The sequence below is a fragment of the Monodelphis domestica genome, chromosome 1, assembly GCF_027887165.1.
Source record: "Monodelphis domestica isolate mMonDom1 chromosome 1, mMonDom1.pri, whole genome shotgun sequence".
NCBI classification, from domain to species: domain Eukaryota; kingdom Metazoa; phylum Chordata; class Mammalia; order Didelphimorphia; family Didelphidae; genus Monodelphis; species Monodelphis domestica.
Window position 1 is genome coordinate 191,580,435 of NC_077227.1, and position 255,558 is coordinate 191,835,992.

Sequence of the window (255,558 nt, forward strand, 5' to 3'; positions counted from 1 at the left end):
GAAACTAAGAATCCATTCTTGATCTTTTTTTTCCTTTTTCTCTGTATAACCCTCTCTTGCCAATTTAATCTATTCCCACAATTTCAAATATAATACTAATGCAAATGATTCTTGAATCTATATTTTAGAGGAACATAAAATCATTGATTTAGAGTTGAAAGGGATTTCAGAGGTCATCTAATCTAGCCCACTCATTTTCAGAGGACAACTATGTTCTAATATTCTCCCTGCCTTTTTTAGATCTGAATCTGCAACCTCCTTTAAGACATACCTATACAGTAGTAGTCTCTCGGTAATCGAGGATGACGATTGTCTTTGTGTGTTTTCATCTATGGTGTATAGATGAGTGTGCACAAAGACACTTGTGCGTGAAGGAGATTTAAGTGGAAAAGTCGATGCACAGAGACAGTCCCACTCTCTCGGCGTTGGAAGCCTGGGTCCAGTGGCATGAAAAATCATTACACCTGGAGACTTCCTCAGCTGCATTGGATGGCCGTGTTGTCCTTTGTGCTCCAACAAGCCCTAAGCACTCCATAGTGCTTTGCTGTGTCGCCATCTCAGCCGTTGAACCTTCTTAGTGGTTTTTTCCATCTGTTCCACTGAAGCAGTCTTCACATGCTAGGTGAGCAAAGCCACTTCAGACACTTCCCAACTGTGTGACTCTGGGCAAGTCACTTAATTCCTATTGCCTAGACCTTACTACTCTTCACTCTATAGTACCTTTAGTCCCACCAGCACCTCAAAATTAATATATCTAAAACCAAGATTAATCTTTCTCCCTCAAACCTTTTCTTACTTTTGAGTTTGAATATTTCTGTCAGTGGCAGCACCAAACACTCATCCTTAGAGCTTTTAAAATTTGGCTTTATTTTCACATTTTCCTCTCCACCTCTCAGATTTATGTACAAGTCAACGTGTTGTGTAAACTTGTCCTCCATGATATTTCTTATATCCATTCCATTCTCTCTACTTTCACTATCACCACCCTAGAATGGGCTTTTTATACCATCTACCTGGTCTATTGTAAGGACCTCCTCTCCACCTCCACTTTTTCCTAATCCATCCTTCTTTCTGCTGTGAAAGTAGGATTTCTTGTGCATAGATGTCAAGTAGAGTCTCTGCTACAGAAAAAAAAAATCAGCAACTACTAGATTTCCTGCCAAGTAAAATTAAAATTACTTTGCACGGCATTCATACAATCTGATTCCACAATCTGATGCTACCCTATCTTTCCAGTGTGGTTTCATGTTACTCTTATCCTTTTTAGATCAACATATCAGGAGTATTCTCTAAATGACAAACAGTTCCTCCACTTTCCTGACTCCTTATCTAGAATTGGTCTTCATCCACTGAATTCTTATATGTCCTATAGAAATCAAACTCAAAAGTTACTCTGAAGCCTTCCCTAATTTCCATACCAGTTATTGCCATATCCCTTAGACCAGGGTCCCCAAACTAAGGCCTGCAGGCCACATGCAGTCCCCTGCAGCCATTTATCCGACCCCCACTGCACTTCTGGAAGGGGCACTTCTTTCATTGGTGGCTAGTGAGAGTAGCACCTGGAGTACTGTATATGGCAGCGCCACAAAGGGCAGTGTTGCCCATGTACAATACCACTTCCGGTGACATAATCCTTTGCATGGCGCCTTGTTCTGAGAGTAACTGAATGAGAACGAGGGGTCACACAAAGGATTATGTGGCTACACAATGGAAGACATCAACATGGTGAGTGGCGATCTGGGGGAGGGGATTCCGCACTGTGTATACTGTTGCCCGGTATAGTGGGGGTGGTGATGGGCCTGTGCAAGGTGTGGCAGGCCCATCACAGCCAGCCCTGCAGCCTCCACTATCCCAGACAGCAGTATACAGATTTGTTCATAGTTTTTTTTTTTTTCTAGTCTGGCCCTTCAATGGTCTAAGAGACAGTGAACTGTCCCCCTGTATAAAATGTTTGGGGACCCCTGCCTTAGACTAATATACTTATCATGTTACGTTATGAATTATACTTATCTCTGTGCCTTATCTCCCTACTGAAATGCAAACCACCCTAAGTATACTTCAGATTACAAATTTTTATCTCTCTCAACTGGAAGGCACTCCTAAATTCATTCTTACTTCCTTAAAGACAAGGAACAGTTTCTAGTTTAAAAAGGTAGACCAGCTTCCAAGAGAAGAAGCATAGAGATTTAAAGACAACATGGAAGAGAATCAAGTATTTCTTTCTAACATCTAAACCTGAGGAAAATGCAAGAATAAATCATCATGCGTTAATGTGGAATTATAAGCAGAGAGATTGTGTAGGTGCTGTTATTATTCCTATTCTACAGTTGAAGAAACTGAGGCAGACAGGTTAAGTGACTTGCCCAACATCACAAAAATGTTATCTAGATTTAAACTCAGGTCTTTCTGACATCCAACATTCTATCCATTGTACCACCTAGGTGCCTAAGTAGATGATTCCTCTTGCCCTGGATAAATCCTTGCAAGATTTGGTGCCAGAATACCACTACTAGATTTGTATCCCAAAAAGATTTTTTTTAATGGGAAAGGATCTGTTTGAACAAAAATATTTATAGCTGTACTTTCTATGGTGGCAAAAAATTGAAAAATGAAGGGATATCCCTCGAGTGGGGAATAGCAGAACAAATTGTGGTATATGATGGTGATGTAGTACTATTGTGCTATAAGGAATGATAAATCAAAGGATTTCTCTAAGAACTGGAATGACATACATGAACTGATGCAGAGTGAAATAAGCAGAACTAGGAGAACATTATACAAAATATCTGAAACATTGTGAGACAATCAAATGATTGACTTTGCTATTAAAAGCAATGTAATGATTATGAGATAAGAGAAAAGAGATTCTGCATTTATTTAGGAGAGAAACCAGTCTCATGCAGAGATCAGCTGGGCAGCAGTGGAGGAGGGGTGAAGAGGATACTGAGAGTTCCAGAGGGAGAGAGAACTCTGGAACCCAACTAACAGGTCACTTCCAGCCTAGGAGATGGAGGAGAAAGATGGATCTCCTGAAAGCTGAGAAGAACCCCATTCATTTGAGACTTGCTTTCCCTTATGAGACCTGAAATACCTCCACTAAGACTCTCAGCTACAGCTGTCTAAATCCTCAAGAGGGATTGTGGATTTGGACTTTTGAACAGAAGCATCCAGATCCTTTCCTGAGATATTCTTCTTTCTCTCTCTCTCTCCCTTACTTGTCCCTGGACTTTTACTTTCAAGGTCTAGTTGGTTTGAGAGTAGGGGCAAGAAAGCAGTTGGCAAAAAGAAGAGGTCAGGGCTGAGAAGCCTTTGACCTCCAAACTCTGAAAGGCCAACCTTCAAGAGGGGAAAATCTTTAGGTGTCCTTTTACTCACTTTCCTGTCTCATATCCCTGCCATTCCCTTCCTACTTTAACCTCAATAAATCATTTGAAATTTAGGACTTTGGGTTTGGGCCTGTCTCTAAATAATATAACCAAGGGGATCAAGAATTGAAATTAGTGAGGCAGGATTTCAAGCTGAAATTCTGTTCTCTCTCCTGTGACCTCTCAAAGGTTTGGGAGGGTCACCCTTCCCACCAAGATGGGGTTTGACTTCCAGACCCCAATGATTCAAGACTGTCTGACCAAGGAAACTGACATCTTTCCTTGGCAGTTGACCACTTCTAAACCCCTGAAAAGGCTGACAGTTAATGTCCCTTTGGGAAGCAAGAGCATAAGAGATTATCTTGTCTCTCAAAGACAGATTTGATCTCAGGAGCCCTGGGCTCCTCTGAGGGAAGTGTCTTGCCATCTCACTAAGGCAATCTCACTCTAGTCTTCTATCCTCCATCTCCCAGATAATGTTTATGTTTACCCTTTTTTCAAGGGGACAGGACCTGGCTCATCTTCCCCTATAAGTAACGGAGGAGAAAAATAATCCCTTCATTCCCTCTCACCCTTTCTCCCCCCTTCTCCCCATCTTCTCCTCCTTTACATGATCCAGGACAATTCTGAGGGTCTTATGAGAAATAATGCTATCCACATCTAGAGAAAGAAATGAAGGAGTAAAAGTCCTAAGGAAAGCATATGAATTATCACTTGTTTATATGGATGTATGATTTGGGGAAGTTGGTTTTAAAAGATTATTCTATTACAAAAGTGAATGATTTAAAAAAAAAAAAGATTTGGTGCCAGAAGAAATGTGATGGAGGCACATTAGAATTAGAAATGTACAGTAATTTCAAATAAAAACATCTCTAAGATACCACTTCATACCTATCAGATTGGCTAACATGACAAGAAAAGGAAAATGACAAATGCTAAAGAGGATGTACAAAAATTGGAATAATAATAAACTTTTATGAAATTGTGAACTAGTCCAACCATTTGGGAAAACAATTTGGAGCAATGTCCAAAGAGCTATAAAACTATGTTTAACCTTTGACCCAGCAAAACCACTATTAGATCTTTATCTCAGAGTTCAAAGGAAAGGCCAAAGGATCTATTTGTACAAAAATATCTATAGCAACTCTTTTTGTGGTAGAAAAGAATTGGAAATTGAAAAAATAGATGCCCATCACTCCATTGAGGAAAGGATGAACAAGTTGTGGCATATGATTATAATGGAATACTCTTGTGCTATAAGAAATGACAAGGAGGGGAGATTTCCAGGTAAACATGGTGGCAGTCTAGAGGCATGACTTCCTCTCCTAACCACCTACCAATACAGACTACCTCAAAAGGCCAAAAAAACCAAATTCATATGAACGAAGGGACTCTACAGTAGGGTGCAGCATCAAAAGTACATGGGATTTGAGCATCTCCACACTATAAGTGGGTGAAAAAGCTTCCACCAAAATGTGAGCTGATCGACCTCCCCTACCTCACCTACAGAGCCAGAGTCAGAGCCAGCATACACTAGAATCAGCGAGTGAGTGAGGGGCACCACTAGAGCAAGTGAGGGGCACCTCTAGGTCCTTTGCAGCTGACTAAGACCATGAAAGACCTACCCCTGAGAGCAGCAATACTTGAAACCCCAGTAGGCTAAAGAGCACAGGCTGTGGGCACTCTTGGGGAGAGAGCACAGAGAAGGGCAGCAAACAGTAGAAGCTGCAGAGACTCAAGAGGTGGCCTCAGGCAAAATCCTTGATCCTTAGCTCCATACACAGAGAGCCTGTTGTCCTCACTCAGATTTCTGAATGGAAAGGGAAGGAAAAACCACCATAGTGATGGCAAACAGTGCCCAGGAACAACTCCCCAACACCAAGATAAACAAGAAGGGGTTGACCTTTTTTAATTTTTACAGAGGAAATAGCAGACAAAGAAATACAAATAAATGCACCAAAACCTTCAAAAAATGGAAACTATTGGACCTCAACTGAGAGAAAGAAGGCAGGAGTTGCAATTATGATATCTCACAAAGCAAAAGTAAAAATAGATCTGATGAAAAGGGATAGGGAAGGTAACTACATTCTGATAAAAGGCAGAACAAACAATGAGGAAATATCAGTAATCCACATGTATGCACCAAATGGTATAGCATCAGAATTTCTAAAGGAGAAACTAGTGGAGTTGAAGGAGGAAATAGATAGTAAAACTATACTAGTGGAAGACCTGAGTCTAGATAAATCAAATAAATAAAGAAAGAAGAAAGAAGAGATGTGAATGAAATCTTATAAAAACTAGAGTTAAAAGATATATGGAGAAAAATAAATAGAGACAAAAAGGAATACACCTTCTTTTCAGCAGCACATGGTACATTTACAGATTGACCATGTACTAGGGCATAAAAAACATGGCAAACAAATGCAGAAAAGCAGAAATAATAAATGCAACCTTTTCAGACCATAATGCAATAAAAATAATAATCAGTAAGGGTACATGGAGAACCAATTCAAAAATTAATTGGAAATCGATTAATATGATTCTCCAAAATTGGTAAGTTAAAGAACAAATCATAGAAACAATTAATAATTTCATTGAAGAAAATGACAATGATGAGACATCCTTTCAAAATCTATGGGATGCAGCCAAAGCAATAATCGGGGGGAAATTTATATCCTTGAGTTCACATATTAACAAATTAGGGAAGACAGAGGTCTATGAGTTAGACATGCAAATCAAAAAACTTGAAAGCAAATAAATTAAAATATCCCAGATAAAAACTAAATTAGATATCCTAAAAATTAAGGGAGAGATTAATAAAATCAAAAATGAAAGAACTATTAAATTAATAAATAAGACTAGAAGCTGGTATTTTGAAAAAACAAACAAAATAGACAAAGTACTGGTCAATTTAATAAAACAAAGGAAAGAAGAAAACCAAATTAACAATTTTGTAGATGAAAATGCTCACTGCTAATGAAAGGTAAATTAAGGCAATCATTAAAAACTACTTTGCCCAATCATATGGCAACAAATATGTCAATATAGATGATATGAAGAGTTACAAAAATGTAAATTGCCTAGATTAACAGAAGAAAAAAAATTAAATAATTCCATATCAGAAAAAGAAATTGAACAAGTCAACAAAGAACTCCCTAAGAAAAAATCCCCAGGGCCTGATGGATTCACAAGTGAATTCTATCAAGCATTCAAAGAACAACTAATCCCAATATTATACAAACTATTTAACATAATAAGTAAAGAGAGAGTTCTAACCAAATTCCTTTTATGACACAAATATGGTACTGATTCCAAAGCCATGTAAGTCAAAAACAGAGAAATAAAATTATAGACCAATCTCCTTAATGAATATAGATGCAAAAATCTTAAATAGAATACTAGCAAAAAGATTCCAGCAAGTGATCACGAGGATTATTCATTATGATCAAGTAGGATTTATACCAGGAATGCAAGGATGGTTCAATATTAGAAAAACCATCCACATAATTAACCTTATCAACAAGCAAATCAACAAAAATCACATGATTATCTCAACAGATGCAGAAAAAGCCTTTGAGAAAATACAACACTCATTCCTATTGAAAACACTAGAAAGTATAGGAATACAAGGGCCTTTCCTAAAAATAATAAACAGTATATATCTAAAACCATCATCAAACATCATCTGCAATGGGGATAAACTAGATGAATTAAGATCCAATAAGATCCCAATAAGAAAGAAGGATGCCCATTATCACCTCTATTATTTAACATTGTACTAGAAACACTAGCAGTAGCAATTAGAGAAGAAAAATCAAAAAACTTGAAAATTAGAGAAGAAAAAGAAATTGAAGGAATCAAAATAGGCAATGAAGAGACCAAATTATCACTCTTTGCAGATGATATGATGGTCTACTTAAAGAATCCTAGAGAATCAACCAAAAAAGCTAGTAGAAATAATCAACAACTTTAGCAAAGTTGCAGGATACTAAATAAACACACATAAGTCATCAGCATATATATATATTTTTGCTGCTATATATATATACAACACATCTCAGCAGCAAAAATTAGAAAGAGAAATACCATTTAAAATCACCCTAGACAATATAAAGTACTTAGGAATCTATCTGCCGAGACAAACACAGGAACTATATGAACACAACTACAAAACACTTTTCCCCCAATTAAAACTAGATCTAAACAATTGGAAAAACATTGACTGCTCGTGAGTAGGACGAGCTAACATAATAAAAATGACCATCCTACCCAAACTTATTTATCTATTTAGTGCCATACCCATCAAACTACCAAAAAACTTTTTTACTGAATTAGAAAAAACCACAACAAAGTTCAGTTAGAAGAACAAAAGATCAAGGATATCCAGGGAAATGAAAAAAAAATGCAAAGAAAGGGGGCTTTGCAGTACCAGATCTCAAACTATACTATAAGGCAGTGGTCTTCAAAACAATATGGTACTGGCTAAGGAACAGAAAGGAGGATCAGTAGGATAGACTTGGGGTAAGTGACCTCAGCAAGACAGTCTATGACAAGCCCAAAGATCCCAGCTTGGGGGGGGGGGGGGGGGGGGGGAATTCACTATTTGATAAAAACTGCTGGGAAAATTGGAAGACAGTGTGGGAGAAATTAGGTTTGGATCAACACCTCACACCCTACACCAAGATAAACTCAGAATGGGTGAAAGACTTGAACATAAAGAAGGAAACTATAAGTAAATTATGTGAACACAGAATAGTATACATGTCAGACCTTTGGGAAAGGAAAGATTTTAAAACCAAGAAAAAGTTTTTCCTTAACCCACTGTTTTCCCCCCTAAGTCATGGGGCTAAGTTACTCAACCTTGAGTTGCAAAAAAGTTGCATTTACAACCTCTATAAATTTGTGCATCTAGTTAATTTATGTAAGATTTTTGTACATTGCCTTAATGTTCTCACACGACAGTAGAATACCAAAATTTGTAAGTCATCCTAAGAGTTGAGAATTGTAATGCCCAACACGTCATTGTGTAAGGAAAAATAGAAGTGCTGCAAGTAAACTGAAAAGAAAAAATTTTTTTTAACTTAGAAAAAGTCACAAAATGTAAAATAAATAATTTTTATGACATCAAATTAAAAAATTTTTGTACAAACAAAACCAATGTAACCAAAATTAGAAGGGAAGCAACAAATTGGGAAACAATCTTCATAACAAAAACCTCTGACAAAGGTCTAATTACTCAAATTTACAAAGAGCTAAATCAATTGTACAAAAAATCAAGCCATTCTCCAATTGATAACTGGGCAAGAAATCAAAACTATTAATAAGCACATGAAAAAGTGTTCTAAATCTCTTATAATCAGAGAGATGCAAATCAAAACAACTATGAGGTATCACCTCACACCTAGCAGATTGACTAACATGACAGCAAAGGAAAGTAATGAATGCTGGAGGGGATGTGGCAAAGTCGGGGACATTAACTCATTGCTGGTGGAGTTGTGAATTGATCCAACCATTCTGGAGGACAATTTGGAACTATGCCCAAAGGGTGCTAAAAGACTATCTGCCCTTTGACCCAGCCATACCACTGCTGGGTTTGTACCCCAAAGAGATAATAAGGAAAAATACATGTACAAAAATATTCACAGCTGCACTCTTTGTGGTGGCAAAAAAAAATGGAAAATGGCGGGGATGCCCTTCAATTGGGGAATGACTGAGCAAATTGTGGTATATGTTAGTGATGGAATACTATTGTGCTCAAAGGAATAATAAAGTGGAGGAATTCCATGGGAACTGGAACAACCTACAGGAAGTGATGCAGAGTGAAAGGAGCAGAACCAAGAGAACACTGTATACAGAGACTGATACACTGTGGTACAATCAAATGTAATGGACTTCTCCATTAGTGGCAATGCAGTGATCCTGAACAACCGGGAGGGATCTATTAGAAAGAACACTATCCCCATTCAAAGGAAAAACTGTGGGAGTAAAAACACAGAAGAAAAACAACTGCTTGATTACATGGGTCAAGGGGGATATGATTGGGCATATAGACACTAAAAGAACATCCTAGTGCAAACATCAATGGCATGGAAATGAGTTCTGATCAAGGACACATGTAATACCCAGTGGAATTGCGCGTCAGCAATGGGAAGGGCAGGGGAGGAGAGGGAGGAATAGAATGTGATTTTTGTAACCAAGGAATAATGTTTGAAATTGACAAAATAAAATAAAATCACCCTAGACAATATAAAATATATATAAAATATAAAATACTTAGGAATCTAATGACAAAAACTGCTGGGAAAATTAAAAAACCGTATGGGAGAGATTAGATTTAGATCAACATCTCACACCCTATACCAAGATAAATTCAGAATGGGTGAATGACTTGAAAATAAAGAAAGAAACTATTGGTAATTTAGGTGAACATAGAATAGCATATCTGTCAGATCTATGGGAAAGGAAATGTTTTAAGACCAAGGAAGAGGTAGAGAATATCACAAAATGTAAAATAAATAATTTTGATTACATTGAATTAAAAAGGTTTTGTACAAACAAAACCAATGCAATCAAAATTAGAAGGGAAGCAACAAATTGGGGAAAATATTTATAACCTACAGTAGTAGTAGTAGTCTCTCAGTAACCGAGGATGACGGTTGTCTTTGTGCATTTTCATCTATGGTGTATAGATGAGTGTGCACAAAGACACTTGTGCGTGAAGGAGATTTAGGTGGAAAAGTCGATGCACAGAGACAGTCCCACTCTCTCGGTGTTGGAAGCCTGGGTCCAGTGGCACGAAAAATCGTTACACCTAGAGACTTCCTCAGCTGCATTGGGTGGCCGTGTTGTCCTTTGTGCTCCAACCTGCCCTAAGCACTCCACAGTGCTTTGCTGCGTCACCATCTCAGCCATTGAACCTTCTTATTGGTTTCTTCTGACTGTTAGGTCGAAGCAGTCTTCACATGCTGGGTGAGCAAAGCCCTGGTTCACCATATAACCTACAACAAAGGTCTAATTACTCAAATTTATAAGCAACTGAATCAATTGTACAAAAAAGCAAGCTATTCCCCAATTGATAAATGGGCAAGGGACATGAATAGGCAATTTTCAGATAAAGAAATCAAAACTATTAATTTGCACATGAACTGGAGGAATTCTATGTGAACTATAACGACCTCCAGGAATTAATGCAGAGCAAAAGGAACAGAACCAGGAGAACCTTATATTCAGAGACGGATACATCGTGGCACAATTTAATATAATGGACTTTTCTACTAGCAGCAATGCAATGATCTAGGACAATTCTGAGGGACTTATGAGAAAGAACTCTGGGGGCAGCTGGACAGCTCAATGGATTGAGAGTCAGGCCTAGAGGCAGTAGGTCCTAGGTTCAAACCTGGCCTCAGACACTTACCAGCTATGGGACCCTGGGCAAGTGACTTAATCCCCATTGCCTAGCCCTTACCACTCTTCTGCCTTGGAACCAATACATAGTATTGATTCCAAAATGGAAAGTAAGGGTTAAAAAAAAAGATAGAAAGAAAGAAAATGCTATCCACATCCAGAGAAAGAACTGTGGGAATAGAAACACGGAAGAAGCTTGATCACATGGGTCAATGGGGATATGATTGAGGATGTAGACTCTAAATGATCACTCTAGTGCAAATACTAATAATATGGAAATAGGTCGTGATTAATGACACATGTATCAGGGGAATTGTTCATTGGCAATGGGGGGGGGGGGAGAGAAAGAACATGGATCCTGTAACCATCAAAAAATATTCTTAATTAAATAAAAAATTTTTAAGACTAAAAAAAAAAGAATGATTTAAGAAAAACCTGGAAAGACCCATATGAATTGATGCAAAGTAAAGGAAGCATTTATACAATAATCGCAATATCATATAATGAACATTATGAATGACTTAGATATTCTTAGCAATACAGTAATCTAAAGCAATCCTCAAGGCTCATGACAAAAATCCATCAACCTCCAAAGAAAGGTCTGATAGAATCTGAATGTTCACCAAGACATACTATATTTCACTTTATTTGTTCACTTTTCTTTCGTTTATTCAAGTTCTCTTTCACAAAATTAATCATATGGAAAGATCTTTTAAACTATTGTATATGCAAAATCTATGTTAAATCACTTGCTATCTCAGGGATGGTGATAGAAGGGAGGAGAGAAGTGAAGAATTTGGCTTAAACATTTTTAAAAATGAAAGTTCAAAATTATTTTTTTATGTAACTAAGGGAAAAAATGTTTAAAGCAAAAATTATAATAATGAGACAACATACTAAATGAGATACACCAATACCAGTAATTAGAGGAAAATTTATATCCCCAAATGCTTATATCAATCAAATAGAGAAAGAACAGATCAATTAATTGGGTATACAATTTCAAAAATCGGAAAAACAACCAATTAAATACTAAATTTGAAATACTAAAAACTAAAGAGATTAACAAAGAAATGTAAGAATACCACTGCATTAATAAATAAATAAATAAAGCTCAGTTGGTTTTAATTTTAAAAATCAATAAAATAGATAATCTATTGACTAATATTATTTTTAAAAAGATAGAAAACCAAGTCACTAGTACCAAAAGTGAAAAGTCACTTTACTACTAAGGAAGATGAAATCAAAGTAATTATTAGAAGTTATTTTGCCCAATTATGTCCCAAAAATCTAATAATTTAAGTGAAATGGATAAATACAAAAATATAGATTGCCTAAACTAAGAGAGGAGGAAATATAATACTTAAATAAACCTATTTTTTAAAAGAAATTGAACAGTGTATATAAAGAACTTTCCTATGAAAAAAAGCTTCCAGACCACATGGACTTAAAAGTGAATTTTATCAAACATTTAAAGATCACTTAATTTTAATAGTAAATAAATTATTTAGAATAATTGGTAAAGCAGAAATCCTGCCAAGCTCCTTTTATGAAATAAATATGATGCTGATACCTAAACCAGGAGGAGCAAAAACAAAGAAAGAAAATCATAGGATAATTTCATTAATGAATATATATGCAAAAATTCTAAATAAAATATTATCCAGAAGACTACAATATATCACAAAGATTATACATTTTGACCAAATAGGATTTATATCAGGTATGCAGGGATGATTTAATATTAAGGGGGAAATTAACGTAATTGATTACAATAACCAAAAAAGTAACAAAATTCATATGATTGTATCAACAGATGAAGAACAAGCTTTTGACAAAATACACTCATTCCTATTAAAAACAATTGAAAGAATAGGTATAAATGGATTTTTCCTTAGATAACTAAGTAGAACAATATATAGTAACAGAAATATTACTCAATGATCAGCTATAAAGGACTGAGCCATTATCAGCAAAGCAAATCTCCAGGATAACTTCAAGGGACTCCGGATGAAAATGCTATCCCCAGCCAAAGAAGAAAGTGCTGGAGTCTGAATGCAAATCAAAACATGCTATCTTACACTATATTTCCTTCATGAGATTTCTATAATATGTGTAATATGTATCTTTTATAATGAGCAATATGGAAATATGTATTACATGAAAGTATAGGTATAACCTATTTCAGACTATTCATTGCCTTGGGGAGAAGGAAGGGAGGGAGAAAATCTGAATTCTTAAATGTCAAAAATCAATTGTCAAAAATTGCTTCTACATATAACTGAAGAAAAAAATTCTGAGGGGAAAAAACAAAACAAAACAAAGAGATTAATAAGAAGTGTATATATATATATATATATATACATATATATATATGCATATATATATTAAACCATCAGCAAATATTATCTGTTATGGAGATAAGTTAGAAGTCATCCCTATAAGATCAGGAGTAAAACAAGGATTCCCATTACCACCATTATTTAATACTATACTAGAAATGCTAGCAATAGCAATGAGCAAAGAAAAAATTAAAGGTATCAGAATAGGCAAAGAGGTAATAAAACTCACTCTTTTCAAAGATAATATGATTATATAAAGAGAAAATCCTAGCAATTCAATTAAAACATGAATTGAAGCTATCAATAATTTTAGCAGGATTTAAAATAAACCCACATAAATCATCAGAATTACTATATATCATTAACAATGCCCTGCAAGAAGAAATAGTAAAAGAAAACTAATTTAAATTAACCATAGATCGAATAAAATACCTAAGAGTTTATTTTTCAAACAAATCTAGAAACTATATGAACATAATTATAAAACATATTTTAATACAAATAAAGTCAGATTTAAGTAATTGGAGAAAATATTAACTATTCATGGGTAGACCGAGCCAATATAATTAAAATGACAGTCCTACCTAAACTAATCTATTTATTCAATGTCATCCCAATCGAATTATCAAAAAGTTATTTTATTGAATTAGAAAAAATAATAACAAAATTCATTTGGAAAAACAAAAGGTCAAGAATATCAAAAGAAATAAGGAAAAATATTAAAGAAGGAAATCTAGCAGCAGCAGATTTCAAGCTATATTATAAAGCAGTAATTATCAAAACTATCTGTGTATTGGTTGATATATAGAAAAATATAGCAGTGGAACAAAATGGGCAAATACAACCAAGACATAAAAGATTATAGTAACCTGATGTTTGACAAAGTTAAAGATCCAAATTTTTGGAATAAGAATTTTCTATTTGGTAAAAATTATTAAGAAAATGGAAAGTAGTTTGGCAAAAACTAGATGTAGACCAATATCTTACACCATTTTCCAATATAAGATAAAAGTGGATACATGGTCTACTTATAAAGGAAGACATTATAAGAAAATTAGAAGAACAAACAAAATATTGCCTATCGAATTTATGGACAGGAGAAGAATTTATGAAAAAGAGATAGAAAGCATTGGGAAATGCAAAATGTATGATGTTGAATACATTAAATTGGCAAGTTTTTGCACAAATAAAACTAATGTAGCCAAGATTAGAAGGAAAACAAGTTGGTGAGGGGAGGCAATTTCATAGATAGTTTCTCAGATAAAGGTCTCATTTAAGTAATTGGAGAAAATATTAACTATTCATGGGTAGATAGAGCCAATATAATTAAAATGACAATCCTACCTAAACTAATCTATTTATTCAATGCCATCCCAATCAAATTATCAAAAAGTTATTTTATTGAATTAGAAAAAATAATAACAAAATTCATTTGGAAAAACAAAAGGTCAAGAATGTCAAAAGAAATAAGGAAAAATATTAAAGAAGGAAATCTAGCAGCAGCAGATTTCAAGCTATATTATAAAGCAGTAATTATCAAAACTATCTGAGTTTTGATAACACAGATATTTAAAAGTTATAGAGAAATTTGTCCAACATATAAGAATGTGAGTCATTCCCCAATTGATAAATGATCAAAATACATGCAGAGATAGTTTCTGGATGAAGAAATCAAAGCTATATATAACTGGGAAAATGCTCTAAATCATTATTGATTAGAGAAATGAAATCAAAACAATTCTGAGAAATTGTACATCTATGTGATTGGCTAAAATGATAAAAGGGCAAAATGACAAATGTTGGAGGGGAGGTAAAAAAATAGATACACTAGTACATTGTTGGTAGAACTGTAAACTGATCCAATCATTTTGGAGAGCAATCTCGAATTATACTCAACAAGTTATAAAACTTTGTATACCTTTTGACCCAGTGCCACTGTATGTTTATCTCCTAAGGTGATCAAGGATAAAGGAAAAGAAACTATATGTTCTAAAATATTTATAGCAGCCCTTTATGTGATGGCAAAGAACTAGAAACCAAGGAATGTCCACCAATTAGAGAATGACTGTACAATTGTAGTATGATTGTAATGGAATACTATTGTGTCATAAGAAATGACAAACACACAAAAAAATGAAAGATTTGTATGAAGTGATGCAAAATGAAGTGAGCAGAACCAAGAGAACGTTGTACACAGTAACAGCAATAATTATAATGATCAACTCCAAAACATTCATAATGAAAAAGAATCTCCACCACCAAAGAAGGCACAGGTGGAGTCTGAATGCAGATTGAATCATACCATTCTTCACTTTATTTCTTCCATGAATTTTTCTCTAGGTTAAGCAATGTGTCCTATTTCACAACAAGATGAGCAGAGAATATGTATTGTGACAATATATGTACAATCTATATCATCTTACCAGTCTCCTTGAGGGGTTGGGGTAGGGGGAGAATGAGATAGATTTTTGGACAGAGCTCATGTGAGAATTTTTTCTCTTAAATAAACATATTTATTATAATTCATTACATATTTATAACAAGTCATATTATTATTGTTACATATAAAAATAAAAGGTCTCAAAAATAGTCATAAAAATGTACATCTAATTGAAAAATCTTTAATGAAATTATTTTTTAAAGAAATGTACTGCACAGAAAAGACACACTGCAATATTCTTCCCATGTTAGTGAGCTCAGCCTCTGAGACAGATAATGACTACTGAAAATTAATGAAAGCTTTGCTACAGGGAAGGAGATTTAGGGCCAACTAGGTGGCTCGGGGTAGAGATCCAGGCTTAGTAGAGGAGAGGTCCTAGATTCAAATATGACTTCAGATACTTCCTACCTATGTGACCCTGGACAAATTGTTCTGACAAGAGTTCTACTGATTTAATGTACTGAATCACACAGAATCTCAAAATTGGAAGAGACTTCAGAAGTTTAGTGAATAGAGGGCTAGACCTGGAGTCAGGAAGACCTGAGTTCAAATTCAGTTTCAGATGTTTCCAGTGTGACCCTGGGCTAGTCATTTAATCTGTTTACCTTCATTTTCTCATCTATAAAATAGGGATAATATCAGCGTCTACTTCCCAGGGCTGTTGTGAATGTCAAATAAGATAATAATTATACAGTGTTTAGCATAGTGTCCTGGACATATATTCATGTATAAATGATATTTTTTCAAGTATTTAATCAATATTTGTATCAAAAAAGTTTTTTTAAAGTTTGATTTTTAATGTATTTAAGCAAGCATTTTGGTACTAGACTCTGACGATGAAAGTCAAAAGACAAAATCAAAACTAGTTCCTATCATCAGGAGCTTGCATTCTCCTAGGGAATGCATCATTAACATGTCACCACTTGTAAGAGGACTTGTTAACTAATTAATCCTATACCATCCAACCATAGGAATCAGAGACAGAAGTTCTCAGATCACCTGAGTGAGGGCAATGAGCCCTTAGAAAAGTAGTTGTTGTTCAGTCATTTTTCAGTCTTGTCCAATTCTTCAGGACTCTATTTGGGATTTTATTGGCAAAGATACTGGAGTGGTTTGCCATTTCCTTCTCCAGCTCATTTTACAGATAATGAAACTGAGGCAAATAGAGTTAAGTGATTGGCCCAGTATCACCTAGTTAAAAAATGTCTGAGCCTAGATTTGAACTCAGAAAGACAAGTCTTTCTGACTTGAGGCAAGGCAAATCTACTCCACCACCTATCTGCCCCTAGAGAAGTAAAATGTGATATATGTCTGAGGAATCTTCTTTATTAGAAAAGAACTTCTGGCACATGGGCTTCCCTGTTACAAGGATGCACTAGTAACACATGACACACTTCAAAATTTAATCCCTGTTACAAACATTTTAACCAGCACATTCTTAAGTCTAGACAATCAACAACAAAACAATAAATCGGGTCATGATTTTTTATTTAATGCTATGTCTTCCTCAACTCTCAACAGCTGTGAGAGGCACATAAAAAGCAAGATTTATTGAACTGAATTGGATAGGGAGGTAAATGCATAAATATAATCTATATAGATATAATATAAATACATATTTCTATTATACATACATGTTATATAATATGTAATATAAATGATTTTGTTTTTATGGCGAGAGAGAGCATTGAACAGAACTGAAATATAGATGTTTGCAATATGCCTACCTGCCTCTAAGTTAAGATGACCTGGGTCCAAGACTCATCTCTGACACCTACTATTGTGCTGTTGTGTGGCCCTGGGCAAATCACATAACTAAGCCCAGACCCAGGCTAAAACTAAACAGTGATCAATCTACATTGCTGGAAGAGGCTTCCTTATTCCAAACATCTGGATCACACCTCACACCTCTCATCTGACCAAAATAAATAAATAGATCATTCAATTTTCCCCCTCCACTTTATTACCAATACTTGTAGGCAAACTTGTATGGGAATATTAAACCTAGAACAAAGTCAAGGGCTCCAGGGAGTAGGAATCAACAATATTGGGTGGTTAGTTGTAGTCCTTACTCAGAAAGGACTGAAATGACATCACTGTGTCAGAAGCAATGTACAGCGTGACCAGCTGTGGCTGATCAGACCAGTGCCAGCTCAGAAGGCTCTACCTTCTGAAGATCTGGTACAACAGCCCTCAACCAGAGGTACTGGTCTTCCCGAATACCCCATAGATGCCAGAGATCAGAAATATAATAAAGAGTACTAGGCAAATCCTTTGGTATTCCCTTCTGATTTAAGAATGTTTCATATCCTGCCCACCTACTCTCCAGAAGAATCTCTTTTTAAAGGTTCTATAATTACATCCTAGAGAGTTCCCAAGCAGATGTTAATGACTTTGATGCTCCTATTTAACACCTGCCAAACTCCCTTTTAATTAAGAGGGAGTGCATATGGTTTGTGCTGGAGCAAAAAAGAATAAGATAACAAGGAGGGCACTGAGAGGAGGATGACAGAAGCCTGAAAAGAGGATGAGGAGGCATCAGATATTCAAAACTACAGCTTTAAGTACTGTTGTAAAACCAGAGAAACCTATCCAGAGCTAAGACTTGTGGTAATATGTTTTGAGTAGCTGCTAGCTGGTTCTAGTTATTTAAAAAAAAAAAAGCGAACCAGAGAGAAACTAGGCTGGCTCCAGACAAAATTGTGAATTAAATTAATTCTAATTAAATCTCTAATTCTAAATTAAATCTCTTTTCACCTTTCTCCTCCCCAACTCTACTTCTTTGCTCTTCAGTGTTAACTTTGTGCCCTTTTGCTTTTGACATTTTGACATCCCTATGGCGCCTTTAAGGTCTAACCTCTCCAGACACTGATTTAGAGTTGCCAGGGCTATTAAACTGATCTTTCCACTATCAAACCTTCCTCTTTTGCATGTAAAAAGTTAATATGGGTCTCTCCCTCATCAAAATATTTTCTTTTTATTTATCAGTCATTTTACTGGTTTCCTTGGTAGAATATAAGTTCCTTGAGGGCATGGACTGTTTTTTCCTTTTTGTCTTTGTATCCCCAAGCCCTAGCCTTGGGTCTTACATCTAACAAGGGTGGAGGTTCTAGAACTCTGATGACCTTGGTGTAAAAACTGCTGGTCAAGAATGTCTCTTTACCAATTCAGATTAGCCACTCATTTACAATTCAGTCTTATAAAGATAAACAAGATCCTGAGAATTTAAATGACTTCTACCAGGAAATTGAGGCAGTATCAAAGGCAAGACTAAAACCATTTCTTCCTTACTCCACCCTCTCTATCCACTGTCAGAAGTCTCTTACCTTGAGTATAGTAGGCACTTAATTAAATGCTTATTGAATGGAATTAATGACTCAAGACAAGGGTATGTCACTAATGGGCTTCATACATGGCCTAAAGGAGGAAAGGAGGTCAATACTGGAACCTCCTAGATCACACCTCAGAGGTACTCTCTCCAGACAGTCATGGAAAAGGAGTTAAAACCAAGTTGTGGGATACAATGAACTCAATTATGAGATCCAGTTGCAGATCTGGAGAGATATGAAGACAATGTATTCAGAACACAAATGCCTTGCCTACAATAAATACCTGTAACCTAGAGGTAATATGGAATGGGCCACACTGTAGCAAATAGCCCGAATAGATGTTCCCAGTGAGCACAAGGTGTCTGATAGAAAATGCGCCTTTGGTGTGGCAAAATTGGGGCACTAATGCATTGCTGGTGGAGTTGTGAATTGATTCCATCTTTCTGGAAGGCAATTGGGAACTATGCCCAAAGGGTTTTAAAGGAATACATACCCTTTGATCCAGAAATATCACTACTAGTTTTGTACCCAAAAGAGATAATAATGAAAAATGTTTGTATAAAAATATTCATAGCTGCACTCTTTGTGGTGGCAAAAAATTGGAAAATGAGGGGGTATTCCTCCACTGAAGAATAGCTGAACAAATTGTGGTATATGATGGTGATGGAATACTACTGTGCTGTAGGGGATACTGGAGGATTTCTGTATGAACTGGAAAAACCTCCAGGAACTGATACAGAATGAAATGAGCAGAACCAAGAGAACATTATATACAGAAGTGAAATATTGTGGAAAAATGCAATGTAAAGGACTTTGCTAATATAAAACAACCCCCAGGGACTTATGGGAAAGAATGCTAACCATATTGAGAGAAAGAATTGTGGGAGTAGAAATACAGAAGAAAAACAAATGACTTATCATTTGTGCATATGGATATATGATTTGGGGCTTTGGTTTTGAAAGATTGCTCTATTGCAAAAATGAATAATATGGAAAGAGGTTTAAGTGATAACATCTGTATAGCCCAGTGGAAGAATTTATTGGATCTGGGAACAGGGAGAGAAGAGGGAAGAGAAAGAAAATGAAATATGTAAACATGGGAAATATTTTCAAAATTAAATAAGTAAATAATAATTTATTATTATTAAAATAAAAATAATAATTAACAATAAAATAAATAGTCTAATTAATTAATTTAAAAAACTCTCTTGACTATACCATCCCTTTCTAAGGTCCTCATTCAGTGATGCCCCTTCCTTGCCCAATAACCTATTCTAGACCTGCCCTTTAGCAATGCATTTAATCTGCAATGACTAAATTTGGAGAAAAGCTAAAACAGGATACAGGGGAGGAAAGAAATTAAGGTTAGAAATGAATCAGGAGATTGGCCATCTCAGACCATCTGGAGTCAGGAGGAAAAGAGAATGTATGGGAACATTTAAGCATGAAGAAGTGAAAGGAGCACTTAAATTAGAAATCAAGAGGCACAGGTTCTAGTTCCAACATCATTAATACTCAATGATAGTTCTTTGCTATATATATTTAAAAGAGTGAAGACCCTAAACAGCCCACCTTTTTTTTTTGGTCTGAGTCATTTGAGTCACAAATGATGATAATGAGGAAGTCATAGGATTTGGATCTGGAAGGAACCTTACAGATCATCTAATCTAAGGCCTTCATTTTACAGATGAGGAAATAGAAAAATGAAATTAATTGTCCAAGGCCAAAAGGTAGTAAGTGGAATGGCCTTGATTGGAACAACCTGGAGTTTTCTAACTCCAAAATCTATCACTGATAAAGAAGTTTGCAAAAACTAGCCAGGGTTCTTTGTGGTTGGTTGATTGGAAAGTAGGGGAAATAAATGATGAGCTTGGTTTTGAATATGTTAAACTTGAGCAAGACCTACTTGATATTTTTGACAGGCTTAGAAATATGGTCTGGCATATGGATACAAACTGAATCAGACTATTCACTATCTTGAAGGAAAAGGAGGGAGAAAATCTGAATTATAAAATGTCAGAAACAATTGTCAAAAATTTTTTCTACATGTAACAGAAAAAAATAAAAAGATTAAAAGAAATATGGTCTAGAGGTGAAAGATCAGAGCCAGACATATAGGCAATAAAAGTGATCAAGGGGATTAGCATATGAACTTTTTTTTTAATCAGGGGACCTAGAGGTCTGATGCTGGTGTCAACTAGAAAAAACACAGAACTATTAAATAGTCAAAATCACTCTTTAATCAAGGGAAAAGGGGTTAGCGCTACTAATACGACAACAGAGCTGCTTTCCAAGACTGCACAGAGTCAAGACGCCCTGGTCACTAGCCCCTGGGAGTGCCACCGACTCAGGATGGACTCAGAGAAACAAAAGAATTTGGAAAACCTATATACCACTCTAGATGACCTGGGGGGTTTAGGATTAGAGGGACAGTTGATTGACTTTACAATGGTAAGAAAGGAAAATGAAGAATTCCAGACAGGAATAACAGAGGGAGGGGCAGGGGCCCTACAATGGACACAAAAGGGAAAGACTCAGCCCAGGGCTGGGTCACCTTGGTCATGGACCTTAGCCTAGGGGGAAAAACCATTGAGACAAAAGGGATGTTCAATATTGGATGGGATTAGCTGTTCCCACCCAAACTACCGGGAAGTTCACTGTCTGGTGAAGAGGGACCTTCCCTCAGGGGGAAACTCTCCTGTGACAAGGTCAAAACCTGGGGTTTCTACACTCAAACTAAATAAACTGGGGATCTCTATATTTCCATGTTGACACTGGTGAGGACAGCATTGAAGCAACTGTTTAGATTCCAGAGTTGAGTGTGGAATTTAGTGTAGTCAAGAAGGGAATAATGATCTAAGACAAGTGGGAAAGGTTGATTGATTAAAATTCAGGTAATGATGGAAAGAAGACAGGTTTAGTAGGAGGTAGAGAGTGGGAGAGATGAATTGCAAGGAGGTGGAATTTTGAGTAACACTTTAAGGTGATGAAGTCCAGGGCATTGTTGAACTAGTTCCAAGCTAAAGTAGAAAAGAGATAAAGGGTGAGCAGTCATTCACTTAAGTCCCTCCCTAATGGTGACTCACCATAGTAAATTAACAAATGAAATCATTTGAAGCAAGCAAAGGGCAAAAGTGTCAAACCCTCATTACCCCATTCTTCCTGAATCTTTATAGATTTTTTGAGACTTGGCCACATAAGTGGACTTTTAATGACAGAGTCAAAAATTATAAATAGGTTAGCTACTCAGCTTCTCTCTCCCCCTTCTCACCTACATTAACAAACCTCTATCAGTTTTTTTAAATAAAATGGCTACATTGCTTGATCTAAGGACCATTTTTTGTAAAGAATTAATTGTGAAGAATGTATTAAAATGAAAATAATCTCCATGTATAGAAACTCTACTGTAAACAGGAAACGTTAGAGCCTTTAAGAGTAACATTCAAATTCAAATAATGAATTTTTAGTTACATATTGTCTGTTTTAGGGGTCTCTAATCTCTTTATAAATAGTTACTTTTCATTTCTCTAAAACCTTAAGATGAGGGGGATAGAGATGCCCTTGGCTCCAGATACAGACACTATTTTCTGCCACTATTGTGCCCTGGATGATGCCCAATTATCAACAAAAAGTCTAAAAGTCTTTCACCAAATCCTTCTCCACTTCAATTCAATTAACAATAAGTGCCTACTATGTGCAATGTGCAATAGGAATAAAAAAATTTTTTAAAGCAAAAGTTCCTGCCCTCAAAGAGTCTACAATCTAATAGGGAGAAAACATGAAAACAGACAAGGGACAAGGCCTCTAACCTGAGGCCTAGTTGATCTCCCTCCCCTAAAGGATTACTTCTCAGAAGCTTTACTGGGAGGTTTTCTACTTCTAAGCTTCAGGAAACTCTAATTCCCAATTACAAAAATATCTTGCTGTTAAATTTCACAGGAAATGACCAAATCCAATGACCAATCCAAATATGTTGTTTAGTGTCAGCTCTTCATGATCCCATTTAGGGTTTTCCTTAGCAAAAATACCACAGTGGCTTGCCATTTCCTTTGCTAGCACATTTTACAGATGAGGAAACTGAGGAAAATAGGGTTAAGTGACTTACCCAGTAACACAACTAATAAAGGTCTAAGGCCACATTTGAACTCAAGAAGATGAGTCTTTCTGACTCCAGGCCCCATACTTCATCCACTATACCACTTAGTTGTTTAAATCCAAATATACTTCCTGTGTATTACAACTTTAGTTTATCCAATGACTTTCACCCACTTTAAATTTAATCAAGGAGTATTTACACCTAATAAATACTTCACTAGTTGAATAGAAATACTCCTACCTGATTCAGGTAATAACTCTTTAAGTGGAGTGTAATGATATTGTTCTGTGGCCTCTCACCCTCACCGCATTGTTGCTAGATAAATATGAACTATAAGTTTCTCTTGTGGCTAAGGCTGACCCCATCCAACCCTTCTCCATCTGCACTATGACAAGAACTGGGGGGGGGGGGGGGGGGACCTGCAATAAGAATGGGGATAGATCTTACAGGAAAGTGTTTTGCAGTTTTGTAATGGAATTGTGATAACTAAAAGAACCATTTTTTCTAGAAAAAGTTTCAAAAAACAAAAACAATATCTAGTCTAGAATGGCATAATCCTTTGAGTCAAAATAGGTTGACTTTCTCTACTGAGGAGGGAAGAAGTGAGCTGCTGCAGAATCTCCAAGGGGCTGCAGGAGGTGACTAAAGCCACCAGGGAGCAGCAGTGGCTCAAGAAGTTGAGAGGTGGTGGAAGTGGACCTACAGTTTCATACAAAAATGTACCTGTGCCTCCCCCGCGGTGCGGGAGGAAAAAAGGGTTTAGCTGCGAAGAAAAGCAAAAACAATGTTTTTTTCTAGGCCTGTGTAAAATGTGAGTACCTGATTCCGAGGTTAAAAAGATTTCTTAGAATAGGTAAACATTGATCTTGATTATAAGGAAGGTCTGACCTTTCTCTCAGAAATGTTGGGTCTTATCAGCCTTTCTTTCAAACTCAAGTTCAAAACGTAGAACAAAGAGCAAATGGACTACAGAGCCTTCTGGGAAATCTCCGGAATACCGAGATTCCCCAAATTAGAGTTGGGGGAGGGGACAAGAAATCTTGTCAAGAAGGATGGGAGTTCTTAAGAGACCTCCAGAGGGCGGCAAACCGGAGCTTAAGAAGTTAACCTCCCTCGAGTGGGGAGGGGATGGGTAGAAGCAGCAGCGGTTGTTCTCCAGGCCGGGGGGAAAAATGGGTGGGGGTGGCCCATTACCCTTCCACATCGGAATCTGTGACTCCTAGTCCCAGACTTCCCCTAGTTCATCGCTATTTCTTGTCATCTCCAAGTGCCCCCGATTTACATCTTCTCCAAACTTCGTAGCTCTAGATTGGGAGGGTGGGGCCTTCCAAGCTTCTCTAAGCACAGGACGCTCCCCACCGTCCATCCAACCCCCATCCCCACCCCCTCAACCTAGAAGCCTACCACCCCCTTTCAACCCACACCTTCGTAAAGACTAAGGTCAGCTGCCCGGATAGTGAAGCTCTGGAAGGAAGGGACAGAGGTTGGAGGCGAGGTGGGGGCGAGAGAAGAGAAGTGAAGAAGCTGTGGGTGAGGAGAAAAGCTGCATGGGGGTGGGGGGGGAAGAGGAGAGCAAACGGCTTGGGGTCCAAGAGATGGGGAGGGCAAGACGGGGGCCTGAACACTCCCAAGAGCATCCGGCTTCTGCGGAACAATGGCCCAGGGAATTGGGGCGGGAGATGGGCTGTTGTGGGGAGGGTGATTAGGGAGGATGCTAGCGGAGGGTGTGGGGGAGCTCTGACTCCCCAAAGCGGAAAGCCCCGCCTCTTTCCCAGAGCCCTGACAACGCTGGGCTCGTTCCGCGCTCTTTCTCCCCCTCCCTTCCTCTCTCCACCCAGCATTAGGCTGGGCCTGGGGCCAGAGTCGCTGCCGCCGCCGCCGCCACCACCGCCTCCGCAGCAGCAGCAGCAGCAGCAGAAGAAGCAGCAGCAGCAGCAACCGCCGCCACAGCCAGACACTCTGCAGAGCTGGGGCCCGGGCCGGGGCCAAGGCCCCCAGCCTCCCACAGCCTCCCGAAATCATGAGCCAGGGCAGCCCGGGGGACTGGGTTCCCCTTGACCCTACCCCCGGGCCCCCACCACCACCTAATCCCTTCGTGCACGAGCTGCACCTCTCCCGCCTTCAGAGGGTCAAGGTGAGGTGTGGACTGGGGAAGCATTGGGGAGCCTGGATGAGAAAAGCAGGAAGAACTAATGGGGATGGAGACATGTGGGATGTTCGGCCCCGGGGATAGATAGAAATGGGAAACTGGGAAAGATGAGCTTTGGAGAAAGGGAATATGGAAGAATGGGGGAGGGGGCTTGGAGATGGAACAGTTTAGGAAGATAAAAGGATAACAAAGTAGAAAGACATAATGGTGGCCTGGATGGATTAGGAGGGTATTGATGAAGAACCAAGAATAGTGACAAAATGACTAGGAGAGATGGAGGACACCGGGAGGGATGAAGATAGCATCTTATCCACCGAGACTGAGGACACTGAGATTGAAGTTAAGAGGTTAAAGGGAACTTGGGTGGGGTGTTGAATGTTCCACCTGGGAAATTGATTTAGGGGAGAAGACTAGAGGGTTGCTCTTGCCTGTGTCCCTATGTCCTTCCCACCTCCCCCCAACCCCCTGCACTGCAGTACCTTGGAAGAGGGGGAGGTGGATGGGAAGAAGGATGGCTGCAGGAAAAGGAGGGCAACCCCAGACAGGTCAGAAGGTTGAGAACTAGGAATGGAGCAAATGGGCTTGTCTCTTGATTTCTGCCCCCAGGACCAGGCTCTAGAGGCAGGGATTTGTTTACCTGCTTCCTCCCCAGGGTTACTGCCGGAGTTACCCAGGCTCCTGGCAACTCTAACTCTACCTCCCTAATCTGGGCCCCAATCCCCTCCCACCCCCCACCCCAGAGTATTACTGTTAAGCAATCTGGGAGGCAGGGTTGTGGACAGGAAAAGGTGAACATTACGACAACCCATCTCCCCAGATTGAGCCTCCATCTCAGGTAGAAGAGAAGATGCACATGGAGTTCTGTGGATAATTGAGCTATATATGAGTTGGGGGAGGGGGGGGAGGCCTGAAAGACAGAAAAGGTGAGGCTCTGATCCCCTTAGTCCTTTATATTCCTATTCTCATCAGAATCTTCACTGCCTTTATTCTGTGCATAGTCTCTCTTCCATCCCTCTGTTTCTCCCCACCCCACATTCTCCCACAGTCTGATTCACTAATCCAGATAATATCGCATTTGCATAACACTTTAAATATTTAAGTGTTTTTTTACATCTTTGGTCATAGAACTATAAAGTATTAGAAAGAATTGGGGTTTTCTCTCCCTTCTCCTAGTTTAACCTCCCTTCTCAGCTTTCCCAGGTTTCTCTTTCCTCCCCAGTATAGTCTATCTCTACCCTCCTGTCCCCCAGTGCCACCATTTACTCTGTCAAGAGAAAGAGTGAACCTCTTTGGCCCTACTTCCAACCCTAAGAAAATGAGTAGGCTGTGTAGGGGAGACTTCCAGGTTCTGATAGCCCTGCCCCCTTCCCACTGTCCCCAGTTCTGCCTGCTGGGGGCACTGCTGGCCCCCATCCGAGTGTTGCTGGCCTTCCTCGTCCTCTTTCTCCTCTGGCCCTTTGCCTGGCTCCAAGTGGCTGGTCTCTCCGAGGAGCAGCTGCAGGAGCCAATCACAGGATGGAGGAAGTAAGTGGGAAAGCAGGGGACAAACAGCCATGGTTATTCCATCCCACAGTTTTTTATTCTTCCTTGCTACCCATCCCTCTCCCCTTCAAAGGGAAGAAAACACAGTGGGTAGAGGCTGTCATGGCCAAACACTGGAATCTGCTGGTGGGTTTAAAGCCCTGTGGGTGGGATGTTTTTCTGATCCATCCCTGCTACCTGGGACACCATCTCTAAAAAGGAATGCTGTAGGTAATACCAGGTCACATGACGAGACTGTCAATTCTGTTCCCAGAGGTTTTAACATCAGGGTGAGATCTAGAATCTCGACTGTTTTCAGCCCCTTTGCCAGGATGTCTGAGAGGGGATGTGGGATGGGGAGAGAGAGAAACCCTGTAGAGAATGATACTTGCCCGAGTGTCAGGGGCATAGGGGTGGGTGAGGGTGCATAGATTTGCCCTACTGATACCCAGACTTGCCTTGTGCAGGACAGTGTGTCACAGTGGGGTGCTAGGCCTGAGTCGGCTACTCTTTTTCCTTCTGGGCTTCCTCCGAATCCGGGTTCGAGGTCATCGGGCCTCATGCCTAGAGGCACCTGTGCTGGTTGCTGCTCCCCATTCGACTTTCTTTGACCCCATTGTTCTGTTGCCCTGTGACCTACCCAAGGTTGTATCCCGAGCTGAGAACCTCTCTGTACCAGTCATTGGAGGTAAGAGGGCAAGCTAGGGTTGAAGAAGAATAGTGGAAGGGGGGGAAAAAAAGAAAAAAGGTGGACAACTGGATAGAAAGAACTAGAGCTTGGGGATACTGTTTACATACTGGGGAGAACTTGCCTGGATTGCCTCTTGAAAGAGAAAGGACCACTGGGGTCCGTGTTGACAGTGACATGCAGATTTGCAGCATCTCTATCAAAATAATAGTTGAAAGGTATCTTAAAAATCACCATTCAACCCTGTTTTGTAAATGAGGAAACTGAGACCCTAGGAGACTAAGACTTGCCTCCTGTTACTTTGGTTGTAAATAGCAGACTGAGGATTTGGTGTCATAAGAGAATGAACGGCAGAGAGAACATAAGGTAGAATCCTCAGGTCAGTAACCCAAGATAGTAATAGAGAGGTAGTATTATATGTTCTTGGAGTCAGGAAGACCTGGGGATGGGGAACACAAATCAAGTGAGGGAGAATCCTCAGATCGATTGCCTGAAAAGAGGGGATTAGAGAGACAGTGATGCATAATGGATAAGGTACCCGATTTGGAGTCAGGAAGACCTAGGTTCAAATCTCATCTCAGACACTAATTATGTGACACGTGGCAAGTCACTTAACTTCTGCTCTTTCTCAGTTTTCTCATCTGTAAAATGAGGGGGTTAGGCACATCCTAGACTAATTTGGTTGCCCTCAAACCAAGGATATAGCTAGAATATACCTCAAGAATAGAGAACAATGGATAAGAGTACCACCAAGCCTAAGCTTGGTGCTAGAAAACCTGGATCCCAGTTCTGATTCTGCTCCTGTTTACTAGCCTTCTATCCCCCTGGGCAAGTTACCCTATTTCATTTTCCCTATCTAAATGAGGGGGTTGAGCCAGATGATCTGTTTCCATCTCTAAAATTCCCTGATTCTATAACACAGTTCTACTGTTTTTCCTTCTGCATCCCCCTCCTCCCTCCAAGCACTGCTCCGTTTCAACCAAGCCATCCTTGTATCCCGGCATGACCCTGCTTCTCGAAGAAAGGTGGTGGAGGAGGTCCGAAGGCGGGCAACCTCAAGAGGCAAGTGGCCTCAGGTGGGTCCATGCTCTATGATCCCTTCTCTGAGCCTTTTCTCTTCTAAAGACCCACTTCCTGATATACCACTTTCCAGTTTCCCTACTCCAACATCAGCAGTATCTTCAATATGCTTGGTGCTGCTCAGCCTTCACCCTATCCCTTCTTACATGAACTTTAGGGCGTGGGAGTGTGGGTCTCTGCATGAAAGAGGAGATGAGAGGTCCTGGGTTTAAATCTGGCCTCTGACACTTCCTAGTTGTGTGACCCTGAGCAAATCACTTAATCCCAATAGTTTAGCCCTTACCACTCTTCTGCCTTAGAATCAATTCTTACTATTGATTCTAAAACAGAAGGTAAGGGGTTTTTTTATATTGTTTTGCTTTTTTAAAAACCTCTCGTGGCATGTTATGGGGTGGCCACAAGAAGTAGAGGGAAAGAAGGGGAAGAATCTCCCAGCACGTCACAAGAAACTACCTACCCAACTCTTTTGTGCCTTTGAGATTCCTTGTCAGAATACACAACCATCTCTTCCTTCCTGCCACCCCCATTTCAATTCTGTTCCCCTATTGTACTCTTTAGGTGCTGTTTTTTCCTGAGGGCACCTGTTCCAACAAGAAGGCCTTGCTTAAGTTCAAACCAGGTGAACCAGGAGTGGAGGTGGGGTGGGAGTAGAAGTAGGACTATAGGAAAAGTAAGCATCAGAGTTAAAGTACAACTTGTGGGGGGGGGAAGGGGAACTTTTAGCTTTACAAATTGAAGGAGAGAAAGTCAAGAGGTCCAGAGAGCCCAGGATAACCTTTAGATAATACTAAAAAGTCAAGATCTTTGGTTGTTAGAAGTGACCCAGAGCAGAAGTCTCTGTTGGGGGTTACCTTGACCCTCCATCCCCACTTCCCCCCTATACACTAACCTTTGTTTTGGGGGTTGGGCATGGGGTTTAGGAGCTTTCATCGCAGGAGTGCCTGTGCAGCCTGTCCTCATTCGATACCCCAACAGCCTGGTGAGTTCAAATCCAAGAAAGTGTGAAGATGAAAAGAGCTTGAATCTGCCCTAATGTGGGATAGGGGCCAATCATCAGCCACATCGTGAGAGAAAGTGTACATAAACTGGGTAGAAGGGGGCAGAGCTGGCAGAATCTTTGCCTGGAGAAGGGGGCAGTTTCTGGAAAGAATGAGCAAGCCTTTCCTCTCATGCCTAATCTCTGCTTCTCCCTTAGGATACTACAAGCTGGGCATGGAGAGGCCCTGGAGTGTGAGTCCTGGTGGTACCCTTGAGCATGTGATTGGGGGGGAAGGAGGTGGGAATTGAGGGTGGGATGTGGAAAAGGAAGAGGGCTGAGGACTCATCACAGGATTCTCAGCCTCCTACCACCAGGCTGGCCAAGCCCTCCAGAGGTCATCCAGTCCAACTCATCCTGCTAACCTTTAGATAAAATAATACCTCTCCTATGGGTATTTTCAAGGCTGGGGTGAACTTGGAAAAGGCAATACCTTAATCACCTTACCACCTTTTCTAGGGCCTCCTAACTATCATGAAAGTGCTTCATGCTTCCCTTTGGTTGCTTATTTGTGCTTAGTCTTTTCTCAGTGATTACTCCTAGTAACCTCATCTTAACAATGAATACCCCTGGGCCTCCTCCCTCTACTCTCTTCCTTATACCTCATCTTCTTACTCTAGGGCCCTTTTCCTCTGACACAACTACCTAGGGGCTTACCATTTCTTTAGCCCTTATGTGGTGATTAGTCCTAACTAATATTAACAGGATAAGATGACTGTGCATTTCTTCTCCATCCCTCCTTACCCATCCCCTTCACTGCTTCCCAAACTCTCCATCCAGCTGTGTTTAACCAAAAGTTCACTTTTGGGCCTCATTTAAAAGGCATACACTCTTCTCAAAGAGAGCCAAATGGCCTGTGACTTCCCCCTTGATCCCCACAAGGTTCCTGCATGAAAAGCTAAGATAGAATCCCTGGCCTAGTGGGCATCAAAACTCTTTTGGGGGGCAGTTGGGTAGCTCAGTGGATTGAGCCGGCCTAGAGACAGGCGGTCCTAGATTCAAATATTTGACCTCAGACATTTCCCAGGTGTGTGACCCTGGGCAAGTCCCTTAACCCCCATTGCCTAGCCCTTACCACTCTTCTGCCTTGGAACCAATGCACAGTATTTATTCCAAGATGGAAGGTATGGGTTTAAAAAAAAAAAACTCTTCTTCCTCAGGCTCAAAGTTCTTTGGCTTACAGCCTCCCAGCCTTGTAGCCTTGTGGATGTAGAGGTAAGAAAAGGACTATCTTGGGGAAAGAGAATGGGAGATGCATAGATACCCCCCAGAAAGACATTTCTTATTCTTACTAGGGCATATGTTTTCCTTTCAGTTTCTCCCAGTATATCAACCTAGCCCTGAAGAGAGCAGCAACCCTTCTCTCTATGCTAACAATGTCCAGAGGGTCATGGCACAGTGAGTGTCCTTTCTGCATACATCCAACTTCACCATAGTTTCTAGGGCCAAGGGTAGTGGAAAAGCAACAAATAAGGAATCGCTGAGTGGAAGTGGGGGGAAAGGGAAGACTAAAGTTCTATAACAAGGAGAAGGGCCAGTGAATAGGCTCTTAGAAAACAAGCTTTTGAGTTCTATGGGAAGGGAAATTCTGGGATCATGATTTGCCTTCTCCAGCAGGTAGACTTGGTGCTGTCCCAGATGTAGGATCCCTAAAGACACCTTTTCTCCATATTCCTCTTCACCTTTAGGGCCTTGGGAATTCCCGCCACAGAGTGTGAATTTGTGGGGAACCTGCCTGTGACTGTGGTTGGCCAATTAAAGGTGGCACTGGAACCCCAGTTGTGGGAACTGGGGAAAGTGCTTCGAAAGGCTGGGTGAGTGACTTGGAATACAGGGCAAAAACTGCAGAGAAATGGGGAGATGAGGCCTGGCCTGGATAATGAGGGGATCAAAGGAAAATATAGAAAAGATAAAGAAACCAAAAAAAAACAAAGAATAGGGATTGAATGAAGGGTAGAATCCCAAGGAAAGGGGGAAAAAATAAGGGAAACCAAAGAAATCAACAGAGAAAAGGAAGAAAGGAGAGAAATTAAACAACCAAAGTATGAAATGCAGGAGACCTCAAGGGACTATTAAATCTATGATCTAGGAATACACCCAGGCAGTCCCACAGTGGGAGAACTCGAGGGATAGGCACAAGTTCTGAGAAGCATAGTGAGAGGGGAACTGATCCAACTTCCCAGCCTGAAATATTTCCATTGTAGTTTGTCCCCTGGTTGTGTGGATGCCGGAGCAGAGCCAGGCCGTAGTCGCATGATCAGCAAAGAAGAGTTTGCCAAACAGCTGCAGCTCTCTGACCCTCACACTGTGGCTGGCGCCTTTGACTACTTCCAGCAGGTTAGGAGAGAGTTGGGAGGGAGTGTCTTGTTCCCAGGGATCCTATACTACAAGCCCCGAAGTGAATACCTTCAGGATTTGGGGAACACTTTCAGTGGACAAATTAGAAACCGCCTCTCAAAAACTGTGAAAGCCATATTGAAAAGGGTGCCCAAAGGCATCATTTTGTTTACATCTATCATAGGAATTCATCGGACATTATTTTGCAGTATAATTATTTGTACATGTGCCATATCTAGTCCTAGACTATAAGCTCCATGATGGCAGTGACTCTATAAACTTCATATCTCCCCTAGTACCTAGTACAATGCTTTGAAATAGTAGATGCTTATTAAATATTTGTTGAATGCCGTATTAGCCATTTCTGGGGCCATATTAGGCAACCTAATAGCTATGTTAGATGTCCTTTATATTCCTGCCCATCCATGGTAGACAGCAAATATTTGTTGATTAAACTAAGCAAGATAAACAGGGAGAAAATAAGCCTGATGTGAGCAGTATCTGGATACTGCTAAAGCTAGGGAAGTCTTTCTGGTCTCATGGAGCTACATTCTTCGGTATGAAGGGGATGAGATGAAGTAAATAAGCTGAGAGCTTGTGGCTTTGCAGTTCTGGTAATATAGCTTGCTTTTGTTCCATGAATCTTAAATATACATTTTGCTTCCTTTGTCTATAGATGCCCACTCACACTTCTCAGATAAATTCCAGAGTGCTCGGGGAAGAAGGGGTAGGAGAATAGTAGCCCAGACCCGGTCCCACTCATAAATTTCTAATTTATGTCAAACAGGAACATCTAGCAGCAAGTTATGCTATCACACAATGAAGCCAAGATTTCACCACATTTCCCAAAGAATTTTCAATTATTTTGGCAGTCCTCTTTTTTTTTTTAAAGAACCTTGGAAGTTTCCCGTGTTTTCCAAATATTCCCAGGCTTTTTTGGGAAATTCCTGATATTCCAAATATTTCTAGTGGCTTTGACCTTTGGAAGAATTATGGTATTTCTGGAAGATGTCTGATGTTTATTGAGTGCCAGAGTTCTTTCTTATCCAAAACAGATAGTATGGTTCTTAAAAGTCCCCAGAGCAGCAGAGACTAACCAGATCTAGTAGTTCTCAAAGTTAGGGGAACAAAATCATTAGCAATCCTCCAGAGGAACAGGAATGAAGAGCTAGTTATTCTGGCCCCACATACATGACAAGCATACTCTCCATTTTTGTAATAAGTGATGCCAGTGACCCCTCTTTCTTTTTGTCTGACCAGTTTTCCCACATTAGCTAAAAATCAGAAGAGTGCAAAACCAGTTCATCCATCTTGAGGGCAATGAATAAATGATGTTGACACATGTATTGAGAATGTCAATAATATGGAGCTTTCCTGCTTTCCTTAGGAATTCTCTAAAGGAGGGTCCCTGTAGAAGGTTCTTAGGCCCTCTCTTCAAATTGGAGTAAGAAATTATTTTATCAGAAGACAATTTGAAGATGCCCATGATATTTTAGGGAAGTTTCACCCTTCAGTACCCCAAATAGAAATAATTCTGTCAGAAAGTCAATCCTTAGGCAGCTGATATAGAGCTAAGAGATGGTATCTGGTTAAGAGGAAAGGATGAACAAAGACCTTCACCCTTACATTATTGACCACAAAGCCATGATAATTCTTCCACTCTCAATAGGATTCCAGTGGTTCAGTGGATTTCCGAGATGTGGCTCTTGCACTGGCAGCCCTCGATGGGGGCAGGAACCTTGAAGAATTGACTCGTCTAGCCTTTGAGGTACTGGGAAGGGTAGAGACAAGTTGCTGGAAATACAAAACATGCTGTACCCACAAAAATACCTAAATATTCTATCCAAATGGTTTTGGGTAGTTTCTAGAACCTGGTTTCTTGGCCCACTACCACTTTATAACAAATGTAACATGTGGAGACCTAGGAAAGAACCAAAAGAGGGTAGGGCCTGGAGTGCTGGTTATAAAGTGCTATGAGGTTCTGTTGTGATCAGCCTGGAATAGTCTTGGGAAAGGGGTATGCTGAGAGGGAAGAGTGTGTTGGGAGTGAGTCAGCTGCCTGGTGACTTGGGAAGACCCCAAGAAAGAGATGATTCCCAGACTGATAGCTCTCCATCTTTTCTTGTTTTGTTTTGTTTTTTCCCCTCAAAGCTCTTTGCTGAAGAGGAACCAGAGGGAACGGGCCGTTTGTTGTACAAAGATGGCTTTGGCACAATCTTGCACCTGCTGCTGGGCTCACCCCGACCTTCTACTGCCACTCTGCATGCCAAGCTCTGCCAGTCCACATCTACCCAAGGCCTCTCCCTCTGTGAGTCACCTCCTTCAGAGCCTATCCTCAAAGGCACTGTGGGAAGGAGAAGGGATTGGAGAAAAGATATCATATGGATAAACACCAGGATTGTGGGGAAGAATGGATGCTGAGAATCAAAACATCCAAGTTCTAAAAGGGGAATTTGGGTTGGGGCAAGAAAGTTGGAGAAAGTGGTGGAGAATGGGGGAGGGAGTAATCTATATTTGAAGAGGAGAGCATAAACTATGAGGAGAGAGCTGGGATTGGAGTTATATGAATTCTGGAAAGGAAAAGGTCAGGATGGGAGACATCTTCCTTAGAAACCTAGAATCTGTTCTCCCTTCTTTTTCATCCCTTCTTCTCTCTTTACCCTATCTTTCTTTCCTTCTTTCCTACCCTGTTTCACTAGGCCAATTTCAGAACTTCTCCCTGCACGATCCACTCTATGGAAGACTCTTCAGCACCTACCTACGTCCCCCATATACCCTTCGGGTCAACCTCCAAGCCCCAGAGGCCGCATCTCATGGTATCCCCACCCCAACGTCCAATGGGACTGTGGACACTTCCAAGCCGAAGAACGACTGAGAATTTCAGCCCACTCCACAACCCTTTATTCCTAGCTCGATTCCAGCCCCTCAGACTCAGGGCAGCACCGGGGGACTAGCCCATGCCTCCATCTCTGTTCATGTGACTCCTGGTTTTGTTTTGTTTTGGTTTGGTTTTTTTAAGTTGGTTTTGGGTTTTTTGTAAGAAACTATTTTATATATAAATATAAATCTATATCTATATCTATTAAAAAAAAAACATGAAGCTCAACCATATCCATGTCTGTCTCCAATTATCTGGAGACTTGGCAGTTGAGTTGCTCATCTGAGTATTCCAAATGTCCAGGGATGGCTCATCCAAGATATAACCAAAATGATTCTTTCTTCCAGATGGACAAGATACTCGTTTCTAAGACTCCATGCTCTCCTTGCACTTTTATATATACATCATCACTGATGTTACACATACACACAAAAATGTTTCTGCCCAATTCCCCTAATCCTTTCAAAAGGAGATGGAGAATGACTGCTCACCATCCCCTGTGTGTTAGGAGAGGCAGAGGATGAGAGATGGAAGGAATGGAATGGTACTGTCAGCTTTAACATATTAGCTTGCCCTGGAACCAAGAGTTGTTCCTAAATAGGTCCTCCAAATCCGGCAAGATGCTGTATGCCGATGGTACTATGGAAACCCTCTGCCCAACTTCTTTCTAGGGCCAGGGATGGTGGGGAAGGGACATAAAATGGAGGTTCCTAATTCAATTTAGGACGGCCTAGAGGAAATCAGTTAAAATGTCAATAGGACAGGTAGAGGTTAAATACCAAAAAGGACTTACCATTGATGAGGGTTGTGAGACATGGAGACAGATCATGCAGTAAGGCCAGTTGACTCCTCTTAGAGCTATCTCAGCAGAGGGCTGTCATCTGTCAGGGGTTGGGAAAGGGGATGGATGAAATATCTGAAGGACCCTATCAAACCCAGGAGATGGACACGGAAGCCAACCTGTTGTCTCCTGATGATGGCTGCAGGGAGAGAGCACGAGGCTGGAGGATGGGATCCCATGTCCTCTGAACCATAGAACCTGGGATCCACCCACGATGTCTCCTCCCTTCCTCTATTCAGCCTCAGTTCCTCTGGCAGCAAAAACAGTAAGAACAAAGGAAAGATTCACTGCAGACCATTTCCAACAGGGATGTCTTTAATTCACTTTCTCGTAAAACTCCCTCCAAGGGTCCTCTCACATCTTACTTCTCACTGAGGTGGTCATCTCCATCCAGGTCAGTTGATGACCTCCCCCCAAACCTCACCATATTTACAGAGCAATCAGAAAGGAATGGCTGAGAGAAGATTAAAGAGCTCTGCCCGGGTGCCATAGGGCCCAGATCAACCCAGAGAATCCCAGCCCTGAAGAATTACTCTTTGAGGTAGGGTGATTTGGCTGCCCCTCTATAAGCTCCGCCTCCGCTTCTTTCTCCTCCCGGGGACATAACCCTCACGCCGTCTCTTTCGGGACTGTGAGGTCCTTGCTTCCCCCAAATTCAAGGACAGTTCCCCAGAGATGCCCACTTCACCCCCTGGGCGGGGTCTTTTGTCTACAGGAGAGGGTCCCCCACCCAGAGAACGTTTCACAGGCTTGAGTATGGGTGATGGAAGGCCTAACCCTTCTGGAGACAGTGGTCGAGACACTTGACTAGGCCCCCTAGTCACTACGGAGTCAGGGAGAGGACTGAGGGGCAGCCCCCGTGGGGACAGACTAAGTTTAGACGCCAAGAGGAAAGCAAAGTTAGAAAGTTCATCATCTTCATCTTCCTCCTGTTCTTTACCAACCCTATCTACTGCTCCAAGTGTTTCCTTTCCTGGAGAGGAAGTTTCTCCAAGAGCCACTTGGTGACTAGTTTCTACTGTGGGGGGGGTGTCCCCACGACACTGGTTAAGAGAGGCTGGTTGATGGGACTCTTGTGTGTTAGAGTCACCTTTGGTTCCTTGTAAGGAACTTGTGCTTTTGAACTTTGATAGGCCAAAATCATCTCTGCTTTCTCTTTGGCATTCATAACATTTACCTTTTGGTGAGCTACAGTTAACGCCAATAACTAACTGGAGGTCATGGTCATCTCTGATATCCAGTAAGTTGACATTCTCAGTGGATCCTAGCAGAGGGGAACCTGAGTTTTCTTTGCTGCCTGTTATGCTAGCATCATGCCTCATCCCTGGAAGGGAGGAACCTTCTACAGACCCTAAGAGTTGGTCATGGTCTTGACATCTAGGGGAGAGAGTGTTTTTGGCATCCTCGAGGTCAGAGGCACAAGTTTTGCCCTCTATTATTGAGGAGTTACCTCCAGGATATAAATCACTAGGGTTCCCTCCATTTCCAGAGGTGTGTCCTCCAATCCCTAAGACAGGGCTGCTGGCCCTCAGAGGTCCTGAAAGGTTGCAGTTGTTACCATTTTCTAGGGGACTTGTGTCATCCTTGTCCCCAGAGGAAGTCATACTTTTTTCTGTCTCTCCGAGAGGAATACTTTCTCCAAGCCCCAAGAAAGAAATGTGGTTTTGGGTACCTGGAGCATGGCAGCCACTCTGGGACTCTGTTATGCATTCCACATACTGAGATTTTTCTTTGATTCCCTCAATCTGTCCTGAAACCACTTCCAAATTTGTGGAGTCCCCCTTGCTACTCACCCAAGGGGCTGAGCTGAATGGGGTCCTCTCCCTATCCCCAGATGTTCTGGTTGAGGGACTCTGGCCAAAGCCTTTGATCATGGGAGCTCCTCTATCATCTCTCCAAGAAGTCCCCATCACAGTCTCTTCCTGGGGAGCAGAAGATGGCTCCTTCCCTTGAGGAAGCATCCCAAGACCTGCTACCTGGCATCCCTTCCTGAGACCTGTGACTTGTCCCATTCCCTGACCTTGTGGAGTAGTCGTGAAGTCAGCTGGTTCTAGGGGTCCAGCCTCCAAATGGGTGGCTGCCTCCAAATGAGGTCCTTTCTGCCAGCTGTGAGGAGAGGATTCTAGGATCCCCTCAGTCACTAAATGGTCCCCTTGGTCTCCAGGCCCCCCTGAGTGGCCTTCCTGATATAAAGATACCAGGGTAGTACCCTTCCCAGACCCTCTGCCCTCCACCCCCAAAAGTCCCCTCGTTACCCGTGGAGTGGAAATCTCTAGCCGAAGGTCCCAGCTACTAGGGGATGGCAAAGTGTTACTATCCCTTCCTAGGCTCCTTGGGCCCTCTGCTGTTCTGTCCTGCCCACCATGCCCTTCTCCCCTTGCCCGTTTTCCTGGAGAAGCTGTCTTCCCCAGGCGGACAATGCCCCCTGCCATACGAGCCCCAGGTGAGGGTCGAAGCCGCCCACCCCCATCTTCCTCCTCATCAGATGGAGAGGGGCTAGAGTCTGATTGGGCCCCACTGCAACTTGGGGGCTCCTCTTCCTCCTCCTCTTCCAAGGCTAAGAGCCGCTTCTGCACCAGCTAAGATTAAAAAAAAAAAGGAGACAATAATTCCAAGCTCTGCTTTTGGTGAAAAGGGGAGGGGGGAATTGGGTAACAGCTTAAAAATTAGAAGCTAAAAGCCCTCCTCACCTGCACCTGCATCTCAAATCTAGAACTGTTCCTCTCTAGACACAACTTTATTCTAGGCAGAACAGGGTTTAGACAAGTTCAAGGGGCTTCCCTCTTGGCTCCCTCCCTGCTTCCCATTCCCTACCATCCTTTACCTGAGTGGGAGTGAGTCCCTCTTCCTGTTCTAGTTCCTCACTTAGGGCCAAGGGATCCCTCTGTTGTTCTGGTGACAGCACCTCTGCCAAAAACCTAGGGTGAATCACAGCCTCCACCTGAGAGAGAGAAAATAATTAGCATTTATATAGCACTTTAGGGTTTGCAAAGCACTGTAAAATGTTATCTTATTTGATCTTCACTACAATTCTGTGAAGTGCTATCATGATCCTCATTTTATAGATGCAATGGAAGCAGAAGTCCAGTGACTTGCCCAGGGTCACCCAGTGTCTGAAATGGGATCTGAACCCAATCGTCCTGTCTCCAAGTCAAATTACTCACAGCACCATTTACCTGCTTCCAGGTAGCTTGAAGAGAAGGAAAATAGGTTTAAGGCACAGGTCATGGAACAAGGGGAAACCTGGTAAACAAGAGGATCTCTAGAGAGCACAGCCTTAGCTCTTCCTGCTCACTCCCAGGTTCTCAATTAAAGCTAGGCAAGGCAATAGGACTCAGCTCCTTGCACTATCTTCTCTTAGGCAAGAAACAAAACAAAAAGAAGGAAATCCCCACCCCAGATTCGGGGATTCCAGAAGTCTCCCATCAGGGTCCGAGGCAAGAACCTCCCCCTTCTAGGCATGTCCTTACCTTGGAGACAAAGACATCCTGAGCACATAGCTCCTCGATGTAACTCAGCAGACCAGGATCAGGATAGGCCTCCTCCTCTTCTTCCTCCTCCTCCTCCTCTTCTTCTTGTTTCCCCTCTGGATCCCCTGTGGCAGGATGGGGCACTCCCACCAGCCCGGCCATGATGTCAGCATATTGCTTCACTGCTTCTGGTGGGATCTCTTTGGGTGCTTCAGGGGCAGAGGGGCGAGGAGGCCGGCGTTGGCGACGGCGTGGGGGGCGGCTCTTAGAGGCCGCCTTCTTTGGGATATAAACTGGAGGGGCACGGTGGAAGAGAGGGAGAGACAACACCAGTCACACGTCCTACTATTGTGGAACCCATAAAAATGTCCCACCCCATAAGTAACTGGAAAGGGAACTTCCAGCTACCCAGACCCTCAAAATGGGGAAACTGTCCACACAAGTTCCATTGTGATTAGGAGCCTAGGGAGGGGTCAGGGGAAGGGCAAAGACTGAATGGCAGTGTGGCCAAAATACAATGCATTCGTGACTTGTCCCCTCCATTAGGTATCATTTCTTCTCCAATCAATGCTACTGAATTGGCTGCACTGAAGTATCTCTAGACTGGGTAGGCCTGACCTGACTTAGCAGAGGCTGGGGGACACTGGACACAAGAACCCTAAAGAGGAGAGTCAGGAGCAGGAGGTCCTAAGAAAACAACCGCAGAATCAAGGGAACTTTAGAGCCACCTATGTATTTTTTAAAAAGAAGTCACAAAAGACTATCTGGCTAAAACCTGAAATGAAATCATGAATCTCGGCTCTAAATTTATATTCAAATACTAATCTAGCTTTTCTTTATAGTGAAATAAACTACTTTCAGTACCAGCGTGCTAAAAAAAAGATTTTACTTTTGTAATCATAGTTCAGAAAATACCAGCAGTGTTTACATATCCCTGAGATGGGAAGGCTGATAGCATCCTTAGTAAAGGGCTAAAAATGCTCTTTTTTAAACCCTTACCTTCTCTTTTAGTTACAACTCTAAGACAAAAGGGCAAGGGCTAGGCAAATGGGGTCATATAGCTAAAAAAAAATCTAAGGCCAAATGTGAAAACCAGCTTCTTGCAACTGCAGGCCTGGTATTCTATCCACTGAGCCACCTAGCTTTACAGGCAAAAAGCAGGAAAAAACATAGTTATTTTTAAATTTGATATGATGTTTGTGTTGTACTAAATACTTAACAGAAACCAAGAAGTGCTCTCTCGATCTCTCTCCATATATATGAAAATATATATACACATATGCTTGTTTGGTTTTTTCCCTTCAATCTCAGAATCAATACTGTATATTGGTATCAAGGCAGAAAAGTGATAAGAGCAAGGCAATGGAGGTTAAGTGACTTGCCCAGGGACACACAGTGAAGAAGTGTTTGAGGCCACATTTGAACCCAGGACCTCCAGTCTCTGGGCCTGGCTCTCAATCTACTGAGCCACCTAGATGCCCCCAAGCACTCCAAATATTTTCTTTCTCTGAACTTTTGGTGAATTTTCCTAAAATGTTTTGGTTATGGGTTTTTTTTGTTTGTTTTTGGAAAACAGCTAAGATTATTTTTTTTTAAATAGTGGAAGAAATCTGTTAGGTTTTTTGTTGTTGTTGTTGTTTTAATTTGATCTAAACCTCTTCTTCCAGACAGGTAAGGTATTATCATCTTTCCTTGACAGAGCAGGCAACTGATGTCCAAAGAGAATTAATGGAATTGCCCAAAGTCATATAGCTAGTTAGCAAGAGGATCAAAAACCCAGTACTGTCTCTTAATGTAATGTTTATTCCATTACACCAAAATACATCTTCTGAGGGAAAAGCTGCAGAGACAAGGCAGGGGTCTGTATTTGGAGCTTTTTTTTTTTTTTAATAGGCAGAGAAAAAAAGCATGCAAATAATGCAGGATAGTAGGCAAATGAGTACTATATTCAGGTTCAGAACTCAAGTGTTCCAGGTAACAGGAACTGTGGTGATTGATAAATAATCTTGCAAGACTCAGATGATCTATGGCTGCTTCCTATTCTTTTCCCTTCAGGGGAAATCTGGCTCAGGGGTCTACCCCTAAAGCTCCTACTAAAGCCTGGGTGTCCATACCTTGTTGTTGGCAAATCTCAGGGACTGGGGGTCCTGGGGGTTCAAGCTTGGGAGGGGTTGGAGGAGGCAAGCACTGAGACCCACTCATCAGTTGCACCTTCTGAATCTGCATTTCCTCCTCAGCCTCAAACTCCATGAACCTGTACCGGATAGGGAAGGGAAGGAACTGAAGGTAAGGTACACTGACTCACTTTCCAGCTCCCAGACTACAACCATATGGAAACTGAATTGAAGCACTCTAAGCTTAGGGCTTCAGGTCCTATCTAATATGAGTCGCCTAAGAAAGTGATCAGGACACAGGATCATAGATTTAGAGCTGGAAGGAACCTTAGAAACCATCTAATCCAATCCCCAAATTTTACCCATAAGAAAACTGAAGCTCACATATATTAAATGACTTGATCCAGGTCACACATATGGTGAGCCACAGAGCCAAGATTTGTACCGTGTGCTGACCAAATCCGGCGCTCCTTGTCATCACATGTACCCCCTTATCTACGCAACACTCTGGAGAGACAACCGCCAAATCAGTTGTGGAGAAGAAAGAAAAAACTGAGGCTCTTTCCTGTGCTCAGACCACTTCCTTGGTCTTACTTTTTGCATCTTGCAGCCCCTGATGATCATAATGCCTATCTTCTTTTTCCCAATGAGCTGCAAAGTGCATGTACTAATTTTTAAAATAATAATATACATGCTACTTTTAAATATAATAAATACCTCCTATTTCTATAGCACCTTAAGGTTGGCAAAGCACTTTACATACCGTGTCTCATTTGATCCTTGCAACAACCTTGGGAGGTAGGTGCTATAAGTATTACATGTGGTATGGCCTTGAGTTGGGAAATACACTAAAGAGTGCTGGATTCTTAGCTGGTTAAGAAGATGGTAGACAGGAAGGCTTCAGGTGGGCTGGTTTGTTTGTTTCTGTATTCTCAAAGTAGTGGGTATAGAGATTCTCCAAAGGATTCTGGAGTTGGTTCCAATTCATCAGTAGGAAGCAGGCCCAAAAAATAGGAAGGGAGTGGCCTGACCTTAAAAAAGAGGGACGGAAATGGAATCTGAACCCAGGAATATTTCATATAATGAACAAGAATGGTTATAATTAGGATATAGTTGGCAAAGTATTGCCAGGTGGAAGCCTAGAAACTCTTCATAATCAGGATTATATCCTCTTTTTTTGTAAATCCCTGCGCTGAGCAGAGAACACAATTGACATTTAATTCAAAGAGTGCTGATTAAATACCCCCGTGGGTACGGTATTGTGTTAAGCCTTAGAAATACAAAAGCCAAAAGTAACACCATATCTGACTTCAAGGAGTTTGTACAGCATCTAGCAAGGGAAGAGGATTTTGGGCAAGGGGAAAGAAAGAAGAGTAGTAGTTATATAACATGTACATAGGTCATTAAATCAGAAGGTAGAGTGTGATGGAGAGAAAGGTGAGGGCCAGAAAAACTGCTAGGAAACTGAGAAGGAAAAGAATAATGAGTGATTAAGAAAGGCTTCCCAGAGGAGTTTGCACCAGTTCTGAATCTTGAAGGAAGAGAAGGATTCCAATACACAGAGATGAAGGAGGGAGGGAGAACATTCTGTGCATAGACATCTATTCATGCAAATGCATAATAGAGACAGCATGTCCACTGAGACAGAGCATGTGAAAGAAGAAATTTTAATAAGGTAGGAAAGATACTATATTGTGGAAGGCATCGAAAGCAAGTTAGCATATTTTGTCCTACAATTATTGAAGAACTTCTAAAGGTTTTTGAATAGGGGATGATCAGACCTGTGTGTTATTTTAGCAATGGTATGAAGGAGGAATTAGAAAGAGGAAAAGAGGTTTTAAAAGACTATCCAATAGTAGTCCAGGCAAAAAGTAACAAGGAAACGAGGATGCCACTATGAAGCATATGCTCCAAGGAGATCAGCGACAGAAACAAAGGGGTATGTATATGTATGTGTGTGCATGCACACACATAAACTCAAACATATATATAACAAAATATTCATAATAATATTCTTTGTAGTAGCCAAAACATGAAACAAAATGAATGATCATGGACTAGTGAGTGATTTGAATATATGAATGCAATGGAATATTATTATATCATAATAAATTATGAATTTATCAGGTATGAAATATTGAAAGATCTTCCAAACAAATTCTTGAACAAAGTAATGAAGACTGAAGAAAAGAGAACCAAGAGAACATAATGATTCTAATAATGTAAATGATAACATTAAAAAGCAGTCAAACTATGACAAATTGTAATCGTCTCCGTACTGGAAAACTGTCAAGGAAATATACCACCCTCCTCCAGGTAAAGATTCAGGGAGTACAGATGTGGAATACAATATCTATACTGTCAGATGCAGTTGCCTTGCATTGATTTTCTTTGTTTATATTATTGTTGTTCTTACAAAGAAGGATTTGATTTCATAGAGGAGAAAGAAAATGAATGCAATATAATATGCAAAAGCTAACAATAAAATTCTCTTTTGAAGTAATGATACAACTGAACTAGGTTGAACCAGAATGGAGCTGAAAGAAGAAAACAGATACAAGAGATTTTGTCAAAGCAAAATTGACCAAACTTTGTACTGGACTGGATGTGGGGAATGTGGGAAAGGAGAGAACTGAAGATAACCTTGAGATTTTAAGTCCAAATGAGTGGGAGGATGGTTGTACTATCAACTGAAAAAGGAAATTTGAAAGGAGACATAGCCTTAGTGCAGGAAAGCAATGAGTTTGGTTTTAGAAATGTGTAGTTTGGGGTGATGGAGGAACCTAGTTAAAGATATTGAGCAGACAACTGGATATTTGAAACTATAATATTCAGCTGAGGAGGTAAGAGGGTTTGGAAAATTAGGACTGTACGTGTATAATTTAGAAGTTATCTTATAGAGGTGAGAGGTGACCCTATGAGACCATATAATAAAATTAGATCATATTTGTAAAACACCTTGCACACTTAAAGCACTCTATAAATGTTGGCTATCATTATCATCATCAAAGACCACCTAGAAGAAAGTTTTAAGGGACACCTCTACTCAGAAAATAGGAGGAGGATTATGGAAGCAGTCAAGCTGATGGAGAACCAGGAAAGAACAATGATACAAAAATCAGTGAGATATTTTTAAAAAGCATGGTGAGACCTACATAAAATGATGAAAAACAGAATGAGAAGAATCAAGAGAACACTACATACAGATACAGAACAAATGTTTCAAGAATAACCTGTGAATATCTACCTCCAGATAGAAGTGATAAATTGAAATAGGAAAGACAAGGGTTTGGTTTTGTTTGTTTGTTTTTGATAAGTGATGCCATTTCTGGTGTGGGAAGGAGACATGGAGGGAGATACTGGGAATTTTGATGAAGCCAACAAACATAAACTTTTTAAAATAAAAATTTAAAAACAATTTAAAATACTATTGTTCTATATTAAACAAAAATTTTCTTACCAGGGGAAAATGCAATAAATAAATAAATATGTGCATCACATATGAGACACAAAAAAAGAAATCAATGCAGTTGAATATGTATCTAAGAGGGTAAAAGTGGTCAATAGTGTTGAATAAGGCAGAAAGGTCAAGTTGTTCAATCTGAAGACTGAAAAAGATCATGGAACTTTGTCATTAAGAGACCATTAGCAACATTTTATAGTGGTGGGGTTGAAAAACCATTCTACATGGAACTGAGCATAGAATGGACAGTGAAGAAACAGAAAGAAGCAGAAAATTACTTTCTTGGAGTTTAGCAATGAAGGGGGGGAAAGCTATTGTACTACATGTAGCTGGAGGTTCAAGGGAAGGTTTTTAAGGTAGGAAAGACCTGAGCATCTTTTTTTTTTATTTTTTTTAAATATATTTTATTTGATCATTTCCAAGCATTATTCGTTAAAGACATAGATCATTTTCTTTTCCTCCCCCCCCACCCCCCATAGCCGACGCGTAAGTCCACTGGGCATTAGATGTTTTCTTGATTTGAACCCATTGCTTTGTTGATAGTATTTGCACTAGAGTGTTCATTTAAAGTCTATCCTCTGTCATGTCCCCTCAACCTCTGTATTCAGGCAGTTGCTTTTTCTCGGTGTTTCCACTCCCATAGTTTATCCTTTGCTTATGAATGGTGTTTTTTTCTCCTGGATCCCTGCAAGTTGTTCAGGGACATTACACCGCCACTAATGGAGAAGTCCATTATGTTCGATTATACCACAATGTATTAGTCTCTGTGTACAATGTTCTCCTGGTTCTGCTCCTCTCGCTCTGCATCACTTCCTGGAGGTTGTTCCAGTCTCCATGGAACTTCTCCACTTTATTATTCCTTTTAGCACAATAGTATTCCATCACCAACATATACCACAGTTTGTTCAGCCATTCCCCAATTGAGGGGCATCCCCTCGTTTTCCAGTTTTGGGCCACCACAAAGAGCGCAGCTATGAATATTTTTGTACAAGTCTTTGTGTCCATTATCTCTTTGGGGTACAGACCCAGCAGTGCTATGGCTGGGTCAAAGGGTAGATATTCTTTTGTCGCCCTTTGGGCATAGTTCCAAATTGCCCTCCAGAATGGTTGGATCAATTCACAACTCCACCAGCAATGAATTAATGTCCCTACATTGCCACATCCCCTCCAGCATTCATTACTTTCCTTTGCTGTTATGTTAGCCAATCTGCTAGGTGTGAGGTGATACCTCAGAGTTGTTTTGATTTGCATCTCTCTGATTATAAGAGATGTAGAACACTTCTTCATGTGCTTGTTGATAGTTTTGATTTCTTTATCTGAGAACTGCCTATCCATTTCCCTTGCCCATTTATCAATTGGAGAATGGCTTGATTTTTTGTACAATTGATTTAGCTCATTATAAATATGAGTAATTAAACCTTTGTCAGAGGTTTCTATGAAGATTTTTTCCCAATTTGTTGTTTCCCTTCTGATTTTAGTTATATTGGTTTTGTTTGTACAAAAGCTTTTTAGTTTGATGTAGTCAAAATTATTTATTTTACATTTTGTGATTCTTTCTATATCTTGCTTGGTTTTAAAGCCTTTCCCCTCCCAAAGGTCTGACATGTATACTATTCTGTGTTTACCCAATTTACTTATGGTTTCCTTCTTTATGTTTAAGTCACTCACCCATTTTGAATTTATCTTGGTGTAGGGTGTGAGGTGTTGATCTATTCCTAGTCTCTCCCACACTGTCTTCCAATTTTCCCAGCAGTTTTTATCGAATAGTGGATTTTTGTCCCAAAAGCTGGGATCTTTGGGTTTATCGTATACTGTCTTGCTGAGGTCGCTTTCCCCCAGTCTATTCCACTGATCTTCCTTTCTGTTTCTTAGCCAGTACCAAATTGTTTTGATGACTGCTGCTTTGTAATATAGTTTTAGGTCAGGGACTGCAAGGCCCCCATCATATGTGTTTTTTTTCATTATTTCCCTGGATATCCTTGATCTTTTGTTCTTCCAAATGAACTTTGTTATGGTTTTTTCTAAATCAGTGAAGAAGTATTTTGGTAGTTCAATGGGTATGGCACTAAATAGATAAATAAGTTTGGGTAGGATGGTCATTTTTATTATATTGGCTCGTCCTATCCATGAGCAGTTAATGTTTTTCCATTTGTTCAGGTCTAGTTTTAGTTGTGTGGCGAGTGTTTTGTAGTTGTGTTCATATAGTTCCTGTGTTTGTCTTGGGAGATAGATTCCTAGGTATTTTATTTTGTCTAAGGTGATTTTGAATGGGATTTCTCTTTCTAGTTCTTGCTGCTGAGCTGTGTTGGAGATATATAGAAAAGCTGATGATTTATGTGGGTTTATTTTGTATCCTGCAACTTTGCTAAAGTTGTTGATTATTTCAATTAGCTTTTTGGTTGAATCTCTAGGATTCTTTAAGTAGACCATCATGTCATCCGCAAAGAGTGATAACTTGGTCTCCTCCTTGCCTATTTTGATGCCTTCAATTCCTTTATCTTCTCTAATTGCTATTGCTAGTGTTTCTAGTACAATGTCAAATAGTAGAGGTGATAATGGGCATCCTTGTTTCACTCCTGATCTTATTGGGAATGCATCTAGTTTATCCCCATTGCAGATGATATTAGCTGTTGGTTTTAGATATATACTGTTTATTATTTTTAGGAATGACCCTTCTATTCCTATGCTTTCTAGTGTTTTTAATAGGAATGGGTGTTGTATTTTATCAAAGGCTTTTTCTGCATCTATTGAGATAATCATGTGGTTCTTGCTAGTTTGCTTGTTGATGTGGTCAATTATGTGGATGGTTTTCCTAATGTTGAACCAGCCCTGCATCCCTGGTATAAATCCTACTTGATCATGGTGAATGATCCTTCTGATCACTTGCTGGAGTCTTTTTGCTAGTATCCTATTTAAGATTTTTGCATCTATATTCATTAGGGAGATTGGCCTATAGTTTTCTTTCTCTGTTTTTGACCTGCCTGGTTTTGGAATCAGTACCCTGTTTGTGTTGTAAAAGGAGTTTGGTAGAACTCCCTCTTTTCTTATTATGTCAAATAGTTTGTATAGTATTGGGATTAACTGTTCTCTGAATGTCTGATAGAATTCACAGGTGAATCCATCAGGCCCTGGGGATTTTTTCTTAGGAAGTTCTTTGATGGCTTGATGGATTTCAATTTCTGATATGGGATTATTTAAGAATTCTATTTCCTCTTCTGTTAGTCTAGGCAGTTTGTATTTTTGTATATATTCATCCATTTCTCCTAAATTGGTGTATTTATTGCCATATAATTGGGCAAAGTAATTTCTAATGATTGCCTTAATTTCCTCCTCATTGGAGGTGCTGTCCCCCTTTTCATCTTTAATGCTGTGAATTTGCTTTTCTTCCTTCCTTTTTTTAATTAGATTGACCAGTACTTTGTCTATTTTGTTTGTTTTTTCAAAGTACCAGCTTCTTGTCTTATTTATTAAATCAATAGTTCTATCACTTTCGATTTTATTAATTTCTCCCTTAATTTTTAGGATTTCTAATTTGGTTTTCTGCTGGGGGTTTTTAATTTGATCGCTTTCGAGTTTTTTCAATTGCATTTCCAATTGATTGATCTCTGCTCTCCCTTGTTTGTTAATCTAAGCTTTCAGGGATATGAATTTGCCTCTGATTACTGCTTTGGCTGCATCCCAAAAGGTTTGAAAGGATGTTTCGCCATTGTCATTTTCCTTGATGAAATTATTAATTGTTTCTATGATTTCTTCTTTAACTAAATGGTTTTGGAGTATCATATTGTTTAATTTCCAATTGGTTTTAGATTTGGTTTTCCATGTACCATTACTAATAATTATTTTTATTGCCTTGTGATCTGAGAAGGCTGCATTCATTATTTCTGCTTTTTTGCATTTGTGTGCTATGTTTCTGTGACCTAATGTATGGTCAATTTTTGTGAATGTGCCATGTGGTGCTGAGAAGAAGGTGTATTCCTTTTTATCCCTATTTATTTTTCTCCATATGTCTATTAATTCTAATTTTTCTAAGATTTCATTCACTTCTTTTACCTCTTTCTTATTTATTTTTTGATTTGATTTATCTAAGTTTGATAATGGTTGGTTTAAGTCTCCCACTAGTATGGTTTTATTGTCTATTTCTTCCTTCAATTCTCCTAGTTTCTCCATTAGAAATTTGGGTGCTATATTATTTGGTGCATACATGTTGATTAATGATATTTCCTCATTGTCTAGAGTCCCTTTTAACAAAATATAATTACCTTCCCTATCCCTTTTGATCAGGTCTATTTTTGCATTGGCTTTATCAGATATCATGATTACCACTCCTGCCTTCTTTCTATCAGTTGAGGCCCAGAAGGTCTTACTCCATCCTTTAATTCTGACCTTGTGGGTGTCAACCCGCCTCATGTGTGTTTCTTGAAGACAACATATGGTAGGGTTTTGGATTCTAATCCATTCTGCTATTCGTCTACGTTTTATGGGTGAGTTCATCCCATTCACGTTCAAAGTTATGATTGTCATTTGTGGACTCCCTGGCATTTTGATTGCCTTCCCTAATTCTAACCTTTTCTTCTTCGGCTCTACCTTTTAGTCCAGTGATTTACTTTGAATCAGTCCCCTTGTCCCCTCCCTTGATGTTTCCCTTTTTAGTCCCTCCCTTTTTCTTCCCTCCCCCTCCCCCCTCTCTTTCCCTCCCTTTTTGTTCTCCCTCTCCCCCTCCCCCCTCTCTTTCCCTCCCTTTTTGTTCTCCCTCTCCCCCTCCCCCCCTCGGTTTTCCCTTCTCCTTACCCTTGTTGGGTAAGATAGAATTCAAGATCCCAATGGATCTGGATGTTTTTCCCTCTCAGAGTTGATTTCCCTGAGATTGAGGTTTAAGTAAAAAAAAAAAAACCCTCTCTTCCTCTCCTTCTTATAGGAGTTTTCTTCCCCTCCCCTTCCCATGTGAATCTTTGTGTGAGAACCATTATTCTATTTGGTCTTTCTTTACCCCCTATTTATACATTACATTTTCCCCACATATTAGTATACATAGATTGATATAAATGTAGTCCTTATAGAAGAGAGTTTGAGTAAAAGAAGAAGATAACATTTTCCCCTTTCCTTAATATTTACCTTTTCAGGTATTCCTTGCTCTTTGATTTTCGGTATCAAACTTTCCACAGAGCTCTGGTCTTTTCTTTGCAAAAAGTTGGAAGTCTTCTATTTTGTTGAATGCCCATACTTTCCCTTGGAAGTATATAGTCAGTTTTGCTGGGTAGCTGATTCTTGGTTGGAGACCCAGCTCTCTTGCCTTTCTGAAGATCATGTTCCATGCCTTACGATCATTCAGAGTAGAACTTGCAAGGTCTTGTGTGACCCTGATTGGCATTCCTTTATATCTAAATTGTCTTTTTCTGGCTTCCTGTAGGATTTTTTCTTTTGTTTGATAGCTTTGGAATTTGGCAATTACATTCCTGGGAGTTGTCTTTTGGGGGTTTAGTGTAGAAGGTGTTCTGTGAGCTCTGTCAGTGGCTGTATTGCCCCCTTGTTCTAGAATCTCTGGGCAATTTTCTTTGATTATATCTTGTATCACCATGTCCAGTTTGGTGTTTATTTCTGGCTTTTCTGGGAGTCCAATTATTCTTAAATTTTCTCTTCTCCCTCTATTTTCCAGATCTATCACCTTGTCGGTGAGATATTTTATGTTCTCTTCTAATTTCTTGGTGTTTTGGCTTTGCTTTATTAGTTCTTGCTTTAAAGCCTGGTTTTCTTTTACAGTTTGGTCAAACTGGTTTTGTAGATGTGTGAATTTCTTTTGCATTATTTCCCACTTTTCCTCCCAGAGGGCTTCCATCTTTTTGGTCATTTCTGATTCAAATTCTTCATGGGTTTGTGGAGAGTTTCTATTTCCTTTGGAAGATTTTGGAGAATTTTCTTGTATATCTTCTTCTATCTGCTCTGTATTTTGTATTTTGGTTCCATAGAATGTGTCCAAAGTCGCCCCTTTCTTCTTATTTTCTTGGTATTTTGGGGCTTCTGTGCTTCTGTGGAGTTTGCTGCCATCTCTGAATGTGGAGGATTAGCTTTTCTTATCTCTGTCTGGTGATCAGAGGCTTTAGTCCGGGGCAGATTGTCCCTTCTATGAGCTTTCCCTGGGTTAAACTGAATATGCCTCACTGGAACTGGAATGGAAGGGTCGGACCACGAGGCCACACTCTCCCCCCGGCTCGCTTTCCGGAAGTTGCCTTCAGAATCGCTGGCCGTGAGGCTGTTTCCTCGGCCTGCGGGGGGATGGGCTGCAGCTAACCCAAGCTCTGAGGGCAAGGACTTTCACTGAGACTTGGATAGCAGGATCCAGCCTGTGAGGCTGTCTTGCCCGCCCTGAGGGTTGCTGTTGTTTCGACCAGCTCTCTGCAGCAGAAGCCCCAGGCAGTAACTTTCACCCGGACTCGGGTAGAAGGCCCTGAGGGTTGTGGTTCGGAGGACTCTGCTCTCTGAGCCCAGCCGGGCTGCGGCTTCCGGAGCCTTGAACTCTGCGCTCCTACCCCTGAGGTCCGAGTGATCTCGGGTTCTGGCTTTTGAGGGGAGCCGTACCTTTTGAACCGGGTCCAGGTCCAGGAGGAGGGTTCCCAGGGTCTGTGCTGTTGATCGTTTTGAATTTCGGCGCCTTAGGAGCTTTTGGTTTGAGATCGGTCAGGAAGGGTTTTCCGGAGATCTGAGCTTTAGCTTTCTCTAAGCCGCCATCTTAACCGGAAGTCCGAAAAGAGACCTGAGCATCTTTACAGAAAGTGGGGATCAAGCCCACTATTAACTTATAGAACTGAGTTGAGCCTGTAGCCAATAGCCACATAAAACAAAAAAGGACACCTGGAATCCCTTTCCGAACTGGCTTGCCCCCATATTAGGACCATGCTGAATGGCAGAGATTGGAATTTATCCAGGAGAAGTGGTTGATATCCAGTTTGGGTACAAAGGAGTCCCTGAAGGTTTTTGAGTAGGGGGGGGGGGGGGGGTGATGTGGTCAGACATATTATTTTAGCTGTGTATTGAAAGAGGAATTGGAGAGAGAAAGGAACTCATTTAGGACATTTTCCAAAATTAATAAAGGAAAAAAGGATCCCACTACTGGGCATTTAGGAGATCAAAGATAGAAAGGCGTTCCTGCAGCTACAGGAATCCTAGAGCAAGAATTTCTAGTATTGGAATGGTATCTTTGGAAGAAAAGAAAGGTGGAGAGAAAGGGGTAGCCAAGCTCAGGCTAAAGGGGGTTTGGGGGTCAGTAGGAAACTGTGAACTGGAGGAAAGAAAGAAATATAAGCTGAACCCAAGTATCCAGATTTCCACTAAACAATGCCTGCCAATTTCTTAACATATTTCCCACTTCCCAACTTTTATAGATTAAATGATCTTCCTCTGCTGCAATTTCCAATGCCTAGATTCTTGAGAATGGAGAATTTAGCTGGAAAAGAACTATCTATCTGGGGTGTATTCCATTGGTTTTCTGTATCTGTACTCTGGAGTCTATAAATACTTAACAGACTTCCGGGCTCAAATCTAGCCAACATCAAATCACCTCTGAATCCTCTCAGGCCATGGTCCCCAAAGAAAGGGAGCTCCTAAGAAAAGAAGGGATAAAGAGGTTCAGGGGGGATGTACTGTAAATCAACTGATCCTGGGAATAGTTCATGATGGGTGAAAGAATGGATGAAACAGGAATTTGTAGCAAGAAAAGGGATTAGACTGGGAACATGCTGTAAGACAAATGGGGGTGAGATACCTGGGACTCGGGAGAACCTTGTGTCGTCCCACACCTGTTCTGCCTTACCACAGACCCTTCAGACACCAACCTGCCATGAGACCCCCACCCACCCCACCCACAGTCATCCCGTCGAATGATCCCTACCACAGATCCTTCCTCAGTCAAGAGAACAAGGGTCAGACTCACTTTTCTGCCATCTCGTAGAAGATCATTCGGTCAAAGTTGCTACTGCGCTCCCACTCTTGCACGGCCCGTGGCAATCCGTCCTCCAGAGTCATAGCTGGTTTTAGCCGGGCCAAGGAACGAAGCACTGGGCTAAAAACACCCCTAGTCCTGTCACATCTCCCACCTATCCAGGCAACTACCCACCTCACACCCACTCCTCCCATCCTGCTTGTCCATTGCTATCCCCAGAGGATCTCACTCGTCTACCTGGCCCTCTCACAGCCCACATCCAATCAGACATGGTAACTCCCTCTCCTCAATCCTTCTTTCTATCAGAAATTGGGCAAATCTTTTAGAATGGAAATTCAATGAGATTAAGAATTGTTTCAGTCTTTGTGTTAGTATCATCCCCAAAACATTGCAGGTAAAATTTATTTGAATTTTTGTATTACTTAAATGTTTTATTATAACATTTTTATATTAATTAAATTTAAATATTTATTTTAAAAACATATTTTAAACCCTTCCCTTTTCTCTTAGAATCAATACTGTGTATTGTTCCAAGCCAGAAGAGTAGTAAGGACTCAGCCATGGGAGGTCAGTGACTTGCCCAGGGTCACACTGGTAGGAAGTGTCTGATGCCATATTTGAACCCCGAATCTCCCATCTCTAGGCCTAGCTCTCAATACACTGAGTCACTTAGCTGCTCATCATTCAATTCTGGTTCTCATCCACTGAACCACCTAGCTGCATCCCATTAAATACTTTTTGATTGACTAATCACTCTCATAGAATCTGTGATAGCTGTTAGATTTGAGGGGCTGTCACATAAGAGACAAAGAGACGGTAAGACAAAAAAGAGACAGACACAGTCAGAGAAAGAGACAGACAGAGGCCACTAAAATTCTACTCCAGTATTTCACGAGTTCTCTATAGCTGTCCAGAACTCTTGACGCGTTCTGTCAAGCTAGAAGCACTTACAGATCCTGTTCACCGAGGTTCAGCGTCACTAAATTTGGACAGGCTCATCAGCAGACTTCCCACCAGAGGAGGACGTTTGGGGGAGCCGTAAGGAAACATGAAACTGACCGCAAAGGCATAGCAGGTTTGCGATCTATGTTAGTGAAAGAAGCAACCACGTGTTGATGGCTGCCATGCCTTCGGATGTAATTGGCATCTTTTTGTCTCTCCTTGCAAAAGCTATTCAGGGGTAGCTAAACCCGGATACCTGAAACTTGAACAGGCAATCAAACTACAGTACTTAAGTCATTTTTCTTTTCTTTTTTTTTTTTAAATTTTTAAAACCCTTACCTTACATCTTGGAATCAATACTACATATTGGTTCCAAGGTAGAAGAGTGATAAGGGCTAGGCAATGGGGGTTAAGTGACTTGCCCAGGGTCACACAGATGGGAAGTGTCTGAGGCCAGATTTGAATCCAAGACCTCCTGTCTCTAGGCCTGACTCTCAATCCACTGAGCTACCCAGCTACCCGGCTGCCCCAAGAGATTTTTCAATGGTAGGAAATAGTGATTGTCAATCATCAAGACCATAGGCAGAGCTTATCATTGTTGTTTTCCTACTTGCCTTCTTGTGTCTTTCTCCTAGTTCTAGGGACTTCCCTTTTCTTCATTGCACCCTGTCCTCAAGGATTCAATATCTTCATACTGTCCTCTAGCAGCCCAAGGCACCCTAGAAGAGTGCCTCTAAATAGTATCCCATGCTCCAAAATTGCCTCTTCCATATCAACACCTTCCCTAGTCAAAACTCCTATTTCCTCAATATGATGATCTGAAGCTATGTGTTGGGAATGACGATGAGGATGACTGAGGAAACTGAGGCAGGTAGTGGTTGAGTGACTCGCCAAAGGTCACATAGCTAATAAGCACTCTGAGGCAAGATTTTCAGCCTGATTCTAGGCCTAGCTCCGCTATCCATTGCTGCACTTTAATCAGATAATTAAGATAACTCACAATAAGGCACGACACATAGATAGGATTATTCCTGACAGGGATATATGAACATTAATGCAGGAGCCTATTAATCCAAATAAAGGAATGTATATCAGGCAGGCATATTTTTCTAGAGGGAATAGGGAATCTTCTAGCTGCCTCTTGTCCCTTTTTTGTCAGCAAAATAAAGAATAGAACTCGGCCTCCAAAGTTAGTTGGTACTCCTATATCTATGCCCTTGTACAGGGCATTCCTCGTGCCTAGAACACACACCCTCCTTAATTCTATTTCTCAGAATCCCTTCCTAAATGAAATCTTTCCTAATTCCTTCTAGCTTCTAGTATCCCTGAAAATTACTTTCTTTTTATTTTGGATATTTTGCAGCTAGATAGAGAAGTGGCTAGTTTCTGGGTCTAGAATCATCAGAAAGATCTAAATTCAAATCCTACCTCATGGAAGAGCACTTACTAGCTGTGTGACCTTGGGCAAGTCATTTAAACTCTATTTGTCTCCATTTTTTTTTATGTTAAAATTGGGATAATAGCACCTACCTCACAAGGTTGTTGTGAGGATCAATTAAGTTATTATCTGTAAAAATGCTTAGTATATGGTCTGAAGAAAAGTAGGCACTTAAAAATGCTTATTGTCTACGCCCACCATCTCCATTTATATATATATATATATATATATGTATATATATATGCTGGTTCACCCATATAAGCTTGATGAGGGGTAGAGATGTTTTTGTGCATTCTTCGTGCCTGGTACATTCACAGACTGCTGCAATTAATAAATGTTTGTTGACTAACTCATTTAAACAGCGTGGTGATGCAGTAGAGAGAGAACTAGTATCAGAAGTTAAGTCAAGGAAGACCAGTTCAAGTCCTGCCTCAGACACTTGCTTCACCGTACAACCTTGAGCAAGTCACCGAGCCTCTGCCTGCTACACAGTTTCCTCATCTGTAAAAGGAGGGTAGTAACAGCACCAACTTTACTTGCTCATTGTTACATGGGTCCCAGAGCTAAGGTGCATGGAAGAGTTTCCTTTGTAAATGGGCTAAGTTTTCTGACTGGCTAAAAATTTATGGAACCTATCTGCAAGGCTACATATAAAGCTTTGTTTCCCTAAAGTCAGAATTTTCCCCAACGTAGAAGAGAACAGAGAAAGTGTCCCAGGCACTGAGCTTTGAAGGGACTGAGGTGGGGGTCAGCAGAGTCTTCATTTTTGGCAACTGAGAAATAACTAAAGGAGGTAGCCAGGAAAGAGCATGAGACTCAGCATCTGGGATCTGGATCCTGCCCCACCCTCCCACTCTTCAGCTACCCCAAGGCCTTTGCCCTTTCAATATATCCCCTAGAATGTATGCCCCTGCCTTGTGATCGTTTTTCATCTTTCAGGGAGGCCCATGATGTTCATTTAAACTTGATTCCACCAGGAGAAACCTAAGGTAAAGGCACACAGTGTTATTTGTTTCCAGACGTGCACCATCCTAGGAATTATCCCTGTCTGGCTGGCCCATTGGAACTGTTCTGCCTCTGTGCTTGAATGTGAAGCCGCTACATTTTTTTCTGGCAAGTTGCACTGTGGTCCCTGACCTACAATCAGCTATTTCCAAACAACTTTCGTCTATAGGCCCATCCGTCCCCTCCTGACTGTTCCCTCCAGGAATAGACTGGAGGCATCTACAGACATGGCTCCCAAAGCAAGCACTCACTCACATGAGGAAGCAGGAAAGGGCTTCTGCATCAGGGCTCCGGGGTAGGTGTCTCCGGGCCAGTGCCTTGTAACGTTGCCAGCGACGGAAGTTCTCATAAACACCCTTGGAGGTGCAGGAAAGGTCACCCAGGGAGGGTTTGGGACGAGGTGGTGGTGGGCCTCCCTCCCCAGGAGTTCCATCTAGCCCCCTCCAAGCCTTTTCTGGGGGTACAATAGGAGCTAATTGGGCAGTGGGTGGTGGGGCTAAGGGAGGATGGGTAGGGGGCCCCTCTCCTTCACTAGCCTGGGCCACCCCAACAGCCTTAGCCAGGAGAATGGTCTTGACATTGGTGGCTGCTAGAAATCTAGGCGTGGGGCCTTCAGGGCCCCCACGGGGAGGGCCTGGGGCAATCCAGTTGAGGGCAGTCTGAGTAAGGATAAAGGTCTGAGTACGGGGCGCCTCAGCTGGTCCCCCTTCTGTCTTGACTTTGACGATGACCTTACCAGCTCCACCCCCACTAGGGCCTGCTCCCCCATCCCCTGTCACCAGCAGTGTACTAGGGAAAGCAGACAGAACCAGAGGGCTACCAGGAGGGAACGGTGAAGAAATGGGAGCTTGAGGTGGTGGCTCCCAGGGAGGCTTGTCTGACGGTCCTGGAGGGGGTGGGGGTAATGGAAGTGAGGTACAGGGTGGGACAGGGCCGGGCTTCGGGGTCATTTCAGGTCCAGACAATGGAGGAGCTGTTGAGAAAAAGGAGGGAATGGAGCAGGAAATGAGGCAACTAAAGGCCTCAACATCTGAGTACCCTTTGGACACTATTGCAGAGCTGGTCACCTAACCCATAAGGTAAACATCTTTGACAGTCAAAAAAAAAGAAGAAAAAGAAAAGAAAAAAATAATGTCACTGATAACCTCTGTAAAAGGATATTATTGGCATTCTACCTCCACTGGGTGGTGTTTCAAGAAACAAAACAGGGTTGAGGATCTAGAATCTAAATGATTACTCTATTGCAAATAGTAATCATATGGAAATAGATCTTAATGATACATGTAAAACCCAGTGGGATTGCTCATTGGCTAAGGGGGTTGGGGGGAGGGAGGAGGGGAAGGAAAGAACATGAATCATGTGACCATGGAAAAATATTCTAAATAAATAAATAAATAAGTAAATGAAAGTGGTTTTGTTTAAAGTAAAAAAAAAAAACAGGGTTGACATACAGAAGGTAATAACTCAAAGTATGACCCCCTCCTCCTAGGAGGTTGAGCACCAGGATGGGAGTATCTAGAATCTGTCCCTTCCCACTGCTCCTTTGGGGTCCCTAAGTTAAAGATAGACTCAGAGAGGTTCCTGGCCCCATTTCTTCATTCCTCCCCTTTTTCATTTCCTTGCTCCTTTTAAGTCCCCCGTTCTTCTCACCTAAAAGTACAATTTAAAAAATCCTATAACCATAACCAGTTATCCCTAACACTCCCATTTCCATTTATGGGAGGAGGATCAGAGATACTTCTCTACTTTCTGCCACTCCAGACTCTGTTATCTCTCTTTACTTAATCCTCTCTCTAGATTATTTCTTCCTTGAGGAGGAAAAATCCATAGAAATTCCTGGAGGCTCTCCATCCCAGAAAATTAGAGGAAGTAATAAGGGGGCAGAAGGAGGAGTGAACAAAAATGAAGGTTTTCCAAAACTTCAGGCAGCTGGTTGCTAGTCATAGTGAAATTTGGCAGTTGCTGCAAAGTCTGATTCTGATTCTATCTGTGGTTTACCTGGATCATCCCTTTAGAAATGGAAGCTTCTCAAGGAAAAGACTTTTAATTAACAAATAGTTATTGAGTACCCACTGTGCACAAAGTTTTGGGAATATAAGAAAATATAACATCGAATAGGAAGCAGTCTCTGCTCTCAAGGAACTTACAATCTGGTTGAAGAAACAAAGTAAGACATAGGAAAAATTATAAAAGAAGCCTTCTAAGGAGATACCTCCATTCATAATAACAAGAATTTAACAATCCACCAAGGCCTAATCTTACCTCACCCCACAAAGGACATAAAATTCACGGTTCTTCTCCCTGACCATAAAATGGTCATGGAGTCATGGAAGATGGTGGAGAAGCTCATCACCCTGATGACAAGCAAGAAAAGATCAGGACATGCTAGCCATAATGAATAAGGGAAGGAACAAGATGAGATGAGTTAGAGGGCCTAAGATCCTAGGACAGTTGAAACAACTCAGTAAATCAATACAGTCCAACCTTGAATGAATGATCATGTATTAAGCATCTCCCCAATATTACCCAGTCTTTAGTGCCTGCTAAACCAAAGGAACAAACTCCAAATGGTCCCTGGGCAGAAAAAAGGTTACTAGGTCTCAAGGAAACAGCTATTCCATCCTACAGCAGTTGTTGTATAACTGTTAACCTATGGAGGTGATATTGTTTTGAGGTCTCCTGCAGCGTCCTAGTTTCCTGGTTAGCTGAGGACCTGCCTCCGCAAAAGAATACCACTGGCCAAATTTTGGTCAAAAGTCCTTTCTGCCCAATTCCCTCTATCCTCCCTGATCTATTATATTCCTGCTGAAATATCAATTTCTAAATCAAAGATTTGAGAAACAAAGGTCTAATTGACAGAAAGAAGCATATAAATGCCAGACCTTATTTCATTTCACCCTTTTAGCCTTCTTGAAGGGGATTAATGCCTAAGGGTTGGAAGTTTCTTGCCTATTTAAATAAATCTGTTAATGATCCTCTTCTCTCAGAGCTACCTGGCTCAGTTCCTCCAAGGCTTCCCAGATCAGCTTGAAGACATTGTCTTTGTGAACCCCAAGGCTCCAAAATGGTTCCCCAACCTCCCCAGGTCTGTTGCCTGAGAATAGGATGGATCCATTGATCTCTCTTTCTCTTAGCTCCTACAGTTCAGGCCAAAGAGGTGATCCCCAGGATTATAGCCCCAAATTTCTGTCCCCAGGGTTTGAGGGGGTAGGGGGCATGGATTATTGTGACAGGCCCCCAGCCCCCGCTCACCTCCATCTGGGACTGGACCCTCTGGCTTGGGCACTAATCGGGGCTGCCTAGCAGCCTCCAGGATGGGGCAGGGGTCAGGTCCAGAGCCCAGAGGGTGACCAGGATACAGTAGCTGCCCAAGAATTGAGGGTAGCAGAAGGGAAAAGATTGAATCAAAACAGAACTGGAACCTAGAAACCAGGGTATTCTGCCATGGGGGAGGGGAGAGAAGAGTGAGGGCAAGGCCATCCTGCTAAAGAACATTCTATGTAGGGAGGGAGGAAGGATATGAAAAACTGGGCTGGGAAGGCACAGACAAGAGAGTGCTTGTCTTGGAGTCCCGAAGATCTGAGTTCAGATCCTATCTCAGACAATTACCAGATGAATGACCTTTGCTGGGAAAGTCACATCTGAATAATGAGGGGGTAGACATTAAGATCCTTTCCAGCTATCAACATCTGTTTCCACATCTGTAAAATGAGAGGTTGGGGCTAGAAGAATGCTTCCAGCTCTCAGTCTATGATCCACTGATCCTAAGTGGTGAAATGAAGTTCTCTCCAGATTCCACACCCAGAAATTAAACTCACTTTCTTGGACTATTATTTTGCATTATGCTTCTCAGATTTCCAAGTTCACCACTTCCCTATCCCTTCCATTCATTCATTTTTTTCCCCTTCTTTTCTGCTAACCCACTCTTCTAGCATTCTTGGGCTTCTAGTCTTTAAGCTCATTCATCCATTCTTCAGACTGCACAGATGCAATCAAGGGGCCTTGGGCTCACCTCTCTACTTATCACCTGGGTGACCTTAAGTAAATTAATTAACTTCTCTGATCTTCAATACCCTCCTCTGTAAAAATAAGGGGTTTGACCCAGCACCTCTAAGGTCTCTACTTCCCGGCGTTCAAACCCCGGGTCAAGCACAGCTAGGTGACCTTGGCGCCTGCATTTATTTGCCCCCTGTAAGACTCTGGGTATTTCAATTCTTATGGGAAGTACTTACTGGAGTGTGCATGCAGGGGAGGGACGTTCCAGATCTGAGTTCAAAAATATCAACCTCTCTGTCCCTGAAGGAAGGGAACAGACCTGAATCCTTGGATGATGACCTCCTCTGGCATTAGAAGCCCACTCCCCTTCCTCACCTAGACTCTTCTGTACCCTATTCCAATTTCCAGGGTAGAGATACACTCCCAATTTCAATCCCTGTGCTAGGACTCCCCCTTCAGGAGGGCAGGAGGAGAAACATCAGGGACTACAACTCCCAGCATGCTGCGGGGAGCTGGGGGTGGGTAGACTCAACTTCCCGGAAGTGTTCCTGGATATACACGTGAGGCGTGGGGGCAGGCCCAGGTTTCTTGGTTGTAGTCGGAGGGTCCGAGGCTGCGGCGGAGTTGGAGGTGTAGTTGAAAGGCGATCCTTCGTGTGGTGGCGTTTCTGGTTTCCGAAGTGAATCGGCCGCGATGTTTCTGCAGTATTACCTAAACGAGCAAGGGGATCGGGTCTACACCCTAAAGGTACAGAGAGGAAGCTAAGCCCCTAGCCACTGGGGCTGGCTAGGGAAGAAAGACGCGAGAATTGTAGGAACTTGGGAGAGTAGGAGGTCGGGTGAGGGAGGTGGGAGAAATTAACCGTATGGGCCTTTAAAAAGTCTATTCAAAAATCAGTACGTTTGTACGCTAGCATCAATGTGACGCTTTAACGTTTGTAAACGCTTTTACAAATGTCTCCTTTGATCCTCACAACAGCGCGGGGAGGTAGGTGCTTTTGTTATCCTCATTTTAGCGAAGAAAGTACTGAGGATAAGAGAAGATAAACGACTTGCTCAATTCACTTTTTTTTTTCCCTGACAGCCCTTTTTCTCTTTATACAGATAACCTCATGTAAAAGAAAATTTATTTAAAAAAAAAAGACAAATCAGGTGAACATTTATTAAACGCCTACTTAATGCCAGATACTTTACTTGGCGCTAGGGATAAAATATAAAAAAAGAAACAGCTCTTATCCTTAGGGAATTAACATTCTAATGGTGAAACCACAGGTAAATATGTATAATCTCTACAAAAGGTACTTGGTAACTTTTAGTAGTGGGGAAGATGCTGGCTGCGATAGGAGTCTGGGAAGACCTCGTGCTGGGAAGTGCTATTTGAGCTTTGCTGTACTTTTTTTTTTAACCCTTATCTTCTGCCTTGGAATCACTATTGATTCCAAGGCAGAAGAGTGGTATGGGCTAGGCAGTGGGGGATAAGTGACTTGCCCAGGGTCACACAACTAAGAAGTGTCTGAAGTCAAATTTGAACCCAGAACCACTCATCTCTAGGCCTGGCTCTCAATTCACTAAGCCACCCAGCTGCCCTCTTTATTGTACTTTGAAGGAAATTGAGCTAAGGATTTCTAGAGTTGGGGAAGAAACAAATGCATTTTATATTTCTATATAAGCACATAGATGAATCCCACTCACATGGTATCCTAAACTTTCATCTCTCCTCAGGCAGGCTTCCCATCTCATTCTCTTTTCCATTCTCACCTTTGAGTATTTCACCTTATAGTTAGTAAACAATATTAAGAACCTACTCAGCACCATGCATTGGGATGCCAACAGGAAGAAAGGACTTTCCCTTATTATCCCCATGAAGCTCCTAATCTAACAATCTAATCATACTTTACACTGTTTTTGCCAGTGAGCACTTAACAGATGCTTGCTGGTTGATGCTGGGACTTTGTAGGACCTGAGTAAAGTGGGTTTGAGGAGAGGAGCCAAAGGATAAATGAGAATACATTATCAGAAGAGGGCCTGTACTAGAGTGGTGGCCCCATCAAAAGAGAGAACTCATGTTCAGTTCTTTTTTTCCTCTAACAGAAAACAGATCCTGCAGGACAACAGACCTGCTCAGCTCACCCAGCCAGATTTTCTCCAGATGACAAGTACTCAAGACACCGAATCACTATCAAGAAGAGATTCAAGGTTCTCATGACCCAACAAGCACGATTGGTCCTCTGACTTACCAGTTACGAACTGATCAAGCAGTGGCAACCACCAAGGACCCTGGCCCAAAAATCTACCTAGGAGACCTCATTCAAAAAGAATCCAAATTTTTGACTCAACCCATTCTCACAACTTTGAAATTACTTTCTTTGTACATTTGGTTCTTGGAATCTAGTATCAGTTTGCTTGTATTCCTGACTCTGCTTGGTGGCATTCAATCTAAGATGTAAAATTTTAAAGTTATACATCTTTTCAATCAATGCTATAGGCTATTAAAGCTGAAATGATTTAAAGATTTTTTATTGGGGGCAGAAGTTTCGTTTGATTTAATCAGAAGTGATCAGTGAACAGATTAGTGGGCCTGGAATCATCAGTAAGACCTAAATTCAAATTCAGTCTTAGATACTTACAAGCATTGTTACCCTGTGCAAGTTACTTAACCAGTTTTGCCTTGGTTTCCTCAGCTATAAAATGGGAATTACAATACCTTGAAGGATTGTTGTGAGGATCAAATAATATATTTATACAAAGGTGTTTAGCACATTACCTGGTACATAAGTAGGTGCTATATAAATGTTTATTCCCTTTCCTGAACAGAAAGTAATTGAATATCTCTTTTTTAAATTAATTTAGAATACTAGAATGTTTATTTGAATTCAAAGTTCCTCATTTTCTTCTATAAAAATTAATTGAATTGAACTAAGTAATCAAGTTTCTTTTAGCTCTATCTTCTTAGATCCTGTTGATAACAATTTCTTGCCTCTCTGTAGTGACATTATGAAAAACAGAACAGCAGGGCCCATGAGTGATGTCTTCTGAATGGGTTGGGTGATAAAAGCAAAAAACATTATTTTAAACAGAAAGTTATCTTTGTTCTAGGGAAATTGCTTCGTAAACCTTAAGGTACTTGAGTGTGTGTGTGCTATCATTCTCTGGAGTCTCAGCATTTCTCCCAAATTCTGAACAGATTGGTATTGACCAAAGAACCCTCATAAATGTTTGATACCCCTAATGGAAGTATTCATAGGCCTTTGCTTTTCTACAGAAGGGAGAGTCTTCCGCTATCCCTATAGTTTTCTTATGTGTTTGCTGGGTAGTGATTTGTTAGGACTGTTTCTATTGCCTTCTGCTGAAGTTAGTCAGTTTAAAAGAATAGCCATGCATTTTGACAAATGTTTTCATTGTTTGAGAATTGAGCAAGTAGAAAGATTAAAAATAAAAAATTAGGTTTTAGCATTCTGACCAATCTTTATATAGATAAACCTTAAGGTTATGTAGTAGAACCCAAAGCAGGAGAGAACAAAATTGACTTGATTTTTTTATTTCTTGACCTTATTTCCCTCCCACCTCTTGCATGTAGAACCTGTCTTCCTCAGTATAAATATTGTCTTTTTAGAAGTGTTGACTGAAAACTTAAGCAAAAAGGAGCATGAGGACACTTTAGAAACAAGAGTTATACTTTTAATAATCTAATTCTTATTGTTTTTTTCCTGTCTGCTTTTCTGATAGAGGATGATGTCTATAGTATTTCTTTAATTAAACCAGGAGAACTTCCTCTCACTATTTGTAGTCCTCAGGACTATCCACTGCCTTAGCCAAGGCCTTAGATGATTCTTCAAAAAAAACAGTGTTAGCCTAGGCTTGCAGAAAGAATCTACACCAGTAGCATTTATGACTTAATACAATTATGGACAAAAGGGCAGCTTTTTTGCTTTTCTTAGGGAAGTATATTTGAGTTGACTTTCCACAAAATATGAAAATATAACTTTTTGACTCTACTACATTCATCCAAATTCTTGAATTTAGATTCATTTTGGTCAAGATAATAGTTTTGTCTTCCTGCCACCCTTTGGTAGTCTCTTCCTCAAAAAGTACCCAGCCTTGAAAATGCATGTAAGTGAAAATAATAACTAATATCTATTGAAACAATAGGCAACTAAGTGGCTCAATAGATAGATCACTTGGACCTGGAGTTATCTACTAGAGAAGGAAATAGCAAACCATTGGCATCTTTGCCAAGAAAATCCCACAGGCAGTTTGGGCATGGTCCATAGGGTCATGAAAAGTTAGACACAACTGAATGTGACAAACTACAACTATTGTCACTTCAGGAAGGACGATCGTATTCAAATAAAGCTCTTAATCAGGAAAAAGCAGTCTAGACATTTTACTTCTGACAGTTGGCTTTATAACAACCCTAGGTAAAGGGACAATATTAACCTTTTGGGAAAGCAAGGGCTTCTAAGCAAATTTTGTGACGGGAAGTCTTAAATAGGTCAGAATTATGTGCAGCTTGGAAGTAGGCCAGATGATAGTGCTGTGGCACAGAGGGGAGGATTCAAAGCTATATGAAGGATGACTAGCTTCAACATTAAATGGGAATTCCATTCTTTAATTTCTTTTTCTTCTTCCTAACTGGCTGTTTAAATATCAAAGAGCTGGAATCTGAGGTTTTGTGGGCCATTTGGAAATAAGAGCATAGCTTCCCTGGCTTAAACTTTATGTACATTAATGTATTCCCAGGACTGTTTGCTTAATGCAATTCTGCCAAAACCAAGTGTGAGGAGGAAGGACTCAAGGCTAGTTTAAAAGTGCAAGAGAACATTTAACATTCTAATAAACCAAATAATACCCAAATGAATCTATTGTTGTCACTAGACATATATTGAATACCATATGAAGTCATATACCTTAAGTAAAATATTTTAGTGGCATTATATAAAGAAGCCAGAGATAGGAATTATGAGATGATCTCTAATGTCCCTTCAGATCTTAAAATTACTTATTCTATTACTGAAAATATTGTCCCTTGCAGATCAAAGCATACAGTTTTTCACTTTGGTTTATTTGGGTTTTTATTTGGGGGCTTTTGGAGACAATTTGGATCATATAACTTCAGAAAACATGTGGAAAATTCTTATTATCTGCAATTGCTAAAATAAAAATTTTACCAAAAAAAAAAACATTCCTTACTCCCAACAAAATTTACAGTCTAATTTGGACAGTAAGGTTATATTAATGTAAACCATGTATGTCCACAACTTACCTTGAGAGTCCTATGCTTAAGTGTTAAATCCAACAATATTTTCCCAAGAGACAGTAAACAGATTAATGTAAAAAAAATTTGGAGTTTTCAACTGTTTTTGAACCCTGTATTTCTTTTTTTTTTTAATTTGGCCAATTTCAAACATTATTCCTTGGTTACAAAAATCATATTCTTTCCCTCCCTCCACCCTTCCCATAGCTGAGGCACAATTCCACTGGGTACTACATGTGTCCTTGAATAGAATCCATTTCCATGTTGTTGGTGTTTGCATTAGGATGTTCATTTAGAGTCTACATCCCCAGCCATATCCCCTCAACCCATATAATCAAGCAGTTGTTTTACTTCTGTGTTTCTACTCCCACAGTTTTTCCTCTGAATGTGGATAGTGTTCTTTCTCATAGATCCCTCCAGGATTGAACCCTGTATTTCTGAGGCAATTTTCACGGCACTTTAGCCCCACAAATGCTACACTAGATACTTATAACAAAAAGATCAAAAGTCATTAGGAAGATATAGAAAATAATGCTTTCAGTAATTTTCCAGTGATGTATTGGAAGTTCTAGATTTGTAGCTAAAAGACTTTAGTTTTTCAATCCATGTTCTATTTATTAGTTCTGATCATGGGCAAGTCATTCAACCTCTCAATCTCAGCATCCTCATCAGTAAAATGATAGTATTCATAAATCTTGAAGAACTTAAAAATCTAGAGCACTTTTATATCTGAGAAAACTGGTGCCAGTGGGAAGTCATAGCTAGCTAGCATAGAAACCCTAGTTGACAAAAAAGTCAGTGATCATTATACCTCTAGGAGTAAATTAAGTACTAATGTCTGTTCTAATTTTCAAATCCTATAAGCTATGCATGTTTGGGGTAACTTTTAATTTTGTAATGGAAAAAAACAAAACATTGAATTTATTTGACCAACTGTGTGACAAGTCACTTTATTCCTCCTGAACTGTTTCCTAATCTGTAGGCCTGACATCTGAAAGGGTTCCCTCTCTTCAGCTCTAAAACCCACAATCTGGCCCCCTTGAAACCAATCATAGAAAGCATAAATCAGCATTGATATTTCCAGAGCATCCAGTGATAGTCACATTTGTTTCTAGGGAAGAAGAATAAATCCAACTTTACAGTTCAGAAAAACTGAGGCCCAGAGGTTTATGTGAGTTGCCCAAAGACACAAACGTGGTGCCATTAGCAGGATTTGAAGCCAGGTCCTTTTACCCCCCAAACTAGGACTTTTTCCACTACAGAATTAAAATTGGAAGGAATCTTAAAAGCCACCTAGTCCAGCCTCTTTATTTTACAGTTAAGGAAATTGAGCCCCTGAGAGGTACTTTGGATTGCCCAGGATTTTTTTCCACTCCACTCTTAAGACTCAACTCGTCTGTCCTCCCGAGTCGATGGCGATGTCATTTCTGCCACTCTCCCCGCCCCTTAGTTCTCCAAAGGTTCTTCTTTCCCCTACTCCCCCCCCCCCCCCCCCCCCCGCCAAGTCAACAATTTCTCCCCAGGGTTCCACCACCCTCCCCAAATCTGCCCACCACTGGGGGATAACAAGCAGGATCCCGCAGTATGCCCACTTCCAGGCGTAGACGGTTAAACCTCTGAGGTACTGGAAAGTTATCGTCTCAAGTGACTGGTGGCGGGGCGGAAGTGCACCAGCCAGAGGTCGGCCGAGGCTTGAAAGACAGGATCGCGCGAGACCTTTCCGCTTTCCCGACCGTTCCCCGCTACCCTGAGGCGCGATTTCTCCTAGCCCGTTAGCCTCGAACTGGATATGCTCGCAGTGGGGAAGTGAGGGAGGGGAGAAAGGCAATGGCTGGTTAAAACCAACTAAGGAATGGAGAATGATAGCGAAAAGTAAATGCTGCCTAAAAGAATTAATCAAAGGATGGCAGCAGAAAGGGCGGAGCCCCGGAAAAGGTCTGCGCACGCCCCTCTCCCTACTTAGTTCCCTCCGCCTCTTCCCTCGCGTCAGACGCATCAGGCTCCGCCTTTCCCTGGCCCTAATTAGCCAAGGCTGGAACAGTTATTTGTCTAGTAAACAACCGCTGCGCGCGCATCCCACATCAGCTGGGCTCCTGTGATCTCAGCACCTGATAGAAAGATCCTCCTCTTGTTCCTCTTTCTCCTCCCCTCCTCCTTCTCGCCCTGTCCTCCATCCTCGCCTCTCTTGGAACCAGGGGACAACCTGCGTTGTCATCTCCTCTGCCCGAGACCCGAAGGGACACGCAGCGACCGTGTCTGCCGGAGGAAGACCGGCAGGGGGGCAGAGCTGTGCCACGGCCCTGGTAGGGGGAGGAAGTCTTCCGGGAGAGGAAGGGGGGCCCTGTATCACCAGTAGGAGAACCCAGTGTGTGAACAGTCGGAGGGTTCTACTGATGACTGGGGAAGATCTACCTGCCACCACTTTGAACTGCAGCCTGGGCTAGGTCTGTCCCCTAGTTTTCCTCTACCAGACCCCAGTGTGACCTCGCTGCCTGGAGAAGAACGAGCAGGCTGCTCCCGAACGCCCCCTTGCAATTGGGCATCTCTGGAATCCTCTGCTCCTTTCTCTCCCTCTTCCTTCTCTTTTCCTCCTCCTCCTCCTCCTCCTCCTCCTCTGCCTCTCCCAACCATCTCCTTCACCTCCTCCATCAGAGTGGTGTAGGATATTTTTCCCGTTATGCATGCGCACCTTTTTCACCAGACCCAAGTGGATTATCTGCCTCAAAAACATCGGGTGTCGGTACACACGCCTCCTCCCTGCCAGACCTGTGGGGTATTCACCTGATATACAACAGGTGTCTGGGTGCACACTTTTTGGTAACCAGATCTATGCTATGTTCACCTGATAACGGTGGTCCTACGTTTCTTCTGCAACTAGAACCCTGGGATACTCACCTGATAACGACTACCTCAGCCAGAACCTAACCTTGGTCCGAGAAAGGGGGGAATAAAGGTAGTGTCACCTAACCAAAGACTATGGCTGTGAGCCTTCAACACAGGGTCAAGGAAGCTCTCTAGACATCTATTAATTCTGAAGGAACGAAGTTCCACACAATTGGCTTCATTTTCCCCCCTAGTGATTTGTGGTTTGGCTCTCGGACAGTTATTCTTGTCTTGGTTTATTTGTATTTGATTCAAGGATTGAGTTTATTATTACTAACTTCAAGATTAAATGTAATCTGCATAGGAGGAAGGATTTTTTTTGTTTTGTTTTGCTATTTTCTTCTTTAAAAAATGCATCCTCCAGAAACTACCACCAAGATGGCTTCAGTTCGGTTTATGGTGACACCAACAAAGATCGATGACATTCCAGGTTTGTCAGACACCAGCCCGGACCTCAGCTCTCGTTCCAGTTCCCGTGTACGGTTTAGCTCCCGGGAAAGTGTGCCTGAAACCAGCCGTAGTGAACCAATGAGTGAAATGTCAGGAGCCACCACTTCATTGGCAACTATTGCTGTAGATCCAGCCAGTGACCGGACCTCCAATCCCAGAGATGTTACAGAAGGTAAGTGACAGAGAAGAATGCATTTGTAGCTACCCTATTCAACCAAGATGCTTACCAGCTTCGAAGAAATTTTTCATTTAGTAGTATTTAAGTGACACTATACTCTTTTAATAACAGAATCATAGGAAGTCTTCACTGTGAAAGATATGGAGCTTTGAGGCCACTGGCCTTGTGGGCCTAAGTACCTAACCAGATAAAATGCTTCTCTTCATGGGGCAAATTATTCTGAGGAGTAACTAAAATGATACCTCTGCTTTTTTGGTTAAGAGAAGGTAGACATTAACTAGTTTTTCTTTTTTATCCTAAATAATTCTTGTTTGTGAAATCCAGGAAGCTATAGATGTGCTCTCTTGGCTTTAGAAATGGTTAAGAAAGCAATGATCATATTTTGAATTTATAAGGTGCTTTTTTATCAGAGGTTAGCAATGCTAAAAAAAAAAGTTATGGACTAGAAAAGTTTGAGAGCCATCCCACTGTGCTGTGCTACCTTGGGTTTTTATTGTTTGTTGAATATTAATTAGATTGGAGCTTTCTGGTGAAGTTTCTATAAGTTTCTTTAAAACAGCAGTTCTTCTTTTAAAAATTTACTGTAATTTGAATCATAGGCCCAACCACCCAACTCAATTGGACACACTTCTAAAAGTGGAGCTGTTTTATCATTCTTCTGTGTCCAGATAATGTTGTTCTGAACAAAAAGATGGTTGAATGATTTTAGTTCTTAATTCTGTTGTTGTCACCCTACATGACTTTGTGCAATGTACTTTGAATTTCATCCTTTCTGGAAAATGAAAATGTTGGTTTATTTTCATCTCGGAATTAGATTATCCTTGATTAATTTAGCTTCTTTGGGGATGTTAGGGGTTGACAATTTTGAACTACAAAACAAGATTTAGACACTGTAATAAAGTATTTGAAATCAACTACCAACAGAGTCCAAATTATTAGCTTCTTTAAATGTATTTTGAATTGTTCTTTGTCTTATCCGTTATACTATATTCAGATTTGTAAGTCTGAATAAGGGACCTTGTGGGCTTACAAATTAATGGTTCTGAAAGTTCCAAGGAATCTTGCTGAAACAGAAGTAAAATGCTTTTATGCACTTGTAGCTGAATGTTGAATTACATTCCATACTTTTCTCAGTTGCATTATAAAGTTAACTGTCATCTTAACTGGATATTTTTTCGGTAATTTATGATCCTTACAGAACTAGATTTTGAGGGGCATACTGTTGTTATCACAACTTTGAATATTCTTTAACAGATAAAATAATCTTTAATATGATACAATGTAATTGACTTCATATTTATGAAAGCAGAATTAGAAAAATTAAGTGACCTCCAAATCACACCATGGTGTGAGTATGGAATTTATAGCTTAATTTACTTTGGCTCTATTCCATTGTAGTGCCAGTCATCCCTACTCAGACATAAAAGAAATGGCCCCCACTCTATGTTTGAAAGATTAGATTTTATTTTCTCCTTTTTCCTGAACACTAGTCTTTTCTTTTCTCCAACATTTCTTTTCTTCGTTTTGGGGAATCTTTATTTTGAAAGTTATATTTGAAAGATAAGAATTTTCCAACTTGCTTGAATGTCCCTATGTGTATTCTTCAAAGTAGTAGTGGAGTAAACAAATTAAAAAATCAAAAACTATCTTTGAGTTTGTAGCAAAACAAAACCTAGCATAAAAGTCACCTAACATTTATTAATTGTCTGATGTATGCAGAGCACTGTTTTTGGTACTCAGGGGAAATACAAAACTTTGATAAGCCATGTTATTTTCCTCATGGAGCTTAAAACATGGTAGGGGAAATAGACATCTACATCAATAATACAAAATGATACATGGTGTGGAGTAGAGAGCCATCCTTGGAGTCAGGAACAACTGATTTCAAGTCCCACTATTAGCTTTGTAAATTGGGACAAGTCATTTTATTCAATCAGTGTCCCAAGCAACTCTCTAAAATTATAGTTGAATTATGTTTGCAGTCTGCATCAGTAGAGGGAGTATTCCCTGCACCTATAAAAATCATGTTGGAACCAAACTACAACATAATGATAAATGCATAAGAAAAGTACAAATAAAGGACTCTGATGTCCTTTAGGAAGGAATGGTCATTAGTATCTGACAAATTTCGATGTATTATTTGAGTTGAGGTTTAATCAAAGAGAAAAGGAGCAGAAGATATCCTAGATGCAGGGAATGGAGTGAACAAAGTCAGAGAGGCATAAAAATACAAGGGATGGGGGGGGGGGGGGGGGAGGGGAGAGCAGGTGAGTGGCTCAGTGGATTGAGAGTCAGACCTAGAGATGGGAGGTCCTAAGTTCAAATTTGGCCTCAGACACTTCCCAGCTGTGTGACCCTGGGCAAGTCACTTGACCCTCATTGCCTAGCCCTTAAGGCTCTTCTGCCTTGGAGCCAATACACAGTATTGACTCCAAGATGGAAGGTAAGGGTTTAAAAAAAAATACAAGGGATGACAAAAAGCCTAGTTTGTCTAGAGCTGATATATAGGGAGCAATATAATGGCTTCATTTCTGATACCTACTAGCTATATGTGAACTCAAACAAGACACTTAGCACACCTAACTACGTTCCTCAGCTATAAAATAGGGAATAATTACACTTTTGTTGACTACCTTGGGAGTTAGTTTTGAAGATAAAAAATAAATGGAAACTTTTTAAAAATTGTTTTTCAGTTAAAATTTTTTCTCTCCCTCAGAACTACCATTTTGACAAAAAAGTAGAAAAAGAAAAAAAAACTTTTGTAATAGATATACATAAACAAACAAAATAAATTCCCCCATGGCCCATGTTCAAAAAAGTATCTCATTTCTGAATCCTGAGTCTATCACTTCTCTGTTAGAAGGTGGATAGCATGTTTCATAAGTGGTTCTCTGGAATCATGTTTGGCTGTTTCATTTGTCAGAATTCTAAGTCAAAGTTGTTTGTTTTTACATTGTGGACTTGTTAAACTTTAAAACACTATATAAATGTAAGCTGTTGTTTTCATTATTAACTTCAGTGACCTAACTTCTTCCATGTCTCCTAAAATCTATTTAAAATTTATACTGGTGTGTTTGTTTTTTTTTAATTTTGTGGAGTTTTTCTACCTTTTTTACTTCCTTGATTCTTTTGTTGCTCTGTCATTAGTAGAATTCTTTCCCTTTCTCATAAATTTCATACTTTACCAAAAAATTCTCCTATGATAGCATTTTTCCTACCTATGGTTCCAGTTACTTGGAAGAGCAACTTATTTGTATTTGTCTTATACATTTATTTTTGAGTCACAAGTAAAAATTTTGATATTCATTCCTGTATCTTAATTTTTTGTCTTGCTGTTGCCCTTCTGAGTAGATGTTTCAGTATCTTTATGCTTTAACTATAGATTCGTGTATTCTATTATGCTCCTATTTTAATTCAGTTGTATAAGCATTTATTATGTGTAAGGTACTAGGAACAAAAAGGAAATAATCTCTGCCATCAAGGAGCCTATATTCTGTTTGGAATACATTTGTACAAATAAGAAAACACAAGGTCATTAGAAGTGAAGAGACAACTAACAACTGGGAGAATCAAGGAAGATTTTAGGAGTTGAAACTTTGAAGCAGGACAAGTATTGAGGCAGAGATGAGTGCTTTCCAGGCATGGGGCTGGCTATTGTAAATACCCAGAGATGGCAAACCTTACCCCAGATAGGGGAGGGAGGAAGTGGTCCCACTGAGCTGCTAGGCAGAGGGATGGATCATGTGAGAAATGACCTCAGGCAGGGTAGAGAGAGGGAAAGGAGCAGCCCCCCTCACCCCAGCACTTGTGCCATAGGTTCATCAGCACAGAGATAGAGTAACAAGATCAAGGAATGGCAGTTAGTTCATTTTAGCTGATGACATTTGCAGAAGGGGCCTAATGTAAAGCAGAGTTGGTAAAATAAACTAAAGCGAGATTATGATGAAACACTTTAAATGTCAGGTTGAGGAGTATACAGATAAACATTTGGGAGTCAACTGAAGTATTTAGAGCAAGAGAATGATAGGTCAGATCTTAGGAAGACTTTTTTGGAGGTGGGGAGGGAATCAGCTTTGTTGCATATGAATTGTAGAAGACAGAAAATGAGAACAAGGAAACTAATTAGAATCATATTGAAGTAGTCCAGTCAAAACATGATGAGAAGGGACATCTAAGTGGCTCAGTGAATTAAGAGTCAGGCCTGGAGACTGGAGATCCTGGTTTCAAATCTGGCCTTAAATACTTACTAGTTGTGTGACCCTGGGTAAGTCACTTAACCCTCATTACCTCTCCCCTACCAATACATAGAATTGATTTTAAGATAGAAGAACCCCCCCCAAAAAAAAGAAAAAAAGAAAGAAGGAAAGGAGGAAAGAAAAAAAAGAAAGACACAGATGAGAGGTGGTGCCTATGTGACAAAGGGAAGTAATGCAAGAAAAGTTGACTATAGAATCAACAAGACTTGTTAGGTGATTGGATATGAGGGAGAAGAAAGATTTGGGCTGATCTAGGATTATGAACCTAGGTGACTGGGATGATGGTTCCCAACAGAAAAAGGAATATCTGGAAGAAAGGTTGATTTAGGGCAGAGAATAATTTTGTTCCACACCTGCTAAATTTAAAATAAGGGATGGCCAGGAGGAGATATCCAGCATTCAGTTGATTATTCATGAGTGGAATGCAGTAGAGATATTGACTGAATTTTAGAAATTTTTGCAATTACCTGCATAGAAATGATCTTTGAACCTAAGGTAGCTCTAATGATTTCGCTAATGAAGAAAATCATAAAGACAGAGGAGTAGAGTCTCACACTCCTGGGAAACAGGGGAGAAAAGGAGATCAGCAAAAAAGCCTAATTCGTAGTAGCCTTACAGGTAGAAGGATAAGGAGAGAGTTCTGTCACAGAAGCCAAGAGAGGAAAGAGTTTACAAGGTAAGAGTTCAAAGAATCCAAAACTGCAGAGAGGTAATGTAGGGTTAGGACAGAGAGCAATATCAGCAGTGATGAGATCAGAAACCAGTTTTCAATAGAGAAGTGAGAGGCAGTAAGTGTAAAAAGGAAAGGTATGGAGTGATAGCTTGAGGGGAGTATCAGAATTCATTGAGGTTTTTTTTTCACATTTGTGCAGTGGAAATAGAGATTGAAGATGTTCAGGATAGGGGATAATCAATGAGCCAAGCTCAAGGAGGAGTTGGAAGGCAATTGTGGTTCAGGACTCAAGTATAGCAGTAGTCCTATAGAAAGAAGGGCCACCTCTTCTTCAGATAGGAGCAAAGGACAGATGGAGATTTAAGGGACTTTGAGGAATTGACTGGAGAAGAAAACCCACCTTAGATTCACCTATTTTCTCAGTAAAGCAGGATGAAAGAATCTTTCACTTCTCAGCCCCCTGTATTATGGTTTCTGACCTTACCCACTCAGCTGAAGCTACTCTCACCAAAATTAATAATGATCTCTTACTTGCCATAACTATTGACTTTGCCCTCCAGTTCTCTTAATCTGTCTAGGTGTTATTTCTCAATTTGCGTTTCTTAATTATCATCTCATCCCCTAATTTTGGAGGTTCATAGGGCTGTGTAATAGGCTCTGTTTTCTCTCTCCCACACACACCCCTCCTCTCTCTCCCATTCTCTACTTCCCTCTCTCCTTCTCTCCTCTCTCTCTCTGGTGATCTTATCAGTTATGATAATTTTGTAGATCTATATATCTATTTCTGGTCTCTTATTTGAGCTCTAGTCACATATTATCAGTTGCCTATTGGAAATTTTCAACTAGACCTAAAGGCAATTCATACTCAACATTGTCAAAAGAGAGAAGTAATAGAAATATAGGCATTTATGTCTAACTTCCCTATTTCTGTGGAAGCTGTCACTATTCTTTTAGTCACAAGGACTCTCCCTTATCCTTTGTGTCCAAAAAGTGCCAAATCTTGACATTTCCATCCCCTTAATATCTCTCATATCTATTCCCTTCTAACTACTCGTACATGCTAATTCCTATAATTCTGGCCTTCATTTTTTTTCACTTGAACTATTGTGATAGTCGCCTAATTGATCTCCCTGTATCTCCTCTCCTCAATCCATATTCTACATAATTGCTAAAGGAATAGCACTAAAGCACAGATCTGACTGTTACTCCTCTGCTTAAAAAACTCCAATGGCTACTTATTGTTTCTTGAATCAATTTAATAATTTTAATGACATTTCTATAGTGTTAACTATGTGTCAGACTCTTTATTAAGGGCTTTTTAGAAATATAATCTCATTTGATATAGCATCCCTGGGAGATAGATACTATTATTAGCCCCCATTTTACAGACAAGGAAACTGAGGCATGCAGATTAAATGATTTGCCTAGGATTACATTGCTAGTAAATGTCTAAAGCCAAATTTGATCTCAGGTCGTCCTGATTCCAAGCCTGGTGCTTAATCCCTTATGGGCATTTAACTGCCTAATACAACATTTAATATCTTCACCTCGTGGCTCCAGCCTACCTTTCCAGACTTGGGCCCTCCTCCCCACATTTTCTATAATCCAACCAAACTATACTACTTGCCATTCCTTACACAATTTCCATGTCCTGTTTCTATGCCTTTCTTAAATTAGATTTTTTTTTTCAATGCCTTCTTTCCAGCCCACTTTCTGCTTTACCCCATTGAAAAAGAAAAAAACATAATCCCTGTTACAAACATCTGGAGTCAAGCCAAACAAATTCCCTCATTGATCAGAAAGTTTCAATATTCACTTTGAGTACATTACCTCTCTATCACAAGATTGTGAATCCTCTGGAATCATGGTTGGTTATTGCATTGTTCAGATCAGAGTTCCCAAGTCTTTCAGTTTCTTGCCTTTTCAGTATTCTAATAGGATAAATTGTCCTTTTGTTTCTACTCACTTCAGTCTGTATCAGTTCTATATGTCTTCCTATGTTTCCCTTAAAACCACTGCTATCATAATTTATTTCAGCACAATAATATCCTAAGACATTCATAAACTGTAATTTATTCAGTCATTCCCCCATTGAAAGACACTCTGTGTTTTTACTTCTTTGCTACCATAAAAAAGAGTTACTATAAATATTTGTGTATATCCTTAGTTTTCTTTTTTTGGTTAGGACTAATCTTTTTTGCTGCCCTCTCTTCCTCTAGTTGCCCGCTCTCACTTTTTCCTCTTTCTTTCCTGTTTTCATGTTGAGTGAAATACATTTCAGTACCCAACTGTGTGCATATATTTTTTCCTCCTTTTGTCCATGTCAGATTAAAGAAAGATTACTCATCCATTCCCCCTACCCTTTCCTCTTTGTTTGTATTGACTTCTACTTTTATACCTGATTAATGAGATAACTCTCCATAACTTCCTCTTCCTTTCTCCTCCCAGTGTATTCGTTTTCCTCTCCTTTTTCATTCTTAAAAGAAGAATGGACATAAGAAGTAATGGAAACAGAAATCAAAACATAACGGAATTATTCCCACCTTCTCTAATTAGACTCTTTCTAGTACCTCATGATGATATGGTATTGAGGGGACAAATAACCTATTATTAGAGTAATAAACAGTTTGCCCTTGTTTTGTCTTTTATGATTATTTGCCCTTGATTACCTTTTTTTTTAAAAACCCTTATCTTCTGTCTTCTAATCAATACTAAATAACAGTTTCAAGACAGAAGAGCAGTAAAACTGGGCCAGTGATGGCAAACCTTTTAGAGATGGAGTGCTGTGCCTCTCCCCACCATCACATGCTGGGAACCTCCCCAACCCATCCTTATCTCACACAGTGAAGGAGAAAAGTGCTTCCATTGGGCTACTGGCAAGATGGGTGGGTAGAGTGAGGAATGTCCTCATAGAGTGTAGAGAGGGGAGGAGAGTGGCCCAAGCTCTCTGCTCTCCTCCAGCTCTGCTGCCTCTGAGCTGCCCACCTTACACACTGTGTGCTCCCATTGGGGTTCTGGGCAGAGGAGCAGGGGATGTGAAAAAATGTCATCAGGAATGGTGGAGAGGGGGAGGGGAATAGCTCCACCTGAGTCCCTCTGCCTTTCTAGTAATAAACTGGGGGGAGGGGGGAGGGAGTGGGAAGTAGTGAAGAGGGTAGCTGAGTGCCCCCAGAGAGCACTCTGTATTTCATCTTTGGCACCCATGCCACAGGTTCACCATCACTGGGCTAGGCAATTGCTGTTAAGTGTCTTTTACAGGGGTCACGCAGCTAGGAAGTGTCTGAGGCCAGATTAGACCATAGCACCTCCCATCTCCAGACCTGGTTCCATCCACTGAACCATCTAGCTACTCCTTTGATTACTGTTTTATGTTTCTCTTGCCTACTGTGTCTGTTCATTAAAGTTTCTATGCAGCTTTTCTGTTTATATCAGGAATATATATGAGTCCTCTATTTCATTAAAGATTCATTTTCCCACCTATAGAATTTTACTCCATTTTTTTTGGTAAATAGTTCTTGATTGTAAGTGAATTCCTTTGCCTTCTGGAATATTGTATTTCCAACTTGTAACTCCTTTATTGTGATGACTGCTAAATCTTGCATTATCCTGATTGTGGCTCCTTGGTACTTAAATTCTTTCTTTCTAGCTGCTTGCAATATTTCTTTTCTCAGACTTCTGGAAGCACTGAATTTTGGCTGGGGGTTTTCATTTTAGGGTTTGCTTCCTGAGGTGACCAATTGATTCTATTTCTACTTTTCCCTCTGGTTTTAAAAGATTTGGGGAGTTTTCTTTTGTATTTTATTAATATATAATATCTAGATTATTAAGGGGGCATGGCTTTCAAAGAGCCAATTGAATTGATTTTTTTTCCATGAAATACTTTGTTTTTTCTCTTTTACTCTCATTTTTGTTTTAATATTTCATATCATTTACGGTATAATTGTCATCTATTTGGTCCATTCTAATTTTCAGAAAGTCTCAGCTAAGTTTTATACTGTGACAAGCTGTTAATTCCCTTTCCTATTCTTTCTTCAATAGTTCCCACTTCTTTCCATTTTTTTGTCTCTAGCATTCTCATTTACAAAAACATTTAAAATTCCTTTTTAAAACTCTTAATTTCTTCTAGGATTTTAATTTATGTTGTGTCCAAACTGTATTTTTCTTTTGAGGCTTTACCTTTTGATGTTTTAGAGTCATTCTCTTTTAATGGGTTTCTGTCTTGAGCGACCCTATCAACATAATCGATTTTTATGGTGAAATTCTTTTTCTGTTTGCACATTCTTCCAGCCTATTTCTTGACTTTGGATTTTATATAAGGTCCTAGGTCTGCATACTTTTAGAAATATCTGAGCTGGCCTTTTGTTCTCTAGGTTCTTACTGCTGCTTTCTTGAGGTACTGAGGATTATGTTACTCCAGGATCTCTAGGAAAGCTCAAGCCAGAAAAATGCAAGTTTTCAGGGTTCCAATAGTGACCTCTAGAACAATGTTTTATCACTGCTCTCCTGTCTGAGGTCTAACCTGAGTTTAGGTCTGAGCAACAAACCCATGAGCTGGTACTGATTGGGTTTGAAGTTGTAGTAAATTGCTATTAGACTCAGCTACAATCATCTAGTTAGAAAGCTCTGCATATTCAGAGTTAAAGAAGTCTAGTATTTTAGAGATGGATCATTCTACCATAGATTTCAGGTGGGCTAGAAGCTAGAACTGAGACCACTTTCAAAGCCCTGGGTCAGAACCACACAGCTGCTGCTTCATTTTGTATTAGCTCCCTGCTCAGTAAAAAGCCTAGGACCTGCAAGCATTCCTTACCCTAGAATGCTTTCCCCCCTTGTATAGACTCCTTTCCTCAGTCCACTCTGTATCTATGACCCACAACTGAGCTATAGTTTCCTCATCTATTAAATGGAGATAATGCTAATGTGTTGTGATTGTTCAGTCTTTTCAAGTCATATTATAACTGTATTTGGGATACTGAAGTGATTTGCTATTTTCTTCTCCAGCTCATTTTACAGATGGAGAAAGTGAGGCAAACAGGGTTAAGTGACTTGCCTAAGGTCACACAGCTAGTAGGTCTCTGAGGCCAGATTTGGATTTAGAAAGCTAACTCTTCCTGACTCCAGGCCCAGAATCTATTCACTGTGCCACCCAGCTGCCTGATATTGCCAATATCTACCTCAATTATTGTTGTGTAAGGATCAAATGAGATAATTCATTAGAGTTTTGTGAACCTTGAAGTGCTATGTAATGTCAGCTTTCATTCTTATTGTATGTAAACTATTTTATCTTCTCATCTTTTTTGTTCAAGCACATATTACTATCCTACATTTAACATTCTTCAGATTACTGTACAAGTGATTAGAAAAAAGGAACTATTTTAAGTGAATAACAGTATTAAGATATAAATTCTTTAGATTCACTGAAAGCATCTTCAGAATTTCAGAAGCCAGACAGGATGCCAGGGACATCTACATTGTCTTATTCTATTATGATTTTAATTTCTTCCAATATGTCTTTATATTTTCAAATTTTTTTATTCCATCTAGTTTGTTGAGTGTGTATATTCTTTATGAAAACATCCATTGAAAACATTGTTTTCAAATTTTTATGAATCAATGTTTTGTCTTGATGGTTTAAGGCAAGAATTATATCTTTATGAATGCTCTAATTCAAGTACAGTTTATTTTCTTGAGTTTTCATAGATATTTTAGAATGTATATTTGTAGCAAAAGGATTTGTCTTTTTTTTTTTTTTATTAAAAACCCTTACCCTTCTGTCTTAGAATCATTTCTAAGTATCCATTCCAAGGCAGAAGAGAAGTATAGGCAAGAGAGATTCAGTGACTTGTCCAGGGTCACACAGCTAGTAAGTGTTTGAGGCCAAATTTGAATTCAGGTCCTCACATCTTCAGGCCTTGTTCCCTATCTACTGAACCCCCATTGTCTCTTATTTTATTGACATTATTAATTAGTCTGGCTTTATGACTTTGTTAATACGGGAAACTCTACAATAAAGATCAGCAATGATTTTGTAATTTATAATATCCTTCTTTATGGAGGTTAAATGACTTGCCCAGAGTCATAAAGATAATATGTGGAAAAAATATGATTTGAATCCAAGTTTTTCAAACTCTGGAGCCAGTTCACTGTTCAACACCAAAGCCATCTCTTATTAATTTATATTAAAATTGATGCCTACCCTGGTTAGGTGATTTGTTAAAAGTCCTACCTAGTTACTTCCAGAACAAGAACTAGATATCCTATTACTTGAACTCTCTTATGTGCTATATTGTTATAAAAAAATTGTTATGCTTTGCAGCAGAAACTGCTAACTTAGGAACGGTAATTATTTGAGTATTTTTTAAAAATGTATTTGGTACCTCCTCTGTGTGATTATAATCTTTATAGTTAATTTTAGGTGCAAATTGGCTTTGTACCAGGTTTTTTCAATAGGTTTTGTTTTTGTTTTTTAAAATGCAGTACTTTTAATCTTCTTTCTAGTAACTTCTGAAACTTTTAGCCCTTTATAAAGCTAAAATATCATGTACCACTTCAGCTAAGTTACTTAATGATGGCTCTTAACCTCTTCTTTCTCTTTTAGAGACATATCCTTTCAGTTTTATTACTTATGTTTAACTGAGCTATTCACTATTCCTTTCCACCTTGGTTTGTAATCTTTCTTGGTTCGTAATCTTTCTTTGCAGCAACAATAGTTAAGAATAAGTTTAGTGGATCTCACTAAACTTATCTTTGATGGTGCCTATACAGGAATGAAGCTAGGGAAAGAGAAATGGCCTCATTAAAAGAATGCTGAAAGACTTATCATCCCAATTTAAGACTCCCTGAGGGAGGTGTTTCCATTGCCAATAATAAAACAATTTGTAACATATGCAACAGTTTGGACCTTGTGGTTCAGATAAGATAATTTATTCTCTAACAAATCTTACTCATTCAAATGCTTTTATATTCATTCACCTAGAACTCCTTCCCCCATTCTGTTCATCTCATACCACACACATACTTTTCTGCTAGTCTCCTCCTTCTCTCCTGACACATGAAAAAGTGGGCTTTCTTGCCAAGAAAAACCCCTCCATGTGCCTAAGGAATCCTATAACATCTCATCTTCTCCAGCAGATCTATCATTCCTACTCTCTCACTTATTTTCAAACTCTCCTTATCTACTGGTTGCTTCTCTTCTGTTTACAAACATGTCCATGTCTCTTATGTCCTCAAAAAACCATCACTTGATAGGTTCCATTCCTTTCTAGCTATGATCATATGTCTATCCCTTATATGGCTATACTCTTTGAGAAGGCTGTCTAAGAATAGAGCACCTCCACTTCTTTTCTTCTCTCTTCTTAACTCTCTACAATATGGTTTCTAGCTTCATCATTCAGTTCTAATTGCTCTCTCCAAAATTATCAATAATCTCTTGGTCAAATCTAATTGTATTTTCTCAGTACACACCCTTGAATTTTCTGTAGTCTTTGACATTGTTTATTACCCTCCTCTACTTGATACCTTTTTTTTTAACTCTTACCTTACATCTTACAATCAATACTATGTATTGGTTCCAAGGCAGAAGAGTAGTAAGGACTAGGCAATTGGAGTTAAACAACTTGCTCAGTCACACAGCTAGGAAGTTTCTGAGGTCACATTTGAACTCAGGACCCCCTGTCTCCAGGCCTGGTTTTTTCCATTGAGCCATTTAATTGTCTCCTCCTTCATACTCTTTTATCTCTAGATTTTCATAACACTGCTTACTTCTGGTTCTCTTCCTACTTCTCAGATCAGTCTTTTTCAGTCTCTTTTGCAGGATCTTCAGGTCATACCCATTAATGGCTCTCTCCTGGGCTCTTTTCTCTTTTCCCTCTATACTCTTTTCACTTGATAATCTTATCAGTTATTTTGCCATTAATCTTTCTCATTATTTCAGTTACCATTTCTATGCATATGATTCTCAGATCTACTTATCCAAATCCTAACTTCTCTGCTTACCTTCAGGCTTGCATCCCTAGCTCTCTACTGGATATCTTGAGCTAGATGTCCTGTAGACATCCCATATTTAGTACATTCAAGGTGAACTGTTCATCTTTCTCCCCAAATCCTCTTCTCTTCCTAATTTCCTTATTACTATTGAGGGTACCATCATTCTTCCTTTGGTGTCACTTAGGTTTCATTAACTCTCCACTCACACTCCACATCCCATCTCCAATCAGTTGTAAAGTCTTATCATTTCCACCTTCATAACATCTCCTCTTTATGCCCCCTTTTCTCTTCTGCCACTGCCACTACCTCAATTACAGGCCCTTATCACCTCACTCTTAGACAATTGCAACAGACCGTTCATTGATCTCATCTCAAGTCTCTCTCTACTTCAGTTTGTCCTCTTCTTTGCTGTCAAATTAATAATTGTAAAATGAATACCTGGCCATGTCACCTCCTATTCAATTTGACTCTCAGAATAAAGTATAAACTCCTGTTTGATTTTCAAAACCCCTTTTTCTGACTTTTCAGTCTTACCAAACTTTACTCCCTCCATATACTCTGTGATCCAGTGACATCAACCTCCTTGCTGGTCCTCCTGCATGACATCCCATCTCACAACTGCAGGCATTTTTTTAATCTTTATTTTATTTTGATAACAAATTTCCACATAAAATTTCCAAAGTTATGAGATTCATATCATTTCTCTCTCTCCTCCCAGAGATGACAAGCAATTCAATCTGGATTATACATATATTATCATGCAACATTTATTTCCATATTATTCATTTTTATAAGTGAATAATCTTATAAAACCAAAACCCCAAATCATATGCCCAAATAAATAAGTGATAAATCATATGTTTTCATCTGCATTTATACTCCAACAGTTCTTTCTCTAGAGATGGATAGCATCCTTTTCCTAAGTCCCTCAGAATCATCCTGGTTCACTCTATTGCTTTTAGTAACAGTCTATCACATTTGGTTATTACATAATATTTCAGTCCCTGTATATAATGTTTTCCCAACTGTAAGCATTTTTACTGGCTAATCCACCACGTCTGGAATTCTGTTCCTCTCCATTTCCTTCTTTTGTCTTCTCAGGATTCCTTCAAGGCTCAGATAAGTCTCTTCTTCAAGAAACTTTTCCCAGTCCCCCTTAATCTTAGTGCTTTCTATGAGAGACTCTAATCAGTTTATCCGATATATATTCTCATTGCACACAGTTGTTTGTATGTTGTCTTCTAAATTAGACTGTCAGCTCCTTGAAAGCATGAAGGGAAGAAAGGAACAAACACTGTGAGCTCAGCTGAGCAACCCATCAAGCAGAGAAGGAGTTTTGTTAGGAATCTACAGAGAGAGAAAGATCCTCCAGACCATGCATTGAATTATCCTTTGCCACATGTCACCTCACTACCATTATACTCTAAATTCCATGTTTCCCATGGATGTTGTATGTTTATAGGAGTCCTAAGCTTTTGAGGGGAATGTTTTATACCAACTCTTCTTACTATACCATTGGTTCCCTTTTCCCCATCAAGTAAAGGCATAATTCATTAGCTGACATTCAGAGGTTTCCACATTATGGTGCTACCTTAACCTTTTCATTAACTTGTTGTTGTTCAGTTGTTTCAGGCATGTCCAACTCTTCAGACCCTGTTTGGGGTTTTCTTGGCAAAGATATGGGAGTGGTATGCCATTTGCTTCTTTAGCTCATTTTACAGATAAGAAAACTGAGGCAAATAGTTATGTGACTTGCACAGGGACATATAGCCCACAAATGTCTCAGGATAGATTTGAACTCAGAGAAATTTAGTTTTCCTGACTCCATGCCCAACACTCTATCCAATGTGCCCACCTACCTGCCTCCATTTTATATTACTCTCAATTTCATTTTATTTGCTCTTTGTCTCCTAAACACATCTACACTTTCCTGTTTCTGTGCCTTCATCCATCCTTGCTATACTCAGTATGTTCTCTTTTCTCATCTTTGCCAGCTTTCCATTCCTTAAAATATAACTCAAATGCCACTAAAAACTTCAATGAGAAGCCACATTTATACTTGCTTTTCCCAGTATCCCATATCTCATAATACTCCTCTAGTTTACTTATTATATCTTTTTTAGTATTTTAGTATCTATGAATTTATTATAACTCTCTATTCAACAACAGCCTCCCTGTTTCTTCTAAACTTTTTATCTCTTACACCTTCCTCATTGGGAAGTTAGTTAAACAGAATAAGCCTAAAAGGGCAAAATGAATCCTCTCCCCTAAACATTACATAGTTAATTTCAAAGGTCACTGGGAAATGATAGCTATTTCAAAAATAAATTTTGAATTTTTTATTGGAAAAGAATAGGACAATTAGTTCTTGAATGACATTTACTCTATTCAACTTTCTGAATCAGTTTCCTTTTCTTTAAAATAAAAGAGGAGTGGATTAGATAGTATAAACGATTCTTTCCTACTCTCAATCTATGGGCCTATTTTATTGGAGGGAGGGGATTTTTTTTTTTACATTTATCCTAATTAATGCTTGCTTTGGATTGGGGAATAGATCATTAAGTAAAAACATACAGTAAAAAAAACCCCAAAATATATCTAAAATATACAACTTTCAACCCACAGTAATGATGTACCTTAATTACATCTATACCTACAAGTCTTAACATTAAATTAAAAAAAACACACACAATTAAGACTCCTAGGAACATTTTATAATGTAATTCCCAATTTTTCTTTGTAGATAGATCAAGCATCTCCAAATTCCTATGCACAGTAAGTACTTTACTTAAAATGAACACACTTAGAGTACTTGGACGACCTCAAAAAAAGCTGGAATCATCAGCGACATAGGCAGCAAACCATAGTGCCAAATGGAAAAACTTATTTGCAAATAATTTTTAAAAAACTAAGTTAGCTTTCTATAATTAAATGAATGACATACTAATTTGCAAAAATAAATAAAATATGCTATATTAACACTCCAGTATAAAGAATATATCCCAGAACATTTATAAACAGTGAATGATTCTTATTAAAAAGTTACTATGATTATACATATTATGAAGCACTCTGGATGGTACCTATTTGGTCATATACTTGGTTTAGTGAATTTCTTATGTCTCTTCCTACAATGTATTATTTTGCTTTATTCTTTAATTTTGTTTGCAAATGATATGCAAATTTAAAATAACTTTACTGTATAGAAAGTAATTAGGAATTTTAAAAACCAAGAACTAATTAAATCCATACTAAAATGACACCATCTGATTAAAATAATGTTTTATATTAGTAATAAAAAAAGAAAAATATATTTCATGAATGTTAAAAGAAAGTCTTCTGAGTGTTTTAGTTCAGATGTTTCATAATCATGCTCCTGGTTTTATGGGGAATATGGAGGAGTTGTGGTGAAGATTTCATAAGAGAAGAAGTTAATATGGCCTGTATTGATTTAAGTGGTAAACCTAATGGACTAAACTATAGACTATATGTCTATAGACTCAATCTGCTTGTTATTGATATCGATTAAAAAAAAATCCAAACTTCCACACTTTTTTTTCTCCCAATTTGCCATCCTCTACTGGCTCAGTTTCTAGCATTTCAGTGTCCTACTAAAGAACTTATCCAAGTAACTGGCTATTCATTTTTTTTACTTCACTAACAAAACTGATCTATGAGAAAACTTTCTTCTCCACCACTTACAAGCTAGTTATCACAAGAAAATTAATACAAAGTTTCTGAATCAAATTTGCTATTTTTCCTGAATTATTGACTGATATCATACTTTTCAGTTCTGTTAGGGGCAGAATACTATTCAAGACACTTAATTTATCAACAACATCCAGTAGATTTATATTGTGAACTAAATTGAATTAGTCCTTGCAATAAAAGAATCAAAGTCATTTCCTTGATTCTTCTTTCTTTTTTCAACCAATTGTTATGATACTTCTTCAAGACCTATTCGAGCTTTAATCAAGCCATTCCTTTCACATTCTGACTTGCTTTTCTTAACAGATTTTTCTTTGCTTTGTTCTTTCCAACTATATCTATATTATATTATAATATACTATATTATACTATTATTATTATACAATAATAAACTATATTATATCTATAATAAATATGGGATAATAGTAATGATTAACTTTCCACTCTTTCCAAATGAAGTTATCTAGATATGATAATAACCTCATTTTGTAATTATAAGTGTGACTACATTCCAGATCATAATCTTCATTTTCATGATGATCTGGATAATGCCAAAAGGCAAGATCTTTCAGATACTTTTCATTATATTTTCAAGGATCTGTTTGTACTTCCTCTTTATCAGTGATATCATAAAGAACCCTTAGATCATACTAACTTCTTTAATATCAAAATTATTGTATATCAACTAGTCATGGTCTGAAAACTAACAATCATGATGTCTCTCCCAATTATAATTGTGAGTAGAAGTTTCATCCATGAGCAGAAATGTCATCAACCTTCAATGTCAAAAGCATAATTTGAAATGGATTCATCCATTAGAAAGAATAAATACTCAAAAAAGGAGGGAATGGAGCTACTTCTGCTATCAATTCATTCATGAGACTAAATATCAAAATTTGCTCCAGGAAGTCTAGTGCCACAAAGAAGATTTTCCCAGTCAGTCTTTTCTAGTTAGCAAAGATGCATTCTACCACCCATATGTCAATGACTTTAGTACAATTATTAGGTGAAAATAAAAGTAGTAGATATCTGTACCATTTAGTAACCAATCCTTCAGAAAGATAATCCTAAAGGGAATAATGGAGATCCATGATCCAAGCAAGACAAAAGTCACCTATTTTCTGCATCAAACCTTCAGTTTTAAGGAAAAGATTTAGCTGGTTTGAGATCTCTGTATGTGGTACATTTGCAGAATGAATATATTTGAGTCCACATAGAAGCTGATACATGAAAAGCCTGGCATGCTTCTCCAGTAAAGGGCCCTGCCCTAGCAGATTAGCCAAGTCACTCCTGAACAATGTAAATACTGTTTATTTCTTTCCAAGAACCTACATCATCTATAAATTGGCTTCCTCTGGGTCCAATAATTTAAAATTTTAAAATAACTTTCATAATGTTATCATAATCAAGTCATAATAATTTTGATTTCACGTAAAAAATATTGAACACACTGTGGATCAGTGTAAGATAATTTTAGTGTTTTGACTTAAATCTAAATTAATTTGATCGCCAGAGATGATTCCCAAATAATAAAATGCCCAAGTCAGCTGGGAATTATGGAGATTTTAATTAATATAGAGAGAAGGAATTAAAGAAAAGAGAGAGAGAAAGAGAATTAATTTAAACTGCTCTAGCTCAGGCTGAGCCAGACAGTGGCTAAAGGCCTTAGCCAAAGTGGCCTTTCTGAGCTTAAGTGAAAGGGAGTCAGTCTTATCACTCATCAGAAGACCATCTCCAAGGAAGCTCCAGTCCTCCACTAAACTCAATCTCCTGAACTGAGTTCAGAACCCAATTCCATTCTGAACTGAATTCCCTGAACTGACTTTTTACCCCTCCTTTTAAAGAAATTTTCTCTTATGTCACCTCCCCTAAATTTTCACGCCTACCAATTACAGTAGACGCTTTTTTCCAGGACTGTCCATTCTTAGTTCTTACCACTCTTTAGTTCTCACCTTCTCTGGTTAAATTATATCTTCTGAGTACTTCACACCTCTTTGTTAAGCTCACCCTTTGTAAGTTTCTTTAACCTTTACAGATACTTAACACCTTTTTGTATTAGATCTAAAAATAGACTTAGCTTAAGGTTCTAGCTTCACTATAAGGTATGCCTTAAGTACCTTCATTGTTCAATTAGGAGTTTACAACTTTATCTTCCCCTAAAGTATGTCTAAGTATGGGTGGAGTAATGTAAAGTTCCCAAGACCTTCCTGATTCTTGTTAGACCAAGTATTTCCATTGTTACAATAAGGAAATAGCTAAATCAAATCTTCTAATGTACAGTCTGAGTAGTTTTTAAGATTCACATTAGTAAGAACAGTTTTCTTGACAGTCACTCTTTTATCACAATTATTACTGATAACAGAAAACACTAAGCCAATGCCATCACAACCCAGTGGTTTTAAGTCCATATAACTGAGAGGCTAGGTCAAATCATGAATGTTCATTAGGTTTTCAAACTTTTCTACCATTTAAAACACTTTAATATTATTTTTCCTTTCAAACTGACAAAATTTTGTAAACATGGAAGGAAACTGGCATTTTTCTTTTTAAGAAATATGTTCTTAATTTTGACAGTGTTGCATAATGGTAACTTATTACCATAAACTACTTGCTGTGTTTAGTAACTTCCTTAGTAACTTCCTGTTTTTGATGCAGCTAATATTTTGGAATAGCAGACTCAAATGTCATGCTTCAGTACACAAGCTGATTGTTTGCAGTATCTGAAAAGAATTTTAGCCTCAGTGTTAGTATCCCATTACTCTTCAGTGTCAGTAGGAGACAAGTTCAGGGATTATATTGCACAGTAAAATCTGAGCAACAGTGACCTCTTGGTTCAGCTCAACTATCAGTGTTTACCTTTTAATGCCATTTCATTGCCTTACAGCACTGTGTTAGTTCCCATGAACAATTATATACACAACAGGATTCCCTCTCCAATGCAAGTGGAAAATCCCTTATGCCTTTGTATGTGTGTGTGTGTGTATACATATGTATATGTGTGTATACATATTTGTATGAATGTACACATACACACATATATATGTAATACATACACACACATGCACACACACATATACACAGAGAATGAGTCCGAGTTTCTGTTAAATATAATTACCTATTAGCTAGTTATGATTTGAGTTAGTCTGTTCCTTAGAGAATCATTCTGTAACTAAACCTATACTTAAGGCCTTTCCAGCTTGCCAGAGTTTATATTCCTTTGGCATAGCCTTTGAGAACCTCAGGATAATCCTCATGACACCATGAAATGCTTACCAGAATGGCACTAGAATGAAGTAGAAAGTAATAATTTCACTCAGCAGTCAAATTGTTCATCCTAAAGTATAGGACTGACCATTACACACCCTTGTTCAAACCACTCTCCAGTGGCTACCTCTGGATTAAAAAAGAAAGTTCTCTAGATTTTTTTTTTAATTTAAAAAAATTTTATTTTTAAATTTCATTTAATTAATTAATTATAAATATTTTTCCATGGTTACATGATTCATGTTCTTTCCCTTCCTTCGGCTCCCCCTCCCAGAGCCATCGAGCAATTCCACTGGGTTTTACATGTATCATTGTTCAAAACCCATTTTTATATTATTACTATTTGCAATAGAGTGATTATTTAAATTCAGTATCCCTAATCATATCCCCATTGAACCATGTAATTCTCTAGTTTTTAAAGCCCTTTACAACCTGGCCCCCTCCTACCCTACCAATCTTTTTGTACCTTCCTTCCTTCCATGTACCCTGTGATTCAGGGACACTGGTTTCCTTGCTGCTCCGCATACAGGATATTCCAGCTCCTGACTCCTGACATGATCACTGGCTATCTAAGTCTAGAATTCTCTCCCTTTTCATTTTTTCTACTTGGATTCCCTGGCTTTTTTCAAGTCTCAGCTAAAGTTCTACCTTCTGTAAGAAACCTTTCCTAGCACAAAAATATTCATAGCTACACTCTTTCTGGTGGCAAAAAATTGTAAAATGAGAGGGTGTCCCTTGATTGGGGAATGGCTGAACAAATTGTGATATATGATGATGATGGAATACTATTGTGCTATAAGAAATTATTAACTGCTTGATTTCTATAAGAACTGGAAAGACCTCCATGAACTGATGCAGAGTGAAATAAGCAGAACCAGGTGAACATTATATACAGTAACTGAAACATTGTGGGATTATCAAATGTGATTGACTTTGCTACTAAAAGAAATACAATGGAGGGACTTATGAGAAAGAAAACTATCTACATTCAGAGGAAGAACTGTGGGAATAAAAACATAGAAGAAAAACAAGTGCTTGATCACATGGGTTGATGGGGATATGACTCGGGATGTAGATTCTAAACCATCACCCTAGTGCAACTATCAACAATATGGAAATAGATCTTGATCAGTGTCACAAGTAAAACCCAGTGGAATGTCAGCTTGGGGTGTGTGTGTGTGTGTGTGTGTGTGTGTGTGTGTGTGTGTGTGTGACATGAATCATGTAACCATGGAAAAATATTCTTAATAAAATAAAACATTTCAATTCAAAAAGCCAAAAAATAAAATAAAAGCAATGCAATGCAATGATCCAAGGTAATTCTGAGGGACTTATGAGAAAGAATACTATCCACATCTAGAGAAAGAACTGTTGGAGTAGAAATCCAGAAGAAAACATCACTTGTTTATGGATATATGGTGGATATATGATTTGGGGTTTTGGTTTTAAAAGATTACTCTATTACAAAAATGAATAATGTGGAAATAGGGTTTGAGTGATAATATCTGTATAATTCAGTGAACTTGCTTGTCAGCTAGGGGAGGGAGGAGGAAAGCGAGGAGAGAGACAAAAAGTATGTAACCATAGAAAAAATTTTAAGAAGAAAAGAAAAAAGAAACCTTTCTTAGTTCTCCTTAGTCTTGGTACCTTCCCTCTGAAATGATATCCAGTTTATCCCATATATAGTTTGATTGAATATAGTTGTTTGCATGTTTTCTTTTCTATAAGATTGTGAGCTTCTTAAGAGCAAGAACTGTTTTCCCCCCTTCATTCCCCCCCTTTTTTTTTTATTTCCAGCACCTAGCAAAAGGCTTGACACATAGTAGGCATGTAATAAATGCTTGTTAACTTATTTTGGAGCCTTCTCCCTGCCAAACATTTCTATTCCACAATGATTTCTTCCTTCCTTTATTAGAGGATTTGAAGCATATGTTCTCAGTTTGTGTTCTTCAAAGAAAAAGTTGGGAAGCACTGGTTTTTACCATTATTAGGATGGAAGGTAGGAAGAATTGCAAAAATACTTCTTGTGAAGTGTATATGTAAGGAAAATTCTCACCAGAAGTAAATATTTTGGCTTTTTATATTATAAGGTTGTTGACATTCATTATGGTTTTGGGTGGTAATTTTAGTTAGTCTTACTTCTCTGGATTGAGGCCAACAGCATCTTTTCAAGACTGGCTGTCTCCAAATCTGTTCCTTCTTCTCTTCATTCTATCAATTTAGCCTATCATTCGCTGGTAGTTTACCATATTAGAAACACTGGTGAAATCTTTAACTCTTCTCCATGTTTCACATTCTAATCAACTGCCAAAACTATCTGCACAGTTTCTTTGCAGTTAACACTTCCATTCTTTTCCTACAACCATTCTAGTAGAAATTCCCCTTTTCTACCTGCCAGTGATATTCTATCAGATCATTCCAACTCTAATCCCTCACTACCCTTGTTTTCCTGTTTCTTAACATTATTGTACAGCTAACAACACTGAAACACTTTTCATGGTGAAAAGGGAAAAAAAACCCACACTACTACTAGACTTACCTCATGTTACTCCTGTGCTTAAAGCTCATTACCAGCTCTTTATTGCTTTCCAAGTCAAGTTCTGACTAATTAGTCTGGCATTCAAGGCCTTTGGAAGTCTGGTTTCATCCTATATCTTTAGCCTTGTTTCTGGTAGATAAATTAATCTGGTGATGGAGAGATTGTGAGCAGACATTTACATTAAAACTAAAAAACTATAAAACTTCTTTAGAAATATTCTAAATTATGATGTTAGCATAAGGTAAAGTGACAATTTCCATAATTAAAGTGAACTTAGTTTAATTATAATTATGGAATGGAAAGAAAAGGACAAAACACAGTTGTACCTTTTTTTAAAAATCCTTATCTTCCATCTTAGAATCAATACTGTGTATTGGTTCCAAAGCAGAAGAACAATAAGAGATAGAAAATAGAGGTCAAATGACTTGACTTAGGTTACACAGAAAGTGTCTGAGGCCAAATTTGAACCCAAGACCTCCTGTCCCTAGGCCTGACACTGAGCCATCTAGCTGCCCACCCCTATACTGTCATATCTTGAAGTGCCTTAAAAGTACCTTTTGTATAAGGCTCAAGGAGACAAGGAATAGTTTCTCAGGCTACCTTTTTCCCCAAGAAAGATCGTGAGCTACTTGAAGATACTTTGTATCTTCAATGTCTGGCACATAGTAGATAGTAATACTTGTTAGTTGAGGACACTGCTTTATAAACTTTAAAGTTTATAAGCTTTACAATGTCATAATAAATGGGAACTTTTATCTACTATGATAGTTCCTAAAGTATTAAAATATGAACAACTTGTTATACCCTATAGTAGTGATGGCAAACCTCTGGCATGGGTGCCAAAGATGGCACGCAGAGATCTCTCTGTGGGTCATTGAACTGCTCTACCCCCAATTTTTGGTTACTAGAAAGGCAAAGGGATTGGGCAGAACTGCTCCCCTCCCGCTCTCCACTGTGCCTGATGACATGTCCCTCTTGCCCTACAGTTAATAGGAGCACACAGTGGGTAAGGTGGGAGGCTCGGGCCACTGGACATTCCTCACTTCCCCTATTGCTCTGCTCAGCAACCGAATGGGGGAGCCCTTTCTCCCTCCCCTGTGTGGGAAAAGGGCAGGAGTCACCCAACACTGGATAAGGAGAAAGGGCAGGGCATGCCATCTCTGGGGGGTGGGGCCCAGCATTCTGTCTCTAAAAGATTCGCCATCACTGTTCTATGGAAAACTAGCCTATGTGTCTGGTATTATAATATTTCTTAGTTAAAAGTTCCCTTTCAAAAATCCATAGAATTTTGTAAAAAATAGACTCGAATACAGGAATACAATCCCCACAAGCCTTTGCTCCACTTCCCCAAAATGCTTTGTAATCTCACGGGAATTCTGAGGTGGGCCGAGATCGAGGAAGGATTTAAGCTGGTTGCCAGAGGTTATCTGGTCCCCTTTTCTGCCTTCCATAGTGTGGTACTTTTCTGTAGTCCTGGCTATTGACTGGGTAAATGGTAAATTGCTTAGATCATTTTGATTGGGCCCTGATTGAAGGACCTTGTTATAGATTTATTTTTCTTTTACTTGGAATTTTTACACATAAGACTTTGATAGTCTATATTTTCATCCAGAAATTTTTTCTTTTCTTTTTGATTTTTCTGATATCTTTTTAATTTCTCTTGACAATTGATTCATATACCTCATACCTCAGCCATACATCCCTAAGTGATTCTGTATTTGTCAATCACCCTCTTAAGGGGGGGGGGATATATATCATTATTTAAATGGCAAAGTTTAAATTCCTTTTGAGAAGAATTTTAGGTAAAGAAGATGCTACCTCTCTGAATCCAGAACAGAACTGTTGGAGAAGCCACCATGAAGAAGCCTCCAGACCATAAGTTGCACAAAATTGAACTTTGGGTATAGTTGATTTAACATTTATTTGTATGTATACTTTCATGCCAAAAGGGGACTGCCCCCTAACTGGCTTTCTGTCAATGCATCCAGTAATTATTGGTTTTGTTCTTTTTTTTTCTTATCCTCAAATTATTGTAATCTTTAAATTGATTATGTTTTTATGATCCTTTGGGGAAAGACTTCTTTTCTTCCCAGAGGATCAAATGGGAGAATGTAAAAAATAGACTCGAATACAGGACTACAATCCCCACAAGCCTTTGCTCCACTTCCCCAAAATGCTTTGTAATCTCATGGGAATTCTGAGGTGGGCCGAGATCGAGGAAGGATTTAAGCTGGTGGCAGAGGTTTTTGGGGCCTCTTTTTGGATTTCCGTTTTGGAGCAGACGCGGCTCTTCCGTGATGTGAGGTTATCTTGCCTAGGCCTCTGGCCTAGGCACTTATTTTTTCTTATTCTGTATTTTCTTTAATCTTTAACCTTTAATAAACCTCTAAAAAAAATAATACTCCTTGCAGAGAGAAACTAATTTCTACCTGCCTCAGTCTCCCTTAAATTTTAACTGTTACAATTTCCTGTAGCTAGTATTCTAAGTGATGTGGTTGCCATAGCCAAACAAGATTTTCAATCATTTAAATAATTTCAGTTATTTCCAAGATTGCTTAATTATAAAATGTTTGTGGGTTTAGATAGAGTTAATCCTGTGTTTTATGATGATGCAGGTTTATAATGTGAGAACAGGGTGGGGTTGATCAGGGGAGTTTCCAGACCAATTTGGTGAGTTTACCAGGAGGTGAGCTTTAGAACTTTTGATTGTCTATACAGTACCTCTCCCTATATAGGTTGTGAATATGTAAGTTGGCAAAAGAGAACATCTAATTGTTTCAGTGACTGGGGTTACCCTAATATAAATCTGTTGATTTGGAACCACCCTTAGTACCCCCTAGATCTGTCTCCAGAATGAATTAGTTGATTCAGCCTATTGGGAGAACATGGGACCACCCTTTTCTCCTTGCTTTTAAATGGAGTCTTCATTAAGAACTGGGCTCTTTTTTTTTTTGCCCTTTCCTTTACACCTTTCTTCTGGCAAGATTGATGGAAAAGAGAGCAAAATAGGTAGTGGGAGGGAGAATTCCTCTGTACTTTCCTTCCCCCTTCTCCACAGTTGTTAATAGCTATTCTAAGGCAGAACCAGATTTGGGTTACTTGTGTGCTGTATGTACATAAGCCTGAGAGTTCCTGTCTACCTTTTTATCTTCTCCCTTTCCTAACACAGATCAACAGAGAAACTGTATAAAGATAGATTTTTGAAATGCTTGGGGAAACATTCTTACTGAAAGAGAGGTAGATTTTTCTCCTTAAGGTCCCTTTTTTCTTTAGGCCTTATGATTTCTTTCACAGAAGGAACAGAAATGAATGTTGGCTTTAATTTTTGATCTGAGGTATTGTTGTAGGCTTATAAAATACAACTAAGCTCTAATATTTGCCTCTTTTGTGAATCTATCTACTTCTTACACCCAGGTGATTTCTACTGAACAAATAAAAAACATTCTTTCCTGCTTTTGAAAAGGGAAATCCCTTTTCTAACTAATATACACAGTAATCAACTCAAATTCATATTAATGACCATTAGGTTTTATGTGTTCATTTTAAATAACAGCAACTGTAAAAAACAAAACAATTAGAGAAATCAAAACTCTTTCCCCGTGATGGCTGTAGCTTGTCCCATTTCTTCTGAGTAAGGGAAAAACAGGAAGTTAAGGAGTTCTAAAATGGTGGCAAGGGGCAGCTAGGTGGCACAGTAGATAGATTTCTGGGCCTCAGATCAGGAAGATTCATCTTTCTGAGTCCAAATCCTGCCTCTGACACTTATTAACTGTGTGACCTTGAGCAGGTTACTTAACCCTGTTTGCCTCAATTTCCTCATCTGTAAAATGAGCTGGAGATGGAAATGACACACCATTCTCATATCTTTGCCAAGGAAACCCTTAATGGAGTTATGAATAGTCTGAAACAATTGAAACAAAAGTTTTGGTGTCAGAAAAATTGTCTTCCTGGAACAGAAGTTATTAACTAGAGTCCAGGAATTTATTTTTTAAATTATTTTTATAACTATGTTTGAATTAGCTTATTTCACAGAACTAGGCAATTGGGGTTAATCCACTTACCTAGGGTCACACAGCTAGGAAGTGTCTGAGGCTAGATTTGCACCCAAGACTTCCCATCTTCAGACTGGGTTCTCCATCCAGTGAGCCTCAGTGCTGCCCCTAATTCTGTGTTTTAAGCATTTAGTCAATAAACATTTAAGAACTCTTGCCCTGGAGGGGAGGGAGAAAAAAGAGAAAAACCTCAGAACCCATGTTTTGTCAGCCTGGAACTGTCAGCTCAGTTTAGTCAGCTACATAGCTGATCACCTTTGGCTTCTCAACTTATCCTTGCTGAGGTTCCTCCCAAGGTATGCTGGGCCTATTTTCCTCCCAGCTGTTAGTATCCTCTGTCTAATTAGTGTGTTCTAAAGATGAATTTCTAGTAACAATTAATACCCACATAAACAAACATTGTTTGGGGTCCTTAATCATTTTTAAAAGTAGAAAGGCTTCTCGATGCCAAAAGGTTTTAGAAACATACCAACATACCATGCTCCATACCAACCACTTGTTGCTCCTGGCACCATTTTTATCCTTCCCACAAGCCTATTCAACCTCAAAGTTTTAGGCAAAACCTTGAAACTTGAGGAATAATGGGTAAACCACCTACCTAGCAGACTTGTTCCCATCTTCCACAAAATTTCCAAGGTCAGTGCCTCAATGGGGTTGGTCAAAAGTTGAATGCTACAAACCATGAATTATCTTATTGTTTTTCTTTCTAAAAATTATTGGACTTAGTCATAGCCTTCTAGGTATCTAGTCTGAAGGCTAAGACACTGGAAATATTGTATTCAAAATTCACTCTTAAACCTTTGCCTATAAATTTATATGCCAGGTGTGATAAATTGATCAAAACATTTGGCTTAATCTCAGTATAGCAATTATAGAGGGTAAAAATAGGAAGATTGCCAAGAGTACATTTGGTTCTAGATTCTAAAGTTTCGTCTGAAGGTAAAACAGTTAGTAACATACTTATAAGTTGATAAACTTTTTTCTAGACAAGTATATTCAATTTAAATTTTAAAAAATCCTTTAAATTTTTCTGACTGTTAGCTAGCATACTCTTGCAGTTAAAGCGTTAACTAAAAGTTACTCCTTTTTCAGATCAATATGGAGCAAAAGACATGACTTTTTGAAGCTAGAGGTATTCTTATGTGTTTTTTAGATAAAATATATTCCCAAATGCAAAGAATGCCTACTAATTACATCATCAAAATGGACGTGAACTCTGAGCTTGATTTATTGAGCATACCAGTCAAGGTACAAAGAGCTAGTACTAGATAATAGAGAAGCCTATTATAAACTCATGTGAACTTGGAAATTCCATATGGTTTCATTAATACATAGGTAACAGACACTAGTTATTTAATCTGGTTCTAAAGAATGTTCCTTTTAATAAGGGAAATTTCCTTCTATCTAAAAACATGGGAAAATTAAAAAACTTGTTTGACAGTACAAAAATGGTCTTATTGGTTCTTTGAGGAAATATTTTTCATTCTGGATATACTGATCAAAAGGGTAAGTTTCTGGAGGGCAGAGCCTATATCTTACATTATTGTAAAACCTAACCCATCCTCTATCCTCAAATTCCAGCTCATTAATCTTGGTTCAATTCAATATTTTTTAGTGATTAATGATTTTGGTGTAATGGAGCATGCTGGACTAAAAAGTCAGGAGACTTGGGTTCAGATTCTGTCTCTGACATTTACAAGTTTGTGATCTCTGTCTAGTTACTTTAACTCTGAAATTTAGTTACCTGATCCACAAAATGAGGGTGATGATACTTCAGCTGAAGTATCATCACCCTCATTTTGTTTTGAGGAAAGTACTTTGTAAACCTTGAAATGATTTAATGTGAGCCCTTATCATGATGAAAGATTCTGAAGATTCTGGCAAACTCTCCCTAAAATTTCTGTGTCTCAGAATCAATATTAGGTATGAGTTCCAAGGTAGAAAGGGCTAAGAAGTGGCTAAGATCAAATTTGAACCCACTTGTCTGTAGACATACAGCTCAATCCAATGAGTCCCCTGGCTGCCCCCTTCTGAGGAATATTAACAGACCTTGTACAATATATTCTTTTCTGAAAAGTATACTCGTGTATGAAGTAAACTACCTTTTATTTTTCCCATCCTGGAAGTATTTGTGAGCAAAAATTGGTACTATGACCCAAAGAGATGGAAACAGTCCTAAATCAGCAGTTGAGTAGACATAGTTTCTCCAGAACCTGGCTCTGTTACTTGTTTTCAGGTAGCCTCCAAGTAGTCTTTGCAGTTCTTCAGCTTAATAACAATAAGAGGTGGAGTGCTTAATCCTTTTAAGTAAAAGATAAACAAGGTGGAAGGCGTGTCTTCCCATCTCCCCTCCGCCCCTCTTAGGTTGTAGGTCACATGAATAGAGAACACTTCCCCATTCCCAGTCCCAATCTCTAGCAGGGATTGTGCGAATTCTTAAAACCGGGCAAGCACAGACAAGTGGCACCGGAAGAAGGGCAACAGGACCCTCAAAGCATCCGAAAAATCCGAGGCAGAAAAATGCCCCAGTTTACAGTAACTAAGGTAGAGGACACAGAAGAGGGAGCAGCAGTTCGTGTCATTCCAGAAGAGCCCAATTTGGCTGAGGCAAAAGCCCAGATTCAGGATCCCTGTGAACCAGGTGAGCGAGTAAAGAGGGAGTGGGGGGAGCACACCCTTTTCCGGGCTGGAGACCAAATAAAGGAAAGTTCTCTGGCTGCTTATTGCTTGGGCCAAGGTGTAGCTAAAATGATGTGGGAACTCCTTTCCACTTTCCGATCCAGTGTTGTAGTGGCAGAGGCTGTTCTTTATATTACTTATCTTTTGACTTCTCCAAAATTTCCCCCATTTTTGTTCTTCACGAGATGTATCCCACTTGCTTTCAGAATTTGGAACCAGTCAATTGTATTAGCACCAGCATGTATGGTTTTCATAAAATTTTGAAAAGAGCAGCTGGTATGTCGATGTTGTGTTTAGTGTTGATATTTTGCCCTAGACATTTTAGTTATCCAGTAAGAACTTTAACCAAGCTGTGTGAGGACATTAAAACTTAACAGCTTATTAAAATATCACAGAGCATGGCTTAGTAGTTAACTACTTTGGACTTTGAAGCCATCTCTGACTTTGAAAATTACTTATATTTTCCTGGTTCAGTTTACCAAGTGATGAGCATTGGAGGGAATAGTTAATGAATTAGTTAAAAAGTTATTTGATGAAAGGACAGAAACATAACATGTTCATTACTGTTTGTATTTTACATAACAAAAGAACTTAGTAAATATTAGATGAGGGTGATTACCTCTGTGTTTCCTTTTTACTACAAATCACAACTCAGCTATCATAAAAACAATGACTTCCTGACAGATTTAAACCTTTGCTAGAATGTAAATACTTTGGTATTGAATATTCCCATTTAGAAGCATCTTAAAAGTGTTTCTTAAATTATCACTATAGTGACTTCTCTAAGGTAGTGAGACATGATTTAAATGGCTTTTCAAGGTCTCTTCCCATTCTGGGATTATGTGACTATGATGTCTCATTTTTAGCAAATGCCTCAAACAAGAATAGAATAGATAAGCAGATAGGTTGTGACCTACAGAGCAGGAGGGAATACACATATCAATTAAATAATAAATCCGCTGGTATATTGGCTCAGCTACCATAGAGTATAACTGCTCATCTGGTTTTTACAGAGTTTTGAAGACTTTTATAATAAGAGTTGTCCTTCAGTCATGCTGGACTCTTTGCGACCTGGTGGACCATAGCTCACTGTTCTGCTGTTAAATCTTTTAGTTTCTTTAATAAGGTCCACAGGGTTTTCTTGGCAAAGATCCTAGAGTGATTTGCCATTTCCTTCTCCATTGGATTACCGTTTGTCAGAACGCTCTATCACCTGTCCATCTTGGATAACCCTGCACAGCATAGCTCATAGTAGAGCTTCTTAAGCTCCAACACAGCATCTAGGAGGGGCTCTCATAAAGAATATGGCTTAAATCATTTCTGTTAAAGGAAAGACTAATAAATGATAATTAATATATTAGTAATTAAATGATAAATCAGATCAGTCATTATTGGAAATAGGATGGAAGACACTGGAATTATTGGTCCAAGTGATTATTCTCATTCTATTCAATATAGAATCTGCTGAATTAACCAACAGAATGATATGAAACTTCAAGGCAGCTTTCACCTACTTTGAAACTAAATTTGGCACTCTTATATTTCAGCTAAAAGTTGTCTTTTCATGCTCATGTCTAAGCCTAAACCTGATTAATGTATTCTACTTTTAGATATTAACCATTTGATGCAAATGCCCATTTTTTTGCTGTTGTCTTCATTAATTATGTAAAATGGAAACAAATTCAAATGGTACCTTGTTTCACATTATTCATCTCATTTTCTCTCTTATTCATACTCTTTCTCTTGGCCCCAGTTTTATCAGAAGGCAGCTTCTAGCTCTAGAATGTTTGGAGGAAACTAAGACTAGAAAGGAAATGGTTAGTGACTTAACAGATTATTACCCTGGTGTGTCTCTTTATCTTGTCTCTTTATCTCTCCCAGGTAAAATCCTATTGCTAGGAAATCTGCTAAGGGCTGCATTGCACCTATCTAATCTATGTGATTACCAAAGAGATAATCAGTTGAGAAGCTGAGGAAAGACAGAAAAAGAGCATCTCAGCTCCTCAGAAGAACTCCTTACATGCATATAATACTTTAAAGTTTTACAAAATTTTCTGATAATGACTGAAATAGGTAGCAAAAGTATTATTTTACTTATGAAGAAACTGAGGTTTAGGTTAAGTGACTTCCCTAACGTCATAGTTGGTAAGAAATGGTAAAGATAGGACTTTAAAATAGGTCCTGTTGCCTAGTTCTTGTAATCTTGGCTGGTTTGGTCTTATTGTTATTTGAGAACATATCATTTAAGAGGGACTACAGATATAGCTAGTCATGACTAAGGACATATATAATCATTAATGTCTTCTTGAGCTCCTATTGTACAAGGCCCTATAGTATATGTGGATGCAAAGAAGTAAGTATAAGATGTGTGAATTTTGCCCTTTTGAAGCTTAAAATCCAGTTCGGAGAACAGGACAGATACATGAAAATATAACATGCTTTCTTGTATTTCATGTATTATAATTTGATAATTGATCATGAAATAAAATGTTTAACCAATATATGACTGGATAATGAATTATTTCTAGTGACATGGTGTTACAGGTTTATATAATGCTTTTCTTAACATTAACCTTATAATGTACATAGTACTAGTATTATTTCCATTTTACATATGAGAGTGCTTAAATTCAGCTATGTAAAATAATTCTTCACTAAAGATTCCAGGCTGATAAATGATAGGAACAGAACACTAGCTTTGAAATAGGCTTATAAAGGCATTCTTTTCTTGGAGTCTGGATATATTTCAGAGAGACTGTAAACTGGGAAAAGATTTTATTTTCACAAAATCCTAACTGGAATTTAGCCTTTGCATCCCTTCAGTTATGAATCTAGCAACAAACATTATTGTGAAGAGTCCATAAGTTTCATTAGAGTGCTACAGGTCCTATAGCTTCTTGTATCATAGATCTAGAGTCAGTTTAGTCTAGCCCACTTATTTTACAATTGAAGCCTAAGAAATCAGAATTTGAACCCAATTCCTCTGATACTAGAAACAATAGACTTTTTTTATGTTATATTCCTTCAAGGGGGAAAGAGGAATAAGAATTTATTTACCTCCTGACTCGACATGGCACTGCTGCTAGATCTGAGAACCTATGCCATGGCTTTCACAGGTGACATCTGGAATTAGCTATGATGTTGGTGTTAGGCTTCAGAGATAGGATCCTGAGGCTTTCTCACAACCCAGGTGAGCTCCCTCTTTCAAATGAATTTCCCACAATTACCAGAATTCCTTGCTAAGGTTTTGATAAGAAATTTTGTATGAATAATTTAAAACCCTAAATGTTCTTTCTTTACCTTAGTTAACAATAACAGACTTATCAGTACCATTGACAGTGTCTTTTAAGAGTGCTAGAGGTGTTGAAATCCTTTGGCTAAAAGTTCTGACTCCTTTTAAGGTCATCAAGAAATTTATGGTGCTCTATTTTTAATTTAACTTCAATGGTATCAGAAACTCCAAAACTGAGATATAACTGAAAAAGCCTCTAGGCCAAATCCTAACCTGAACAAAGAATGTCCCCCTCTAACATATCTAACAAGTTATCTATCATATCTCTGCTTTTGTTATAGTGGAGGGAGCACTAGATTTGCAAAGGGCCTATATTTACTATTTTCCTGACTATTGGCAAGTCACTTAATTTTTCTGAGCCTCAGTTTCCACATGTATAAAATGAAGAAATTAGATAAGGCACCTTTTATGATCTCTAAAATCCGTTCCAGTTCTAAATCAAATGATCCTAATTGTGGAAGGTTTTGTATCTGGTAATACCCAAAATATATACTTTTTTCCCTTTTGTCTTATTTTGCATATCTTAGTTGCTTTTAGTTTAAGAACATAAAAATATATTTCTGTGGTATGCTAAATTTTAAAGTATAATTCAAGTAATAATTAAGTAATTATTAAGCTTACTTTTAAAGTATTTTAAGTCCAAAAGGAACCTTAGAGTTTATCTGGTAAAACTCTCTCATTTACAAATGACAACACCAAGGCCTAGGTAGGTTAAGTGATTTTCTTAAATATTTAACATGTTTTTATAAATGGAACTACAAGCTGACTTCAAAAAGCCTTTTATTGGGAGCAGTGAGTGAGGTGGCTTAATGTTTTGAGAGCCAGGCCTAAAGATGGGAGGTTGAGTTCAAATGTGGCCTCAGATACTTCCTAATAACTATGTGACGCTGGGCAAGTCACTTAACCCCCGTTGCCTAGCTCTTACCACTCTTCTATCTTGGATCCAATACACAGTATTGATTCTATTACAGAAAGTAAGGGATTTTTGTTTTGTTTTTTTTAATTCAATTTAATTAGTCAATTTAGAATATTTTTTCCTGGTTACAAGAATCATGTTCTTTCCCTCACCTCCCCCCATTTCCTTCCATAGCCGATGAGCAATTCCACTAGTTTTTACATATGTCCTTGATCAAAACTTGTTTCCATATTATTGACATTTGTACTAGGGTGATCATTTAGAGTCTACATCCCCAATCATATCCCCATCAACCCATGTGGTCAAGCAGTTGTTTTTCTTCTGTGTTTCTATTCCCACAATTTTTCCTCTGAATGTGGATAGTGTTCTTTAACATAAATCCTTCCGAATTGTTCTGGACCATTGCATTGCTACTAATACAGAAGTCCATTACATTCGATTATACCACAGTGTATCAGTCTTTGTGTACAATGTTCTCTTGGTTCTGCTCCTCTCACTCTGCATCAGTTCCTGGAGGTCATTCCAGTTCACATGGAATTCATCCAGTTCATCATTCCTTTCAGCACAATAGTATTCCAGCACCATCAGATATCACAATTTATTCAGCCATTCCTTAATTGAAGGGAATCCCCTCATTTTCTAATTTTTTCCCACCACAAAGAGTGCAGGTATGAATATTTTTGTACATGTCTTTTTTTTTTTAAACCCTTACCTTCCACCTTGGAATCAATACTGTGTATTGGTTCCAAGGCAGAAGAGTGGTAAGGGCTAGGCAATGGGGGTCAAGTGACTTGCCCAGGGTCACACAGCTGGGAAGTGTCTGAGGCCAGATTTGAACCTAGGACCTCCCATCTCTAGGCCTGACTCTCAATCCACTGAGCCACCCAGCTGCCCCCTACATGTCTTTTTCCTTATTATCTCTTTGGGGTATAAACCCAGCATCAGTGCTATGGCTGGATCAAAGGGCAGACAGTCTTTTAGTGCCCTTTGGGCATAATTCCAAATTGCCCTCCAGAATTGTTGGATCAATTCACAACTCCACCAGCAATGCATTAGTGTCCCAATTTTGCCACATCCCCTCCAGCATTCAAGAAAGTAAGGGTTTTTTAAGAAGTGTTTTATTGATGATTTATTTTATTCTTTCATCATATTCTTTTCTGAAAATATTTCTCCTTCCTATGGAATACAAAGACTTCAACAAAATAAAAACATCAGCTGTATCTTCTACTGTGAAATATTCCATACTCTTAATTAACCTTTGCCTCTACATGAAGGAAAGAAGGTGAATTTTCTTATCTTGACCAGGGTCACACAGCTAGGAACTATCTGAGGCCAAATTTGAACCCAGGTCCTCCTGACTTCAGGCTTGGCAACTCTATCCATTGTGCCAACTCAGCTCCCCCTTTCTTTTCTTTCTCTCTTATTTGCCCTCCCTCCCTCCCTCCCTCCCTCCCTCCCTCCCTCCCTCCCTTCCTTCTTTCCTTCCTTCCTTCCTTCCTTCCTTCCTTCCTTCCTTCCTTCCTTCCTTCCTTCCTTCCTTCCTTCCTTCCTTCCTTCCTTCCTTCCTTCCTTCCTTCCTTCCTTCCTTCCTTCCTTCCTTCCTTCCTTCCTTCCTTCCTTCCTTCCTTCCTCTCCCTTCCTTCCTTTTCTCTCTCTCTCCTTTTTCCCTCACTTCTTAGGTAGCCTGGTATACCCTTCCTCCTAGTTTCAAGGACAGAAGCTGAGAATTCCTGAATTCAGGAAATCCACTGATCCCAGCTTTTCTTGCAGCAGGGATTACCAGTCTGTGCCACAGGAGATATATTTTTTTAAACTCTTCTCCAAGACTAACATGTTAGATTTCTTTGTTTTATGGAGCCAGAAGAGAAGAGAGGGTTTAAAATGAATGAAAAGGAGTCAATAACTTGAACAGAAAAATCAGTCAACAAACATTTTTTAAATAGGCACTACTCTCCAGCTATTGTGCAATTCTCTGGGAATACCAAAACAGACATGAAACAGAAGATGAATCAACATTTACAATAAACCAGACCTTCAGGGCTTACTATATCATTGCTTGGGCAAATCAGTCTCATTCTGAGATAATACTGAAAGATGGTTCATTCTTAATCCTTTTCATGAATTTCTTAAAATTGAAGTTTAAGTGATCTTAATTTGATATTAGAATAATAGTAATAATACCATTATATAGTGCTTTAAAGTTCACAAACCATTTTACATATGCTATCTCATTTAATCCTTACAACAAAAGGTAAGTGCTATTATTATCAGTCCTATTTTACAGAAGAATAAGTGAATTGAGAGGTTTAGTACCTTGTCTAGGGGTAACATAGCTAAATAAGTGTCTGAGGAAGGATTTGAACTCTGGTCTTCCTGACTCCAGGAAGCCCTGCATAGGCTTAATTTTTTCATATACTGTTGAAGTTTTTAACAAGAAGACTATGTTGTTTAAAAGCTTTGCCAACGTGTTGCAGAAAGGATTTACTTTCAGAACCTCAAATTGTATTTCTGGACCAATTAATCTCCAAAATATTTTGAATTCTGAAATCACTGAAAAACTCCTTAATACCATTTAATCTTAAGTGTGCTGTCTGTTTTATAATCCAATGTATGGGGGCAGCTGGGTAGCTCAGTGGATTGAGAGCCAGGCCTAGAGATGGGAGGTCCTAGGTTCAAATCTGGCCTCACACTTCCCAGCTGTGTGACCCTAGCTAAGTCACTTAATTCCTATTGCCTAGCCCTTACCACTCTTCTGCCCTTACCACTCTTCTGCCTTGGAACCAATACATAGCATTGATTCTAAGGAGGAAGGTAAGGGTTTAAAAAAATAAAATAATCCATCTGACCAGTGCTATCATCACATTTCTGAATGTAAATCTTTGAAAATGTGAAAACATTGTAACCAATTGACCAAAAAAATTCTCATATTTTAATAAGACTTTTTTCCATATTCTATTTTTGTAAGCAGAAATTCACTTAGTTTTTCAAATTTTGTTTGAATTATAGGGGAAGGAATATTTGACAGCATCATGTATGATTCATATGCAGTGATTGCTATATATAATTTGATATTAAAATCTTCCAGGGATGTTTTTAAAGATACTTTCAGAGGAAATTAATGATATTTTTAAAAATCCACATTTTTCAGTTGAAAGGGATAATATCCTTGGAAAAAAATCAAGGTATAGGTGGGGGTTGTTAACATTTTTTCTAGGTCATTGGAGTTAGTTTTGTTTTGTTTATTTCCCTGAGCATTCATATTTCTCCTTGACTCAGGGGTTCATTTGTTCAACTTGCAATTTTGCCTTTGCCACAGACAGACAATGCTACTTATCCTCTGTCATTAACTTCTTAGCTTCTACCCCAAGTCTGCTATTTGCAACTTTCTCTCATTTTAAGCCTCACTAATCTGTCATTTTCTCCAAGAAGTTTTAGAATACTTGGTAAAAGAACTAAAGCTATATACTTTACATATTATTTTCATTTTTGCAACTGTTTTTCCTTGCTTTCCCTGTAATTTCAGCAGAGGTATCCTACTAAGAAACTAATTAAACTTATTCATCTGCTCTTTTTCTGCCTTAAAAGCAAATGCTTCCAAATTTACCTTCTTTTCTTTAGCCTATCTCATGTTACTGTTGTCTTTCATTTTCCCTTTTAGTGGCAGAATGTAGAAGCTGTCCCTTCTAGCTACCATTTCACCTTTTGCTTGCCTGGCCAGACTAATGGTATTCCTTACCACTGGTTTCATCAGAGGCAGACAAAAAAACACACACATCCTTTTTTGCAAGATCACCAGCAGTCTCTTAGATAGATTTGGTGTGTGAATTCCCCCCCTCCCCCCCTTTTGAACTTCATTGAACCCAGGTGACTAACTACTATTATTGTGAATTTTTTTTTCTTCCCCAGCTGCTTGGACATGTTATTCTGCTTCTATCTTTTTCCCTTACATCTCTTATTTCTAATCAATCAGTCATCCTTACTTGTGGTTCTTCTTGTCACTTGTGGCCATCACCTCACACACTTTTAAAATTAATTAAATAATTAATTTAGGATAGTTTTCCTAATTTTAGGATATTTTATGGTTACATAATTCATGTCCTTTCCCTCCCCTTTACCCACCCTCCCAGAGCTGACAAGCAATTCCACTGTTTTATACATGTATCATTGTTCAAAACCAATTTCCATATTATTCATATTTGCAATAGAATGATCTTTTAATGCCAAAACCCCAATCATATCCCCATCGAACCACATGATTGATTATATGTTTTTCTTCTACCTTTCCCCTCCCACAGTTCTTTCTCTGAATGTGGATAGTGTTCTTTTTCACAAGTTCCTCTGGATTGTCCTGGATCATTGCATTGCTGCTAGTAGAAAAGTCTATTACATTCTATTGTGCCATAAAGTATCAGTCTCTGTGTACAATGTTGTCTTGGTTCTGATCCTTTCACTCTGCATCAATTCCTGGAGATTGTTCTAGTTCACATGGAATTCTTCCAGTTCATCATTCCTTTCAGTGCAGTAGTATTCCATCACCATCAGATACCACAATTTGTTCAGCCATTCCCCAGTTGATGGATGTGCCATTTCCCCCCTTCCCCCCATTTTCCAAATTTTTTTCACTACAAAGAGTGTGGCTATAAATATTTTTGTTCAGGTATTTTTTCCTATTGTCTCTTGGGGATACAAACAGAGTAGTGGTGTAGCTGGATCAAAGGGCAGGCAGTCATTTAAAACCCTTTGGGCATAATTCCAAATTGCCCTCCAGAATGGTTGGACCAATTCACAACTCCACCAGCAGTGTATTAGTGTCCCAATTTTGCCATATGCCTTCCAATATTTATCGCTTTCCTTTGCTTCCATATTGGCCAGTCTGCTCACACTCTTTTCTTTTCATCATTCATCTTAATGATTCACTCTTTTAAAAAATATTTTTCTCTTAACTCTTGGATCTTCATATCACCTATGTTCCAGTCACTTACACTTGGATCTATTGGTCAGTAAGCATTTATTGTCAGGGACTGTACTAATTGCTAGGGATACAAAGAAGCAAAAGTAGTCCCTACTCTCAAGGAGCTTATGTTCTAATGGAGAAGGCAAAGATCTATAAATCATTGCTTATGAGATATGTAGATGATTGTTCTTAGCCTTGGAGGGAAAGGCATTAATATCTGGGTGACTGGAAAAGACCTCCTTCAGGAGGTGGCACTTTAGCTGAGTCTTTAAAGATGCTAGGGATTCCAGGAAGCAGTGCATTCCAGGAATGGGGAACAGCCAATGCAGAGGCATAGAAATGGGAGATGTAAAGTCATGTTTGAGAAATAACAAGTAAAGTATTAAATATGATTGGATTGTAGAGTACATAAAGAGAGTAATGTGTTAAGACTAGAAAATTAGGAAGGGGCCAAATTGTAAAGATCTTGAAATGCCAAAGACGTTTGTTTGAACTTAGAGGTAGTAGAAAGCCATTACAATTATTAAATAGAAAAGTGATATATGCAGATATATAATTTAGGAAAATCACTGACAACTGTGGCATATAAGGTAGTGCAGATAATATTCTCATTTTATAGGATATATATATAAACTCAAAAAGGCTAGGAGACTTGTCAATGGTAACATAACCTGATTAATGAAATGACCCAGCACTATGTTGAACACTGAACTCATTGTCTTCCCCTGAAGCGGCATTCTTGTAACTCTCCATTCCTTACCTTTCTTATCTTAGTAAATTACCACTCCTAGTAACATCATCTTTTTATATTCTCCATCTTGATTTCTTTTTTTTTTCCTTTTAAACATTATTTTATTTGGTTATTTTCAAACATTATTCATTGGGGAAAAAAAAAGATCATTTTCTTTTCCTCCCCCCTCCCACCACCCCTCCCATAGATGACACACGATTCCATTGGGTATCACATGTGTCTTTGATTCGAACCCATTTCCATGTTGTTGGTATTTGCATTAGGGTGTTCCATTTAGAGTCTCTCCTCAATCATATCCCCTCAACCCCTGTAGTCATGCAATTGCTTTTCCTTGGTGTTTTTACTCCCACAGTTTGTCCTCTGCTTGTGGATAGTGTTTTTTCTCCTAGATCCCTGCAGATTGTTCAGGGACATTGCATTGACACTGATGGAGAAGTCTATTATGTTCCATTGTACCACAGTGTATCAGTCTCAGTGTACAATGTTCTCCTGGTTCTGCTCCTTTCGCTCTGCATCACTTCCTGGAGGTTGTTCCAGTCTCCATGGAATTCCTCCATTTTATTATTCCTTTTTGCACAATAGTATTCCATCACCAACATATACCACAATTTGTTCAGCCATTCCCCAATTGAAGAGTGCAGCTATGCAGCTATGAAAATATGAATATTCTTGTATAAGTCTTTTTCCTTATTATCTCTTTGGGGTACAGACCCAGCAGTGGTATGGCTGGGTCAAAGGGCAGACAGTCTTTTATCACCCTTTGGGCATAGTTCCAAATTGCCCTCCAGAATGGTTGGATCAGTTCACAACTCCACCAGCAATGAATTAATTGTCCCCACTTTGCCACATCCCCTCCAGCATTCATTACTTTCTGTAGCTGTCATGTTAGCCAATCTGCAAGGTGTGAGGTGATACCTCAGAGTTGTTTTGATTTGCATCTCTCTGATTATCTTAGAATCAAAACTATGTATTGGTTCCAAGGCCGAAGAGTGATAAGGGCTAGGCAATGGGGGTTAAGTGACTTGTCTAGGGTCACACAGCTAGGAAGTGTCTGAAGCCATATTTGAACCAGACTGGTTCTCAAACTACTCGGCATCCTAGCTGTCCCATAATGCTATATTTTTCAAAAGAGCTTTAAGATCTATGTCTACAGCTAACTTTAGGTACAGGATTATCTTAAAGCACTTTCTTTGATAATTGAATCTTGCCTGCTTAATTAGCATACTCACAAATGAAATGATCAGACTATTACAATTAGAGGATATGATTCCTCCCTTCCCTTACCCAGCATCTTATAGCACCTTTATCTTATTTTAAAATTAAAACCTTTACCATCTGTCTTAGAATTAATACTAAATATAGATTCCAAAGCAGAAGAGCAGCAAGAACTAGGCATTTGAGATTAAGTGACTTGCCCAGATAGCTAAGAAGTATCTGAGGTCAGATCTGAATTTAGGATCTACCTCCAGGCCTACCTCTATCACTGTGAGTTACCTAGCTATCCCACACTTTTTTTTTTAAATAAATGATTATTTACAGCTTTTATTTTTACATTACCCAAATTTACCAGCGTATTCCTCTTCAGTCAGAGCCAGCCTTTGGTTGTTCAGTTGTATCTGACTGTTTATAAACTGAGGCAAACAGGGTTAAATGACTTGCCCAGGGTCACACAGCTAGTAAATATTGAAGTCCTATTTGAATTCAGGTCTTCCTCCAGGCCCAGAGCTCTATCCATTGAGTGGCCTAGCTGCCTATGCCAGCTTTTACAAAAAAAAATAATAATTTTAAAAGGAGAAAAATAGTCTAACAAAACTAACCAACATATCAAAAAAGTCTTGATATTGTGTTCATTTGCCTTCTCATGACCTAACTTGGTCATTATAATTTGGGAAATTGTAGAAATGATGAGTAGAGTCATCATCAAGCAAATCTTTTTTAGTACCAATGGCAGTATTGAATTGATTGCAGTTCCTTAAGGAAGAAGTTGGAGAGGGATGTGAACCCCTAGATATGGATGATTATAAGAAGTTTGGGGTGGAATGTGAAGTGTTTTCCTGGGGCCAACTGGATATAGTAGACCAGTGATGGGCAACTTTTTTGAGCTTGGTTTTTCCAAAATTCGCCAAAAAACCGAACATAACTCAGGTTGTCTGTCACTTTGAGGGGAAAAAACCCATACTTTCACGTTTATAGCTTAAACAACAAAAATGTGTAATTGTAATATATATATATAACTATTTAATAAACCAAAAACTAATTATTTAACTTCCCTGCTTAGTGACTTCTTTGTTCATTTGTCACTTGGTTTCTTTTGTTGGTCTTGATATTATTTAACGCTGAGAATAAGGTCTCACAAAAGTATGTAGAGGGAAAAAATTGAGTAAAGCCATTGCTATATTTTTCAGGGTGCTAAAAGTGTCTAGTAATGGGTTCCAGGCACTCCTCCATTGCATGTGGACTGGAGCCCTGCCCAGTCTTCCCTAGGCCCAGCCCAGCCCCTCCTCAGCCAGGGGCACTGCTCCTTCCACAGCCAGCTCTTCCTCCCCACCCCCAAAGCCCCAAGTGCCCCAGCTGCCTGGTGCTTTGCTTGTCCCTTACCCTTGTGGTGGCCAGCATGTGGAGCAGCTCTCCTCTATCCCCCACGGCTGCAGGTGCCTGGCTTCCTGGGCAGGCCCTAAGGGGAGCTGAAGCCTGCATGTGGCCATGTGTCAGTGAAAATAGCTATGTGTCACTGCTGACACACGTGTCATAGGTTCCCCATCACAGTGGTAGACCATCCTATCTGGTGAATTGACACTCATACTCTCCAGCCCTGACAGCTTAACCCTAGGGCAGGAATTCCTAAGCTCCTCCTATTAAGTCCTCAAGGGTATGGTCTTTGAAGACCAAATGTATCCAGCCACTACCACAATAGGCTCTTGAGAAGATGGCCAGTATAGAGTGCACTTGGTTGAGGCTAGTTATAGTGAATCACATAATGTAACCGTGCAATAACTAATGTGAGGAATTTCTACACTGAATAGCATACTTAATTATTATTGCCCAAAAAACTAGCTTAATGGCAACTAAAAAGCATAATTGATTTTTATTTTTTTCTCCTAAGTAATGAAATTTTTTTAATTATGCAAAATACACTTTCATATTGGTCATTGTCATAAGAGCACACTCTTACAAAACCAAATCCCCAAAATAAAACTGTGAATACACTGATGTGAAAGGTAGTATGCTTTAATATGTATCTATCTATTTTACCCCACTAGTTCTTCTGGAAGTGGGATAGCATCCCCCGTCATAAATCTTTCAGGATTGTCTCAGATGTTTGCATTGCTGAAAGCAGCCAAGTTTTCATAGTTGATCATCATATAATATTGCTGTTAATGTATACAATGTTCTCTCAGTTCAGCTTATTTCAATCTGCATCAGTTCATGCAAGTCTTTCCAACTTTTTCTGAAGTCATCTTGATTATCATTTCTGATAGCACAGTAGTATTCTATCACCAACATGTACCACAATTTAATTATTTTTAAAATTTTAGCTAACACATGGAAATCCAAATAATCTGATCTGGGGATCCAAATGTTGAATCTGGAATAAACTAGTAAATCCCATAATTCAGTTTAAAAAGTGCTGAGTTGCCATTTCTAGATATTTGCCTAGCAACTTCACATTCCCAATAAATGTGGAGTGGGAGGTAGCCAAAAGCTATATTTTAAATCCTTCCTTATAAAATGTGTTCATTTAATGATGTTGTATAAAGTAGGTTAAAATACTTTCTTCTCATTATCATTTCATTAACCAGGCTTTGATAATGAACTAAAACTGTCTAACCTCTTTGTGTGTGAGGGTGTGGCTCACCCCCTCAAAGTGACACTAAACTCATGTAGATGTTATTTTTTGTTTTTTCCTTTAAAGTTAATTTACCCAAGCCTTAACTTGGTTGTTAGAGAATTCAAATTGAATTAAACATGAAATCTTCTCTAGATTTTTATTCATTGCCACAGTCCCTATAGATACCAACAGTTTTTCATATTCTCTTTTCATTTTTATTGTTGACTTTTTAGACCTTCTAGAGTCACGATTGGTATTATTTAGTTATAAATCTAGGTTCATCAAGATGGACTTTTATTTTTTAAATTATTTATTGTTAACATTCACTTTTTAAAATTTTTGAGCTCCAAATTCTCTCCCTTCCCCTACCTCTCTCCCATCCATTGAGAAAGCAAAAAAATGTGATATCACTTATGCATGTGAAATAATGCAAAATATATCAGCATAGACGTTAAAGCAAAACTCCTGTAGGTCACAGGAAGCTAGAGCTAGAATTGGAAAGGACTAGTGCAAATAAAGGCTCTGTTGCCTCAACTTTACAATTCATTGCCAATGCATATATAACCTCTATACATATGGGCCCTTGTGCTAGCATGTGCACACACCTCCACCACCACCACCACCACCACCAGAACATCTTCCTTTCCTTTTTAGTGCCTGTGTCCATTTTTCTTTTCTTTCCATCTTATTCTGGACCCCCTTCTTAGGATCACAGGATTTAGAGCTGGTCCCTTTGTTCTCCATGAGAAATCTCCTTAGAATTGAAAACTTATTCATGTGCAAGGGTGGGATTCCTTAATTTGTTCCCCCAAGCCCACCCCAATGATAAAGATCCTTCTTGGGTTTCATGCTCAAAGTTGGCATTTTATTACACAGAGAAATTTAGAACATTTACCATATTCCTATAACAATATAATATATTCGTATAAGGTATGCTTTATTTTGATAAATATTCATAATGGTAAACAATTATACAGCCATTCAAGATTTATAAAATGAATCTGGCCTTGAGAGAAAAGAAGGATTTCTAGTCAGAAATGTGGAAGAAGTCCATTCTAGGCATAGAGGACAGTCTGTGTGAAGGCAGAGTAGTTGGTAGAAATCAGGGAATAGTTAACCTAACATTGTTGGACCATGTAGAGTTTGTGAAGTCAGGCAGAATAGAATAAGGCTGGAAACAGTATATGAGAGCCAGGGGAGGGTGAGCCTCAAATGGAAGTTTGTAGTATGTATTTTATCCTTTAAGGAATAAGGAGCCATTGTAAGATTTTGAGCAAAAAAGGGACATGTTCAGACCTATGGCACTAGAAAAATTATCTTGGCTGTGCAAAAGATAGATTGGAGAGAAAAGACTAGAGGCAAGGAAGCCCTGTTTGGATATTAAAATAGTTTTGTTGAAGAGAAATGAATTGAGTTGACTTGAGTAGGGAATGAAAAGGAGGGGAAGGAAGAATCTGACTGTGATTCATTTCGGTTCAAGTACCTATAAAGTGTGTAAAAGATACTGTTAGGTACTGGGGGTACATAGACAAAACAGCCCCGGCCTTTAATAAATCTATATTTTATCTGAGGTTGATATAAAGGAATAGGGCTTCCAACAAGAGACTGTTTACAATGTCTTGTAAGATACAATTTCAAGTTCTGCTTTTGACACACAATAGTTTTGGGACCAAGGGTAAGCCACAATCTCCCAGCATCCTCTAAGGCTATAAATTACAGACTTGTTGCTGATTTGAATGTTAGAGGGAATTTTCATATAGGATAGCCTCTTAAACTGATAAATGTACAGATCTGGACAAAAAAAAAATCATTATTAAGTAGTAATTTTCAGGAGCTGGAGAGAGAATACTAACTATTGAAAGGATCCAGAAAGTTCTCAGGTAGAAGTTGCGATTTGAGCTGTGCCTCAGATATTTAGGAAATCCAAGTGATAGGGTTGAGAAAGGTAAATATTTCAGGCATGAGAGACAGTTTGTGCAAAGGTTGAGGCATAGAAGACAGAATATTATATATGGGGGAAAGCAAGTAAACCAGTTTGACTGGAATTTTGTGTTTGAAAGGAGGAGTAATGTGAAATAAATCTAGAAAGATAATGATGCACTTTGAATGTCAAAAAAGGAGTTTTATATCTTAACTCTGAGTTAATAAAGAGCCAAAGGAGATGTGAGATTTAAAAGAGTGGATGCCATAAACTGTAGTAATTAAAATGGTTGATGGTTGTAAACTGTAGTGAGTTAAAATAGTGGAAGATATAAATTGTAGTAGATATAAGAGTGGATGAGTAAAATGTGACCGCAGGAAATATGTTTTCACTACAGTGTTTTGTTTTTAAATCAAATATAAGGTGGTCGCCAGGGAATTATTCCCAATTATGAATATACCCAAGTCAACTGGGTTTTATAGAGATTTTTAATTAATTAATACAATGAGGAATCAAAGAAAGAGAGAGAGAAAGGAAATAAATGAGAAAAGAATAGGCCGGCCCAGGCAGCTCTGGCCAATCCAGGCCTAAGCCCTAAAAGAAAAGATCAGTCAGTCAGTTATCACTCACCATAAGATCTGTCCAAGCAAGGATTCTAGTGACACCAGGCCAGCTCCATCTCAGCTGACTTCACCAGCTCAATCCTCAATCTGAATGTTTCAGAATGAGTCCTCGAGAGACCCTTCAAGGCAGCCTTTCCCAGCTGACTGTTTCTAGAGAGAGCTTTTTGTCTCCTTTTAAAGGGCATTTTCTCCTTTGTCACCTCCCCTAAATTCTTACATCTACCAATCACAGTAGACGTTTTTCAAAGGACAGACCATTCTTAGTTCACACCTAAGAAGGTGTGAACTTTTTGAGTAATTCACACCAGGAAAGCTCTGAGTAAGTTTTTTCCTCTTTGCTCCTTTTAAATTCACAAGTTGCCTGACCTTTAATAGGTACTTAGCACCCCTTTGTATTACTTCTAAAAATAGGCATGGCTTAAAGAACTTTTTGCCTCATTATAAGTATGGGTTTAAGTACTTTCATTGTTTAGCAAGGAGTTTTCTCCCCTAAAGCAGTCTTAAGTATGGGTGGAGTAGAGGTCTTCCCATTTCTAATCTAAGTAGAGTTCTCACTGTCCAAATGGCGAATGTTCCCAGTAGGGAATTGTTCCAATGGAAAATTCCCCAATGGGGAAATTTTTAACATTCACAAGTCTGAGAAATTTCAAGATTCACAGAGAGAATGGTCAAACCAGTGCTTTAAGAATATCAGTTTATCAATTAGGTGGAAGAGATACAGGAAGAATAGAAGCTGTCAGGATCTGAAGTAGTCTTGTATCTGTATGAGCAAAGAGAAGCAGGTGTGTGGAGACACAGGTGACAAGACTTAAGTAACTAAGGAATGAGAAAGATGCAAGAGTTGAGGATAACTCTAGTATTGAGAATTTAAGTCATTGGAAAGATGGTGGTGTCCTTCATTGAAAGAGGAAATTTAGGATGGGCTAGGGGTGATTTTATAGTGAAGGATGAACTCTGTTTATGATATGTTGACTCCTAAGATGACTGGAACATCCAACTGGAGAAGTCTAGCAAATAGGTGTTGATGTAATTGGAACTCTATAAAAAGATGATGAGGATATTTGGGAGTCATCTTCTGTGAAATAATTGAATTCATGTAAACTGATTATATTTCTGAGAAAGTGTATAGTGAAAAGTGCTTGTTGTCCCTTATAATAGAAACAATAACTGGAATAAGTTATGAATGGTTGATCACAGGAAGAGAAGTTGGTCTTTGCAAGGAGAAGACTGACCACATTGAGAGGATGTGAACTGTAGAATTGAGGAAAAGAGGAAATTTGCAATGAATGGTCTTTTCTTCCTCCCCCACCCCCAATTTTTAATTTTAAAAATTCTTTTGGTTTTGCTTTATATATCATCTTCATTTCTGAATCTGTTCTACACTATCCAAATTAGGGCTAGTCTCTTTTCTTTGCAAAATATGAGGCAAGTTCCTTTGCCAAAAGGGAGAAAAAGAAAAATGATATAGATGGTTTGAGAGAAGGTTTGAAATATAATGCAATAAAGAGTGCAGTGAGAACTCTCATGAAATTAGAAAACATAAATTTATAGTGTACCTAGTCAGTGACTAGTTTCGGGACTTTCTATAGCAGTTTTCAGAAGCCTGCAAGTAGAGAATGCCAATAATGAGAAAAATCCAGGTATGTTTTGGGAAAGGAATGAATGACAGTAGGAACAAGGGGTCCAGGGATTCAGGGTAGAGGAAAAAGTTGTTGAATTGATTAATTACAGTGTTATTTCAGAGAGAAAAAAGAAAGGACAGCAGAATGGATAGACTGTGGGAGCAGGTAGTGGTATAGTAGGTAATCATTATGATGAGGATGAAGGTATAAGACAGAGGGAGAAATGGAAAAATAACAGATCAAATAGAAATTTCAGAGTTTGGGGTCAGGGAAGTTGTTGATCCTTCGTTTTCAAAAAGTACCAGTGACATAAGGGGATGATGTCTTGACTGCATATGACTTGAATTTAAATTAAGCAGAGTCCTACAGAGTTGTCAGCATCACTCTCTTCTTGTTATCCAAGTCTTCTGGATGAGGATAGCATTCTTTATCATAAGTCCCTCAGAATTGTCCTGGATCATTGCATTGCTGCTAGTAGAGAAGCCCATTACGTTCGATTGCGCCATAGTATACTAGTCTCTGTGTACAATGTTCTCCTGGTTCTGCTTCTTTCACTCTGCATCAATTCCTGGCAGTCTTTCCAATTGACATGGAATTCTTCCATGCCATTATTCTTTTCAGCACAATAATATTCCATCACCAACATATACTATAATTTATTCAGCCATTCTCCAATCGATGGATACCCCCTCATTTTCCAATATTTTTGCCACCACAAAGAGCGCAGCTATGAATATTCTTGTGGAAGTCTTTTTCCTTATTATCTCTTTGGGGGTACAAATCCACTAGTGGTATAGTTGGATCAAAGAGCAAGCAGTCTTTTAGCGCCCTTTGGGCATAGTTCCAAATTGCCCTCCAGAATGGTTGGACCAATTCACAACTCTACCAGCAATGCATTAATGTCCCAATTTTGCCACATCCCCTCCAACATTTATTGCTTTCCTTTGCTGTCATATTAGCCAATCTGCTAGGTGTGAGGGTAGTATCTCAGAGTTGTTTTAATTTGCATTTTTCTAATGAGGGATTTAGAATACTTTTTCATGTACTTGTTGATAGTTTTGATTTCATCCTGTGAAAAATGCCTATTCATGTCCCTTGAACATTTGTTGATTGGGGAATGGCTTAATTTTTTGTAAATTTGACTTGGTTCCTTATATATTTAGGAAATTAAACCTTTGTCAGAGAATTTTGATATAAAAATGTTCCCCCAGTTTGTTGCTTTCCTTCTAATTTTGGTTGCATTTGGTTTTGTTTGTATAAAATCTTTTTAATTTTTATATAATCAAAGTCATTCATTTTACCTTTTGTAATGTTCTCTACCTCTTGCTTGGTCTTAAGTTCCTATGACTGGTATACTAATCTATGTTCACCTAATTTATTTATTATTTCACTCTTTATATTTAAGTCATTTACCTATTTTGAATTTATCCTGGTATAGGGGGTAAGATGTTGATTTAAATCTAATTTTCCCAGCAGTTTTTGTCAAATAATGAGTTCTTGTCCCAAAAGTTGAGGTCTTTGGGCTTATAGAACACTAGCTTACTGAGGTCATTTACCCCTAGTCTATTCCATTGATCCACCTTTCTGACTCTTGGCCAGTACCATATTGTTTTGATGACCACTGCTTTATATAATACAGTTTAATATCTGGTACTTCTAGGTCCCCATCCTTCACTCCCCCCCCCCCATTATTTTCCTTGATATTCTTGATTTTTTTGTTCTTCCAGATGAACTTTGTTATAATTTTTTTCTAATTCCATAAAAAAAATTTTTTGGTAATTTGATAGGTATGGCACTGAATAAGTAGATTAATTTGGATAGGATTGTCATTTTTATTATATTAGATTGTCCTACCCAGGAGCAGTAAATGTTTTTCCAATTGTTTAAGTCTAGTTTTAATTGTGTGAAAACTGTTTTGTAGTTGTGTTCATGTAATTCCTATGTTTGTTTTGGCAGATAGATTCCTAAATATTTTATATTGTCTAGAGTGATTTTAAATGGAATTTTTCTTTTTAACTCCTGCTTCTGAGTTCTCTTGGAAATATATAGAAATGTTGATGATTTATGTGGGTTTATTTTGTACTCTGCAACTTTATTAAAGTTGTTGATTATTTCTACTAGCCTATTAGTTGATTTTCTAGGGTTCTTTAAATATACTATCATATCATCTGCAAAGAGTGATAGTTTAGTCTCCTCACTGCCTACTTTAATCCCTTCAATTTCTTTTTCTTCTCTAATTGCTACTACTAATGTTTCTAGTACAATATTGAATAAAATAGGCATTCTTGTTGGGCATCCTTGCTTCACTCCTGATCTTATTGAGAAGATTTCTAACTTGTCCCCACTGCAGATGATACTTGCTGATGGTTTTAAATATATACTGTTTATTATTTTGAGGAATGATCCTTGGGAATGGGTGTTGTATTTTGTTAAAAGATTTTTCTGCATCTATTGAGGTAATCATGTGATTTTTGTTGGTTTGATTATTGATACGATCATTTATGTGGATGGTTTTCCTAATAAACCATCCTTGCATTTCTGGTATAAATCCCACCTAATCATAGTGACTAATCCTTGTGATCACTTGCTGGAGTCTTTTTGCTAATATTCTATTTAAGATTTTTGCATCTATATTCATTAAGAGGATTGGTCTGTCAGCTACATATCTGTATCATAAAAGGAATTTGGTAAAACTCCTTCTTTGCTTATTTTGTCAAATAATTTGTATTGTATTGGGATTAGTTGTTCTTTAAATGTTTGATAGAAAGTCACTTGTGAATCTGTCTGGCCCTAGGGATTTTTTCTTAGGAAGTTCCTTGATGGCTTGTTCAATTTCTTTTTCTGAGAAAGGATTATTTAAGAATTCTATTTCCTCTTTTGTTAATCTGGGCAGTTTATATTTTTGTAAATATTCACCCATTTCACCTAGATTGCCATATCTATTGCCATATATTTGAGCAAAGTAGTTCTTAATAATTGCCTTAATTTCTTCTTCATTAGAGGTGAGATTGCCCCTTTCAACTTTAATACTGTTAACTTGATTTTCTTCTTTCTTTTTTTATTAGATTGACTAGTATTTTATTTTATTTGCTTTTTCAAAGTAACAGCTCCTAGTCTTATTTATTAGTTCAATAGTTTTTTTGCTTTCAATTTGGTTGATTTCTCCTTTAATTTTTAGGATTTCCAATTTAGTTTTAATCTAGGTATTTAAAATTTGTTTTTCTAATTTTTTAAGTTGCAAGCCCAATTAATTGATCTTCTCTCTCTCTCCCTCCCTCCCTCCCCCTCTCTTCTCTCTCTATCTATTTTGTTTTGGTATAGGCACTCAGAGATATAAATTTTACCTTCAGTACTGCTCTGTCTGTATCCCATAGGTTTTGATATGATGTTTCCTTATTGTTGTTCCCTCTAATGAAGCCTGTAATTGTTTCTGTGATTTCTTCTTTGACCTACTTGTTTTGAAGAATCAGATTATTTAATTTCCAATTAACTTTAAATTTGTCTTTCCATGGATCCTTGTCAATTATAATTTTTACACATTATGATCTGAAAAAGTGCCATTTATTATTTCTGCTTTTCTGCATATTTTTGCAATATTTATATGCCCTAGTTTATGGTTGATCTTTGTATATTTACCATGTACTGCTCAGAAGAAGGTATATTCTTTTATATCCCTGTTCAGTTTTCTCCAGATAGCTATTAACTCTAATTTTTCTAGCATTTCATTTACTTCCCTTCTTTCTTATTTATTTTTTGGTTCAATTTATCTAGGGGAAGGTTAAGATCCTGTGAAGATTAAAACTAATATCCAATACTCCAAGTATTATATTTCATAATATTTATTAAATATTTAACTTGAAGCAAAAGGAAGTAAGGCTAACAAAAACCAAGAGCACTCCTCCCTGCCTCCACATGGAGCCAGTACCAAAACTAAAAACTCCAATCAATGTAAGGATGCACATAAACAAAAGGGAAAAGGGAATTGTGGGAAATGTAGTCTGTAGGGTTTAATATTCTAATTGCTACAATCCCCCACTAGTATAGTCTTACTATTTCCTCCTTGAGCTCCTTTAATTTTTCCTTTGGAAATCTAGATGCTATACCATTTGGTGCATAGATATTTAGTAATGATATTACTTCATTGTATTATGTTCTTTTAACAAAATGTAATTTCCTTCCTTATCTCTTTTAATCAGATTAATTTCTACATTTGCTTTGTCTGGTATCATGATTGCTGCTCCTGCTTTTTTTACTTTAGATGATGCATAATATATTCTCCTTCAGCCTTGTGGGCCCTTATGTTTTTAAAACTATTAATATCAGAATGGCATAGGTTTGATCAGGGATCTCAGATCATTTTACTCAACTCCACCTCATTTTACATTTGAGGAAAAGAAGCTCAGAGAGATTAAGTGACTTGCCCAGAGTCATATAGATAGCAAGGCTAGAATTTGAACCCAGTTCCTTTGGCCACACTGTCAGATCTCATTCTTGCTTATCTCATTCTGTTTAGCTAAAAATATGGTAAATAAGCAGACTAAGTAAAAATTTGTAACAAAGTAATTATTTTGACTCTAGTTTGAGGAAGCCTAAAGAAACTGCATTTGAACTTAGAAAACCCAAGTTCCCATCTCAGCTCATTACCAATTGTATAACCTACTAAATACTCTACAGCATTGAATCCATTTCTTTAGTTTATAATAGGATAATAAGACATATTGCTTGTCTCACAGAGTTATAAGGAAAATATTTCATAAATTATACTTTATAAGCCATTTACTAAAAGAATCAATGAATTATGGAGCTATGAAAATTAGCTTCATTACCGTTTTTCTCCTTTTTTACTTTTAAAAGGCTCTCTAATGATTTAGAGAAGGTATATTTAATACTTTTCTCTTCTGATCTAAGGAAATAATTTGCAAAGTGTTCTCTTCCTCCATGTTCCTTGGGCTGTGTAACCAAATATCACCTTCGTTCCTCCCTGACTTTTTAGAAAGTAAGAGAATTTGAAGCCACCAAAACTTTTGCCAGGCTTATTGGGTTCCAAGCATTATCAAGGCTAATTGAATCCTTCTGAAGAAACCTAAGGGGAATTCAATGGTTTATTTCTTTAGAGTTTTAATAAAATTAGATTTGTGATAAGGAATATAAAAAGCACTCTGGTTATCATGTTTCCTAGCTCATACACGTGATAGGTTGGGCAAAGTATAGACAAATACTTTGGACTGTAAAGTGTACTGTTTTCTATGAGATAAGGTTGCCTATGATTCCTTAGCTACCATTTTCTTGAGTCAAGTCACAGGGGCCAGAGGGAAGATTGCCCAGATAAATTCCTTTGACTCATCTTTTTTATATGTGTGGGCAATATCCTTTGCTCATTCAGGAGCACCTTTTTCACTCTCCGTCACCTTTTCTTCTTCACCTGGCTCATTGAGGCAACTTTGGGATAATAATGCTATACTGTGCCATATTATCCCAGTTCTCATTTCTGTTGTTTTTGTTCCCCTTATTGCTACCTCTTCTTTCTTTTATTCCCAAATTGTTTTCCCCAGAACATGGCTAGCTAACTAAAATCCTTAATTTAAATATGGTAAAAATATTTCCATTTGCCACATAAAAATATAATTAATAGAAATTTCTGAGTTACATATATTCTTTATAAGTTGTATAATTTGTTACAGCTCAAAATATTTGGTTTTGATGGAAGACATGAATGAAGGATACTGACATTTGGAGGGCCTGTTTTTTTTTTAATAGATGTGAATACATTAAAACAATTTAATTTTTTTTTCTATTCAATGATTAGTTGCTTTTGTTGTCATGTAAAAATGTGTTTTCTTGAGCTGAAGATGTTTTTTTTTTTTAATTTATTTTATTTTTTTTAAACCCTTACCTTCCGTCTTGGAGTCAATGCTGTTTATTGGCTCCAAGGCAGAAGAGTGGTAAGGGCTAGGCAATAGGGGTTAAGTGACTTGCCTAGGGTCACACAACAGAGAAGTGTCTGAGGCCAGATTTGAACCTAGGACCTTCCATCTGTCTCTAGGCCTAACTCTCAATCCACTGAGCCACCCAGCTGCCCCCTAAAGATGTTTTAATCTAGAAATGTACCTAAAACTTTAGGAAAGTAGATGAAAAGTTCAGAAAAATGATACTTTAGTTAAGAGACTATAAATGGCTGAAGTTCAAAAGGGATGGGTAACTTCCTAAAACAAAATTCTAATATCTTAGTTAAAATTATCTGTAAGAATGGCAGGGGAACCTGTGTTTTGACAGACAGGCACAGAGGTGGCAGTTTGGAGACAGCAAAGGATTGTGGGTAGAGAACCCTGAGCTGAGGGAAATTCTGGCCAGCCCCAGGACTTCCAGCCCTGTACTAGAAGGGGATGTTCCTTTTCTGTGTGGTTGAGGGACAATCAACGTGAGAGAGAAGACTCAGATTTTCCTGCCTATTCTTTGAAACTGTTGTCATCTACAGAGCTTTCTACCACTTTCCTCCATCTGCAGGAAGAACCACTGACTCAGAAGAAGTTTAGCTGGGACATTCACAACTGAAACAGCTTTCTGACTTCATTTTTGGGTCTCTCCTTGCCTTTTCTTGAACTGCTTTAGATTTAGAGATTAGATTAATAGTAACATAGAATAAAGAGCACTGACTACAGGAAAATGGGACTGAGTCCTTTGGGACTCACACTCCTGCCCCCTGTGATCCAGCTATTTGGGGTTTTAACTTGTCAGGGCATCCTGCTCCTTTTCCCCTTCCCTACCTTCCTTTCCCTTTCCAAATAAATTCTCTAGTTCAAGTCAGATTTGGGGTTGGCCTGTTCAATAACAAGAGAGAAGTTGGGTGATTGAGAGCAGGATTCAAGGGTGAATCCTGTCTCATCTTTGGAAAAACCAGACCGAGTCTGCCATAATCCTCCGTAGAGAGGGGTCTGACAACAAACCTCTGTTCTATAGCAGCTGACTGGGAATACAGACATTTTCTCTTCAGTTAGTCCCCACATTGGTAATTAATGGGATACAGTTATAAAATATCCCTTGTGGGAAGAGACAGACCTTCTATTTCTCTATAAGTCCCTCAAGCTCTGTTTACAGTCAATCCTAGGGAGGGAGAGATTTCACCATCTTTTCTCTACCAGCAGTTCACACCTCAGCCTCCACAGTTTCCCTCAACTGTTTCACTGTAGCCCTACATCTTTCCAGTGAGACAAAAACCCTTTATCCCTCTCCATTTAAAAAGAAGGGGAAAAAATAAATAAAATAAAATGAAGGAAAAAGTCTCCCTCTTTCCTTTTTTTTCATATCCCAAGGAAGAAGATGAGGCTATGTAGAAAAAGGTAGATTCTTTTAACAAGAAAATCATTGTGCTTGATCCTTATCCAAACTATAGAATAAATAATAATTTAGCAAATGGCTTTTGAGCCCTAGAAAAAGATATGGTGAACACTGAGAGCCAGCTCTTTTGAGACCTGCCAAACTACCTCATTTCACTTTTTGGCAATGTTACTTGCCTGGTGTATCAAGAAAAGAGTAGAGATATCTTGATTTCACCAAGGTATTTGACCAAGCTTGTCATACCAGCTTTGTGGGAAAGGTGCAAATATATTGCCAACTGATATTTTTAGATGAATTTGTGGCTAAGTATCCATGCCTAAACTCTGTTGTTGATTAATGGATTGATGTTAATGTGGTAATTTGCCACAGAGTTCAGTCTTTAGTTTTCTTCTACAAATTCAATATTTTTTATCATTAACAAATTAATATTTTAGAGAATGTACTTGTCAAATGGTTTCTCAACACACAGCTGGGAAGGGATAACTAATAGATAAAATGAATGCCAGAAAGATACAAAAATAATCTCAGTAAGCTGGGATGATAAGGCAAATCTAATAAGATGAAATGTGAAAAAGAGATGAATGTAAAATTTTGGATTTGGGTTAAAGGAATCAATGGCAGAAGTAGAGTAAACCAGGGTCTAGCATTTCAAATGAGCAAAGACTTAAAAGCTTTGACTTAAGTCATTATGAAACAACAGTAATACGTCCATCTTTAAAGCTAATGCTTGGGGTCAGCTAGCCAGGCTCATATATATATAGCTTCAGACACTTCCTAGTTATGTGACCTTGAGCAGGTCACTTAACTAAAATTGCCTAGCCTTTCCTGCTCTTCTGCCTTAGAACCAATACTTAGTATTGATTTTAAGAGAGAAGGTAAGGGTTAAAATAAATAAAGCTAATGCTTAAAAGGTCATTTGGTAGGTTTTGGTGGATTTTTTTTTTTTAATACAGGCTAGGTGTTTTGTGGGTTTGGGGAACTTTTAGTGAACAATCTCTAAGTGCAAATCAAATGTGGCTACAAATTATAGTCTTCTGGTTATGGGGGGGGGGCATCTGGTATTGGTGGAATTTGCCCATATTGTCAAAATTACAAGTTCAGACCTGCACCCCTATATCCTGGAAATAAACACACCTACATACAAATATTTTTGTCCTTATATATGCCTCTTTTCTTTTTCTGGGGGCTTCATTTTGTATTTAAACTACTGGAATAGTAATGCCTACTGGTGGGATATCTGTTCAAATGGATAGTGTCTGCCTTTCTGTTTGTATGTGATATTTAAAAGCCATTAGGGTTCATGCAGTTATAAAATCATTAAGCTCCCTGCCATTATATCTAAGCATAAGTAGGTGAATGGGTAGATGTTTCCTTGAAGGGGTAAGTGAAAAATTATTTACTATCAAAGAAATGGAAATAAAAATATGATGAACTCTGTGTGTAAATGAGTTGTAAAACTATAAAGTTGACCTATGGGTCACAGTTGCTCTTGACATCTTGGTGTTAATAATGAATTTATATTGTTTTCCTTCCTGCGGAGTATTACTCTATTACACTGCCAAGAGTATTCACCATGAAAACCTTTCCATTTTATATTCAGGACCCACAAAAATGTTAAAAAGATCTCCCAAGTTCTTTTTCTGACTTATACCATAGGATGACACAAAGGAGGAAAAAAGAAAGGAACTAGGTGAAACAGAAAGTTAGGTGGAATAATTAACTTTCTTTTTCTCATATTTTCTTATTTATATTCATTCAGCTTGTGGATTGACTATTCATTAAGTGAACTCTTCTCTGATGCAGTATCTATTGCCAGCCTCCTGCTATGCATCTCTACCTTGATATACAGCTGATACCTCAAACTCCACATTTTGAAACCTGAGTTCATTTTGTAAAAGTGGTCTTCCCAATTTCTTTCTTTTTGTTGATAGCACTTCCATTCTCTTAGTCACACAGCTCAAAACCTCTATCATTTCAGTAGCTCAGGCACAACTTAGATCTGTACTTGGTTCTCTACTTTTGATATTAATAATGATAAAAGTAAAATCTTATATTTGAGAATAACAAATCATCTTCAAGAGTATAGAGTGAAGGATGCATAGATAGAAGTAGTTCACTTAGAGATCTCAGAGTTCATATAGCAGCTGAAAAAACTAATTTAATTTTAGATTACATTAAGAAAAGCATTGTTTCCAGGACTAGCAATATGATGTCCCACTGCCCTATCACATTTGGACCTTTGTGTTCAGTTTAGGGCACTACATTTTAGGAAGGAAGTTGAGAGCATGGAGACAGTCTACAAGGAAGGTGACCACAGTGACAAAAGCCCTTGAAATTATGTCATATGAGTAGTGTTTGAAGAAACTGGTGATGTTTAGCCTGGAGAAGAAAAAAATGAGTCTGGAGAACAAGCGGCAGGCCTTCAAATACACATATTGTTCTATATTTTTATTAATATCTTTTATTCTTATATAACATTCATTTTCACATCCTTTCCCCAACCAGTATAATCAGCAAGTCATCCCTTATAACAAAGAATAACAAAGGGCCTGGAGAGGGAGGGAGGTTGTTTAGAAAATTAACTATCTTCTAAGTATTTAAAGGGTTGAAATGTGGAAATGGGATTTAGATATGTTTTGTCTTTTGGTCACAGAAGGACAGAACTATGAACAAGGACCAGGCAAAGAGGCAGATTTAATCATGATGTAAAGAAAAATTTCCTAACAATTATTGCTGTTCCAACATTCCAGGGAATGAACTGCTTCAGGGAAATAGGTTCTTTACCACTATAAATCTTCAAAGACTAGAAGGCCATTTATAGGGAGTAAATGTCATAGAAGGCATTTTTGCTCTGTCTCAGAATGGCCTAGATGGCTACTGAGCCCCCTTCCAACTTCAAGATTCCTTCTTAAAATTCTTTGAGAGAAGAAATTTTGACAATTTTATCTATAAAATGCTTTGAACTATATAGTGCTTGGCACATAGTAGGCATAGGCATTCAATAAATGTTGTAAAATCTAATTGTATTCTTTGAAATAGACTTCATTCAAAAGACACTAAGTTACATACCTATTATGAGTAATTCTCTGGGTGAGGGTGAGGGGAGGAATAGGATGACAAGAGTTGGAAAGAGAGAATACTCAAAGTATAACTAAGAAATTAGGATCTAGCTCTGAAAAGTAACAAGGTTTTTTAAGGAAGGAGAAGAACAAAGAGGACTGTCAGAGAAGCATTATGGAAATGATATAATTAAAAACTAATCTTGGAGACCTTATATTAAATTTATAATTATTTATTCATAAAGAGAAAGAAAGAGGGAAAGAAAAAGGCTACCAGATTATCCTAACTCCCTAAAGTCTCTGGCTGTGTGACAAGTCTTTACTTCCCAGATTCCTAGGCCACATGAACCTAGACTTAGGCTGCAAAGGCAAGCACAAATGGCATGGAAAATATAAGATAAGAGGTTCCTAGACAGAGCGAGAAAAAACTCATATAACATGGGATCCAAGCTGAAAAAGAAGCCACACTTCCTCTTGGTCTCTTTCTCTTATTTCACTGAAGACTCCATTCTACTTGGCTCTCTGATTGGGCAGTCCGAGTCATATGTTCTGATGTTGAGACAAGTGTGTAACAATCATGCCCCATACCATGCTGTATTAGGGGATTATTTAGGTGAGAGATGATGATTTTAAGATCAGATCTGCCAATCTCCTCTCTCCTCCCTTTCCCTCCCTTTTCCTCCCTCTTTGTCCCTCCTCCCTACTTCCTTCCCCTCCCTATTTGATTCTTCTGTTGGTCTCACTGAAATCAGCTCAGAGTGAGTCTTTTAGTAGATCAGATAAATCATTCTTTCTCTTCTCTAAGATTTAATTAAGGGGTTTATTTAAAAGAAGGGGAAAGGAAAAGAAGTTGAGGGGAGAGAGGGTTTGGGGTTTTCCCTAATACTAAACAGTTCCTAAGTTGGAGGATGAGGGAATATAGTTCAGATATGAGAAAATGGTCAACAAGGCTTGAAGATTCAAGTTTATTGTCATATAGCAGAGAGAAACCAGAAAGCAGGACTTTGTCCTTCCTCTTTTCTGTCCCAAGGCAAAGAGACCAAGATTTTCAGTTTATCTCCTCCTTCTTAACTGCCTTTCCCCAGTCCTCATTCCAAATAGAATGTTCATCTTGACTGACAGTTCTGGAGTCCTTGCTTTTCCGGTCTTTGCTGCAGACTTTTTTCCATCTATCCTTCACACATTACAATTCCCTCATTTTGTCTTTGGACAGGATGCATCCTGCACTATAATACAAGAAATTTGTATATTAGTATGAATTTTGTGTGTTGCAATTATGCCTGTGTTATATACTTACCCACTCCATGAGATTTCCTTGCACATTGTATTTATGTATAGCATATGCATGTATATATGTGATGTTAACATGTATGTTGCATTCTTATATGACCTCATGACAAGTCCAGAATTTCAAATTCCTTCCATGTCTTTTGATATTGATTGTAGAAAACTGTGTCTTGTTTTTTTTTTCATCTGTGCTGCATACACTTGTTGTCTGTTGCCAACTCTTGATTGAAGTCCTGTGTTCTTTAACATTCAGGAACATACAGGAACATGCATGTGTGTAAGGTTTTACATATGCATACATGTAAGAAAATTTTCATTGTGCATGGAAGTAAGGTATGAATTCATGTGTGCTTGTCAATATTCATGAGTGCTTGTCAGTATTCATGAGCTCTTCATGTAAGCTTTTCATATGATCATCTTCATGAGTGAGTATATGTAATATGTTGTAGTATAAGTTCTTAGATGTAATGATTGTAAATTTGATATTCTCTTATCTTTTGATGTTTGAGTTTTCACAAGGGGATTTATTATTTGCTCTCTTTGTTGTTCATGTTAAGATATGTTGACTTTTGAAGTTTCTTGGAGATAGAATTTTTATATAATGTACTTTGTTCATAAAGTTATGTTTTCATATTGAAATAACGTTGTCACTTTCTTTGTTGTTACGATTGTTGGCAGAGACTTTGTATAGACTTTTCTTTGGAACTAATTTTAAGATGTCTTTTTCTTTTCTGTCTGTTTCTGTTTTACTGTCTATCTTTCTATCTGGAGCCATTTCATTTGCTTTAGCAGTGCTTGCTTGTTCTAATTTGTACTCTCGTGTGCTTTCCTTTATTTTAACATATGCAATGCTCTCATGTCTGTTCTTTCTGTTATATCTTTCATCGCTTTCCTTTCATAGGGACTGTTGTTGATTATTGCTATATTATTATCTGTTTCAGATGTCTATGCATCTTCATTGATGTTAATGTTATGGGTATGATGCAATTTTACATGTGAAGCATGGATCTTTTTGATCAATCTTCATAGATGTTGAGGTTGTCATTACATCTGTTGTTGGACTGATCCATCTTGGTTCTGAAATAGATTCTCTATTAAAGTTCTTGACATATACTTTGGCTCTTGGTTTTATCTTATGCAGTGAAAAATCTAGTGGCATTCTTTGCACAAGTAAACCCAGTTTCCTCAGTTTGTCTTGTATCTGTTTTAAATATTCATGAGGTACACATTTCCCTTTTAACATGGACAAGTATGATGGCTTTACTGTCCTACCATGCCAAAGTGGTTGAACATATAGCATTTCAAATGGTGATATATGCAAGTCAGTTCTCGGTCTAGTTCTTATGTTGAACAAAGCAAGAGGCATAACATCTGTCCATTTTAAGTGTGTTTCTGAACAGAGTTTACCTGTGTCTAATTCTTTATTCATTCTTTCCACCTGGCCAGAACTTTGGGGTTGATAAACCAAGTGTTAATTACATTTGATCCCCAAGTTCTTGTAGATTTCTTGCAGAACTTGGGAAGTGAAATGGGATCCCCTGTCTGTGTCTATGATATCAGGAATGCCATATCTAGGTATTATCTCTTTTAATAGAAATCTTACTACTGTTGCTGTATCATTTTTCTTGGATGGACATGCTTCAACCCATCTTGTCAAGTCTATCCACAATAGCCAATGCACATTTGTATCCCTTGTCTTTGGGCATGTTAATATAATCAATTTGAATACATTGGAAAGGCATGTAGCTGAGTGGTCTGCCTCCCAGTGCTATGTTCTTAAAATGTCCTTGATTGTATTTTCTGCATGTTTCACATGCCTGACAAGTTCTAATGGCATTTGTTGTTATTCATGGTGCTGTCCAAAATCTCAGTATAGTATTCAGAATCCCTTGCATCCCGTAATGTCCTTTTGCGTGAATTATGGTGCATAGATGTTGATGTTGTTTTTTAGGGAGAATCAGTTTACCCCCTTGAGCAATCCAGATGCCTTTGATTAGTTTAGCGCCTAGCTGCTCCTTCCATGATTGTATTTCTTCTCTGTTGTAAGCTTTGGTGAGATTGTGCCTTTTAATCAGAGAGAAATTCAGCACATGGTGGGGTCTGAAACTCGCAGGGTATTTTGAGGTTACGTCTGCTCTGTCATTCCCTAAGGATATTTTGTCCTTTCCATGAGTATGTGCCTTGCAATGGATTAGGGCCGCCTCCTTTTGGAAGTTCTACAGCTTTTATAAGACGATCTATTAATTTGCCATATGCAGCTGAAGTTTTAAACCTGTTTTTCCATATGTAAGCAGAGGAATGCAAGGTGAAGAAAGCATAATTTGAATCCATGTAAACGTTAATCCTTTTTCCTTTAGCTAACTCTAGGGCAACGAGCAGAGCCTTCAGCTTGGCTCCTTGGGCACCAACATGACTTGTCAATGATGCATGCCAAAGTGTTTTGTCATTGTCAACTGCCGCTGCTCCTGTGACATTCCTCCCATTGTGAATACACTCATCAGTGTATAACTCCATTTCTGGATTGATAAGAGGTGTGTCTTTAAGTTGTTCATTGGGTTTGTGCATCATTTCTACTACTTGATTGCAATCATGCAATTCTTCTCCACCTAATGGCAATTCTGGAATTGGAGTCGCTGGGTTCAATGGTGCACATCTATGAATAGTGATGTTATCATTGCCTAACAAAATGATTTCATACTAAGATATTATTGCATTGGTGAATGAATGCATATTCTGCAACCTTAGCAGTTTTTCTATTTGGTATGCAGAATGCACATGCAATTTACATCCCAGTACTATATCATATGATTTCTTGACCATCAGAGATGTGGCTACTATGTTCCTGAGACAATGCACCATTCCCTGTGTGACAGAATCGAGGATAGAATATATAAAACTCAATGGCCCTTAAATTCAGCCCAAAATACTGTGCTAGCATTCCAGAAACAATGCCTTTAGCTTCATGGACATACAAGTGGAATTCTTTCTTATAATCTAGTATTTTCAAAGCTGGAGCTGATAGAATAGCTCCTTTCAACTGTGACAAAGCATGCAAGTGTTCTTTGTTTAATTGCAATGGTTCTTTAATTTTTTTTTGTCAAATCAGTTAAACATTTGGAAATATAGGACTATCCTACTATATATTGTCTTGAGAGACCAGCAACCCCTAGAAATGCTCTAAGTTCTTTCTTGGTCCTAGGGATGCCTATCAGTTAAACATTTGGAAATATAGGAATATCCTACTATATATTGTCTTGAGAGACCAACAACCCCTAGAAATGCTCTAAGTTCTTTCTTGGTCCTAGGGATGCCTAGAGCTTCTATATGTCTGCTATTCTTTTATTAGAGATTTTCCTGTTGCCCCCCTCCAGGACAAATCCAAGATATTCGACTGTTAGAAGAACCCACTGAATTTTCTTTTTTCAAACTTTTATGTCCTCTTTTATGAAGCTCTATTAGTAACTTCTTTGAGTCTTCCAAACATGTTTTTGGGTCAGGGTGTAATGATGCTAGCAGTAAATCATCCACATAATGTATTAATCTGCTACATTTGAAAGTTATGGTGGCTAAGTCTCTCTGCAGAAGACAAAATATTGAAGCAGACTCACAACATCCTTGCACTAGTCTGGTGTAACAGAGCTGAGTTTGTCCCCATTGGAAAGCAAAAATATTTTTCGGATCAGGGTGTAATGGTATAGTAAAGTAGGCATTGCCTAGCTTCTGAAGGTATTTGGGTTATTCTATCATTCTGAGAAGGTGTGACAATGAGTTTCAAATCTCCAAGCTGAAGTGCCATTTTCATTCAGCTTGTTCTTTTTAATAGCTAGAATTGGACTATTGAATTCAGAGACAGTAGGTCTTAACATGCCTTGTTGTATCCTTTTGCTTCTTTACTTAATTTGTAATGTGTTATCTTAGGCAGTATTCCTTCCCTGACCTCAATTCTGACTGGTGTCACCAACTTGATCCTACCCATGTAAGATGTTTTTTGATGTTTTGCAAACACCCCTTGTGGTACATCTTTTGGTATTTCATACATAGATGTTAAAATTTGGATTTTCTCAAGTTCTTCTTCTAATTATTCCAAATAACAATGGATTATTTAGTGAATTTTGGGGCAAATGCAAATATATTTTCCCAGATCTTTCACATTGCAAAGTCCCTTGAATCTTACACAAAAAGTCTTGTCCTAAAAGGTTATCTGGATGTGAGAGAATTACAATTACATTACAATGCCCCACATCTGTATCCTGTGGGGGGAGAGGGGTATGTGCATCTGCCAACCCATTTTAGAAGTCAGAAACTGCCCTGCCACTACCTTAATGCACATGTGCCAGATAAGGGGTCACAATTTTTATATTAATTTCACACCAAAAATATCACCAGTAAGCATCTTGAATTTTTAGAAAAAAAAAAGGTGGCTACAACAGTTATGGGGTAGAATGTGATGTAATATTCTTCCTGGGAATAAATTTAATTTTTCCAAGATAGAATATTTCATTACTGTCAATGACCATTGATTAATCCTAGCACTTATCAGTGTCTGACACATAGTAAGCACTTAATATTCTTGCCTTATCTTCTTTATTACATGGGGTTAGCAACAAGGACTTCAAATAAGAGTCATTTATCTAACAAAACTGAGCCTAATCCTTCAAGAGAAAAAAATGGGTATTCAGTGAAATAGAAGACTTTAAAACATTCTTGATGAAAAGACTAGAGCTGAATGGAAAATCTGACTCTCAAATACAAGGTAAACAGGAGATAATCAAAAGGATTCAAATAGGTTAAACTGTATACATCCCTACATGGAAAGATGATTCTTGTAATGCTAAAGAACTTTGTCATTATTAAGACAGTTAGTATATATATAGGAGAGTTAGGGTATTAGTTGAATATGATGGTATATAAAAAATGAAATTAAGAGAGAAAGAGGAATGCATTGGGAGGAGGAGGAAGGGAACAAAAGAAATTGGGATTATTGCATATGAAAGAGCATTCACAGTAAGTGGGGTTGATAGGAGAGGTGGATAAGGAGAGCATGTGAACCTTATTTTAATCAGAATTGGTTCCCTGAGAGAAGAACCTTTCTCAACCACAAAGAGAAATAGAGTTGAATATATAATATCCTTCCTCATTTGATATATTTGATATAGTCAAATGATTTGAAATGGCAGTTCTTCAAAAAAATAATTAAAACTCTATAGTCATGCAGAAATGTGTATTGGCTCCAAGGCAGAAGAGTGGTAAGGGCTAGGCAAAGGGAGTTCAGTGACTTGCCCAGGGTCACACAGCTGGGAAGTATGGGAGGCCAAATTTGAACCTCCTATCTCTAGACCTGACTCTCAATCCACTGAGCCACCTAGCTGCCCCCTAAAGCAGCTTTTTAGCAGGAACAAAGATTTGGAATGCAAGGGAATACCCATCAATTTGGGAATGGTTAAATAAATTATAGTATATAATTATGTCTGTCAACTAGAAAAAACGCAGAACTATTAAATAGTCTAAGTACGACAACAGAGCTTCTTCCTGAGACTGCAGAGTCTGGACGCCCTGGTCACTGACCCCTGGGAGTGCCACTGAGACTCAGGATGGACTCAGAGGAACAAAAGAACTTGGGGAACCCATGTACCACTCTAGATGACCTGAGGGCTTGGAGTGAGAGGGACAGTTGACTGACTTTACAATGGTAAGAAAGGAAAATGAGAAGTTCCAGAAAGGAATAACAGTGAGGTGCTGATGCTCTACAATGGACACAAAAGGGAAAGACAGGGCTGGGCTACCTTGGTTATGGACCTTAGCCTAGGGGGAGAAACCACAGGGACAAAAGAGATACTTAATATTGGATGGGATTAGCTGTTCCCACCCAAACTACCAGGAAGTCCATTGTCTGGTGAAGAGGGACCTTCCCTCAGGGGGAAACCTCTCCTGTGACATGGTCAAAACCTGGGGTTTCTATACTCAAACTAAATAAACTGGGGATCTCTAGATTTCCATGTTGACATGTCATTCCAAGCACAAGGAATTCAGAACATGGAAAGACTTACACAAACTGAAGCAGAGTGAAATTAGCAGAATCAAGAGAACATTGTACATTGACAAGAATACTTTACAATGAACAACTGTGAATAATGGCTATTCTATACAAAATGTTTGCCTGGGAAAAAACACAGAACTATTAAATAGTTAAAATTACTCTTTAATCAAAGGCAAAAAGGGGTTCTATGTAATAGTAGGCCACTCTGGACACTGACCTGGGAATGCCAAACAGGAGAGAATGGCTGTTCCAAAGAGCCATTAAAGTCAGGGAGTTTAAATACCTTTCTAGATGAAACCTGGGGGCTTAGTATGAGAGGGACAGTTGATTGGCTTTACAATGGTAAAAAAGGAAAATGAGTTCCAGACCTAAATAACAGTGAGGGGCTGATGCTTTACAATGAACACAAAAGGGAAAGACCCAGCCCAGGGCTGGGCCACCTAGGTGAAGGACTTTAGCCTAGGGGGAGAAAATTTTGAGACCAGAGATACTTAAACATCTGATGGGATTAGCTATTCCCACCCAAACTACCTGGAGATCTATTGTTAGCCTGAGACCAATGAAGTAGGGCTATCCCTCAGGGAAGAACTCTCATTTGACAAGGTCAAAACCTGGGGTTTCTACCTAAATAAACTGGGGATCACCAAATTCCTTCAAGCTACAAGTTTGGGGACTTTTAGATTCCACGTTGACACACACCCCTTTTGGTCAAGACTGGATGTCGCTGACCAAACAAATGGACAAATGGGTAATGCTATATGGGGTTGGACTCCATCATTAATGGTGGGAAAGTGTAGGGGTACAGGTTCAGGCAATTAACATTTGGGGGCATTCCCCCATTACTCCGCATTTGAACCTAAAAGGCAGGCAGTCTGCCTTTGGCAAAAACTAGCAATCAAAACACTACCCCAGAATCCTTAAGTCCTTCAAATCTGGTGGATCCTGAAGGACTTGTCTGTTAACCCTACAAACTATAGAAGTATAAAAGCAAAAACAAAATCCACATCACAGGTTATTCAGGACTTTGTAAATCTGAAAATGGCCTTGTTATGGGCAGGAAGGATACCTTTTTTTTTTTTTGCTTTATCTTGAAAATTTTAATTTTTTGACATTATTTTATTTGGTCATTTCCAAACATTATTCATTGGAAACAAAGATCATTCTCTTCCCCCCCCCCCCCGCCCCCACCTCTCCCATAGCCGATGGGCGATTTCACTGGGTATCACATGTGTTCTTGATTCGAACCCATTTCCATGTTGTTGGTATCTGCATTAGTGTTCATTTAGAGTCTCTCCTCAGTCATATCCCCTCCACCCCTGCAGTCAAGCAGTTGCTTTTCATCAGTGTTTTTACTCCCACAGTTTATCCTCTCCTTGTGGATAGTGTTTTTTAGATCCCTGCAGATTGTTCAGGAACATTGCATTGACATCAATGGAGAAGTCCATTACCGGGAAGGATACCTTTTGCAAGCATGCAATGACTCCAAAACTTAGCTTAAAAACAAAAGGAGATTTATTAATTTAGAAAGTAATGTTGAGAGTGGCCAGGAGTATAGCAAGGTAGAATAGCAAGATGGGGAGCAGTTCCCTGGGAGGACAGCATGAAAGGAAAGGCTGTTCCTCCATGGGGACAGCATGGATGGAGAGGCTGTCTCCCAGACGACCTCAGTTCTGGGGTTTATATACTCTTTAGATGGTTTGTCCTGGTGTGGATGTGACTTGGAGAGTGTTAGTCCCTCATGCATTTGGTGGAGTGGGGTGGTCATCTGACTGGGGTCTGCCTGGAGGCATAAAGATTCATTTCTTTGTCCACCTTAAATCTAGAGGACAAAAGAGGGTAAACATCTCAGGACCCTGGGTGGGGTCATTGGGTGTTTCTAGGTTAAGAGTCACAAGGATGCAAGGGCTCAAGGGAGTTTCCCTGATAATAGTTCACCTGTGTTTCTGGGATACAGTTTTCATGTCAGCCTTTCCTCCTGTTTTGTGGCCAAAATTAAAATATCATCCAGCATTAAGTAAAATTCTAATTGAATGATTTATTACAAAAATCCCCAAGTCTTATTTTTAAAAACTACAAAACAATTTCAGCTTCAAAACAATTTTAAAAGTCAAATTTAAGTTTCAATATTGAAATCGACTCCAAAAATTCTCAAGATTAAAAATGCTTCTAATTTTCCTTAATTTTAAAATCTCTCACACACCTCACACCTCCCTTTGGGGAGGTTGAGATGCTAGGGATTTAAAAACGGTTTTCATTCACCTCTAACTATAACTATAATCATGCTTAAATAACTTTTTACTTCTATTAACTACTACATCATATGAAAAAAATGTTGCAACTGAGTCAGCCAATGTAAAAAGTCTGTAGATGAATTCCATTTCCTGAGTATCTATTCATTAGCAATAAGGGCTCATTTACCATTGAACTTGGGCCTAGTCTATAGGTGATTTCATTAGTATTCCTTTGTATAAAGGCTTTCTCTAATCTCATAGTTTCCTGCCTTGAAGCTCCAAAATGTATAAACTTTACTGGTACTAGGGAGCAATTCAGTGTTCTATCTGAACCCTGTTTATTAAAAATGCTGCTTAGAATCTACTATTTGCAAGGCTTCCCTCCTTTTTTGGCACTGATATTTTGTCAGGTTTTCCTTATGACCTAAATTCTTCCTTTTAAGAAAAGGGACCTCTTTGAATTTGCTTACTCATTCATAATGGCTAAAAATTTCTATCTGCCTTCACAATTTCCATATTCTAGGTCTTGCCTTCCCTTCATCATATGATTACAGAAAATTTGCTATTAACAGGAGAAAAGTGAGAAGTAACTTAAAATGAGGGCAAACAGCTCCAAAAATTTATAATATTAATGCCATGAACAGCCGTCATCTGTAGAACTTGACAGAAACTTAGCCCTTCCATTTGCCCTTGTGACTGTATCAATAACCAATTTCCTCCATAGCATTTCTTTTCCCAATTATGTTTCTATACAATTCACCCTTAGATGGGAATTCTCAGGATTCAAAATGACCTGTTATTAACAATTATTTTAGGCTCTATCATTCTTTAACTTTTTTTGATACTACTTTGAGACAACCTAGCACTCTGAAATCTTTGCTGCAACTTCTCAAATGACCAGATGTTACTTTCAAGCCCCTTTACAAGGTAAAATGCTCCTATTTTAAACTTTCCTACTTCAATTAAATTTGATGAATAGCTCTGTTCTTTCTAGGTTCTCTACTTCTAGATTTCACGTAGACAAAAATAAACCCACATAAATCATCAGCATTTCTATATATTTCCAACAAAAATCAGTAGCAAGAGTTAGAAAGAGAAACTCCATTTAAAGTCACTCTAGACAGTATAAAATATTTAGGAATCTATCTGCCAAGACAAACACTGGAAATATATAAACATAACCACAAAACATTTTTCACATAATTAAATCTAGATCTAAATAATTGGCAAAACATTAATTGCTCATGGGTAGGACAAACTAATATAATAAAAATAACACTCCTACCAAAACTATTTTATTGATTCAGTGCCATATCTATGAAACTACCAAAAAACTTTTCATAAAGTTAGAAAAATTATAACAAAGTTTATCTGGAAGAACAAAAGACCAAGAATATCATGGGAACTAATGGAAAAATGGAAAGAATGGAGGCCTGTACACTGCTGTATCAGTGTATATCCTCATCCCAAGTATATTCTCAAGTTGAAAGTATTATTGATATATTGATATTGTAATCTAAGTGCTCATGTACCAGAGGCATGGTCGTGTTACTTATTGGCCCTTGTATTTATAAATCTTCAGTCCAAAGGTCAAAAGAATCTGCCACAGGGTACTAGCTACCTCATTGTTAGACCACATTCATTTACAAGTCATATGTTTGATTAATCTCCTTAGATTATGTGATTATTAATTGAACCTATGTTAAATCCTATACCAAGTCAGGATCCTTAATTACCTCCCATTCCAAATTCCTAGATTTTGCAATAAAAGATTGGGACCCTGAACAGCTCTCTCACATACCACCATCACCTGAAGAACTGCTGTGAGCCCACTTTTTTTTAACTCTTTGTTTCCTAGTCTTTTATTTCTCTGTCACCCTTTCTTTATTTCTCTTTTCCTCTTCCTTACCTCCATGCCCATTGTCCTTTAGTTTCCAATCTCTTTCTCAGATGTCCTCCCACAAAAATATTAAGTTGTAACCTCAGGCGAATACAACCAGGTCTTAAATTGTCATCATCATCAAAACAATATGGTACTGGCTAAGAGAGAAGGGTGGATCAATGGAATAAAGTAGGGGTAAATGACTTCAGCAAGCTAGTATTTAATAAACCCAAAGATCCCAGATTTTGGAACAAGAACTCACTATTTGACAAAAACTGCTGGGAAGATTGGAAAACAGTATGGGAATAATGGCCATTCTCAGCAATAGTATAGTAGTAGTCTCTCGGTAACCAAGGATGACAATTGTCTTTGTGCGCTTTCATCTGTGATGTAGATGTGTGTGCATAAAGACACTTGTGCGTGAAGGAGATTTAGGTGGAAAAGTCAATGCACAGAGACAGTCCCACTCTCTCGGCGTTGGAAGCCTGGGTCCAGCGGCACGAAAAGTCATTACACCTGAAGACTTCCTCAGCTGCATTGGATGGCCGTGTTGTCTTTTGTGCTCCAACACGCCCTAAGCACCCCACAGTGCTTTGCTGCCTCGCCATCTCAGCCACTGAACCTTCTTATTGGTTTCTTCTGTCTGTTCAGCCGAAGCAGTCTTCACATGCTGGGTGAGCAAAGCCCTGGTTCACCAGGGGTCCACGACGACCCGGTGGCTACCCTCACAAGGTTTAGCCGGCCTGTGGAAGCCTTTGCCCTGGGTGTGGCCACTGCCACATGCTAGCAGCTACTAGGAGCGACAAGTGAGAGCTGGGTGTCAAGTGGGGATCAGAGGCTGGAGAGCTGCTCTAGGAGGGCACGACAAGCCCTCCATACCAGAGATACTACCCCTCCCTGAGCACCCCGTACACCCTACATAGTGTACTGATGCCTATAAAACTCTGCTTCTCTTTTACCCATTAATCTTTCAGTAATCTTTTAAAATTAAACTCAAATATTACCTTCTCTAGAAAACCTTTCCTGACCCCCAATCCATACCAAAATCTCTCTTTTAATTTTAATATAGCTTTCTATCTCTCATCATATAATGTTGTAAATTGTGCCCATCTATGCCAACATCTCACTTCTTTAAGGAGACTGATCAAAACTATCTCAAAAGAACTTATGATAAAAAATGCGGTCTATTTACAGAGGAAAAAGAACCAAGTCTGAATCCAGATTAAAGCGAACTTTTTTCACTTAATTTTTTTCTGTTTGAATTTCCTTCCACAAAAGAATTAATATGGAAAAATGTTTTACATGATTGCACATGTAAAATCTTTCTTTCTATCTTAAGGAAGGTAGGCGGTTGGGGAGAGGGAGGGAGGAAAAGAATTGGAGACTCAATATTCCTTGGAAAATGTTGGAAACTGTTTTAACTCATAACTGGGGAGAAAAATAAAATGTTTAAAAAAGAAAAAGAGCCAAAACTCCATTTCAATCAAATAAGTCTTTACCATTGCTCTCTGGGAGAAAATAGGTGAGGTTTTGTTTTTGTTTTTTAGTTGCTGATTTGGGTTTTTACCTTGTTTTAGAATGAAGGAAGAGGTGGAATCCAACACAATGAATTAAATACAAGAATTACAAATATAAAAAACACTTTCACAAACAAACAAAAAAAAAGACTAAAGATTCCAGATTAAGCACTGCTGGGCTATATGTTTCCATGAAATGCTGACTATTGCTATTAGGCCTGTGTGGTGATCTCTTTAGGCAACTAAGAATACCAATAAAGGAAGGTAGGATCTAAACCATTAAGCATTGAAAGGAGTGATCATTCGATAAAGTTGGGTTTTAAATCACATTTTGAACTAAAAGCTACCACTTAATAAACATTTATTAAGTATCTCCTTTGTGTAGGGCACTGTGCTAAGTGCTGGAGATATAAATATAAAAAAGAAAAAATGGGAATTTCCTATCTAATAGGGAAAGACAACACAAAAGAAAGCTGAAGCCAAAGCTATCCTATGTGGATGGAATCCAATCCAAGGGGAAATGAAGAGATAGGTAGTCTGGGGAAGCTCATTTTAAATGAAATGGATTTTTTCCTCCTCCCTCCTATCCCTCCAATCAGAGAAGCAAAGAGTATTGCAGGTCCTGATTGAAGAATAGAAACAGGCAGAATGAGATTTGCAAGAGTCTGTGTGACTTTGCAGAGCCTGGCACATGCACAGAACTCTATGAATCCCATTCTGGAATGGAGGGGACTGCTTAGAAGGTGACACATGGAGATCAAGCTGTTCGCTGATTACTGGACACGGAGGAGAACAGTGTTACTTCTGTGGCCATTTTGTATCTGGCTGAAGGAGGTAGCTGAGGTTTGCTGATCAAATCTTGGAGGTTCCTGTGAACAAGAAACTTCTGTGTTTCTGGGAACTGTGGCATCTTTTCCCACCCTGACATTCTCTGTGTGTGTGTGAGCAGTGAAGACCAGCAACTCTATCCTAAAGAAGAACCTGACCATCTTGGCTCAGGCCTCTGGCCTCTAGCTGTATTTACCTGATAAACTGTATGCTGTTTCTATTCATTAAGTGGATCAGCTAGTCAGATTTTGGGTAGTTAGAGGGGTTTAGGCAGAGAGAGAGTAGTTAGTGTAGCCCCAACTTTGTTGGGAACCAAAGAGATCTTTGCAGGTATAAAGAAGGGGATGAAATTGTATTATATTATTATATATATTATAAAAATTGTATTAGGGAGGGGAATTTTGAAAAGGAGGAACTCAAAGTTTAGCTAATTGGGGGAAATCAATATATGGTGACACTTCCTTCTTTCCTTCCCTCCCCCCAAGTTGAGCTGTTACCTGTGGAGTCACTCTATACTAAAGGGTAAGTCTGTTTTCCCTCAGCTTCCTTCTTGAAATGATGGGGGGTTTTTTGAAGCTCCCCTCCTAACACATAGACTCTGATTCAAGTTCTATTGTAAATCAAGATATCCAATTTATTTGTGTATAAGTTGTTGAAAGGGTAATGGAAAAGGACAGTGGGAAAAGGAGATCCCTAAAATATCTTCCCTATATAGCTTTTGAGGGTTTTGCCCTAAGTAATCTTCAGAAATAAGCTCTGGGTTCCCTTAAAGGAAAAAGGTTCCATTTGTTCCTCTTCTGAAGCATTTCTTCCAAATTCCATCTTTCTTTGCTCCTGGTCATTACCTTGTATACATAGGTCAGACTGATTGGGTGGAGATAGATATTGTGAGATTCTAGGGACTCCTGCACCCTGTTCCACTGGCTCATCCTATTTGAGAAATAAATCAAGTCAGATTGTGTTAACTTGTCTGAGTGCTTAGAGGCATCACATCTGAGCCTACAGCCTGTGGTTAACTACCATTATGTTCAACACTGGTCCAGACCTCTAAACCAATGGTTCTCAACCTTTCTAATGCCTTGACCCCGCAATACAGTTCCTCATGTTGCAGTGACCCCAAACCAAAAAATTATTTTGGTGGCTTCTTCAAAACTAATTATGCTAGTTATGATTCAGAATGTAAATACCTGATATGCATTATATATTCTCATTGCTACACATTGAACTGCTGCTCTAAACCAAACTTGTTGACTTCTATCAGTTCCCAAAGTTACATATTTCATGATGAGGAGTGAGTACCAAGGCTGATTCAGTTTTGTAGGATGATGGGTTTCCCACAGGGCATGATGAAGTCCAGTCCAAAGGAGTATAGATGGCATACTAGACTTTATATGTTGGGAAAAAATGCCAACACCCCACAGACTTCTGGTATCATTCTTGCAAATCTAAACTCTCTTTTCATTTTCTTTTTGGTAATAGCTAATCAAGGGCAGTCAGTTGCAAATACCTTACTCAAATTCACCTTAAGTTCGCTTAGGAGAAATCATCACTAAATGTAAAATGGTGATGTGTAAAAATGTTGGTTATTATGTTTTTTTTTAGTTAGTTTTCCAATAAGGATTATTGCTAAGCATTCAGGACATATAAGTCCCTGGTGAGGGAGGAAATACAACTTGGGCTGGGAGGGCTTTCTCTCCCTAAGAATGAGGGACTCACTACAAATCTTAGAAGAGAGAAATTTATTAAGTGAGAAGATAATATGGCTGGGAGGCAAGATGTAGATTGCCTTTTGGAGGGATAGAAGAGTGGAGCTTGTATACCTTTGCAGACAAAGAAGGCTTCTGTGACAAGTGAGGAGTTTACAGAAAAGTAGAGAGAGTCTGTTTTTGAGTAATGTCTGTCAATGACATATCTGTGCAAGGATCCTTGATGTCTGGGGTGTAAGCAGAGGATATGCATCTGTTTAGGGGGAAGTTATGTATACCTGTAACCAGTCTTCATGTCTGGTGATGGTGAGCAAATGGTACACATCCATGCGAGGGTCTCAGATTGCAAATGTATGGGACATATTGTAAATGTTTGGGATATGTGGACCATATTTGCTTCTTGCAAACCTCAGGGTTTACACAGCTGTCCTCTGAAAGCACCAGGTTTAGCAGCCTCCAGCCACAGGGCTATATCTGAGGTTAGGGGCTGAAACTACTTCTCACATATCCCTTAGAACTTGGGGTTTCTGGGTTATTCTTAGGAGTTCTACATGCCACTACATCACCCTAACATGAGAATTTGTCAATTTAGAGTAACAAGGCAAATTTTAATGTGTACTTTTCTGTAGCTTATCCTTTTGTACCTGATATTTGGCCAAGATAGACCCTTTGAAGCTTTATGTCTCTGTGTTTCTGCTTTTTTGACTCGAGTCTAGTTATTATAAATTGTGAAGACATAAAGTAATGAGATAACTACAGTCACATTTTGCCAACTATAGTTTTTCATTTAGTATCTGGAGGGTACTGCTGGAACTTAGTTGACCCCATTTTCTCCAGCAAGGTATTTAAGTCTAGTGAAAACCAAAGGAATAAGAAATAACCATTTCTATTGCTCTTCATGGAGGAGTGCTGGCCTAGAAGTCAAAAAGATTTTTTTGGGTTTGAATCCCAACTCTAGACATACACGTACTAGCCATGTGACTATAGTCTAGTTATTTAACTTCTCCCCACTCCCCTTTTTTGAGTGTTGATGGTCCTACTACCAATGAAAAGTAGCATTGAGTTTTCTTAAGAAAATAACATCGGATGGGGGCAGCTGGGTAGTTCAGTGGATTGAGAGTCAGGCGTAGAGACAGGAGGTCCTAGGTTCAAATCTGGCCTCAGACACTTCCCAGCTGTGTGACCCTGGGCAAGTCACTTAACCCCCATTGCCCAGCCCTTACCACTCTCCTGCCTTGGAGCCAAAACACAATATTGACTCTAAGGTGGAAGGTAAGGGTTTAAAAGAAAAGAAAGAAAATAACATAGGATATAGCTGTCAGGTTTATCTGGATAGCTAGTGTCCCTCCTCAATTGGTACCTCAGTAGTTATCTTTGAGAAAGTGCAAGTCACACTCGTTAACTTTAATATTAATTAGGACTACTAAAGCACTGGTGGTGAATTGCTTTGATTGTGATTTTTATATCTGATGCATTAGGACCTTGGTTTTATTCCATCAGTTTACTTTCAAAGGCAGCATATATGGTACAGTTTGAAGAGTACAAGACTTTGCATCAGTAGGCCTGGCCTGGAATCCTGTTTCACATTAACTTGCTATGTGCCTATGAATTTGGAGTTTGCACTATTTAATCTTAGCACATGTATATAATATTTTTATATAATATAATATTCAATATATAGTCAGCCTCTTTTGGTTTTAGTTCCTTCTTCTGTAAAATGGGAACAATACTTGCATTGCCTACCTCACAAATGTAAGGAGAGTGCTTTGTAATCTTTCAAGTGCTATATAAATGACAGTTTATAGATGTTATCATTACCAATTTTCTAATTGCTATTTTATTTTTAAATAGTTTTGTTAATATATTTTGTTTTACATCACCTAAATTTTCTCCCTATTCCTTTTACTTCCCTCTCCCAGAAAGCCTTTCCTTAAAATAAAGAATTTTGTAAAAGAAGAAAAAAAAATCATTAAAACTGATGTCAATGCATTGTTCCATACTTGTAAATCTAACCTCTGCAAAGGAGCAGGAGGAAGTATCTTCTTATATCTCTTCTTTAGAGCGAGGCTTTTTTCTTTTAATTTTGCAATAGTTTGTGGATTTTTTAAAAATTTTGATTTTAAAGGCAAAAATATAGTAATAAGTAGCATTTTCTCTCTTCTTTCTTCTTTCATTACTATCCATTCTCCTGTCAGTACATTTTTCAATAGAAATAATGAAATGCTGTTCTGGAGAACAAACTTTTTTGACATAGACCCCTTTGTTAGTCTGAGTATTTGGACCCCTTCTCAGGATAGTATCTTTAAGTGCCTAAAATAAAATATAGAAGAATACAAAGGAAACCAATTATATTGAAATATAGTTATCACAATTTTTTAATTTTTATATAGCACATAATATGTAATATAACAATATGTATATGTGATTTATTATAAATAAGTAACAAATTGTTATACTTTTTCTAGAGAAATAAGTTCTTATATTAGCTATGTCCAAAAAGCTATACCTCGTTATTTTTTCCCCTTTCTACCACCCCTCCTCATGAAGACAGATAATGTAATATGTTATATATTATCATATAATATATACTTCTCTGTTCATAATGTTGTGAAACAAGACATGTTGATTACAGTACAGAAAAATTTATGGAGGAAGTAAAGTGAAGCATAGTACGTTTCAGTCTGTATTCAAATTCTGTCCATGTCTTCTATGAAGATATATTTTTTTTGGTGATTAGTCCCTTATAGTTGTCCTGGACCCTAGCTTATTGATAATAATTAAGTCATTCACAGTTCATCATACATTACTGTTGTTACTGTGTATGTTACTGTATGCCAATTCTTTTTTTTTTTTTAAACCCTTACCTTCTGTCTTAGAATCAGTACTGTGTATTGGTCCTAAGGCAGAAAAATGGTAAGGGCTAGGCAGTGGGGGTCAAGTGACTTGCCCAGGGTCACACAGTATGTGACATTTCTTATGGCATAATAGTGTTCTATTTCAATCATATATTACAAATTGTTCAACCATTCCCCAATTGATAGACATTTCTTTGGTTTCTAGTTCTTTGTCACCACCAAAAGAGCTGCTATAAATATTTTAGGACATATAATTTCTTTTCCTTTTTTCCTTGATCATCTTAGAAAATTAATCTAATAGTGGTATTACTAGATCAAAAGGCACACACAGTTTTATAACTCTTTGAGTATAATTCCAGTTTATTTTCCAGAATGGTTGGATCAGTTCACAGTTCTACCAACAATGTATTAGTGTTCCTGGTTTTTCATATCCCTTCCAATATATGCCATTTTGCCCATTAATTATTTTAGCCAATTTGATAAGTGTATAGTGATATCTCAGCATTGTTTTGATTTGCATTGCTTTAATCAATGATTTTCAGCCTTTTTTCATCTAGTTTTATATATATGTACATATATATATCTTTGATGTCTTTTGATCATTAATCAATTGGGGAACAGCTCATTCTTATATATTTGGCAGAGTTCTCTATTTTAGTAATGAGACCTCTATCTGAGAAACTATAATTTTTTTCCCTAACTTATTGTATTTCTTCTAATCTTGGCTACATTAGTTTTATTTTTACAGAAACTTTTCAATTTCATGTATCCAAAATTATCCATTTTTACATTTCAGAATGCTTTCTATCTCTTATTCATTCATAAATTCTTCAATTCATAAATCTTATAGGTAATATATTCCCTTTTCTTCCAATTTATTTATAACATCTCCCTCTATACCCAAGTTATATATCCATTTTGATAAAAATATCTTAAAAAACAGGTTCATGAGGAGGCAGCTGGATAGCTCAGTGGATCGAGAGCTAGCCCTAGAAATGGGAGGTCCTAGGTTCAAATCTGGCCTCAGACACTTCCCAGCTGTGTGACCCTGGGCAAGTGACTTGACCCCCATTGCCTAGCCCTTACCACTCTTCTGCCTTGGAGCCAATATACAGTATTGACTCCAAGACGGAAGGTAAGGGTTTTTTTATTTAAAAAAAACAGGTTCATGGAACCCTGGTTAAGGACCCCTACTCTAAAGATTAGAGATTCAGAATCATTCTTATATTAAAGGAGTTTACTGTTGGACATTGTAATAATTTATTTTAACAATAGATCTTATTGATGCTTTCTGTCTTCCCATCAGAAACTTAGGGGATGGAAGAATGATTAAAAAAAAAACTTTACCATTTCATATTAAATCCTCCCTTGTGACAAAGAAAAATCATTAAGTGCAAGCACCTAATACAGTACCCACATCTGATGAAGCATACAATTTGCTCTCTTAGACCCCTATTTTTTTTCCATGAGGAGGGAGATATGTTTTCTTATATGCCCTCTAATATCATCCATGTTAATTCATTTACCCAGGTTAATTAGTTAGAAGAACAATGGATAAATAGGTACAGAAGTACATTGGTAGAGCTTTGAACTGGTCTAGCCATTCTTTAAAAACAATTTGGAATTGTGCTTTAAAAAAGAGATTATAAGTGCCCATACTTTTTGACCCAGATAATCTCCTACTACTACTACTGAAGTAGGTAAAAAGTATGTAAAAAAGAAAGCAAAGAGTCAAAGCTGATGCCCACTGATTGGGAAATTAAATAATAAAATAAAATAAATTAAGGTACATAAATGTAATGCTATAAGAAATGACAAATAAAAAGAATTTAGAAAAGCAATGGAAGACATTCAAACTGAATTATATATACCCAGGGAAACAACCTACACAATAACTACAGCAATGTAAATGGAAAGGACAAAAAAGCCAAAACTAAATTCTGTGTAACTATAATTATCACCCAGGTTTGACTTTGGAAAAGAAATGAGAGAAAATATCTCTCGCCTCTTTGTAGAAATGAGGGACAAAGGTGTGGAGCACTCCATATATTAGGAGAAACAGGTAACAAATTGGTTTTGCTGAAATACTCATCTCTTTTTAATTTTTTTTCTTACAAAGAATGACTTCTTAATTAGGAGGGATATATTTTAGTGGTACAGAGAATCGAGCACTGGGCCTGGAGTCAGGAAGACCTGAGTTCAAGTCCAGCCTCAGATACCTGCTGTGTGTCCCTGGGCAAATCACCTTAAACCCTGTTTGCCTCAGCTTCCTTGTCTGTAAAATGAATTAGAGAAAGAAATGGCAAGCCACTCCAATACCTTTATCAAAGAAAATCCTAAATGCAGTCATGAAGAATCAGACACAATTAGCAGTCCTCAGAGGAAAATTCATATCCTTGAGTGCATATATTAACAAATTAGGGAGGGCAGAGATCAATGAATGGGAAATGCAAATCAAAAAACTTGAAAGCGATCAAATTAAAAACCCCCAGAAGAAAACCAAACTAGAGATCCTAAAAACCAAGGGAGAAATTAATAAAATCAAAAGTGATAGAACTATTGAACTAATAAATAAGACTAGAAGCTGATACTTTGAGAAAACAAACAAAATAGACAAAGTACTGGTCAATCTAATTTAAAAAAGGAAAGAAGAAAAGCAAATTAATAGCATCAAAGATGAAAAGGTGGTACTCACCTCCAATGAAGAGGAAATTAAGGCAATCATCAAATTTGTCCAATAATATGGCAATAAATATACCAATCTAGGAGAAATGGATGAATATTTACAAAAATATAAATTGCCTAGACAAACAGAAGAAGAAATAGAATTCTTAAATAAAAACAAAACCAATGTAACCAAAATGAGAAGGGAAGCAACAAATTGGGAAACAATCTTCATAACAAAAACCTCAGACAAAGGTCTAATTACTCAAATTTATAAAGAGCTAAAGCAATTGTACAAAAAAATCAAGCCATTCTCCAATTGATAAATGGGCAAGGGACATGAACAGGCAGTTTTCAGCCAAAGAAACTAAAACTATTGATAAGCACATGAAAAAGTGTTCTAAATCTCTTATAATCAGAGAGATGCAAATCAAAACAACTCTGAGGTATCACCTCACACCTAGCAGATTGGCTAACATGACAGCAAAGGAAAGTAATGAATGCTGGAGGGGATGTGGCAAAGTCGGGACATTTATTCATTGCTGGTAGAGTTGTGAATTGATCCAACCATTCTGGAAGGCAATTTGGACCTATGCCCAATGGGTGATAAAAGACTGCCTTCCCTTTGATCCAGCCATAGCACTGCTGGGTTTGTATCCCAAAGAGATAATAAGGAAAAAGACTTGCACAAGAATATTCATAGCTGGGCTCTTTGTAGTGGCCAAAAATTGGAAAAAGAGGGGATGCCCTTCAATTGGGGAATGGCTGAACAAATTGTGGTATATGTTGGTGATGGAATACTATTGTGCTCAAAGGAATAATAAAGTGGAGGAATTCCATGGAGACTGGAACAACCTCCAGGAAGTGGTGCAGAGCGAAAGGAGCAGAACCAGGAAAACATTGTACACAGAGACTGAAACACTGTGGTATAATTGAACGCAATGGACTTCTCCATTAGTGTCAATACAATGTCCCTGAACATTCTGCAGGGATCTAGAGGAAAAAACACTAGCCACAAGCAGAGGACAATTTGAGGGAGTAAAAACACCGAAGGAAAGCAACTGCTTGACCACAGGGGTTGAGGGGACATGACTGAGGAGAGACTCTAAATGAACACCCTAATGCAAATACCAACAACATGAAAATGGGTTCGAATCAAGGACACATGTGATACCTAGTGGAATTGTGCATCAGCTATGGGACGGGGGTGGGGAGGTGGGGAGAGGAAAAGAAAATTATCTTTGTTTCCAATGAATAATGTGTGAAAATGACCAAATAAAATAATGTTGTTTTTTTTTTTTTTTAAAGAATCAGACACAATTGAAATGACTGTGAACAACAAGAAGTTTGGAAATGAAAATGATATAAAAGTATTGCTGATCAAATTGCCGTTTTGAAAAACAATCTAAAAAAATTCATGGTTTTGTTTTTTTGTTAGTGATCTTTTTATTTCTATTGTAGTTTTGTGTGTTCTTTGCCAGAACAACTTAGTTCATTCTGCAATAGTTTGTACACATTTTCCCATGTTTCTCAGAACTCTCCCCTATTTGTTACTTCTTATGGAACTATAACATTTCATTGGTATATTCCTACACCATATATTTTTCTGCACTGGCCCTTTTTTCCCCAGTTCTTTGCTATCACAGAGAGTGTAGCTATTAAAATGTTGCTGCATATTGAACTTTTGTTTCTGCCTTTAACTCCTTAAGGATGATTGCCCAATAGTGAGATTTTTAGGATTCAAAGTTGGTTTGGTCACTTTTCTCTCAGGATTTCAAATCAATTACCACTACAGTCAGAACAGTTCACTGAGCTAACAGCAATCTGTTAGTGTGCTTATCTTTGTAATATCCTTCTAACAATGACTGTTCCCAGTTGCTACAGCTGTATAAGCAAAAGCCATTCTATTTTAACAAATAAGTGATCAAAGAGGTTCTCAAGAAAAAAAAAATATGAGGTATCAACAAGTATATGAAAAATTCTCCGACACTAATAGCAATTGAGATGCAAATTAAAACATTTCTGAGGTTGCACTTCATACTCATTAGAAAAATTACAATTATTAGAGTACCAGTAGGAATGAAGATACACTATTACATTGTTGTTATAACTGTATATGTTGGGGCCAACCATTCTGGAAAACTATTTGGGCCTGTATGTAAAAAGTTACTAACCATTTTTTATCACCCAGGGAGCAAATACTAGGTATATGTTCAAAAGAAATGAAAGACAGAAGGAATCAATATGCATAAAAATATTTATGGCATGTTTTCATTGTGTTTAAAAAATTCAAAAACTGGGAGCTTATCTATTGGTGAGTGGTAGAACAAACTGATTTGTTTTACTACAATGAACTAATATAAGAATTATTTATTTCACTGAAAGAATAATCAAACGGTAGGACTTAAAGAAACCTAAAAATACTTGTTTGAACTAATGCAGAATGAAGTAAAATCAGGAGAAAATAAGGATAAATTTTAGTGTTTTGAGTTAAAATCTAAATAAGTGGTCGCCATGGGAAATTCCCAAATATGAAAATATCCAAGTCAGTTGGGGATTTATGGAGATTATAATTAATAAAGAGAAGGAATTAAGGGAAGGAGAAAGAGAAAGAATTAATTTAAACTGCTCTTGGCTGAGCCAAGCAGTAGTTAAAGACGTAGGCCAAAGTGGCCTCCCTGAGCCTAAGGGAGAGGGAGTCAGTCTTATCACTCACCACAAGACCAAGGAAGCTCCAAGGAAGCTCCAGTCCACCACTGGATATAACTCAATTCAACTCTGAACTCAATTCCATTCTGCACTCAATTGCCTGAACTGACTTCTCCTTTTAAAGAAATTTTCTCTTATGTCACCTCCCCTAAATTTTCATGTCTATCAATTACAGTAGACGCTTTTTTTCAGGACTGCCCATTCTTAGTTCTCATCTTCTTTGGTTCTCACCTTCTCTAGTTAGATTATATCTTCTGAGTACTTCACAACTCTTTGTTAAGCTTGCCTTTTGTAAGTTACTTGACCTTTTTAGGTACTAATTTAACTTTTACAGGTACTTAACACCTTTTTGTATTAGATCTAAAAAAAAATAGACATAGCTTAAGGTTCTAGCTTTACTATAAGGTATGGGTTAGGGATTTTCATTGTTCAATCAGGAGTTTACAACTTTATCTTCCCCTAAGGCATTGTCTGAGTAGGGTGGAGTAATTTCCAAGTTCCAGATACATTCCTGATTTTTGTTAGACCAAGTATCTCCATTGTTACAATAAGGGTATAGCTAAATGAAATCTTCTAAGGTACAGTCTGAGTAGTTTTTTAAGATTCACAAGAACCATTTGTATAGTGAAAAATCATGACTTCAAAAGACATGATTATGAAATGCATCATATCTCTGGGCAGAAAGATTATGGATTGTAGGTACAGAATGAAACACCTTTTTCATACACAACCAACATGTAAAAGTGTCTTGCTTGGCTGTATTTATTACAAAGTAAGGCTCTTATATTTATAGGATATGAGTTTGGGGGCGGGGTATGAAATTAGTAATAGAAATTTTAAAAATAGAGATTCATATTTTCATATTCAATCCTTCTGTTCTTCATGTATGGAAATATTCATATTTATTGATGTTTGCTAATTTATTGGAAATAAAGCACTGAATATTGCTGGGTTTTGTCATTGTTATTTTGCATGTGTGAGGTAAGACAATGGAATTTTTACATAGATTTCTGAAGCATGTTTTCATGTGTTTTGTTGTAATTTTAAATTCTTTTGAAATCTTTTTTCATATCTTCTGACCTCTTAAGGATTGGTCCAATCATTTACTTTTTAATTCCTGTTCATTTTTTTCATATTTTTTAAACTGAGAAACAGTTGTTACATTTAGACTTTTTATGACTTTTCTTTTGCTAATGTATTCTGGGGGAGGTTTCTAACATTTGCTCATTTCCTTGTTTTCTTTTTGTCATTCATTCTTCCTTTTCTTTTTGATTGTTTGTTTTTCAGACCCAAGTCAGAACTCCATCACAGGAGAACACAGCCAGCTGCTAGGTACAGTATTGCTGAGGAGACTAGATTCTCCCTATAGTCTTCTCCGCCTATACTAACCTGGACTTTTGAGACTTAATGAATTGAGTTCCCTCACTAAATCTCTTTTCTTTCTTTGTTTCCTTTCTCACCATTTCCAATTTTCTTCCACCTTTCATAGCCATAATTTAGTATGGGTTTCCGGAAATCATCCTGCAACTTGGTTGTTAAGGCTTAGTTTGTCTATATTTAGATAACCAGTTTGTTAGTGATCTGTCTCCAGAGTCTGTAGTTAGAAGAGACAATTGTGGGAGTTAGAACCTCTTTGTTCCAATATAATTGTAAAAGGCGTCTATTATTAGTTGTACCAAATAGAATTGGGAGAAGACAAGTACTGCATGATATTCTGAACTTTGCGACTGCCTCATTTAATGGATTTTTTTTGGTTGTTTTAGGTTCTTAAATTTTAATATTTCAAAGTGTTTTATAAATTAAGGTATCTTAACCAACCTATAGCCATTTATGTTTACCCTTCTATTCCAAACAGGATGTGATGGTGAATTAATTTTCTCCTTATTCCTTTGTATTTAAAGAAGAGTATCTGAAATTGGGGATATTTTGCAGGATCTCAGAACTAGTACCTTTCTGAAGATTCATTGAGAAAGGTTGAGCTAGAGACATACAAAAAATATGTAAAGTGGATGTATTCTTTACATCTATTAAAAAACCTCACAGAATTTAATGTAAAATCTGAGATACTAGTGCCTTATTCTCTCTTCATTCAGGGAACATGTTGCTTGCTGACTGATTAGTCTTCCTGAGTAAATATATATGGTTTAAATTGGTTTAAACATATCTTTGGACTTTAGAATGTTGGCATCATCTTCCTCTCTATTACTGAATTCTGTCAGAAACCCGAGTTTGTTTTCTTCATGTTTGTTTTTTTAATGCCTTCTTATACAACATGTGGAATATGGAAATATGTCTTGTATGATAGCACATGCATAGTCAATATCAAATTGATATTGGGAAATGCAAAGGGAGGAAAAGAATATGGAACTCAAAACATTAGGAGAAAAATGCCCCAAATTGTCTACATGTAATTTGGAAAAAAATAAAAACATTACTGAAAGAAAAAAAACCCAACACACACACATACTATAAAACTCTACATATAAGGGCATCTAGGTGACTCAGTAGAGAGCTAACCCTGGAGACTGAAGGTCTCAGGTTCAAATCTTGCCTCATATCTGTGTGGCCCCGGGCAAGTCACTTAATTCCAGTTGTCCTAGACCCATGATGATGAACCTATGACACACATGCCAAAGATGTCATGAAGAGACCTCTGTGGAAATGCATACTGTCCCCAACAGAGTTAGTTACTAGAAAGGCAGAGGGACTGGGGTGGAGCTGCTCCCTTCCCCCTCTCCTCTGCACCTCCTTGCCCTCTGTGCTTACACCTCTGAGAGAAACACTCCAGCCTCCCCTCCCTTTCTGCCTCCCCTGTCTGGGGTAATGTGGGGCAGGAGGAATGGCACATAGTCTAAAAGGTTTGCAATCACTGCCCTATACTATACTGCTCTTCTTGCCTTGGAACTGCTATGTAGTATCAATTCTAAGACAGAAGGCAAGGTTTTTTGTTTTTTTTTTTAAGCCCTACATAGAAGTACTATAGTATCTGTAGAGCAATATTTAATTAATGATATATATATATTTTTTTTTATTTTAATTTTGGAAATAGTTTTAGTGAAAGAAATCTTTCCTTTCTCACCTCTGATCACCTCACCCCTGTACCCATTAAAAAGGAAAAACAAAAAACTCATAACAAATGCAAAGAGTCTAGTAAAACAGATTCCCATATTGGGCAAAAATGTATGTCTCCTTTTGCATCTTGAGTCCATTATCTCTCAGGAAATGAATAGTACAGACCATTATCTTCAACACCCCAAATTGTGATTGGCCATTCCATTGCATTTATTATATATATTGTTTTAGTTATGCTCATTTTACTCCTTAATCAGTTTATTTCCCAGATTTTTTCTGAAACTATTCCTTTTCATCATTTTGCCATCATATCAATGCATTCCATTTCATTCATTTGGCAGAATTTGTTCACCCATTCTCTAGTTCTTGATTACCCCCTTAGTTTAGAGTTCTTTGGGCTGCCATAAATATTTTTGTAAGGATGAGTCCTTTTCCCATTTCTCTGATCTCTTTGGGATATTGCCTAATAGTGGCTATCTTGGTCAAAGAATATGTACAATTTAGTAACTTTTTGAATATTACTTTCCAGAATGAATGGTCCAATTCAAAGATCCACCAACAATGAATGGATTGATGTGACTTTTCCCCTCATACCCTCCAACATTTGTCATTTTTTTTCCCATCAACTTTGTCAATCTGCTGTATAGACCTTTAGTTTTCTTTATTTTGCTATTCTTTGATTATTAGTTATTTGAAATATTTTGTATTTCTTCCTTTGAAAACGAAAAGTTCAAGTCTATTGACCCTTTATTAACTGGGGAATGCCTCTTGTAATAGTTGACATATATCCATTTGGAACTTATCTGGATATAAGGTATGAGGTGTTCTTCTAAACTCAGTGTCTGCTAAACTGCATTCCAGTTTTCCAAACAGTTTTTGTCAAGTAGTGAGTTTTTTGAGTTTATTGAACACTAGCTTTATTTTCTTCTGTGTATTATGTTTTTATCGCATTCTACTGGTGACTCCTCAAGAGTTTTTGGTTTGTTTTTTTAAACCCTTACCTTCTGTCTTAGAATCAATACTATGTATTGGTTCCAAGAAAGAAGAGTGGTAAGGGCTAGGCAGTAGGGGGTAAGTGACTTGCCCACGGTCACACAACTAGGAAGTATCTGGGGCCAAATTTCAAACCATCTTTAGGCCTACCTCTCAATCTAACGAGCCCCCTGGCTAACCCTGACTCCTCAAGTTTTTAACTTGTATCAAGCAATTCTAATTATTTCTGTTACACTATTGTCTGAGATTCAGTACTGATTTTTCTCATTTTCTTACAGATTCCTGCCCTGTAGTAATTTTTCCTTCCTGACTTTTTTTCATTTCTTTCTTCAAGATTGTTACCCTATTGAAATTGCCAAATACTGGTATTTAGAAGCCTAATATATTGTGTAATGGGGCAGGGGTTCTATGAGAAAAGATTAATGCTTAAAAACGTTTTCTTCTAAAAAGCCATTTAGTCAACAAGCACTTATATGCCAAGAACTATATGTGTGTATATACTTATATGTTTTAATTTTTCAGTATAAAAATCGTTCTTTTTTCTAAGATTTTCCCATACTTACAAATTAGACTTTATATTGCTTTATGTACCACAAACAGTTAGGGGTGTGTGTGTGTGTGTGTGTGTGTGTGTGTGTGTGTGTGTGTGTGTGTGTAGCATTTTTTGTTTCCTTAGTGCTGGCTAAATGTACAGATGATGCTGCCTTTCCTGTGAAAGAATATCCCAGACATTCAGACATTGTTTTTGATTATTAACAGTTATATAAAACTTCTAACCATTTCAGGTAATTGTATCCCACCACTTTGAATGACTTACTTGTATTTGTTGGGGTAGACTATCTTCTACCTTATAGAGTGAATATTATATCCTTTCCCTTTACCCTTTGCCTTGAGCCTTGGGTAGTATTTATTACTTCAGCATAAGATCATCATCTCTAAGAGAAAACTTTTTTAAAGAACTATGAGATCTAGGAGTAATATTTGCTAGAGAAAAGTTAGTGATAATTATCGTTATGTTTTCCATTTATCCTAGTGCTTTGTCCCTAAAGGGATCTCAGTAACTCACAACAGTGTCTTCCTAATTGTCTGTGACAATACTATTTGGGGATAATTAACCCCATTAGATGAAGAACCAATTCATTTGTTAAACATCATGTGTTGAATTGTGTTTATAATAGGTTCTTTCATACCTTTTTTTTTTTACAGTAAGGTGCAGTTCTTTTCCCTCTAACTGTTTTTACTATGACTCACCAGGCCTTTCCCACAAGGCTCGGGGATAGGCAGAGAGAAAATCCAAAAGATGAAAGAGTAAAGTTACTAGCATGGTTATATAGAACTTTATAGCAAGTAAGGTGAGGTTTCAAAAAAGGAAGTTAGAATTTGGGTCTGATTATGTCTGGTTAAGATCAATTTAAGAAACATTTCCTAGCCAAAAAGGTCTAGGGCAAGACAAGTTAAGTAATAGCTAAGTAATTCTTAACCAAGATTGCTAAGGATTAGGAATGATTTAAGGAACATTTCTAAAATCGTCTCATTAAAGAGAGTCTTAATAGTTTTTCCTATTTAATAGATATCTTTTAAAACAGTCCGCATATTAGCTGGGTAAAGAAGGAAGATAATATTATAAAATAGAGTTGCCATGTTGTTTTTTTTCTAGAGGTACAGACTACTTTTGACCACTTCCTGCTATCTTTCTATAGTTCAGATATGCCTGGAGGTAGAAGGTCCTGGGTTCAAATTTGGCCTCAGACACTTCCTAAAACTGTGTGAGTCTGGTCAATTTACTTAATCTCCATTGCTTAGCCCTTACCACTCTTGTGCCTAGGAAACAATCTATAGCATTAATTCTAAGACAGAAGGTAAGGGTTAATATCATCTTAGAGTTTATATTATTTTTTAAAAAGTTAATATTTTTCATTATATGAAGCTATAATAGAGTTGATCTGGCTACATTAGTCATATAGTAATTTTCAAAGGTTTACAAACAAATATTTATCTTTTCCATTTTAAGGCCAGGAAAATAGGAAAGGAAATGTTTAAAAGGATCAACTAATGTCTAAGATCAGTTACAAAAAAGTAGTCGTGTGGTAGCATCTTACTGAGATTGTTACAGACAGAAGCTTATCTTTGTCTGTATTCTGTTTATTTGTAACAGAAACTGAGTAGATAGATTGATAGTTACTTACAGGCATACCTCATATTACTGTGCTTCACTTTACTATGCTTTGGAGATAGTATCTTTTTTTTTTTTATAAATTGAAGTTTTATAACAATCCTGCATTGAGTAAATCTATCAGTTCCATTTTCCAATAGCATGTGTTTGCATTGTGTCTCTGTCACATTTTGGTAATTCTTGTAATATTTCAAGTATTTTCATTATTAAATCTATTATGGTGATTTGTGGTCATTGGGATATTACTCATAGATGTGAAACTTCCTCAATAAATGTTTTTATGTACTCTGGCTATTCCACCTATCTGCCCTTCCTCCTCTCTCTCCCTTTCATCAGGCCTCCCTTTCCCCTGAGACACAATAACCTTGAAATTAGGCCAATTAATAACACTACTGAATTTTCAAGTGAAAGGAAGAGTCTATCAATGTAGTAAATTTCACTGTCTTATTTTAAGAAATTGCTGCAGTCACCCCAAACTTCAACCACCACCACTCTGATCAGTTATTGTGAAGATTAAGATTAATATCCAGTACTCGAAGTATTATATTTAATAATAATTATTAAATATTTATCTTGAAGTATAAAGAAGTAAGGCTAGCAAAAACCAAAAGCCGCTCCTCCCTCTTTCCACAGTGGAACCAGAGAGGGCCCTGTGGGCGGAAACAAACTTAAAACTCCCTCCACCTATGGAACACATAGTACTAAAAGGAAAAGGGGATTGTGGGAAATGTAGTCTCTAGGGCTCAAGATTCTAAATCAACACATTATCAATATTGAGATATCCTCTACCAGCAAAAAGATTATGATTTACTGAAGGCTCAGATGATGGCGAGCATTTTTTTTATTTTAATTTTAATTTTATTTAGTCAATTTAGAATGTTATTCCTTGGTTACAAGAATCATATTATTTTCCTCCCTCCCCTCCCCCACACTTCCCATAGCCAACACATAATTTCACAGGGTATTACATGTGTCCTTGATCAGAACCTATTTCCATGTTGTTGATGTTTGCACTAGGATGTTCATTTAGAGTCTACATCCCCAACCATATTCCTTTGATCCATGTAATCAAGCAGTTGTTATTTTTCAGTATTTCTAATCCCACAGTTTTTCCTCTGAAAGAGGATAGTGTTCTTTCTCATAGATCCCTCCCAGTTGTTCATGATCACTGCATTGCCACTAATGGAGAAGTATGTTAGATTCAGTTGTACCACAGTGTATCAGTCTCTTGTGTACAATATTCTCCTGGTTCTGCTCCTCTCATTCTGCATTAATTCCTAGAGGTCATTCCAGTTCACATGGAATTCCTCCGGTTCATCATTCCTTTGAACACAATAGTATTCCATCACCAACTTATACCACAATTTGTTCAGCCATTCCCCAATCGAAGGGCATCCCCTCATTTTCCAATTTTTTGCTACCACAAAGAGTGCAGCTATGAATATTCTTGTACATGTCTTTTTCCTTATCATCTCTTTGGAGTACAATCCCAGCAGTGCTATGACTGGATCAAAGAGCAGACAGTTTTTTAGTGCCCTTTGGGCATAGTTCCAAATTGCCCTCCAAAATGGTTGGATCAGTTCACAACTCCACCAGCAGTGCATTAATGTCCCAACTTTGATGGCGAGCATTTTTTAAGCAATAACGTATTTTAAAAATAAGATATGTACATTTTTTAAAGACCTAATACTGCTAAATGTTTAATAAACTACAGTGGAGTATAAACAGAACTTTTTTGTACATTGGGAAATCAAGAAATCCGTGTGACTTTCTTTATTGAGATATTCAGTTTATTATGCTAGTCTGAAACCGAACCTGCAATATCTCCGAGCTTTGCTAGTATAAAGAGATATAAATAGATAGATTTATCTCTTACTATAGATATAAATGTAAATATCTCTATATAAATGTAGATGGATAAAATATAAATAGATATACAAGGGTTCTGTAAATAATTGTCTTTTTTTCTCCTTTATATTGAAGAGGCAACCTGCCTTTCACTGACCAAGCAATCATCATACTTCCTATTTTCAATTTTGTTATGTGACTTAGTATGCATAATTTAAATGGAAGTATTGTTGTATTTGTTATGATTAAAATTTTCTGGAGACCATATTTTAATTTATAATTATTTATAAAATAACAAAAAACACGCCAGAGAAAGAAAAAGCATCGGCCACATGTGACCAGCCTCTATCTTAGCCACCTATCTCCTCACCAAACTGTGCCAGCCCTGAGCCAAACTATGTGCACCTTCTGGCATGTTAGGCAAAAAAAAGAAGGACTCCACCTATTGCTTCAGAGAGATATGGTTCTGAAGTTCAAAAGTAAAGGGGCATTTTAACAAAAGTTAATACTAGGGGTGGGTAGGTGGCTCAGTGGATTGATAGCCAGGCCCAGAGATTGCGAAAGGCTTCCTGTAAAAGGTGGGAATTTAGTTGGGACCTGAAGGAAGCCAGGAGATGGAGATGAAGAGGAAGATCATTGCAGGAATGGGGGAGAATCAGAGAAAATGCAAGAGCCAAGAGATGGAGTGTTTTGTTCATGGAATAGCTAGTAGGCCAATTTCTCTGGTTCAAAGAGTATTGGGCAGGAAGAAGGGAGATAGGGGAGAAAGGGAAGGTATAAAGTATAAGAAGACTGGAAAAGTAAGGATAAGGGTCTAGGTTATGAAGGGTTTTGAAAGCCAAACAAAGCATTTTGTATTTGATCATGGAGGCAATGCAGAACTACTGAAGTTTATTGAATAGGGAAGTGACTTGATCAGACTTGTACTTTAGGAAAATCATTTTAATGGCTAAGTGGAAAATACATTAGAGTGAGGAGAGAGACAGGTTGACCCACCAGCAGGCTATTACAATAGCCCAGGCATGAGGTATTGAGATCTTGACCCATAGTACCAATGTCAGAAGACAGAAAGGGGGTGTGTTCATGAGGTTTTGGCAAAGGTGAAATTGACGGGCTTGGATATGTAGGGTGAGATAGTGAGGAGTCCAGGATGACTCCTAAGTCACTTTTGAGCCTGGGGGAGTATGAGGGTGGTGGTGCTCTTGATATAAGTAAAAGGGAAATTTGAAGGGGAAATGATAATTATAAGAGTTCAGTTTTAGACATGTTGGTTTGAGATGTCTAAAAGGTATTTGAAGATGTGAAACTGGAGGTCAGCAGAAAGGTTAAGGGTAAATAGGTAGATTTGAGAATCATCAGTATAGAATTAATAATTAAATCCATGGGAGCTGATGAGATCACCAACTGAAGTAGCAGTATATAGAGAGAAGAGAGCCCAAAATAGAACTCTGTGGGGTATGACCTGAATGAAGAAACATCAGCAAAGGAGACTGAAAAGGAGCAGTCAGATAATGATTTCTCTAAAACCTAAAAAGAAGAGAGCGTATCAAGGAGAAGAGAAAGTGATTAACATTGTAAAAGGCTGCAAAAGGTCAAGAAGGCTATGAATTGAAAAAAGGATCTGGCAATTAGGGGATCACTGGTAACTTTGGAGAGATCTGTTTCAGTGGAATTGTAAAGTCAGAAGCTAAATTGCAAGGGGTGAAGGAGAAGAGAAGTGGAGCATCAATTGGAGATGTCCTTTTCAAAGAGTTTTGCCACAAAGGGCAGAAGAGATAGAAGATGATAGTTAGCAGGGATGGAAGGATCAAGGGAGGGTCAGGTTAGGTTTTTTTAAGGTGGTGGGAACATGACCATGTTTATGGACATAGCAAAGCAGCTAGTAGATGGAGAGATTTAAGATAAGAAGGGTGAAGAAAAGTGCAGCAATTTGTTGGAGAAGAAGGGATAAAATGGGACACTGATGTAGCCTGATGGAAGTGAGAGATTAAAGGGGAGGTTGACTTAGGGAAGAGTAGTGTATAAAGATTAAAGATTGGCAAAATTTTTAGGTATTTAAACTTAGTCCTACTGGCAAAAATTTTAGAGTTGTTGAGCACTGGTAATGTGTGGAACCTTGAACAAAGCTCTCAACCTAATTCTAGGACTGATTTTCTTCCATAACTCACTGACAAAATGTATCTAATTTTTATTACCTGAGGAGGTTAGTAATTCAGTTAAAGTCAATATATCATATTAGTACAGAAGTATAAACAGGCTGGCATTTAAACTATGTGAGAAAATCTTTCATTTTAATGTAGGATAAATGGAATATTATGGGAAGAAATTCTGAGCAAGTGGAAAAAGAGCCTGCTTGGTGCCAAGAAATATGTCTTTCACTTTAATATATGACTGGAGACAGGTCCCTTTAAGGTTCACTATCCTTTATAAAATTGGAGAAAATACCCAGAAGTATTAGGAATTGAACTACCCAGGGCTGCTGTGAGGATCAAATGAAATGTTTGTAAAGTATATTGCTGTTGTGAACAAACTCTTAGTCCCCTTTGAAGTCCAGCATGTGTTTTTCTTCATTGATTTGTTTATGTAAAATCCTAAGGGTATCATGTTTTTTTAAACCCTTACCTTCTGTCTTAGAATCATTACTGTGTATTGTTTCCAAGGCAGAAGAATGGTAAAGGCTAGGCAGAGGGGTTAATTGACTTGCCTAGGATCTTGCAGCGAGGAAGTATCTGTGGCCATATTTGAGCCCAGAACCCCCATCTTTGGGCCTAGTTCTCAATCCACTGAGCCACCAAACTGCTCCCACATTTTATAAAAACGCTTACTTTCTGTCTTAGTAACAACTCTATGACAGAAGGACAAGGGCTAGGCAAATGGGGTCCAAAGTCACACAGCTAGGAAGTGTCTGAGGTCAGATTTGAACACAGGTCCTCCCATCTCCAGGACTGGTGTTCTAGACACTATGCCACCTAACTGCCCCAAAAGAATGATTTGTTGTTAAATGATTCCATGTGAGTGAAATACATTGCAAATATGAGATGGAAGATTTTGCGCACTAGCAGTAACAACAGGGTAAAGTTCTACACAGCTAGCACAGTGCCTCACACATCCCATTGGAAGAATCAGCAAATGTTTGATATAAGGACAACACAGAACAACCAGTGTGATGTCATGGAAAGAGCCAAATTAGGGGATTTAGAATTCTAATCTCAGTTGTGATGTTTGCAAGTTAAGTAAACACAAGCAAAACCTTAACTTCTCTGGGCCCCAGGTTCCTCATCTGCACCAGAGGCAGCTTATGGTACAGTAGAGAAGCATGCTGGGCAAATATGTCATAGCAGGCACTTGAATCCCACTAAGAAGTTATAATAATTGTTTTTATTTCCACTTTTTTTTTTAAACAGATGATGGTCACAAGAAAGCTCGAAATGCTTATCTCAACAACTCCAATTTTGAAGAGGGGGATGAATATTTTGACAAAAACCTGGCACTCTTTGAGGTAATAGTTGGGAGAAAACTAAAGAGAAATTGCTGTGTAGTCAGTTATGAGGCTTCTATGAGAATACTGGCAAGATTCCCTCATATTTTCTATCTCATTATTTGGCAGTAAACAATGATAGCTGCATAACATAATGATATTGCTTAATAAAATGATCACTAGTTAGTAATTTAATATATAGCCAATTTAAAATGAGTATTTTATTTAGCTAAACCCCTACCTGATTTAAAAAAAAATATATTGCAATCTCAGGTAGCAGGGGCATCTTATGACATTGATTGGTTAGTCCTTAAATGGGGTTGATCTAGGACAATTTCCATAGTACTTGCATATAACTCAATATATAGAACTCTCAGTATGAAAACTCCTTTCACCTGATTTCATATATCATTAGTTTATCTTTAGTTTATTATACTCTTAGAAGACTACTTTGGTCATTGAGAGCCTAAGTACTTTTCCAGTGGTTATATAAAGAGTTTATATCAGAAACAGGACATAAACCGGGGTCTTCCTGACTGAGAGGCCAGTCCTCTATACCATACCATCTCTCCTTTGGTGTATAAAGCAATACAATTTGTTTCAATTTGAAAACCTCTTTAAGGAGCATCAGAACATAGAAAGGTAGTGTTATACTGATAATTCTAATCTCAACTACCTGTTTCCTGACAAAGACAAAAGAGTTCATTCTGAAAGGCTGTAGAGCTCTAGCCTAGATATCAAGCCAGCACTGCCTTTGGCTGACTTGTGAGCAAGTGGCAATTACTGTATCAGTGCTGCTTTCTGTAAAGGATCTTCTCTCATCCACTTTCAAGAGTTAGAATGAGGTTTTTAGGAAAAGCAAAAAAAAAAAACCCAAACAATTAAATGTTTTATAGACCTATAATCTTAAAGTGAAGTATAGGTTTGATCTGAAAGCCAGGAACATTAGTAACCTTAAAACAGTGCCATAATTAATGGTCATTTTTTTACTAGGCTATAATCTTACATAGATGCCTAACATAATTTTTTTTTCCAGACTGTAGAATTAAGTTACAAGACCATCATAAAATACATTTGATTTAGTATTTCTTTAAAAAGATGGCACTTAGATTCATGATCTCTGATTTGAATTTGTTGTCCTCCGCCAGTTTACTAGGCCTTGTATTAATCTGCTATTCTCTTGGATGCTTATCATTGTTCCTAATTCCTCCCTTTTTCTGACTTCATAGGAAGAAATGGATACCAGACCAAAGGTGTCTTCACTGCTTAACCGCATGGCTAATTATACTAATTTGACACAAGGAGCAAAGGAACATGAAGAAGCCGAGAACATTACAGAAGGGAAAAAAAAGCCCACCAAGGTGAGGCTCCAGGATATAAAGAGTGTATAAAGAAATCCTACATATAGGAAAGGGAGAGAATATCAGGATAGTACAAAAGAAGAGATTTTACCTTCTCTGGCTTATTAGATTACACCATCTGTCTGACTTAAAAAAAACAATAATCAATTTCACTTAAGACAAAAATATGGAAAAACATATAACTTATATTGTTGTTTAACTTTCTGAAGACAGGAAGTACTTCCAAACCTTCATGTTATTGGCTGCTTTTGAGGATTTCTTGCCAAATACTAATGGAGATTAAGTAGAGCTAAGGGAAAGAACCCTTCTACCTGAGTCATTATTTCATTATCTCATGGAGGTGATCTCTGTTTGGAGAGGAACTGCATACATAGTTCTAAGAAGCAGGCGATGTGAAATTATAGAGGACCATCGATAAAACTTTATAGATTTTTATTTGGGACCAAGTACCTATGTTTTATAAAAGGTAGGGTACCTTTCATCTGCAAGGTATGGGTTTCACACATACATATTTATTTATGTATATTCTTCCCAGGGAATTCTTTATCCTATTATTTGTATTGTTGAAATTATGATGGTGGGTTAGGATCACATACCTTGGGCATTAAAAGAGGAAGGGCGCCTTGTCTTTTCAATAGAGATATAACTTCTTTGTTTTCTCTTCTCAACATCTCGCTTTCCAGAGTCCCCAAATGGGCACTTTCATGGGTGTGTACCTCCCATGTCTACAGAATATTTTTGGAGTGATCCTTTTTCTGCGCCTCACATGGGTGGTAGGCACAGCTGGAGTTCTACAGGCCTTTGCCATTGTCCTCATCTGCTGCTGCTGTGTAAGTCCTGCATTGTCTTCTGGGACTCTGGGAATCTTATGCTTCTGAAAGTTGATATACATCAATTTTTAGATTCAAGATGCAATACTTGAGGGGGCAGCTGGATGGCTCAGTGGATTGAGAGCCAGGCCTAGAGACGGGAGATCCTAGGTTCAAATCTGACCTCAGAAACTTCCCACCTGTACAACCCTGGGCATGTCATTTAACCCCCATTGCCTAGCCCTTACTGAACCAATATGTAGTATTAATTCTAAGATAGAAGGTAAGGGGTTTTTAAATAATACTAATAAAAAGATTAAATACTTGACTAATTGAATTGAACAATGATCCTATCCATATTCAAGTGCAATGTCAAATGACATTTATTGAATGCCCCAGTATGATACAATGTTCTAGGAATTTCAAAGGGAAAATTTTGCAGGAAAATAGAGAGTATCTTCCATTAGGGCAGAGATACAGTCTAATTAACTTTCATTTTTCTTAGCACCTAGCACAAGACTTTGCATGTAATATACATTTAGTAAATATTTGTAAAATTGAAAAAGTAGAATGTGGACCACATTCATAAAGAACTTGAGTCAAAATAATTTACTTTTCCCCCCTCATAAGCTCTAGTAGTAACAGTGTAGTAACAGGAAAAATGGGATTTTTTAATATAAAAATTTGCTAAGGGACCCACTTTCCTTTAAGTTGGCATCAAGCCCTGATTCTAAGAATCAGAAACTAGCTGGAAGTATTGTATAAGTGATGCAATTCAAGAAAAAAAGTTCTTATGTATTGGATTTCCAAGGATGGTTAGATCTTTGGATGCTGTGCCAAATAAATTCTAATGTAGACATATGATTGTATTTCGCTCCTTTAATAAAAAGTTCTACCTGTGGTACCTGCCACTATCACTAGTTTCACTGGAAAGGGTTAATAATTACTAAGCCTATTAGATGAAATACTCTTCTCTGTGCATTTAAGTACTGAACTAAAAAAGGAAGAACTTTCAATTAATAGAAAATTGTAAATGGAAAACCTTAGAGGCATAGAATATAGACTTGGAGCCAAAAAGGATGTTAGAAATTTTCTAGTCCATCTGTCTCATTTACATATTAGGACATTGTAAATGGCAGAGACAGTATTAGAACCAGACCAGAATGAGAAATTTGCCTAGGGAAAAAAAAGCAAATAAGGGACAGGTAGGTGGTTCAGTGGTTAGAAAGCCAGCTCTAGAGATGGGAAGTCCTGGTTTCAAACCTGGCCTCAGACACTTGATAACTCTGTGAGCTTGGGCAGGTCACATAACTCCAAATGCATAGCCCTTACCACTCTTCTGCTTTGGAACCAGTACTTAGTATAGGTTCTAAGATGGTAAATAAGGGTTTTTTAAAAAAGTGAATAAAGAACAGATTGCCCATTGAGTGTTATTTTGCCAATGCACAGATATTAGATAGGAAGAGATTAAACAGAATAACATTTGTGAAATTGCATGTAGCTTTTACTGATCCCAAGTTAATCTCTGTTGCAAAAATGAATGTTTTTTAAATAAGTATTCCACTATCATAATTCATGGAACATCATTTTCTCTGAACAGTTCTAACTTTCAGTTCCCTGAAGGTCAATAGAAAGACATCTGACAAATTTAAGCAGGCCAGTGGATATTATCAATAATAACTTGTTCCTAAGAAATGAATTAAAAGATATTGTCAAGGAAATATGTGCCCAGAAAAGGAGATGGAACAGTCATAGCAAGAGTGGAAGCAGCATTGTTACGTTATAAAGGGCATTATAGTCAGAGAATTTGAGTTCATGGTTTGTCCCTGCTGCCTACTACTTGGATGACCCGAGTCATATCACTTTTAACTTAATCTGTTTCTTCATCTACAAAATAAGGGGTCAGTTCGTCTCCAAAGTAATTTTGAGCTCTTAATTAATCTGTTTATACTAAATGATTATTACACAGATTGCACAGAATCTTAAAAGAACCAAAGGAAAGTCTCTCACAGTCTTGTCAGTCTTTCAGTCTTGTCAAACCCTGCCAATTTTATCTCAGAAATTTGTCCCAAATTAATTCTTACATTTTTCTTCCCACTATTTTGACCATAACCTTTTTAGACCCTCAATATTTGTTGCCTGGGCTATTTTAATAGCCTCTAATTGGCCTACTATTTTAATAGCCTCTAAATTTCTCTCTTCTAATGCATCCTGCATACTACTTCTAAAGTAAGGTTTTTTGAAACACAATCCTAATATTCTTCTTTCAAAAATTCCTCAGTGGCTTCTCATTGCCTACAAAAGAACAAACTCCTAAACTCTGCGTAGGTTGGCCCCAACTATTAGTATAGTGGTATGAACATGAGCCTAGGAACCAGGAAAGCAGAGTTCTGGTCTCGTTTTTGCCATTGTCTATATGGGGGATTTCAGGCAATTTACTTCAACTATTTGCACCTTAGTTTACTCATCTTTAAACTTCTTATCTTTAAATTAGTGTTGAAATAGGTGACAGAGAGTCTCCAAGATTCCTTAAACTTTACTGTTTATCATCCTATCATTTCAAAAGCCATTTGTACCTCTCCAAATCTATGAGATCAACCTTCCCAGCTTTATTTACTATACTCCTCTTTCTATACCATATCTTTGAACTAAATATGTCCCCTACTTTCCCATCTCTACTTTTTCTTAGTGTTGTTCCTTCCCCTTGAAATGCCTGTCATCTCATTTTATCCTATTAAAATTTGGCCCATCCTTCAGGTCCCACCCATACAACCACCTACCATTGCTTTACTTGGGCCCAAAGGTTGTTTTTTTCTTCTCTGAATTCCTTCTTCTGAACACAAGGCACTTAGTACCTCCCTTATATTCATGTATTACATATCACCTTTTATTACAGTTAGTTTAAATATCTTTCATCTTTACTATTAGTACCTGTCCTCAATGATTTTATACTGTTTTTAAAATTCCTTATATCCTCACCTAGTTTAATGCCTTGCAGTCAATAAATAAGCACTTATTAAGCACCTACTATATGTGACCAAGCTAAGTCTATGTCGGTATTAAGTGCTTAATAAATGTCTTATTGAATGAATATAGATAGGAATGATGTAACAGAACATATATAAGCCAATAACTTACAAATGCTGAAATTAAGTGACATTTTTATCTTTTGTGTTATAAGAAGGAACAGCTAGGTGGCACAATGGGATAGAGTGCTAGAATCTGGCATCAGACACAAGCTGTTCGACCCTGGGCAAGTCATTTAATTCTATTTGCCTCAGTTTCCTCATGAGTAAAATGAGTTGGAGAAGGAAATGGCAAACCTCAACTGGGGTCACAAAGAGACACACCTGAAGTGACTGAACAATAACTGAAGTCATAGATTCAGTTTTTTGTTTTTTTTTTAGTTAAGTAGATAGTGATTATGATACGAGGAGGAACGCTTTGGGCTAACCCTGGTGAGTTAGGTAATGAGGTCATATTGTGAGACCTACTAGACTTATTATTGTTCCCAGTACTGAGATTTTGTAGGGTTCTACAATTCAGGGGGCAGGAACCCAATTCCTTGGCTAACCTGCTTTGATTTGGAGTTAAAGTTTAAGACCTATATATAGTCTTTATAGCACATAGGCTATAATTGTTTCTGGAAAGCAGGCCCTGGAAAACCACAACCCCTGGAACTGGAACTTGCATCATAATATGGCAACATACTCATAATAGCATCATCTACTTAACTTTACCTTTACAGGGAGGAAGCCAACTTTTTTCCCCAACCGAATACATAGTTGAGTACTAGGTAAATTATTTTCTAAAACTTGTCCAAAAGCTTTGGAAATGCATAAAGAGAAAGGTAATAACAACCATATATTTACATAGTATTTTGTTTGCAAAGTGATTTATGCATATTTATGTTGTGGATAAAGTAATTCCAAAGTATCATGTTTATTTATTGATCTAGTTTTTCTTTTGCTTAGACAATGCTAACTGCCATCTCCATGAGTGCCATTGCCACCAATGGTGTGGTGCCAGGTGAGTGCTCAGTTTGCCCTCTAGTGGTAGTGAAGTAGGGTTGTGTTCTTTTTATGTATAAAATCCTAGAATTTGGAAACTAATTGTTCTGAAAAAATAAAGTAGATGTGACCTCTAATTTTTTTGAAGTTGGTTGGTAAATTTGATTGCTTTATATGAGATAAATTTTTTTAATTTAGTTTTTGTTCAGTAAAGTCTTAATGATACTACCTTCCAGTGGGAAATTTGCTTCCTGTAAAATCCAGGATGTTTGAGAACTTTGATTATATTCATCTTTATTTTGTATTTTTATTTTTTAATTAAAAAATATTTAAAATTTTTAGAAATTCATTTTGCCTTTCTAGCTGGAGGCTCATACTTCATGATTTCCCGAGCATTAGGCCCAGAATTTGGTGGGGCTGTAGGCCTCTGCTTCTACCTTGGTACCACCTTTGCAGCAGCCATGTACATCCTTGGTGCCATTGAGATATTTCTGGTGAGTTAATGTCTTGGCCTAGGTCCTGTTGAGCAGGAAGGTTCAGCTGGTGAAATATAGAATGCTTTTTCTCAATATTTTCCAAAGGCTATGTAGAATGGCCAAGTAACTAGTTTTCAGCCTGTCACTGAAATTCCAGGGTCTTTATTGTGAACTTTGTCAAGTGGATGTATCTTTGACAATGTAAATGTAGATTTTCAACTCCCCCTTCGTTATATTTCCATGTAATTTTGAGACTGAGACAGGAATTTGTTTCCCCAATGCAAAATATAGTTGATTCAAGCAAAACCAATTTCTCTCATCATTTTTACCTTCTTGAATCATTTCTGCTGTCATAATGGAAAAATGTGAGAGCAACCAATATAATGTAATCCTTTTAGTTAACTTTTTAAATGAAAGTAGTAATTCATTTCTGTAGTTTTAGTGGAATAGTTAGCAGGACAATGTGGAAAAAAGAAAACCCTTCATAGACTATTTCCCCAGGTATTTCAAGTCTTTTAAATTCAGAAATAGATTGGAAAAGAAAAGCCTAAAAAGGTTCAGTCACATTTGATCAGTAGTCAAGTCAAATCAACCAGAATTTATTAAGTGCCTGTTATGTGCAGTGAGGCACCATATGTTAAGCTCAAAAGTTAAAAAGAAGAGCAAAAAACAGTCCCTGCCCTACTAATGGTTTAATGGGAGAGACAGCATGCAAAGAATTATGGACAAACCAGAGATATAAGAGATAAATTGGAGATAATCTTAGAGAGATGGCACTAACATTATGAGTGTTTGGGATTAATTCTGTATCTTTCTGCTTACCATGTAAACTCTGATGTAGTTAGCTGTAGCACAGCTATTTGGTTCCATGTGAGTGACCTCATTTTCTCTTTCTTTGCCTTCCTGGCAGATCTACATTTTTCCCAGAGCTGCCATCTTCCGAAGTGATGATGCCCTTAAGGAATCAGCAGCCATGCTAAATAACATGCGTGTCTATGGCACAGCCTTCTTGGTCCTTATGGTGCTGGTAGTGTTTGTTGGTGTACGCTACGTGAACAAGTTTGCCTCACTCTTCTTGGCCTGCGTCATTGTATCTATCTTGGCCATTTATGCTGGGGCCATCAAATCTTCCTTTGCCCCTCCAAATTTCCCGTACGTCTGCATGCCTCATCTGCCTGGGGAAAGGGAGGTGGGGGGAACCATGTGTCAGGAAGTAACTGGAAGGGGCTTATGGTATGCTAACTATAAGACTTAGTTGGTAGCAATGCCACTTAGAGCTTCCTCTGATATAGCTCTGCTCAACATCCCAATCCTCCCAATAAAATTCATTATTTTACAGATATGACATTGAGCCTCAAGATGAAATAAATAGTTCATTCCATATCTTGATGACAGATATAAAGAGCCTTTTTATCTTGCGGTGATATAATGATTATGTAGTATCCCTGAAACAGTTTGTATTTGCAGCAGTGCATTATTTATCCATTTATTTGTTACTAGTAACAGTCTTATGAAGTAGGTAAATTTACTATCTCACTTTTAGAAATTAGAAAACTGGGCAGGAAGAATAGGGGCAGCAGCTGAGCTTAAATTATGCAGTTCTTATCAGTTCTTAGTACAGGACCCAATACTTTAAGACTCCAAAATACAGAATAATCTGTGGCAATGGGTTGATAATATCTTTTGAGTGCACAGATGTTTTTCATCAGTAAGATGAATATTTTAAGTTACTTTCTAGTAGCAGTGATGGATATTTGAGCCATGCTGTTTTCTCACCATACTTATAATTAGTGGTATTCATTGGAGAAAAAGCTGGTATGGGTTAAGGGTGGCTATGCTTGCAACATTGTCTTTGAAAAACTAATTGGATCATTCCATGATCAAGGATGTGATTTTTTTTTCCATTATTAATTCACAAAACATTTATTAAGCACCTACTATGTGCCAGGCACTGTACTAATCACTGACACAAAAAATAATCCAACCTTCCAAGAGTTTATAGTCTAATGGGTGAGATAACATGTAAATAATTATATACAAAGCGAGCTATATGCACAATAAATAGAAAATAATTAAAAGGGGAAGCACTGGAATAAAGAGAGATTAGGGAAGGCTTCTTGTAGAAGGTAGGACTTTAGTCAGATCTTATGGGAAGCCAGGTAGCCAACTGTACTCTCCAGGCATCAACTCAAAAGAATCTTAGAATTGGAACAGACCTTAGAAGCCAGTTGAATCTACTCATTTTACAGATGAAAAAATCAAGGTCTCAGAAAAAATTTTGACTTGTCCAAAGTTATGCAATTATTTATTGGCAAAGTCAGGCTTGAATTTAGGTTTTATAACTTCTATAATCCCATCTCCTTTCCCCATTTTATCATATTGTATGATAATAATAATGGATTTATTCCATAATTATATGTTCACTTCCTTATGTAGAAGCTTAAGTGATCAACTCTAGTCTTCCCACAGCTCAGTTTGGAAAATTCCATCCTGTCTTTGTTCTCCTTTTCTACCTCTCCTCAGATGTTGTATTGCCAGTGTAAATAGTAGTCATATTCAATTTCAGAGGCACTTTAATTATGGGCAAGTTATTTTTGTGTTAATATTGATTTTTCTAGTTTAAAGGAAGAAAAAAAGTTTAAAAATTAAATCCATTTAAGTTGTTTTAGATATTTGAAACACTGTCATGTGGAAAACTATAGGCTTATACTTGGAGGGTACAGAACTTGGAAAAATAGATGTAGTTGTAGTGTGGAGGCAGATTTAGGCTTGATATAGGAAATAACTTTCAATAAGAGCTACCCCAAAGTGGAATGAATTGCCTAGGGAGACTGTGGTTACCACCTCACTAAGAATCTTTTTGAAAAATTGTAAATGTAAAAATATTTTTCATAAGCAAAATGATTCAAGTTGAAGCAATGTAGGTAGTATGGTGGGGAAAGTACTTGATTTTCATCTTTGAATCCTTGTTCTGCCACCTGTTACCTCTGTGACCTTGGACAATTTTGAGATCCTCATCTGTAAAATAAGGGAGTTGGCCTTTAAGGGCCCTTTCAGCTTTAAATCTGGATCTTATGCTTAGAATAAAAATGAATGTTAAAAAATGACAAGTTCTGGAATTATCAAGTTGAAACTTCTATGTAAAAATCTTAATGCTTTAGAATAGGAAGAGATTTTAAAAGTCAGCTACTCCAACCTCCTTGTCTTACAGTTGTGGATATGAGGCCCAGAGGAGCAACATAGCAAAATAAGTTAATAAAATAAAGCCCAAGTTCAAATTCTATTTCTTATAACCATTGGCTATGTAAACACCAACAAGTAACTTAATTTCTCCTCCAGTTTTTCAGTTGATATATGAAGGTAATACTTAAAAATCCTCAGAAAAAAGTTGGATGGCTTCTGTTTGAGAAATATAGAGGGTACTGATATTGAGACAATTATTGAACTACATGGACTCTGAAATCCCTTCAAAGACTGATACTCTGTGATTCACTATATCAAGGTTTGAGTTCAAGCAATATCCTCAGACCACAGAGGAAGTTTTTCTTTCTAGCAAGGTATCTTTCTTTAGGAGGTATTAGCTAGGAATGTTTACCCTTTGTCATGAATCTGTGAAATCCCTAGGACAAAAAATAGGGATGGATAATTATTATTAACAATGAAAACTTTTTTGTTAATGACTTCCTTTCCATATCCAACTTAATCTGCTCATTTCCTATTCACATTTTTCCATTTGTTTTCCCTTTAGGGTTTGCATGCTGGGCAACCGGACTCTTTCTTCAAGACAAATTGACACTTGCTCAAAGACCAAGGAAGTGAACAACATGACTGTCCCTTCAAAATTGTGGGGCTTCTTCTGTAACTCTAGCCACTTCAATGCCAGCTGTGATGACTACTTTTGTCACAACAATGTCACATCAATCCAGGGCATCCCTGGATTGGCTAGTGGAATCATTATTGGTGAGTAGGATACAAAACAGGGCTATTTAATATCCCTTGTGGAAGTAATACTAGCTACTTTTAGTCTTTAAGATCCTTTGATTGTCCTTGGGAACCATCCGCCTCTCTTTCAACTTTCTCTTTCTCTTTCAAACTTAGCATACAACTCTTAATTCCAGTTGATTTAGGCTTTGACCACAAGACACTTAATTTCTTGGCCCCCTTCAAGAGTGCTGTCTTTTTTTAACTTTTGCCTCCCACCTGAGGCAGGTCTAATCTGTTGCTAACCTGCAAATTATTTTGGGACCCAAGGGAAACAGGATCTTGTTTTCAGTTTTCTTTCTAAAATTGCCAATATTCTTCCTGCAGTTCCAGGGGCTAAATGATGAGTGAACTGGACTGGAACCCCTGAAATGTCACCACATACAAACGTGTTTTCCCAACTCATTTAAATCTATGAAATCCTTTCCCTAAGTGACTTAAGTGGTTTGGATGACAACTTTTTTTCCCCACGTAAGCAAGTTTGATCTCACTGAGGCATGTAGAGCAGCAGTGACCACTAATAGGAGCTCAAAGGCAGTCAGTTTCAGTTTGCTTTCCTTAACTCAGTTCTAACCAGCTTTTCTAGGTCTGACATAATTGCATGTGGATATACTAGAGCCGTTAGCCAGATTACATTTGAAACTATTTTAGAAAGTACATAAGATATTTATTTTGGTGGGTGTGGTCTTAGGGGGGTGGGTTGCTTTCATAGAAGCAAAAGGTATATTTAAAAACTGAATGAGAAAACTGAGTGTTGTTAAAACAAATTTTATTATTATAGTCTTCTGACCATATTAGCTTCCTATTCTTTTCCTTATTTCTACTACAGAGAATCTTTGGAGTAACTATCTGCCAAAAGGAGAGCTAATTGAGAAGCCATCAGCCAAATCTTCCGATTTCTTAGGCAACTTAAATAATGAGTTTTATGTGCATGTTGACATTACCACTTCCTTCACTCTCCTGGTTGGAATCTTCTTTCCTTCAGTTACAGGTAAACAGGTTTCTATCTGCTTAATTATAGAAATTGCCAACTAGACTCTGAAAATTATTTAAATAGATGATTAAATTTTGTTTTAAGAATTTCTTAATTTTTTACCTGTGGAATCAATAGTATGAATCTAGACAAACTTTCTTTGTAGTATCCAAAAGAGCTGACTTATTGGATCCTTTCTTTAGGTATCATGGCTGGATCAAACAGGTCTGGAGATCTGAAGGATGCTCAGAAATCAATTCCCATTGGTACCATCCTTGCCATCTTGACCACCTCTTTTGTTTGTATCCTTTTCATAGATCTAATTTGGAATCAGTGGTACAACTGTGCCATAGAAATTGGTGAACTGATACTTTTTTTCCAGCCAATAAGGGCATATTATTATGAGCGTGAAAGAGCCATAACAAAATAGGGTGTGGAGGTCTCATTTTATCTCTTTCCTCTTTCTTCCTCTCACCTCCATCCCCACCCCAAAAAATAAAAGAAAGAAAGAAAACAGGAAAGAGACATCAAAAGATAAATTCACAGGATTAGAAGATCTAACTCTTCATAGTTTATAAAGTAAAAAGCATGGGTTTGGCAAATTGCACTGGCCACCAACATTCTATCCCATGTTTGACAATGAAGAATGACAACTTCCTTGATTCTTGATGTAGATTTAAGTAATGTTGTCCTCTTTGGAGCCTGCATTGAAGGGGTTGTCCTCCAAGATAAGTAAGTATTCTGGTCTTCTATTATGATATTTGTATCATCACAGTGCCTGGGACATAGCAAGCACAAAAAAAAAAAAGCTTGTTGCTTCCTAATATCTTCATTAACATGTTTATCACATGTATTTCTTAAATCACGGGTACCAAAAAAGGCTAACTGGGGTTGAAATAAAGGTTGACTGCCAACTTTACTTAGATTTAAAGGGTTTGTATGTTGTGTAAGGTATGGAAGTGCCCTTCAATAAAGCATTAAATGAATCTGAAAACTAGGTTTCTAGGATATTCACACCTATTAGGAAGCTACAAAAAGGGAGAACTACCCAGCCTGGTAGGTAGATAAGAGAGAAGATATTCAAGTGTCTCTGGCCTCTCCCTCATGAGAGCTAAATCAGGTAAATTAGGAAGTCTTGAAGGCTTCACAGAATTATTAACTACTTCTGCTAATTATTAGTCTGTTGCTATTTCATGTTGTTAGTTTATTATTATTAGTTTACTGTTATTCATGTCTGGTCAGATATGATGTGACAGCTTAGCATACTGTAAAGTATATTTATTAGGATGGAGCTAGAAATGCTGATTGAAAATGACAAATTTAGAATTGAAGGGATCAGAAAAGCATCAGAAATCAAAACACCAGGGTCTGTACCATTCTAGTGGCAAAAAATAAAGAAAAAAAAGGAAAGGAAAGGAAATGGAAAAAGCATCCTCTGCAAAAAGCTTGGATTCTGATGCCTTGGTTACATGCTATGAACATATTTCTAACTCCTTTGTTGCCAAATAGCTCCATTTCTTTAAAAAAAAATCCAAGTGACCAATTTCTGGGTCCAGGCTGTGCTGCTGTGTTATTGTCAAAAGATTCTTTGGCATTCACAAAATCATTCATCTGATTCATTTGACATTTGCAAGGTTCTTGCCAGAAGAAGTGTCCCAGTTATAAAAACCTTAAAAAAAATTTCACCAAATTTTGTTGTTTTTGTTCCCTGAGCTGTCAATCACCCTGGGGTCACTCCAACCAAATACATTAGTGCAAATCAACTGTGACCTTGGAAACCAGAACTGAAAGGATAGTGTGGGTTAAGTTCACCCAGAATGCACTCAGAGATCACCTAGTTGAACCCACACCTGAACATGAATTTTCTCTATAGCATATCTAACATGATTATCCATTTTTTTGTTTAATGGCCTCCAGTTGGCAAATAAGAAATCATTGGTCACCTTGGATTAAGCAGTTTTTGTTGATGAGGTCAGAAGCCAGACTCAAAAGCATTGAAAAGTGAATGAGAACAAAGGCGCCCTTTTTTTAGACAACTTTTTTTCTAGGAGTTTGGCCTTGCTTGGGAGGAGAGCTACAGAAAATAACTTAAGAGTATAGCAGGGTCAAGTGAAAGGTTTTTAAGGATAAATAAGAGATTTGGGCATGTTGGTAAGTAGTAAGGAATAATTCAGTAGATAGGGCAAGATTAAAAATCAGAGAGGGAGAGATATACAAGAGATTATTTCAGGGACAGAGCTACTAGAGTTAGAAGGGAAAGGGATTGGCCTTTGTGACTATCAGAGACTAGAATGAATGAGAAAGGGAGATAAGTCAAAGGGGGTTTGAGGTTTATAGATAAGGGAGAAGAGAGAGTCCATGACAAATGGTCAATAAAAGCACAGAAAATTATTATGAATTTATAGATTAATAGAATCATAGAGCTGGATGGAACCTTACTGACTTAAAAATAATTTCTTACTCATATTTTTAATATCATCTTCATTTCCTATTATATTTCCCCTTCCCTCATAGACACACACACAAACAAACATATATAGAGCCATCCTTTATAACAAAGAATAAAAAAGAAAAGGCAATTTAGCAAAACTAAAACAGCACATGGTTCAAGACCAGCAATATTCAATGTTCCACATTCTTAGACCCCTACCTTTCTACAAAGAAGGACGGGAAGTACATTCTCAACTCTCTTCTTTGGAGCTGTGTCATTATAACTCAACACAGCATTCAGTTTCAATCTTTTTTTGTTCTTTCCATTTATATTATCATCATTATTTCTTGGCTTGTTAATGACAAAGCCAGACTTTCTCTTTATCATTTAACAAGTTAAATTTCAGCCTACCTTTGACTTTCCTCTTAGGTTTGGGGATGCAGTGAAAGGAAATTTGGTAGTGGGTACCTTATCCTGGCCATCTCCATGGGTCATTGTTATTGGTTCCTTCTTTTCTACCTGTGGAGCTGGACTACAGAGCCTCACTGGTGCCCCAAGGCTGCTACAGGCTATTGCCAAGGACAACATCATACCATTCCTTCGAGTAAGAGACTCTTAAATATTCCTTTTTCTACATACTCTCTCATTTTGCATAGTATAATTATATTTCTGCTGGTAGTATGACTTTTGAAAAATATGTCAAAAATATCTTTCATGTATTTTAGGATTACTAGTTAAAATAACATGGGACAAACTAGGTCTCATAACAAAAGACCCATCCCCCTTTTTACTTTTCTGATTTCCACTCCTTTTACATGAGGTTGATGCAATAATTTTCCCACACTCTCTTTGCCTCAGTTTCCTCAACTCTAAAGTAGGGATAGTAATAGTATCTTTCAGGGTTATTGTAAGGATCAAATGACATCATACTTGGGAAGCTTTAGCTCAGTTTCTGGCACATACTATGTGTTCTATAAATGCATGTTCCCTTCCTTTCTGTTCACACCAGCACACTTCTTTATTGGAGATGATATGAAACCATACCCTTTAAGATTCCATCATCTTATTTAGTCTCAAATCATTACATGAATCTTTAATATTGCATGTAATAGCTAAATTATGACAGTATAGTGAATGGTATAGCTGCCATAGGTAATTTTAATAAAGCTTTTTACCCCATTCTAATAAGATCTCATTTCTTAAGTTTCTCATCTGTTTTCTTACTGTAGGTTTTTGGACACAGCAAAGCTAATGGGGAGCCTACCTGGGCCTTACTTCTTACTGCTGTCATTGCAGAACTGGGGATCCTCATTGCTTCCCTGGATCTCGTGGCCCCAATCCTTTCCATGTAATTAATAGCCAATATATGCTTTATATTTTCTTTTTCAATAAAATCATATAACAGTGTTATTCATTTACTGAGTGACAGACATGAATTCAATATAAATTTTTACTGATCCACAAAAATTTTGCTGGTAAAGGTAGTAAAACTGGTTCTTAAAACTTATAAATTTAGGGGGCAGCTGGGTAGCTCAGTGGTTGAGAGCCAGGCCTAGAGATGAGAGATTCTAGGTTCAAATTTGGCCTCAGACACTTCCCATCTGTGTGACCCTGGGCAAGTCACTTGGCCCCCATTGCCTAGCCCTTACCACTCTTCTGCCTTGGAGCCAATACACAGTATTGACTTCAAGATGGAAGGTAAGGGTTTAAAAAAAAACAACTTAAAAATTTAAATTCATTCTTAGCAGATGAACTAAATTATGCCCTGCCTCAGAGTTGGCTAGACGAGGCCCTAACTTATTTCTTGTATAAAAGATTAAAGTGTCTGCTCCTAGACGGAAGGATTTTCTGTCTATGTATATACATCATGGTCCTCAGGTCTATTTCAGTTAATCACCAACCAACAGACTATAGAATATGTTCTTATTTCATGGTATTACTTGGTTATTTTAATTATTATGCTCTCTAGGATAAAAATTTTCATTTAAGATATACTTTGACTCAACATAAATCCTAACAAAATACAGTGTTTTGAGAATGGGAGAGTAGGACATGAAAGATGTTGCTTGAGTTCTGTTCATAAGAATAATAGTGAATCTCATACTCAGTATTTGCCTAAGCCTTGCAATAAAAATGAAGCAGTAATTTAATTAATTAAATTAAACATCTTTTCCCACAGCTCTTAGTTATGTTATTATTAATCTGTAAAAACACACTGAAATGCATTAAGAGAGTTACATTACTTTTAGCATACTTGGGTAAAACCATTTTAACCATGCTAATAAATATTCTTCTCATTTCCTCCAGGTTTTTCTTGATGTGTTACCTCTTTGTGAACCTGGCATGTGCCTTGCAGACTCTGCTTCGAACACCCAATTGGAGACCCAGATTCCGCTACTACCACTGGCAAGTTTGCTTTCCTTGACTTAAAATTTGGAGAGAACAACTGGTCAAGTTTTATAACTGAAAACTTAATACTATTACACAAGCTATTTTCAGATATTCAGTTACCTAAAGTCCCTTCCCTGATAGCCCTAAGAATTCATTGCCATCAGTTTCAGCATCATCAAACAAAAATTCTAGCAAACTTTGTGGGTATCGTCTTTCTAACCATTTTCTCTCCTTTCCCAAAGGTCATAGAAAGGCTCTATTATAGAATGGCTCCTCCATTTCTGTCTTCTCCTTAGACTCTTACCATCTATTTTTTGCCACATTGTATATAATCTTTTTCTTGAGCCTTATCAGTTACTCTTCTCTTTTAAAGCTCTCTTCATTTAAGTAAGCCTAGGCCTCCCCAGTTTATTTCATTGTCCTTCAAATTACCATTCTCTCTCTTTTACCTTTCCAAGCTAAATTCTTGAATGTTGTGATATTCTGTAATCAATAATAATTGGTTTATTTTTATGAAAAAAAGTACTATTTATCACAATTTTCCTAACTGTATACTAAGAAAATTAGTGGGAACCCCCTCCCCCACGTTGGCATGTTCACAGAGCATCTAGGAATCATCGGAACAAATCCTTTTGGGGAAAGGGGATATGAGTGTTGTTTCAGCATAGGAATTCGTAATGTGAACACTACCTCCACTTACCGTTGATTTAAAATTCTGCTGATTTTACAAATCTTATCTCTGTTTTGTCAATAAAGATTTCAGTGATCATGTAGACTTTACAGCATTGAGATCTGTCCTCATTACCATGTTTTTGAACATTACCTGTTTTTGAACTGCTAAACATATGTATATTTTTTATTTTGTAGGGCACTCTCCTTCATGGGCATGAGCATTTGTGTGGCCCTAATGTTCATTTCATCCTGGTATTATGCCATTGTGGCCATGGTGATAGCTGGTATGATCTACAAGTACATTGAGTACCAAGGGTGAGTCACTTCCACAGAAATGACAGTTTGTGACTTTGGACTTGAACACTATAAATGTTAAAACTTTGGGTATATAAATATTTAACACAGTCAATTAAAGCAGACTTTTAGTGAAGTTAGGCTTTTTAGGTTTAGTTTACCTTGTTCACTGACCACAAAGTATATTTCTTAATTCTGACAGGAATCTTGTAGATGCTTTTGGATCACAAGGAGAAGTAACAAAAGTGAATGGGTAGATCAGTGTGAATTAGCTGTGGAAAACAACCGAAAGAATGTTTCTGATTGATGATGTATCAAAAGTTTAAAAAAAGGCAGACATATAAGTGGATTTCATTTACATTCTGTAATATTCTAGGTTATGCCTGAAATGAAAGAAAGCATGTCCGTAACTCCAAAATCATCTAGAATTTCAGCTGATACTTTTTCCCCAAGGAAAAAAAAAATTTTAAACAGCAGAATTGCTTCCTAATATTAATATGCCTGTCCTCTTCCCATTTGAGAACTCAACGAATAAGGTGAAATCTGACAGTGTATGCAGTATTCCACACCTATAGCCCCTTGCTTCTCTGCTATGCTTTTTTCTCTTTCCTTTTCCTTTCCTGGTAGTATTTTAATATTGTATTCATTTGCATTATTGTGGTCACTGAACACATTGTTCTCTTGGTTTTACTCTCTTTAGTCTTCCTTAATTTACAAAAGTGTTATGATGTTTTTCTAAATTTCTTATATTCTCTTTTACTTATAGTACAGTAGTAGTCCATTAAATTAATATGCCACCATATGTTCATCTTTCATAGTCAGTGATCACCCAGTTTATTGCCAGTTTTTTTGCTACCATGAGTGCTGTCAGATGTTGGTAAATACCCTAACCCTGTTCAATTACATTTTCCCTGCACTATCAACTCAAATGCATGATTTATTTTAATTTCATCATCTCAACCCGTTTTATTTTGTGGTTGATAAGCAGCTATTATTATATGAAAGAAATGAGTGAATGACCCCTTTGGCCATTTTATATACTGTCCTTTTTCACAATGCATATTGATTACTAGTAAAGAATGATATTATTAATTCATAATAAAGGTAGTATGGTGGCAGAGTACACTATGTTCATTCTTAGCTGAATGTTTAATTTGGAAATTGAATTTTACTTAGTTTATACCAATCTCCTTTCCTTTTTATTTTAACACAGGGCTGAGAAAGAGTGGGGTGATGGGATTCGGGGACTGTCTCTGAGTGCAGCTCGATTTGCCTTACTCCGGCTAGAGGAAGGACCTCCACACACAAAGAATTGGAGGTAAAGTGGGATGCATGGATAGAGAGTTATGGCACATGATAAGTATTCAGTAAGAAAGATAGCATGCAGGAAATTAGGATAATAGGTTTGCCATGAACAATTCTAAATCTATTCCCTTTCATTTACATAATCTTAAAGACAAAAACAAAAAATCTTACCATCTATATTTGAATCAATACTAATTGTCAGTTCCAAGGCAGAAGAGGAGTAAGGGCTAGGCATTGGAGTTAAGTGACTTGCCCAGGTCACACGGTAAGTGTCTGAGGCCAGATTTGAACCCAGATTGAACCTCCTGACTCCAGGCCTGGCTCTCTCATTTATATTATATTTCACAGGGGTTTTTTTCTGTTATTTATTTTTCCTTTCTCCCTTTTGCATAGGCCTCAGTTGCTAGTGATGCTGAAACTAGATGAGGACTTACATGTTAAGCATCCTCGCCTCCTAACTTTTGCCTCACAGCTCAAAGCTGGCAAAGGTCTCACCATTGTTGGCTCTGTTCTTGTGGGAAACTTCCTGGAGAACTATGGTGAGGCATTAGCTGCTGAGCAGGTAAGCAAGGGGATATGGTCTAACTGAATTTACATTTATTGCAAAGCTGGCTCTCAGGTTTAAGCATTAATTCTAAGGCATTTAGGAGGTTATCTTCTCACAAAACTGCTCTGACTCTTAATTACGATTCTACTAGGTTTGACCATATGATTGAGATGAGGCAGGTAACAAAAGTCTTCTCTTGCATTTAAAATGTTGGCAGGTATCTAAGTTATGCCATTGTAAAAAGATGAGCATATTATAATCACAGAGATAGGTTTCCCAGGAAATTCCTCATTACTGATTTTTGTGTTTTGAGGGGAAACATGTATATGAAATCTGTTCCTTCAAAATATCCTCAATCTTGAAATGAAGAATTCAGTGCAGTTGTTCAACTTTCTTACTAGTAACTAGTGATATAAATGGACTTCTTCTGCTGTCTCTTCCTAGTAGTACTAATGTGATAAACATGTCCCCTAAAATTGTTTCTCACTAGCAAGCAAATAAATAAGCGCCATCCTCCTAAGTGATAGGTATTGAGAAAGTTCTACATGCATTTCAGTAATAATCATCAGATTGCATTTTAGATGATCTGCAGAAATACTGTGGGATCCTAGAGGCTGAAGATGATCACCAAATGTCTATCCAGAATTATAGTTCTGCTTGAGAAAGATATTACTAGCCCTTTAAAAGTGTCATTGTAAACTGTAATTTCTTGGATTCTATAAGTGTATTATATAAGAACTTTTTTCGAAGTTAAATGTAAAAGATTTTGTTATGATCATTTTTTTATAATCCCATACCTTCTGTCTTACAATCAATACTGTATATTGGTTCCTAGGCAGAAGATTGGTAAGAGCTAGGCAATGGGAATCAAATGACGTGCCTAGGGTCACATAGCTAGGAAGTATCTGAGACCAGATTTGATTGAATCCAGGACCTTCTGCCTTTAGCCTTGAATCTCAATCCACTGAGTCACCCAGCTGCCCACTATGATCATTTTTAATAGTTTCATTTGGATGAAATAAGTGTAGCATTTTTAGAAGTGCTAAGAAACTAAACCTAAAAGGTAGTTAAAAAATATCAAAAAATAAATGTTTTTATTTTCTCTTTTAAAAAAAAAAGCCCTCATGAAGAACCCTCTGGTTAAGTAATCAAAACTACCCAATTTCTAATCTTGCTATACTATTGACTTGCTCTGTGACTTTGAGTAGATCATATCTACTTTTTGTACCAGTGTTCCCAGGTATTGTAAGAACCCAAGAGAGAAAGGAGCTTAAAATTTAAAACTGTGCCAAAAACATTTCAACATATGTTATAAGGAAGTGCCATTATTTGAATGTAGGAAAATGAAAGAAAGAGGACTCTAAGAGAAAGAGTGGGGTGGGATTATACTATAATCTGAACTAAGTTATACTTGGGTATGAGAAGAAAAAAGAACATTCCCACTAGGTAATTCACCCAACTCAGCCAACATAGATTGTACAGAAGATACTATGTCTCCAAATAGTTGGTGGTTAGTGAAGGGAAGAAGGACAGAGAAATACAAAAATTGAAATACAACCAATTTTGGATATAGAGATATACATAGAACTGCTAAATATTTGGAGATGGGGAGGGTCAAAGAATGATAAGAATCATTTGAGTAAGGTAGGTAAAATAGGCTTATATCAAGGTCTTGTCAAAGAAATGTCTTGTTTAGAAACTGGCAGTACAAAGCAAAGTCTTACCATAGGGTGGACAAGGCAGCATTTTAGATGGGAGTAAATCCAAGTGTCCCAGGGTTTCAAGCAGATCAGGAACATGCCTGTGTTTCTTTCAGACCATCAAACACCTGATGGAGGCAGAGAAAGTGAAGGGTTTCTGCCAGCTGGTGGTAGCAGCCAAACTGAGGGAGGGCATCTCCCATCTCATCCAGTCATGTGGCCTTGGGGGCATGAAACACAACACTGTGGTGATGGGTTGGCCCAATGGCTGGCGCCAGAGTGAAGATGCCCGTGCCTGGAAGACTTTCATTGGTAAAGAGCATCCCTCATCTTTTCCCAAGCAATTAAGCAAAAGTTGCAATTATACCCTATCCTCCCTCTTCATCTTCTGAAATGGAGACTATTATATTGCTGAAACTCAGACATAACACTTTTGTTGTCCAGTCAGTTTTTTCAGTCATGTCTGATTCTTCATTAACCCATCTAGTATTTTCTTGGTAAAGATAATAGAATGGTTTGCCATTTCGGTCTCCAATTCATTTTACATTTGAGGAGACTAAGCCATAGAGGGTTAAGTGACTTGTCCAGGGTCACATAGCTAATAGCATCTGAGGCCAGATTTAAACTAGGGAAACATAAGTCTTTCTGACTCCATGCCTTGCATTGTAGGCTGACTCAATATCACCACCTCTCTCCTCCCCTTGATCTTATTATTTTGCATGTGAAATGCTTTTCCCCAGAAGAATTTACAAAATGTTCCACTAAGAATATTCTTCTAATATATGATTCTTATATTTCCGGGTTTTCAGTTGTGAATTCCTATCCTAATGATTTTTGTTCAGTGGTATTTTGTTTCACCACCAGCAGCCCCTCACATTTCCTTATTGATTCCCAGCTCCCCAAAAATACAGTAACATCTCTACATGAGACTTGGTTATGGCTAGCCAAAAACAGATTTTTCAGAGCATTTCATCATCTCATTAAGATAGCACGTGGTGGTTACATGTTAGTTTTTTTTTAGTCCTTGTTTTATGAATATAAAATATAAAAATGAAGTCATCATCCTTTCCTTAACAGTGATCACTTGAGAGACAAAAAATACAAAGATTGTTTGGCTTATCAGTTCTGATCCTTTTTTCTGTTCCTTCTCCAGGTACAGTTCGAGTAACAACAGCTGCCCATCTTGCCCTACTGGTAGCCAAAAATGTTTCCTTCTTTCCCAGTAATGTGGAACCATTTGCTGAGGGCAACATTGATGTGTGGTGGATTGTACATGATGGGGGGATGCTCATGCTCTTACCATTCCTACTTAAACAGCATAAGGTACACCCAGGCAACCTTTAGGCAACTCTATTTGCTTTTGTTTTCCTGCCTACCATTTGTACAATCTCTTTAGCTACATCCTTCTTCTTTGGCTTGAGTGGAGCTTTTGAGAATTAAAGTCAAAATGGGCAGACATTACCCCTGATTAAAAGAGTAAACCCTTCAGTTCATTTTTTCCTTTCTGAAAATAGGGATATTTTTATATTTCATATCTCCCTGTCTCTTAGGGAAATAAAAATGACTAGTAAAAAGAGGCTGGAAAAGTTCTTTTTATCAGAATCCTTAAAAGAAAAAGTTACCAAAACATCCATCCTAGGAAAACTTAAATTATTTATATAAAGCAGGACCTTGAGTACTAGAATATGCAAGTATCAGTGTTGCTTATCTTTTTGGTAAGATTAGGTAAATTGAAAATTTTCAAAAACTAGATTTTATGTGATGATTTAAATAGCCATTACCTTAAGTTGTACAAAACTGCCATTTTTCCTGTAGTATTTAGAGACAATCTATCTCATTTTTGCCAGAATTTTTCTTAAAAAATTAAAATAATTTTGTTTGTAAGGGCCTAGTTAATTTGTTTGAACAATCTTAATACCATGATGCTAGAAGTAGGATGTCAAGAAAGAGTATCATGGTAGAGCTATTTCTATGGTCTACCCTATTGCTGTGCAGAAGTTACTGTTTTCATTTCTCATGATTAATTGTGTGTGTGTATTTTTCCAGGTATGGCGTAAGTGTGCCATCCGTATCTTTACAGTAGCTCAATTAGAAGACAATAGCATCCAGATGAAGAAGGATCTGGCTACCTTCCTCTATCACCTCCGAATTGAGGCAGAAGTAGAAGTGGTAGAGATGGTGAGTTACTAGAGTCTGAAGAAAAGCATCAAAATTGTCTCCATTTATCCCCAACCTCTGAACTTTTAGTTTTGGTAGTATCTCTGTTTCATGGATGTGTTCACACTGATACAGGAGTGTTGATAGCTTCATTTTTTTTTTATTTTAAAACCCTTCCGTCTTGGAGTCAATACTGTGTATTGGCTCCAAGGCAGAAGAGTGGTAAGGGCTAGGCAATGGGGGTCAAGTGACTTGCCCAGGGTCACACAGCTAGGAAGTGGCTGAGGCCAGATTTGAACCTAGGACCTCCCATCTCTAGGACTGGCTCTTAATCCACTGAGCTACCCAGCTGCCCCCGATAGCTTCATTTAATGTCCTAAGCAGAATATCCTTTTCCTCTCTTTTTTGGTGACTATTTTTGCCAGTTTTTTGCCTGATGGATTAAATTTTATCATAATTTATAGATGCCTGTTTTAAATGAACACATCTTGTTTTATTCAGGTAATTAAAAGAACACTAACCAGGCACCCTATGCTTGTGTCAAAGAGATACCTTCAGTGATTGGGGTAAAGACATATCAGGTCCAGACTACGAATGGACTTTATACTTATGTTGAACATTAAATTAACTATGTAGCTACCTTTGTGTAACTTACTCTCTCTTCTGCTATTAACTGGCCCTTTAAAATCAGAATGGGAATTCAATTGACCACAGTTAGTTCATGGGAATTTAGTTGACCACACAGTTAAGTTTTTTGCCTTCATCTAGTGATTTGAAACACAGAAATGAATTGGTCTTCTTTTTTCTCTTTTGAATTCACTTCTTCCTCGGCATGGTATTTCCCTGGCAGCATGACAGTGACATATCAGCTTATACCTATGAGCGCACTCTGATGATGGAGCAAAGATCTCAGATGCTACGGCACATGCGGCTCTCCAAAACAGAGCGAGACCGAGAGGTAAGAACTTTGCATCAATTCCTTTTTATTTAACTGCATGAAAATTTAGCCAGTGAGCAGATGTGGCATTTTATTTTATTCTCAAAGGTGGCAAATTCATGAATTAACAATCTCTCTCACTGTCCACTATGGAGTCATCTATTCAAACTATTCAACTGTATTTTTTGTGTTTGGGATAGCCATTAAGTGAAGGAGAGATCTTTTCTTGATCTCTGGAATTGGTGCAGATTTAAGATGTGGGAAAAAATTGAACATGGAATTATATTCATGTTGAACATCCCCCAGGCACAGTTGGTGAAAGATCGGAATTCAATGCTACGCCTTACCAGCATTGGCTCTGATGAAGACGAAGAAACAGAAACCTATCAGGAAAAAGTACACATGACTTGGACAAAGGACAAGTACATGGCATCCCGGGGACATAAACCCAAGACGTTAGAGGGATTCCAGGACCTGCTCAACATGAGACCGTAAGCTTCTCAGTGAGATTAAGCTAATAAGAGAACAAAATGTCTATCCTTTCATATGATATAATTCAAACATCTAGGCCCTTAGTTTAGCTCCCAGCTCATTTTGCAGATTCCCGGCTCACTTTACAGATTGCGTACAACTTTTCAAGGCTTAGAATTGTTTTCTAGAATCTGTCCTATAGAATCCCAACCCAAACCAAAAGTAATAAAAAAGAGTTGAACATCTACTAAAATTGAATCCTGCCACTAGACCCCTGGAATAGGACCACAGATATTCATATTTAATATCATGATCCAGTTGAAAATATACTCTTTTCCTATATTTTTAATTTATTACTATTAACAATTCATGAAAAGCTAGATGGCCTACTAGACAGAGTGCTAGAGTTAGGAAGATATGAATTTAAATTCAGCCATAAACACTGGCTGTGTGACTCTGGGCCCTGTTTGTTTCAGTTTCCTCATCTATAAAATGAGTTGGAGAAGAAAATGGCTAATTACTCCAGTATCTTTGCCAACTGAACTACAAATGGACACTACTGAAACAACTGAACAATATTCCCAATTCGTGACAATTGACAGTAACTAACACAATTGGAATTGACCGATTATGCCAACTATTTATCCCTTAATACTTAGTGCAAACACCAGAAATCTTTCACCAAAGCTTTTAAGTTTTATTTGGAATTTTACTTTCAGGTTAAGATGCTATCGAGCAATTAAAAAAAAATAGCCTGGAATTTATCAACCTTTTTAAGTCTGACATCTATTACTTTGAATGGGTATATTGGATCACTGGATAGTCCTCTCCCTACATGGGATCTGGCCATCTACTAGCTCTCATCTGTCATGAGACAGATTTAACATTTAAACATTTAAATAAAGACTTAAAGGATGGGAAATGTATTATGGGATCATTACTTTAGACCAAGAAGGGATGTTAGAGGGCTGCCTACTTTGCTAATGTGACATACAATTTGCAGATGTCAGAGATGGAATCTATATCCAGATTCTTTGATTCCTTTCCACTGCTCTTTTTCCATTGTACCTTAGCTAGTTTCTGAGATAATGTCTGAGAGACTTGCAATGGTGTGTAAATCAAGGTAGAAACCAAAGAAAAATGATTGAGAGCATATAGGCATCTACCATGCTCCCTACAAAGCTGTCACTGGCAACAAACTGCTGATGAAAAATTAGCAAGTGGTGGTGAAAGAATTTAGGGCATTGACATAAGTTAATGTCATTATATATTGACTGGAAAACTGAATTGCCTACAAATTTAGCCAAAGGCATCTAGATAATCCATGAACTGAGTAACAAGTGCTTGAATAATTTGGCAGTTGACTTTAAACTTTAGATTCTGTTTCCCAGCTTGGAATTAATGGTGATATAAAAAGATACAAACGTAGGGATATAAAAAGACTATCTTTGCTTTAACCTTCCTTTATTTTTAGGGGATATAGACAGATCATTCTTGCTGTTAATGATCTAAATTTGGGGTTTTAGTTCCCAATTATGTATCACATGACTCTAAAAGTAGGTAAAGGAGATTGATTACTTGACTGGGAGAATGCTGGGAGAAGAAACTAAATTGAAATCTTTCTTCTTTTTCCCCCTCTTACCTATTTCCAACCTCTTCCAGTCAAGCTGGCCTTGATCACTTGAAAGCAAAACAATATTTTGCCCAAAAATCTAGAGAAAATTAAATATGGTATATATCTGAGGTGCTTGGGAGAAAAACAGCAAGAGAAGTGCAAAGTGGTGGTATAATATCAACTCAAAATTAGTTTTGACCCCATTTACCCCATTACCATTCTCCATACTAAGGCCATACAAATTGACTATTTAAGCTTTAAGCTAATTTCTCTCCCCTAGACTACCTTTTTGTGCTTTTTTCCCTCCCTCCAGGGATCAGTCTAATGTGAGGAGGATGCACACTGCAGTAAAACTGAATGAGGTGATTGTCAACAAGTCCCATGAAGCAAAGTTGGTATTGTTGAACATGCCAGGGCCACCTCGAAACCCTGAAGGTGATGAGAATTGTATCCTTACCAAGTGCTATGTTCTTTCCCTTGGACATATAGATACAATGGCTATGTAACTATAAAAAATAATTTAATGTGCTCCAAATTTTTGTCTCTGCAAAAGGTAGCTGAAAGTGAAATCCACAGAAATGAAGCCAGATATACTTCATGACTTTTAAAATTATTTAACAAGGATTTATAAGGTGGAGATTTTATAAAGCTTTCTGTATCTGAAGGGAAAGTTCTTTTCCCCATCTTCAAACAAGGAATAGTTTTGGATATCCTGTGAGGCTTCAATATTCTTTGAGCCCTCTACCCATAAGATCAACTCTCTGGGAGAAGGTGGCAAGGACTTTTGGTGGGGAAGAGGAAATGATAGAAGTCATATTAATCTTGGAAACTTGTATTAATAATGTTTGAGGGGGCAGCCAAGTGGCTCAGTGGATTGAGAGCCAGCCCTAGAAATGGGAGGTCCTGGGTTCAAATTTGGCCTCAGACACTTCCTAGCTGTGTGACCTTGGGCAAATTGCTTAACCCCCATTGCCTAGCTCTTACTGCTCTGCTGCCTTAGAACCCAATACACAGTATTGATTCTAAGATGGAAGGTAAGGGTTTTAGAAAAAATATACGTTGGAGGTTCACGTTTTAGTGAACTTCTGGATCTTATCATTGCAGTTTTAATATGAATATTGCTGTTTTAAGTGAATACAAAATCACATGAGGAAGTCCACAATTTTGAGGTTTCCAAAACACATCCTTTGTATAAAATGGGGAAGATGTCCAATATGGGATTAGAAGGTTCCCGAATTGTTCTTGCACAGGACCAAATTAAATCCATGAATCAGTTCCCCTCTAATCCTAGCTGGTAAACCATGATATGATACTTATTGCAATTCTGTGAAGACAAAAAGTCTTTAGGTGTCATGATACAAAGTTGAATGTGCTAATATTCTGGTTGGCTCCTTGACCTTTTTGTCTAGATATGGAATTCTTGGAGGTACTTACAGAGGGGCTTGAGCGTGTCCTCCTTGTACGAGGTGGTGGCAGTGAGGTGATCACCATCTATTCCTAACTGCATTTGATCTGTTAAGTTTGACCTAACCCTCTTCACATATTTCAATAATCCACAAAAAATTCTCAGATGATCTGGCACTTTATTTGCTGCCATTCCCAATGGACCAGAGGGCTGTTTTCTGTACACATGATGCTGAACTTTTGCGGAGCTGAGCCTCAAGACCTCCTGTTCCTGTGCTTTAGTGCAAAAGGGAGTTGGAGTTGCCCTTCCTCCCACTTGATCCCGCCTCCTCCTTCTAAAAGATGCAAGTCAAATGAGAAGTGTGTAAAATGCTTTGTAACTAGAAAGCACTATATAAATGAATTATTCCCACATCATCCATGGAATCTAAAAATCTTGTCATTGCCCAGTCTAGGGCACATTACCACCAGAAAAGACAAAGAGTTGAGGCAGCGAGGAGCAAGGATCAGAGGGTAAATTTAAATAGGACAAGAGGCATGGTCATTTTGCTTTGGGAAAGACTGAAGTTGCAAAATGGATCTCAGAAACCTTTGCTCAATTTTGATCTGCAGAAACTTTGAACTCCAGGATGTTTAGTCCAAGGATGATGCTCAGAGAAGTATAACAACATTCCAACAGAAAAATCCACAGCCACAAGTATATGGCATCTCAGTATCTTTGTAACCCATATGGAAAACTTTCTCATCTCATCTTCAGTGCTGTTATCGTTTGCCTTTCAAGTACATGTCGTGGTACTGCAAAGAATGAAATGAATCTATACAAAGTCCTTTCTGGAAAAACTTGGACACCCATCCCCAATAGATGCTGCTCTTTAGTCTGATCCCAGGATAAAGCATGTATGTACAACTTGTGTACACTGAATGTTTGAATTTTTCCAAACTTAGCCCATTTTGTGGTATTACTGTAAGGCAATGTTACACTGGAAATTACTTTTTTAAAAAGGAGTGTTATCTAGATGATGCAAACCCCAGCTAGCTGCTCAGACTGACACAATTATAATCCATGGATACTTAGAGATGATTGACTTGAGCAAAATAAACAAACTTGCAAAGTAATGAGAAATTTACTGGGCTTCTCTCACTTTTCCTCTCACCCTCTCTATTTAGCAGGCACAGTACAGAGCCACAAAGGCAAACAGTAGGGAGATTGGCTAATTTGCCTTAAGGATTAAATGACTTTAAGATGGGCCAATATTATAACTGTAAATTCAGCAATGGAATCGAAAGTTCTGGTGCCATACCTTAATCTACAGTGCCAAAGTCACTGCATTGCTAAATTCCCCTTCCTTCCTTCAAGTGACAAAGAATATGAATTGACATTGGCCTTGCTTAAGAAGAAGTTCCAGGTTCTATCAGCCATTGTGTTGCTTGGTTTTTTTAATTAAGGTGAAGTGGGAAAATTGATAGCATTGCCCAATTTAATAATTAGGTTTTTGTTTTAGGGTGGGGAAGGACATTGCCATTTCCTTCAATTTTCTCCTTTACTTTGATTGTAAAGACCTGGCTCTGGGCTTAGAGATCAATCAAAAGCCTTATGGTTGCCAATTTCCTTTGCGTTCCCAGAATGGTATGAGATACTAAAGGGTCATTCTGCAAGTTAAATATTCTTTTTTTTTTTTTTGTCAATCACCAGATGCTTCCAGGCATAGGAATCTTTATATAAAGATTTACATGTGAGATGACATGGGCAATAATTTCAGAGATCCGAAGTTAGCCTGAAACCTTTCTTTCTGTTACAGATTTGTAACACTGCTACTTTGCCTAGGCCCATGGCCACATCATGGACTCAGCTGTTACATGATTATTCTAAAAATCTCTCCCTTCTTTTCTCACTTAGTAGCATTTTAAATGAGTCCTTTTAGATTCAGAACGTGCAACAGATGATTCAGCTAGTTCCATGGATAGAGAAGGCAACCCTTCATTATAAAAGAAGAAAATCACTAGTAGCCAAATACAAATTAGAATAGTAAAAACAATCAACTGTAGTTCCTTTCTTCCTTGAACAGGTCAAGGTATTAAACCTTGGTTCCAGTTTCTTCCTCCAAAGTGTCAGGAAGGAAATAGTAGTGACTGTTTATGGCTTATGTTATATCTTCTATTTCTTATTCTTTTCCCTATCCCAATTTCCTTTTTATAATATAGACTGGAGTTCAATACCAGAAGAAAACTTCATTTGTTCTACCCCAAAACCTAGATTTTGTAACCAAAACGATCATTTCATGTCCTGATGAGCTTTTTAGTTTATCTGAGCAGCACTCCCCCTACCCCAACAAAGGGTGATGTTTTTAGAGATCAGGTAGAATAAATTAAACATAATCTAGATAGAAAAATAAAAGACTTTAAGAATTTCTCCCTGAAGCTTACCATCAAAATATTTTAAAGGGGGCTAGAGGTTTATTTGTATAGCCCCTCTGCATCTATTTGTTTTGTTTGTTTTTTTATATTATTACATGACAGAGTATCGCCCCCTGCCCAGACTCATTCTTATTTCTGTATGGGACATTATGTGTGTATTTTGTCTCTTGTATCCACAAAGTGTCTCTCAGTCATTGCAAAGTAGAGCAATACTGAAAACTCCACAAGAGAATGCCCCTTAGGGAAAGGGCTGTCTGCTTTCTCAGAAGCAAGGGAAGGGAAGAGCCTTCTACCTTTGGAACAAGATCAAATTTGGAGATTTAGCCATAATATTCCCAGGGAGTGTAGCGTCAAACATCCTCTTGCTATTGGTTTCCTCCTTCACTTGCTGAATTAAAAATCATGCTGAGGTGAGTCTTTTAGCAGGGGATTGGACACTATTTCACATTCATATATGCCTCACAGCTTCTTGTGGCAGCTGGGGACTGCCTCTCCCTAAGGAACCCATTCCCTACCCTGTGATGGATTAAAGCACAGTCACCTTCCTCTCCCCAAGTTAAATAAAATATGGCAGGTAGAAAAAGCCCAGGTTCAGTCTGGTAGTAATATAGTTTTTCATTTTTTCTTCTCATCATGTATAATCTGAAGCTAGCATTAATTTGTACAACTCTGCCGCAACTGTCTCCAGCAGTATTTGTCCCCTCTAATTCATGTCATTTAGAGTTAGAACTTTCATTTTAAGGAAAATGGATTTAAGGGAACTCATGCAACTTTGTTTTCTTTTCCAAGAGTCATTCTGAACAGTTTAATTTATTGAAAGGAGAGGCAGAAGCAGCCACTCTTTTGTTTACATGGAATTATGGTTTTGATTGTTGTTTTTGCTCTGTATTGGAAACATAAATAAAGTTTTTTACATTATTTTCAGCCAGAAGGATCACTGTAGTTTTTCTTTATTGTTAGTTACTCTATAGAACTTTTGCCCTATAAGCTGTTTCTTTTTACCTTTGATAAAAGAAATTGCCAAAGTCTCCAATGCTGACAGGAGACTTGCAAAGCAGAATGGACTGAGGTGCTACTGAGAAGGGACAAGTGACAAAAATCAAATGGGATCCAAGGTGCCAGTTCATGTTTTCCCCTGATCATAACAGTAGCCCACCACCACTGAACTCCATTCTCTGAAAAAAAAAAAGAAAATGATAAAGATTAAAGGAACTTAATGAGAAGCTATATTATAATCTTTCACACCAAGTTCTCATGCTTTTCATCACCTACTGAAAGATATTTTCTAAAGTTCCCTATGGACCTTATCCCCTAAGTTTGGTCTTCTAACATCAACCCTACTTTCTGACAAATAAGGTAGATAACCCAGTCAAATAGAACTTCCTTTTTGTCTTACCTCAGGGGGTTCAATGAAAGCCAACCAGTCTGATGCATGTGTGGGCAGCAACCCCATTGACTGGCACTTATAGACAGCTAAAGCCAACCCCATGAGGTTTCCAATGAGATAAACCAAGCCCTGGAGGAACTTCTGGCTTGAACTCTCCAGCATCTTGAAAGCTGCAATGGCAATGAGAGGTATAAAAAAACTTATATCAGACAGATCCAAGGTCATGTTAGACTAATATAATACATTCAATACTAAAACTGGACTGCTTGATGAGGTACTGATTATAGGGGAAAATAAAAACTCAAATAGAAGCAATTTAGCTTCCCTTTTCAAAGGACTTTGTGCCAAGTTACTTCAATGGGGATATCCCCTAGTGAATTTGCTTTTGGACCCCAAAGACTCTATGGAAAACATGTGCCTCCCACATTTTGGAAAAGCTAGACTGTGGTTCCCTCTATAGTAAAGCTGCTTAAAAAACACAATGCATGTCTCACTACACCAAGAATACTTACTGGCTGAAATGGCCATAAGTGCTTGAATGGGCCGCCAAGCCATCATACACACCATCATAGTAGGAAAGATGGAAATAGTGTTGCCTGCCATATACATGATAAAAAGGTTCATGGGGATCTGTTTGAGGGGACCCAGAGCAATGTCCCAGCAACGCTAGAAGAAAACATATAGTCATTTCAGTTTTATCACTATTGACACCCTCAATATAATGGTTGGTTACTTTCACCAAGGTTTGTCAGTAGGATGCTTTCCACTTGGGTTTTCTGCTGCCATCTGAGGATATCTCATCCAAAGATTAGAAAATAGCAGTAAGAGGCCTAAAAATTTTAAGCCATTTTCCATGAAGTTATCCAGGAATCACCTTTTCTCCAATTTCCTGCTTCAGAAAGGGGGGAAATAGATGGATTTTATTCTCTATTCTTGCCCCGTTTTTGTCCCAAGGGATGTCACTATAAGGCCCAAGTTTTTGTTTTATGGGTCCTTTATTTTTAATGAATTAGTCTTTAGACCACTTAAGAAAGGTACTTTCTCAAGGGCTTTAAAGGTACCAACCACCCATGACCATACTCTTCCTATTTCTGTACCTTTTCAACCAGGATCCGGTCTGTCTCCTGTACGCTGGTATCAGGTACTTGCTTGTCCAAGTAACCCACTGGATACATGGAATCTCCCTGACCACCTCCCCGGTCACTTCGGCCTCTAAAGAACCAGATCAAGAAGCAGAGGCTAGGGGTTTTCCCAAACTTATCTCCCACATAATCTCCTAACGAGCCCTCACCTACCCATCCACCCAAAAAAACCCTGCCTTTTCCCCTAACTTCTTTCTGGGCTAGCATTTCCATCCTCCCAAGTCACCCATCCTCATAATTTTGAATCATTTGTTTAAAAAATTATTTTAAGACTAGATGGCATCTCTGGGCAGCTAAGCAACTCAATGGATAGAGTCAAGCCTAGATTTGGGAAAACTTGGGTTCAAATTTGACCTCAGGTATTTCCTAGTTGTATGACTCTGGGCAAATCACTTAACAACCCCCCTTCTCCCCCCCCCCCAATTATATTTATTCTAAGACAGAAGTTAAGGGTTATTAAAAAAAAAAAAAAGAATAGATGGCACCTTGAGGGCTCTTCCTAGTCCTGATCTATGACCACTGAGTGAGTTTTTAGATTATATATTTATTAAGTACCTACAATGTACCATGTACTATGTTAGGTGCCCATCATAAAAATGCAAATAAAAAATTTCTGCTTGTAAGGAGTTTACATTCAAACTGGGGAGGCAAGCAAATATAAAAACATACATAGCATAAAATTTTGTGATGTTCAAAGTGGTTAAGTTTTAGGGAGGGCACTAGCAGTTGGGGAAATAAGGAAAGTTTAAATCCAGAATATGGTTCTTCTAGGAAAAGAGGGGTTCAAAGGAGGTAAGGATGGAGTATATTCCAGATATATAAAACATTCCGTGCAAAAGCACCAGGAAGGGAGATGGCATATTCTGTGTGAAGAGAAAAGTTTGGTTTGACCAGATGACATCATTTGGGAGGAGTAACACCCACTGAAGCTAAAAAGATAGGATAAGACTGTGTAGGGCTCAAAAGTTTCAGGAAGCCCCTGAAGCAGTTGGGTAATCACATGGTCAGATCTGTGTCTAAAGAAATTCATCTGGCATCACTATGTAAGATGGAAGGCAATTGGCAAAAATTTAGGCAAGAGGTCAGGCAGCTAGGTGCCCAGCAGATAAAATAATGCATTGGGCCTGAACTCAGGAAAACTCATCTTCATGAGTTCAAATCTGGCCTTAGATACTTACTGGTTATGACTCTACACAAGTTACTTATCCCTGTTTGCTTTAGTTCTTCAGCTGTAAAATGAGCTTGAGAAGGAAATGGCAAACCATTTCAGTATCTTTGCTGTGAAAACTCCTCACAAATGTGGTCATGAAGACTTGGATATGACTTAACAACAAGCAAGAGGTGAAAATGGCCTCAACTAAAGGTGGTACAACTACTGATTTTACCTCTAAGTCTCTTATCTGTCCCCTACCCTCCACTGACAAAGTAAGCCTCCTACCCTCTAACCTGTCCCCTCTCAGGTTCTTCCTTTTCGCCGCTGGAATTCATAATAATATTCCTAATGCATAGCTCTAATTCTATCTAATTCTACCCAAAATACCTTAGTGGCAGCTAATAAAGTTTAAATTCCTGATTTGTCTCCCTGCCTCAGGTCTCTTCTGCACTCCTGTTTGCCATTTAATTTGGCTTGTCATAGCCTGGCCCCTTCTTACATTTCTAGTCTTCTTACTCTTTGCTTCACTCAACATACTCTATATTAGAAGGATATTGGCTGACTTCCTTACAAGTGTTACTCCATCTCCTGGCTCCATGCCTTTTCAGTAGCTGACCACTGGGCCTAAACTGTTCTCTCCACTTTTGCCTCTGCCTCTTGGCTTCCTTCGTCTTAATCCACCTTCTGCAAGAAACCTTCCCTCTGAGACTGACTCCGATTTATCAAGTATGTCCTTATTCAGTGATTTCATATTCTTTCCAACATCAGAATGCCAACTCTTTGAGGACAGAGGTTGTAATTTTTGCATTTCTTTGCATTCCTATCCCTTAAAGTACCTAGCAAGTAGTAAGCCCATAATAAATTATTATAAACTAACTAGCAATTAAGCCCGTCTACAATTTGGCTCCAGCTTATCTGTTTTGCTTTATTTCACTTCTGTTTCACCTGAAATTGGCCTGGTGTCCCCTATTCTTATCCTGGCCCCCATGCTTAGAATGAACTCATGCCAGGCATACAGTAGGTTCTTGAATGTTTACTACTGATTTATAATTTTCTGTAGAAATATGTACATAATTTAAATTATAAATGAAATTTGTAGATTTCATTGATTGATCTTGTCCCATTCAATGTCCGTCTGTTGAGGTTGCTTCCTTCCTTCAAGGTCCGTGAGATGCCAATTTCCTTAAGTCTTCCCAGGAAGAATTTAAAAGTTCCTCCCTCCACCAATGTCTCAGACTGTCTTGTCTTGCCTGGCCTGGCAGGGTGTCCCTCTTCCCTGTCACACGAGGGTGGTGTGTCTATGGGTAAGCTTTAGATGAACAAGGACAGTAGAGTATCTGTATCCCTGGGGCAAATATAACACAGGGCCAAGTACACAGTAGGCGCTTAATAACATATTTATAGAATGAGTTCCCTAGTTCCATCCTCTTTCTCCTGGCCCGGCTGGCAGAGAATAAATCTTCCCCGCCCTTCCCTCCTCTTTGCTCACGCCTCACCTGCTGCCACCTCCCGGCCCGCTCAGCTCAATGGCCCATTTGAAACGCCGGCCTCGGTTCGCCACCAAACCTGCCTGGGTTGTCATGGCAACGACCGCTTCCGAATGCAGCGGAGAAGGAAGCTGGTTCGGACTGCGACGTTCCCCGGGATGGACCGGGTTCCGCGACCGCCCTCCCGCGGAGACAACCCCAGAGCTCGAGAAAGCACCCCACAAGACCCTGGGCTGATCTCCCAGCAGCACTTCCGGGTATGCCTGATAACGTCATTTCCTGTCTAGATCCGACCAAGAAGGAGTGGGTTGGGTTGTATGGAACGTGAGTGGGAGGAGAAGGGTAAGGGGGCGGGACCTACAGTTTATTAAAGGGTCGAGCTTTTCTACCTTGTAGAGTCTGATCCTCTCCGCTACAAGCTCTTCCCCTCTTCCCTCTCCCTTCGCCCCCTTCCTCATCTATCAGCTCTCCTCTCTCCTAAGCCTACCCGCCCATTCCCCTTGTACTTGATACTGGGCCAGTTGTGCCTTAACTTCTCGCAGCTCCCCTACGTGATGCACACTTAAGAATCGACAAGTCTTTTCTGGGCGCTTGAAGGCTTGTGGATGGGAAATGGAGGACTCTGCTTAGAAATTTGCTAATAAATCTCTGTGTGTGAGAGAAAAGATACGGAATAGCCTCTTTACATATGTTCTGTGGCTAGTAAATATGTGTTAATTGACCAGCTGGCTTCTTCCTATTGCCCTTTCCTGTGATACACTCACCAGTTAGACAGTCCATAAATAAACATTTATTAAGCCCCTACTATGTGCCAGTCACTGTTCTAAGACCTGGAAATACACATAGGAAAAATAAAACCGTAACTACCCTCAAGATGCTTACAATCTAATGGAGCAAGACAAGTCATTGAAATTGAAAAGGCAGGAGTGGAGTTGGGTGGGGGCCCGAAGTAAGGGGGAGACCTAAAAGGGCCTCACAGCTGCACCTCTGCGCTAGCTACTACACTCCTTTCTCCTTCCCCTACAGCCCTCATTTTCAGTTGCAATTAGTCAGATTTGTAGTGGAGACAGTCAACATAGTTTCATAACTTTCTCTAGCTCCATTCTGCAGTAAATGAATTAGAAGACAAGGAATACCGTTGTGTGATGCAGGCATATTGTTTCTGACATGATGCTATATGTCCTTGCATGATACTGGCTGCCATTGCATTGAACAGATCTATTGCATATTGTTGCATGAAAAGTACATCACTGGTTGGCAGAGGTGTGTTGCTACATGCTGCAGGTGTTTTCTGTGTATGGCAAATGTACACTGTGTGATATAAAAGTGCCACTTCATATCACTGCATGACATGTCATTATATGAAGCTGCATGGTGCAGACACATCACTGCTTGGCACCAGTATGTCATTGTGATGCTAGGGTGTTGTGTGATGCAGGCATGTCATTGCTTGATGTACTTGTTCCACTGTGTGACACAGATGTGCCATTGCAAGCAAAGCATGTCATTGCATGAACAGGCATATCACTTAATGATTCAGGTGTGACATTGCATAACCTGGTATTTCATTGTGTGATATTAGCAAGTCACCTGCTGTACTGACCATAAATTATTATAGTCAGCAGTCTTAGGGCCAAAAAAACCAATAACACTTGTGGGCCCCAAGGGAGCAGGAACCCTGGAAGTGTTCCAGGGCAGAGAGGAATGCATGTTGTCACTCATAGAAGAGTAGGGACCTTAGTCTCAATTCGAAGATACAGGGGAGCAATAGCAATTGAGGTTTCCAGGAGAGTGGGGGACCTTGTCACAGTGCCAGGGCCAGGAGGAATGCTAGTGCTGGTGCCAAAAGGGGGTAAGATTCCTTCCTCAATAATGACCAGAGCACAGGACAGAAGAGTGGTTACCATATCTCCCTTTATATCATATTACCTTGGAAGCAGCAAACACCTACAGACCCCCAAAGCTAGCTCTGAAAACAGCAGCAAAAAAAGACCTAAAGCTTGAGACAGTGCCTTCCACCATAGGAACAGAGCCCAACTTTAACCTAAAGTTAAAAGTCAAGATATAGGCTGGAAAAGTGAGCAAACAAGAAAACCCTGACCATATAAAGTTACTATGAAGATGGGCAATATCAAGACAAACTCAGAAGAAGACAATGAAGTCAAAACAGTGACGTGCCACTGGTGGATCAGTGGAAAAAATTAGGTACACAATACATATTATTAAATCACCATAGTGAACAATGATACAGGTAAAACCCAGTGGAATTGCTCCTTTGCTCTGGGAGTTGGGAGGGAGGAGGTGAAGGAAAGAGCATGAATCATGTAGCCATGGAAAAATATTCTAAATTAAATAAATAAAATTTTTAAAAATAAAAATAAGTCACCATAGTGATTAAGTGTTTGACAAACCCCAAAATCTAAGATTTGCAACAAAAAAGTCAATATCTAATAAAAATTGACAGGAAAACTGGAAAGCAACTCAGCAGAAACTAGGCATAGACTTGTGGTGACAAACCTATAGTATATGTGCCAAATATGGCACTCAGAGACCACTTTGTGGGCATGCAAGCCATTGCCCACCAGAATTCCTCTGTTCCCCCTCTCCACCCAGCTTCCCCACCCCTCTGCCCAACAGCTCAATGGAAGTGTTTACTCCCTTCCCTGAGTGGAGTGCCTGGGCCATTCCCCTCCTTTTTACCTCCCCTGTTTGGGGTAACAGGATGCCCGGGAACTTGGTGAGGTCCACAGCATGCAGTGTCTAAAAGGTTCACCATCACTGGCATAGACCAACATATCACATTGTATACTAAGATGAGGTCAAACTTTATTAATGATTTAGACATAAAGGGTAATACAAGTAAATCAGGAGGCCATGGAATCATTTATCTACTACATTTATGGATAAAGGGAAAATTTATGACCAAACAATAGATAAAAAGCATTACAGAAAGTAAAATGGACAATTTTGATCACATTAAATTAGAAAGGCTTTGTAAAACAAAACCAAATGTAGCCAAGATTAAAAGGAAAGCAGGAAACTGGGAAGAAAAAAAATTGCAGCAAGTTTCTTTGATAAAACCTTAATTTCCCAAATATGTAAAGAACTGAGTCAAATTTATAAGTATACAAGCCATTATCCAATTGATAGTCAAAGGATATTTACAGGCAATTTTCAAAAGAAGAATTGCTCTAAATCACTTTTGATTAGAGCAGTGTAAACTAAATCATCTCAGAGATACTACCTCATATATATCAAATTGGTTACTATGACACAAAAGGAAAGTGGAAAATGTTGGAGAGAATGTGGAAAAATTGGGACAGTAATGCACTGTTAGTGGAGTTGTGAACTATTTCAACCATAATAGAAAGCAGTTTGCCCAAAGGACTATAAAACTTTGCCTATATCCTTTGATGTAGCAATACTACTACAAGGTCTGAAATCCAAAGAAGTCAAAGAAAAAAGAAAAGGAACTATATGGAAAAAAATATTTATAGTAACTCTTTGGGGGATGGTAAAGAATTGGAAATTGGGGAATGACTAAACAAAGTGTGTTATATGATTGTGATGGAATACTGTTTTGCTATAAGATATGATAAGCAGGATGCTTTCAGAAAAATCTGGGAAGACTTTCATGAAATCATGCAAAGTGAAATGAGCAGAACCAGAAGAATGTTGTACATAGTATAGACAACAGTATCACCTAAGAATAATATTCAACTTCCTCTAGAGGATCCATTCTTACCATAAGATTTATGAATACTAGGCTAGAGATATTTGCTAAAAGATACATAATATTCAGTGGAAACAGTCTTTTGGTCTGCTAACTCTAAAGTGCCACCTGACCAAGCATAACTAGCCCTGAACTTAGCCTCCTATATTCTGAGGTATTGTGATATGGAAATCACTTTAAAAGACTGATATATATTAATTTAAGGTCGCCAAGGAATTCAGCTATGTAATTCCTAAATGAAAACTCAAGGCAGCAGTCAACCCTTTATGGAGTTTTTAATTACAAACAGGAGAAAGAAAGTTTTGAGAGAGAAAGAGAGAGAGAGAGAGAGAGAGAGAGAGAGAGAGAGAGAGAGAGAGAGAGAGAGAGAGAGAGAGAGAGAGAGAAAGGGGAGAGAAAGGGGAGAGAAGGGAGTAGGGCTTAAATACCCCCTCTGCTTAGGCTGGGCCAAAGGCCCAAGCCCTTAGATAGCTGAGACAAAGAAAAGAGATCAGTCCCTATCACTCACGTGACCAAAATGGAGAAACAGTCTCAGGGGCCTTCACCTCCAGCCTCCTTCAGAGCAAGCCCTCCTCTCAGATCTCTCCAGGAGCTCTCCCTCCAGGACCTCTCTCCTCTCAGACTCCTTCAGAGCAAAACCTCTCAGAGCAAAACTCCCTCCTTTCTGTCCTCAGACCCCGCTATCTTTAAGGAAACCATCTAAGTCCCCTCCCCTCAGTTCTCACATCTACCAATCACTGTCGATGTCTCCCCTGTGCCAATGGTGGCTCTAGCTTAACCCAGGACCAGAGGTCTGTTTCCTTTGCACATGTCTGTTGAAGGTCATATTCTCAAATAATTAAATCTTGATCTTTGCTGCAGCCCTTCCTAAATCCTGTTACTCTGAGTAGGGTGGAGATTGTAAGTTCCAAGACCTGGTTCTGTCATTCCAAGTATCTCTATTGTATCAATTCTAAAATCAATCATGACTCAAAGAACTTCCTGTTCTATGCTTAAGCATAGGTCAAAGCCCTTTCCATTGTTTAGCAAAAGGTTTCTGTCCTAAAGTAGTCTTAAGTAGGGAGGAGAAGGATCCTCCCATGCCAAGGAGTTTCACATTCCAATAGAGTTCTTACTATCAGTAGGAAAATTTTCAAGTATGAAATTTCCCAATAGGGAATTTCCAACATTCATAAGTATAAGAAATTTTAAGTTTTACAGTATGCTTGGCACCTTTGATATTGAATATGCTATATTTTTTAAGAATAACGTGTTTTATAACTAAACAAAAGGTTGCATTAAAAAATACTGGCAGTCAAGCCTATGGGCACCTTCAAATTGTTGGCTATGCTCTGAGCCTACTGTCCATGTCATTGGTTGGAAACTAGAGCCAAAGAGCCAGAACAAAGTGGAGCCGAATCTTGGTGGAAGTAAGTCTCCCTAAGAGTGTGGGTTTGTTTGACTACAAACACAGAAGAGACTGTGAAGTGGCCACCCAAGGAGGAATGAAGGTGGACATACCTGAGGCCCAAAATAAAATCAGTTCAAATTGAAAAAAAAAATACTGGCAATGCTCTAGTAACATTTGATTCATAGAAACATTAATTTAGAATAGGAAGAGACATCAGAGGCCATGTAGTTTCCTCACTTTATAAATGAGGAAAATAAGGCTCAAAGAGATTAAATGATTTGCCAAGAGTCAAATAGCTGGTAGTTAGCAGATCTTGGATTTGAACCCAGATCCCCTTATTCCAAATCCTTTTTTTCCCCTCCCACTTCACCATATTGCTGTCTGTCAGTGACAGTGGAACCAACTCATTTGTGAACTGGAACATTGCAGCCTATTGATGTATTACTTGAGGGAGTAAATGTTACACCTATGTAACAAAGATGGAGGGCAGCTAGGTGGCACCAGAAGATAGAGTGCTGGGTCTGGCACCAGTAAAACTCATCTTCATGAATTCAAATCTGGTCTTAGACACTTACTTACTAGTCACTTTGTAACCTGGGGCAAGTCACTTCACCCTGATTGCTCAATTCCTCATCTAGAAAATGAGCTGGAGAAGGAAATGGCAAACTACTCTAATATCTTTGCCAAGAAAAAAATGGGATCACAAAGACTCAGATACTATGGAAATGGCTGGACAACAACAACCTCAGTAGACATTTCTTATTAGTAACTATAATATAAATCCATATCCTCTAATTTATAACTATTCCCATTTGATATTGGCAGAGGTGAAAATATTTAACTAAAGAAAAAATATGTATGATTTATTATTTTTCTTTGTTTAGTAAAAGTATTGAAGTTGAAGGATTTAAGTACTTATTTACCAATAATATACCAACATATATGGAATCAAATATTTCTAGGAGCATTCTTTTAACATTATGAGGACACTGTGAATCATGTGAGCTCTCTTTTTTTTCTATCCCTAGCTTTCCATAAATAATGGATCTACCTTCTTTCCTGCTCTCACTCTGTCTCTGTCTCTGTCTCTGTCTCTGTCTTTCTTTTTCTCTCTCTGTCTCTGTCTCTCTGTCTCTGTCTCTGTCTCTCTCTCGGAGTAATCTTAGTTATAAATAATGTTCCAAGGGCCTATTTCATACATCCTCTACTAGCAGTCCAGAAACAATCAAATTGCAAAGCTTTTAATAGGAACTAAGCAGCAATTCCTCACACAGAAAGGAACATAATTTCCAATAAATTTCCTTAATAAAAGTGGTAGGAAACACTGCATAAGACAAATGATGCTTCTAGGATTGCATCTCACCTGCTACATAGCTGGAACATGGCAAGATCACTTTTCATGGGACTGATTGTATCTCACTCCATTTCTTCAGCTACCAGTCCTCTACACTACTGCTGCTTCTCTGCAGAACTGCTACAGATATTTACTATTAAACTTCTCTTCTAAGTTGACTTCAGCTTCTTTCTTTCTCACAGGGTATATCAATTTTTTTTTTTGTGAAATTGCACCTAGGATTAATATTCCCACCATCTCCTGCTTTCACTCCTATTCATGTGCCACTGAATATAAATGGAGAAAAACCATGAAACTGTTGACTAGGTCCACAATAAATTTAAATTGCATAATCTGCACTTTGCCTTCACTATAGCAAAGTTGTGCTTTTATTACCTCCTTAATCAATTCACTATCCCATTCACAACAACAGCTATTTCAAACTTTTTCATCCCTCCTCAAGCCTCATATAGCTCTTCATTCCTCACTCTCAGTTGAGAATCTTGCCTCATATTTCACTAAAAAATCCCTCAAAGATCTCCATCTTCTCACTTTCTTTTTATCTCATATAGCACAGATGCCTTCTTAACTATGTCTTCATCTACCACTGTTTCACATGAAGAGGTGATTATTTTTCTTGCCAGGGCAAACTCTTCTCTCTGCTCAAGTGATCGCATTCCATTCCATCCTTTTCAACAGATTGCCCACTCTATTAATCTCATCCTATCATTCATCTTCATACTCTCCTTGTCTACTGACTACTTCCTTTGCTGCCTAAAAACATGTCCATATCTTCTCATCCTTAAAAAAAAAATACCAACCCTCACTGGATCCATCTAGCTCTGTTAGTTGTCATGTTATAGCTTTATCTCCATCTGTTTGTGGCTAAACATCTTGAGAAATCCATCTATAATTGAGAATTCTATCTATAGCTTACAAAGGGAAGTCTTTGCTTTCTTTCACTCTCTTAACTTTTTTCAGTCTGGCTTTCAATTAAATCATTCAACAGATATAGTTCTCTCTAAAGTTACCAATAATGTATTATTTGGCAACTCTAATGGGTTGGGTTTTTTTTTTCAGTCCTCATCCTTCTGGACATCTCACATGCCTTTGACATTATTGATCACCTTCTCTTCTTTAATACTCTTAATTCCAATACTTTCCCTCTTTAATTTATTTCTTATATATCATGTATATAGCTTGCTTTGTATATACTTTTTTGTATGTTTTTCCCCAATTAGATTGTAAGCTCATTGAGGGGAGGGAATGTCTTTTGAATTCTTAGCACTTAGCACAGTTTCTTTTTGTGTAGTTCCTTAATAAATGTTTATTGATTTATCAATATATTGATACTCTCTTCTTTCTAAATTTTCTTGGCACTTTTCTCTCCTGGTTCTCCTACATGGCTGACTGTGCTTCTATCACTGAAGAACTTTTATATACAAAGGCTAGTAAAAGCTCTAGCCTATAGAATGAATGTCTTACTGATGGAATTTTAGGTATTATATCACTCAGTATGCACCCCTAACATAATACCAAAAAAACTGATGTCTATATCACCTATGCCTAAAATTCTCAGGTATATATGTGGGAGAATGACTTCTGATTTCTGTGTAATGGGGCTCTGGCACAAGTAGAGACCCTATTGGCCTGCTCAGATGGCACCTGTACATAAAGGACACTAAGTAGCTGCTCCCAGAAGAATAATGATGTCATGTAAGGAAAGCGCCTTGGAAAGATTGTGGAGCATGTGGGGACATACTATAATTAGTTTTATTTAGCGAACCATATGGTTGGGAGGAGATTTTTTTCAGTTGGCTACATATCCAGTTATCAGCATCTTCAAAAGTACCTGAGTGAATGTTGACCACTTCTTTACTTCATTGTCTTCAACAGAATTCTGGTGGTGTGATGACAAGCTATGAAAAACTAAGCTATAAGGGGGAAGACCTCCGGGCCCTCTTACTCTCTGAGACCATATGACCCCTGTGAGATTTAAAATGGTTGAAGTCTTAAACTGTAGTGATTAAAATAGTGGAAGATATAAATTGTGATAGATATAAGAGAGGGTGAGTAAATTTGACCGCAGAAATACAGTGTCTTGGGTTTTAAAATCAAATATAAGGTGATCGCCAGGGAAATATTCCCAATTATTCAAATACCCAAGTCAATTGGGTTTTATAGAGATTTTAATTAACAATACAATGAGTAATCAAAGAAAGAGAGAGAGAGTAAGAAAGGAATAACTATGAAGGGCCTCAAGCCAATATGGCCTAGACCTGAGTCTTAAAAGAGAAATCAGTCAGTTTTTTAACACTCACCACAAGGTCTGACTAAACAAGGATACTAGTGACACCAGGCCAGCGTCCTTCCTCAAAGAGTCTTCCAGCCAGAGATTGTTTCAAAGGGCCTCTCTCAAGAGCCTCCAGAGCTCCTACCCCAGAGGGACAGAGCCCCTCAGAGGAGCTCCTCAAGGAGCTCTCCTTCAGAATGAGATCCTCCAGAATGAGAATCAGAAATCGAGATCCCTGAATGAGATCCAAGCTCTTATTTTTAAGGGCAAAATTTCCTCTGTCACCTCCCCTAAGTCCTTACATCTACCAATCACTGTAGATGTTTCTAAAGGACTGCCCATTTTGAATTCACAGCTGAGTAGTTTTAATCTCTTTAGTAAGTCAGAAAAAAATGCTGCTGTGTCGACAAATTTCATTAAGAAAAAACCTCTGAATAAGTTATCACCCTTTTAGGTTTAAGTAGTTTACAAGTTACCCCACCTATATGGGTACCTAGCATCCCATTGTATCAATTTTAAAACAGTCACCACTCAAAGAACTTCCTGTCCCTTCCATAAGCATGGATCAAAGTACTTTCATTGTTTAGCAAGCAGTTTTCTGTCCTAAAGCAGTCTTAAGTAGGGTGGAGCAGGGACACTCTCATAGCTAGGAGCCCCCACACTCAAGTAGAGTTCTCACCATCTGCTAGGGAATTTTTTTAAGTAGAAGATTCCCCAATGGGGGAAACCCCTAACATTCATAAGTCTGAGAAATTTTGAGGTTTACACCCCAAAGAAAAGAGATCTACTTTAGCCTGCTTGTTCATTCTTTTACATGCTAGTATAGGGAGAGGAATGTACAGTCAAGGTCAGGAGCTCAAGAAAAAGAATCTGGAAGTCAGAATGCAAACCACATGTTATAGGTACCTCAGAACAGATTTCCCCCTTAGGACCAAGGAACAACTTTGGAAGTGACTTTTGGGACCCCAACCTAGTAGAAAATTTCATCCAGTACTTATGCCATCTTTGGACATGAACTTGGTGGAACCAATGCTGTGTAGGAAGAGAGCTAAGTTTTTAGGCTAATATCTATCCTTTGCTTCCTGAGGGAAGCATAGGGAGAAATTATGCCTTCACAGTGTGGGGAGAAGTGTTCGTTTATTTATTCTTGATGTATCTGTGAAGTAAATATTCCTTTCTAAAAGTTACCTAATCAATAGCCCTCTCTTCCTGCTGTCCTCTGAGACTGGCAGCTCCATGTAGCCCATGTTATCCTGTTATCACCAGGCCCCTCAGCTATGCCTACATCCAAAAGCAGATCAAATACATGATGGTGCTCATTCAAACCAATGGCCAAGCAGAAGAAATAGAATTCCGTGTTGAGAAAAGTTGTTCTGTGCAAATACAAAAACTGAAAAGAATGAAATATTATGAGGAGAAACAAATTGAGCATCAGAAAAATACCCAGATATTTAAGTTGACAAATAAGACAAAATTGAAAGTCTGCAGAGCCAGAGATATCTCATCTGAGATTTATTAAGTGAAGCAAAGCATAGACTCTTTAAGGTAGAGAAAAATACAACCAGGCGCCAGGTGCTTTCAGATGGTCTGGTCCTTCAGGGTTTATAACAATTGCTAGAGCCTTGAATGATTGATTTTCTTATGCAAGAAACAGGATCTCCCTTTGGTAGAGTCAATCTTTACATACAAGATTGTGACCAAAAAGATGAATTTCAAGGTTGATCAGGAAGCATTTCTACCAGAGAGAACAGCTAGAAGCATTGGGATATATAATGGGGATTGTAAAATAAGTTTTTTTGTTTTTTAAAAAAATTCTTACCTTCTACCTTAGAATCAATAGTGTGTATTGTTTCCAAGGAAGAAGAGTGGTAAGGGCTAGGCAATGGGGGGGGTGGGGGGGGTTTGGGTGTTAAGTGACTTGCCCAGGGTCATACAGCTGGGAAGTGTCTGAGGCCATATTTGAATGTAGGTCTCTAGGCTTGGCCCTTAATCCACTGAGCTACCCAGCTGCCCCATAAAATAAGAGTTTTTTAATACCTTAAAAAGTAGACTATAAGTTATAGACCAACTGAAAATGCCAGAATTCTGCAGGACATTGTTTGGTACTAATGTCACCAGGAAATATTTGGATTAAGCCTCTGATAAGGCAGGATCCATTCCAACTATTATATTAATGAGTTATGAAAGTATCTAAAATTTGAAGAAATTTGAAGATATTTCTTCTCCCTTTGGTTCTTTTACATTGTCCTATGTTCTTCAGTAGAATAACCTTTTGTAAAAATGGAGATTTGAATCCCAGACTTCAATCCCCAGAAGTCCTTGGCACTTCCCAGAATGCCTATAATCTCACCTGAGATCCCCACCTGGGCCAGAACAAAATTTGTATTTAAACCTACTGCACCACCTACTTGGGCTCTCTGCTTCTAAGCACACACGTCTCTCAAGATGTAGAGTAAGTGAATTTGAATGGGTTTATCAACTCTAGAAACATGGCTTATTGATTTGTATCTTTGATTTCTAATAATATTTCTTATTAGTCAATAATAAGTCAATAACAAAAAAGTCAATAATACTTTTAGCAGAGATACTAACTGTTATAGTTAATGGCGACCAAACAGAAGAAATTGGGGATGCTACCAGCAGCCTGGGTTCTGGGGCTGGACTTGGGGTGATGAGACATCTGGGCCAGAGGCCAGAGTTGCTGGGGCGGGGGATCAGCTGGGCCAGGTGAGAGAGAAGAGAGAGAGAGAGAGAGAGAGAGAGAGAGAGAGAGAGAGAGAGAGAGAGAGAGAGAGAGAGAGAGAGAGAGAGAGAGAGAGAGAGAGGGAGGCCAGGAGCAGGAGCTGGGAGCCGGCAGGGCAGGGAGCAGGGGTGAGCACAATCTGGGTCTGGATTGCAGGCAGGAGCGAGATGAGTCTAAAAAGCCTTGGAGAAACGTGGCTTAGAAATCATTATCTAGGCTATCTTTTTTTTTTATTGAGAATTTTTCCTGTTTGGCCCTTTTCCGGCCTCCCTCAATAGCCTCTTTGTTTTAAAATGCATAAGGAGCATGTATTCACTCTAGCACTAATAGCATGTCTTCTGTTAACTGTTTGGGTCTAGAGCAGGGATGGCAAACCTTTTAGAGACCTTGTGCCAAGCCCACCCCACCCCACCCCTTCACCTAGAGACTGTGTGCTGTGCCCCTATAACCCCCCCCCCCAATTCCCCATTGCCCCCCCCCCCCCCCCACACACACACCTTACCATCAGACTCCTGGGCAGAAGGGTGGGTCAAATGAAAAAATGTCTTCAGGGTTAGGGTTGGGGTTAGAAAAGAATTTAGGGTTAAAAACGAATTGAGGTTTAGGGTTTGAAATGAATTTAGGGTTAGGGTTAGGGTGGGAAGTGGCCCAAGTGTGCACTCTACACTCCCCTTCAGCTCTGCCACCTGGGACCTGCCCACCTTATCCCAGACAGGGACCCCTAAGATTGGGTTTGTGATTGTTTTTCTATCATTCTCTGCATCATTTTACCCATATCCTAGAACTCCAAGGAGAAACTCTTAAAACAAAATTTAGATATTGCTCATGTCTGGTGTCTTTCCAAAAAGGGATTGTTATAGACCCCTTCTAAAAGTCTATTCAATGCCTAAAATAGTTAATATCAGATAGAGGGACTAGACATGAGCTCTTATTGGTACAGAGAACTCTGGAACAAGAATTCCATCCACTAATGGCAACTTTTCTGGAACTTATAGTCTTGGAGAGTTGCCTAGAATAATAAAAGATAAAATCACTTTTTCAGTAACACAAGTCTTATATGGACAGGTAGAACTTGAACTCAGGTCTTCTTGGCCCTAAGGTCAGCTCTCAAGGTCATCATACTGCCTCAGGTATAAGGCATCTTTTTTATTTCCTCAGTCATAAAAGAAATTAATGGAACAAAGAAAACTCAACAATATTATTTCTTTATCTTTTAAAATTTTTATTTTTTATTATAAATCTAGCAAACTTAAACTAATATGAATGTTTCCATACACAAAGCAGATCAGAAAGAATATTGCACAAGCAGACATAAGTGTGCACCACATATAGCTTGCTTCTCATTTCAAGTATACAAGAAATTCAATGTATTATTATTATTATTTTTAATTTTATCATGGGGGGCAGCTGGGTGGTTCAGTAGATTGAGAACCAGGTCTAGAGATGGGAGGTCATGGGTTCAAATCTGACCTTCGACACTTCCTAGCTGTGTGACCCTGGGCAAGTAACTTAACCCCCATTGCCTAGCCCTTACCATTCTTCTGCCTAGGAACCAATACACAGTATTGATTCTAAAATAAATTAAAAAAAATTAACATGTAATTTTAAAAGATATACTGGTTTTCTGTTCCCTACTGATCTTCCTTCTGTTTTTATTCATGCATTATTAAAAAAGGCTTCAATGGCCTTTTTTTCTTTCATTTTGTTAATTGTTGCTAGCATCCCCATTTCTTCCTCACAAAATAATTGAAAGAAAGGAAACCAAAGCTTTGTAACAAATATGCATAGTCAAACAAAAAAATAATCACCACATTTGCTATATATGAAAATATATGTGTCATTTTGCAACTCATTTTTAGGAGGTAGATGAGATAGATGCTTCATCACTAGTTCTCTGGTGTGAAGATAGGATTAACTCTCTCCTTATCTATTTTTAGCTAATCAAATCAAGAACTTAAAGGACCCCTACTTAGTATTAAATATGAGAGTTCACAAGTCACTAACTAGAGTAAGCTCACACCTTCAAAGGCCACTGCTCCCCAGCCCCCACACCTTGAGCAGTGCCAGGCAAATTGAAAGGCTGCAATTGGTTTCTGTGAAGAGGAAGAGAGATAGAAAGTGACGTGGATAAAGGGTATAAAAAGAGACCATGGTCTTGGGACAGTGATGGGCAACCTTTTGAGCTTGGTGTGTCAAAATTCACCAAAAAACTGAGCATAACTCAGGTCGTGTATCATTTCAAGAAAAAATACACCATAATTTTGTGATATTTATAGTTTAAATAACAAAAAATGTATAATTATAACATATAACTGTATTTAATAAACCAAAAACTAATTATTTACCTTCCCTGCTTAGTGACGTCTTTGTTCATCTGTCAGTTGGTTTCTTTTGTTGGTCTTGATATTATTTAACTTGTGTGGGGTACTATGAACTAAGATAAGTGAGGGGGAAGGAGAATTCTTTAACTAATCTGCCTATTAGTGACTTTTTTTGCTGAATTTCATTGGCTAAATCTTCAATTGAAGGTTGATATTGTAAATGTAGAAATTTTAGGCTTCTGGGAGAGGTTATAATATTGTAATGGCTAAAAATGTGGCTACAGGATTTATGTAATATTGAACAATGGCCGCCAAGGAATTTACTTATGAAATTCCTAAAATGAAACACTCAAGTCAGAATGGAGTTTATGGAGGTTTAATCACACTGGAAGTAGAGAAAGGAGAGGGAGAGAAGGAGAGAAGAGAAAAGGGAAAGGGGCTACTCAACCTCTGACCAAGGCAGAGGGAGTTTTAGGCCCAAAGGCCCAGGTGGAAAGAATCAGTCCTTAACTCACGTGACCAATCTGAAGGAAAGCTGTCTGCGGGCGTCCTCCCTCTCCAAGCTCCTAACACCAACTCCGTCTCTCTCCACAGGAAGTGAGCGAATTCCCGAGGCTGTTCCCTACCTCACTTCCTGTGTTTCACAAATCCAATGGTTGGCTCTAGCTTGGCTTAGGACAGCCCAGGTGGGCAGTTAGTTATTTCTGATTTGTCATTGACTAGCGCATGCCCGTGTAGTGTGGGTGTGCACAATTTTTGGGTGCTAGACCAAGATGGAGACTTTTAAAATTCACAATATTTTGTACACTTCAAGCCCAAGCAAGTGCTACTAACTTCATCTGTCAATCTGTTTCTTTTGTTGGTTTTATTATTATTGAATGCTGAGAATAAGGTCTCACAAAAGCACGTAGAGGGGAAAATTGTGAGTAAAGCCATTGATATATTTCTCAGGGTGCTAAAAGAGTCTGGTAATGGGTTCCAGTCACTCCTCCATTGCGTATCATTGAAAATGGCAACATGTGTCAGTGTTGACATGTGTGTCATAGGTTCGCCATCAAGGGTCTGGGAGATTATTCCTTTCCTGGCATTTGGAGTGAGTGTCTAAGATTCCTTCCCTGGCATTTGGAATGACTGGCTGAGATTCCTTTCCTGGCATTTGGATTAGACTTTTCCCCCAGATCCTGCATCAGCTTGCTATGTGAGTGGCTAAGATTCCTGCCTTGATTGTGGAGGAGGCTGCACTAGTGGACTTCTGGCTGAAGGCTCCACATGGAGATGAGACTTGGGGAAGCCCCTGCTTGAAGCTGAACCAGACCTCACCAGAGAAGCGATGGTGGGCTTGTTAAGGTTCTATTTCTTTTCTACATTTCCACTTTCATTCTTTCTACCTCTTTGTAAATAAAAGCTGCTAAAAGTCATTTAATTTAAGCTATAATATTTTAAAATTGATGAACACAATATTACTTTATAACTCTCTTATTTGTGAATCTTAAAACTGCTTAGACTCTACCTTAGAACATTTGGTTAAGGCTATTCCCTTATTGTAACAAATGGAGGTACTTGATCAGGAATATATTGGGAATTTTAACATTATACCATCCATACTTAGGCATACTTTAGGGGAAGATAAAGTTGTAAACTCCTGATGGAACAATGAAAAAGTCCCTAACTCATACTTATAGTAAAGCCCTTAAGCTAGGTCTATTTTTAGATCTAATACAAAATGGTGCTAAGTACCTATAAAGGTTAAATTAATCACTAAAATGTCAAGCAACTTACAAAGGGCAAGCTTAGCAAGAGGTGTGAAGTTTTTAGTTTACTCAGGGTAGGCTTAACAAAAGAAGATGTGAATTAAGAATGGACAGTCCTGTGAAAAACGTCTACTGTGATTTGGTAGATGTGACAATTTAGGGGAGGTGACATAAGAGAAATTTCTCTTTAAAAGGAACCGTCTGAACCTAGTTCAGGGGGTTGGAGTTTTTGGAGTTAGTGTGCAGGAGCGGGCTCTCTGAACTTAGGGAGTTGAGTTTGGAAGCTGAATTGGAGGGTCTCTCTGAACACTAGAGTTTTGCTTGGAACGACCTTGTGGTGAGTGATTAAAGACTTACTAGTCTCTCTTAAGGCTAAGGCCTAATCATTTGGCCTAGGCCTTTTCCTACTACTTCCTCTTACTCTGTCTCTCTCCCTTCCCTTAATTCCTTCATTTGTATTAATTAAAATCTCCATAAAACCCAGCTGACTTGGGTATTCATATTTGGGAAATTTTCCCATGGCGACCACTTATTTTTTATTTAATTCAAGACACTAAAATTCTCTTTAGAGTTTTGGCAATTCACAGTCTTGAAACCATATTTTCGCGGTCACATATTTAATATAAAATCTAAATTTAAACCTTACCTGGGAGTCATGATGGTCATTATATTAGTGAGAAGTCTTTAGTTTTTCTTAGTTGTTTTTCTTATGATTATGATTTTACTATTATTATATAAATTTTAATTTATTTTAAAAATATTTTTCCATGTATGCATATTTTGTTTTCTTTCCTTCCCCTCTTCCTTTTCTCCATCCTGGATCTAAAAAGCACTTCCACTGGGTTATAAAAATATTATCACTTATTATCACCTATTTCCATATTATTCATTTTTTGCAATAAAGTAGTCTTTTAAAGTCAAAACTCTGAATCAGATATCCAGATAAACAAATGATAAATTATTTGTTTTTCTTCTGTTTCTACTACCACTGTTCTTTCTCTTGATGTGGTGTTTAGCATTCTTTCTCATAAATCCCTTGGAATCATCTTGTATTAGCAAAGTCCTTTACATTGTATTGTTTCACGGTGTTTTACTTTCTGCATATAATGTTCTCTTGGTTCTGCTCATTTCACTCTGTATCAGTTCCTGGAGGTTCTTATGGTTCATATAAAAATCTTCCAGTTTATCATTCCTTACAGCAGAGTAGTATTCCATGACCATCATATATCACAATTTGTTCAGCCATTCCCCAGATGAGGAACACCCCCTCATTTTCCAATTTTTTCACACCACAAAGAGTGTAGCTATGAATATTTTTGTACAAATATTTTTCATTATTATCTCTTTAGGGGTACAAACCCAGTAGTGGTATAGCTGGATCAAAGTGTATGCATTCTTTTAAAGCCCTTTGGGCATAGTTCCAAATTGCCTTCCAGAATGGTTGGATTAATTCACAACTCTACCAGCAATACATTAGTGTTCCAATTTTGCCACAACCCCTCCAACATTTATTATTCTCCTTTACTGTCATATGGACCAATCTACTAGGTGTGAGGTGGTACCTCACTGTTGTTTTGATTTGATTTTCTCAAATTATGAGAGATTTAGAATACTTTTTCATGCATTTATTGATAGTTTTGATTTCTTTATCTGAAAACTGCCTATTCATGTCCCTTGACCATTTGTCAATTGGGGAATGGCTTGATTTTTTGGTACAATTGACCTTATAAAGTTAATTAATTAATAAAAATAACTGCTTCTTATAAATTTGAGAAATTAGACCTTTGTCAGAAGTTTTTGTTGTAAATTTTTTTTTTCTCAAGTTGTTGCTTCCCTTCTTATTTTGGTTACATTGGTTTTGTTTATACAAAATCTTTTTAATTTAATGTAATCAAAATTATTCGTTTTACATTTTGTAATGTTCTCTATTTCTTACTTGGTCTTAAATTCTTTCCTTGCACATAAATCTTAAGGTATACTATTTTATGTTCACCTAATTCATTTATAATTTACCTCTTTATATTTGTCATTAAATTCTAAATTTATCTTGGTATAGTATGTGAGATATTGATCTAAACCTAGTCTCTCCCATACTGTTTTCCAATTTTCCCAGCAGGTTTTGTCAAATAGTAGATTCTTGTCCTAAAAGTTGAGGTCTTTGAATTTATTTAATACTATCTTGCTGAGGTCATTTACTCTGAGTCTATTCCATTGATCTACCCTTCTATCTCTTAGCCACTACCATATTGTTTTGATGGTCACTGCTTTATAATTTACAGTTTAAAATCTGTTACTGCTAGGCCCCTATCCTTCACATTTTTTTCATTAGTTCCTTTGATATTCTTGATCTTTTGTTTTTTCAAATGAACTTTGTTAATATTTTATCTAATTCTAGAAAAAAAAGTTTTTGTTGTTTTTTTTTAGTTTGATAGGTACAGCACTCAATAAGTAAATTAGTTTAGGTAGGATTGCCATTTTTAATTTTTATTAGCTCATCCTACCCATGAAAAATTAATGTTTTTTTCAATTGTTTAAATCTTGATTTCTTTGTGTGAAAAGTGTTTTGTAGTTGTGTTCATATATTTCCAGTGTTTGTCTTGGCAGATAGATTCCTAAATATTTTATACTGTCTAGAGTACTGACTTTAAATGGAGTTTCTCTTTCTAACTCTTGCTGCTGATTTTTATTGGAAATAAATAGAAACACTGATGATTTAGGTGGATTTATTTTGTGTCCTGCAACTTTGCTAAAATTACTAATTATTTCCACTAGCTTTTCAGTTGATTTTTTTGGGTTCTCTAAGTATTCCATCATGTCGTCTGCAAAGAGTGATAATTTAGCTTCTTCATTGCCTACTTTAATCCCTTGATTTCTTTTTCTTCTCTAATTGCTACAGCTAGCATTTCTAGTATAATATTAAATAATAGTGGTGATAAAGGGCATCCTTGCTTCACTCCTGATCTTATTGGGAGGGTTCCCAACTTATCCCCAATTGCATATATTTGCTGATGATTTTAAATAAATTCTGTGAATTATTTTGAGGAAAGGCCATTTTAGTCATATATTTTCTAGTGTTTTTAATAGGAATGGGTGTTGTATTTTGTTAAAGGTTTATTCTGCATCTAGTGAGATAATCATGTGATTTCTGTTAGTTTGGTTATTAATATGGTCAATTATGTGGATGGGTTTTCTAATGTTAAACCAACTTTGCATTCCTGGTATAAATTTCACCTGGTCATTGTGGATAATCCTTGTAATAACTTGCTGTAGTCTCTTTCCAGGTGTTTTATTGAAGATTTTTGTATCTATGTTCAGTAAGGAGATTGGTCTGTTGTTTTCTTTCAATGTTTTTGGTCTTCCTGGTTTGGGAATCAGTAACATATTTGTGCCATAAAATGAATTTGGTAAGACTCCTTCTTTGCTTATTTTGTCAGATAGTTTGTGTAGTATTGGAATTAGTTGTTCTTTAAATGTTTGATAGAATTCACCTGTGAATCCATCAGGCCCTGGGGATTTTTTCTTAGGGAGTTCCTTGATGGCTTGTTCAATTTTTTTTTCCTAAGATAGGATTATTTAAGTATTTGATTTCCTCTTTTGTTAATGTAGGCATTTTATATTTTTGTAAATATTTCTCCATTTCTCCTAGGTTATCATATTTATTGCCATATAATTAGGCATAGTAGCTCTTAATAATTGTCTTAATTTCCTCTTCGTTAGAGGTAAGATTTCCCTTTTCATTTTTTGATACTATTAATTTGATTCTCTTCTCTTTTTTTAAAATTAGATTTACTAGTACTTTATCTATTTTATTTGTTTTTTCAAAGTTCCAGCTCCTGGTCTTATTTATTAGTTCAAGAGTTCTTTTACTTTCAATTTTATTTTCTCCTTTAATTTTTAGGATTTATAATTTAGTTTTTATCTGGGGATTTTCAATTTGTTCTTTTTCTAATTTTTTAAATTGCTAGCCCAATTCATTTATCTTCTCCCTCTCTATTTTGTTGATATAGGCACTCAGAGATATAAACTTTCTCCTAAGTGCTGCTTTGGCTGTATTCCATAGATTTTGATATGTTGTCTCTTTATTCTTATTCTCTTTAATGAAGTTGGTAATTGTTGCTATGATTTTTTTGACCCACCAGTTATGATGAATTATTATTTACTTTCCAATTAATTTTAAATTTGCCTTTCCATGCATACTTATTAATTATCATTTTTATTGCATTATGATCTGAAAAAGTTGCATTTATTATTTCTGCTTTTCTGCATTTGTTTGCAATGTTTTTATGCCCTAGTACATGGTCGAGTTTTTTATATGTACCATTTACTGCTGAGAAGAAGGTATATTCCTTTTTATCCCTGTTCAGTTTTCTTCCGATATCTATTAATTCTAATTTTCCTAACATTTCCTTCACTTCCCTTACTTCTTTCTTATTTATTTTTTGGTTTAATTTATCTAGCTCTGAAAGGGGAAGATTGAGGTCCCCCAGAGTATGGTCTTACTATTTATTTCCTCCTTAAGCTCTTTTAATTTCTCCTTTAGAAATCTAGATGCTATACCATTTGGTGCATATTTGGGGGGGGGGACTACTTTTATTTTTAATTTTTTTTGAAAATTTTATTTAATTAGTCAATTTAGAACATTTTCCCTTACTTACAAGAATCATGTTCTTTCCCTCCCCTCCCCCTCCCCCTTTTCGTAGCTGACACGCAATTTCTCTGGGTTTTGCATGTGTCCTTGATCAAAAACTATTTCCATGTTGTTGATGTTTGGTGCATCAATGTTTAATAATGATATTACTTCATTGTTTATAATATCTTTAAGCAAAATGTATTTTCCTTCCTTTTCTCTTTTAATCATATTAATTTCTACTTTACTTTTGATGAATAACAAATCCTGCTCCAGCCTTTTAATTTAATCTTTGTGTGTCACCCTGCTTGTTTCTTGTAAACAACATATAGTTACATTGATCTTGATCAGGTCAGGGGCTGATCAACTAGCCCCAGGCTTAGGCTCAAGTTTTTGGTCTCACTGTGTACCTGGTCCAATCAGGCACACCCTTGATTGCCCTGTCCTGGAGTTCTGCCCTTAACTTTAGACAAAGAGATCAGGCCCAACCTTAATACTGTTAGCCACCCCAAACTGTGAACTATGTCCTCATCCCAAGCCCAGACTGGGATTCCTGCTTCACTCTGGGCCCACATGGATTAGACCACTTCAGCATAGACTACCCTGGGCTGGGACTCCAGACTTCTCCATAAGTTTGAAATTTCAAGGGGTCTGTGTTGGTTTCTACCACTATTTGCCTAGGCAAGATCTCAGGATCTGATGTTGCCTTGGGATTGGGTTCTGAACCTGTGATGTCAGATTTGGGGTTTGGGTGTGTGGCTTGCTCTTCCCTCCTTGCTATAGCCTCTTCCTAGCTCTGTTTCCTCTCATTCCAGTGCCCCAGATGTTCTCTGCCTACCTTTTGGGTTTTTCTTTTCTTAAAATTGTTCATCCTGTCTTCTTGTTGGTTCTTTTACACCTGTGCTTGTTTTGAGGCAGTATTTTAATCTTGGTTGTAGAGGATTCTCATGGTGACATGGAGCTGCTCTGGTTTACTCCACCAGTTGGCTCTACCCCCAGAAGTCTATAAATTTTTATTCTAGTTCTATCCTCCACCATTTTCACCATCATTTTTTGATAACACAATAATATTTCATTAGATGCATATGCCATTCAGCCATTCTCAAATTTGTGGACATTTCCTTAGTTTTCAGCTCTTTGTCACTGTAGAAAGAGCAATTATAAAGATGTTTTTATATGAATTCTTTTCCACTTTTTCTGAAATCTTTCAGATATAGGTCTAGTAGTGTTGTCACTATCAAAGAGTATTCACAATATATTGACTTTTATGATCTACTTCCAAATTACTTTCTAGAATGTTTGGACTAATTCATAACTCCATCTATAGTGGATTAATGTGTTTGTTAACTTATAACCTGCCAACAATTTCTATTTTACCTTTTTGTCATCTTTGCCAAATTGATGGGTGCAAGGCAGATCTTGAAAATTGTTTTAATTTGCATTTTCCTAATTTAGTGATTTGGAGTAACTTTTCATGTGTCTGTTGATATTAACATTTAAAACATAAATTATAACCTTTCACATCTATTATACTCTTGTGAGAGGTAGGTGCAACAAAAAAAGGGCAATCTGGAGAGAGTCATAATCATTTATTAATAAAATGAGAGAGAAAGAGAAAGAGAGATTTCCTTCAGCCTACCATGGTCCCCTCTATGCTGGCTGCTGATCACTAAGCACTGACCCAGGGAGTTGGTCTATTCAAAAACACAAGTCAAGAGGCCTCTCTCCTTCCTGAAGCTTGGCTTTTAAATTCCACTAGCTTCTCCCTCCATGGCTATGTTGCACATTAATCCTCACAAGGGTGCCAGGCTATTAGATATGATGCTATTCTGTAATATCCACTGTTGAGGTGCTTCAGGATGAAAGCATTTTACCTCACACATAGGAAAGACTCCTGAAAAACTTGTGGAATTGTTGAACAGGTATTTTGCTTTTTCCTTTGAGTTGTTAACCCTTTGCACTAATAAATCCAATCTCTTAGCAGCGTAGAATGTGATTTGGGCTTTAACCCTTTGACTACATAATCTTACTGGTGATTTCTTATGGAAATGGTGTAATTTCTCTTTTGAGAAACACTTTACATGCAGGTATTGACTACCATTGTGATTCAGTACCCAGGATCTCTTGAGTTTTCTGACCTACCAGGTTATTGCTAGCACTGGAAACATTCACGTCTAGGGATCACTATTCTATTTAATGTGCAGAAAGGAAAACTGAGACTGAGGAACCATCATTTTAGAATGTTTCCAGGAGGGGGAATGGCAGTTGGAGCAGCATAAGGGGCTTGTGGGAGTGAGAGCTTAGAAAGGGGTCTTTGCCCTGTGAAATTGTGAGACAGGAGCTAGGACTGAAGCTCAAGATCCCAACTTGTAGTGACAGAGCCTTACCTCCATTGCTCATGCCTTGAAGACAGAAGATTCCTGACATCTTAGGTCATCAATAAAAGAAAGCCAAAGAACAACAACTGCTGCTGAAGGGTGTTGATCCCTTGAACTTCATGAGGTCATCCCAAAGACCCGTCCTATCCCCTTACCTTCCCAAGAAAGACACTAGTGACCTGATTAGAATAGGATAGTGACAGTGATTAGAGAGAAAAGAAAAAGCGGAAGCCTGAGCCATTTGGCTCAACTGAAGAAGGAAAAGGCAACTTGTAGAGTCTTCTATTCCCACAGACCTATCCACCACCTCCTCCTCTCTAGGCCTGACTCTCAATCCACTGAGCCACCCAGCTGCCCCCTCTTTTGGCCATTCATGCCTTTTAGCAAGGAACCAAAGTGATCATGCCAGCTCTATAAAAATTAAAATTAATCTCAAAATAATTTCAAATATTTTAAAAGATTTATTAATAATCACTAGAAATAAAGGAATAAAAGGTAACAAAATAAAACCAACTGCCCATGGCTCAGTGGATTGAGAACCAGGTCTAGAGATTGGAGGTTCTAGGTTCAAATTTGGCCTGAGACACTTCCCAGCTGTGTGATCCTGGGCATACTCAGAGAATTCTAAGTTATAACAGGTAATTTAAATTAATCATTTCAATGGATAAAATATCATAACTTTTTTTCTTTTTTTCCTCTGTCTAATTCTATAATCTAACAAATCTTTTCTTCTCTAGTAAATGCACTCCCTTATAACAAATATAGTAAGATAAAACTAATCAACAGATTGGCTATGTCTAAAAATGCTGAACTCTATATCTTTAGTACCATTCTAGTAAAAAGTCAACAAACTGCTTCCTTTGGGTCAAATCTAGCTGTCTTTTGCTTTTATATGGTCTGCTAGCTAAGAATGCTTCTGACATTTAAAAATACAATATAAATTTGAATACAATATAAAACTTTATATTAAAATGTAGAAACCATTCTTAGCTCAAAGGCTAGAAAAAAACAGACTATGGACAGGATTGGCCCATAGATTGTAGGCTTTTGATTCGTACTCTAGTTATCGCCTCTCTGCCAAAGAGAAAGAATGTTTCCTTTGGGGTTTTTTATGGTTTTGATTGGGTGATACTTTGGTCAGAGATTTGAAGTCTTTCTCAGTTATTTCTCTTTACATTATTGTTGTGTTCATGGCACAAAGCACTCTTTTGATTCTGCTAATTTTACTGTGCATCAGTTCATGCATATCTCTCCATAATTGTTCTGATTTTTTTTTTTATGGAAGCTAGGTGGAAGTATTGTCTAGAATACTGAGATAGGAAATTCAAAACTGGCCTCAATACTTACTAGTTATGTAACTAGGAAAGTGTGGGTTTTTAAAATTAATAATCAATAACTACATATTATATTTTAAAAGTTTTATTAATAATAACTAGGGCAAAAGAACTGCCTGACTTCATCCCGGTCACAGGTCCAAGAGAGGAAGAGGGAGGAGTTACAGCCACTTAAATACAATCATGCAAAACACGGGGACACAGGAAAAAGGAATTTTGGAGGGATTTCTGGGGATGAAATCCAAAGGTTCAAAATCTTTTCTGACAAACAAAATCTAAATGGATAATAAATATGAGGGGGAGGGAAGGAAACGTTAAAAGAGATCTAGAAGTTTATTGCTAACTATTTTGAGTTTATTCTCCTCCTATAATATAGAACAAGTCTATTGGCATTGCTAAAAAAGGATTTTGCCTGCACCTTCTCATTTGTTTATATTATTATATTTACTGATTTAAAAAATTTAAGTTTATCTGTATTAATCTAGTCAATACCTTTCTGTAATACTGAATCATTTTAAGCTACTATGTTTTGCCTATATTGAAATTTTAATTTGTACCTTTACCTCTGCTGAAGAACAAAATATCACTGTATAAGCCCATGAACATCTTGCCTAAAAACCCTTGTCACTAGATCCATTGAAGATGACATGTTGACTTTGTGTATTGTCACATAGATGATTATGGATGGACTTCATCAAAAGCTATATACAACCTTTAGAGAATTTAATAAGCTAAGAATTTAATTGTAATTTTAAGGGGTCTTCAGAAATAATTTTAGTAACTTGTAGTTTCTAAATGGATGATTATATATATAAAATAAAGAATGTTATCTTAAAGGTAGAGAAACAAAGAAATGTTCCTACCAAGGTGTTTCTATGAATCAGGAAGCTGGAAAAAAGAGCTCCTGCAAAACTCTTCATTTTAATTTACTTCCACCAGAACTCAAAATCTCCATTTATACAAAAGTCACTTAAGTTCTATTTGTCTCTTGTTTCCTCAGTTGTAAAATGGGGATAATGACAGTACCTACATTTCAGTGTTGCAAGAATCAAATGAAAAAATATTTGTAAAGTCCTAAGCATAATGTGTACACTGTTATAGGTGCTATATGTAAGGGGGAAAAGAGGTTAATTTTTAAAGGGTTGGACTTGATTATTTAAGAGTGTGGTTGCCAGAAATTTAATTAATTCCAAAGAGATTTTATTTACAATTTATTTACAAAATGTAGAAAGAGTGAAGCAAGAAATCAGAGAGAGGATAAGGTAAGATATCTTGCCTGAGCACTAAGTAATTTACTCCCAGCCCCTCCAGGTAGGGAGAATTAGTTTCAGCCAGTAGGTCTCTCCATAGGATAGTTTTTTCAGAAAAATCCAGCAATTAAGAGTCAGCCTTTCACTCACCACATGTCAGTCCTGTCAGCAGATTCTTAAGCCCCTTTTTACCAGCCTCAACTTGAAAGCATGAAGAATTCCCTTCTCACAGGAAGTAACAGCTCCTTTTAAAGACACTTTCTCTTGCATCACTTTCTGTGCTTTCCCCTAATTCTATGTCTACTAATCACAGTTGATGCTCTGCTCTAGGACTGCCCAGAAGGCAGTTAGTCGATTCTGATTTGTCACCCACTATTGCACAAATGGGTCACAGACCTCCCCCACTCAAATGTGAATGGTGTGTTTACATCTTTGGTGGTTAAATCTAAAATGGGCAGATCTTCATACTCAACTTTAAGTACCGTGTTATAAAAATAGGGGTTATAATTTAATCTTCACTATCAGGGGAGAGTTAAGTATTTTTGTTGTTATAATCAGGGGAGAGTTAATTTTAATCTTCACATATATAAGTGTTTATTCCCTTTCCCCTTTCCCCCATTACACCTTAAAATTCCTTTGCATTCATATATCACAATTTGTTCAGCCATTCCCCAACTGATGGATACCTATTATGTTTCCAGTTCTTTACTACAACTAGAAATATGCCCATTAACATTTCTGTAAATTTAGGTACATATGTACCATCTTTGTCCTTTCCCTCCTTAGTGTATTGGTATTGTTATATTTTGTCTTTTTAAAAATTGATTCTATTAAATAATAAATGGTGGAGAGGTTGTGACAAAATTGGGACACTACTACACTGCTGGTGGAATTGTGAATTGATCTAACCATTCTGAAGGGCAATCTGGAACTATGCCCAAAGGGCTTTAAAAGACCTCCTGCCCTTTGATCCAGCCATACCACTGCTGGGTTTGTACTCCAAAGGGATGATAGGGAAAAAATATCTGTACAAAAATATTTATAACTACGCTCTTTGTATTGGCAAAAATTAGAAAATGAGGGAGTGTTCATCAATTGGGGAATAGCTGAACAAATTGTGGTATCTGATGGTTATAGACTATTATTGTGCTGAAAGGAATGATGAACTGCAGGAATTCCATGTGAACTGGAAAGATCTCCAAGAATTGATGCAGAGTGAAAAGAGAAGAACCAGGAGAACGTTATACACAGTAACTGATACACTATGGCAAATCAAATGTAGTGGACTTTTCTACTAGCAACAATGCAATAACCCAGGACAATCCAGAGGAACTTATGAGAAAGAACATTATGCACATCCAGATAAGAACTGTGGGAACAGAAATGCAGAAGAAAAACATATGATCAATCACATAGTTTAATGGGTACATGCTTGGGAATGTTGACTTCAAATGATCACTCTATTGCAAATATTAATAATATGGAAATATATTTTGGACAAGGATACATGTATAACCCAGTGGAATTGCTTATCAGCTCAGGGAGGGGGGAGAGAAAAGGGGAGGGAAAGAACATAAACCATGTAACCATGGGAAAATATTCTAAAGTAATTAATAATAAAAAGTTTCCTAAGGACAAATTACTCAAAAGATTAAAAAATAAAATAAAATTGATCCTATTCACAATTAATTGATTTTTGTCCTGTAACTGCCTAAATCCTGGTTCTTTATTGCTTGATTCAGAAATTCAGCTACCTTTTAATGAGTTCATTTGGAAATCCAGTTCTGCTAATAATTGTTCTATTCTTACCTCAAGTAAATATGCCTTTGGTGGATGCAGGTGGACACCAGGGAGTCTAGTCTAGCATTTTTACACCATCAGGCTCTCTGTTAAGATATCTGGTTTGCCATCCCAAGAAGTCTGATCTACTTTCTCTGATCTTGTAGGTGGACTTGATCAATTAACATTTCTTAGTCACAGGAAGGAAAGAGAGTGTCTAGCACCACATTCCCAATTTCCAACCAATCGTATTGTCTTCCATGCCTCAGCTCTCAACTGTAAAGGGTGAAATTATGGTTGAGACTGAAAAAAAAAATCTAAATTTAAGTGGTCGCCAAGGGAAATCCCAAATAATAAAATACCCAAGTCAGCTGCCAAATTTTATGGTGATTTAATTGATAGTGGAGAAGATTAAGAAGAAGGAAGAAGAAGGAGTAGGTTTTTTCTCTCCCTCTTCCCCTGCCTGATTAGTATCGAGTGGGGAGATCAGGAGATAAGGGAATAAGGGATTGGAGTATGAAGGAGGAAGGAATCATCAGCCTGACCTCGAAAGGGGCTCAGCTAAGATGCCCAAATCTGAAATCAGCTCCAGGGCAAAACTCACCACCTAACACTTGTAATGAATAAAATTTAGGGGAGAGGGGGAGACTGAGGCAGGTAGAAATTAGTTTCTCTCTGCAAGGAATATATATTTTTTAGAGGTTTATTAAAGGTTAAAGATTAAGAATATACAAGTATGAAACATGTGCCTAGGCCAGAGGCCTAGACAAAATAACCTCACATCATGGAAGAGACCTCTCTGCTCCAAAAACGGAAGTCCAAAAAAGGCCCGAGCCCTTCAAAAGCCTTTGCTTAAATATCTTCTCGATCTCGGCCCAGGTGAGATTACAAGGCATTCTGGGGAAGTGGAGCAAAGGCTCATGGGGATTGTAGTCCTGTATTCGAGTCTATTTTTTACATCCCCCCGTGTGATCATTTGTGGAAAAATTAATTTTTCCCCAAAAGGATCATAAAAACATAATAAACTTAAAAGATTACAATAGTGTGAGGATAAGAGAAAAAAGAATAAAACCAATAATTTCTGAACACATTGACAAAAAGCCGTTAGGGGGCAGTCCCCTTTGGCATAAAAGTATACATACAAATAAATGTTCAATCAACCACACCCAAAGTTCAATTTTGTGCAACTTGTGGTCTGGAGGCTTCTTCATGGTGGCTTCTCCATCAGTTCAGTTCTGGATTCAGAGAGGTAGCATCTTCTTTACCTAAAATTCTTCTCAAAAGGAATTTAAACTTTGCAATTTAAATAATGATATTTTTTACATTCCCCCGTGTTGTGGGTGATTGATCAAAATCCCCAAAATTCTCAATAGCCCAATTAATTACAATAGCAAACACACTTTCATATTTCACATAAGTTGCTGTGTGACATTTTTAAAACCTATGAATTGATGGACATTTGTCACAATTTTTACAAACGTAGCAATCTTTCAACCTTGGTAATAAACATATTTTTTTTTTAAAACAAAGTAAAACTCATCTTGGGTTAAGAACATAATCAAGAAATCTATATATCATCCTGGTAGAAGTAAAATAGTGAGCTGAAGAGCATAAATAAAGGGGTGCTCCTTGTTCTTGGAGGCTTTTCCCAAGGGTACAAATGCCCTGAAATTAACTGCCCAACTTCCATTCGCATGTGGGAAGGTTGGGGGTTATAAAATACATTTCACTTCAGCTACTAGAATGGGCCTTACCTCGTGGTAGGGGCAGGCAAAAATAACCAGACTGTTAAAAAAAAATTCCAAAATCATATTTAAAAAACCCTTAAAATCAAATCATTTGAGGTATTTAGCACATTAAATTTTCCAAAGGTTGTTAATACAATTATAACCAGTTCTGAAGTCCATCTATCCTCAGCAAAATAGAAAAAAGCTGTTTTTTCATATATGGGCTTATTCACAATAATATTTTTTCAACACAGTTATAGGGGGAAAACAACAGAATTTCAAAACTCAGTACATTCAAAATAAATTCAATCAACCTTCAGTTCACAGAATAATATTCAATCCAGTAATATATGAACTTAAAATCACAAAGTTATATCTTAAACAAAAAATGCAATAGAATACAGATAATTTTATAAACCATTAGAGTCTGAAATGCCTTAGAATATAGCCTTTAGTCTCTTCAAAGTTCCTTGGTTTTTTTTTTGTTTGTTTGTTTTTATTTATCCATTTAAATGTCTATTGTCCGAAGGTAGAGTAGTAAAGGCTAGGCTAAGGGGTTCAAGGGATCCGTCCAGGGCCCCATAGCTGGGACAAATCGGAGGCCAGACTTTAACTAGAGACCTCCCGTCTCTGGGCCTGGCTTCCAGTTCGCTGGGCCACCCATTTTCCTCCCCAAAGTTAAAGTTGAATCTTTGGGCTGAGTCTGCTCCCAGACGGGCAGGTAAAATCAATGAAACTGTCAGAAGAGTCAAAAATCCTTTTAAACAGCCCATTGCTATTAAGTTTCTGTTTGAAAAGATCTGTTTCTTCTCTTTAGTCTTTTCTCTCTTTCCCCTCTGATCACCCTGTGGCCAATACCTCCAGCCACGTGGAGGCTTAGCCTAAGGGAAAATTACCCGGTCTCCTTTCCCTCTCCCCTCCGCCCACGTGGCCAATACTGTTACCAGCTGGTCGCAATGAGTCCTCAGCGATCTGCTCCAAGTTTCTGGGTGATGAGCCGGCTGGGTCGGGCTCCTGGGTCTGGGGCACAGAAATAGGCAGGCAGTGGCCCGGTGAGAGGCCAGGAGCAGGAGCGGCTGCGGGGGTGGTCAAGGCTGGGACCAGGTACCAGGTGAGGATGATCAGGGCTGCAGGCTGCAGGCAGGAAGCGGCGGGCCGAGCCAGGTGGGGTGGGCAGCAGGTCCGGAGCCTGTAGCAGCTTTGTGAGGGTAGAAAACCTTGGCCAGAGAGATATGGCTCAAAAAAAAATTTTCTAGGCACTAGCTATTAAAAGTTGAATTAAAGATCAGAAAAGAATTCAGAAGATTGAGTTTTTTTTTTTCCCATTAGGTCGCCATAACTGTAAAGATTAAAATTTATGGAATATGGGGAGACTGGGTAGGTAGAAATTAGTTTCTCTCTGCAAGGAATATATATTTTTTAGAGGTTTATTAAAGGTTAAAGATTAAGAATATACAAGTATGAAACATGTGCCTAGGCCAGAGGCCTAGACAAAATAACCTCACATCATGGAAGAGACCTCTCTGCTCCAAAAACGGAAGTCCAAAAAAGGCCCGAGCCCTTCAAAAGCCTTTGCTTAAATATCTTCTCGATCTCGGCCCAGGTGAGATTACAAGGCATTCTGGGGAAGTGGAGCAAAGGCTCATGGGGATTGTAGTCCTGTATTCGAGTCTATTTTTTACACACTCCAAGATGTCAGAACACTTAGCACACCACCAGTCAAAGTTGTCTCTCCAGGGAAAGAGGAAGAGGCAGGAAGTGATGTGCCCCATATGGATGTTTTTACATCACTTTTCTGCATCTCATCTGTACCAGTGAGGACTTAGCTTGACTTAGGACAGCCCAGAGTTCTGTCATTTTTTTGCACATGTCTGTTGAAGGTCATCTCCTCAGATAATTAAATCTTGAGTTTGATGCAGACCTTAAGAATCTTGTTAAACTGAGTAGGGTGGAGAATGTAGAGTTTCCAAGACCTGATTCTGTTATTCCAAGTATCTCCATTGTTACTGATCGGCTAAATCAGATCTTCTAAAGAATGGTCTGATTAGGGTGGAATAGTTTTGAAATTCACACTAATCAATCATATTAATTTCACCATTCACCTGTTCCCTGCCTACAAAGTCCTGTTCTTTATTCTGTATTCACAAAACTATAAAAAGAACGCTGTTTTCTTCACATAGAATCTTAACTTTACTGAAGAACTTGAGATCCTATTTATTGGTAAATTCATGCTTTACTAATAAATCGATCATACTCAGAACTTTGTGCCTCAGTTTACCTTCTTTCAACTGCTACAATACATTCCTAACAGTAATATCAATGAGACAAAGAATACGTATAATTTAGGGACTTTGGGGATTTGGTTTCAAATGATTTTCTAGAATAGCTGAACCACTATATAGCTCCATCAACAATACACCAATTTGTTTATTCTCCCACATTTTCCAACAATTGCTATTTTCTCTTTTCATCTTCATTGCCAAATTCATGGTTATAATTTGGCATTTCAGAGTTATTTTAACCTGATTTTCTCTTATTATTAGTGACTTGGAGCATTTTTACATATGATTGTTGTTAGCTTGCAATTATTTATTTAAGAATTTGCATAATTGGTATTTTTTTAGAAAGAAACTGGAGAAAAAATTTCAAGAAATCTGGAAATAAATCTAGGGTATTTCATTATTTTAAGATATCTGTCAAAAAGTTACATAAAAAATAAATTAATCCAATAAGGAAAGAAACAAATATTTATTCATTTTTTAGGCCTAGTATAAACTATATTGGAAAATGAAGCCAATAGAGATTTATGAATTCGAGAAGGAAATTTATCCGTCCCCCTTTCAAGTATGTTGTAAAGATTAAAATTTAGGACTATGGGGAGACTGAGGCAGGTAGAAATTAGTTTCTCTCTGCAAGGAGTATTATATTTTTTAGAGGTTTATTAAAGGTTAAAGATGAAAGAAAATACAGAATAAGAAAAAACTCGTGCCTAGGCCAGAGGCCTAGGCCAGATAACCTCACATCACAGAAGAGATGCATCTGCTCCAAAAGGGAAGTCCAATAGAGAGCCCAAAAACCTTTGTCACCGGCTTAAATCCTTCCTCGATCTTGGCCCACCTCAGAATTCCCGTGAGATTACAAAGCATTTTGGGGAAGTGGAGCAAAGGCTTGTGGGGATTGTAGTCCTGTATTCGAGTCTATTTTTTACAATGTTTATTGGTGTGAACAAGGATTGTTCAAGGAAATCACTGGGTGACTTGAGTCACAGGGATAGAATGCCAGAAAAAGGCAGCAAGAGGGGGGGAAGATGGAAAAATAGGAGAGAGATATTAAAGGTACTTTTTTATTGTTTCATTTAGCTTGCTATTTTGCAGCTGCCTTTTTCGGTCCCCTAGCCACACTCTACAGGCAGGTCCAGTCAGCAAAACCCAAAGAGAAGAGCTGTGAAATCTGCTCTATCCTCTACACCCACATATTCTCTCATAAATCAAGTCTCCGGAGCCAGCTATGGCTTTCTCTTTTGCCTGCCCCACCAAGGGGGGCAGTTCAAGGGGGTAGTGAAAGAGACATCACCCTGCTCCCTGTCTTGTGATCTCTTGATTCTACTGCTACATTTTTCTGGCTGTCATTCTATCCTTGTTACTCAATTCACCTAATGATTTCCTGGCCTCCAGGTCAAATTGTTGGTGGGAGATGAGGTCCATGAGAAAGGAAGAGTAAATTTCCTTCCCACATAACTTACAATTGAAGATGGTTCCTTTGGTCATTGAGATGTTTAATGACTGTTTATGGTCACTCAGCTAGAATGTATCAGAGCCTAGATCCTCCTAGATTCCTAGGAAAGCATTTTATTATACCAGGCTTTCTCTCCACTAAATGTATTGTTTTAAATATGTACACAAATAAACAAATGAACAGAGAGTTTTGAGACTGCAAGGTATTGCTGCAAAGAGTTTCCCAATTAGTTTATATTCTCTTATTCTACTAGCTGAGCTTTTATATTTTACTTGGCTTAGGAAAAAATATGAAACGATTTCTAATGCATTATTATATAGTTTCTGGGCTAACACATTTGGATAAGGAATCCAAGCATATAATCATTCAAACAGAAATTGCTTTTGGTATAAATAAATGGAAAAGTTGCATAGGCAGGCACTTTCTAGAGGAAACTTTTTACAGAAGTAATCAATTTTTTTAATCAATTCCATCCAAAATCTCCCTATACTGATTATAGTTGGCTACCATCCCTGGTCAAACAAGTTCTACCACTATAATCTAAAGTCTCATATGACTTTTTGCTGCTTCAGTTAAGTGGACTTCCATTGTCAATCTCCATTTATGTGTTATCTTTGTGTGCCTTATCACTTGTATTTTTTTTTTGTTCAACCTGGTTTATTATGCTGTCCATATTTTCAATATACAGCTTGGTGCACCATATTTGGTAGGTGGAGTATAAATAGGTAACAAAGATCTCTTTGCTCCCATTTCTGCTGAGTTTTCATTTCCTTCTCCTTTTCTGTTTAAGAAAAACTTCTCCATTTATTGGTTCTCTGACTCATTTCCATACTGATTTGGAATATACTCAATTCTGGTTCATAGTCTGCCATGTCATTGTGCTTTCCCCCTTAGCCAGCCGTGACTTGGGCTGGAAGTATGTTCCCCAGAGAAGATGTTGGTGGTATGACCTATAAGTGGTTAGTAACACCATTCCACCCTGACAATTATCTTTTGTCATTAAGACTGAGCTGCTATGTAATTATTTCACTGGTTCACATGATCTATGATCCCATTATGTTGCTTCCCTCAAGCATTTACTTGGCAGAATGAAGGGAGGAGGGAGTCATTCCCACAGATCAAATCAAAGGATAAGGACAACTAGATAGTGAGTCATAAAGACAGCCGCATAACTGCATAGGAATAGTTCCCGTCTTGGGCTGGGTCCAGTCTAGGAAAAAAAATAATTCAGCCAATATTCACTTATTTATTTGTTTATTTTTGAGAAATTTATTTAGGCAATTTAGAACATTATTCCTTGGTTACAAGAATCATATTCCTCCCTCCCTCCCCTCCCCTCCCTCCCCTCCCCCCCACCCTCCCAATTTCACTGGGTATTACTTGTGTCCTTGATCAGAACCTATTTCCATGTTGTTGATGTTTGCACTAGGGTAATCATTTAGAGTCTACATCCCGTCGACCCATGTAATCAAGCAGTTGTTTTTCTTCAGTGTTTTTACTCCCACAGTTTTTCCTCTGAATATGGATAGTGTTCTTTCTCATAGATCCCTCCAGATTGTTCAGGATCACTTCAGCCAATATTTATTAAGTATCTACTAAGTAGAAAGTTATATGAGGCACTGGGATGATAGAAAGATAAATAAAACCTAGTCCCTGCCCTGGTGGGACATTGCACATAACTCTAATATTAAATAGATCTACAACTAGAAAGAATGTTAGAGGTCATCTACTGTGACTCCATATTTTTACTGGTGACAAAAGATGGCCCTGAGACACTCCGCAGGGAGGCTGTGCTCTGTGAAGAGCCAGTCCAGCCTAGTAGTGGAGTGAACATTGACTTGTTATCTCACATTGAACTTTGTGAGTCCTTTCTGAAGTCCCCAATTGACGACTTATTTGGACATAAGTGATCTCTATTTATGTTCCTTGTTACCATTACACCTAACATTTGTGCCTACTTTTCTCTCTCACCCCCACTCTAATTATATTCATGAGAGAGTGTATGTTTTGAGTTATGCCTGACTCAGGCCAGTCACCTGTTAGAACAAAATGAGACAAGCTTAAGTAATTCAAACAGCTGACAAAAAGAGATTTACTTTCCATAGCAGAAGAATATTTAACAAGGGTCATCTTAAGTTGATTCTGATGAATGAAGCTCTTCTGCCTCTGAGCTCCTTCATTTTCTTCCTAATAAACAGAGTTCCCTTAGAGCTCTTTCTGGCTGCTTCATGTTCAGGAGACCAGGAAGTGGTAACAACAACCTGAGCTTTGAGCCAGCCAATCGTTTCAAGGATTTTTAAAAATATATATTTATTTTAAGTATTCGGTTTAAAATTTTTTTTTGAGAAATCAAGCAATATGATATCAATAATATGTGAAAAGCCACGCAAACATATTTCCATATTAATTATTTTAGAAAGAGAAAGAGGAAGGGAAGGAAGGAAGGCAGGAAGGCAGGAAGGAAGGAAGGAAGGAAGGAAGGAAGGAAGGAAGGAAGGAAGGAAGGAACGAACGAACGAACGAACGAACGAACGAACCAATTGGAAGTGTGCTTCAATCTGTACTCAGAGTTCATCAGATTGCTCCCTGGAGGCAGATAGTATTTTTCATGATGGATCCTTTGGAATGATCTTGATCAGAATAGCTAAGTCTTTCATAGGTGATCTTTATTATAATATTGTTATTACTCTGTGCAATGTTCTCCTGATTCCATTCACTTCATTGCATCAGTTCATGTTGTTGAGGGGTTTTGTTGCCTTTCTTATACTCCAAAGTGACTCCTATAGGTTCTGTTGTTGTTCAGTTTTTGCTGTGTCTGACTTTTTGTGAACCCATCTGGAGTTCTCTTAGAAAAGATCATGGAATAGTTTGCCATTTGCTTGTCTAGCTTATTTTATAGACAAGGAAACTAAGGCAGAATTAAGTGATTTGCCAACATCACCCAGCTAGTAATGTCTCAAGCCAGATTTAAACTTAGAAAGACGAATCTTTCTGATTCCAGGCCCTGCATTCTATATACTCCATCACCTAGCTGCCCTTCTAGCCTCAAAGTGGCATTTCAATCCCACTCTTCCAATATTCTATGTAGAAGGATCTGGGCTAGAACAGGAGACAGAAGTGAGATTCTCCATGATGGTAGGATGATATAATAGAAAGAATGTCTAATTTGGAATCAAAAAAGAAATGGGCATAAATTCTACTCTAACACTTCTTAGCCACACAACCATGGCAAATTACTTAAACTCTCTGAATTCCAGGTCCCTCATCTATAAAATGGGGAGAATAATGACTTTAGAATAAGAGGAGGAAATGAATAAGCATTTATAGAACACCTAATATCTACCAGTCACTGTGCTTAATGCTTTACGAATATTATATTTAATATGACAACTCTGCTTGCAAGGTAGATGCTATTATTATTCCTATTTTACAGTTGAGAAAACTGGAAGAAAAAAAACAACAGAGGTTAAATGACTTGCCAGGGTCACACAACTAATAAGTACCTGGAATTGGATTTGAACTCAGGTCTTCCTGATTCCAGGTTCAGCATTCTATCCATTGCACCACCTAGATGCCTCTGTAAAGTTATTACAGATATCAAATGAGATAATAATATATGCATATACTCCACCAGCACATATAGTAGCAGATTTAGTAGATATATGAAAGTTGTGTTAACCAAATAATGGTTAAATAACTTACCCATTTCTTTAAGAGCCATACCAGTTTCTTAAAAAGTCAAGGGTTCCATATTCTTTTTATTGTTTTCTATCTCTATTGTGTCTATTTTGTCTACTGTATTGGATACACAATGTTTTCTTACTATTCCCCTTCTTAGTAGCAACTTCTTATTAACTGGTTCTTTTCCTAATGCCGTCAAATATGCACAACTCTCTTCCATTCTTAAAAAACAAACAAGCTTCATTAGATGCTACCATCTTCTAAAAATTATCATTCTATAAATCTTCTCTCTTTCTTTGCCAAACTCTTTGAAACAGTTATCAATTGCCTCCACTTTTTCTTCTCTTATTCTCTCCTTAATCTCTTTCAGTGTGGCTTCTGATCTTAGCACTCAACTGAAACTGCTCCTTCAAACTTAATGGTGAGTTCCTAACTGCCAGACCTAATGGGCTTTTCACAGTCCCAATCTTTTTTGACCTGTATGCTATAGCTGATACCCTCTATTCATTCCCTCCTCTTTCCTTAAGTTAAATTTATTTCTATACCCGCTTCTGCATGAGTATCTATGTTTATTCTCTATACCTTTCCTTTGACCAGTTCAGATGAAAATATAGTCCAAATTTTGCCTGTTTCCCCACTTTTTCCTCTTTGTTTTATCCTCTTCTATCTGTGCACTCTGATTATAGATATGAAGGAGTCAGTTCTTTCATTGTACCTTTCCCTTTTATCCTTAATGTATTTCTTTTCTTGTTCTTGTTCTTTCATCTTTTAAGATCATCAAAACATGACAAAAACCATTCTGAGGCCCTATGTTTTATTTAATTCCCTCTATAATCTCTGGTGATAGTAGCATTTTGAGGGGACACTTGTATCATCTCCTATATTAGCATGTAAATGCTGCTTCTCTATTTAATTCTTTCTAATTCATTAACAATTTTTATTGTTTTGTGTTTCTCTTGATTCTAATGTGGACTATATTTAATATTTTCTGCTTAGTCTTGGCCTTTATTTGAAAGGATTGAAAGTCCTCTGTTTCATTAAAAGTCATTCCTACACCCCACCCCCTGTGAAGATTAAATGAACTCTCCCCTGATTGTGAAGATTAAATTAACTCTCTCCTGCCCATTTTTCGATTTAATCACCAAAAGCACATACACCCCATTTACACTTGAGTGGGGGAGGTTTGTGACCCACGTGTGCAATAGTGAGTGAGAAATCAGAATTGACTGACTGCCCCCTAGGCAGTCCTAAGCAAAGCTTTAGCTGTAATTGATACACATGAAGTGGAAGAAAGTCATAGGAAGTGAAAAAAAGGAATGATCTTTAAAAATGCCAAGAACTTCCTGTGAGGACACTCTTTTTGGCCTTTTTGTCTTTGACTTGACTTTGGAGGAGCTCTGACTGCCATCTTGGACTGCTTCTACTTTCCTTAAACTACCAGTGGGGTGATGAAAAAGGCTGACTCCTTTACTGGATTTTCTGAAAGGACTAGCCTCAGGAGAGACCTACCCTTTTGAGAGAGGCTCCCTGTGTCCCCAGGTCCTCAGCTCAAGGCCAGGGCCTCTCCAGCTAAGGACTAATTAGCCCTGCCTAGGTTGAGTCTAGGGCCAGAGCAAAATAGTGCTTAAGCTAGATATCTTACCCTATCCTCTCTCTGATTTTCTTATTTCACTCTTTCTATATTTTAAAAATAAATTATTAAAATAAATCTCTTTGGAATTAATTAAAATTCCTGGTGACCCTACTCTTGAATAATTCAGTCCAACCTTTTATAAAAACCCCTCACATATCTATCCCTTACATCCCCCCTCCCCCCAGTAAAATTAAATGCAATCTTCCCAGCTAAGTTATTCTTGATTCTGGCTTCTGGCATATCATATTCTAATCTTTTTAGTCCTCCTGGACTGTAATAACCGTTAAATCATGTATGATCCTGACTATGCTTCCTTAGTAACCAAATTCTTTCTTTCTAGTTGGTGTAGAATTTGTATCTGTTACCCTAAAAACTATGATCCCCAACAAAATTACAATTACCAGCACCCTATTAACTCCCTGTCTAGGGGGCAGGAGAAACAAGCTGCTCCCTGGCATTTTACCCCTTAGGGAGAAGCAGAAGGAAGGTTACTTTTCCAAACAGGAAGTAGAATTGCAAGCATGGCCCACTCTATCAAAGAGCAGTGCATTACCTATCTCAAACAGCTCCCAGTTTTAGGATGTCTTTTCTTCCTACCACTCCTGGGTTCACTGGTCCTTGAGAGGAGAAATTCATCTCTCTATACTCCTTTCCATTCTGGCTTGTCCAGTCTCTACAATATATCCAATATGGAATTCTTCCAGTTCCAGTGCAGAATTCTCCCTCAATATGGGAGATCCCAGAGGTGTGACCAAAAGGAACCTAGAAGCATGATGATCCTGGGGAGAGGAAGGAACCTTAAAGAGTCTGGAGGTGGATTTTAAGCCTTTTCAGACTCCATTGTTTTATGAAAATCTCTGTATCAGAATTGGAAAAAAAAAAAAGAACTCTTGGATTCAGTGCCTATATCCTGTCACATATATTGTATTTGTGGATTGCTTGTTTTAAGATTTTATTTTGTTTGTTAAATTCTATTACACTGAATCATTTTAAGCTACTGTGTTTTGTCTATTAGCTATATATTATGTTGCACCGTTTTTATTTGTGCCTTTCCCCTCTAACTAGACTGGCAAAGATACCATTTTAAAAGTACCTTTGAGTTGTTTGTAACAAGAGGTGAGGGTCAATTCAGAAGCTGAAGTAAAGTGCTATAGCACTATTTCTCTTCTCCACATCAAAATGGATGAGACATATGAAAAACATGACTTTTGAGAGTTGTTACAGTCTCATGACAAAGGAGGGAGCAAACACAAAGGGTTGGTTACCCTGTGATGGTTTATAGTCTTGTAAATTTTTCTAAGGGGCATGATACCCCTAAATGGCTCCCAAGAGGGAACATTTCAGTCAAGATTGAAAACCATGAACCTCAGTGCCTACTTGATTAGATCCTAGTGCTGGTTAACACCCTGGGGGTGGGGGGTGGGGAAATTATGTAATTGTTATAGGGATTGCAACACCCTCCTCAGGGGGATTGAATAATTGTCATAAAAACTAAAAAACTTTTTAAGAAAGAAACATTTCAAGAAAAGGAACTCGATACTCTTTGAATCTAGAAGATGAATTGTTTGAAGAAGGCACCATGAAGATGCCTAAAGAAATATCCACAACATCAGATGACCCAGAATGAACCATGGAGTATAATTGATTAAACTGTGTGTGGGGTTTAACTCAAGCTTTTTGTCAATGCGCTTAACAATCATTGGTTTTGTTCTCTTTCCCTTTTATCCCCAAATTTATGTTAAAATGATCCACTGAGGAGAGAAGCCTCTCAAAGGATCCCAGGGGAGATTGTATAATTTCAATCTGTTTCTCTAAAAACCATGATTCCCCACAAAACTAGGATTCCCAGCACCCTACTCACTTCTTGTCATTACCTTCTGACGTAGACAGGATATAAATTGGGTGGAGTTTTATGTCTAACTCTTTTTCCTTCCTGTCATGGCTTTGGTGGACTAGGGATTTTTGAGCAGGTAGAAAAACTTACTCATGTGGTTCTGTTTTGTCAGATAATAAACTTTATAAAAAATAATACTTGAAGTATTGGATATTAATTTTAAATCCTACATTGTTTACCTGAAGTATTGCACTTTGCCCTGGAAGCTCTGCATTTGCCTATAACTTTCCTGAAAGCATTTATTTTGGGGTCTCTTCTAGGACATGAATGATAGATTCTTACTATTTTTCACTTTGCCCAATTTGTTTTTCACACTTAAAAAAATGATATTCAGACTCTTTTGTTTTGTATGTTTGTTTGTTGTTGGTCCTGGCTTTTATTTTTTTGGTCCAATGATTCTAAAATTATCTTTCTTTTATCATTTCTAGGTCAGTTTAAAAAATTTTTTTAAAGATTTTATTTTCCCAATTACATGTAATAATAGTTTTCAACATACATTTTCCAAAATAATAAGATTCAAATTTTCTCCCTCCTAACTTTCCCTTCCCCCCTTCCTGGATATGGCAAGCAATTTGATCTGCATTATATATGTATCATCACACAAAGCATACTTCCATTTTGATCATTGTTATAAGAGCTCATATAAAACCAAAACCCCAAAATAAAAACATTTATAAATTAATGTAAAAACTAGTGATCTGCACTCAACTCCAAAGGTTTTTTTTTCTCTGCAGGTGGAGAGCATTCTTTGTCATAAATCCTTTAGAATTGTCCTGGATCATTGTATTGCTGAAAGTAGCTAAGTCTCTCACAGTTGAAAATCATTACAATATTGCTGTTATTGTGTATAATGTTCTTCTAGTTCTACTTATTTCATTCTGTTTCAGTTCATGTAGATATTTCTAGTTTTTTCTGAAATCACCCTGCTCACTGTTTCTTTAAAAAAATTTTTTTTTAAATTTTATTTGGTCAATTTCAAACATTATTCCTTGGCTACAAAAATTATATTCTATTCTTTCTTTTCCTCCCCCACCCCTCCCATAGCCGATGCGCAATTCCACTGGGTATTACAGGTGTCCTTGATCAGAACCCATTTTCATGCTGTTGGTGTTTGCATTAGGATATCTATTCATTTAGAGTCTACATCACAGATATCTCCTCAACCCATGTAATGAAGCAGTTGTTTTACTTCTGTGTTTCTACTTCCACAGTTTTTCCTCTGGATGTGGATAGTGTTCTTTCTCATAGATCTCTCTGGGTTGTTTAGGATCACTGCATGGCCACTAATGGAGAAGTCCATTACATTCCATTGTACCACAGTGTATCAGTCTCTGTGTATATTGTTCTCCTGGTTCTGCTCCTTTCACTATGCATCACTTCCTAGAGGTTGTTCTAGAGCACAATAGTATTCCATCACCAACATATACCACAATTTGTTCAGCCATTCCCCAATTGAAGGGCATCCCCTCATTTTTCAATTTTTTGCCACCACAAAGAGCACAGCTATGAATATTCTTGTACATTTCTTTTTCTTTATTATCTCTTTGGTCTACAAACCCAGCAGTGCTATGGCTGGATCAAAGGGCAGACAGTCTTTTAGTGCCCTTTGGGCATAGTTCCAATTTGCCCTCCAGAATGGTTGGATCAGTTCACAACTCTACCAGCAATGTCCCAATTTTGCCACATCCCCTCAAGTATTCATTACTTTCCTTTGCTGTCATGTTAGCCAATCTGCTAGATGTGAGGTGGTATTTCAGAGTTGTTTTGATTTGCATCTCTCTGATATAAGAGATTTAGAACCCTTTTTCATGTGTTTATTAATAGTTTTGATTTCTTTGACTGAAAATTGCCTATTCATGTCCCTTGCCCATTTATCGATTGGAGAATGGCTTGATTTTTTGTACAATTGGTTTAGCTCTTTATAAATTTGAGTAATTAGACCTTTGTCAGAGGTTTTTATGAAGATTGTTTCCCAATTTGTTGCTTCCCTTCTGATTTTAGTTACATTGGTTTTGTTTGTACAAAACGTTTTTAATTTAATGTAATCAAAATTATTCATTTTACATTTTGTGACTCTTTCTAAGTCTTGCTTGGTTTTAAAATCTTTCCTTTCCCAAAGGTGTGACATGTATGCTATTCTGTGTTCACATAATTTACTTATAGTTTCCTTCTTTATGTTCAAGTCTTTCACCCATTCTGAGTTTATCTTGGTGTAGGGTGTGAGGTGTTGATCCAAACCTAATTTCTTCTATACTGTTTTCCAATTTTCCCAGCAGTTTTTATCAAATAGTGGATTTTGGTCCCAAAAGCTGGGATCTTTGGGCTTGTCATAGACTGTCTTGCTGACATCACTTACCCCAAGGCTATCCCACTGATCCCCCATTCTGTCTCTTAGCCAGTACCATATTGTTTTGTTGACCATTGCTTTATAGTATAGTTTGAGATCTGCTACTGCAAGTTCACCTTCTTTTGCATTTTTTTTATTATTTCATTGGATATCCTTGATCTTTTGTTCTTCTAAATCAACTTTGTTATGGTTTTTTCTTTTTTCTTTCTTTTTTGACTTTTTAAACATTATTTTATTTGGTTATTTACAAACATTATTCATTGGAAACAATGATCATTATCTTTTCCTACCCCTGCCCCCCTCCAACCACTTCTCCCATAGCCAGAGCACAATTCCACTGGGTTTCACATGTGTTCTTGGTTCGAACCCATTTCCATGTTGTTGGTATTTGCACTATAGAGTTCATTTAGAGTCTCTCCTCAGTCATTTCCTCTCAGCCCCTGTAGTCAAGCAATTGCTTTTCCTTAGTGTTTTTACTCCCAGAGTTTATCCTCTGCTTGTGGATAGTGTTTTTTAGATCCCTGCAGATTGTTCAGAGACATTGCATTGTCCCTAGTGGAGGAGTCCATTACCTTCGATTGTACCACAGTGTATCAGTCTCTGTGTACAATGTTTTCCTGGTTCTGCTCCTTTTGCTCTGCATCACTTCCTGGAGGTTGTTCCAGTCTCCATGGAATTCCTCCACTTTATTATTCCTTTTAGCACAATAGTATTCCATCACCAACATATACCACAATTTGTTCAGCCATTCTCCAATTGAAGGGCATCCCCTCATTTTCCAATTTTTGGCCACCACAAAGAGCTCAGCTATGAATATTCTTGTACAAGTCTTTTTCCTTATTATCATTTTGGTCTACAAACCCAGCAGTGCTATGGCTGGATCAAAGGGCAGACAGTCTTTTAGTGCCCTTTGGGCATAGTTCCAAATTGCCCTCCAGAATGGTTGGATCAGTTCACAACTCCACCAGCAATGAATTAATGTCCCTACTTTGCCGCATCCCCTCCAACATTCATTACTTTCCATAGCTGTCATGTTAGCCAATCTGCTAGGTGTGAGGTGATACCTCAGAGTTGTTTTGATTTGCATCTCTCTAATTATAAGAGATTTAGAACACTTCTTCATGTGCTTATTAGTAGTTTTGATTTCTTTATCTGAAAACTGCCTATCCATGTCCCTTGCCCATTTATCAACTGGAGAATGGCTTGATTTTTTGTACAATTGATTTAGCTCTTTGTAAATTTGAGTAATTAAACCTTTGTCAGAGGTTTTTATGAAGATTGCTTCCCAATTTGTTGCTTTCCTTCTGATTTTAGTTATATTGGTTTTGTTTGTACAAAAGCTTTTTAATTTGATGTAGTAGAAATTATTTATTTTACATTTTGTGACTCTTTCTATGTCTTGCTTGGTTTTAAAGTCTTTCCCTTCCCAAAGATCTGACATGTATACTGTTCTGTGTTTACCTAATTTACTTATAGTTTCCTTCAGTCACCCATTTTGAATTTATCTTGGTGTAGGGTGTGAGGTGTTGATCTAATCCTAATCTCTCCCACACTGTCTTCCAGTTTTCCCAGCAGTTTTTATCGAATAGTGGATTTTTGTCCCAAAAGCTGGGATCTTTGGGTTTATCATATATTGTCTTGCTGAGGTCACTTGCCCAAAGTCTATTGCACTGATCCTCCTTTCTGTCTCTTAGCCAGTACCAAATTGTTTTGATGACTGCTGCTTTGTAATATAGTTTGAGATCTGGGACTGCAAGGCCCCCTTCCTTTGTATTTTTTTTCATTATTTCCCTGGATATCCTTGATCCTTTGTTATTCCAAATGAACTTTGTTATGTTTTTTTCTAAATCAGTAAAGAAATTTTTTGGAAGTTCTATGGGTATGGCACCAAATAGATAGATAAGTTTGGGTAGGATGGTCATTTTTAATATATTGGCTCATCCTACTCATGAGCAGTTAATGTTTTTCCAATTGCTCAAGTCTAGTTTTAGTTGTGTGGAGAGTGTTTTGTAGTTGTGTTCATATAGTTCCTATGTTTGTCTCGGGAGATAGATTCCTAGGTATTTTATTTTGTCTAAGGTGATTTTGAATGGGACTTCTCTTTCTAGTTTTTGCTGCTGAACTATGTTGGAGATGTATAGAAATGCTGATGACTTATGCGGGTTTATTTTGTATCCTGCAACTTTGCTAAAGTTGTTGATTATTTCAATTAGCTTTTTGGTTGAATCTCTAGGATTCTTTAAGTAGACCATCATGTCATCTGCAAAGAGCAATAGCTTAGTCTCCTCCTTGCCTATTTTAATGCCTTCAATTTCTTTTTCTTCCCCAATTGCTACTGCTAGTGTTTCTAGTACAATGTCAAATAGTAGAGGTGATAATGGGCATCCTTGTTTCACTCCTGATCTTATTGGGAATGCATCTAGTTTATACCCATTGCAGATGATATTAGTTGATGGTTTTACATATATACTGTTAATTATTTTTAGGAACGACCCTCCTATTCCTATGCTTTCTAGTGTTTTCAATAGCAATGAGTGTTGTATTTTATCAAAGGCTTTTCTGTGACTATTGAAATAATCATGTGATTTTTGTTGGTTTGCTTGTTGATATGGTCGATTATGTGGATAGTTTTCCTAATATTGAACCAGCCCTGCATCCCTGGAATAAATCCTACTTGATCATGGTGGATGACCCTTCTGATCACTTGCTGGAGTCTTTTTGCTAGTATCCTATTTAAGATTTTTGCCTCTATATTCATTGGGGAGATTGGTCTATAATTTTCTTTCTCTGTTTTTGATCTGCCTGGTTTTGGAATCAGTACCATGTTTGTGTCATAAAAGGAGTTTGGTAGAATTCCCTCTTTGCTTATTATGTCAAATAGTTTGTATAGTATTGGGATTAACTGTTCTCTGAATGTTTGATAGAATTCACTGGTGAATCCATCAGACCCTGGGGATTTTTCTTAGGGAGTTCTTTGATGGCCTGTTGGATTTCATTTTCTGATATGGGATTATTTAAGAATTCTATTTCTTCTTCTGTTAGTCTAGGCAGTTTGTATTTTTGCATATATTCATCCATATTGCCTAGATTGCTGTATTTATTGCCATATAATTGGGCAAAGTAATTTTTAATGATTGCCTTGATTTCCTCTTCATTGGAGGTGATGCCCCCCTTTTCATCTTTGATGCTGTTAATTTGCTTTTCTTCTTTCCTTTTTTTAATTAGATTGACCTATTAGACAATAGATTGTCTATTTTGTTTGTTTTTTCAAAGTACCAGCTTCTAGTCTTATTTATTAAATCAATAGTTCTATCACTTTCTATTTTATTAATTTCTCCCTTAATTTTTAGGATTTCTAGTTTGGTTTTCTGCTGGGGGGTTTTAATTTGATTGCTTTTGAGTTTTTTATTTGCATTTCCAATTGATTGATTTCTGCTCTCCCTAGTTTGTTAATATATACACTCAGGGATATGAATTTACCACTGATTACTGCTTTGGCTGCATCCCAAAAGGTTTGAAAGGATGTCTCGCTGTTGTCATTTTCCTTGATGAAATTATTAATTGTTTCTGTGATTTCTTCTCTAATTAACAATTTTGGAGTATCATATTGTTTAATTTCCAATTAGTTTTTGATTTGGTTTTCCATGTACCATTACTGATCATTATTTTTATTGCCTTGTGATCTGAAAAGGCTGCATTTATTATTTCTGCTTTTCTGCATTTGTATGCCATGTTTCTGTGACCTAGTGTATGGTCAATCTTTGTGAATGTGCCATGTGGTGCTGAGAAGAAGGTGTATTCCTTTTTGTCCCTATTTATTTTTCTCCATATGTCTATTAACTCTAATTTTAATAAGATTTCATTCACTTCTTTTACCTCTTTCTTATTTATTTTTTGATTTGATTTATCTAAATTTGATAATGGTTGGTTCATATCTCCCACTAATATTGTTTTACTATCTATTTCTTCCTTCAATTCTCCTAGTTTCTCCATTAGAAATTTGGGTGCTATATTATTTGGTGCATACATGTTGATTAGTGATATTTCCTCATTATTTAAAGTCCCTTTTGAGAAAATATAATTACCTTCCCTATCCCTTTTAATCAGGTCTATTTTTGCTTTGGCTTTATCAGATATCAGGACAGCAACTCCTGCCTTCTTTCTATCAGTTGAGGCCCAGAAGGTCTTACTCCATCCTTTAATTCTCACCTTGTGAGTGTCTACCTGCCTCATGTGTGTTTCTTGAAGACAACATATGGTAGGGTTTTGGATTCTAACCCATTCTGTGATTTGTCTATGTTTTATGGGTGAGTTCATCCCATTCTCATTCAAAGTTATGATTGTGACTTGTGAATTCTCTGGCATTTTGATATCCTTCCCTAATTCTAACCTTTCTTCATTAGCTCTAACCTTTTAATCCAGTGATTTATTTAAATCAGTTCCCCTTGTCCCCTCCCTTGATATGTTTCCCTTTCTAGCCCCTCCCTTTTTGTTCTCTCCCCCTCCCTCCTCTTCTTCCCTCCCCTTTTGTTTTCTCTACCCCCTTCCCCACCCCTTGGTTTTCCCTTTTCCCTACCCATGTTGGGTAAGATAGAATTCAAGATCCCAATGGATCTGGATGTTTTTCCCTCTCAGAGTTGATTTCCCTGAGAGTAAGGTTTAAGTAAAAACTCTCTTCCTCTCCTTCTTATAGGAGTTTTCTTCCCATCCCCTTCCCGTGTGAATCTTTGCATGAGAAAGATTATTCTATTTGATTTTTCTTTTCCCCCTATTTACACATTACATTTTCCATATATTAATCTATATAGATTGATATAAATGTAGTCCTTATAGAAGAGAGTTTGAATAAATGAAAAGATAACAATTTTCTCCTTTTCCCTTTCCATCATATTTATCTTTTCAGGTATTCCATGCTCTTTGTTTTTCGATATCGAACTTTCCACAGAGCTCTGGTCTTTTCTTTGCAAAAAGTTGGAAATCTTCTATTTTGTTGAATGCCCATACTTTCCCTTGGAAGTATATAGTCAGTTTTGCTGGATAGCTGATTCTTGGTTGAAGACCCAGCTCTCTTGCCTTTCTGAAAATCATGTTCCATGCCTTACGATCATTCAGAGTGGAACTTGCAAGGTCTTGTGTGACCCTGATTGGCATTCCTTTATATCTAAATTGTCTTTTTCTGGCTTCTTGTAGGATTTTTTCTTTTGCTTGAAAGCTTTGGAATTTGGCAATTACATTCCTGGGAGTTGTCTTTTCGGGATTTAGTGTAGAGGGTGTTCTGTGAGCTCTGTCAGTGGCTGTATTTCCCCCTTGTTCTAGAATCTCTGGGCAATTTTCTTTGATTATATCTTGTATTACGATGTTGAGTTTGCTGTTTATTTCTGGATTTACTGGTAGTTCAATTATTCTTAAATTATCTCTTCTTCTTCTATTTTCCAAGTCTGTCTCCTTAGTGAGATATTTTATGTTCTCTTCTAATTTCTTGATCTTTTGGCTTTGCTTTATTGATTCTTGCTCTTTTACCTGCTTGTTGTCTTCCAGTTGCCTAATTCTGACCTTTAAAGCCTGGTTTTCCTTTTCAGTTTGGTCTAACTGGTTTTGTAGTTGTGTGAAATTCTTTTGCATTAATTCCCACTTTTCCTGCCAGAAGGCTTCCATCTTTTTGATCATTTTCGATTCAAATTTTTCAAAAGTTTGTGGAGAGTTTCCATTTCCTTTGGAAGGTTTCGGCGCATTTGCTTGTGTTTCCTCTTCTATCTTCTCTGTATTTTGTATTTTTGCTCCATAAAATGTGTCCAATGTTTCCCCCTTCTTGTTTTTCCCTCCCGATGCTTCTGTCAAACTGTATGCTCCTAGGGCACCGGAATTCAAAACAAACAACAGAATAGACCTCGGGAACACTACTCCTGGACCTGGATCAAAAGGTATGGCCCCCTCCAAAAGTCAGACCCCGAGATCACTGGAATTGCTGGTGTTTTGGTGTTTCATGTTACTAACCTCCTCAGTTCCCTCCCGATGCTTCTCTGTTGCCTTACTTCTATGCTCTGTGCCTGACTTGACACTCTCAGATGCCATGGCTTCTCAGAGCTCCAAGGGCTGGTGATAGGATTAACTTCAGACTGAGTATGCACTGAGGCAGGGACCTTCGGTGAGACTCAGATGGAAGGATCTGGTCAGGGGGCTACAGGCTCCCCCCGTCTCTTTCTGTTTCCCTGATGTCTGGGTGCCCCCTCGACTGGGTCAGTTTGTTTTCAGGGTGCGGCCTTCAGAATAGCCGGCTCCCGAGGCCCTTTTGCCTGCCCTGAGGTTCCTGCTGCTGCCTCGGATTCAGAGCTCTGGGTTGGGGGGGATGGGTCCTGGGACCTTCCTTTTGCCTACCCCTTAGATCAGAGTGATCTGTAAAGAGTGATAACTTGGTCTCTTCATTGCCAATTTTAATACCTTTAATTTCTTTTTCTTCTCTAATTGTTACTACTAATGTTTCTAGTACAATGTTAAATAACAGAGGTGATGATGGGCATCCTTGTTTCACTCCTGATCTTATTGGAAATGCATCTAATTTATCCCCATTGAAGATGATGTTTGCTGATGGTTTTAGATAAATACTGTTTATTATTTTTTGGAAAGACCCTTCTATTCCTATACTTTCTAGTCTTTTCAATAGCAATGAGTGTTGTATTTTCTTAAAGGCTTTTTCTGCATCTATTCAGATGATCATGTGATTTTTGTTGGTTTGCTTGTTGATATCGTCAATTATGTGGATGATTTTCCTAATATTGAACCATTCTTGCAGTCCTGGTATAAATCCCACCTGATCATAGTGAATAACCCTTGTGATGACTTGCTGGAGTCTGTTTGCTAGTATCGGATTTAAGATTTTTGCATCTATGTTCATTAAGGAGATTGGTCTGTAGTTTTCTTTCTCCGTTTTTGATCTGCCTGTCTTTGGAATCAGTACCATATTTGTGTCATAAAAGGAATTTGGTAGAACTCCCTCTTTGTTTATTATATCAAATAGTTTGTATAGTATTAGGATTAGCTGTTCTTTGAATGTTTGATAGAATTCACTTGTGAATCCATCAGGCCCTGGGCATTTTTCTTAGGGAGTACTTTGATGGCCTATTGGATTTCTTTTTCTGGTATGGGATTATTTAAGACTTCTATTTCTTCTTCTGTTAGTCTAGGCAATTTATATTTTTGTAAATATTTGTCCATATTGCCTAGATTAGCATATTTATTGCCATATAATTGGGCAAATAAGTTTTTAATGATTGACTTAATTCCTCTTCATTGGAGGTAAGGTCCCCCTTTTCATCTATGATACTGTTAATTTGCTTTTCTTCTTTCCTTTTTTAAATTAGATTGACCAGTACTTTGTTTATTTTGTTTGTTTTTTCAAAGTACCAGCTTCTAGTCTTATCTATTAGTTCAATAGTTCTTTCACTTTCAATTTTATTAATTTCTTCCTTAATTTTTAGGATCTCTAATTTAGTTTTCTTCTGGGGATTTTTAATTTGTTTGCTTTCAATTTTTTGATTTGCATGTCCAATTCATTGACCTCTGCCCTCCCTGATTTGTTAATATATTAACTCATGGATATAAATTTTCCCCTGAGTACTGCTTTGGCTGCATCCCATATATTTTGAAAGGATGTCTCATTATTGTCATTTTCTTCAATGAAATTATTAATTGTTTTTATGATTTGTTCTCTAACCGATTTTGGAGAATCATATTATTTAATTTCCCATTAATTTTTGATTTGGCTCTCCATGTACCCTTACTGATCATTTTTTTTATTGCGTTATGATCTGATAAGTTTGCATTTATTATTTCTGCTTTTCTTCATTTATTTGCCATGTTTTTATGACCTTGCACATGGTCAATCTTTGTGAATGTACCATGTGCTGCTGAAAAGAAAGTGTATTCCTTTTTGTCCCTATTTATTTTTCTCCATATATCTATTAACTCTAATTTTTCTGAGATTTCATTCATATCTTTTACCTCTTTTTAATTTATTTTTTATTTGATTTATCTAAATTTGATAGTGGTAGGTTCAGGTCTCCCACTAGTATTGTTTTACTATCTATTTCCTCCTTTAATTCCACTAGTTTCTCCTTTAGAAATTTGGATGCTATATCATTTGGTGCATACATTTTGATTACTGATATTTCTCCATCAGTTATACTCCTTTTTTTGTCAGGATGTATTTACCTTCTGTATCCCTTTTAATCAGAACTATTTTCACTTTGGCTTTGTCAGATATCATGATTGCAACTACTGCCTTCTTTCTATCAGTTGAGGGCCCATAGGTTTTGGTCCAACCTTTATTTCTAATCTAATCTAATCTAATCTAATCTACCCACCTCAGGTGTGTTTCTTGTAGACAACATATGGTAGGATTTTGGATTCTAATCCACTCTCCTATTTGTTTTCATTTTATTGGTGAATTCATCCCATTCAAGTTCAAAGTTATGATTGTCAATTGTGTATTCCCTAGCATTTTGATATCCTCTCCTAGTTCTGTCCTTTCTTCTTTTGCTATATCCTTCCAGACCAGTCATTTACTTTTAATCAATCCCCCTAATCTCCTCCCTTAATATGCTTTCCTTTCTGGTGCCTCCCTTTTTGTTCCCTTCTTATTTTTTGGGGGTCTGATAAGTTCCCCGCTCTCCTTCCTTCCCTTTTTGTACTGCCTCCCCCTACTCCCCTTAGTTTTCCCTTCTCTCTTACCTTGTAGGATAAGATAGAATTCAAGACCCCAATGGATCTAGATGCTCTTCTCTCTCATAATTGATTTCACTGAGAGTAAGTTTTAAGTATTACCTATTAGCACTCTCTTCCTCTCCTTCTTATAAGAGTATTATCCCCCTCCCCTTCCCATGTGTATCTTTGTGTTATAAAGATTATCCTATTTGTTTTATTTCTTCAAGTATCTCTTGGTACCATCTTTGATTCCCTCCTCCCATTTTCTTTCTTTGCATATCATCGTATAGCCCTTAATGTCCCAGTCTCTTCCTATGAATGATTCTTCTAATTACTATAATAATGAATACAATTTTTGAGAGTTACAAATAACATTTTCCACACACACACACACAGACACAGACACACACACACACACACACACACACATATATATATATATATATATATAAATTTGATCTAATTGTAATCCTTAAAGAAGAGAGTTTGAATAAAAAAAATTCCCCCCTCTTCCCTCTCTTTCTAATTTACCTTTTCATGTTTCTCTTAATCTTTGTGTTTGGATATCAAACTTTCCACTTAGTTCTGGTCTTTTCTTTACAAATACTTTGAAATCTTCTATTTTGTTGAATGTCCATACTTTCCTCTGGATGTATATAGTCAGTTTTGATGGATAAGTGATTATTGGTTGAGGACCCAAATCTCTTGCCTTTCTGAATATCATGTTCCAGGCCTTGAGGTCTTTTAGTGTGGAAGCTGCCAGGTCTTGTGTGATCCTGATTGGTGCTCCTTGTTTTTCTGAATTATTTCTTTTTGGCTTCTTGTAGAATTTTCTCCTTAGCTTGAAAGCTCTAGAAATTGGCAATTACATTCCTGGGAGTTGTCTTTTGAGAATTTAGTGTAGAGGGTGTTCTATGAACTCTTTCAATGTCTATTTTTCCCCTTCTTCAAGAACATCAGGGCAGTTTTCTTGGATGCATTCTTGTAGTATGATGTCAAGATTTCTGTTTATTTCTGTGTTTTCAGGTAGACCAATGATTCTCAAATTGTCTTGTCATGATCTGTTTTCCTGATCTGTCATGTTGTCAGCGAGATATTTTATGTTTTCTTCTATTTTGTCAGTCTTTTCACTTTGCTTTATTAATTCTTGCTGTTTTTCAAGATCATTGATTTCCATTTGCCCAATTCTGGTCCTTAAGGCCTGGTTTTCTATTATAATCTTTTGGTTTTCTGCTATAATCTTTTGAATTTCCTTCTCGGTTTGGCCTATCCTGCTTTTCATTGCTTCCAGCTGTTTCTCCAATTGTGAGTTCTGGTCCTTTAAACTGTTATTTTCTTTTTGAACTATTTCCCACTTTTCTTGCCAGAAGGCTTCCATCTTTTTGATAAGCTCCAATTTAAATTCTTCAAGCGTTTGAGCACAATTTCCATTTTTTTTGGAAGGTTTTGGCTTTGTTTGAATTTCCTCCCTTATTTTCTCTGTAGCCTGGGTTTTCCCTCCATAAAAATTTTCGAGGTCTATGTCTTTGTTTTATTTTTCTTGCAGGGTATTTGTTGCTCCTGGGTACAATTTACCATCACTGTGGAGGTTTTTCCTTCCCTTTTTAGTCAGGAATCTGAGTGAGATGGGTATGCTCTCTGTGTATGGAGCTAAACAGCAAGGATTTTGCCTGAGGCAAGCTCTAGAATCTCCACAGCCTCTGCTGTTTGCTGCCCTTTTCTGCACTACCTTCCTGAGAGTGGCCAAGGTCTGAGCTCCCCAGCCCATTGGGGTTTCAGGTGTAGCTGCTCTCTGGGGTAGATCTTTGGTGGTCTTAGTTAGCTCCCAAGGATGTAGAGGTGCCCCTTGCTCACTCTAGAGTTGCCCCTCACTCACTTGCTGATTCTCATGCAAGCTGGCTCTGACTCTGGTTCCATAGGTGGGGTGCGGGAGGGTAAATCAGCTCACATTTGGGTGGGAGCTTTTTGACCCCCTTATAGTGTCGAAATGCCCAAATCCCACATACCTTCAATGCTGAGCCCTACTGTGGAGTCCCTTTGTTCTCATGAATTTGGTGTTTTGGTCTTTTGAGGTAGTCTATATTGGTGGGTGCTGAGGAGAGGAAGAGTCCCTCGTCTAGTCTGCCGCCATGCTTACCCGGAAGTCCTCTCTCATTGTTTCTTATAGCACAATAGTATTATATCCCCATCATGTACTACAATTTTTTTAGCCATTCCCCAATTGATGGATGGCCTTTCAATTTCAAGTTAGGCCAATTGTTTTTTATATGATACCTTATAATTTCTTCTCTCTTTAAAAGTCTTTTTAGTTCATTTTTTTTTTTTTGCTGTTTCACAGTTGCTAACTTCAATTTGATTCATTCTAATTTTCAATGAGTCTGAATCTTGGATAAGGTTTCATTTTTTAAACTTCTTATACTCTCATCTCTTATTCTTTCCACCAAAACTTTCATTCAGTTTCCAATTCTTGCCTTAAGTGCTCTCATTTCATTTATAAAATCATTGAAATTCATTAAAAAAAAACCTCTTCCTTCATTAATGTAGGAATTCTAGTTGACTTTGTATCTAAGTTAAATTTTTTTTTGTATGTCCTAGGCATTTATTTTTTTAAATTTAGTCAATTTCAAACATTATTCCCTGGTTACAAAAATCATTTTTTATTCCTCCCTGCCCTCCCTTCACCCCTCCCCTCCCATATCTGATGCACAATTCTAGTGGATATTACAGGTGTCCTTGACCAGAATCCATTTCCATATTGTTGGTATTTGCACTAGGATGTCATTCAGAGTCTACATCCCCAGCCATATCCCCCTGACCCATGTAATGAAGCCATTGTTTACTTCTGTGTTTGTACTCCCAGTTTTTCCTCTGAATATGGATAGTACTCTTTCTCATACAGCCTTCTGGGTTGTTCAGGATCAATGCATTGCCACTAATGGAGAAGTCCATTACATTCGATTGTGTAAAAATGGACATTTGAATCCCAGACTTCAATCCCCAGACGTCCTTGCTAGTTCCCAGAATTCCCTATAATCTCGCCTGAGTCCTCACCTGAGTGAGAGATCACCATTTGTATTTAAACTGACTGAAAGGCCTACTTGGTTTTCTTTGCCTCCGCTTCTAAGCACACATGTCTCTCAAGATGTAGTAAGTGAAATTGAATGGGATTATTAGCCCTAGAAATGTGGCTTATTGATTTGTATCTTTGATTTCTAATAATCTTTAATAAATCTCTAAAAATATAATACTTTTAGTAGAAAAACTAATTTAACTGTTACAATTCTGGCGACCACTAGATTGTATGAGAACTTCTCAAATTTTTTTTTAAAAAAGATAGCCTAGACAATGATTTCTAAGCCACATTTCTCCAAGGCTTTTTAGCAAGCCCCTTGACTCATCTTTCTCCTGCCTGCCTGCTTCTGCGCTCCTGCAATCTGGACCCAGATTGTGCTCACTTGGTCCCGGCCCTGCCCACCCCGGCTCCCAGCTCCCGGTTCCCGGCTCCTGGCTCCTTTTCCTGGGTCTCTCTCTCTAGCTCACCTGGCCAAGCTGATCCCCGGCCCCAGCAACTCTGGCCCCCGACCCAGAAGGCTACTGGTAGCAGACCCAATTTCTTCAGGATCAAAAAACCAGATGGTAAAAATGGAGGTGTTCTTTCCTTAGCCTCCATGTGGCAGGGGGAAGGGGATAGGGGATCACAGAGGGGGAAATGAAGAGAAGGTAGAGACTTTTTCAAACAGGAACTTACAAGCAGGGTTTTAAAAGGACATCTTTTGAGTGCACTGGTCCTTTTATTTATCTCCCCAGATGGTTCCTTATCATTGGAAGTACCTGAGGAATCTTTAAACTTACTCCCTGTCATTCTCTCAGAGAGTCAGGGGAAAAATTCAACTTCTTGCAATTCTTTGGCCCAATTTGAGATTCCAAAAAAACCACCCTCATTACAGGGAGGCAGCTCAGGAGCTCAGTGGATTGATAGCCAGGCCTAGAGATGGGAGATCCTGGGTTAAAATCTGTCCGCAGACACTTCCTGGCAGTGTGGCCCTGGGCAGGTCATTTAACCCCCATTGCCTACCCCTTACCAATTTTATGCCTTCTGACAATAGGCATATAAATGGATAATTTAAAAAAAGCCAATGAACTTTAAAGAGACTGGAGGTTATATTTTTAAGGCATTTCAGACTCCAACATTTTATAAAAATCTCTGTATTTTATTGAATTTTACTGATTGTTTTGTTTAAAATTAAATTTGTGGTTTTAAGTTCATATATTAATGTATTCAATGCTATTCTGTTACACTGAATCATTTTATTGTACTGGGTTTTAACTACTGTTAAATTCTGTTGCTTTCTCCCTATAACTATACTGAACAAGCATTATTGAGTAAGCCAATATAAAAATAGCTTTTCTATTTTTGACTATGTAAATTGTCACATAGAGGATAGATGGACTTCATCAGAACTGGTTACAATTGTATAACAACCTTTGGAAAATTTAATGAGCTAAATATCTCAAATTGATTTTAAGGGTTCTTTAGACATGATTTTTAGAATTTTTCTTAATAATCTCTGGTCATTTTGCCTGCCGCTAACTGAAGGTAAGGTCCATTTTAGTAGCTGAAGTGAAACACAAATTTAATCTTCACCTCCCACATTTATAAAAATGTGAATGGAAGCTAGGAAGTTAATCCCAGGGCAAATAGTACCCCTGGATGACTCCCCAAAGAGGAACATCTGTCATTTATAACTCTTCCGCTCACTTTATCCAACATCAATAAGGGGTTTGGGTTTTTCTTAGACTCCTCTGCCACATTTTTTAACGATATCTAGATTTCTTGATGATGTTCTAGACCCAAAATGAGTTTTACTTTGTTTAAATATGTTTACCAAGGTTGAAGGATTTGCTATGTTTGTAAAAATTGTGAAAAATATCCATCAGTTCATAGGCTTTTAAAAATGTCATACAGCAACTTATGTGAAATCTGATAGTGGGTTTGTTTGTTATTGTAATTAATTGGGCTATTGAGAATTTTGGGGATACTGATACCTACATATTTACACTACTATTCTTTATTTAAAAAAAAAACTGTTACCTTGTAAAATTCATTTGCTTGTACTCACAGTGGATCATGGCCAGATATGAAGAAGAAATGAATCTCATTTTAGTGAGAAAGCCTTGTATTCTATATTTTCTTAGCTGACACTTTGTGTCAATCATTATAAGATATATTTTTATTTTAAAAACTCTTTTATTATATTTTTCTTGCATGTGCAAATTACTGTTTCAGTTTATTTTTTCTCTCCTTTTTATATTTGAAGCACATGTTACCAGTATTAAGATTTTCTTTAATCTTTTGATTTTGCAGTAATATAAGTTTAAAATACATTTGCTATAATGACAATGCATGCCCCAAAAGCTTGAGACTGTAAAAATGATACCACTAATTGTTTAAAGAAAAAATTATGGGACTTTGCTTAATGATTTTGTCTCATTCCAGCACAAGATAATACAAAAGAGCCATTGCACAGGGCCAAAGAAGCCAATCCAGAAAGGATTGATGAAAATTCTAAGTCAATTCAAAGGACTTGAACCTAGTGTGAAGACTCAAGGTTGTGACATTTAACATCTGTTAAGATGTAGGCCTTCCTTGTATCCACACTCTTTGTGAAAATACTTACAGACGAGTATCCCTAACTTGGCTCCTACTTGGCTTCTATAATCTAGTCCCTTTTCTGTCTTTGATAGTGTGGCAAACTTTCTGTAGTCCTGGCTACTGATTGGGTAAATGCTTACTTGCTTATATCATTTTAATTGGGCCCAATTCAAGGACCTGTTATAGATTTATTTTTCTTTTACTTAGAATTTTTACACATAAGAATTTGATCGTCTATATTTTCATCCAGAAATTATCTTTTTCATTTGGATTTTTCTGATGTCTTTTTAATTTCTCTTGCCAATTGATTCATATACCTCATAACTCAGCCATGCATCCCTAAATGATCCCTGTGTTTTTCCAATCACCCTCTTCAAGGGGGGGAATGTAAAAATATTATTATTTTTAAATTGCAAAGTTTAAATTCCTTTTTAGAAGCATTTTAGGTTAAGAAACATGATACCTCTCTGAATCCAGAAACTGAACTGTTTGGAGAAGACACCATGAAGATGCCTCCAGACCACAAGATGCATGAGAAGATCAAGAATGAACTTTGGGTGTGGTTGATTGAACATTTATTTGTATGTATACTTTCATGCCAAAGGGGACTGCCCCCTAACTGGCTTTTTGTCAAATGCATCTACCAATTATTGGTTTTGTTCTTTTTTCCTCTTATCCTCAGATTATTGTAATCAGTGGGAATATTGTAAAGCAATGGGAGGAAAAGGGGTGGGTGGAGTATTGGGGGGATGTATCTAAGACATTTTGGTCAGAGCCACATAGCTGCTGCTTGCTTAAACCCATGACCCCTCCTTGCTATCATATGCAGCATAGGCGACCCTTCCTGAGGCTCATGTTTGGTCTTCAGTTCATACTATTTCTGTGGTCTGAGATCAGAGCAACAGAGTTGTTGGTAGATTCCTGTTCCATACATAACCCTCAGGCCAGTTCTTGCTTCAACCCAGTTGCTTTTTGCTCTAGTAGACCACCAACTTGGGTTTTTAACTTAGTTCCTGGTCTGCAAGGTTCTGCATGTCACTTTCCTTTCTAAAATTCATGCCTAATGCCCCTTATTCTCTATCTTTTTATTTTGAACTGAGCTGGAAAAATTAATTACTCTTGTTTTCTTCTTGGATTTCCTGATCACTACTCAGTCTGGCACTCTTTCTAGGGCTTTTTTTGAGTAGCTATAGGGGAGAACTGGGCTGTACTGTTTTTTTCTACTCTACCACCTTTGCTAATTTTTTACTTGCAGGCTTTAAAAAAAGCTCCTGAATTTAGCAGGTCCTACATAATTAGAGAAATGCAAATCAAAACAATGTTGAGATACCACCTCACACCTAGCAGATTGGCCAATATGATAGTAAAGGAAAATAATAAATGTTGGAGGGGTTGTGGCAAAATTGGAACATTAATACATTGCTGGTGGAGTTGTGAATTAATCCAACCATTCTGGAAGGCAATTTGGAATAATGCCCAAAGGGCTTTAAAAGAATGCATACACTTTGATCCAGCTATACCACTACTGGGTTCATACCCAAAAGAGATAATAATGAAAAACATTTGTTCAAAAATATTCATAGCTGCACTCTTTGTGGTAGCAAAAAATTGGAAAATGAGGGGGTGTTCCTCGACTAGGGAATGGCTGAACAAATTGTGGTATATGATGGTCATGGAATACTATTGTGCTATAAATAACAATGAAATAGAGGAATTCTATATGAACTGGAAGAACCTCTAAGAACTGAAACAGAGTGAAATAAGTAGAACCAAGAGACCATTGTCCACTGAAAGTAAAACACTGTGGAGCTATTCAATGTAATGGAATTTACTATTAGTAGTAATACAATAATCCAGGACATTCCTGAGGAATTTATGAGAAAGAATGCTATCCACACTGAGAGAAGGAACTATGAGAGTAGAAATACAAAAGAAAAACTTGTGACTTATCACTCATTTATATGGGAATATGATTTGGGGTTTTGACTTTAGAAGATTGATCTATGGTAAAAATGAATAATGTGGAAATAGGTATCAAATGATAACATCTGTACAATCCAGTGGAATTGTTTGTCAGCCCTGTTGAGGGGGGGGGGAAGGAAAAGGAGAGGGTTAGAAAATGTAAACATGGAAAGATTTTTTTTAATTAAAAAAAAAAGAAATTAGCAGGTACCATTATGGGATTTTCTGAGTACAGAGGGATGAAAATTCTCTCTGGGTGACCTCTCCACATCCACCATGTTCTCCATTTAGCTGTGGCAAGTTCAAATCTACCCCAAACTAAAAGAGTTGGAAAATTGGGGGGGGGGCAGGCTAGCCAGAACTTATACATAGCCTTTAACAAATACTTTGAGGGACATAGCCAGTTCATAGCCAGTTCCTCCTAAGGATTCAGTTTTTTTGAGTAGCAGGGCTATCCAGTATTTTATCATTGGGGTTCCAGATGGTAAGGAAGCTGAACATTGGTCTAACAAGGATTTTCATGTATGACTTTTTAAACTTGGTAAAATAGAAATATCATTAGGGACTTGAATTACAATACATAACACCTAGAACACTGTCAGAATGAAATCATGTTTTTTAATAATAATAAATGATGTACTTTCTCTTTAAATACTATCATTCTGGCTTCTATCAGGACCACTCTACTGAACTAGTTCTTTAGAAGGTCACCGAATCGCCAAATTAAGTTACCTTTCTCTTTTCTCATTCTCCATGAACTTTATGCTGGATCCCATTCTTGTTGATTGTTCCTTCTTCTTTAGTTT

At 37.9% G+C, this 255,558-nt stretch overlaps 5 protein-coding genes and 2 pseudogenes across 10 annotated transcripts; 4 read left to right on the plus strand and 3 right to left on the minus strand.

The window, feature by feature from the left end:
- Positions 1-24,976: 24,976 nt before the first annotated feature.
- LPCAT4 (lysophosphatidylcholine acyltransferase 4) lies at positions 24,977-34,896 on the plus strand. Its single transcript, XM_001380732.4, has 14 exons — positions 24,977-25,110; positions 26,507-26,649; positions 27,114-27,334; positions 28,298-28,410; positions 28,973-29,033; positions 29,335-29,393; positions 29,610-29,644; positions 30,611-30,665; positions 30,766-30,848; positions 31,139-31,264; positions 31,655-31,787; positions 33,457-33,555; positions 33,939-34,095; positions 34,487-34,896. Exons 1-14 carry the CDS (start codon positions 24,997-24,999, stop codon positions 34,660-34,662), a joined length of 1,575 nt encoding a protein of 524 aa, XP_001380769.1. The 5' UTR covers positions 24,977-24,996; the 3' UTR covers positions 34,663-34,896.
- NUTM1 (NUT midline carcinoma family member 1) lies at positions 33,993-59,259 on the minus strand. 2 transcript variants are annotated; one of them, XR_008914883.1, is made up of 10 exons: positions 59,124-59,259; positions 58,865-58,965; positions 56,127-56,844; positions 52,478-52,606; positions 41,091-41,230; positions 38,977-39,269; positions 38,331-38,447; positions 37,300-38,085; positions 35,459-35,645; positions 33,993-34,131 (listed from the first exon to the last, which is right to left on the minus strand). XR_008914883.1 is itself a non-coding variant. In XM_007479984.2 (8 exons), exons 3-8 carry the CDS (start codon positions 56,819-56,821, stop codon positions 36,070-36,072), a joined length of 3,390 nt encoding a protein of 1,129 aa, XP_007480046.2. In that variant the 5' UTR covers positions 56,822-56,844; positions 58,865-58,965; positions 59,124-59,259; the 3' UTR covers positions 35,804-36,069. The 2 variants fall into 2 exon arrangements, 1 of the variants encoding a protein (XP_007480046.2); XM_007479984.2 differs by lacking the exons at positions 33,993-34,131; positions 35,459-35,645 and having other exon boundaries at positions 35,804-38,085.
- A 1,151-nt stretch (positions 59,260-60,410) lies between these two features.
- On the plus strand, positions 60,411-62,376 carry NOP10 (NOP10 ribonucleoprotein). Its single transcript, XM_001370221.3, has 2 exons — positions 60,411-60,614; positions 61,958-62,376. The coding sequence occupies exons 1-2, from the start codon at positions 60,561-60,563 to the stop codon at positions 62,096-62,098; spliced, it is 195 nt and encodes a 64-aa protein (XP_001370258.1). The 5' UTR covers positions 60,411-60,560; the 3' UTR covers positions 62,099-62,376.
- Positions 62,377-66,843: 4,467 nt separating this feature from the next.
- SLC12A6 (solute carrier family 12 member 6) lies at positions 66,844-192,247 on the plus strand. Of its 4 annotated transcripts, XM_001370249.5 has the most exons (26): positions 66,845-67,055; positions 68,368-68,625; positions 151,094-151,138; positions 161,297-161,391; positions 162,600-162,731; positions 163,415-163,561; positions 167,515-167,569; positions 167,914-168,044; positions 168,937-169,178; positions 171,775-171,986; positions 172,837-172,998; positions 173,184-173,282; positions 173,655-173,712; positions 175,841-176,015; positions 176,641-176,759; positions 177,719-177,817; positions 178,670-178,789; positions 179,982-180,086; positions 180,467-180,635; positions 182,437-182,632; positions 183,474-183,643; positions 184,367-184,498; positions 185,328-185,435; positions 185,721-185,905; positions 187,814-187,947; positions 188,910-192,247. In XM_001370249.5, the coding sequence occupies exons 1-26, from the start codon at positions 66,980-66,982 to the stop codon at positions 188,999-189,001; spliced, it is 3,516 nt and encodes a 1,171-aa protein (XP_001370286.2). In that variant the 5' UTR covers positions 66,845-66,979; the 3' UTR covers positions 189,002-192,247. The 4 variants fall into 4 exon arrangements, with proteins under 4 accessions (XP_056666194.1, XP_001370286.2, XP_001370344.1 ...); XM_056810216.1 differs by lacking the exon at positions 151,094-151,138 and having other exon boundaries at positions 66,844-67,055; XM_001370307.5 differs by lacking the exons at positions 66,845-67,055; positions 68,368-68,625 and adding an exon at positions 96,910-97,750.
- Positions 84,895-87,722, minus strand: LOC103103301 (mitogen-activated protein kinase 6-like; annotated as a pseudogene).
- EMC4 (ER membrane protein complex subunit 4) lies at positions 192,091-196,764 on the minus strand. 2 transcript variants are annotated; one of them, XM_001370341.5, is made up of 5 exons: positions 196,498-196,764; positions 193,804-193,918; positions 193,219-193,372; positions 192,716-192,876; positions 192,091-192,494 (listed from the first exon to the last, which is right to left on the minus strand). In XM_001370341.5, the coding sequence occupies exons 1-5, from the start codon at positions 196,581-196,583 to the stop codon at positions 192,459-192,461; spliced, it is 552 nt and encodes a 183-aa protein (XP_001370378.1). In that variant the 5' UTR covers positions 196,584-196,764; the 3' UTR covers positions 192,091-192,458. The 2 variants fall into 2 exon arrangements, with proteins under 2 accessions (XP_001370378.1, XP_056666195.1); XM_056810217.1 differs by having other exon boundaries at positions 196,572-196,754.
- Positions 196,602-207,044, plus strand: LOC130457148 (V-type proton ATPase subunit E 1-like; annotated as a pseudogene).
- Positions 207,045-255,558: the final 48,514 nt, after the last annotated feature.

Excerpts from the sequence above, each read along its gene's own strand:
- LPCAT4 (XM_001380732.4), top strand. The coding sequence starts at position 24,997 with ATGAGCCAGGGCAGCCCGGGGGACTGGGTTCCCCTTGACCCTACCCCC. Across the intron at positions 30,666-30,765 it reads GTAGCCTTGTGGATGTAGAG|TTTCTCCCAGTATATCAACC; the intron begins GTAAGAAAAGGA and ends TTTTCCTTTCAG. Across the intron at positions 31,265-31,654 it reads AAAGTGCTTCGAAAGGCTGG|TTTGTCCCCTGGTTGTGTGG; the intron begins GTGAGTGACTTG and ends TTTCCATTGTAG.
- NUTM1 (XM_007479984.2), bottom strand. The coding sequence starts at position 56,821 with ATGACCCCGAAGCCCGGCCCTGTCCCACCCTGTACCTCACTTCCATTA. Across the intron at positions 41,231-52,477 it reads TTCTACGAGATGGCAGAAAA|GTTCATGGAGTTTGAGGCTG; the intron begins GTGAGTCTGACC and ends TATCCGGTACAG. Across the intron at positions 38,448-38,976 it reads AGGATGTCTTTGTCTCCAAG|GTGGAGGCTGTGATTCACCC; the intron begins GTAAGGACATGC and ends TCTCTCTCTCAG.
- NOP10 (XM_001370221.3), top strand. The coding sequence starts at position 60,561 with ATGTTTCTGCAGTATTACCTAAACGAGCAAGGGGATCGGGTCTACACC. Across the intron at positions 60,615-61,957 it reads ATCGGGTCTACACCCTAAAG|AAAACAGATCCTGCAGGACA; the intron begins GTACAGAGAGGA and ends TTCCTCTAACAG.
- SLC12A6 (XM_001370249.5), top strand. The coding sequence starts at position 66,980 with ATGATAGCGAAAAGTAAATGCTGCCTAAAAGAATTAATCAAAGGATGG. Across the intron at positions 169,179-171,774 it reads TTTGCCCCTCCAAATTTCCC|GGTTTGCATGCTGGGCAACC; the intron begins GTACGTCTGCAT and ends TTTTCCCTTTAG. Across the intron at positions 185,906-187,813 it reads GACCTGCTCAACATGAGACC|GGATCAGTCTAATGTGAGGA; the intron begins GTAAGCTTCTCA and ends CCCTCCCTCCAG.
- EMC4 (XM_001370341.5), bottom strand. The coding sequence starts at position 196,583 with ATGACAACCCAGGCAGGTTTGGTGGCGAACCGAGGCCGGCGTTTCAAA. Across the intron at positions 193,919-196,497 it reads GGGCCGGGAGGTGGCAGCAG|AGGCCGAAGTGACCGGGGAG; the intron begins GTGAGGCGTGAG and ends CTGGTTCTTTAG. Across the intron at positions 192,877-193,218 it reads ACTTATGGCCATTTCAGCCA|CTTTCAAGATGCTGGAGAGT; the intron begins GTAAGTATTCTT and ends TTGCCATTGCAG.